Genomic DNA, 288,358 nt, shown 5'->3' with positions numbered 1-288,358 from the left:
GAATTATGTCTTGTATCTGGGCAGATCTAACTTATCTTGTATTTGAACAGTGTCGGGCTCAATCATTGTGTAAATCAGACTAAAAGGGAGCAGCTCTAAAAGCAAATGCCACTCCTTTAAGAATAACTCTCTGACAAATATTTCTCTATTCATATCTTGCTATACATCCATGACATTTTCCCAATGAAGCAAACTAAATTTTACAGGAAAGGGGATTCGAAATATAGCCTGTAGATGGCAAAGGAGGGAATAAATCATAATCAAGCAATGTTTCTATTGACCACTACAAGAATCACTACATACAATTGGCTTCTGACAAAAATCACACAAACTAAATTAGGCTTATCAATTGTAGCTCTTCTTCCTATTATAAAGAGATGTGGTACTGATAAATGCATATAAAAAAGTAATGTGCTGACATAGATGGTCTGTAATTCCTGGATATACAGTATGTAAATGCATTTTTTTTTTGCTCCAAGTAGGCAAGCCTTTTATTTACTCTCATTTTCTAATCATGTCTATAAAGAGTGATATCTGTAATTTACAAATATCATTTGAGATACTTTTAATATAAACTGGACTAATGATATAACAAATAATTGCTTTAGTGCACCCTATCCCTATTACATAAATATGAACCAAACATATTTGTATTACATTTTGACCTGTACCTTCAATGTCTAAACACAGTCAACCAAGGCTAACATTATTTTGTTGACCAATCAGACTTTATCAAATATTTGCAATTAGGATTTAGACTAGAGGATGACTAAGTTTTTAATCTCTCCAACAAACAAAACAATGTTAGCTCTCAATGATATTCATAGCTATCAAAGCACCACTTTAAACTGTAACGATTCTCATATTATTAGGCAGATCGAATCACCCAATCACATCAGATCATTTTTATTATTCCTTGAAATAGTCTGTGATATTCACTCTTTATTTTGACAATGAAATATCAAAATTAACAATTAAAACAACTATATCAAAAATGATGATGATTGTGATGTGGTGATGATGATGACAACAATGACGACTACTATTACGACTATGATGATGATGATGATGATAGTAATACTGGTGGTGGTGCTGTTAATGATTGCTGCCATATATTTAGGCCAACCACTGATATTACTCTATAAATGAGAGACTAAGCGAATATGTTAAGGAGTTTCCAAATAAAAAAAAAACAATGATCTCTTTAAATTATTTGTTTGCTCATCAATCCCACAATGAGCATTCAATTTAAATCTGTGCAAAGATTTGTATCATATTATGTATTATCATGGAGGTAGAAAATATCATCTTTCTATTAGCAACCCCAAAATGAATACTGTTCACTTCAAATGGGACATCAGGGCATGCGAAATGTAATAATCCAAGTGAAGTCCCAATATTGAGGGTGACCAGATTTACCTTGTGCACACATGTCCCCTCCTTCCATTTTATTTTTTCAGTGAATCATCCTTCAATCATAACCATCCTCTATGAATTACCTCTTCCAAGTCTTTTTGGTTGCACTCTTCCCCTCTTGACCATCCATCTGAAACTTAAATGCCTTTCTTGAAATGTCATCAACAAACTACTACATAGGAATATATGTCCAAAATTAACATTTTCCATCTCTCTCACTCTCTTACTTCCTTAGCATTCCTCTTATATCTTGTTTTCACTCAATTATCATGTTATCAATCCCAGATAATACAGCAGATCCCTTGAAAGTCCTCTAAACCATTCCTTTAATATCCAAAGTGCAAAGAATCAAATACAAGTACAAAAGCACAAATTATCGCAAAACAAGCTAAATAGAACTTACTACTCTCTTTTCCCTGAAATCAATTCCGACAGTTGAAATAAATTTTGAGTTGAAGGTTCCATCTGTGTACTGGTGTAAGAAGCTGCTCTTTCCAACCCCTGAATCACCAAGGGCTAGGAACTTGATGAGGAAATCATACTCTCCGCTAGCAGGCGTGGTTGTTGTTCCTGTATCCCCCATCTTTATGATGGAGTCTGAGTAGAGGTGGTGGTGGGTGTGGTAGGGGAAAGAATAAAGGGCAGCTTCTTTTGGTGCTTCCTCAGATCTCTTTCAAATCTGAAACATAATAAATGTAAATGATTTTTTTACAAATTAATCCAAATCAGTAGCTTCAATTGGTAAATTACCAGCTAGGGCATTTCTTCATCTTAATTACAGGACACCTACAGCCAACTACAATCCTAGTACCTACTGGCAAATTGTTGATAATAGACCAGAAATACTTAATATAATATTTTAAAGAGTGCGTGTATATATTACATTTCTGCCCACATTTCTCAAGCCATACTGATTGCCCAATATTTGTGACAGTACGACAACTAATCATAACAAATATCATACCAAATAAGTTATTTCTGGATTCAAAATTTCCTATTGTTAATTGTAGGCCTATACCTTTAGATGTTTTGCTACACCAAATTACAAGCGAGAAAGTCTTTTGAAAACAAGAAGGGCATTGATTGTATTCACAAACATCATTTTGAATCATTTTGACCTCAACAGACAACACAAATCCCCAGTGGCCAGTAAGTCTTTCCAAATTCCTCACATTGTCATTTTGAACCTTTTGTTACTCAGAAGAACTCGTTTACGTTTACAGTCTCGTAAAACCCTTTCCAATGACACCTGCATAAACGTGAAATGCCGAGTGCAGGGGTAATGGATGCAGACAAGCCACCCTCACACATATCAGTCACACTTCTAAGCAGGCCGCAGGAACATTTCTTGCATACAATGCCCCTTGCATGCTCCTCAAAGTGGATGCCTTACCTTTAAATGCAGGACATTTACACTACTGAGGAATGACTGGATTTAGACTGAAGTACCATTCTTATATGATGAAAAAGACAGCGGTACTGGGTAAAAGTACACCCAACTCAGAATAATTCTGAAACTAATACTAGGAAGCTACTTGTTAATAATACTCAATGCTGAAACTAACCTCCCTAATCACTTTCTGTCCCCTCCAATCTCTTTACAATTTGTTCATATTCTACCTCAGTTCTCCTGATCATAACAAAATCTGAAGTAGCTTGAATTTTCAAGATCTGACAGAGATATCGATTTGACGAAATACCCACAAATTTCATTTTTTCTCTTTTTGTTACAACTCACATTTCAATTTGGTCTGTTTTATGGATTATGATAAGAGAAACATTTGAGTACTATGATTAGTGTGATGGAACTGGTTAAATCAAAATCACTTCCTGAATGGACCATGGACATTAATGGATGGATCAAACTGAACTTTTTTTGCATGAATAAAATAAAGAACAGCTTTTTTTATCAAGGCAATGAAGACAGACCTTTAGGGGATGATGTAGGTAGGCAGGATCCACAAATTACATGTATATGTTGACAGAGATTGGCATGCTGCTGAATAGATGCTTTCAAACACATGCTTTCTTCCAATTATAATATATTACAAAATACAATATGGAGGTCTACTTCAGTGAAAGTACTGAAGACTCGAGCTAGCCTAGTTTTAAAACCATAAAACCACACACGAAGTTCAGCTATTTCCCCAGGATTTTCAGCTCCAAAACATACCAAAATTTACAAGCAGTGATTTGCATCATACGCACATAACCTTAACATCTTAAAAGTGAATATCAATGTCAATCATGATCACATGTGTCCTGATTTTCAAGCTGGTATTTAATTGGTACAGACAGCTCCCAAATGGTGCCCACTTCTGTAAAATAGGTGGTTCTCTTATACGTACATCACTAATCTGTATGTCCCCCATAGAAATTTTCAAGCTTGCGGCAAGCATGCGACAAGCTTGCGCAATGCGGCAAGCATGCGACAAGCTTACGCAAGCTTGCCGCATGCTAGTAACTAGCACGCGGCTAGCTTAATAAGCGTGTAATATGCGTGCAGAATAATAGTTAAACGATCTTTTAGCGAGCAGGGACTGTTCACTACCATGCACTCGCTTATTAAGCAATGGCCCTGCTAGTCGCATGCTAGTTACTAGCATGCGGCACGCTTAAATTTCTGTAGGGGGTGCGTACACTAGATAAAACCCCAATGGAATCATAGAACACATTCTTACTCTCTTTTGAATCTGCAAATAAAAACTTTACATATTCTTAATTTTTAACCTTAACAAAACTGAGTAAAATAATCCTCACCAGAACAATCAGGGGGTTTACTTTGAGCACATGGTTTTAAATGAAGAAACACGAAAAGAGATATAGATGGACAGACAGGAACAAATTCAAGATTAGCCACATTATTGTAAGGATATTTTGATTTCTACTTTTTTTTCATCAAATTTCTAAACAACGTTCCTCCCTAAGAATGTTTCTAACTGCACTTTAAGGTTCAAGATGTCAAGTTCATGTAACATTCCAACAAAAAGTGCTTTGAGCTTTTCACGTTTCATTTTCTTAAAACACTCAGGGTTGTAGTTTTCAGTTTTTTATTAGTGTTCCATACAGAAAGATACATTGCCACTCGCATGCAGTATTTATAGCTCAATAAGTTCTCTTACGGGGGAAAAGGTGCTTTCATGAACCACCCAATGCACAATCATAGACACTTGCTACCAGAATCTCATTCCAAAATTAACCTCGCTTTGTTTGAGGCCATTTCCAATATCAACAGACGATCACTTAAGTATGCAAACACGCTATATTCCTAATTTTCTAATCATTATTACGCTTTGTACATGAATGAAGTAGCCATATCCTGTGAATGGTAAGCGGATTTATTGGGGATAATGTGTTTCCTGTGTAATGAAACTCTGCTGAAAGCTACATGCCACTTGATTGTATCACTGCTATGTTTTTCAAATTCAATAAGCCATGAAGCCGAGATTGGTGTACCAGGCCTGACTCCATCAATCCAAATGATACTTGCAGATGAAATATTTCACCCAGTTTGGTATTCTGATATGAAACCAACTTTAGTTTAGTATCACCTGTAAAATAGATGTTTGTAGATCCACTGGCATATATTTTCACCCCTCCTCCCAAAAATTAAATTTGTTACAGCAAATCCTCTGCAATATATTTATCATTTGACAGTTTCGATTTTAAAAATCCTGTAAAATCTGACTTATTCGTCCTTTTTAGTTCATACCAAATTGATGACAGCAGTAATTACGAACTTAGAAAGCTAAAAAATATTCTTTTTGCTCACTTGTAGATTTTCTGACAGAGTGCAACATTATAAAAAACTCAACCTTTTCACGATATTGTCCACTATCTCTGAGTAGAGACCTATCTGAGATTCAATATTTGTTTGTTTTTTCAGCTTTCTTACAATAATGAAATAAAAATTCAACCGGAAATTTCAATCAAAGGAAGAAAAAATTGGAATAAGGATTTTTGTAAAGCATCTCTCAATTTGTTTTTATCAAATTCATTGTGTCTATACATGAAGACAGAAAAACTAAACTTTTTCTCATCTTCCAGTTTGAGGTGCTTCATCATTGCGGCAAAAATTCAATTAACGATATGAAATCGCAGCCTATACACCATGCGATCTTTCAACAGGCAGCTAGAAAACAACCAAGAAGAGGGATAAGTATTTCCCACAGCAGAAAGTAAAGATGCAGAGACATTAAATGCACCATTATCAGGTGATGATGGATCATAATGGTGTTCATTGCCAGGGGCTGATGGAGAAGAAAAAAGTACTTTCCTTAAAGTTAAAGGTGATATAAAAATAGTAACTTAAGGCATTCATACACTTGATAAGTTTAAGATATTTAGCCATATTACTTAAAAAAAACAACTTGACTTGACTCATGCTATTAGATTCTATATATACCCTTCTTACAGGGACATAGACCAACAAGGAGATCATAAAGACCACTACAAGATCAGTAATGAATTATGAAAAACCCTGATATCATTGAAAGTTCATTGAAGATCAGAATAGTTTCATACTTTTAAGTGTTCCAGCCATTTCACTCTCTCTTGAATGGGAATTTAAGGCTATGTTGTAATAGATTTTCCTAAATGCATGTAGGTTTCCCTTAACCCTTTGAACCCTAAATTATTAGAGGCGGCGTTGACCAATACCCTGAATTATTTGCATGTATCAACCACATTCACAAACTCCCATGATTCGGCCCCAACGGCATCTTCCCCCCACTAGTACCGGGCTGGCTGAAGTTGATTAGCTTCTTGTAGACCTAGTTTACAAACAGAAAATCAACTTTAGTGTCTGTTTTGAGCTCAAAATCAGTTTTGACCATTGAAGTCAGATTTATCAATAGCTTCCCCATATACTCAGCATGTGCCTTGCCACGCATTACACCATGTATTTACTGCACATGCCGCACGAGCCACCGCTGTAGAGTGGCTATTTTGGCCAATTTTTAGGCAAAAACCTTCCAAAATCAATACCAATCTTGACTGAAATTATCAACTAAATATCCCTACATGTACTAGAAAGATAACGTCATATTTAGAAGATCACCTCACATTTAGAACCCATGTTTTTTAAAGGGATGGTCCGGGCAGAAAATATTTATATCTTAATACATAGAGTAGAATTCAATAAGCAAAACGCTAAAAATTTCATCAAAATCGGATAACAAATAATAAAGTTATTGAAGTTTAAAGTTTAGCAATATTTTGTGAAAACAGTCATGAATATTCACTAGGTGGGCTGATGATGTCACATCTCCACTTTCCCTTTTCTTATGTTATTACATAAAATCATATTTTTTCAATTATTTCATACTTGTGTGAACAATATGTCTCCCTTATAATGAAATAAGTTGCAGCAATACATGTACATATCTAATTCACTAGATCAGTTATCAATCCAATGTTTCTACTTTTCGGAGGAAAAAAAATGAATAAACCTAATTTCAATTTTCATATAACAAAATAAAACAAAAGAACATCAGCCCGGACCATCCCTTTAAGACACATGTCTTCAGGCCGGTATTCCTGCCTATTGGGTATGTGTGCGCTCACTGGTAGGCCGGAATACAGGCCTATTGGGTTCAAAGGGTTAAGTTAGCTTTTGCTAGCAATCTATGATCTCCATCTACTGAACTAATTTCAAGAACATACACTTTAAGTGATGTATTATAAGGAAAAGCTTCCAGTTGGATCACACGTTTCACAAAAAAATTAGACCATAGCATAGACACAATCAGCAGTTATTCTGCAAATGTACCTACGAATATTATACCGTTTTTACTTGCGGGCAGAGAAGTTAGCCAACTGTCATATACCGTTTTTAGACACGCTAAAATTTCCTTAACCCCATACTATAGGTGGGGCTAAATTGCCATTTAGCCTCACCTATAGTACGGGGTTAAGCTTAGCCCAATTTCTTTTTACACAGCATTTTTGCAAAGTGGGCTAACCCCACCTACATGTATAGTACGGGATTATTTGGCCCTGCAAAAAGCAGGGTTATCCCAGCAATTGCGGTGCTAAGAGCGATAGTACGGGGTTAAGATCGCTAGTGTAAAACGAAAGTGGGCTAAGCACTCCCATTCATGCCCCGTAACAGAGCCGGTCCTGTTGTCCAATCAGAGGTAAGCATAATGAATATTCATGACAGCGGACATAATGCTTCAGCGAGTTGGAATTCGTGTTTTAATACTTTCCTCTTCGACGCTCGTGAATATTCATGAGCTACCACTAGTCCGGGGTTAGCGAGTTTCGTGTGTGAAAAGCAAGCATTCCTTATCCGGGGTTAGCAGTAACAATTTGGCATGTGTGAAAAGGAAAAAAAATAGTACGGGGTTAAGGATAGTACGGGGTTAACAATAGTCCGGGGTTAAGAAAATCCTGTGTAAAAAGGGTAATAGTAACTGCAAGCATGGGCAATTCCTGGTTTGGCATATACTCAAAAAGTTTTGACCACGGGGTCTGGTCTGAACCTGGATGGTTCACAAAATACTAGTAGCGCAGACTATTACAGCCCATCCCTTAAAATAATTCTAAATTTCCTTCATTTCCTTCCAAATTGAAAAGTAGCAAATGTCTGTCTGCACCATAGACACCAAAAGTCCATCTGTGCCTGCCCTGAGTTTCATGGTCCCTTTTAACTAAATATGATCTACATGTATATCCCTTTCCAATAAAACTAGCTGGACGATTTGAGACTATGTGTGTCAAAACTTACAAAGAAACATTTAGATCAAATACATTAGATCTAGATGGAGATGTAGGAATGATTAAATAAAAAAGCCCTGGTAAACAAACGACTGTGTGAACTACTTTAAGATGCTTTATACCCATCTGATCAATAAAAACCTGTAGCTTGTCCATGATAAACAAAAAACCTGATAACTTATTTCATGCATACACAGCCACCTAAACCAGACAAAGATCCATATGACAGCAGTTCAACTTGTCTTGGCTTGCACATAGTCTTTCAATCCTTTTCCATACAAACATCCTTGGAACTGGCTACAAAAGTTCTTTTTTGTAGTATTGATCAATCTTACTATCTTGCAGGCATTTTCTTTCAGGATATAATAAGTAATTTACTTTTAAACTAGGAAATGTCAGGTTTCTTTTATTGAGTGGGTATGAAAACACCAAACCATAATGTTGTTGTTTTTAGGATCTCAATTGGTATAAATGCAGCTTATGTGCAAATACTCAAAAAGCCATGAAACCACATCCAGGTAATTAATGCAAAGCTTGATCAATAGAGGATTTTTCTAGAAACCAGTATAATTCATCCTTGAGGAAGCTAAATTTAAACAATGTGGTCTGACAGCTCTATCTTTAATAGAAAAAAAGACAGCTTTGAGTTTGATATCCTTTTAAGGAGGCGCAATAGCTCAGTCGGTAGAGCGGGGAATTCATATTCCAGTGACCCGGGTTCGATTCCCACTTGGTGTGCTAGTTTCTCTTATTTTTCTACAAAACAGTGATATGCACAACTAGGTGTGTCAGTTGATAATGTCCATCACTCACTATTTCTTTTGTTTTTTATAGTTTGAATCATACAATATTTCATTTTTTATAGATTTGACAATATAGACCAACTGGACTGAACCATACGGTATTAAACAAGGCTAATTCCACATGTTGAGGGAGGAATTAATCTCTGTTTCACTTGATGAGAAGAAAATTAGAATATTTCATATTTCATATAATGAAATGCAAAAGAAATAGTGAGTGGATGACGTCATTAGTCTCCCCATTTGCATACCAACCAGAATGTGCATATAACTGTTTTGTAAAATTAAGCGAAACTTTAAAATGTCATAACTTTCTTATTTTACATCCCATTTTGATGAAATTTTCAGTGATTATGCTTGTTGGATTTTTGTCTTTATATTCAAATCAATTTTTTGTTGGGGTGGACTTGTCCTTTAAGGGCGAAAGTTCACTCTGACAATAAACTTGTTTAAATGAAAGCAGACAAACTAAAAAAAAACAATGTAGAAGTCTTGATGTAAATTGATTAAAGAACGGCATAGTTGATAATTTTTTAAGTTTGATTCAGTGACAGACGAGCAGCTCTTCCATGATGTACGATAAATTTTATCACAAATTTCAATGTGATTTTGTTTGTGCAGTTCAGGCATGTCATTCATACCCCCCTTCCATAAGAAAAATATTGTTTGTATTATGTTCAGTTAAAATTCATGGCACTTATAAACATGTATGGGTGAGCTGCTCGCATATGACATCACAAATTTAATTTCAATCTAATTAAAAACTTTTAAAAAACACATCTCTCTTATATTATTGTAAAGATTTAATAATGAAAAACCATCAAAGAATCATTCTTTGGATTTTTATAAACCTTCACCAATATTTTTTCTCTAATTTATTAAACCAATTCATTGCCAGGGTTAAAGAGGTAATCTGGGCTATTTAGCTAAATAAATAGAGTAAAAATTACAAAGCAAAACGCTTAAGATTTCAACAAAATCTCATACAAGTAGCTAAGTTATTGAATTTTGAAATACCCTGGAGTACCAGGAGTACCCCTTTACCTTCCAATTGGCTAATTTGTAGATAGACCCCGAGACAAATCCATAATAGTGCAGTAACATTGCAAACTCATGCCCTGTTCACATACACATAAACATACCTTACAGCTTTTATGCAAATAAATAATATACTTGAACCAAAAATTCTTGTGATCATTCCATAATTGTTACTTAATAATTTGCTTCGTGAGGTTGATATTAAAATGTTCTGCTGTTTGGAGAAGACAAGCAAAGGCTGTGTAAATTACACCATTCTGATTGACCCATATGCTTTTAGTCAAATTACCTAAATATTGGGGCTACACTATGGGTTTATCAGACAATCGCGTTTGGAGAGTGATTGTACATCAGTAATAATTTCAGGTATGAACAGGCTTAATGATGCAAACGAAGCCTATACAGCAAGTCATGATGAAAAATATCAGTAACTTTTATAGAAAGGGCCGTTTTGCCTGTACATGTATGCTATCAACTAGGGATGCAAACAGGACAGGAAAATTATGAGGAAAAGAAGTCAAATGTGTTGATGCAATCCATTTTTAAGAAGTGTAACCAAGATGTACCGAAATGAAATGTATATTTTATAACATCTAATAAAGTATGCTTACTGTTCAACTACCTCCCATCATTACTCAATTTGTGCATTTAAAAATGGGCAATTTTGTCATTACAGTAATAATGGCCAGTGTTCCTTGCTGTTTGAACTCTACTCATTTGCATTTAGCAAAGTAGCAAAGCCATTATGAAAATTGAATGTGTTTTCAGTTCACTCAGTGGAAAATCTTTTCCCTTGCAACTCTACACTGAATGTATGATTCAGTACCTATTCAGTCAAGCATACATTACAAAGCATCAAGTGCAGTTCATGCTGTTAGATTTTGCAAAGAGCATCTATAGGCCTACATGCATTGGTTTATACCTTGGTCACATAATGCTCTAATGCAGCCTTACGGCGAGTCGAAAACAGCCGTTTTTAACATTTTTTTGTCCAACTATATATAGGTGGTTTGAATTACAATAATAAAACGGCTGTTTTCGACTCGCCATACGGCCGCCGTAGAGCAAATGTGACCAAGGTTTTCATCATCACAGACATATGATGGGAATCACTTTCGAGTCATCTCACTCTTTGAATTCTAAGCTTTACTTTGGTACAGCTAACATTTAAAAAAATATTTTGAATGCTTAATCGAAATGAGGACTATGTATTTCAATAGGGCAGCAACATTTAATAAATAGCATTATCACTCATATTGAAGCAAGCTTTGATTAAATTCAATGTATTTGCATTCAATGCAAAAAATAACTTACTTTCTCAAACATTTAGGTCACCACGACTAACTACATTTTGTATTAAACATTTTTAATGTTAATGAAATTCTAGTATGCTTCATTTGTTCACATCGTCAGCGTTCTTCTGAACCAACATATCAGTAAATATTGGTCAAAAACTCAATTTTGAGATTTTTATGGAAAATGGAAGTATAAGTCCTACTCTACACATGTATTTAATGTCTAAGTAGCAATACATTTCAGTTTCTGAGATAGGTGGGGATTTTCAATTTGATATAAGATAATTTTTTGATAAAATGTGAAAATCCCAAATGTTGGAAATGCATACAGGTAGTGTAGCAAAGAAAACATCAGCTCCATGCAATTAATATGCAAATATGCGGTCAGCAAACTGTCGTACATGTATATCTGCAATGCATTGACTTTGTATGTGAAAAAGTGATGTTCTGCTGATCGTGTGCACTGAAAATGTGGTCAGGGTTGAACATTGTATTCCATATGGCATTTTTGTACAGGAGAAAATCTAAACCGCTCAAACCGAAATTAGAAGCTTGTATAGCTTTTTGAAATATTTTTCCTTATTCTTGATTTTATGTAAAAATGAAAAAAAAAACAATGTCAAGCCATTGTCTTCGTCAATCATTTTCCATGTATTTTTAGCAATGAAAATCTTGTAAGGCTTGGAGACAAAAGAGTGGAAATTACAGTAAACTCTGAAGTTGATTTTCTCTGAAATAGGTTTGCATACTCGTATAAGACTGCCGATGATACTTGCTTTGTATAAAGAACTGGCAAGCAGGATGGTGGCCTTGTTAATTAATACATAAAGTGCATGATGGTCAAAATAGAAAGGAATCTCAGAAAAGATGTCTTCTTTTCATTCATCACTTCCTCATCTGGCTTTTGTTCTTGGGTCTTGAAAGCATTTTACTTTTAGCATAGATCTCCCTTGAGCTGTATATATCCATGTCTTACAATTACCATTTTCATAATAATGTTTGTTGATTGCATGAAACTTTTTATTTCAGCTTTTATTTCTTTTTTTTTCGCTTTTCATGAACTGTGTATTTTTCTTGTTGATTTAGTGGTCAAGACTTCTTGCACGTAGTTTATAGATGTTTTCATAAACTTGTGTACTTTGTCATCAATTACTGAAATAAGAACTCCATCGGCAATCAGCCATATCAGCTTTCATGGGCTATCCTGTCATGGTATTTTGTTAATTTTTACCAGTTGTATCATACCTGAAAAATAAAATGAATCAATCAGTCAAAGCTAGATGTCTCACAAGGGAATTCAGTGTACTGACAGTGACAGCTAGTCAAAAATTACATGTAGATAATCCCCCCCCATCCTGGAAATGAAAATCACTTTACATGCATGTCAGATGTGTAGATTAAACAAACTATCTGAAGTATGGATTCTTGACACTACGCTATTAATACCGTGTTTACACATTGACTCGGCTCGCGTGTTGAATCCGCGAGCCGGGTTGAAGACTGCGAAGAAGGGATCAGAGATCGCGTTCATACGTACATATGAAAAGGCGAGTTCAACACGGCTAGCGGATCTCGAACGGAAGAAGAATTATGACGTCGCAAATTAAAGGCGGGAAATTCACCGCCGGAATCGAATCTTGTCCGTGCGAACAACAACAATGCCAAAAGTGAAAGCGCGCGCAGTGACCTAAGTCAACAGAGTTCGACACGGCTTTCTGTTTACACACGAAAAAATTGCTGAGTCTGACTCGGGTCGCGGGTTGAAACCTTCGATTTTGTAGGATCGATAAAGCCGTGTTCGACACGGCTCGCGGATCACTCTGATCGCGTTTACACAGCATAAAATTGCCGTGTTGAGCACGGCTCTCGTGTTCAACCCCCGAGCCGAGTCAATGTGTAAACACGGTATATAATAGAGCTAACAATACTTGACAGGATTACTCAGGTTTGGTTTACTTGTGGTGTGGATGCAATATTTGATAAGGTGATTCTTCTTACAATTTCATTACATGCATTGGAACAGAAAACTGTAAGCAAAGATTAAACCTTGAAATATTTTAAGAATCCTTGCTTGAAAAATGGTTTCATAATGAAGAAAATATGCAGTTATTCAGTTGGGATTCCATCTCAAAAAGATTTTCATGTAAACTTGCAAAATACAACATGCATATACTTCATATCATCCACACCATAATAGTTTCAGGATATACACTACACATCATAAAAAAAATCCCATAACAGAAATGTGATCAACACTTTTGGGAGATTTACCAAAGCATAAAAGAGGCTCAATTTAGGGCGAAATGTAAGGAATCTATTAAACCCCTTAAGAGAGGAAATCAAACTTTTCATAGAATAATTCAGCAATGTTATGATTCTAACAAGTCCATCCCTACTAAGGAAGTTTAATATGCCGGGCTTCAGAGTACAGAGACCCACTTGGTCTCTTTGTCTAATTCCGCTCATAACATGTCAGACATGGTGCCAACCATACACTGCAAGAGAATTAATATGTTCCTGGCTTAATTCATTGGAGGACACAAAAAGTCTTGTTTTATAAGGCTTCCCATTAAGAATGATTATGTCAATTACATTTTAATCAGAATTGGGCACAAACTGCGCATATGACTCATAGCTGTAAGTTGTTAGGTGTGTATTATCAAATTTAAAATTATTTTGTGGTTGAATGATACTGATGTGAAAAATGAAAATGAAGGGGTAAAATCAACTCATGTGTAATTCATAATCAGCTCTATCTAATTTAAGGAAAATGCCTCAATTTCACCATTCAAAGCGTTGTATTGTAAAAGTAGAGAAGCCATTCATCATAAAAATTATTCCAAAGGTAATAATGTCTCAAACTTTCATTGGTAGTGCATGGACATCAATAATCAATGTCTGTCTTCATACATGTAAAATCAAGTTGTCAATATTTTCTTTCTTCGGCTTTTTTTCCATACATGTATCTCTTAGAGCCAGATTTGGCAATATGAGCCTACATTAGTCGTACATGTACATTATTATACCTAAGGCTGTCAGCAATTCAAGTGAGATATAATTCATAGATCAATAGGTATATCCCCATATCTCTGGAAAGGATTCTCTTATATACAAGGATTCTATTTTCAACACTGTTAGATTTGATCTGGAATTCATTTGAATTTTCTAACAAATGAATGCTCCATGAAACTACACAACCATGTCCAAGGGCAAGAACGATGCTTTTGTCCAAGTTTACTAGCCTAGATGACCTACAAAGTACAATGTATACCCAGGGTGATCACTTATGACTGTATCACAGTTCAGCAACTATCAATATAACAAGTGCTGTCTTTAATACGTCTTACATACCTAGAAGAGATTTGGCATTTATGTAAAATATAGGCTTATAGCCCTACAATACATGCACATGCACTCAATATGTGTAACAAAGTGTAGAAATGAAAACCTGAAAAAATCCACTTCAAAATTCACTTCAGTTAGGCCCTGCATGTGTATAAGTTTTGTGAAAGTGAATAGAATTGATCTATGGATTTTCCCTCAAAGTATGGTGTTCCATTCTACATACATGTAGTACATTTTTATGAGTGACGATATATTCATTCATAAAAGCCTTGAAAAATCTGTAATATAATTTCAAATACCTATCCATATGGGAAGCATTTCATCAACATTTTTAGTCAACAAAGTGTCAGATCTGACATCTTTCCTTGATTTTGATTGGCCAAGAGGCACTGTTACTATGGTAACTGTCAGATAAAACAAGACGTGTAGGATAAATCGTCCATCCGACAAGTCCTTTCATGAAATTCTCCAATAGACACAACAGTTTAACAAACCATTCAATCAAGCTTTCATAGACTTATATTTTCTGCATTGTATTTCACAATATCACTTGCTCATATATTCAGAGATTACTTTTCATCTTTAGTTCTAAAAGAACTTACTATATCTTTCCAATACATATCCATAAGTTTTCTTATCACAAAAAAAGTAATCAGGTCATTTTCAATTTCCCTCTTTATGGACCATACAGTTATCTATGGCCCTATATTTTCTTGCAAATTGTTTTCAATTGGTTAAAAACTTATTGAGACTTTAAGTTTAAACAATTCAAATATCAACAGATACACAAATTGAGTTATTTGGCTTGAATGAACATACATGTACAATATAACATTTTATCAAAATAATTTTTTTTATAATAAATAATTCAAATAATAGAACGCTGAAGAGTATGAGACAGACATAATGTAGCCTTAGATGGTCTTTGATATTTTTGGTGCCCTTTTTATTTTGTTTTCATTTTATCCCATTTAGATAAATTCACTTTAAAGTCTTTCTGAATCTTTTGGTCAAGTATCAGTAATGTGAATTATACTCAACTATCATCTAGCATTCTTCATTATTCAGTATTGGTCATTGGGTAGTTTTTCAGCCCTTGGATTTCACATATTTTTCTTTTTTTCAGCCATTAGAATTTCAGTTTAGTATAAACATGCTCTTAGGGTACAGTAATGTTTTATTTTCAAACAAAAATAGTCTGTTGAGCACTTATTACAAATTTACTAGAAAGCTAGATTATCCTCAAATGTTAAAGCACATTCCATGCTTGAGAAAAACTGGGTGTCCAATTTAAGTAAACTTAGATGTAAAAATCATCCAATTATATTCGATCCTCACATCTCTTGGTGAATCTAGTAGGCCTTAATATGAATTAGAATTGTGGGCCTTCCATTAGGGGGGTGTACCAAAACCATTTAAACAAAAGATTATTTACTGGAACCGTCTTCCGATTCCCCTAAAATTCATCAAGTAAATCACAAGTGTTTATTATGTGATTGAGATACACACTGGTTGGTGTATGTATACCCAACTGTGAAAACACAATCTAACCAAGGATATAAATCAATACTACACAAGCCTATTATGACATCATCCACTGAGTCTGATCAATAATCCTCATTGATGATACAATAAACCCACTTAATAGCACTGCAAAGCATACAATCACATGTGGTCATAGATAGTGCAAGGACTTTGATTTATTTTGAGACTTGATTTGCTGAGAAAATATACCTCTCCATTTAAATAATGTCCCAATATCTCTTAAGCTAACATAAAGGGAAAGTTTACCCTGACATTACATTTGTTCTGAAAAAGTAGGAAAGTGAACAAATATATTCAGGTTTAAACCGTTTGGCAAACAATCAATCAAAAATATACATTTTGTAATATCACAAATACACGCAGCTCCCATACAGTGTAGGCATTCGTGTATATGAAAAAATTCCATGTATTCTCAGAAAATTGAAAAACATTTACATCTGCATTCAATATATGATCAGATATGCTCAATTAGAAAATAAATTTATAAGATTATTAATATTACATGGCCTGTATATGAGGGTACTGCTTGCATCCATGAAGCTGCAAAATCATGAAACTTTTTTCAATCAATCAATATGTTGTTTAGAGGATTTTATTAAAGTTTCATTATTATTTTTTCCAGAAAAAAAAAACTTGACATGGTATTCCCATTGAAAGACCTATCTGTGTAGCTTATCACAATGTGTGCATGTATTTGTTTTTAGGGGGGTGTGATATGTGAAATTATGTACATTGTATCTTGATACGCACTGAGGAATTTACAAAATGAAATGGTCAATATCCCCCTTTTCAATCTCTATTGAATGACTACTTGGTGATACAAGTGATAAAGCCCGATTCACAGATACTTAAACATTTGACTTTTTGAGAGGTATAGAAAATTCTGCACATATATGTATAACCAGATTATAAAAAAGAAATAGTTGAAGGAGCAAAAGAAGAACTACATGTAAATATATCCCATAGAAGACAGTACTATAACTTGGTTAATTACTAAGCAGCTCTTATGATGTTGAAAATATAATCCCATACATTTAAAACGACAAATTAAACCAGCACACTGATTTTGAATAAAATTGTGCAAGTACAAAGCTAATCTAAGCAGAAATGTAGTCTGGTTGAATCTCATGATCGATATGTATAATAACAATTACAGGATGCCCCTCCCCCCTTTTTACCTAGACATGTTCATGTGTATCCTGGGATTCCTGATTGCTTTGACTTTATTTTAAATAAATATATAATTTCATTATGAAATTCTACAAGTTGTGGCAAGCAGAGTTACAGGCGTACCGAATTTAATTTATGCTAGAGGCTGTTTAAAATGACACATTGTTTCAAAGCAAATGATCATACACCTTCTTCACTAAAATCCGCCGCAAGAGAACTACGTCTACGAGTACTGGCGTCTTACAACCCCACACCCTCCCGCAGAGAAATACATAGACACCGCCAATGGATGCCTACACTACACACTGCACTGAACTTGCTACAGCCAGCCGTCAATTGAACTCAGCAGTGGTGCAATCCTAGTAACCGGGTGTAGTAACATCATAGTATATTGTCTTTTCTTACCTCTTAATGTCGTATTCCTATATCACCTCACAGAATATTGTCGAATCTATGTTCCACCCGTCACCGTCCGCCTGTCAGGATCACAAACACTGAAACAGCAGATTTCTTCCACAGAATATGTTAACAAAATTACCATTCCTATCAACTTATCCATAGACGAGTACGGTACGTACAAATTCACGATTCTGCTCCCGATACGGCGGCTGCAATAAATGCATGCCATCTGCATTGCCATTGCAGCATTTCAACGGCGTTCACGGTCTGCTAGTATTTACGCCAATTTACCACCACCTGTTTGGGAACGTTGGGCTACTGGCGCCATCTAACGCTATGCGCATTACATGTAGATGGAGAGGTATTGGAAGTTGACATTTGGAGGAAAATTTGATTATGAGAAATGACGAACAGAGATGATATGCCCATCAAGATTTGAGTGATGGCAATGACGATGATTATGATGGGGAGGAGGAAAATTTTGATGTTGAAAATGATGACGATGATCACAAGGATGATAAGGATATTGAATGCCAAAGGTAATGATGTTAGGAATGATGATGGTGATGATGGAAGTGGTGACAATGATGATGGGGATGAGTTTGTAATGTTAAAATGAAAACGACTTTGATCATGGTAATGATGTTGATGGTAATGGTGATGATAAAGTTGATATTGTACCATTGTAATTATATCATTCAGAAGTAATATGTTGTTGATTCCATATTCATACATCTTTTCTTTCTTTTTTTTTACAAATTTTATTTGCTCTATAATCAGGTGGTAACTCTTTATACACTATTTTTTTTTCTTGCTTGTACCCTCTATCTTTGAATAATTGGTGCTCTGTGTGTATGATATTTGATTGAAATTAATAACTATCCTCCTTCCCTCTCTCCCTCTATCTCAATCTGTCTTACTTTATCTGTATAGGTCTTTCTCTACTTTGCTCTCTTCATTCTCTTGTCATACTTTCTATCTCCATAACATATTCTGTCTCGGTACAGTATACATATCAATGCTTCTTTTTTTAAACTTCTCAATTATAAATATAATAACGTATTCAACATTTTCACGGCAGAAAGCTAACAAATACAAAATAGTGTGTGTGTGTGTATATATATTTTTTCATAGCATAAAATACATGTTAAATCAAGCATCATCACATTCATATACAACATTAGCAATATTTTAATAAACATTGTACATGAACTATAGGAGCACAATTTCATCTCTATACAACTTATAATATTGCATTTGATCCACATTATAACGCTGGAGTACTGAACGGGAATATCATTCATACATAAAAAAGAGATATAATTCTCCTCAGGAAAAATATGATTTCCATCAAAATAGTAATCTATTTTATATCCTCTCTAGTCAATCTCCCAAATACATTCAAGAATATTCAAATATATTGAATCTATAATTATTTTATCTTTATCCAATTTTTTTCTTCATATTTTAATGACCATACAATTCAGAAATGTAAACATTCTTTAAAGTTGCTTTATAAGGGTTTATATTCTGAACAGCAGACCATCCATTCACAATACACAATACTCATCATTTAATTACAAATGTGCAGTCAACATTGCTCAGAAACATTTGTTTTCTGAGAATGAAAATCAAATCTCTTTAAACTTTGATTGTATAATTTTTGGTCAAATATTCATAAGTGAATATATTTGGCATATTCCTTGAAAAAATATAACACAATTTAAAGACAATGTTCTACAAAACCAATTCAATTTACTAAACTGACATTTGCTCTAACATAGTGATCAATTCTTTAAATATTTAAACTTCTTGAGATATAAGATTAATAGATTAATTTCATTTTCAGACTTTCATCACTATGCAGCTAAACCTTTTAAGTGATTCAATTAAGTTGAAAAATAATTCCTTAAAATAATGTCTTTAACTTTGTACCTTTTCTTTGAATATTCTTATTGTTTAATAACATAATTCATATATCTTCTATCAAAAAAAAAATGTGTAAGTATACTAAATGGTAATTAATGTTAAAACCGTATAATTTTTTTGTAGTATGACAGAATCACTAAGCACTATTAGTCACTAAATCAGTGTGAGTTTTAAATGTTAAAAATAAATAATATCACTCTATTAAAGTTATTGTTTAACTTTGTGAGCAGCCGATTTAAAAAATTCTCAAACCAAGATGAAACATGTGTACTAGTGCATGTATTAGAACTAATAAACCCTGAAAACAACCATTATTGAGAATGAAAAGCTAAAACTACAAGGAAAACCCAGATTTTGTAAATAGGCGTCTTATAGACGCCTAAATAGTACACAGTGTATGGGATGAAATTCAGATGGTGTTTCCGGTCACTTTATATTTCAATTTTTGAAGCACTAAATAATTATTTTCGAACGCAATTTTTTCTGGGCTTCATTTTTGTAACATATCACAGACACAGATGACAAGTGTGACCTTCTAGCTCAGATTTTTTAAAAGTCAAACCAATGTTAACCAATCACTTTAAATGAAAAGAAAATTATGATTTACAAAGATTGCCAAATCTACAATAATGGTGTTCATGATATCTAGGAATAGAGAAGATAGAGGTTATGAAGAGGGAGATAGAGTGGGGAGCAAGGGAGGGAGGTATAGGGGAAGGGGGGAACAGAGAAAGAAAAAGAAATACAAGTAGAAGTATGCAACAGAAAAAAATGTATGACAATACAAAAATGGAATAAATAAAGCAACATTTTCAATGATATATCATCATGATTATCCACTGTCATTAAAAAATATCAAAGCATATTTTTGAGACTTGCAAACACACATATTAGAGTGCAGTATTAAACTCCTATATATGAAAGAACGGTGTGCACTTTTGGTCACATCTAAAAGAGTATCATGAAAAAAAAATTGTGCTGAAGTCAGCTATATCATTACAATAACAATACAATTTAAGGTGAAATGCAATTTAAACAAAGTCATGATTAAAAAAAAAGAATAAATGAAAGGTGACAGCGCACTACAAAGATGTTTTTTCCTACTTAATTAAATTAATTCATTTACAAATCTAAAGTTCATTAATACATTTTTTTAAATGGCTTAATGAATGATTTTTAAATACTTTAGCTGAGATATTGTTGATCAACATTTATCAATAATACTGAAATACATGAAAAAAATTGTTTTAATTTCAGCTTTAAAAATGAATAATCTTTGAGAGATAATGAATAGAAACCATTTATAATTTAATATCAATATTTTACTTTAAATGTACATAAAACTAAAAATCCTGTGAGGTGTCAGTGAGATGATATGACAAAGTTCAGCAAACTGTTATATAATGTTCATACATCCAACTGCACACCCTTAAAAAAAATAAAGCTGTGCTGAAAAACTTATGACATCACAATGATTTCATTCAGATATTATGAGCCATGTTATAATGATGTGAGGAGCTTTTCTGCACATTTTTTAAAATTTACTTTGTACTACTTTTTTATAGTATCTGAAAGGGAAATCTTTTATTACCTTTTTGATTGAATTGAACTGAATTGAAACTTGAGACAAAAAATATAATGTATGTAGGCGGAAGGCTTGTTGGGAGGATGCCCCATATTCCACTGACTTTGTAGTGTTGAGAGCTTTATTGTTGAGCTTTGTCATACCATGTATAACTGAGTCTTTGATCTTTATTACCTTCATCATTTTAAGATGCTGTATTTTACATTACATGCCATAGAGATAATATATTCAGCAATTAATTAAGTACATTATCATAATTCATCATATCATTGTGGGACATGTATACAATATTCAAAACCTCATTAGTAATCATGACTGAATCATAATCATAAAAACTATGTATATTTCAATGGATTTCTGATATTAAAAACACTTTCTAAAACTTAATCCTGCCATCGTGGAATGTTAAACTATTGCTGAATAGACAAATTTACTGCCTCATAAATTGGTCCGAATTCTAATTAAAGCTTGAGAATGAAGAAAAGCCACAAAACATTTAACAAGAATTCTTTAAAGAATAGCATAGAAAATACAGGTTATCAAAATAATTATTAATTTCCTTACTTGGAAAATTTCCTCATTATGAATATTCTTCTTGAAAAATTCTATTAAAAATACATCTAAATTGCTTCTGCATTTGCTTTGTTTGATAGAAATAAAAAAGAACAATTTAACTGTAATAAAATGTAATTACAATGGACAGAGAGTAGCTTTGAAAAACTATATAATCGCCTTCAAAGCAGAAAGACCAGAATAAAAGTGTCCCTCATTGCAGAAATTGTCATGAGAGCAGTGGCAAAAAAATAAACTAAACACTTATTTTCACACTAAATAATGTATTGTAGAAAAGTATTTCACAATACACAAATACACAATTGTAAATCCTTGAAATATAAACCCCTCAAAAAAAGTTTGGAAATCTGAGTTTGGCCATTGATTTCTCCCAACTCCAAATCATTCAAAAGATCATTTAATTCTCTTTAAAATGATACCATGCTTGCTATGATCATGCCATCATGAAAAGAGCAGGATTCAAAATTATGAACATGATTCTTTTGTCTGTGTCAATAGAAATGAAAATCCATTCAAATCAAGCCCCTGCTTCTTAATTTTTTAATGTTTTGTTTTGTTTTATAATGGTTCTGTGAGATAACACCGTTTGGGTCATGGTTTGAAATACCCATGTGTGTTTGTTTGTTTCTTATGTGTTTGCTTGTGCAGAGGTGTGTTTGATTCCATGTTTATGTTGATGTTAAGGTGCATGACCTTGCCCCACATTTCAAGGCACTGCACCTCTATGTGAACCATAATCATATCATATAGGGTATCATTTTAAAGGAAATTAAATTTTTTATTCATTGATATTAATTACACATTAATATTTACTAAAACCGAGGAGGGATTATCGATCAAATTCAGATTTCCAAACTTTTTTTGAGTTTATATTACTGAAATATACAGCTCACTATTCCCAAAGGTGTATTGACATTAACTGCTGTACATTTGCATGAAATAATCACATCCCTTTATACACATGCATAATTTATATAATTTAATTCATCTAACACCCCCCCCCCCTTTACATTTAAATTTGTTGGGTTTCCCTTTTTTCTGCTCGTCAAACTTTAATCATCAATAAATGGATGAATAGTTCGATATAGGGTGTCAATAATAGAAAGTGTTTTTACATATGAAATTATACTTCTCAAAAAGTTTTCAACCACTAACATATCAAAATTAAAAATAATGCAATAACTGTCACCAAGTTCAGTAATACAACAGGTTAATAAGACTTAAATTTCATCGAAAGAAAACAACCCATCTGGTAGAAATACAATACACTGCAGCATACTCAAAATCAGTGAAGGTAAAAAGGCAAGTCCTCGGTATCTATTATTTCTGTGTCCAATATTAGATCAGATATCATAGAATGAACATAAATAAACATTTATCTAGTAAATGTCTTTATTGTTTGTCTTTTAGAGCCATGGTAAGGCTATCTACCAAATAGATTACCACTTGTCCTACTACAACTTCCAGTCAAATAGATGGATTAGCATACCTTTCACCTGCAGTAATGTCCCATTCTAAATGTGTAATCAAGTGTACATTATTGTGTCATGACCATGCCACAACTGTATCAGAACCACATTACAAGACTAGGGATCAGTTGCAGATTTGAAACAATAATTCTCACTGGTTACTGGTCAGGCTTTTGAACAAGATCAATGATCTTGATGGGACAACCTGAGTCTTGATCACTTTGATACTATTCCAGCTTTTGATCACATCCTAAAGCAAAAGCATTACACTAAGGAACACAATGGATTGGTACTACTCATACATCTAGAAGGCATGACTCAGGGTTGGAGACAGAAAGGAACAGAAAAACCTCAGACTTGCTAAACTAGAATAATTCCAACACTAATTACACTCTTTACTTTTATAGGGACACCCGACTAAAAAAGGAAGCTTTTAAAAGTTTACAATTGCAAATAAACAAATTCAGTTTGTGCAAAATTTCTCAGACAGATATCACAAACAGAAATACTTTCCTACAAAACTGGTCACATTGAACTAAAGTAGCAAAACAAAACAAACAAAAAACAGTTGTTGATAAGCAACATGGAATGCTTTTAACTAAACATTACAACATAATACACCTTCTATCTGTAAAAGTTGACTAATTAATAGCAAGTGACAACAGTTTAACAAAAACCAAAACGTATTCAAATTTGAAGAAAATAAAATCTTAGGAAGAAGAGAGGGAAGATTTCAATGTCCTGACAAAACTGGATACTACATAGACATTCATAGCCAATAAAAATTAACTCCAACTTTTAGTTTTTGTTTGTTTTAGTTTCATACATACATCAATATGATGATCAACACCCACACAACCTATAAATGATTAGATAAAACAGTCAGATAACCAGAGCCTTCAGGTAACACAAAGGGGAGAGATAGGGTCCAATATGGAGGTGTAGAAGTATAGAGGTAGAAGTGTTATGGATATGTTCCGGGCTGTGAACCAAACGGTCTAGGGTTCAGATCCCATGCAAAACTAATGTCTTTAGGTAAGACATCAATTTAACTTGCCCACTTCCAACCCAGTTGTAAATGGGAAGGACCTATTGTGATTGGTTGGCCCCTGTATAAAGCCTATGACAAACCTATTTATCGGTTTGAATAGTGTGACACCAACATTTCTACACCCATGTATGAAAAAAAAAATTCAAATAATTTTTGTCATTTTCCAAGAGAGGAACAATCAAAATTAAATAGAACATTCCAAATTTTCAAGGCAGTACATACCATATGTTTAATTCTTTTTAAAAATGTAATTAAAAGTTTTTCTATGTATGAGCATATCGTACACACAATGAAGAGTTTCTTTGCACTAAGTATACATTCTTGCAATTTATACGAATCAAGAAATTCAGTATTCTGTACATCATAGACAAACACAAACACACACAATTTTGACAATCAGGTACTGTCTGTACATAACGACTCAACTTTTACATACAAAGAGCACATAGCCACATATACGCTCTTCATTCTCAGTTTGATAATACTTTTCTCTTTACTTTAGGAAGCCTTTTTTTTACAATGAATACTGCACCCTACCAATAATCATAACACATGGTATAAAACCAGGAATCCAATGCCGTAAAGCAATGATAGTTTTCCACGCTTACACAGAAACTATTTATTAAGTAAAATAAGAATTAATTGGGGGATTCAAGATTTCAATTCTGATTTATACTTGTATGTCACTGATCTAATTATTTCAGGAATTCTGTGCGATGACTTGAAGTCTGGAAATAGTGTGACATAAATATATCATCAATTTGATATTTATTTCAAGACAAAAACAATCACGATGTTTAACCTGCAAGTTGAACCATTCCTCTAACTGACTGAATTCAAGTCCACTTATGGCTTGTTCACACATGTCAGTAATCTCAGCAACAAAGCTCAGCTACATGGACACCTCAAAAATGCAGACAAGGGAAACATTTTTGTAGCCTAGCTCGGACAAGTGTGGACCAATCATATTGTTTAAAATATAGCACAAAATTATTTTTGTCCACATTTGTGCAGAAAAACCTTTGACCTTGCATACTTTCACAAAAGGCATCACTATATAAAGATTATTATGTAAACAATTTGTTGATGCAACCTTTTGCAATAATCAATCTTTATTTTGTCTCACCATATCTGAACACTAACAAAACTTTGCTGAGCTTAGTAATATATCTGAACAAAGCTTTTATGTGATGGTAAATATTGGCACCTTTTCCTTTTGACTTTCCATCAAAGATTGCCAAGAATGACACAGTAAAACTTGGATTGAAATGGTAGTAGCTGTTGAAATTGGTGCCATGTATAACAAAACCTTTTAACACTTAATGGTCATCAGCTACTGTTTAAAGTTACTCCAAAACTGTCATTCCTTTTGTTGAAAGCAGCATAGCCAGAAATATCTTGTTCCAAAAACCTGAGATTTAGTCAGAATTTGCATGCAGAATTTCTAATAGTTCTACCTCTACCTGCATGAGTGGTCTGTTCTGGATGAATGCAACACCTTCAATTGTGTGGGGCAATTGTGGTAACTTTGTGGCCCAGTGGATTAGTCTTCTGACGTGGAAACAGAGGGTTGTGGGTTTGAATAAGGCATAATTTCCTTTGGCAAGAAATTCATCCACATTGTGCTGCACTCGACCCAGGTGAGGTGAATGGGTACCCTGCAGGAATTTATTCCTTGAAATGCTTCCGCACTGTAAAAGGCTATATGGCTAAAGCCAAGGTAATAATATCCAAGTCCTTTGGAAGTGCATAGGGACGCTATGTCATAAAGTGATATGCGCTATACAAGGACTGTGTTACTACTATTATTTTGTTTATTATCATTATTAAAGAAACTGATCTTTTGATAGTCCCTTTCAAAACCAAAGAGAGTCCTGCATAGACTCTAGCTTTTCCATCTTGATTGAGTACCAGGTATACATCCACCCATGTTAAAGCACCTTTTAAGAGAGAATATCAACATTGTATAAATCGATCAACTCTGCACACACTCATCCTTCAACTTTTCACCTTAGTTACCTCCACATTTCTGGTTCTAGGTACACCAGGCTTTGGATAGGGCAGGACAAGTCCACAAAGTTGGCAAAGGTCACAGCACCTTTCTCAGAACTTTCTAGGAATATAGGGATAAGAATCTTTCAACTCTGCCTGCACACACTTCAACATCATTTTTGTTTGTCATTCTCTCACCATCTCAGCCTATATCATACCACAGACACACTCATCAGATGAGCCTTTGTTAACTCCAGTCTATATGATACCCTGACCAGTGTCGCCCAGGAGCAATGTAAATCCTCTGACCGTTGAAGACGCAGGTCACTATCCCCAGATACCCTGTTCTTGGTACACCAGACTGTAGATAAAGTAGGAATACAAACAAGGATATGTACATTATTTTACCTCCACAATAACAGCAAAACGTATATACAGGGTTTTATACTCCAAAGTGATAACAATTCAAATCAGGATTAATTCCTTGTGTCATTATGTGCCTTAACAAAGAAGGAGCTAAAGCTGAGGTAATATACAGAGGGTAAATGAATAGGCAACTATATAGTCTGGGCCTTACAAGTGCCATAAATCACTACTATTATTATTTAATTAAAAACAAACAGCATCATATCCAGGCCTGCCGACCTCTGGGAATGAAAAACTGTATTCTGTGATAACAAAAACTGTATTTCCTCCCCAAAAAATGTATTTTTTTTAATGCGCGGAACGCGCAAGGGGGAGTTGTCCTCCCCTCCCACAGTATGGGAAAAGGGCCATTTCCTGATGTTTTGTCATTATTTTCACACATGTCAATCAAAAACTAATAATAATATCTCAATCTTAATAATACCTTAATGAAAGGCTTAACCAGATGGCCTGAATCTCATGCAAAATTATAATTGATTACTCTAACTTTTTTTACTTTCAAAGTTATGATATTTCAAGAACTTAAAAAAAGATTTGTGAAAATTGTTCAGATATTCTGAAGACTCAATCAAGTACTGCCTTCATATAAATTGTGTTCCAATAGTACTCTAGACTCCATTATGCACAACACGGCTGTGGAGCCAGTGCAGTGCAGTGCAGCAGCGCGATCATCGGGGCATGCCGCGGCCGGCCTGGCACTAGCAGGCACATCCCGAAGTTCCTCATCCGCTAGGCCGAAAGTTTGCATTTTGACAAACTTACTTTTTACCGCTACTCATTCTCCATCTTTTTGGATGGTCCAGAGTAAGAATCGCCTCTGTTACTCCCCTTGTTCTTTGGTATGAATCCATTATCCGAGATGAAAATACCAAGAGTTCAAGCAAACAACGCGGCAATGAAATGCACCACACACAAATGAACCGCGATCACCGTAAACCTGAAGCGCCAGGCCAGTGCTGCCCCGCTCGCTATCGCTAGCACTAGGCCACCGGGCACCAGCACTCACGCTTCGCCCGTTCAACCACCAAAGTCTCTTATCTAATTGAATGGATATTGTGCGTGCCTCGATAACCATTATCCGCCATCTTGCTACCCCACAATGCATTGCCGTATACATCATGTTGGAACAACAATTACAGCAGCCACATGTTTTTATGACACAAAATGGCGGCAGACCATTTATTCACGGCGTCAGGGACTGAGGGGCGTTTAGCGTGTCATTTTGATTTTGCGGAAGTGCCGATCTATGTCAGTACGCTTTGGAATTGCTTTTTAGTATGGAACGCCAAAATGGTAAATGTTTTTTTAAAACGTAAAAAACATATATTTTTTAACTTGAAAAATTGTATTAAAATACAGAAAAATCGTATGACCGTATTTTAATTCAAAAATCGTACTTAATACGGGAAAATCGTTCTGGTTGGCAGGTCTGCATATCACTCGTTATTTTGATGTTCACAACATGGTATTACAGTCTCTTTCCTCTTCTCCCTCATTTATTCTTATTCATGACTAAGAATCTATTAAGCCATACCTTTAAATCTTGCATGATGCCTAATGCCTTTGTAATACTCTTAAAGCTGTTTTTATCAGTGTATGTGATGCGAACCTCGCTCGGTCCTTGACCCTGATTGGTCTTAATTTCCTGGAGTGTCCACTCATCTACACCATAAACTCGCTCTTTAAATGCAGGATCATAGTTTTTCTGCAAATAGGAAGAAAACATGAAAACCTAATGAATGCATATCTCAATCAATCATACCTTTCAACAGATGCCAAGTATTTATTTGAGAGGACGTGTGGTATATATACTCTACTATCAACACAGGAGGACTCAAAACTACATTATTCATCTGTTCAAATAAAAAATTTTCAACTAGTGTAATCAGATAATTGTCATTCCGACATAAATACACGAGTCAAGTTTCAAGTCAGTTTATTAAACAGTTTCATTTTATCACAACAATGGGGCATTTCAGGTTCATGACCTCTGTGACCTTTGACCTTGATAACCCGAAACCAATCACATCAATGTCACTTTGATAGGTATGCATGATTTAAATATATTGACATATAAAACAGTTCACTAGTTACTGCAAGAATGAAGACAGAGCGGACAAACAGATAATGCAGAAAAGGAATGGCTCTTTTTAACTACCGTACTGACAGTGGGCAGATGCATGAAAATGTGAAAACAAAATATATATTGTGATCAGCGTGAGTTAAGATCAATCTCAAAGTTAATTTCATCTGAATAAATTCAAAATTTATATGAGGATCCCTGAACAAACTCTTTTTAAAATGCAACATATACTAAAGGTTGAAGAAATGATAAAGCATTATAAAGAATGTTTTATAATCATATAAAATTTCACTTGCAGCAATTATTACTTCAAGATAGATGGCCTTGCATATCTATAAAGGTACCCACACAAGTGCATTTACAATCCTAGTCAATTCTCAAAATACAAAGATGGGTAAACTCATTTAAACCTAAACCATTAATTCTTTTTTTACTTCTTGCTGTATTGAACAAGCTGAGAAACTTGAACTGCAATACACTCAAACATAATCTTTACAAAACTATCGTTCATTCATCATTATCTTCTGGCAAAGCCAGCGAAGCTTTACGTCTTGCCCACTTCCACGAGAAATCAACAATATTTCTATTTTTTAAAGAATGAAATATATAACAGTAATACCTTTAATAAATATGATAGATCTTTGGTGGTAAATGAATAAAATTCTTTGTTGAGAGTGATGAACTTTAGATGCTGCTCAAAGAACTGCCCCCTGCAAAAAGAAGACAAAAACAAAACTTCAACTATTCCACTAATTATTCAAAACAAGTAACATAGAGTCACATGTTCCCTCTTATGTCAGGAATGAAGTAAAATAAATGATTATCAATATCATTAATATTTCATAAAAGAAAACAAATGTCATTGTTTAATTCAAGGCAGGTTGAGGCTTAGGGGCTGAGGGTGGTAATCTTTGTCAAAAGATGGGGATTGGCTGGATTGGACACATTAGACCTACCAAAGAATAATTATGTATGTCACTTCAAATATTTAGAAAATTATTGTAAATACATCACTTTTAGCACAAGATCTTTTGACGTTGAAATGGGTGGGATCCCAATAATTTTCTATTTTACCTTAAAGAGACATACATATACATTTAAATATTGAGAAATGGGTAAAAAAATCATGAAGATTACAGTATAACTTTTTACAACACAACTGCCATTGACATAAATAACAGGGTCTTTCATCACGCTCATCAAAAAGGCAAAATATATTTGGGCTCTGCTTTGCAGGAAAGACAACAAAAATATACAGCACGCGATCAAGACTTACTTGCTAACCCCAAATTTTCCAAAAGTATCTGTTCTAGATATTTCTGGTCGTATACAGGATCTATCTCTTCTTTGGTCTGGGAGCCTCATCCAATCATCCCAAAACCTGAGAAATGAAAAAAAAATGAAATCATACTTTTTTAAATTACCATAACCCTTCATCCTTTTCTGATTCAGGTTTGATTGATCATCTATAGCTCTCTTGATATGGCTTGATCATTGCTAAATTTGGGATTTCAAGTTTTTCATTTACCGGTATTCTTATTCATTATCTCTATATGCACTTATCAATCAATTTATTGATTGATATATATTTGTATTTCCTTGTCATATGTTTCATTTATCATTGGTTTTTTTTTTCATTTATGATTATTTTTGTCTATAAATTCAATTATTTGTTTATTTACATATGTGTTCATTTATTTAACATTTGTTCACTCACTTATAATTTTTTTTTCCATCCATAAATCAATCATTATTTCATTAAGTTATTCATCTACTTCCTTATTCTAATGTGTGCTTTCTCTCGATCTCTATAACAAGCACATTTATATGGAAAACCATTCTCATTTCAGCATCATTCCTTCTCACCTATCAAACTCATTTACTTAAATATTCTGGGTTTTTTTTTTCTTTTTTTTTAAATTCTGTTTTGTTCTCTTCTCTTCTATTCTGTTCTATTCTATACAATTATGATTTATTGATGAATAACAAACATTCAGTCTTACCCAGCTGGCCACTTTGGAGCTAACTCCAGCCATACATCTCTTAATAACATCCAACCAAGACCTGGGAAAAAGTCACTCCTATAAAGTAACCCTGTAAAGAAGAATACAATACCAAGTGGTTAAAAAAAACATAGATCTTTCTTTTGTACATATACTCTAATTCACTACAACTTTACGTACAAGTATATCACTCCTTGGCAAGTTCACCTTGGTAGAAATGAATAAAATAAGATAAACATCTTACTAAGGGGCAGTGGCAAAAAGCTGGCCAACAGGGTTTAACCAATGAGCTATCATGCCTCCTTGTGCAGGAATACAGAAACTTTGTATTTACTTCCTTTTAACTTTTGCTGAAAGCATACTGATCTATTCATTACTTTAAAAAAAAGTATTTTCAGAATAAAACACTAGAAAATATAAATTAAAACAATACAAAAATATTTGAATTGTGAACTATTACCTGGATTTTTCTCTATTCTTGTGTCCCTCCCATTGTCATTCCATGCAGACACACACCAAAGAGTGGAATCTTCCTTGAGGAGAGGGTAGGTAGCTAAGAAATACTCAAAGAAATCAACAGACACATCTAAATCATCTAGAAAAGGAATAGGAAAGAAATAGACTAAGTAAATAGTTATAAGAACAATTCCATTCAAAATTTACTATATGATCTATTTTTAATGAAAAGTTAGTTCATGAATACTGAAAAATGATATACATGTAACACCATTATAGTGGAATGTGTTGTACATGTACCTGTTTCTGAAAGCAAGTCATATCCTCAATATAGAAAACTATCATTATAAATTGCACGATTGTTAAAAAAATATATAACTTTTGTAACTCTGTCAATGAAATTTGTGATTCATAGCCATATCAAGAAGCATGTCATAATTTCTTATTTCTTTTCAATGATCTTATGCCAAAATTCTGATTTTAATGTATGAAATCCATGTATCAGAAGATGATAAAAAAAAATTCATTGCATTATTAAAATCATTATGAAAAATGTTTGTAATGCATGTTTTTGTAGTTCTTTTCAAAATAAAAAGATGCTATGCAAGGCTTTCTTTAATATCATTGAAATTATTACACACAATAAAACAAATGTAGGTTGGCACATCATGTCTTCATTATGCAACAGCAAGGAAATTTGGATTATAGACATAGAGTAAGGAAATCACACTTCAACATCCTCCAGTTGATATCTAACAAATATAATGGTTAGTATTATTTTACCTTCTACAATGATAACAGCATCAAATGAATTCCTAATGAACATCTGGTCAAGGGCCCACTTATAATGCCTGGATATCTTGTAATATCCTTCAAACTTTTTCTGGTTTGCTGGAAGATTTGCAATAGGGCTAAGATCTGGTTGCTGTAACAAATAAATAGTATAAAAGCAAAAAAAAAAATCTGATTTAAATAGACATCAACAATATCTGCACTACCATATTCTTAGAACTAAAAGCTGATGGAAAATGGTAGTAGTGCATGTATACAGTGCGTCCCAGAATAAACGAAACCGAGATTTAGCGATCATTTATCATAACTTAATCATAAATAGAATAGACAAATGACCTACCATTTTAAAGCTGAGAATCTCCTCTTTCATCTGATATTACTTAGATTATTTCTCATTCACGCATGAGTGAGCAAAAACAATTTAAAGAAACGATACCAAAAACTCATTTGGCGGGGGGTATCTGGGTTTCAAAAGGAAAACCACATTTCTGAAAAGTTCAATATCTGCTCTTTAATTTGGTGCCTAAATTACAGAAAATGGTCAAGAAATAAAAAAGTTCTGGTCATTTGAAATAAGGCTTGTATTTCCATAATTTCATGAGATAAACGTGTTTTCACCGGTTTCCCACAGTAGTTTTCGCATGGTGAACAAAAGATTTAATGCATGGCTGATCGTCAACAAAACAGAGTGTTGAGTGAGTTTGAAAGCCAGCCTGGAGAACCTCTTCATTTTATGAAATTATTGAAATTCAAGCCTTATTTCAAATGACCAGAACTTTGTTATTTCTTGACCATTTTCTGTAATTTAAGTATCAAATTAAAGAGGAGATATTGAACTTTTCAAAAATGTGGTTTTCCTTTTGAAACCCAGATACCCCCGCCAAATGAGTTTTTGGTATCCTTTTTTCAAATTGTTTTTGCTCACTCATGCGTGAATGAGAAATAATCCAAGTAATATCAGATGAAAGAGGAGATTCTAAGCTTTAAATTGGTAGGTCATTTGTCTATTTTATTTATGATTAAGTAATGATAAATGATCGCTAAATCTCGGTTTCGTTTTTTCTGGGACGCACTGTATAGTACCCAATGCAAGTGTCATAATGTGAGACTCCTGTTCCAAGGTTCTTCTCACCATCCCCAAATATCTTTCTCACATTATCAAAGGAAATTCTCAAGTATATTACACATAAAATCTGGCAATCTCACAACAAGTCATGGTTCTCTGTCTAAAGCATTTGCTTATCTTTGAAGGCTTCTCTGTTTACAAGTGTGAAACACTACAAAATCATCAAACGCATAGACTAACAATTTGCATCTCAGATTGTCTGACATGATTAGTCAAAAAGAAGTGCAATTCCCATTTGCAGGGTTCTGATCCACCAGAAATAAATAAAAAGAGGTGAAAAATAAAAATGGCAAAAGGTACTATATTTTTTCCAGAGGAAAATAAAATTAAAGCTGAAAAAGGGTGAAAATCAAAGACATCTGCATTCCTAACCATCTATTACATGTATTAAGAACTAGTAGTAGGGTATTACTAGTTATAAGTTTGGTTTTTGTGTGTTTTAAATTAACCTGTAGATTTGTTTTATACTCCTTATATGTTTTAAAAAGTTAACTTTTGCTGGGCAAAATGAGCCTCTTTGGACAATTTTTTTTTCACTTATCAACCCTACACTATTATCATTGTTATTATCATCAACTTCAGTTGAACCATGTCGTATCCTATCAATCATTGGCCTTTCAAGATTATGTGAAATTATTTTTCTATGAATCTTTAACTTTTACATGGTTTATTTTGATATATACCTGGTGTGTTCTAGAAGATAATAACAATACACTTGCACATAGCTTTATGAAAAAAAAAGTAGATTTGGCACTAAAGAGAAGAGTATTGAGAAGAATGTCATGAATTATGTGACCAATTCATCCTCAGATTTGTTTCTTCCAATCTTGAGTTACATTGACATAGATAGCTATTAAAAGAAAGATAATAGATAATTCAATTCACCCTCATATGAACAACTTTGTCTCCAAATGTCCTAATCTCATTAGCAGTCTTCTGATCACCGCAATCCTGACTGACATATATCGGGAACTGCTCTGCCGATGGCCTGGTACTGAAAGGAGTCATAGAAATTTAATAAGTTAAAATTATACAACTCATGAGGAAAAACAATACTTCTCTAAATATTGAATGATTTCAGATTAAAGTTCAAGTTGTCTATCATCATGATAGGGTCCATTTAATTTCCAGATAAAACTTCTTCAAATATTGACAAGTTGTCTTGATGTGATAATGATACAAACACAAGTATGTATTTCCACTGGAATTTCTCAGCAAATAACACCATCTAGGGGAACAGTAACTTTATAGAATGAAGATTTAAAGATTTGTGATGGACCATTAGATGACCAACCAACTGCCCACCAATTTGAACAATATTGGATACTGAGAGAGATACATGAAAATGATTGTGTATATTTTAGAAAAATATAGTTGAATAAAAGAAGGAACAGTTCAGTATTTCTTTAAATTCAGCAAATTTACATTCCACATGCATGTACATGTACATGTAGCTCACAATAAATGGTTTAATTTACTTTACCAATTGTTGTGTTAGTCATATACTAGTATGTGCAAAAAAACAGCAATTAGTGCCACATTTTCACCTATTCCTTTCACGCAAAAATGCCTATTTGTAAGCATTCAAGCTCATTTTAATAAGGCTGTTTTATACTTCATACTAATGGTACTGGTGTAACTTCCATTCGAACCCAGGTTTTGATAGGCGTTTGTGAAATCTTTCCAATGAAATTTATGCTTTATAAACTTATAATCAATGGAAAGTTTGATGAAACAGGGCACATGAAAATTAATATAGGTCTATCAAAATTGGAAATTCTACAACAGATGTTCCATGTGTAAGAATATATTTAACAAGCCCTTGAAACAGCTTTGTCATTTCACAGTTCACTCAATGGCAATGGATGTGAGAGTACACACCTCAGATATAAAATTACAAGCATAAGAGGTAGGGTATACATGTATCTTTTATGCAAAGGTGTAATATGAAGTAAATTCACTTTAGCTGCATGCATCAGAGAAACTCAATGAGCTCAATTTACTTTTCTTCACACACATATATACAGTATGGTAACAATAAGAGGTGTATATTTCAAGTTAATGAGCAATGTATTGTAGATAAAATACCCCGATCAATATTAAAGGGCAACTTAATTTTTAGAAAAAAAAGAGTAGTCATGATATCCAGAAATTTATGCAAACCACTTCAAGAACTCCCACAATGTTTTTTTGAGCTTCATGTATTTTGTGATGGACAGAAAAATGAATTGAATATTCATTAGGGTAAAAACTGAACATACATTAAATTCCCAGCTGGGCAATATCACATTCCTAACTTTTTAGAGTATGTGATCCTCATTTTGTACCTTGCCTTCCTAATCATCAATACCATTCTGAAAAAAATGTTGGTTCTATCACTTAAATTCTTTTATTCAAAATATTCCAACATATACATTTATGATATATAAGCAATACAACTTGCAGGTACATGTGGTAATGAAATTATTAAAAAAATCATATTTTCATCCCAAGTGTTCACCCCCCAAAAAACAAAAAATGTAATTCAATTGAAACACCAATGTTAATCATGCCAGTGAATTCCTGTTTGCACAATACGTTTCCTTTAATTTTCAATTCAAGGATTTGGCCATTCACCACTATTAAGTGACTGTTTGTCAATCTGAATGAGTTTTTTAAAATTAAATTGTACCATTGCTCTACTCTGATTATATATACAATAAAATACAATTTCAAGATAAGAAATAATACAGGAAAGCTAGGAAAACAGTCTTGATTTAAATCCACTGCATATGGACACAGACATACTTTTTGATATTTCAAAGAAATCAAGTAATCAGTTTAGTAAAGAGATTAATTTCAGTTATTGTTATGCCTGTCACAAAATGATCTAAACCAGTGATTGGTCTAAATTCCTTCATGTGACCACAGATAATTCCAGTCGACATCACAAAGTCCATGAATCCTGACATATGGATTTTAATACCCTCATTGAATTTTACTCTATTTATTTTGATATCATTATTTTAATTCGCGTCACTTCAGGATCTATGGTTCCAACCACTTCCTTTGACAGCCATACACCCTGTATGTTTGTTCACTAGTCTCATGACTAAGTACTATCAAATCAACTTATTGTTGTGGTGTTTGATAAATCTATAAAAATTATTTTCAAACTTGTCTTTGAATTCGCTGTCAGAAAGAGTAGGCATAAATACCTTGCATGCAGTGAGCGCCGGTGATGGTAGCTCGAGCTAAAGCCGGGGTAATAATAGCAGCGCTTTTTTTATCCTCTGGCAAAAAGCGCTTTATAAATCCAGCTAGTATTATTATCATTATTATTATAAAATACATGTACATTTTTTTGTGGAAGATGCAATCTACAAATTAGCAATTACTCAAGTACCTTGGTTCACTGATAATGTAAGGATTGCAAAAATACAGAAAAGGAAAGCTGAAAAGCGTTGGTTAAAATCTAGGACGATGAGCGATTGGAATAGGTATAAGTCACTACGCAATCACATGTTGCATGTGTTAAATGAAGCTCGCAGAATCCATCACAATGATTTGATTATGGAAAACAAAGGTGATCAAAAGCAGTTATTTCGTGTGGTGAAGTCTCTGTTGAATATTGCGAATAAACAACCTGTAATACCATGCATTATTGACAAACAGGGCTTTGTGGATGATTTAGGCAAGTTTTTTCAGAACAAAGTAATACAGATCCATGAAGATAAATCCAAAGACAAATTATCTTCAGGTCTCCTCCCATGACGTACCTGACTTTATTAACTTTTACTCTTCTGTCAGAACATGATGTTAAGAAACTTATAACTAAGTTCAGCAAAAAGTCTTGTGCATCTGACCCAATGCCCACAAAGATTCTTTTACAGTGTATGGACACACTGATTCCCACCATCACATCTCTAATTAATCTCTCATTGTCATCTGGTAATTTTCCTTCGCTGTGGAAAACCGCTATAGTTAAACCATTATTGAAAAAACCTGGCTTGGAAACAAAATTCTGTAATCTTCAGCCTGTAAGTAATCTGAAGTATGTATCAAAGCTAGTGGAAGGTGCTGCTTATACGCAAATAATGAATCACCTCGACTGCAACTCTCTTCTTCCAATTAATCAGTCAGCCTATAGACAGTATCACAGTACTGAAACCACACTGTTAAGAATTAAGAGTGATATTCTCATGGCTACGGATGATAAGAAAGTCACCTTATTACTTTTATTAGATCTTAGTAGCGCATTCGATACCATTGATCATACTAACCTATTGCATACACTAAACAGACACTTTGGTATTAAGGGTGTAGTACTTGACTGGATAGAATCATATCTAACTGACAGATGTCAGCGGATCCAAATTGATGAAACTGTGTCTGAAATTTTCTCAGTACCTTTCGGAGTCCCGCAAGGGTCCCGTCTCGGCCCTCTATTGTTCACTTTATACACAAGTCAACTCATTACAAATATACATAGTCTATTTCCTAAAGTATCTTGTCACTGCTACGCAGATGACACACAGGTCTATCTGTCTTTTACGCCAGACTTGCTTGCTCAGCAGCAGAGCATCTCTCTTCTAGAAGATTGTGTTGGTTACATACGTGAATGGATGCTGCATAACAAACTTATGCTAAATGACAGTAAAACAGAATTACTAGTTATCGGCACATCTAAACAACTGAATAAGCTAGATTTTGACGGGATATCAGTTGGCAGTTCAGTCATAGAATTAAACTCTAATGTAAGAAATCTTGGTGTATTTTTTGATTCGCAATTGAATATGGATGCACATATTACCAATGTGTGCAAATCTTCATTTCATATGATATACAACCTCAGACGTATACGAAAATACTTTGACAATGAAAGCATGAAAACAATTGTCCATGCATGCATTATTAGTAAGGTAGATTATTGTAACAGTTTGTTGTATGGGCTCCCCTCATCTCAAATTGGACGTCTTCAGAGAGTACAGAACGCATGTGCACGGCTGATTTGTAGTCAATCTAGATTTTCAAGGATTACCCCTGTATTAAAAGATCTGCACTGGCTTCCGGTTCGCCAACGAATATCTTTCAAGATTTTGTTAATTGTATACAAGGCACTAAGTGGTCAAGCCCCCAGTTACATTTCTGAGCTTCTACAAAGAAAAGTTCACAGACACTCTCACAACCTGCGTAGTTCTAATGATAATCTGCTCCTTCACATCCCCGCTCGTAATACAAAGATAACTTTGGGAGATCGCGCTTTTGCCTGTGCAGCCCCAAGGTTATGGAATGGTTTGCCGTATGTTGTGAGATCATGTCCATCAATAGAAACGTTCAAACTTAAACTGAAAAGTTATCTGTTCAAATAACTACCATACATTTCTTTTGTAAACCCCTTTTTCTAATTTTATTTTTCAAGCATTTCACCAGCTCTAAATTGCAGCGCAGTAGAATATATGCACATAGTTTCTGCGCTATATAAATGAGTATATTATTTATTTATTTATTATTTACTATCAAATGTCAAAAATGTTGGTCCCTGAATTTTCAAAACTTTTTGTAAAGCATTTGTCTCTTTTCAGTAGAAACACAAGTCTCAAGAATAACTGTAATAATAATTGGCATGTATATAGCGCTTTATCAATCTACGACTGCTCAAAGCAGAATGGAATGGGACAATCATTTTAGGATGCAATCTATGCATACAGCTTTTTAATACATTATAATAAAATAAGATGCTTGAAGAGCCTGAACAATACAGTCCGACCTCTCTTATCCAGCATCCCCTTATCCAGATCTCTATTATTCGGACGCACACTTGCCAAGATTTTTCTCCCCACATTCAATCTAGTAGTAGTACATCTAGTACGTGGGGAGATGAGATTTCAATCTAAACTCAATCCTACGCAAACTCACTTTGATTACATATATTTTCCAATATAGTCTACCTTCAACCACATTATTTTTTATGAAATATCTCAACCAAATCACCGAAAGAACTAGAAAGGATAATTTTCCAGTAAATCAGGAAATAGCACAAACATTTCATCATGTTCTTCTCTTTTTATTTCCCATGGAAAAAACAACACATGTCTCGCTACCAAAAGATATTGCCATTTTCTGTAAAATATTTTCTCATAGATTTTGCTTTGAAAGTCAAATCGACAAGATAATAAATAAAATATTGATGAAATTTATGTCGAATAATATATTACAATTAATCAATTTTTATGCAAAGCCCCCCCCCCCCCCTCCTTCCACTCTTTAAAACCAGTTTAATGTAACAGCAGATGGTAGAGTCTATTCAGAGCCATTGAGTATTAACAATTACTGGTAATCCTTTGTTTCTTCTGACATCGTGTACAACATGCTAATGGATCCAATTGCTGAATGTAAAAGTAATCAAAATTGTACCCTACACACGAGCAAGATGTGTAATCAAACACAGAACTCCTCTCAAGCAAATATGACAAATTATCAGGTAGAGTGGATTACATGTAGATCTACTTCTATATTGCAGCTTATACATAAAAATATGATTAAAATGAATGATGCTGATGCTCCAGATATATAATCTACTGTGCTTGATACTTGGTATCATATCATTACCGCAGCTGTAGCTAAGCTATCATATAGGCGCTAAAAGCATTTAAGGAATAAATTCCTACCGGGTACCCATTCACCTCACCTGGGTCGAGTGCATCACAAAGTGGGTAAATTTCTTACAGAAAGAAAACATGCCATGACCGAGATGCAAACCCACGTCCCTCTGATTGAAATACGAGAGTCATAACCACTAGACCATGATGCCCCCACATCTCTTCATTTCATTTGGTTAAAGAATGTCACAATACAACCAAAGGTCTGCTTAAAATATACTCACTTTTTTTAAAGATATAACATGGTATTACACAAAATTAATAGCATTAGAAAGTGGACACAAGTCATGCACATGGACTTTCAAGAATGGACCTCCCTCCAAAAAATAAAATAAATAGATAAATAACAATAACAACAACAATAACAATAATAATAATACTAATAATAAGTATTTTTGAAATCATCCTTCCAACCCAGGGTACCCTAAACATATAATTTTCAATTTTTCCCACTGCAAATTATTGATTATTACTTTTTTGAATACGTACATGTAATTTCCAGGAATACAATGAAGCTCATAACAATAGTAAACACCAGTACATTAATAATAATCATCAATAAAATATTTAAAATTCAGAAGGCAAAGTAGACAAAAGTAGGGGAAAGAACACCAGCTACTGTCTATGGATTATCAAAAGAAATCAAGTTCCTCACAACGGGTAATTCTGAAGTTCAATACTTACTCAAGGAGGGAGTTCAAACTACGCTTTATGGCAGATGGTCTATTGCATGCAATGACAACGATTGGTATCTTATAGGTGTGAAATGGATAATCAGGTTTACTTTCCTCTGCTGGCTTCTCATTCTCCTGATCCTGGATAATGAGCTTAGGAGGTTGGTGTTCTTCATTTGCAGCAGGATTGTGTTTAACTATATAAAATTGAAAAAATAATCAACATTGTATATATTATATATTTACTTTAAAAAATGAAGAAAAAAAGACTTAGTCCATGGACTAACGTAACTCTCAATGTCAATTTAGCCTTTTCCTACTTTCATACCAGTAGGTCAAAAACTGGACGATGGTTGTTGCTTTAAAGTACTCATTTGCAAGTTATACTGCTTAATTCAATTAATTCAATGCCAGAAAGTCAACACGACATTCAGTGATTCAGTTTAAACCTGATGATTGTTCCTGCTCTAACTTAATCATTCACAAGTTGTACTGCACATTTCAATACAAATATCATCACCTTACAAGCATATTTGGCAAATGTTTTACAAAGCTTATTTTCAATACACACACTGTAATTCTACCGAATGACATGTTTGCCTTCATTGTATAATAATTTATGATTTTAGATGCTTATTACAGTATTTTGCACTCTTGTGTGTCATAGAATGTTTTATGAAACAGGGCTACAGCTTTAATACATGCGATGGAGAAGAAGAAAGACTTACTCTTGTTGATGATTTTCACTTTTTCCTGCTCAATCTCATGAAGGAGTTGTTCATTAAGAACCATCTGATCTTTGAGTCTTCCTTGAAGTCTGTTCAACCTCTCTGAAAACTCTTTGGAAGACTTAAACTACAATAAGAATTAAAGAAAAAAAATCAACAAAATATAGTGTACTTGTAACATGTCTGAAAGTATAATAATGAAATTGGTTCAAGGATGCATTCAAAGGCAAATGAGAATGAAAGTCACATGTTAATGGCATTATGCTTCAATTACATGTATATGCTAGCAATGCTATTGCATTTTGGGTGAAGCACTGTGCTCTGCTACCTGTATGCAGGCAAGACAAAAACTCTGCAATCTATGTATATTTGGAAGTGTTTCAAAGATTTCTCCGCTGAAGTTTCATACTACCCATGCATCTAATTAACTTTGAAAAAATATAAGAAACTATCATTCTTGCAACTTTCAAAACTCCTAATGCATTTCATTATTACTATCATCTTAGAAATCCTACTACATGGCAGCTCTAAATATTGCACTGGTTGAGTTTGTGGCAATGCAGAAAAATTTAATAGGCAGTCCCTCTCACATTCTCACACTTACATACATGTATGCAATGTGTACATAATTTTGATTGAACAAAAAAAATCAATGCAGGAATGTATCAACTTTCATTTTTAGAAAGTATGATTCTTCAGTAGGAATACAACACACAATATATAAAAAAGGCTGAATATTCAGGGGAATAAAAAATATTACTAATATTGCACTATTAACTGGAATTTCTTTAATGATCATTGATGCATTGATGCAGATTGGCATTAATAAAAAACAAGGACAAAACTATGCTACACTTTAATGGCTGTTAAAATGCTTATTCCTGGCCATTGCCTATAATAACATCCTAAAAAAAGCTTACCATATGATCGTCTGTATTGCCTGGTCTAGTGAAAAGAAAATAAGTTGCTATGTTCCAAACAATGAAAATCCCTATGAACCATAGGATCATCCTTCGCTTCATTGTGATAGACAACATCAGTCTAAAGGAAACACAACAAAAACAATCAAATATAACAAGTTGCTATTTTTACAATTACTACATCTATTCATTATAAAAATGTGGTTTAAAGAAATAAACTAACTTTTGGGCCAAGGTACTATAACAGCCAAATTTAAACCACCATGCATATTTTCATCATTTTGATTGTTTTTATTCAGTTGGCCATTGAGATATCTCTAAAATAGTGGGAATGTCATCACTCTACTTTAAAAACTATCTATAGCATATACAAGTAATCATTTTGGACTTTCTCTGTTGTGTGTTAGTCCACCAACTGGAAGAAAGTGTCAAAGGCCCGTATTCTGAAGTCAGGTTTAAGTTAGACCATGGTCTAACTCTGTGCTAAAATTATGGGAAGCCAAAAGTGTCAAAATATTTATTAAATTGTACATGTTGCTCTTTCCTTATTCATTGGTGGTGAAGACAATCATCTATTTATACTTCCTAGACAATTATGAATGATTTGAGAGCCAAATGAGCTGAAATATAATATATCTACCATTAGTGATTTATGTAACAATTGGCTTTCCATATTTAAACCACAACTTTAAACCTGAGTTTAAGTTAAACCCGACTTCAGAATGCCAAAAATATTAAATTTCTCCCTACTATAAAAATACATTTTCTGAAAGGGTATTTTCTGATGACTTAAAAATAGCATAAAAGAGTAGCATAAAGTAGTAGATTTTATTTGGTAATTTTACAAAACAAAATTTAAGGGACCCAAGTTTTTTTTTTTAATTTGGAGCCCCCACTTAATTCCCCTTTCCTCTGACTATGTAGGTCAAATGGATCTAGCCATGTCCAGAAAAAATCTGAAATTTTAATTATGATACCTGTAAGGGAAAGTGGGGTAATGACAAACACTTTTTAAACAGAGCGTTAGCAAGATTCCAAGTGAGCCTTTAGTCTGGGAGCAAGGACCTGTGAAAAATGAGTTCGTACAACCCATACTACAGAAAAGGTTTATACCATCTATGCAGTTAGTATGGACCCTTTAGGTCACTTTTTAGGTAGAAGTCTAAATTAGTGGTATTACTTTTTTTACTACTGTTGAATTTAAAGAGCAATGTAAAATAGCAAAATGTGAAAAAATAAATAAATTTTAAGAAGTAGGTGAAATGTAACTTGCCATTTCTCCACTTGCATACGTCATGAATACGTCATTCGTGTATCAAAATGTTGCTGGGTGACAGCTCGAACGTTACAGTAACATTCAAAAGTGAAATTGAGATATCGAACCTTCAAAATAGGAATACAAATGGCCAGTGACTTTTTACATCTCAAGTAGATATGAAAAAATTGAGATAATAATTTGATTTTTGTGTTTAATTAAATATTTGGCGCTCTATAAAAAAACATTTGGATTAAATATGCTTTATTCATAACAAAATGAAGATTTTTAAACATTTTCAGATAATTATATTCTAACTAGCCTGCGGTCTACAATTTACAATCTTATAGTGCCATTATTTTGGGATCCAACGCTGCTTAAATCAAATAGAATTACTTTTTACTGGCGATATAATCTGATCCAAACCAAATTCATTACCAATGGCGTAGGACCACGCCCTCCAAAATTAAAATGATGGGGCGAGAAATGGAGTTTGGGACAAAATGTCTAAAGAACTGTGCACGACTGAAGCAAATGAGCCAAAAATTATGTTTCTAATACACCAATATGTTTTTGACAGATTATGACATATTATCTAGAAAATATAATATTTCCTCCTTTTCCTTTCCTTTTCTTACTTCGAACTTCATTTTTTATTATCGTGAAATTGTTAAGGGGTCAACGGCCCCAAGCCCCCCATTTTACAGCAGTATTCATTACTGAACTTCATAAAATGTAAAATATTTCCAAGTCGTGTTCACCCTCATAGTCTTTGTTTATCAATCCCCTGTGGTGTGGGTTGTACGAACTCCTTAAATAGGGCCCCTATGAGATATTGCTCCCGGACTACTTATTCCAAGTCAAGAATTTGATAAAACACAGCATTTATTGACTGTAACAACCTCTTTATTCAACATCAATCATTCATTTAATTCATTAGAAGCTATGGTACAAACGCAGAAATTCTGGATTACCCTGCACTCCTGGTCCACGGGGTAATTGCGAACGCCATTCGTCGACACATAGAAAAGAGGAGATATGTCACTTGTATTATTTTTCGATTATTCTTTCATCAGAAGAGACAAGTCAAACAGATCCGTGCACAGGAAGTCAGACAACAATGTGCGTTATGGCCATTATGTCGTAAAAGCGTCACCTCACCTCTCGTTGTAGATATTGAGGTGTTTGGGATTATCCCGCGTTCGGGATTCACCCACTCTTCATTCTTAAATGAGGGAACCATAGAAAAGTGAGAATCTGTCATTTGCATTTTATTTCAAGTAGTATAGTATTTCATCGGGAGAGACATGTTAACAGATCCGTGCACAGGAATTCAGACAACATTCTGCGTTACAGCCAGTGTTGTGGGTCTCGAGGAGGCAAAATCTTCCTCAAGGACGGACGTTAATCCTCGGACGGACACACAAGTGGGTATATAATGGCAGGGTCAGGAGGTTGCATTGCCCCGGGACCCCGACACGTCTTCAGACAGTGTCGGGGTCCTGAGTGCCTCCATGCATTCTCACAGGAGTACAAAACTTCGCGATGTTTGGCATTAGAAAACCGGTGATAATAATGAATTAAAAATCTAACGATTAATATCAATCTTACCTAAACAAACTGTTCCTAAATCAGCTTAACTTTCAATTAAAACTGATGTATACAATTCCAAGAAATCCTTCGAAAGAACGTCAATTTTCGGACTTTTGTTCCAATCGCGAGATCGCCATGTTTGAAGAACGTGAAAATAGTTTCTGCGCATGCGTATATAAATATTCATAAGATGACGTCTCTGCCTTTACAAAACAGTTTAATGAATATGCATGTAAGTCAAAACTTTCGGCAAGTCGCCTCGATTCAGTTAAATCGTGATTTAGGCATGTAATTCAATACCATTTTTTCATTTTAATTTGAAAAAAAAATCTGTATTAATGAAAAAATAATTTATTTCATATATATTTCTATTTTGTTACATTCTGTGTTTTTATAATATATATTTTTTTTTATTTGTCATTTGTTATAAACTTATATTTCTTTCTCCTTTTCATTCTTTTTATGCTTTGTTTATGGGAAGGGGGGGGGGAGCATGACTGTTCTCTTGGTGTGTGTTTTATATACTGAACAAAATAAAATTTACGAATAGCATGATTGTGTTTTATAATTATATTAAGAGATATCTAGATCATGTAGAAACTTTTAGTCTGTATTATGATTATTCCCTTTGTGATTATGAGATATTAAAGAAATAGTTACAGATTCTAATTTTACATTTAGAATAACTTAACGATTTTCTTAAATATGAATCCTGATTTTATTGATGTTATTCATCTTTTTCACTTGTTATAGCAATTAGGAAGGAATGAATATGATTTTAAATGAAAGGACATACTTAAAATAACTTTGCCTCCTTTTAAAATAAATATCAAGATATTGTAAAGAATAAATAATTATGATTAAAAAAAAAATTCTGCCGCTTTGATAATCTCTAATCACCATGGCAGTAGCATAGGTTTTTTTAATCGCCCCCCTTCTAAAGAAAATTGATACGAAACGACCTCCAATTTTATGTTGAAGACCTTTTTTTGCTTGTCAAATTCACATTAAAAACATCGAACTCACTGCCGGATCGGGGGGGGGGCAAAGCCGGCTCGTCCTCCCCCCCCCCTTGAGAAGCATAATGAAAATTTGTGATGTTAAAAATGGTGTTAAAACCGAACTGTGCCCCCTCCCCTTTTTTTCTTGTCAAATTTTTTTCGGGCCAAATAATTTTTTTTTTTTGTTAAAAAGATTTCTTTCATTTTGTTTTTTTGGCTTAGCAATTTTTTTTCCTGAACGAAATTTCCTTAATATTGGTTGGAAAACCTTTCTTCTTTTTTTTTTTGCTCGTCAAATTTTTCATTGGAAAAAATTTTTCATTGGAAAAATTTGCCCCCCTTTTGAAAATCATGGTTCCGCCCCTAATTGAGCTCATTTATATGAAGTGCTTACACTGTCAAAAAATAAATTAAACAACACTATTTATTGTGTGAATTGCGCAGTAGTTGTTTAAACATTTTAAATAGGTGTTTAAAATCTTAAACAATCAAGCTGTAATTATTGATAATTTGATATTTGAATTTAATTATTGATAATCAAATTTTGAATTTAAACTGTGTTGTTTAAGATTTTAAATACTTGTTTAAACAATTGTGTGATTCGTGTCGTAAACAGCGTTTTTTCAATCATTTTTAACAGTGTATTTGAATGATTAGGAACAAAAAGTGACATGCAAAATATCAAATTAATGGCGCAAAATAGGCGACAGGAGATTGATGACATATGAACTTCCATCATCTAGTAATATTGTACTTTTTTCACAATTTTTATAACTGCCCCTTTACATGCTCATGATAAGGCCGTCTGCGGCCCCAAATAAATTCACTAGTAAAGAGCTGCACTCTAAATTACAGGGATTTAAATTCAGTCCACATGGACTGTAGTTAGGGACCAATCGAATTCCGGATTTAGTTTGAATCCATAAGATTCATTTTTCAATCTCGAAAGTTTTAAATTAAAATCACTTGAGATTTAAATTTAAGTCTTTAAGACTAAAACTAAATCCAGAAATTGACTGGTCCCTAACTACAGTCCAGCTGGACTTATTATCCCTGTAATTTAGAGTGTGAAAAGCGGAAGAAGTAGCCTTTGTGGGTAATTGACATCATTGTTATTATATAGTTTACCGCCCTTACCTAGGGATCGGAAAAGTTGGTATTGATCAATTTGAAGAAATATATTACTTTGACCTGTAATCTTAATACAAGTTCCGTTCCCAAATATTATTTTTAACAAGTGGAATGCCTCTGGCCGTCTCACCTGCATCACGCGGTTCAATATAGCAGTAGTGCTGACTTTGAATACTACTCTAACTCGCACAAGATGTTCAGTGATACATGGTTACTCTTATGTTCACTTTTTATGAACTAGACCAATAAACTTACAGAGATATGATGGTTATTCACCAAAAAAACCCAACATGGCCAAAGTTAATTGACCTTACATGACCTTTGACCTTGATCATGTGACCTGAAACTCAAACAGGATATTCAGTGATACTTGATTACTCTTATGTACAAGTTTCATGAATCAGATCCATAAACTTTCAAAGTTATGATGGTAATTCAACAGATACACCCAATTCGGCCAAAGTTCATTGACCTTTGACCTTGGTCATGTGACCTGAAATGTGCACAGGATGTTCAGTGATACTTGATTACTCTAATGTCCAAGTTTAAACTAGACCAATAAACTTTCAAAGTTATGATGGTAATTCAACAGATACCCCCGATTCGGCCAAAGTTCATTGACCCTAAATGACCATTGACCTTAATCATGAGACCTGAAACTTGCACAAAATTTTCAGTGATGCTTGATTACTATCATGTCCAAGTTTCATGAATCAGATCCATAAACTTTCAAAGTTATGATGGGAATTCAACAGATATCCCCAATTCGGCCAAAGTTCATTGACCCTAAATGATCTTTGACCTTGGTCATGTGACGTGAAACTCATGCAGGATGTTCAGTGATACTTGATTAACCTTATGTCCAAGTTTCATGAACTAGGTCCATATATTTTCTAAGTTATGATGACATTTCAAAAACTTAACCACAGGTTAAGATTTCGATGTTGATTCCTCCAACATGGTCTAAGTTCATTGACCCTAAATGACCTTTGACCTTGGTCATGTGACATGAAACTTTAATAGGATGTTCAGTAATACTTGATTAACCTTATGGCCAAGTTTCATGAACTAGGTCCATATACTTTCTAAGTTATGATGTCATTTCAAAAACTTAACCTCAGGTTAAGATTTGATGTTGACGCCGCCGCCGTCGGAAAAGCGGCGCCTATAGTCTCACTTTGCTTCGCAGGTGAGACAAAAACTTGATGCCGCAACGAAACAAAATAGCATTAAGCCGAGATGGGAAAACGGGGAAAGGTAAACAAAGGAGAAAACTATATTTTCATGATTTCCTCGCAAACTTGCGCGGAAGCAAATATTTATAGAGAAAGAAAATCCCGCAAAGCTATCTTTTTCGCCATTGCTTTCCCCTTCGCTCTCACCATTTCTCATGTTTTTTTTTTTTTGGGGGGGGGCGTTAGGATGGGGAAGGCCACCCCACCGCCTCCTTGCGACGCACTTGTTATAGAAAAATGGAAAAGGTTCATGACAAAGGCCTGACTTTTATTGGGATGTTATGACAAAATCTATCACAAAATTTTATTTCTGCATCAATACTTCAGTGGTACTGCAGTAGAGATATAGATAAGCTGATTTAGTGTCATCATTATTATTCATTAATTCTTATAAGCAAAACAATTAAGATAAAGAACGGGACGTATTCGAAAAAAGCGCCTCTTGGATGCCAGGAAAACAATCAGATAAGCAAGATTCCTGGCGAATTTATGCATCCTATATGTAATGAGCAATTCAATTCTTTGTAATTACAGGCCTATACTTATCCCGCAGAGATTTATATACTCAATGATTGAGGCTTAAAGAATGCCAACCAGATGAAAGATTACATAGTAATCTAGAAACAAACATATGAATTTTAATCATATTTCATGATCATCTTATAATCTCCGTTCAAACAAATTACAAATTGATATTGATATAAGCATCAATAGTATATGAAAATGGTTGTTGGATGATAATGAGATTTGCATATATTTTCATTTCATTTATTTATTTTAAATTCTCATTAAAACATACAACATACAATTCAAACTGACAGAATGATTCATGCATGCACAGTATACAAAATAAATAAAATGGAAAACATAACAAGAGAGAAAGAACAAAATTAAAATATGTGGGAGCCAGCATTGGACTCCGTGATAATGTCTTTAAAATCATTTCACATCACGGAGTCCTCTAGATTCTAGGCTAAGTCAGCGCAGACCTTTCAGTTGCTGGGTTCCAGAAAATGGGCATCAATATCTTAAAGAGATGATTTGCTGATCACTCAATAATTTTGATCAACGAATATTTTCACAAGCGTACCTAAGAGAGGGGGGGGGTAGACTGCCCCCCCCCTCTGACGAGTCATAACTCATGCAATGGACGTACATGTACCCCTGCCCCCATGACGAATCACAACTGATCCCGACGAGCCACAAGTGCCCCCTCTTTTGAACTTGTAGACCTTTTTTTTCTTATTTGCTTGTCAATTTTTTTTCTGATACGAAATCATTTATTTCCGGTTGAAGACAATTTCTTTTCTTTTTTTTTGCTTGTCAAATTTTTGGGCAGACGAATTTGCCCCCCCCCCCCACGGAAAATTCTGGGTACGCCCCTGAAAATATTCCTTTAATATATGAGTATTAATTTATTTCTTCGCTTGTTTATTTACCTATATCTGTAGATTTCTATAATAATAATAATGATAAAAAATTTGTAGTACGACACCATGAGTATTATCTCTCGAAAACAAAGAAGACAAGAAGAAAATTAGAGACAAAAAAAGAGAAGAAAAAAAATGAAGAATAAAAAAACAAAAAACAAAGGCAAAAACTAAAAAAAAGGGAAGAAAAAAAACTGACCCAAAAATGAAGAGAAGGTAGGGGAACAAAATAACGAGAATAAAAAAGGGCAAAGGAAAATAAAATAGAACAGAAGAAAAGAAAAAAAAATGAAGGAGAAAGAAAGAAAAAAAAATAATTCAAAAGAAAATATGTTATTTCTTTCAAAGAAAAAAACAAAGCCGTATGTTGACTGGTTATCAGGCAAAGGGAAAAGCAAGAATTTACGGAACTAGACTCATGAATATTCATGTAAATCTTTCTCCGACGCATCGAATGATAGCCTTTTGTCGGGGCCTTAAGTTATATTTTGCTAGGCCTATATGGACTTTAGTGCTATTGGCAAATCTGATGAACATGCGAACTTACTAAAATTCACACATATTACGCATATTCAATTATTATTTTATTTTTTAAGTATATTTTTCTTTTATTGTTTGTTTTTGTTTTTTCATCTGTTTGCTGACAAAAATCAAATTTATCTCGTTGCCTCGTCAAAAGGCTATATCGATCTTCCATTGCTTCCTGTACAAACGACTTTTAATGCACATCGGTAAAACATCCCTCAATATTTGCCTAGTTTTGGGACATTACTTCTTCGTTTTGAGGATTGTGAATATTGCGGCTTAAGTTGTAAGTATGATGGGGTGTCCAAACTTCGCGCACTTTTCAAAAATATTCATCAGGCTTAATTTTGTCCACAAATTATTCATAATTTATACAAAACCAATTCAAGAAATAGTTACCACATTGACGGCAAGATCGTAAACTATAAAATCATGGACGAAAATGTAAAGTAGGTCACGGGGTTTCGCCGGTATCGCGATCTCAAAATTCTATTCCGATCGGCGAATGCGGGCTGTGCTGGAAAACCGTTCAGAAAAAGTGTGACCTAACTTCGCGCACCAAAGCTTTTGTGGAGATTTAAACAAAGACTCAAGCTCAAAAAGTGAACTATTTATATCAGATTGATGGCAAAATGCTATGGAATCGGTTAGTACCACATTTAACTTACATTTTTTATGATTTCTGCTTGTAAAATGGTGATATCGTGATGCTTGTTGCTTTCTTCAAAACGGGCGCTAACGGTGACAAATTTGCCGATCTTTTGCCCATATTTTCATGAATACTGGACTAATCCTAATGAAACTTTCAGCGAAGGGTAATTTTAGGTCGCTTTTCACATTGATGATGTCAGATTTTAAGGGTATTGGCTAGTTTTGGAGATAATGACCGTCCGCAAAGTTTGGACACGCGCGAAGTTTGGACTCACTGCCATATGTATTGATTCCTTCATTCCAATTTTGTCCAATATTACTAATAATCATTAAATTCCCGAATCTCATCTGGCCGATCCGGTCCGGATCCGGTGAGCTGGGGTGAACTGAAACACTTCGCAGCCCGAACACAGGTCACAGTCACTCCTAGTACCAATGAGGTCCAAACATTAACATGTATGGACCTCATAGGCGACATTACCCAAAAATATGGGTTAGACAATGCTGTTCTGATTTCCAACCCAAGACTTTGGTAAATGTACGCCTTAATACAAATTGGAGTTAAGTGATATGACTTTCATTTGGTGGGGAGACATTAAAAGTATTAATTAAGTAGTTCAAATTAAAATAGATTATCATTAAACTTACATTTCAGGCCCTTTTTGTTGATTTTCGGTGAGCGTTCCACACAGCTGCGACGAGTGATCAACTCCGAAGTGATACGCGAACTGGTCAGCTGATCGGTAGATTATCTTTTTGTCAGACGTTCATAATTTATGTAAAGCGTATCAATCTTCAGTATCTTGATTCCAAAGTATCAGTATTGCAGATAAATGTCATTATTGATTGGAATCAGTGGCGGATCGGGGGGGTGGGGGTGGGGGTGAGCATTTCTGGCGGATCGGGGGGGGGTGGGGTGGGGGTGAGCATTTCTGCCCGATCCCCCTATTGAGATTTGTAGTAAATATTTTGGAATTAAATACGTTGTTCATACTAGTTATGCGACCCCTCCCTTATGATGATCACAGCATTATTTGTAATGGGGATATTTCGTTCATAATTATTCTTGTCTCTTCTTTCTCTTTTTTAGCCTTTTTTTGCTTGTTAAAACCTTTTTTCCTTTTTTTTTTTGGGGGGGGGCTCGCCAAATTTTACGTGGGTCAAAATTACCTTCATTTTTTAGTGACAATCTTTTTTTCATTTGTCCAGTTCTACGCGAGACAAAATTACCTTCGATCATTATTATAGTTAAAAACTTTTTTTTATTTTTTATTTATTTATTTATTTTTTTTTTGGGGGGGGGAGGTTGCCAAATATCACGCGAACGTTTTTCAGCTTTTACTGTTTTATTCGACTTATAATCAAATATTAAATGGGGCTTACCACAGTTTTTTTTAAAGTCAATTCATAAGAATATTCCTCCTCGGGATTTGAGCTTTCTTTCATGAAATATCAATTTTTTTCATGATTACCAAAAATACTTAAAATTTTTTATCGGTGTATGCCTATAAAGCTTTAGCTCATGCGTTGCGCCTGCCATATTTTAATGCTGATCAACTTTATGCTTTTAATGAATTCCTAAAAACAATAAATTCTCAGATCATCAATTTTGTCGCAATCGAATAATTCGATTGCGTCTCTCTATCAGTTTTGAATATTCATAAAAAATATCAGCTCGTGCTTTTTGCTCATAATATTTTGATTAGTAAATTCTTCTCTTATATAATCGAGTCGGATAGATAGATAGATAACTAGAGAGAGAGAGTTGGGGGGGGTCCCTCAGCTACTTGTCCTCGCTTATTTGTTATTATTTGTTATTATGCTCATGTTGTGAGAGCTTTGTGTTTTCACATTTTTTCTTTTTCAACCTTTTTATTGTCTCGGAGCTTCCCTCTATTTCTTTACACTATATAATGTAGTCCTTTTTACCTCATTGTTTCAATCATTGGCGGCGGAAGCCCCAAATTTTAGGAGGGGACAACCTAAAAAATTTTGACAAGCAAAAAAAAAAGGCTCTCAACCCAAACATTTTAGGGGGGACGTAGGAAAATAAATTGACAAGCAAAAAAAAAAAAAGTCAACAACAAATTTAGGGGGGAACGTCCCCGCTTCCGCCGCCTATGGTTTCAATTCTTTTTTTGTTCTCATTTCAATGAAAACATCATTATTAAACTGACGTAGAAGACTTTATTACGAAATTTTGACATTGTTTTGTTTCATTTGTTTGGCTTTCTTTTTTTCTTCTCCTCATCTTCTTTTTCTTCTTACTTTTTCCCTTTCCTTATTTTCTCTTCAGTATTTCATTCAGGTATCCGCCAATTTATACAACACCAAGCATATAGAGGCGGATAATCAGTGAGGGAGCATGACGGTGTGCCGCTCTAAAAAAAAAAGGAGGAATATTGGAAGAAAAAAAAGAAGGGATGGGGAAAAAAAAAAAAAAAAAAAGATGATGATGGCAATGACGATGATGAAAATTATCTTGGTGATGATGATGGTTGTGGTGACGGTTGTGGTGATGATGATGGTGATGCTAATGATAGTGGTGGTGATGATGATGACGAGATGTAATTTTGTTATTTTGTCTTTGAAAAAATTAAGTAGTGCAAAGTTGAATTCATTTAAAGTTTATTATGAAAATAGCAGAAAAAAAATTGGTATGCGTTCGAGGAAAATCCATCCCCCACCAATCTTTTTCAAAGGTAAGATTTTTTTTTTGCCCGGGGGGGGGGGCCACTTCCATTCACGAGTGGATACCATGCGCGACCATGGGGTCTCGAAAAGCACCCTAAACACGTAATTTCCATATTCTGAAAATGCACCCCTTAACAAGTATTGGCGTGTGAAACCCTACCCTTAACAAGTATTGGAAACAAAACGATACTCTTGGCAAATATTCCCTGAAATGAACCCCTAAACAAGTACAGGAATGTTTTATTGTTACGGGTCCTTCGGTCGTCGGCTTTACCTTATTTGGTTTAGTACGACCCCACCTTCTACACCTCGCGCAAATCGGACTCTAAACACGAAGTGTTGGAGCAAAAAGGACATCCTTTATAAAACATTTTGATTTTGTTTTATCATCCCCGCAAATTAGACCCTAAACACGACGGTTTTCCTAGCGAATTAATAGATACCCTTTTTTCGTTATTTTTGTGTTTTTGACACCCTTATCACGTTACGTAGGTAACGTGCCCTATCGTGAAAAGGACATCCTTTTTACGTTTTTTTTGGTCGCGCATGGTATCCACTCGTCAATGTAAGTGGCCCCCCCCCCCCCCCCCGGGTTTTTTTGTGACGGCGTAGGCCTTTGCAAGCAGCTATTATTATGGTAAAAAAGTAAATGAAATGTCAAGAAATACATGATGATTTTTATGGTACATTTTAGTAGGCCTATATCAATTCATACTTGTTATCAAAAAGAAAAAAGTGGGTCGTTACGGACCATTAAAAATGGGAAATTTGGGCATTTTATATTTAGGATAGAGCAACTGCTCGTTATAGACGTCACAATAAATCAAGCATTCTAAATTCTATCAACTCCATTTTTTGTCAAATAACACCTTCATCGATATTTTGAAATGATTTTTCTCATATTTTCATCATCTTTTTATCAGGGTGAAATTCCCCTTTAATTTACAAAACAGATTCGCAAACAATATCAAGAGTAGTGGGAGGCAAGGGTGGAAATCTAAGGTAGGGGACCAGGGGCTGGAAAACAGGCAAAAAAAAAAACAAAAACAAACTAACAAAAAAAAACAAAAAGGAAGGTTTATCACCCCCAAAAGAAGGTCGTCTCGTCCAAAATACATGTTTTACTTCGATTTAAATGATGTAGGCCTATTTCTTTCCATCATATATAAAAGAACAAAAATAGTAGGGGGACATTTGATAATGTGCCCCTACTATTTTGGGTTAGGGGGAAGTGTCCCCCTGGGATTTGCGCCCATGTGGGTGGGGGGTGTTGCACCTCCTTTCGGAATCATTATGGAACAGTGTGAATAGTCGCTGTGATTTCGATCTCATACCTATAAAAAAAATAGAACAGAAGAACGCCTTGACCACAGGCCAAAATGCCTAACAATTTTTCCGCGGCATTAGCGACTCTCGTAAGGGGCGCTCCATTTATAAATAAAGTTGCATGTGTAGCTGTCGACTATGGCAACAGAATCTATCGCAGAATTGAAGCCAGAAGCGTGGGAATTTTCAAGAAAATTCAAGAAAAGAACCGGTGAGTACCACTTATTAACAGTACTAATCTAATTAGTTACATGTATTGAATTATAAGAATATTCAATTTTTCGTGAAACAAAGCTTAGTTCTAAGCTAGGGCGGCCCAAATGCGTGTGAGTGGAGTCCCAGTTTCTTAACACGGGTAAGTATTGCGTTGTCGCCTAGAGTGGTCACAGTGCGTGTTCGGGCTGCCGCAGTATAGTAAGAGGTTGCAGTGAACAATTGAATGGGTGGGCAAGACATGCAATGCAATGAATGGGACTGTGGTGGCTGAGTATGCAATTGATGAACAATATGAAGAACAGAGCTCAGCTCAGAGAGCTTACCTTTTCGCCACCGAAGGACTGCAGAATCTTGTTCCTCTTGAGTGGTTGAATTTTTCCCAAATCCTATCTGCTACTTCATTTTGCTAAAGAGTCATACTAAGGAAGAATCGCCTTACATTTGATTATCACAGTCTCGAGACTTTGGACGTGGAACTTAATCCGTATCTACTATTACTAATGACAATGTGTAAAAATATAACGAAAGATGCAGCGCTAGCGTCATCAAGCGGCTAGCTAGCGCGCGCTAGCGGCGCGGCGCGCCGAGGCCGCGTTCCAGGCTAGTCTATCGCAAGCTACGCTGCGCTATATCAGGGTGGGATATCAGCGCGCTGCTGCTCAGCTTAAAGGGGAGAGTGAAGCGAGCCATTTCCATCGACTTGACGAGATACTTTATCTTGCCATGTCGACATGACGAGATACGTTATCTTGCCAAGTTGAATTATGAAAAGTTATATGTCAACATGGCGAGATATTTTATCGTGCCAAGTCGACTAATAAAAAGTTATACCCTATGTCAACTTGGCGAGATATTTCGACTCTCGCCAGGCCTTTGACACTTCATATTTATCTCGCCATGTCGACATATAATTTATGTTTTATAAGTCGACTTGGCAATAAGATAAAATATCTTGCCATGTTGACATATAATGACTTTTTACAGTCAACTTGGCAATTATCTCGTCATGTCGACATATAACTTTTTATTAGTCGACTTATGTTAAGTATCTTGCCATGTCAGGTTATTATGTTGTATGGCAAGAGAAAGTATCTTGCCAAGTCTCCAAATCGATGGCATGCATGCTCGATCCGTACATTTCAGAGTCTGCTTCTTCTTTGGAAATCTTGTTCCCACGGTCTCAATAACTCCCACCCACCCGAGAGAGCTTTCATTGGATAACTTCATGTCTGTAAACCAAGGATCAGTCCCGGGGGGGGGGGCACTAACATTGACGAGTGGATACCATGCGCAACCCAATAAACAAGTTAAAAAGGATGTCTTTTTCAAGATAGGGCACGTTATGTATGTAACGTAACAAGCACTAGCGTACCTAAGGGGGGCAGACTGCCCCCCTCCCCTCCTCGCCCCCTTCCCCTTTCTCTCCCACTCACATATATTTTCCTCTTTTATTCTCAATAAAAATACATAAGACATGTCAAAATCATAATTTTCATGAGTTTTCAACAAATATTCAATATATTTCTAATCTGTAATCACAAATCTCAAGATATAATCACCGACTGCTAAATAAAATGATACAAAGTTTCACAAAACTAAATGGAATGGCAAGCAGGGCATGGTTCTACATTCTTCTGCCATGTAAAACAAAACATCTTTACTCTTAACAGGGATATGCAATCCCTGCTCTTAATCAATCAGAATGATACTTTGTTTTCCCTGTCCTGATGAATGCGTGGAGTGCCCTACTTACCAAAACTTGACAATTCTTGTTTCATACTTTGACAAAATAATGTAATAATATATCAGGAAAATGAAATACTATGTACAAATAAAATATACATTTATTGAACGTACAAAACAATGTGAGGTTGTGAACCCAGGAATTCAATCTTTTATATGTCTGAAATCAAACATCTCATTTAAAATTATGATAGGACTCAAATATATATGAAAAGCACAAAAAGATCAAATGCTTCATTTGCCAAATTAAGTACTGGTTGACACATATCCAACTGCTAGTACCTTATATCAATAATGAAGTACACCCATTGTATTCCTTCTCCAAAGCATACAATGAAAATGCTGAATAAGTGAAAATAACGCAAAATATATCTGAAATTTGGAATGTAAGAAACAGATTGATGATACATTCCTGGGTCAGAACATTTCAACATGAAAAATAAGTCTACACGCTGACATTTTACTAAAGGTAAAATTCTTCTTTCAATACACTACTCAAATCTATAATTACGTATTGTCCTATAAACACAGGTAAGAACAAAAACTTACAAATTTGGAAGCAACTTATTCTTTGATAAATTTCAGAATAAACTCTCATCCTATCACGTGTACAAGATCTTGTGAAATTCAGTCAATCCATCACAAGTTATTTGTTGCATGTTGTGTCTGATAAACTAGCACAATTTGTAACTACTTAAAAATGATATAAGAATAGATAGACAGGATTATTTAATTGGAAAGTGCATTACTTAACCCGTCACAGATTTAGAGATGGTGGCAGAGGTAATTAGGACTGCATTTTGCACACCAATGCTTTTTCTTCAATCAAAACTGACATTTTTTTTATCATTAAATTACAAAAGGGAATGATTTTTCATGGAAATTTACAAATACATACACAAATTGAGTTGAGCCAAATGTGATTGCAAATTACAATAGGCCTACATGTGAACCAGCTTAAACCCCCACCAACAAAAGAAATAATTTTGGCATATATTTCAGACTATCAGAACTTGAAATATATTCAAAGTTCATCACATAATTTGAGGGTTTGATATTGATAATTGTTATCATACAAATGAATAAAAGCAAATTCTAATTCAAAATTTACAGAAGCTTTCCATAACCTCTAATGAAATGGCTACAGAGGTGCTTTGTAAATTATTAAATCACACTTACTTTTCCATTTTTTCAGTAATCAATCAAATAGCTGCTTTTAATTACCATTTGAGTCTTTTTCAATCATTTTTTTCAGTGTTAATGATTTGCTAGCTTTGATTTTTGTGGAAAATATGACAGATATGCACCACATCATATTCCACCATTAAAAGCTTGAGATAACATTAATTATTTCTCTGCTTGCCATCAGTCACTGCTCCATGAAAAGTACCTAACTAAGTTTATAACAGCAAATATCTGAGTACTATGGTAACCACATGTTTTCACTAAACATGAATAATTTACCTTCCATTCTATAAACATTCTAGGAGAGCGTCATTATCACATCTTTATATATCTGGTTTGTATACTGTTGCATATTGTTGAAATGCAGACAAAAAAGTATATCCAGGGAAATGCAGTGAAATGGGGTAACTATCAACTAGCTACAAGCTAAAATAACCTCTTTCAAGAGGTCACGTTCCTGAAATTTGTACACAATTTAACTTACTCGGTATTGTTCACACGAAAGCGGATGTTGATGTGCTGTTGCTTGTACATCACTCGCAGCCGCACAAACCATTGCAATTACCACACATCCTGGCCTCCGTAACACAAAGGTTTGCGATGAATCGATAAATGAACTGACCAATTATATGTGGTTACAATTAACCAAGATTACTGTTATCCCATGTATACAATTATTCTACTCTTCTCTTTTCTTAAATTTAAACATATAACATTTATTTTATTACTTTCACATGTCATTTTGTTATAGTCATTGTTATTGTATATTTTGTATTTTACCTTGTACAGAATTTCACAATTCAGCCTTCGGCTGCGATGAAGTTTTCTTAATAAACCATTTCAATTTCAATTTCCAGTTAATATCAATGTTACATGCGCATTTGGTTTAAAATACTGACTAGGGACCAATCAGTGCGGTCCTTTCATATTTGCAATCCATCGCAACCCCTTACCACAAAATGGCCTATCAAGACCATTGCAAATGCATTTCACTCAGTAGACTGACTAGGAACCAATCAGAATTGTTCTTTCATATCAGAGAATTATCGCTAAGCTTTGAGATGCAGAGTTCAGCTTGTACATTGTGTTTTGTATTCACGTTACGAGCTAAATATGCACTGTGTGACTGCTACCTTTAAATATACTGCACATTATTGGGTTCGTTGTACTTATATCACAGCAATATGGAGCAGTATATGCAAAGTTATGACCAAGGCATTAAAACAGGGTGTAGATGGGTGACATTGGGTACTACATGTTACACATCTACATGCCTGGAATAAAACTATGACCAAGTTGGTTTACCATGATCAATTTATGTATCCACGAAAGAATAGTTCCTTTCCTTTCCTCATTTTTTTTTAACATATACATATATAGCATAACTATATGTACGCTAATGATAAGATATTATTTGCTATGAGATATTGATCTACTACAGATACAAAGCTTTACAAAACAAACCTAACAAACTAACATGGTATTATTCTAGCATATTTTTTAATATGAAACTGTCTTTTTCTAATAACCAAATTGCACTTTGTTGTCCTTTATGAAAAAGGAAGTCATAATCTAAGACTTAACATCATACAAAATTTATATCATCATGAATAATGCTACATTTTAAATCAAACTTTATGGATTTGACATCAGAATTATTGAAAAGAAAATATCTGCAGCAACTTTAATTATCACATAACATTGGGGTTTATTCATTTAGGTGCCAAGAATGGTAATTATTCTGATAGTGAATGCATTTTGATTTCTCAAATTAAACACGAAAAATACAAATGAACTTTTAAGTATAAAATTTCATGTGCCTGCATCAACAACTTATTCCAAAATTCAAAAGACATGACTAATTTGGTTGCTTGTTTCATTATGAAAATGTAAAGAGAGAAAGAATGAATTGAAGGTAGATACAGGCATCTTCTCTTTAGAATTAATGCACTCAAGTAGCTCAATTTTATGGCTTTAATGCATCATGGTACTGAACAAGCAATCTGCCTATTGACAACACTATTATGTGTTCAATAAAATTCATAACTGATTGTCACTTTTAGAGAACAAAAAACATATCTCATAAATACTGCAATGGGAAGAGGAATGATATAAAATGCATCACACTGATATGTTATCATTACCCAATACATGATAAACAAATAATTGGTAATAGTGCCATTCAATGTCACATACATACCAAAAGATCATTTAAAAGCTATTCAAAATCTTGAGATTACATCAAAGTTACAATTGATTGCAAAAGATAGCATATGAATCAAAGTTTTATGCAAAAGAATCATGTGTTCATCATCCTGACGATATACATTTTTCAAGAATCCCACTTGCCTTTCCTACATGTATTTAGGCTGCAGTCGCTCTAGTCGGACCTGATGAGACTAGACATAAGAAAAGCCAACAATAAAAACAATCATTCACATAACTGAGATTGGGTATACATGAAACAACTTCATTAAGGAATATATGTCTTACCCATCCTCATGAATGGATGGATACATGCAGAATACACAGGGTATGTCTATAAAAAAAGGGAACTTAAAAGTTCAAAGGTCAGCTATATACATTGAAACAATACATGATTTATTCTTCCAATTTTTATTCTAAAATACTCACCAACTTTAATTTGACACCTTGCTTTTGTCAAAATTTTCACTTGTCACAGAGCTATGGTCCTTCAAAAATGAAGGGTAAAAAACTACTTTTCCAAGTTTTTTTTATTATACCTGTACAAAACCCACATTGATGTAAGTTCTTGGTTTCATCAGGTTTTTTTTCACAATAATACCTTGATCACATTTGCTCTATGACAGCCATACGGGGAGTCGAAAACAGCCGTTTTAACATTTTTTGTACCAACTACATATAGGTGGTTTCAATTAAATTTAATAAAACGGCTGTTTTCGACTTGCCGTACAGCCGCCGTAGAGCAAATGTGACCAAGGTATAAGTCTTAATGAATTATTATCCCTTCTGCTAACTTTATGAAAGTGGATGTAATGTTACATAACTGGTGACCAGCTGCAATCTTGGATGAGCACATCTGAATAACTTTAGGGTACATGTTAGGCACAAGGTCGATGTTATTCGTTTTGATCCCGAAATGGTTAGAATAGCAGTGCAAGACATGTTGCGTCAACAGGAGAGGTGTACAAGTTGAAGGTGCTGGCGCAAGAGGTAGGGGTGAATTATATACTCACTAGCTGCTTGACAGTGGATATGTACATGACAGACACAATAGTTAGCGGAGGGGATAGCCTTTCATTAAACTTAGTATTTGTGAAAAAGAAAATGAAACCAAAATCTTACAGAAAATATTCTTTTGTACTTTATAAACCCAAAATTTGGAAAAATTTGGTTTTGTACCCCTCCCTTTCCATGGACCAGCCCTCTTTGATCAGTGACACTAATGATGTAAGCAAGGTGTCAAATTAAAGCTGACGACTTAGTCCATACCATAGTATACAAATCACAAGAACTGTAATTTAGATATAGCTGACCTTTGGACTTCCGGTTACTTTTTTTTCTAGAAACATCCTGTACATAACTACATGTATGATCATTATTTTAATCATTTAAGACAATGTAAGAAAAAGTAGATACATGGCCTACTACATTCGCTATTGTACATATACATATATACTATACACCTATGAAATGCTCTTGGGGGAATGACTATCATATTATGACAGTCATTTTCAATATTGGGCTCTTTGGAAAATATAACTTAGATTATACAATATCATTATATTTATAGTAAAAGGAGTTGGAAAAAATTGTGATCATGGTCCAGGTCTTTTTATTCTCTCTGCCTTGAATATTTTTCTTTCATTGTTTAATGAAATTAGTCAAATGTGCCTTAGCTATCTGAATCTGATGAGATGTGTACATGAATAACAAATAGTAGAGATCTTTAATTTTATGACTTCATTTTCCTCTCTGGGAATAATATGAAGTGATCAGTTAAACATCAACAAAAACTTTTGCAATTCTAGTATCTAGTTTGCAAGGAATCTTCACTGACAAATTGCTTCATAAAAGCGCCATACTGTCATTCATTTGTGAAAATACATTTAATCCAAAATAACAATAGTGGGTAAACTTAACACATTCTGCATGTATTATGAAGATTCATATTTATAGGTATACTCGGATTAGCATGTACCAAAATAATGGTCAAATAATGAATGTGTGATTTCACAAATGATATCATTTACACTTGCTATGATTCAACCCATATTCATTGAAATCAAATTAAATAAACTTTGGGTTACTTTAAAAAAATTGAAGGATAACAACAATAATAAATTTGCTGTCTTTTCCTAAAAGCGACCACCTTTATAATCAAGTGCAATTTTCTGTAAATCTACAAAACCGATGTTAAACTTAACCCACCAATGGAAATTTGTCAATACTCTAGAGAAAGTAAGTGTAAAATGATTCAATTGGATACTGTACATTGGCCTCTTTAAATCAAAACAAAATCAGCAGATATATTTTTTATAAAATGGGTCATGAATACTGGGTCACTCCTGTGTCTACCTTCTTCCATTTAGGTAAATACTAGCCAAAAAGTAAGAATACTAACTTCAAAATATTTTATATACACATTTCTATTCAAATGTATATTGATCTTACTTCATTTGTTGGATTATTCCCCACAAATATGCATCAGGTAAAAGTCACAGGTATATATCAAAATCTTATCTTGGTACTATCAGAGTAATAAATTAAAATACCCAGACTATTGGGGGCAGCAGAGGGTGAGGATATCATATAAATATTGAGTGAATTTATTCTGCATAATACAAGCATGTACTTTCCAAATTGGATCAGCACATTCTGTTGATTACAATACTCCCCAGGGAAGGTTTCATAAAGTTTGAATTAAATGTATTGCTTTGCAATGGAATTTTCTTGATAATTAGATTCAATATAAATATATCGTTTTGTGATGGAATTTCTTGATAATCAGAATTGAAATATTTTCTGATAAAAAGTTTCAAAATGTGATTCTGTGGCTCATTCTAAAATGATAATAATAGTACAAAGCACACATGTACATGTAAATGTGTACCATGTACATATCTTTGAATATATAAAGAAACTAAAACTCTGAAATCATCTCTCTGCATTATACTATCAAATAAATGAATCAATAAGGAACAAGAATGAAAATCAAAGAAGCATACAAATAAAAGGTGGAGAAAAAAATGGATATAGTGTTCAACATATCCAAATTGCATTTTCACAATACTCATCACCCATTTTTCAGCTTACGTGTACACACAACGTAAATATAGGCTAGGGAGTTCATTCTCTTTTTTTTTATTGCATATAAAACACAATTCTGGTTAAAAAGACCTGGACCGTGATCACTATATAAATAGTATTATCTTGTTTTATATGAAGGTGACAGAGGCAGACATCACTTGAATGAAGGAAGATTGGGCAAGCTGATGTTGGGTGTTGGAATGTTAGGCAGGTTCATGTTTTTGACGGCAGCTGCTGCTCTGGCTGGTGCTGCTGAAAGACCAGCCTGAAGAAAAGATGAAAAGAAAAAAGAAATATATGGTCAATGTATGAAAGTGCAAGATGTGAAGGAAAGATACATGATCTTTTTCAAGTTGACTTACAAGTCAAGGCAAGATATTTTATGTTGACAAGTTGACTTGGATTTAGAAGAGAAGAAAAAAATCTTGGATCATGTTATTCTGACCTCATGCAGGAAAGCAGAGTCGCATGAACATTCGGACAATTTACATTCAATTTATAAATTGCATAGCCAGTGAAGAAGTTTGGTTTAAATATATGTTTATGAAAAGAATGTGAGAAACTGATACATAAGGCGATCATAAACTCAAGCAAACAAAGTGGATTCGGTTCAAGTTCTAGTTCTACCTGCATTTAATTATGTACGTGTATGCAAAGTCGGCTCTCTGATAACTGATTTATTCAAAAGCATGATGTCTTTCATATTTCATAAATACACTAAAAAAAATATTGGGTAAAAATGCTCCATGAGGGTAATTATTTGTCAAACCAACATTAGGCATTTTGGGGGGCAATTTTAATTTATTCAGTGTGATGAAAATTTTGCCCATTCTAAAATAATTGCTGCTTACATTTTAACCTTACTGGACAATATGCTTCCTGCATTGGGTAAAATACTGCCCCAAATTTGTTGGAAACATAATAACCTCGTGTTGGTTAAAATTTTACCCAATATTTTTTACAGTGTAAATGAGAAAAACCAATTTTTGTCCTATTTTGTTAACAACCAAAAATACAGATTTATTCTATCCAGAAAAACCCTCTTACAGCAGTGTGTTCCATTTATGATGTGGGACACCACGGACCAAATTCACAAAGGTGGTTTTTAAAAGCATTGGACTATTGAACTCATGGTTTATGCAGATTTCCTGTATAAATTGCGCTTATTTACCGCATACATTAAAAAATTCCAATGCTGATGCACGCTTTTGTCACTGTGCGCTAAATTGACGCCTGCTGCCATGGTTATTCATGAATCAACTGAACAGTGGACTCATTAATAAAATAGCATGGATATCCACGGCAGTAAGCGTCAATTTGGTGCACAGTGATAATAGTGCACATCAGCATTTGACATTTTTTAATATATGTGGCAAATAAGCGTAATTATATAGGAAATCTGCATAAAGCATGGGTTCAACCAATGGTTTTAAAAACCACCTTTATGAATTCGGCCCTATAGGTTTTAAACTTCACACCCCCCCCCCCTCCCCCATCAGAAAAATCCCATCACTATATTCTTTACATTCTAAAAACTTGACGGTATTGGAGTGTGGAGTTGCATTCTGCATATTTCCACATCATATTTATATATATATGTGTATCTTATGGCTGATAAATGAATGAAATGATCAAATTCCTTATTGTTGAAACACTCTGCCATTTACCATCATATGATATGTGAAAGATAAAATACAAACATTTTAAAAGTATTGAGCATTGTTTAGAATATATCTCATGGCAATTGATTTTCATATTGCAAGTTAAGAAATTCACTTCTGACTCTCACTCATAATTGGTTCAAAATGTTTTGCTTTTGGGGTATTTTTTTTCCATTATACAATTACCATACATTAATCATCACATACAGTAATGTTGATTCTAAACGGATTAGAGTATACATACCTCTTGTTTTTCTAATTTATTTTGTTCCTCTATCCTTGTGAGTATTTCTGTCATATTTGTTTCTAGAACCATTCCTCCCATAACCAGCTCTCCTAAAATATGATGAACCTGTCCATAGAAAAATAAATAATCACACTATTGAAAGAGAAATCTGGTCAGAATTTCATGAGTAAAACCACTAATATACAAATAAGGATATCTGAATAGCCGAGACCACCTATCAATAAGTTGATTTGACTAAATAAAATAAAGTCAAACAAAGCACTGAATATTTTATTAAAATTGAATGTACAATAAGAAATTCAAAAAGTTGCCATCAATTTTTGTTTTCAAGTTCTATACATAATACATAAAGTTAGCATGAAAATCTGCCAGAGAACCGAGGGTGTCCCCTACTCATTACTTATGTATTTTACTAGAAATTTGTAAATATGAAAATATCATTTTTCCCGACATTTTCCTTAAACTATGATCCAATACCTACTCTGTTTCAAACAAAAGCTTACTTATTGTCAAATCTACAAAAATGATAAAAAGGGTGTGACATCATAAACTCTTTCATATGTATATCACTACTCCTATTGCACATGTAAATAAATTGATCTTTTAAATAATATACATGTACATCTAAACTTCTTTATTTCATATTTAAATTAAAAGAAATTTCCTTTTTTATGCTTATACAATTTTTCTCTATTAGTTTAAATCAACGAACTGATAAGTTGGACATGACCTTTTGTAACAATTTAATGAATTCATTACAAAGTACATTTTGCCACTGATATTTTGTCAACTTACTGAAGTTTTTTTCTTGCAGATATTCCATTTTACAGTCTTTAAGTTATGCTTTTAAATTCACACCCATGGATTCAGTAGGAAAAATATGTTCATTTTTTTCCAAATCTATATAAAAATCACCCCAAAAATTTACATTAGAAATATACAACAATCATATTTCAAAACTTCAATGTTGATTGAAAGTAGACTGTCATTTAAAATTTTGTTTTGTAAATTATTGTGAAGATGACCTAAAAACAAAGTCATACCTTATCAACATGGAATATTAAATCCAGCTCACAAACATTTTCAAAGCACTTGTCTAATGTCTCTACAAATACCTGCAAAGAGAGAGAGAAAAAAGGATATTAAAGAAGTTTCAATTATAATTCACAACAAATACATGTAATTTAGTTTTCCCCAAGATACATGAATACTCTGGATTCTCAATCACAAACTAAGGAATAAACATATTTTGTTAATATTCTTTTCTTTAAAAATATGCTTTTAAATGTTTAAATGGTAACATACATGTAGATGGAAAATAAGGATTTGAAATCAAAGCTAATCCCAATATCAACAGTTTAAAAAAAATATAATTAACCACCATCTAATCACCTTTACAGAAACTCACAATGGTTTTTAAAACTTTTATTGACATGCACTAAAATAATGATGAATTTCATGATGATGCCTGTCACTAGTAGAATGTTCAAGACTTTTTAAAATTAAACATTCATATCATGTGAATTGTTCCTTACAGATGTATACAAGTCATTCTCTAGTACCGGTATCAATTATCTTCTTTAAAGATAAAAGCCAGTTGTGGTAACGATCTCAAAATGACTTTTAACAGAATCCAATATAATGACCACCCAAGTGTCTGTTTGTAACTTTGTATGAATAAAAAATATGTGCCAAAGGATTCTGGAAGAAATTGTGTAATTGCTGAGAAATTAAAATTAAAGTGCGGATTCGGGCACTTCCGTCTTTATTCCAGCAATATCAATACACTGTCCCACGTGTGACCCTCTGTGTTGGCAATCTTCAGTGTGATCGTTTTTCAGCTTAGGTTTTATCATTTCATAAAGTTTTGTTTATGTAACTGTAAACCAGATCTAGATTCACGATGATATAGTAATACCTAACCTTGGTTTTACAGACTTCCTCACGAAATCAGTGATTTACTGCAACTACTTTCATTTAGCTTTTAGTATAACCCAGGCCTCTCGATTAACTTGAATTTTTGGAAGTCAGCCGGGCACCCTGGACTGAACTTTAGGTGGTCATCACATGCATATTGAAAATATTTGTATCAACTCTGTATGTGTAAGTTTGCTGCAAAACACTACATTTTAATGTAGCCCCCGGACCGCCACCAATTTCGAGCCCTGTAACCATATTTCATTTACTCACTTGTATTAAATCTAAGATGCCAAGTTCACTTTCTGATGAGTCCACACAGAAAACAAAGTACAATGTAGCATAATGTCTGTATACGAGTTTGAAATCTTCATTGCCAACAATCCTTTATCAGAAGAAAAGAAATAATTGAAGACAATACAATCAGTAATATTGAATATATAACATTGAATCATTTTAAACTGTAGCAGTTCTTTCAATTTTATCCCCTAATAATAAACCCTCAACAAAAATATCCAATTCAATTTAAGTAAATAAACATATACCTTACCCCTTTTTACACATTTCCACCCAACAAAAAAAATGAATTTATGTCAGGGAAACAAATTTCCAGAAATCAATTTGTAAAAGGACAGATGTAAAACTTTAAAAAATAGTCATAGTCATAAGAATTGTTTTGTGTTGTTGAAAGTCTAACTCTAATTCCACATGCCTCAAAAGTAGTATTGAAAATATCAAAGACCACACTAAATGTAAAATTATGAGTGGCAACATGACCATACATTGTCTCCCCAAAATAAGTGTAAACACATTGTAACTATTGTTCACATGATATTTTAGGGTCTAAAATTGAAACAAAATGGAGATGAGGAATCAAATACGGTTAAGGATTCTATTTTTATGACCCTTTTGCCTTTCCCTTGAACTCTGGTGAGTTATGGGAAAAATAGGAATAATGATTTGTTTTACACATTCAAAGACAGATTGAAACACTTAAACACCTCAACTGTTCACAATATTGTGATGTTATGAAACCAATCCTGCTTATTCATTGAAGTTTGAATAAAAATGCCATGGTTTTTTATATCAATCATACAAAATCAAGTCTCTAATATCAGCTGTTTCTATTTTGAATGAAAATATGTAAATTATGGATTTATGTATTCAGCCGAAATGGTTTCTTTTTCCAGAATCAAATTTTAGCTCAATTCTTGTTCCATTCCAAACACTTATTAAAATTTTCACCTGAATTTCTGACACATGAATTCTGACCACTATCTTCAGGGGCCAGTTTCTCAACAGTCAACACCGTCATAAATCTAACTTCTTGACTAAATCGGAGATAGTGAGCTACTTGTCCGCTAACCGTTTAACAAAGCCCTCTTTACCAAGATCAGGTACAACAACCTCACTAAATATTTATGACACCTCCGAACCTGTCATAACTCATAACTTCTTTCTTAATGACATAGTGGCATCACGTGGGTGGACTTTGACATGCAAAAGTGCCTAGAAATTTGAAAATTATAATGTTACGTAATCAATCATAGAGGTTGAAATTACATTCCAAAACAAGTTGGATAATGCATTCAACGATCATTGTAATACAAAGAAACTATAAAAACTGTTGGTAAAACGCCACAAAACCATTCATTTTGACATAGTAAAATAATTTAATCGATAAAGATTCTACCACGTCAGGCCATCCGTAACTGGACTCGTATTTGTCGTTTTCAGACCCATAGTAACATTTATATAAATTATAATCTCTAATTTATGCATAGAATTTGTCAAATCGTAAGTTTTGGTATCAAAGATTTTTTTAAATATTGTTGAACTATATTTCGATGATGTTTGGAATCGTAAAATACCGTATAATTATCATCATTTTACAAAGAAAACTGTTATGGCTTACTTTCGTAAACTATCAAAATTTAATATCCCGGGGTACCCATCTCTACGTCCACATGTGATTTTTTAGTCATGAAATAAATTATTCATAATTCCATTTTCTCAGCAATTGAATGCTCCAGTCTTCATGTCTAAATATGTACATGTATGGTGCATTATTAACATGCGCTATTATTTTTAAAAGATGTAATTCCCAATTCATCACAGTATTTGCAATTTTGTCATAATTTGTCTTTTTGACAATTTAGCTATTTTGTGACTAAGTCTGCTCTTTTTACCGATAGTATCGATATCAAGGTATTCTAGTTAGGAAGCTTTTCGTGAAACAGGTTTAGTAAGATTGGAACTAACTCCATGGTTGGTGAATAAAGATTTGACTAACTTATCCAGGTGTTGAAAAATGGGCCCCTGGACATCTACAATCTACATCAAACATAAAGAGTGTGTCTGTTCAAGCAAAAAGCTCAACAACAAAAAAAATAAAAATAAAAAAATATGTCCATTTTATTGTCAGATGCGTCTGAAAGTAGAAAAATATTAAATTAATTGTGATTACAATTCAACAAATATCGGGCTGAAATTTGTCTGCTATTTATCAATATTAGGGCTGTATTAAAACATCTTTTGTTGGAAAGCAAAAAAAATATTTGAAATATCAAAAAAAGGTAAATGGAAGTCCAAACTTACATTCCACCTTCCAGAAAATTGCACACATTCTCATCTCGTTTGGAGACCAAATGGAAAGTTTCTCGTACAATCTGCTGTTGTTCATCCTCGTGCTGCAATCAAAGTAAAATAATATGGGACTATCTTGAATTTGCCACAAATGCTAATTTCTTAAATCATAGGCCTACCTTAGAAATCATGCTTTCGTAAAGAAGTAGGCATAAAGTTGTACAAAACTTATTTGGACCATAGTGTCTAGTGTTTCACTCTGGAATTAGCCACTCTAAAGTAGTAGTCCAGTGCAGTCACTTCAGTCCAAATATTGACCAAACTTGGAACAAATTGCAACAGAATTTTTTGCTATTTTGAAGAACAATTTATAGATAACAAGTGGAATGCCTCTGGCCGTCTCACCTGCATCACGCGATTCAACATAACAGCATTGCTGACTTTGAAAACTACTATAACTCGCACAAGATGTTCAGTGATACTTGGTTACTTTTCCACGATTTATGAACTAGACCAATACATGTACACTTACAGAGATAGGATGGTAATTCAACAAATACCCCCAATGTGGCCAAAATTCATTAACCTCACATGACCTTTGACCTTGATCATGTGACCTGAAGCTTGCACATGATATTCAGTGATACTTGATTACTCTTATGTCAAAGTTTCAAAAGTCAGATCAATAAACTTGCAAAGTTATGATGGTAAGTCAACAGATACCCCCATTATGGCCAAAGTTCATTGACCTTTGACCTTGGTCATGTGACCTAAAATGCGCAAAGGATGTTCAGTGATACTTGATTACTCTTATGTCCAAGTTTTATGAACTAGACCAACACACTTTCAAAGTTATGATGGTAATTCAACAAATACCCCCAATTCGGCCAAAGTTCATTGACCCTAAAAGACCTTTGACCTTGATCATGTGACCTGAAACTTGCACAGGATGTTCAGTGATACTTGATTACTATCATGTCCAAGTTTCATGAATCAGATTTAAAGTTTTTATTGTAATTCAAAAGAAACCTCTAAATCTGCCAAAGTTCATTGACCCTAAATGACCTTTGTCTTTGACCTTGGTCATGTGACATGAAACTCATGCAGGATGTTTGGTGATACATGATTGAGCTTATGTCCAAGTTTAATGAACTAGGTCCATATATTTTCTAAGTTATGATGACATTTCAAAAACTTAACCTCAGGTTAAGATTTTGATGTTGATTCCCCCAACATGGTCTAAGTTCATTGACCCTTAATGACCTTTGACCTTGGTCGTGTGACATGAAACTCTGATAGGATGTTCAGTAATACTTGATTAACCTTATGGCCAAGTTTCATGAACTAGGTCCATATACTTTCTAAGTTATGTCATTTCAAAAACTTAACCTCAGGTTAAGATTTGATGTTGACGCCGCCGCCGTTTCCGTCGGAAAAGCGGCGCCTATGGTCTCACTCTGCTATGCAGGTGAGACAAGAATTATTTAAATACTAAAATTTGAATATGTAATTATTAATAATTAACATAATTAAAATAATTATTTATAATCACATATTTAAATTTTAGTATTTGTTAAATAATAATTTTTATCTATAAATTGTTCTTTAAAACGGCATTTTGTAACATCGCTAATCGTAACTCATAACGAAGCAGTTCAAGGATCCAGCCTATTGTATTTGCGTTGTGTACATTTGGATCAAGGGATCTACACGAGATCGGTCTAGTAAGAAACCTTCAATTATCAACATTTTTAGTAACAAATTTTTTAAACCTTCCGACGCATTAGACGTAGGAAGGTGTAAATCATAAAATAACCACGATTTACGTGATTTTTAACTTCAAACATGGATTTCCTAGGGAATTCCACCTCTGTTTTGGTCAGTCTCGTATGCATGTATGGGAAGAGTGTCAAGACTCCATGATGAAGTTCTAAGCATATGTCAAAATATTTTTTAAAAACATCATCATGGAGGCCTCGAGACTATGTAAGACCCCTGACAAGCAGTATTTTTGCCTCAATTTAGATAATCCTTGGGTAAAACCCAGAGGGAGGGTGTTTGTATAAATGATACATGTATGTATGTTTTTTACATAGCGCTACCAATTACGTCTACAATCTAATGAGAACTGGAGACCCGCGTTTATTATGTAGTCCGTTCCGGAGCATTGCATTTTTAGTAATTGTAGATCCAAGAGTTGCTCCAGAGACCTCCATTTTAAGAACAATTTCTAGTTCCAGAGCCTCCATTTTTGAAAGGTATATATATATATTTTGACTTGTTAGCACCTCAAATCAATTTTAAAACGTTCCTCATAGTCCATTTAGTAATCTGATATATTTACGACTTCTATTCTGTTTTATTTCCTTTCCGGCATTGTCTGAATAATACATCATTTCCGTTTGGAGAACGGGATCTTATAACAGAAGGCATATAAAACCCTTTTGCTCGATAGCACCTTATATCAATTTTAAAACCTTCCTGATTTTCTGTTTAGTAATCTGAGATATTTACGACTTCTATTCCGTTTTATTTTCCTTTCTGCCATCGTCTGAATAATACTTCATTTATATTTCTAAAAAATTTTGGAGAACGGGATTTCATAATGAGAGGTATATTAAATATATTTTTACTTGTTTGCACCTCAAATCAATTCTAAAACGTACCTTATAGTCCGTTTAGTAATCTGAGATATTTACGACTTCTATTCTGTTATATTTTCCTTTCCGCCATCGTCTGAATAATACTTCATTGATATTTTTAACAATTTTGGAGAACGGGATTTCATAATGAGAGGTATATGAAATATATTTTTACTTGTTAGCACTTCAAAACAATTTCAAAACGGTCCTGATTGTCCATTTAGTAATCTGAGATACTTACGACTTCTTTGTGTTTTATTTTCCTTTCCGCTGTTGTCTGAATAATACATCATTTATATTTCTTTTTTAGAGAACAGGGTTTCATAATGGAAGGTATATAGATTATGTTTTCACTTGTTAGCACCTCAAAACAATTTTAAAATGTTCCCAATCGTCTGCTTAAGCAGCGTGCATTAGATAATCTAACGTGAATCGTGTTAATCTACCAAATTCAAACCATCTCCATATTTTCTTTTTTTTTTAAGTTTAACAGGGTAAATACATATGGAAGTCCACTCAAGGGTTCATTACCATCCTGCCTGTGGGGAAGCTACAGATAGAACTATGCTGCACACAGCACACAAAAAATCATTAAAATATCACTTTTGTGACCAAAAATACTTATTTCTGTACAGTTTCAATTTATTTTTCATTAGTAACTTGGGGGTTATTTTTGTATTCACCAGAGCGCTCGAAAACTTGAATTTTGGGCATATTTTTTTGTGTACGCCCTCTATTGGTGGAAAGTGATAATAGCAAGACAATTGTAGTTTTTCAATCATTATTTTTAATTAAGAAAAATAATTTAAAGAATTAAATTTACTTAAGAGCCAAGTTATATGATGAATAGCTGTAATGGAACGCTATGCGGGCGGGAGCCAAGGAGCTCACCGTGCATTTACTCATACTCACGGGACTAGGGTAGATTATGGTCACAATAACTTGGAAATAAAATAAAAACGAAAAGTTCTCTCCTTCTACCCCAGTCTCGATCGGCCATTTTGTTATGAATTTTGAAAGAATTAGGAGAGGTATCACTACAGAACTTTTCGGGGTTTTTTTAGGTTCCAGTCTGTGTGCCTCAATGTCAGGATACTGCCACACAACACTTGTTCACTGCTACCATCCTGCCTGTGGAGAATCTACAGGTATGACTATGGTATGCCAATGCTGTATTGAGCACACACTTTAAAAAATCATTAAAATATCACTTTTGTGACCAAAATTATCAATTTCCATACAGTTGCAATTCAATTTTTATTAGTAACATAGAATAATTTTTGTATTGACCAGAGCGTTCAAAAACTTTAATTTGGGGCATATTTTTCTGAACGCCTTCTATTGGTGGAAAGTAATATGGCAAGAAAATTTTTATTTTTCAAGCTCTATTTTTAATAAAGAAAAAATAATTTAAAGAACCAAATTTACTTAACATGCTTAAGAGTAACTGCTTAAGAGCCAAGTTATATAGTGAAAAGCTGTAATGGAAACTGACAGTGTAAAAAAATCAAGCATTTTTCCAAAAGAAAAAGATAAAATAATCCAAACATTGTCAACCTTATTTTGCCACACAAAGAGATGTAACTGAGAACAAGGTTATATCATAACCTTGTTCATTGAATGAGTGCCACACAATAGACCTTCATCCATATTAGCGTGGTAAGTGCATAATTTCTGTTTTCACAATTTTATTTCCAAGTTATTGTGACCACAATCTACCCTAGTCCCGTGAGTATGAGTAAATGCACTTTGAGCTCCTGCCAGTCCTTATAATGGAACCTGACAGTGTCAAAAAATCAAGCATTTGTCCCAAAGAAAAAGAGAATATAAGCCAAACATTGCCAACCTTATTTCACCACACAAGGAGTAACAGAGAACAAGGTTATATCATAACCAAGGCTCGACATTAGCGGTGGCACAGGGCCACCAAAAATTCATCTTGGGCAACCATTATTGAAAAAATGTTAAGTTTTGGTGGCCCGAATCAGGCAACCAATAATTTTCAAAGTAGCGCAATTTTTCTCCCGATTTTGCATGCATTTATCAACTTTCTACAGTTAAAATTGCAAGCCAATTCGTCATGCGCCTTTTTTGTTCATCTATACACACACACACAATAATTGCATAGTCATGACAGTATGTAGGCCTACTGCTAGCATACAGTAACTATTATTCAGCCGGCCGCGCCGGCTGTCTGACTGAGCTTTGCATGCATGAAACCACTGCAGCTAGCTGTGCGCTAGCAGACTATTCAGACTCAGTGAGCTGCGATACGAAATGTTACTGCTAAGAAATCTTCCCCAGAACTTGGAAAATCTACGTCAAAGTCACTTTTTACACCAATGAAATGCCCTTCTACAGTCCATATTACTGAAACCTGATTATTTGCAAGCATTAAAAGGAGGAATTATGACCTCTCTTTTGACTCAAAAAGACCGATTTCCAAATGCATTAATACGCATATAGGTGTGTACATCACAGTCCCACATGTGCATTTGTATGTATGTTAACTTGGTTTATTTCGAAGCTGTGTCTCTTCTAGCCAAAAATGAATAGACAGCTTTTTTCTTTCTTGTTTTTAAATGACTTCTTAAACCACTCTTAAGGAAGTAAATACTTTGGGAAGGCATTTCATTTATATGAAATGTGAATTTTTTCCATCATTTTGTCAAATATAGGGAAGGAATTTTCTCATTATTTTTTCCAGATAACTTATGCTGTTTTCTTATTTTTTTCTTTCATTTTTTTTTACAGTGATTAAACCATTTATACCCATTCCCATTGAATATGCCTGATTGAAGAAAATGTTTCTACTGAATAATAGTAATAATTATTTTCCCCATTTTTTATTATTTTGTCTTATTCATTTTTCTTACATTTTCTTTTGTATTTTTCTCAATTTTTTTTCCTGTTCTTTGTTTTTTCTTTCTTCATTTTTTCTTTTGTTTTATTTCACTTATTCATTTTTACAATTTTTTTTTCAATATACTATTCTAAAAATTATTTTTGTTTATTTCCCCCTTTTACACATTGTTCTAATTCTGCAGCATATTTTTCTGTGATTTTCTCTTGCTATAATATGCTGGAAAAGAGAAAATAAACTGGATTTGGGGCCTGCATAATCTAGGTTTTACGATCAAAAAGGAAGAAAGGCAAAATCATTGTTTTGTAAATCTATCTGAGTTTGCTATATGCACCATTTATTTACTTTACCATCATGAGTGTGTGTCTATACGGAGATTAAAATTCCACACAACCTGGGAACAATACAATTCTTTTATTCTCTTTCAATCGTTTCATATTTATATATTACTATAAATACCACAAAATAAGCAAAGTAAAATAACAGCAAGCACGATTTACATATAAGATGTACAAGATGGTATGTGGTAGTGACTGCAGAATATTTCAGTTTGTTTCATTCATTTTTAATTAATGTTTTTCTTTATATTTTTCGGGCCACCAAACTTTACTAATGTAGGTATGTGACAAAAATAATGAAAATCCTCAAATCTCAATGAATTTGGTATCATTTGAAAGCCCTTCAAAAGACCTTTCAAATGATACCAAGAACTCAAATTTTCATCAAGAAATTATAAAGTTATTCCAGTTTAAGTCGCGCATATTTATCCAAATTTGTGGTCATTGTCTTAATGTAAAGTCAATGGAGTGCATAACCGATTTTTGTGACCATTTTGAACCCAAGTCTTCAAAGGGCTCTAACTTCTTTGTTTTTGAGCCCTTTGAAGTAATTTAGGTATCAATGGAAAGGTGAAAGAAAACTCAATTGATGTGTAATCATTTCACTTGGTAATTTTTCTTCTTAATATGTGTAAAATAATTTCTTTTAATTAATTCTAATTAATTATGCAAATTACGCAAAATCACAATTACTCGCCTCTTTTTTTTCCCAAATGAAGGTGATAATGAGAGATAATTTATATATAATTTAGTTGGCATCAAAACAGCTTCATGTAGATAATTTCCTAAATGAATTTGTTTAAAGTATTGTTTTTGTAATTTCTAATGTATTTCTTTGTTTTTCTGATATAAATTACAATTAGCTCTTTTTCAACTTTAGTATTGTGTACATGTATGTATGGGGTCTTTTTTTTACAAATGAAAAATATCATTCCTTTTGTACATGTACTTTGTATGGTATAAAAATACAAGTGTGTTTTTCTGATGTATTTGATTGTTTCACCAATTCTTTATGTATTTTATTGTTTCAACAATTTGTTTATAGATGGATAATGTAGCTTTCATTTTGGAGACCGTGGGCATTCGATTACAATTTTTTTAGGAAGGATGAGCAGCAGAGTCTGAGGGTGTTAAGATGTAGCATTGCATGTAATTCAAGTATCAAGAAGGAAACATAAAAATTAAGCTTTAATATATGCATTTCTTAGATATGTATGATTACAACAAAGGCCATGTTCGAGCACTCTTTTTTTAATGAAAAATAAGTTCATATTCTAGCGTGAAATCATTGCACATAAATAAAGCTCTGAACAGCAACAAAAACAGGCATCAAAGCTCCAACACTCAAAACAAGAGAACAAAAGTGACACAAAAACTTAAACAAATCCCATCCCCATTTCAACTTATGAACACCACCCCCCCCCCCCCCCGCACCCTTCTTGAAAAAAAAAATAATTATTATAATAAAATAGAAAAAAAAATAACATAGAAAAAAAAATAGACAATAGAGCCATGTGGAAGTGAAATATTTCCTCTGAGTTTTCATGTACATTTTCTTACAAGAGTGAAAAATTAAACAACATATTTTTTGCATTTTAATCATGGGCGGAAATTGGCCCCGAAGGTAGGGGGACACTGGCATCGGCGGCGAAAGCCAACAATTTTAGGGGGGACCACCACCAAATTATTTTGATAATCAAAAAAATACACCAAAGGTTATCAACCAAAAATTATATGGGGGACGCAGAAAACTAAATTTGACAAGCAAAAAAAAAAAAGAAAAGAAAAAAAAAGGTTATCAACAAAAAAAATTGGGGTGGGGGGATCGTCCCCCACCTCAAATTAAGGGCGGGGGGATACACTTCCCCCAGCTTTCGCCGCCTATGGATGCTGGCATCTCTGACAAGTTAAAAAAAAAAGTTTTTCCCAAAACTGTTGTTAGGTCATTTTAACCCAAAAAAATTTGACCAAAAAAGAAAAAAAATGTATTATTGTTACATGTCCCCCTATTATTTTGGGTAGGGGGACATGTCCCCCTGGGATTTCCACCCATGATTTTAATTTTAGAAAAGTCAACATTGATATTCCACTGTCAAAAGCAAATGCAGTTGCCAAATGAAACGATAATCAACCACCTCGACTCTTGACTTGAGTCACATAACCTTGGGATGATAAAATCTTTCTGTGACAAATGTATGTATTAAAATCAATATCAGAATAATTATCTACGGTATAATGACAGATTTCCCAAAAAAGGCACAACATTATCATCAAGTAAGCAATTTAAGATCTAGTTCAATCCAGCATGAACGACTCACTATAGACCGCTCCCATCAACCTGCCAACCGCAGGCGCATCGGGCAGCTCGACTGCCGAGAGACCAGCTGTGACAAGGGTAGCATCACCCTACCAACCGCAGGCGCATCGGGCAGCCCGACTGCCGAGAGACCGGCTGTGACAAGGGTAGCTGGCATCTCTTATATCTGGACTGCGCAATGTCAGAATGGCATGATTTTGGATTTTCTAATAATTTAAATATATTTAGAGCTAATTTTTATACCTAATCGGAATGTTGTTTTACTTACCATAAAAAAATTTCGAACATTTACGACAAAAATTTGATGAACTTTCAAGCTCCGATATCCACACTTTACAGGCGAGTATCCACATTGAAACTTATATGTACAGAAAGAGCACATCTTCAGCTGTCTGTTAAAAGGCACGAGATTGCATCTACTATGTGCGCATGCGCATTAAACCCCATTTGCGACGAGCCGCCCAGACAGAGGTGATGCCACTCGCAGCAAAACCCGCGCGAAAACCGTGCCACCAAAACCAGCGCTCGCGATGCCCCGTATTCGCACATACCTAACTAATGGGCCACCAAAAAAAATATTTGAAGGTTTTGGTGGCCTGAATGTGCTACCACCAAAAAAAGTTAATGTGGAGCCTTGTCATAACCTTGTTCATAGAATGAGTGATGGAAGTCTTGCTATAATTATTAAATATGATGATCGATACTTATTGTTTTGTGAAACATAATCAAGAAACAATGTCAATGAACATCACATTCATGCATGTGTATTAAAAGGGGAAGTTCACCCTGAAGAAAACTTTGTTGTGAAAATAGCAGAAAAAATAGTAAAAAATATTGAAGGTTTGAGGAAAATCCGTTAAAGAGTAAGAAAGTTATTAGAGTTCAAAATTTCGGATTTGTGACGTCATAAACGAGCAGCTGCCCCATGTGTTATGTAATATAAAATGTATGAATTTCAAATTTTGTATGGTTCCTGATGACTTAATTTTGTTTTCTTTTCATGATCGGGTATGAAATGATTTGTCTATTGATATACAAAAGTTACAGTGAAAACCTTTTTCAATTTTCTAAGAAAATGACATTTCATTGATATTTTACCATACGCTATGTAGGAATGCTGCTCGCATATGTCGTCACAAATCAAATAATTGAAATTCTAATAACTTTTTGATTATTTGATGAATTTTTCTCAAACCTTCGGCAACATTTTTTATTATTTTTTCTGCTATTTTTACAATAAACTTTTTGTCAGGGTGAACTTCCCCTTTAGGGATGAGTCTCAACTTGAGCTATTTGTTGTTCTAATTGTTTTGGGGCCTGTTTCACGCCCTAGTAGACATCAGAAAGTGAACCTCAGTAGACAACTTGTGTGAACTCTCAAACTTAAAAAAAAATGCTAGCTCGTCGCAGAAACGAGCGGCCCAGCACGGTATTCAACCAGTGGGACTGTACGTTCTCTCACTCATTAAATAGTAATTAAAACCAGAATTACATCACTATAATATGTCATCTGATTTAAGAAATTGACTTGCAATACTTACATAGTGGGTGTAGAATTTGGCGAGCCGGGGCTTTCCGTGGTTATTGAAGACTAAAATTGCTTTTATCATCTTGAAAATTGTCAGATTACATTGAACGTCAACGACAGATGGGTGGACAACACTGATCTCTATTTTTTATAGAGATCAGTGGTGGACAATCGATTAACACAGCCCTCGCGCGCCAACGCTGCGGGCGCGCTCGATCGAGGTGGCAGCTTTGGGTGGCAGGCATGAGCCAGTGGCATGAGCTAGGAGCTATAGCGATCGCGCGAGCCATGCACGGAAACACCGATCTTGATGAAATTTTCAGCGTTATATGTTTATTGGATTTTTTTCTCCTTTTAATCAAATCAACTCAGGGGCCACGGAAGCGGGGGGGGGGGGGGCGGGGGCCCACTTTTTCCAAAACCGTGTACAAAAAAGTAAAAATGAACATATGATTATGATTTTTTACATGGTCAGCCCCCCGACCGGGGCCCCCACTTTGAAAATCGTTCGTTCCGCAGCCCCTGCAACTTTCTGGTGAGGTAGACTTGTCCTTTAAATGTTTATATAGATTGTAGACTCTAAATTTCAAGGAATTTAAATAAATTCAGATCAGCTGTGAATAGTGCACAGCCGAATATTGAATTTATTTTAAAATCTTGAGGAATATAAATATAAAAAGATTTAAATTCAAATATTGATGATTTACATGTATATTTAAAAGTCAAGTCCACCTCAGAAAAATGTTGATTTGAATCAACAGAGAAAAATCAGACAAGTATAATGCTAAAAATCTCATCAAAATCGGATGCAAAATAAGAAAGTGATGACATTTCAAAGTTTCGCTTATTTTTCACAAAATATAGTTTTATATGCACAATTAAATAATAATAATAAATAATAATCCGCTTTTATATAGCGCTTAATCCATCGGAACGACATGTCTAAGCGCTTTACAGATATATTATTACCCCGGTCATCGGATTCAATCAGTCATTCCCGCACACAATGTGTGCACATCCTCCACTCCCTGGGGAGTATTCCAGTCAGTCGCCTGTGAGGCGCACACAGTACTGGACAAGCTACAATGACTTTTACATCCAACCGGGTACCCATTTAGCACCTGGGTCGAGAGTGGCAAAGTGTGGATTAACGCCTTGCCAAAGGACGCCCGGACTGCGGTGGGATTCGAACACGACCCTCTGTTTACAAGGCGAGAGTCATAACCACTATACACCACGGCTCCTCCACAATGCACGAAATAGTTTTATATGTACAGAGATAATCGATGATGTCCCTTATATACTAGCAGTGGAGGTGCCGTGGCCGAGTGGTCTAAGGCGCCTGGCTATGCCTGGAAAGTCCTGGGTTCGATCCCCGGCCGCGGCACCTATGCCTATGCATATGTGAGCAAGGCATTTAATCTGCACTGCTCTTTTATCTCGCTTTCAAATAAATGGAAATGCTATATGCATTCTTGGTAACTACGTGTGCACTTGTTTAAAAAAAATCACTATAATTATCTTTTGTTTTTCATTGTTCGAATTATACAATCTATTTTGCAGATATGTCATTAAGGACCAACTTGACTGAACCATAAAAAGTTAAGCAATGGTAATTCAACATGTTCAGGGAGAAATAAAACTTTGTTTCACAGGACAATGAGGAGCAAATTAGAATATTTCATATTCTATAATAACACAAAAGTAGTAGTGAGTGAGTGATGTCATCAGTTTCCCCATTAGCATACCGACCGGGATGTGCATAACTGTTTTGTGAAATTAAGCGAAACTTTAAAATGTCATATTTCTAGTTTATTTTACATCCGAAGTTGATGAAATTTTTTAGCGCCTGTTTGTTGGATTTTTCTCTTTTTATTCAAATCAACTTTTGTTGGGGTAGACTTGTTTAAATCTAAATCTAATATCGGCTGGTCACCATTCGCAGTCGATCTGATTTATTTCAAATCCTTGGAATATAGAATTTAAAACGTGTGATAAAATTATGCTGTCCTAACTATACCTTTGATTTTTTATTGGTTTATGATCAAAGTTCTGAACATATTGGTATCATACAATAACTGGACTTATTATATGATAGTTTTAGCAATAAGCGAAACGAAGGGATTTTCTTGTAATGGATTGAGCGCTGGTGCGGAGCAACGTAAGAGGAATATAAACTCCTAAAAAAATTTGGAAATCTGACTTTGATCGAAAATCCCTCCTCTTTTTTAGTAAATATTGTGATTGATACCAATGAATAGATCATTTAATTTTCTTTAAGATGATATCCTACATGATTATGATTATGGTTCACATGGAGGTGCAGTATACATGCCTTGACATTTAGGACAAGGTCAACATTCAAAATTTGCAAACTGACGCAATATTGAAAGTCTGCACTGTTCTTTTTTACGTGGTGATGAGCGGTTTGTTCATAAGTTTGTTTTCATGTACCTGAATATCAACATTAACACGGAATAAGCAAACACATAACAAACATGCATGGGTATTTCAAATCGCGACTCCATTCACGTTATCTCACAGAACCATCACTACATTATACCACAACAAAAACATAAAAATGAAGAAGCAGGGGCTTTGTTTGAGTGCATTTTCATTTCTATTGACACAGACAAAAGAATCATGTTCTTTATTGATCCATCATCAGGGGCGGAAATCTCTCCCAAAAGGTACGGGGGACAATTGGGGTTGGAAAATTAGACAAGCAAAAAAAAAGTTATAAAGTAAGGTAATCTCGTCCAAAAATACATATTTCGATTTTGAATGATGTATTTCTTGCCATCATAAAAGACCAAAAATAGTAGAGGGAACATTTGATATTGTTCCCCCTACTATTTTGAGTAGGGGGGACACATCCCCCTGTCCCCCCTGGGATTTCCGCCCATGCCCTTTATGACTATTTCTGCTCGTTTTGCAGCTTTTCAATTCAGACTTCATCCAACACTTGTAAATCCTACTCTTTTCGTGATGGCCCTGATCATAACAAGCATGGTACCATTTTAACCCGCATTGTAAAGATAATTAAATGATCTTTTGAATGATATCAAAAGATGTATTGTGTAAAATGGGGAGTTGGGAGAAATTAATGGCCAAACTCAGATTTCTAAACATTTTTAAGGGGTTTATATATAGCAGAGGCGTCGATTATGGGGGGGCAGGGGGGGCGATCGCCCCACCAATGAAAATATTGGGGGGACAAACCTATCATTTTGCCCCCCCCAATAATTCCGCATTTGCTAAAAATAAAATAAGATTGTAATGTTACACAGAAATCAGCAAGTGAGATTGAGATACACAACTCGTTCTTCGTCTAAAATCGTGCTCAAAATGTCCACTTTTCAGATTGGAATATCAAAAAAAATTTCAGCTCGCGCTTCGCGCTCGCATCATTTTTGTAACAAAAACCCATACTTTCCATGATTAAATAGGTGAATATGGTCCCGTTTTCAGTTCTAAACCTCAAAAGAACTCCCACTTCGATTTGCAATAATTTTTTGTTGGATATATATATCTTGTTCTTTATTAAAAAACGTCCATAAATTTAAAAAAAAAATTCAGATCGAAATATCAAAATTTTCAGCTCGCGCTTCGCGCTCGCATTAATCTGCTGGTGATATATATATATATATATATATATATATATATATATATATATATATGTGTGTGTGTGTGTGTGTGTATATGTATATACATATATATATGTACACATATATATAGGCATATGTGTGTGTTTGTGTGATCGAGCGCCTTTCTTTGGAAAATTGATTCAGGATTTTGCCCCCCCAATCTGAAAAATGGATCGACGCCCCTGATATATAGGCCTACATCATACATATGCCTCAGCCGGGAATCAAACCCGGGCCCCCAGCTTTGAACGCCGGTGCTAGACCAAAGAGACGGGTTAGTGGAATTGTCATTGTTAGTGCATGGCGGCTTGTCATTGTTCAGAACTCATTTACATTCTATTTTTTTAACGGGGTGCTGAAGTAGGATTAAATTCATGGGCGGATCCAGCTTTCGCCAATAAGGGGGAGGCGAAAAAAAAATTCACCCATATTTTCCCCGATCAGCCAATCAAAGATGAGTTTTGTTTGTTTCGTCGTAAAAGTCACTTCTTTGCTTTATTCTTATAAAACATAGTAATCTCATAAGCCATATTTAAATAGTGTGAGTGCGAAGCGCGAGCTAATTTTATTTGGAAATTTCATGTATCTTGTCCTGAAAATCGAACATTCTGGGCAATGTTTGTTATCCAAAACTAAATCCATATATAACTGATCGAAAAGGGACCTATGAGGAATGTTTGTATTAGCCATAAAGCGATACATATTCAATAATCAAATAAATAAATAACATTTTTGACATTCCAACCTAAAAAAATGAAATTCTAAGCATATTTTGTAATCATGGGCATAGACATATAACCAAACTATGCGAGTGCGATGCTTGAGCGTGAAAAAAAATGAGATTTAGACCTCATAAAAACGAGTCACTCTATTCATGTTTTGTAAATCACGAAAAGAATGGGTATTTGGGTACCCTCAATCAATATTGTGAGCCAGAAGCGCGAGCAGAAATTTTTAGTCTTAAATAAAGAACAAGCTGGATATCCCAATGCGTACGTGTGTTTAAGATTTATACATAGTATCTGGGCATTCTAGATATATTTTTATCATGAAAATCAATAATATGATCGCGAAGCGCTAGCTGAAAATATTTGATATTCCTATGTGAAAAGGTTCAATTTAAGCACTAATTCAAGCACTGTGTGGGAAAATCGTGAAGTGGGTATTATGGATTGCTCTTAATAAATGACGTGAGCGTGAAGCGCAAGCTTATATTTTAATTTGACCTAGGACTCGGACATTAAGACATTATCACATCATATGAAAATGATGACTTTTTCTATTCATCTTCCTAAGCGCGAGATATTCCACTCTGAAGAAAGGACAATTTGATTATTAGGAATTCATGAAAATGCTATTTTTGTCTTTATTAGTTTAATAAGCCTAATGACAGCTTGAAATTTGTTGATATTAGTTCCTGACAGGCGAGGAACCAGGGGGGGGGGCAAAGGGGGCCCCTGTGAGATTGAGAATAAAAATTGAAATTTGTAATGAAAAAATGCCATTGACCCCAAGGTGTGCCCCTCTTTTAAAATTGAAGACCTTATTTTTTTTTGCTTGTCATATTTTTTCTGGTGCGAAATATCCTTAATTTGTGGTTGCAACCCCCCTATTTTTTTGCTTGTCAAATTATTTCGGGTACGAAATATCCTTAATTTGAGGTTAAAAAAAAAGCTCGATGTCAGAGCTGAAATATGTTTTGTATATTGACTTCAAAACTTTATATTTTAAGCTCCATGCAAAGCAAACGCGAAGAGCTAGCGAATAGTTTATATAGTGACATAAAAGGTTTATATCGGCCTATTGAGAAAGAATCTCACACATGCAAAGCAAACGCGAAGAGCTAGCGAATAGTTTCTGTAGTGACATAAAAGTTTTTTTATTTCATTTTCCAAGTTGTCCCCCGTTGTCCCCTCACCTGATTATATTCAGTCTTCTTCATCCTCTTTTTTCCCTCCTCTCTTCTCCGTTCTTTTTCGTTTTTTTAAGCGCCCCCTCATTTTTTCTCCGCCATGCAGTAGGGAGTCCGGGCCCCTGCATGGATCCGCCGATATAAATTTGACAAGCAAAACAAGGTTTCATTATTAAGGAAGGTCGTTTTGGTGTCAAGAAATTTGATAAGCCAAAAAGGGGATTTCAACACACGATGATTGTCACGTTTGGAAAATGCAAGAAAAGTAATTAATTAGTAGCTAATTTGTATTTTAAAAAAATGAGGTGTGCAGTTTGAAGCATTAATGTTATAAGAGAGGGAAATAAATGGAGATAGAAAGAATGATAGAGAGGGAGAGGGGAGGGGAGAATGTGGCATCGATGGTTCGGAGAGATCAATCCAGATGCATGGTGTTCAATAGAGTACTATAGTTGTATTGTGTGTAATACTTGATGCCTATATAGCAATGAAAAGGAAAGTGCTATGGAATTAACATAGGCGGATCCAGGTGGGGGCCCGATCGAGGGGCCCGCCCGCCCCCCCCCTTATTGGCAGAGCAAAAAAAGAAGAAAAAAGGGAAAGAAAGAAAAAAAGGAAGGAAAAGAAAAGAGAAAAAAGAAGAGGAGGAAGACGAGTGAATGAAATAAGATGAGAGGAAGACTTGAAAAAAATGCATGTCACTATATAAAATTTTCACATATCTTGTTCAAAAATGGAGCTTAAATAGCAAGTTTGGAAGTCAATAAACAAAACATATTTCTCCTCGGAAATCGAACTTTCATAATTTTTTATGATTTACAAATTGATTTTTAAAAAGTGCTCTGTATAAAAATGCCAGTTTTATGGTCTGAATATTAACATTTTCCGCTCGCGCTGTGCGCTCGCGAATTTTAATTTATCAGGTACCTATTATATTCATGTATTCCATAAAGTTTTCAAAATATCCCTTTTCAGATCTGATTGTCAAAACGTATCAGCTAGCGCTGCCATGCTTGCATTTTGATTGGCGGGTTATATATGTCTCAATATTGATTATATAACAAACTACTTAAAATCCCCTTTTCATGACAGTTTATCAAAAATTTCGGCTCGCGATTTACGCTCGCATTAATGGTTAAAATATAATATCAACTTATTACTGATGCATCCTATTCATAATAAAAAAAAGTGCTTGAAATGTACAGTGTTCAGGCCATAATATCATCAGATTCCGCGCCCTCATTATGCATTGATAAATAAGAAATCAATTTATTAATCAAATTGTCCCTTTTGTTTAATCTCGCGCTTAACAAGATGAATAGAAAGATATATAGTCACCATATTCATATAATAACATGTCCTTAGGATAGGTCAGGGTCCTATGTCTCAAACTCAAAGTAATAATTAAATAATACTCAGCTCTTTATCAAGTGAGATTTATATCCACTTTACAATTTTCCTACAAAGTGTTTGAAATAAAAAGCTGAAATTTACCCCCTTTTTCAGATCGGAATATTAAATATTTTAGCTCGCGCTTCGCGCTCGCTTTTATTTTCATGATAAAAGATGTATTTAGAATGGCTATAGATTCTAGGTCTAAATCTGAAACACGTATATACGCGGCTACTCGCGTGCATGATCATTCAGTTATCCAGTTTCAGATCACAATATCAAAATTTTCTGCTCGCCCTTTAATTGTACTCGAATTATTAATGTAGGAAAATCCCCTTTATTCTCATATCCCTTTCATGATTTACAAAACATGGACAGAGTGTCCCTCTGGGTCTAAATCTTGAATTTTTTCCGCTCGCGCTTTGGCGCTCACATTATCACATTAGTAACGTCTTCATGGCTAAGTGCAGTTCAAAGCGTATACAAACATTTTCTGCTCGCGCTTTGCGCTCACATTATTAATGTAGGAAACTCCCCTCGATCTTATTCATCCTTTTCATGATTTACAAAACATGAATAGATCGAGTGTCCCGTTCTTGGTCTAAAACTAGAATTTTTCGCTCGCGCTTCGCGCTCGCATCAATTGTTTAGTTATATAGCTATCCTGTTCATGATTACAAAAGTTGACTAAAATTTTCCATTCTTCATGTAGAAATGTCAAAACATTTTAGCTCTCGCTTAGCGCTCGCATTATTTTGATTGTTGAAATATGTAACGTCTCCATGGCTAACTGCAAGCAGTCTTTCAAAAGGTAGGTCTGCTTTTCGATCCGAGTTCAAAACGTGTATCAAAAATTTCTGCTCGCGCTTCGCGTTCGTAGTAATTATTCGGGCACATCTTTTTTTCAGAATGTTCAATTTTTAGGAAAAATACATACAATTAAAAAAAAATTGTTCGCGCTTCAGTCGCGCTCGCTTTATAAATTCAGGATTATGATATTACATATCTATTGAAGTGACTTATAGGACTACCCCCTTCAAAGAAATAAACAAATAAATCATCTTCGAGCGGCCGAGTCAGGGAAAATATGGCTGAAAATTTTCTTCCGGCCCCCCCCCGGCCCTATTGGCGAAGGCTAGATCCGCCCCTGCAGGTCCATGGGATAACTTATTTGTTATGACGAACAGGCACCTATGAGAAGGCAAAGGGGCACCCTTTAACACATACACCCAGTTCTGGACGCAGGTTCTTCGAATCCCCCCCCCCTGCATGCAGATCCTGGTGATAAACAGTCCCGTATACAGTGCATGACGTCTACAGAATTGGCGCGGTCCGGGCCATCAAATTTAAATTCTGCATTACGCCACCAAAAATCAATCCTATTTTTAAATTGTAATATATCCTTAGACTCTACTCCGACTCAAGCATGACAAGCCGCGCTCAGGAAGACTATTCTATAAGTTGCAGATTCTCAATGTAAAAAGTTCTACGTGTATATAATATTCTTATCCACCTGACAACCCTTGACTGTCATAGTTTCATTTAAAAATGACCCATTATTTGTTAGTGTTGATTTCGTGTTTGATTTGTAAATTAGGTGAAAGAAAATTAAGCTTGAGTATTATCCTTTTTGTTATAAAAAAAAGTCCAATTTAGAATCACGCGCTGCGCCAATAACTTCACCCCGGGATTTCACCTCAGCTCGCTATATTATGCGCTTGCTCGCGCTCGTACGTAGTACGTGTGTGCGATCGCAAAGAACATCCGGGGCATTTCAGTTCAAGTTGTAATATATTTTAGTCGCGGGAACGCTGTGTAGTCTGGAATGTAGTCTGGTGAGTGATAATTATCAAGTAAATTATGGATTTGTGACTGATAGTTGTTAATTTGACAAACATTGAAGTGTGTGCGTGGGATATAAGTAATATGTGACATAATTAGCTTTAAATGTCTTTGGGTGAAAAACAGAACATTTGCTTTATTTATACATGAAAGTTCAGTTTCGGCGGGTCGTTAAGTGCAGCGGAGAGTGTACGCGCTAGGTAACACATGCTGCGCTGTGTGCGGTGCGTGTGTTATGGGGTGTGTGTGTTGTGTGTAGGTAGTGAGTGCATAAAGTCTGCAGCTGTTTATGACCGTATGACAAGTTTTTTTAGTGGCTGATTGCACTATGCGCGGGTTCCGATGAAATAGTAGTAGGCCTAGTATTGCTGGAGCTGCAGACAGTGATGACCTGTATTTGCATGCAGGTCTTAGGTCTTAGGTCGTTAGACTGATAAATAGGTCTCATGTCAGGGATTAGCTACAGCCTACAATGTACGCTGGTCTGGGACTGGGTTCTGCACTTCAGGGGCCGTATTCTGAAAATTGTCTTACACTAAGTGATTGGTTAACATTGGTTTGACTTTTAAAAAATCTGAGCTAGAAAAAGTAGAAGGTCACACTTGTCACCTGTGTCTGTGATAGTCTTGAGGACGCAATGATGATGATTTTTTTTTAGATGTCATATATACTTCATCATTGACGTCTTGACACTCTCCCCATAGACTCTTCAGCGAACGACCAAAACAAAGATGGATTCCCCCAAAAATCCATCTTTTTAAACCGAAATCAAGAAAATTCATTTACTTTTATTAATTCTTACACCTTCCTACGCCTAATGCGTAGGAAGGTTTTAAATATTACTTTCAAAAATGTAAAAAAATGAAGATTTCTTACCTAACTGATGCCGCGTAGACCCCTCGTTCCACATGTAAACAACGGAAATACAATAGCGTCGACCCTTGAACCGCTTATGTATGACGTACTTCCGGAAAGCAATGCCGGCTTAACGAACAATTTAGAGATAAAAATCTTATTTAACAAATATTAAAATTTATTTTGTGATCATAAATAATTTATATATATTAATATGAATTATTTATGATCACAAAATAAATTTTGATATTTGTTAAATAAGATTTTTTATCTCTAAATTGTTCGTTAAGCCGGCATTGCTTTCCGGAAGTACGTCATACATAAGCGGTTCAAGGGTCGACGCTATTGTATTTCCGTTGTTTACATGTGGAACGAGGGGTCTACGCGGCATCAGTTAGGTAAGAAATCTTCATTTTTTTACATTTTTAATAGTAATATTTAAAACCTTCCTACGCATTAGGCGTAGGAAGGTGTAAGAATTAATAAAAGTAAATGAATTTTCTTGATTTCGGTTTAAAAAGATGGATTTTTTGGGGGAATCCATCTTTGTTTTGGTCGTTCGCTGAAGAGTCTATGGAGAGAGTGTCAAGACGTCAATGATGAAGTATATATGACATCTAAAAAAAAATCATCATCATTGCGTCCTCAAGACTATGTCTGTGATATGTTCCAAAAATGAAGCCCAGAACAAATTGCGTTCGAAAATGATTATTTAGTGCTTGAAAAATTGACTTCTAAAGTGACCGGAAACACCATCTTAATTTCATCCCATACACTTATGTGTACTATTTAGGTGTCTATAAGACGCCTATTTACAAAATCGGGGTTTGTCCCTTAGTTTTAGCTTTTCATTCTCAATAATGGTTGTTTTCAGGGTTTATTAGTTCTGATACATGCACTTGTACACATGTTTCATCTTGGTTTGAGAATTTTTTAAATCGGCTGCTCACAATGTTAAATAATACCTGTTTAAGAGAAATATTCTTGTTTCCTTAGAGTTTTAATAAAATCCGTATTCCGAAAATTGTCTTAACTTTTCTTGTAACTTTCACTGAGCGTGTATGATGTCAGAGATATGATAATGCGTAAATGTATAATTGGCGCATATTAATATGTCTGTGCGCAAGATAAAATATCGAGTTACAAGGTATTCCGAAAATTCTCTTATCTTTACGTTCTCTTAACTTCCTTGGAAAATACAATAAAATTTACAAGAGGTGGGGGGCTATTGTAACTTATTGTTGCATGCGATATTTGCCCGTCTGCAATAATTATTTCTTGCTGCATCCCGCAAGAACATATTGTTTTACAAAAGGAGACATTCAAAAGACATTATAATGACGGATTGGTAGACTTTTCAGCAATTACAAATTGGTGTTCGAGACGAATCTTTTCAGAGAAAATATATCTTTGAGAAGAGCCACGTGTATTTTTAGCAAAGAAGCGCACAAGCATAAGCGTCGGGGGCACAAGGAAATTACGCCTCATATCAACAATGCGCTTCATTATTTTTAAGAAGAGATGCTCCTATTGGTTGGCCTAAGCATATAACAAGCTTAATAATTGGTTGATGACAGAATATTGGGCGTGTAAGAGATAAAAAAGAGGACGTCCTTACAGAGATAAGACAATTTTCAGAATACCAATTTAAGAGAATTTTAGCGCGCTGTTATCTTGCTGACTTACAAGAAAAGTTAAGAGAAAAGTTAAGACAATTCAAAAGACATTATAATGACGGATTGGTAGACTTTTCAGCAATTACAAATTGGTGTTCGAGACGATGACAACCCCTGGCGATGACAAGCCCTGGCTCTGCGCCATCCCCTCCATGAGTCCAGCAATCAGAAAATGTTGAAAAGTAAACTCCGATTTATCAGTGTAACAGTGGCAATCCTGTATTTTAGGGGTCTTAATTATTTTAGGTTGCTAACTTCAGGCAACAGCTCCAAGACCGTTGTTAACGGTAGTTCAGTAGTGCGTACGTACGTGCCAGTATTATAGGACTAGTATACAGCTACACGCCTATGTAGTAGATGTAATCATGCGATATATAGGGGCCAGGGGGGGTGGTATAGAATAACGGTATACCTAAAGCCGTCGGGGTGTCACGTGACCCGGGACTAGTCATGGCCGGGCCGGGGGGGGTATGCAATGAAGATAATGCCATGCAGCAGGCCTTGGTTTTTAGGGGGTTTTATTATTTGGGGCATAATAGGGGGTATACCTGAGCACTTATGGGTGAAGGATGAAGAGTATAATGGTATATCGAACCAACGGTAATCAGCGTTACTTGTCATGGCGGGGGGGGGTTATAGAATGAAGATATAATAAACAGCCTGTCATACCGGGCACGTACGTACGCACTACTGAACTACCGTTAACAGCGGTTGTGGAGCTGTTGCCTGAACTGAAGTTAGCAACCTAAAATAATTTAGACCCCTAAAATACAGGATTGCCGTAAAAGTAACACTGTCATTCGGTACTAATAGTAATAGTAACAGTTAAATTAGACAGGAATAATCGTTGTTTCTTGGGATTTTACAATTTCTGACATTTTACTATCATCCCCATTCACCGACGGTAGTGTTAGTGCGAGCCTGCAGGCTGCAATGTGTAATCTGGGCCCTGGGGGCATTTCATGAAAGGACTTGTCGGACGTTTTTCCGACAGTTACCATAGGAACAGTGCCCCTCAGCCAATCAAAATCATGGAAAAATATCAGATCTGACAACTTGTCGGATGAAAATATTGATGAAATGCTCCCCATGCAGGTCCACCAATTCGGACGACCGGTTTTGTCTTATTATTCTTTTTTTAATTTTAAATAAATGACTTATCTTGATAAATAAGGCCAACTATTTTTGTTAGACTCTAATCTTTCTTTTTATACTATTGCAAGAAAATGTAGAAAATATACGTTACTGATGATTTATTATTTTTTGAATTTTTCCGCCAGAGAGGAAAAAAATGGCAGCCGTGTGTTGCTGCCCTCTACGTTCAACGAGTTGTGCTTTTAATTTTATCAAGGCTTTCTGATTAGAATTTTCGATTCCAATAAATGGCCAATAAATGAGAGCGACAAGTTCCGAATGCACTCACATCTACAAGCGCAAAGCAGCGTCACAAATCGGGATATATCGCGACTGGTAAATACGTCTGTCAGGATGACGTCATCCAAGATGGCAACTTATGTTGACCAATGAAAGGATCAAAGATGACTATGTTTGATCATCATTTGAAAGGAATTAGCGGTAACTGCGGTCTAAAGTACGATATTTCTGAATTTTGTATATTTTTTTGAAAATTTGGATGTAATTTCTTTTTTCATGTGATATTTTATGTAAAAAAAATATCTGAAAATCTGTTTTCCGTCGCATGTTAGATCTAACGTTTCTGCTAATACGTTGTTTGTATGTATGGGCCAACAACTCTTCATTATATGTATTGGTGAGTGGAGCCAACGCAGTAGTTCAGCGGAACAACTAAAATACAGATACTGAAGCTTGTGGTCAACAGTTAAGTAAGACTATCTAATCCAGGTCTAACGTAAGGCCTGGGGAGGGGGGGGGGCACTTCCATTAAAGAGTGGATACCATGCATGAACATAACATGAAAAAAGGATCTCTTTCAAAATATGGCACGTTACATAATATTAAGGATGTAAAAAATGCTGAAAAAATGGTATCTTGTTTCTGCGATAGTTTTCCTAGCACTCTTAATGTACGCTGCTGCGTGTACCGCTTTCAAAAGTGAATGAACAACATCGCAATCTGTACGAGCAGCGCACAATCCATCAGTGGCAGCTTCTTTCACGATCGGCTTGATGGGCGTCAGCTGCCAGCGCTCTGTTAAAGGATTAGTGGCGACGGTCTCGGGCCCAAAGGAGGGGATTCGTTGAATGTCCAGTTTTAGTAGGTCCATGATGTAACTTGGACATTAGAGCAACCATGTATCCCTATCATGTGTGAATTTCAGGTCATATGACCAAGGTCAAAGGTCACGGTCAATAAACTTAAGCCTATTTTGGGGTATTGGAGGAATTGTCATCATAACTTTGAAATTTTATGGATCTAGTTTATGAAACATGGACATATAAGAGCAAGTATCCTTGAACATCCTGTGCGAGTTTCAGGTCACATGACTAAGGTCAAAGGTCATTTAGAGTCAACAAACTTTGATAATGTTGGTGGTATTTGTAGAATTGTCATACATGTAACTTTAAAAGTTTATGGATCTAGTTCATGAAACTTGGACATAAGAGCAGCAATGTATCCCTGAATACCCTGTGCACATTTCAGGAACAGGAACATGTTGGGAGTATGTATTGAATTGGCATCATAACAAAAGTTTGTGGATATAGCTTATGAAACATTGACATAAGGGTAATCAAGTATGAATAATTGTTTTGCACATGTCTTAGGTGATCGTGGTCAAAGGTCATTTTGGGTCAATGGACAATATTTTATTGTCATTAGTGTTTTCTTCTGTGAATAATTATTCATGAGGTGTTTTCAAAGGCAGCTCTGCTGCAACGCAGGCAAGACTGCCATAGGCGTTCCAAATGTTCTTTCCATTCAAGTTCCCTTTAGAAAAATGTTGCAAAATTTTGAGTGTATGAAATTATTTCTGACATGTATGATGCATGCGTTCGGTAATACAAGGCCGGTCGGCAATCAATCACTCACTATACCTCACTTGATGGTTCGTGTATGTTACATTACACGAACCATTAGGGTGAGTCCATAGAAATTGGACTGTTGATTCACTAATTTTTTAAAAATTAAGTTTAGACCTACATGTACATTTACATGCAATTGATGAAAAACTTACCAGGCATCTTTATGTACATGTATGAGGTGGGGGGGGGGGCATGTTTGCTCACCTATCAATTTATCTTAAAATGTCTGCATTTATCAACTTAAAATGATTTTTTTTTTCTCCAAAAATTTCAGATGATAATGTTAATAATATTCTTTTGAGTAAGTGTACCAAAATTTTCATAAAATATGAGAGAAACATGATTTTCTTGACCCTCGGCCAGACATTTTTCAATTGAACGAAAAAGTGGTGCCCCATGGCTGCGCACCCATTTAGTTTACACAGGGCTCGGCATTAGCAGTGGTCCAGGGCAACCAAAAATGAGAGTCAGGCCACCAAAATTCTGTAAAAGCGTACACTTGGTGGCTCGGGCTACAAAAGTTTTGATAAATTGTGATAATTTCTAATGTTTTAGGGCCACCAAATTTGCATTGCAGGCCACCAATTGATGATTTTTGTGGGCCGATATCGGGCCACCAAGAAAAAAAGGTTAGTGTGGAGCCTTGCTTTACACAAGATTCCTGGATTTGAAGATGGCTACTTTTTTATGCTGTCAAAGGAAATGCCTGAAATTCAATATTTTTGTACTATTATGAGTCAGATTTTTAAATTTTGGATGAAAATAGTTATTATCATGTGAATGGTGTTTTTTTTAAATGTAATTACTCATCTTTTAGTCGTTTTCCAAGTCAGCACTGCTGCTATGAATTATTAAATTGCATAATACAGGTGAGACTGCCAGAGGTGTTTCATTTGTTTAGCATATGATTTGGATGACATTGTCAGTGATGTGCTTGTAGTTGTAGATTTTTTTCTCTTTTTTCTCTTTTTACTCTTATCCACTTACTGTTGGGGTGGACCTGACCTTTGAAAAATAAAGGTTTTGAAAGTGTATCCACAGGTCTCAAAATTCAAAAGATCTTCAATTTGTAACAATCTTATGCTGAGGTTTGTGTATGAAAATGAATGCTCATGAATACATGCACTGCTAAAATAATGTTGCAGCCATCATACATGTAGGCTGCATGTAGAAAAAAAATATTCTGATTTTATATTATTTTGTAAACTTTCTCTTCAGAAAGTGAGAATGGATAGTGTACATGTAAATTGAAGCTTTTTTAAGTTCACTCTGAAGAAAACTTTGTTGTAAAAATAGCAGAAAAAATAGTAAAAAATATTGGTGAAGGTTTGAGAAAAAATCATCAAATAATTAAAAAGTTATTAGAACTTCAATTATTTGATTTGTGACGTCATATGCGAGCAACATTCCTACATAGCGAATGGTAAAAAATCAATGAAATGTCATTTTCTCAGAAAATTGAAAATGGTTTTCACTGTACCTTTTGTATATCAATAGACAAATCATTTTACACCCGACCATGAATAGAAAACAAAATTAAGCCATCAGAAACCATACAAAATTTGAAATTCATGCATTTCATATTACATAACACATGGGGCAGCTGCTCGTTTATGGCGTCACAAATCCAAAACTTTGAACTCTAATAACTTTCCTACTCTTTAACGGATTTTCCTCAAACCTTCACCAATATTTTTTTACTATTTTTTCTGCTATTTTTACAACAAAGTTTTCTTCAGGGTGAACTTCCCCTTTAAACCTTAAAGAACTACTAACTACTGTATGTGTTCATTCCATAATCAGAAAGTTTTGCAATTAATTGGCCTTTTTAGAAAAACAATTTAAGCAGCCAAGCCCAATCTAAAATGTCGTAATGAATGAACGGATAAGATGATGCAAATGCACCATGATAATCAAACCCTGCATGCTATCTGTCTTTGGTGTGTACACAATGTTGCTTTTTAATTGAACACCCATTTGGTACAGTACATTCATCAATCATGGAACAAAGCCCTATTTAAAACTTTCATTTATGTGATAGGCCCTATATCTGAATTTCTGCCCCATGTGTACACTATCCTTCAAACAGTACATGTACATGTACACCCCTCATGGAAGATGAATTTGGATGCAGCTTCCTATATAGAAGCAAGATATTTCATGGTACAGTAATAGAAAGTGATATCCTGTCACCTCTTCTCTACCTATTTGATTGTTTGAGGTAAAGAAATCTTTGAGTGAAGAGCTTCCCTGAAATATGTGTGTTAAAAGGGGTGTACTCTTTTCTATTTGATACTGATCAGGAAAAATCAGATGAGAAAATGTTAATATTTGGGTAAAATCAATCAAGAAATTACATTTGCATACAGTAAATGTACATTGGCAACATGTGTATCTAAGCCATCATTTCTCAACTATTTTTGCAGGGAATATGAATTCATAATCTGAAAGAGACCTTGACATTGCAAAAGGCAATTCTGGTTTTGCCTCTTCTTAACCCGACCTCCAGTCTGGTCAGACTTGTCATTAAGTGACCATTCATTTACGAGACCAATGTCCATTTTCACCTTACACTTGTTCGTACCTCAGTCATGTACACTTCACAGCATTGGACCATCCTGCTGTCATGTTTGGCAGTTGGCCAGCTGACTGTGTGCAACATAAATTATGCATGGACAAATTTCTTGCCCTATCACATTTCACTCAATGCTCTTATGTGTTTTGCCCATATGCTCATTTACAGTGACGGTGGGTTGCGCTCAGTTGTATTATGGTGTGTGCTTAGAATTAGATGCAAGGAGATAGAGACAAACAGGGGGGGGGGGGTGAACGTGTTCTTGTATGTTGCACATTGACGCTGGCTTGGTTGGTGGTGTATTATCATTGGGAAGAGGATGTACATGTACATGTAAATACAGATTTGGAGTCTATCCTCACACTAACCTTACACTCTGCCCATTCCTATGCTGACCACTTCTTGTTTTGTGGGTGCAATGAGATTCATACTGCCATAAAGAGAGCACAGTATGTATTTGTAATATTGTAATATTGTATTGCTATAAATCTTGAATTCCAGTGTACATTTTGAAGATTGCGTGCTCAGAATGAAAATCATGCTCAAATTATACTCTTTTATGACATTACTGTCTAATAATTGATGATTCATCCATCCTTCCTGTGAAGACATCCAAATACATGTAATGATGTTGCTTCCAATTGAACGATAAAGCTACACTGTATGATAAACACCAATTGCTGAAGAAAACAGTACATATACATTTTAATACCTTTTAGAAGATGTGTACTACAATACATGTAGACATGCATGTATTGTACATTATACTGTAGATCCTACTTTCAGGATTTTTACAATTGTGTACAAGTAGCTCTAATGAACAGAAACAAGTTACACTGAACTTATCAACATTGCCAACTTAATTCAATCATTAAAAATTATACTGTTGGTGCTACATTGACATGTCTGCTCGGCATTTTTTTAAATATCATCTTTTCACTTTGATTTCCTGACCCTTCTCTATTCTGACGGTCTTCAAATAAAAACAAGGTATTCACGTCCAAATCAATTTTGTTGTAGTGTGGAGTGAATGATCTTTGAACATGTGTTAATGGTAATGAAAGAACAGCTTGTGTCATGTATCTGGAAGCTGCCCAAGAAATTCAAATACTTTTACAACACAGCTCTTGTCTCTTGGCAGTTGGCAATGTTGATATGGACATGTAACTTGTTTCTGTTCATTTTTATGTACACTCATGTACTGGTATATTTTTTAGAAAGGGTCCTCGCTTTATTAGCTTTTATCTCCTGTGAATTAATACCTAAAGCAAATCCTACTGTTTGGCTGAACTTTTTTTTGTGCAGACCAAATTGGAAGAATTATAGAAAGGAGTAGGCCCTACATGTATTACACATATGCAAATAAGCAATTGTAGAACTAACATACATCTGTAGGTTATACATGTATAAGAGGGACCTGACATAGGGACAGTGATTTTCCGTTTAAAAAAATTGCCTTTTCCGTTCCAGAAAATATCAAATTCCGTTTCGGCATGTCAGAAAACGGAAATTCTGTTTCCCCATAGACTTTGTGTACACTGTACGGTACATAAAAAATGTAATGATTCTGTTTACCCATTCAGTAGCAATATAACACAAGTTAACTCTCGCGCTGGTCAAAATTTGTATCTGTCACTGTACCAACAACGCAGTAGAATCCGCTCTAATCGGATCTATGCGGGTACAAAACATATTGACACACATCCTTTCACCTTTCACATTTTTGACACACATTGACACACATCCTTTCATTTTTCACATTTTTAGCATTATTTCACTGCTGAATTAACTTTTATAGATGATTTTGGTGGGTTTTGGACATCGTTTCGAGCAGTCAACGATTTCAATCTATCCGCCATTTTGGATTTCAAGATCGTGCTGTACATTTTCAAACGTAGAGGGCAGCAAAACACGATCTGCTTGTGAATGATTTCGATACGGCCGGTCGACCGTACCCCGCCAGAGCGGCCGGGAAGGACCGGGGCGAGGAGTACGATCGAGTCAGTGTGAAGGCAGTCACGATGTGTGGATTTTGTCGTGATTGTGGTGAAGTGAGATCATGTTTTGTGAGGTTTTAATATTCGTATTTTGTTGAGATTTTGGAGTAATTTATGTGTTGCTGTTCTGTGTATTTTGAGGAAAAATATGTTTTCCGTGATTTTCCATTTGAAATGCCACTTTCCGTTTCTAAAGGCCATTTTCGTGATCGCGGAAAATCACTGTGCCTACTGATAACAAAGGTCGATGCCTTATATTGAATATTGTATTAAAATATTTGAACTGGGATCACCAGATACCGGACATACATGTAGGCCCTACTTGTATTACACATTACAGGCATAGGCCTACAATGTAATTTGCTGCCCCGTCAGAATATGATTGCGTACCGGCTCCATGTACATGCTTGTATCTGTGTTGTAAAACATCAAGGTCATGGTACAAATTTATATGCAAGTAAATAAGAGTCATTCAGCATTGTTCTTGACATGGACTTTAGCCTCATAGACTGAGAGAAATTGTCAAAAGGTACACACCTGCATGGAGTTGTTTGCTTTGACATTGTGCCGGAAACTTTTCATGATCTACATGCACAGTTAAAGAGAGAAAGATAAATGTAGGCCTAGGATAAACATGTATGTAATTAGTACAAACTGTCAAATCGACATGTACATTGTACAGAGTGAGTTACACATGTTTGTTTTTTATGTGGGTTTCTGTTCTGAGATCAGCCCCCCCCCCCGTCTTACAAAGAGTTACGACTGATCCGATCAACCTCAACTATACATGTATGTGGAAATCCATTAATTTTTTGACAGGAAATTTGCACAATGTCCTTTGTAAACATGAGAAGCACACTGAATTTTCAAGAAAAAGATGGATGTATGAAATTTCAATATACATCATATTGAGAAAATGTTTTAAACAAACATGTATTACATGTATAAATGTTGACATTGCTGGCTTTCCATAGTTGTGGTTGATTTGATCAATCACAACTCTTTGTAAGACAGGACCCTGGAGACAAAAAAAGATGTGGAATTCCTGAGATTTTCATTCACAGGCAGTTATTCTACGAACCTTGTGTAGGCCTACAGTACAAATGACAGCTTGTAAAGAGACAATATCATTGGTCATTAGTTATTACTGGTACTGTAGTATAATTTGTGCATTCTCCAGAATTTGAAATACAATAGTTTTCAAACAGCCTGCTTGTATACATGTACATGTAGAGGAGAGTGGGTTAAATAAGGCCACCTTCTTATAATTCCAATTATATCATTTTGTAAATGTAAAGCAGTAGAAAGTTTAAATTTTCATTGAACAATATCAACAATTGAACATTCATGAAAAGACTTGATTACAAATAATCACAAATGCTGAATATCTCTGATTCCAACTGATCTGATTTTTATTTATTTTGGGTTTAATTTCAGGAAAAAATTGGGCAAATATAATGTAAAAAAGACACCTTCATATGTAGAAATAATAATTTTCCAGGGGTAGTTGTCAGGGGGGGGGGGTGATTATGTCCTTATACGAAATATACGTCACGGGGTGGTTTATGAACCGGTTTAGAAGATCGCTTAGACCTACATAAAACTAGTTTCCAGTAAACTAATATTAAGAAGGTAATGACAACAGTGTTTATTTGACCCTACCAATTTTGAGCAGTGAGCTAAAAACACTGTCCCCTAGTATTACATGTAGGATAGTCATAATTTCTTCATTATGTCATGCATGCTAATTGCACCTTTGGTGTAACATGATCATCCGAGCCAAGCAGTAGTGTGAATAAAAAGTACATTTGAACATAATTGTTGTGGAATCTCAATTTCTTCACTGTGCTTGGGGATTCACTGGTCAGATTTAAATATTTCTTGATTTTGTCATTCTATCTTATTTTGCATGCTGTTTTGTATGAGTCGGGAAAAAGTTATAGATACATAATGTACATCTAGACCCACGAACCTTTAATGGTATCAGGGATGGCACATACAGTATGCATGAAAAATACATTCAGTGTACTTCTAGAATACTAGTAAAAAAGGGATATTTACCTTAATTTCATATTGTGGGAGAGAATATGAAGTGTGATGTACATGTATAGACAACAATGGGCATGAAGAGTGGTAATGTATTGTTTAGATCTACATGTATAGTGAAACCTTTTGTCATTATGGACTATTCTATCCTTTCATCAATCTTCACAATATTATAAATTATACTCATAATTATTTGAATGAATTGAAACTAATGATTTTTAATGGTACGAATCATACAAGGAAGAGGAGACTGAAATGAAGCTTCATGATAATTGATAATTTACTCTAAGGTATTATTGTCAAGGAGATATCTCAATTTCTTTGTTGTGACTTGCATTACATGACACTAGGTGGTTTCAAACTGCCTCGATCATAAGAATCCCTGTTAAATTACGAGAAATTTTTTAGGCTAAAAAATACCCATTAATTATTCCTGCATTCACACCGCCCCGAAACATACCATTCGGGATAAGTTCCTGAGGTTACGAGCATGCGCAGTATGGTCTGATAAGCAGGCAAGGCGCGAGATTAAAAAATCATTAGCCCAGCAGTTACACACGGCGCCCGCACCCAACGACACGCTGGGCTATAAGTTCCCGTAAATTGCTTTCACATTGCCAAAATACCTGCGACCTTGGAAAAATCCCCACGAAAGTTCTCGTAATTTCGCCAAGTATATTCATGAGCTGAGGGCTAGTCCGGGGTTAAGGCATTAACCACGGTTGAGCAGATAGTATGGGGTTAAGGAAGACTGAGTGAATCGAAAAAAAGATAGTATGGGGTTAAGGATAGTAAAGGGTTATTAAGGAAATGCAGTGTGAAAAGCATATATGCTTACTTTTTATCAACTTCAGATAGTTGCCTTTTTAAATAAACTAAGCTTACAGATGTATTTTTGTTACGTAACACATTTTGAGGGTGTTTTTAATTTAAAATATTGTCAAGCTTGGTTTGAAAAGTGCAAAAAAAAACAAAGGCGTTTTAAGATTGGACGGAATAAAAAAAATTATGTTTTTACAGACAACAGAACACATTTTTATTAGTGTCATTAAAACAGTTGCAAAAAGACATTCTTTTTTATGCAAATTTGACATCTCTGTAGGATTGTGTATAAACTCGGTCATTTGTGGGTGAAAGGCAGTGAAAAATCAGATTTACACCTTTTGACATATACCTAGACAAAAATATTCTTCATTGATTGGTTTAACTTGATATTTGAAGCCTAGGGTACATGTATCTAGTTACATGGAATGGCTGGTATACATGTATGTATGTTAATGTAGGACTTTACATTGAGTCTTCTCTGAAAACCTCTGAAAATGAGTAAAACAGATTTTCCTTATTGTCTAAATGAGGGTGCATCATGTACCTGTCTGCATCAAGTTGTGACTTTTGATGTTCAAGTCTGAGCATAAAGCAGGAAACATCATCTTCCTGTTAGGGCTTAGCCTGGCTTCCAGATGTTCAGAAAGTTCTAATTTCTGATACATGTATGCCCTTGTATTTGTTTGGACTTCCCTCAAATCAAAACAGCACAGTCTTAATCTTTATGTTTCTTGACAAGTTGACATGAAGGGAATCAAGGTACTATCAATAGACATGAAATAAATTCTGTATAAAGTTTTATGATGTCCAGGCTTGTCAAATATTTCCTCTGTAAGACATGTCATAATGGTTGATCTACTCTGGTCTCTTTGCTCCAGATTATTCATCATTATTTCTTTATTTTAATGCAAATGGATTTTAAAAATTAAGCTACTAGAATGCAGAAATTTATACTGAATATTTTCATCTGAATATACAATAATGAAGAGTATGGTACATGTAACTCCAGAGTAACACTCCGCTCACTCATATTCCGCAAAGAGAAACTTTTTATTTATTATGTGCTATAAAGTGATGTATTATTATTATTATTAGAACTGAATTAAATGTTTAATGCTGTACCAATGACCATTAAAAGCGATACAAATATTTTCATACTTTTGACGGTATGGACAGAAAAAAAAAGAATTAAAGTAAAACCTTCCCCACAAGTTGCTGAAATTCACATTTCACAATTTAACATCTTTACATGTACTCCCATAAAATAGCCATCTGACATGGGCAATTCCATGGAAAATGTTCACTTTAGAGAAAAAATGAAGTTTCAGATTTCACTCAAACAGTAAAATTTTCTTAAAAAGTAATCTATAAAGTCTCAATTTCCAATAGAAAAATCGCAATATTGATATAATTTGGTAGTTTTTTCAATCATCAAAAAAATAGAATAGTAATTAGTATATGGCAAAATGTAAAAAATGTGGCTATTTTTGAACAATTCATCTTTTCTGTCTCTACTAAAAGCAAACAAGGTCCCAGAGGTCTCTTTTAACTTTTGAATAGTTGATTAATGTTTAAATCAACAGAAAATAATTGTTAAATTTTATGCCATTCATCAATTTTACAGAAATCTGTCTTCAGATTTGTGCGATTTCTTTACCATTATCAGTGTCATGTCCGTTACGTTTTTCACTTAAAGTTTTCATAGCTTACAGGAAATTTGTCTGAAGGTACTGCAGATTCAGATTCTATGTTAGAATTAAACCCCCTACCATGTGTAGCAATCATTTTCCCTTACCATTTCTTATTTTCATAAAAATGGCGTAACGGACATGACAATTCGCGTAACGGACATGACGCCTTATATATGGCAAATGGCAGCATTTACAAAAACAAAATATTAGGCTCAGTGTCACAGACTGAGGTTAGTCTCAATTGTTTGAGGATAGCTGAATGTAATATTTCCTAGAATCTGCATGTCATTCAAGCTATTTTTAGAAGTTGGTGAATGATGAAAGTTCAGCTCTTGTTCTGGTAGATTTTTCTGAGAATTAACGGTATGTTACATAATATTAGGATAAGATGCAGCTAGATCTGGCAACATACTCAGATCACAATCTGCATCATTCGTGTTTGAACAAACATTTGATTATCTTAGGTTCTTGCACTGACAGTTTGGAGCATGATAAAACTCCAACTTGTGAATTAATGATCATTGATGATATTACTTCAAAGTATCTGACTTACACCAACCTCAACATGTACTTCTTCAGTGATGGCATGGGATCACATTTAAAAGCAAGTTTGTATTCGGATATCTGTGTTTCATGATGTACATGTAGCTCTATGAATCCATGAATCTACAGTGGCACTTCTTTGCAGTATCACAAAGCAAAGGGGCCGTGGAAAGAATGTGGCGCGATCAATAAATTATGTCATAGTATTTTGGTCAGCCATAATAACGATTTGAATGATGTATCTTCAACTGTACACAAGCAGCGCGGACAATACAACAAAATTACATATAGATACAGCCACGTTTGTCAGCAAGCATGATTGTAAGATTTAGAACATCCAAGATTTGATGAAAGGATGATTATACTCAGGATGATAGTTATTTTGAATGAAAAAAAATCTCAGAAGCTATTTACAAGCATTCCGATTACCTTTCAACTCGTACATAATCGATAATGAAAGACCGCTTTCCAGGTACTGCTATTAAATTTTAATACCATTTTTTGTAATCTTAAAACTGACATTAATACTAGTACATATTCTTTATCATACAATACATTCCATAATATGTTCTTCTTGGATTTATACAGGTCTGGTAAATTTTGTTTTCTTCTCACAAAAAAAGAGATTTGGTCTTCTCAGTGTGTCGTAGTGGTACGATAAATGTTGTATTCAATATAAAATTATCACTTAGGCTATAGCTATTAATTTAATGATACCTGCTAATAATATCTACATATTTTTCATTAGATTGTCAGTAAAGGTACTTTGCTGTTACATAATTACATTCATTATTGATATTTCTTCCATTTTCAAACTAAGAAGTGCTGATTAAGTTCACTTCGTAAGGGTGTCATGTCCGTTACGCTAGTATATTATCAAATATTAGGGCATGAATAAAAAATAATCTTTTCTATCAACTTTTTTTCCTTTAATTAGGTGTGGCGGATGGTAGTAACTGGAAAATACTCATTAACTGTTGTTAACCGGTGTAAAATAAATTTTTCTAAATATTTTTTTGTTTTATAAATATTGTACAAAAAGACCCCCTCTCAAATTGCAAAATGATAGGAGATATTACAGATTACCAGTTATGATATGTGTCTCTAACCTCTAGCCTTAACATGTAAACAATTAGACTTGTACCATATCTTGTAATAAAATAATTATATTCGCTTACAAAAAGTGGACAAAACTGTCATGTCCGTTACGCTTCGTGTGTCATGTCCGTTACGCTACATTTTGAGCTCGGAATACAGAATGCTCTGCAAAACTGTTGCTAAACACTATTTTATGGATAGAGCATGGTCTTAAGGTTAAATTAACACCAATGTCAGGTGCATGCAATCTAAGAATTCACAGGAATTTTGATAAGCAATAGGAGGTAAAAATGCTTCGTCCATTTCGTGTCATGTCCGTTACGCTCACAAAGAGTGCAATTTCTCTGCAACTGTTCAATGAAACGATTTGAAATTTTATGTGTATGTAACTGATACTTAATTGTGTCTGATAAGCTTAGTAACAATTATCAAAAGACTGCTAGTTCTACTGTATAAACATTTGAATTACAAAAATTTGTCTGAACGTCATGTCCGTTACGCTGGAATTGACCATCTGACATGTACTTCCATGAAATGGCCATCTGTTCTCCATATTGCCTTGACATCGTTTGAACTTTTACTTGGAAACTATCAAACAAGTGAAGAATGTTCCCTTTTTTCTTGACTCTGAAAGATCGTTTTCAGTTGATGACACACTTGGTCAACCGTCATGAATATCTACATGTGGGACTAATATGTAGAAGGTGGATGGCAATTCAATGGATCCAAAGATGTGAAATATGAAATTTTAGCAACTTTTGGTGATGGTTTTTTTTTCCTTTAATTTTTTTTTTTATTTTTTACCTCTGGCAAGTTAACCCTAACCATCCATTTATGAATATTGTTGAAACTAGGCTTAAATCATTACGTTTTATTGTGAAAAATCATTTTGGCCTAACTGCTGTCTGTACTCTATCAGTTAGGTTAAGCTAACAGGGGTACCCCGTTCCCCCCCCCCCAAAAAAAAAAAGACAACGAAAACCCCTCCCCAAAGGTGCTGAAGCATCACATTTCATATCTTAATATCCAAAATGGTCATCAATTTTCCAAATTTCCTTGAAATTAGTTTTGTTTCCAAAGTTGGAAACTATCAAGAAAATGATGAATATTCCCTTTCTTAATTATGTCCAATAATTTACGTGCTATATTAATGTGTGATGCATGCTGTACTGTATGTACATTTTGTATGTTCTTTAGGGACCTTGAACATGTGCATAGATACATGTAGTTAGTCTTTAGCACAGTACATGTACAAGTACCAGTACTAACTGGGGTCTTGGAAAGATCCCAACCACAATTTACTGAGTCATCAGTGGTTAAAAATGGAAACAACTCACAGCTCACTGACTCCCAATAGGTCCACAAAAAAGCCAAACAATGCTTGGCATATTTATATGTCCAATGTGTACTAATAGTACCCTGGATGAGCTACATGTAAGTTGTATGTACGTGTACACAGTATGTCATGTGTCAGTGTTATTGAAAATGTTACATACATGTAACAATGTTGTTTGATCGAGGCCTTATTATTAGCAGCATTGGTTAAGTCAGTGTGTTCGGTAAAATTTCCTTTTGACTTGGAACATATGTATTACTCAAGTTATTTAACGCTCAGATTGATTAGTTCTCATATTTCTGTTGAATAATGTGCACATGTAGGTCTACTGTAGACCTGCATGTACATCTAACCATGTTTCTGCTGCTTCTTATACATTTACTAGGGGGGTAACTCCCTGATTGCGTTAAGTCATTAACGACAGGGAGAAGAAGATGGTGCCGAGAATTCACAAAAGAAAATGAACTTGCAGGTTTTACAAATGCAAAAAAACATTTCCCTACAACATAAGAACGTTGACCAATCATACTTCATGTTTAATTATGATTGAATTTCTTTGTTTGAAATGTAAGATAGTGGGATTTACATGAACGTGCATGTTAGCCAGTAATTATGATGCATACATATATTAAATAAAAAGTGAATTATGGTTTTGAAAATCCCAGACCTCTGCAATGTTATTGAGAATAAGTCCAGTCAAGAAAAATGACTTCCATGTGCATGTTAAATGTGCCAATGGAAAGTTATAAATCACTTTACTGATTTCTTGTTATTGTACCTGTCATGACAGTTAGGTGTATGGATGCAAAGATTTTAAAGTGAGGAGAAAATTTTTTATATTTCATGTAATAAAATACAAACCAAAATACATGTAGTGAGTGAGTGAGTGAGTGAAGTCACCAGTCTCCTCATTTGTATAAAGATGAGGATGTGCATATAACTGTTTGGTGAAATTAAGTGAAACTGAAAATGTCACAACTTTCTTATTTTGCATTAGATTTTGACGAAATTTTCAGTATTTTGATTGTTTGACTTTTGTTTTCTTTTTATTGAAATCAACCTTTTTTTTGGTGGACTTGTATATGTATATATATATATATGCCAGAGTATTTCAGAGGGGACCATGGAATATAATGTGTAGAACACTGAAGAACATGGGATTGGCATTTTAGAAAACTGTCAACTCGAACAGTCTTCATAACTGTACATACTCTAGAGGGGAAGTTTACCCTGACAAAAAGTTTATTGTAAAAATAGCAGAAAAATGATTAAGAAATACTGCCAAAGGTTCGAGAAAAAGTTATTAGAATTTTAATTATTTGATTTGTGACGTCATAAATGTGAGCAGCATTCCTACATGTACATAGTGAATGCTAAAAAATCAATGAATATCATTATCTCAGAAAATTGAAAAATTGGTTTTACTGTAGCTTTTGTATATCAATAGACATATCATTTCACTCCTGATAATGAAAAAAACAAAAATAAGTCATCAAGAACTATAAAAACAATGAATTTCATGCATTTTACAATGTATATTACATAACATATGGGGCAGCTGCTCGTTTATGATGTCACAAATCCAAAACTAATTATTTCTTGATATTAAATGGATTTTCCTCAAACCTTCACCAATATTTTTTACTATTTTTTTCTGCTATTTATACAGCAAATTTTTCTTTAGGGTGAACTTAACCTTTAATACACATTTTCAATGTCAAGACATTGCCTGCGGTATTAATTACATCTACATGTATGTGTGAGTATCACTTTCCATTGAAATATCCATGCATGTTTTGGATTAGATCGAAAATCTGCAAAATTTTTGTTTGATACTTTATTTTAGAAACTAGAGTAAAGTATATTCAAAAGCTTGATAAAACAGATTGCAATTGCTTGACTACAGAATACATTATTCCCTGGAGATGTACAAGATAGCACCAATGGTGCCGCACCATTCCAATACTAGTACAAGTTCAAAGCTTGTACCCGCCTTGCTAGATGTGTGCATGTATCTGTTGAATAACCTTGCATTATTTATGAAATACAAAGTCGTGTACTCTGAGCGATGAGCCGAAAATAGCCGCTACTTGCTGCTCAAGCAATTTTCTCTCGCCAAAGCAATTGAGCATCCCACACAGATTTTTGTGCATTAATGTCTCTGCCAGCCTGATGCAACATCGTACGTATATGTACGTACATGAGACAATTGACAGGTATGGAATAGTCCATGCATGCATGCATACAGTTGTTGAAGCAACTGCCGTTATTTGCATTTATTATGAATAAACCCATGTACAGTAGTATGCCATAGGCCTGTCCCATTACTTCCTCTTATCTCGTCTTTAGCTGTGCTTTTATTCAAGTGAATATTGACTGTACAAATGCTTTGAATTGATTTTATTTTGATGAGTTATCCTTTTGATAATGATGAAGTACTACTTTTCTAGATGTTGGGTGCTCATCTACTCTTTCATATACATGTAGCATCAAAGTGTCTATTCTGATGTAGTAGTACACCGTTAATGTAGTGGCTACTTCTAGCATACAGATGCACCTTTCAGTGCATATAAAATAGAATAGAGATTTGAATTCTCTTGAATGCAACACACCATACAAATGTTTTCATAAATAACATATTTCAAAGAGAACAGTGTGAATGTAAACATACAGGCCTAAAATGTAGGATACGGTAAACCATATAGGCCTACATGTTCAATTATATGTATACATACGTAGGCTTTACAACATTTGTTTTTTTTGAAATGATTTCAGCTGGATGACAAAATAGTAAGTATGTACATGTACAGTAGTTACTTTGAAGGATTTTTGTTTAAATACACATACATGTACAGTGCAAAAGGTCTTTCTTGTAAAGAGCAAACGTGGATGTACATATATTTTTCCTGTTTACAATTGACATAAATCCAAAGAAGGGACAAAACTTGATATTCAGTTTCCAGGCACACTTGTACAAATATCTGGTTGTCAAGTAGCTCAGCAGGGCAAGCTCTCTGTACTGGAGGTCAAGGGTGAAGGCTGTTGTCACTCACTGCTGTACAATATACATCCTTTCATGGAATATGTACACTGTATGTTTTATTTGTTTGCTTTCTGAAAGAATTTTTCTTTCTCAGGGACTATTCATAGCATGTATATATTTAACGGTAGTATGCAAAGTATCTTTTCTTGTGCTTTTGAATTATGTCACCGATAGAATAGATTGTAAAGAATTTTGAAGATTGGCTATTGGGGTAAAATGCATATACCAGATGTCTTGGCCTACATTTAGGCCTTCATGTACATGAAGGTGACATTCAGTTTTGTTTTGTTTTTCTTGTGAAGTTGAGTTAAATTCATTACTGGTAATTCCAAATAAAGATTCTTGATTTTCAAGTTACATGAAGTTTGGTGTAGGTTAAAGTAGGTTGAAATAGGCCTTTTTTAAGTCAATCTTTAAGCTTTTTTTGTCTTTGATAAGAAGGAAGACAACCATTTTGATAATCTTGAAGTTATTTCTTCTGAAACTCAGTATGTAGGCCGATTTTAGGCATGTAGTTCTGAATTATAGATTTCCCATTTATGTTTTGTCTCCTGGTACTTGTAATACCATTTTACACTAATTGAAATGTGATTGGGCCAATTCTAGAATATCTCTGGAATTTTGCTGTCTGAGAAATTTCATTTGTATTCTAAATTCAAGCGTTTCCTTGACCTGTTAGGTCGTTGTATAGAGATCTCTGTTCAAGAGAGCCAAGTTTTCTTCCAAGTGTCATGTAAATAATAGGGGCAGAGAGAGGGAGAGAGAGAGAGTCAATGACCCTCTGATAGAGAATAAGAAATTAACAGTGATAGACCAGTTCGTAGTTACTTCATGGGCAATTTTGGTCAAATGACCTTTCATTTCTTTCATCATGATAGGCAGATTTCAAAGCAAGATATTACGTAAGCTTGCCTTACATAGCAGGATGAAGAAATTGAATAGACCAGGTGACTAGAATAGCACACCAATGAACACTTAATGAAGGTATTTGTTGCATTCCTACTTTGAATGCATATCTTAGCATGTTGCACAATGTACTTGACAAACTGAAATACCAGTCGTTCGTGGAAGCATTGTTGTTTTTTTGTGGATGTAAATGAAAACGACAATTCAAAAGAATATATGAATAATCAAGACATCAAAGTTGGTGCTTATCTCATTAGAATTTAAAGCACCATGTCACTTTAGTACAAATGACCTTCTTCTGATCATGCGTAGAATCTTTTGATCATGCGCAGAAAGGAACTACGAACTGGCTTATACACTGTATGGGACAAACTTTGAAGAGAGAAAGAACTTTAGAGAGGCAGAAAGAGAGAGAAGATGGATTGATGATGAGACAAAGGAATAAGAGAGCATTAGACAGAAATAGATAGATACATGCATCTATGCATCTACACAGGGCTAAGTTTAGTTTTCCAAGTGAACCAAGAAAGTATTAAATTTCACGTATCTTCTCTAAATTATCTGCAGGAAGGATTGACTGATGTTGGCACGTCCTGACAAGTATGTCCCGACATCGACGTAGAAGTCGGAACAGGAATGCCAGCAACAGTAGCATTATTACGACCACTAAGATAATCAACAACAACGACAACAACAGGACGTTAAATACACAAGAAAAGATGCCAGAAGGCGTAACAACAAATGGGGCAACGATATCAGTGACACGTACAAGTGGAGACCTCTGTGCAGGAGCAACTCCAGTGGTGAGTAGCAACAGCACATATTTTCAATGTTTCTTCTCAACCAAATTACTAATTTGCACTTTTGTGCTTTTTTTTCTTCCAAACTGATTTTTGAGGTGAGCTTTCTGGTAAGTCTTAAAGATGAAGTTCACCCTGACAAAAAATTGTATTGTTAAATAGCAGGAAAAAAATAGTGCTGAAGGTTTGAGAAAAATCTGTCAAAGAATAAAAAAGTTATTAGAATTTTAATTATTTGATATGTGACGTCATATGCAAGCAGCTTTTCTATGTATCATATAGTAAAAAATCAATGAAATGTCATTTTCGCAGAAAATTGAAAATTGTTTTTACTGTACATTCAGTATATCTAGACAAATTATTTCACACCCCTTTTATTTAAAGAAAAAAGTGAAATATACACATTTTATATTACACAACATATGGGGCACCTGCTCACTTTATGACGTCACAAATCCCAAACTTTAAATTCTTATAATTTTCTTAATCTTAAATGGATTCCCTCAAACCTTCACTATTTTTTGTTATTTTTTCTGCTATTTTTAAGTTCATCTAAAATTTGTTGTAAGATAAGAGAGTTATATGTTTGAAAAGTCATGCAACACTTTCTATAGGGATCCTCAAATTGGCAAACATGCTATTAAATGGCTGATTTTGTGAACAACTCTCCATGTGTTTCGTATACAAATTTCCAGATTTTCCACTTTATTTTACATATTTCTGATATCCTGACCTTGACATATGTGTGATGTGAATTATATTTTTCCATGACATATGTTGTGCTCAGGAGTCAAGATGTGATTTGAAAGATAATAAAAATATGTGCCAAATGATTCTTAAAGAAATTGTCTACATGGATTTGTTGAAAAATCAGCAAAATAAGCTTGGCAATCCATCCAATTTGTCAGGTCTTTTTCAGATCAATAATAATACACTGTCCCACATGTGCTTATCAGTGTTGGCAATTTTTTCAGCTAGATTTTATGATTTTACAAAGTTCACTTTAATGTAATTGTACCAGAGTCCAGAGCTAGATTAAACTTGGTTGTACAGACTTTCTTATGAAATCAGTGTATAGTTCAAAATGTGTTTTTATCTTTTAATACTGTACAGTACATATATTTATGGTGAACTTTAAAATGTTGAATTATTCAAGGCTAATTGATTAATCTTCTTCAATCACCAAATTATTCTGCCCTAATATCCTTATGCACATTTACTTGTACACACATTCATATCATAATTATGATACCAACATGGTCTTTTGGGAAAAAGCCAGTTAACAAATATTCAATTTCATAACCTCGTAACCTCTAAGACTATATCTGCATATATCTTATATAGCCCTTACAAAGTGATTGTATGAATTTGAAATATTGGAGCAGTCTGTGAATTGATGTGAATAATTATAATCACAAAATAATATATGCATACTCTACAATGTATATGCTGCAGATCATTACCATGCACTACAACATTACAAAAAGTATATTAGATGTAGATTTGAGCTTATTTTAGCCTAAAAAAAGTACCGTAGCTTAATCTGACTATTAAAGTACATGTACTCCTATCCCACTAGAAAGCATTCGTGCATGTTGCTTGTTGTCAAAAGAAAGGTACTGAAGTATATCCTTGCAGACAAACATGTCTTTAAATCTTTTACAAATGATTATGTTAAGAAGTTAGTACATGTGTCAATTAGGAATTTGTCGAGATGTATTGAACCAAAAAAATCCATGTATTCATGTGACCTAGAGGCCGTTCTCATGCTTTCTAAAACTAGTTTTACTGGAAACCGATTCAGGAAACCAGTTTGGAAGGTTGCTTTGCTAGCATTCTCACTTGATCACACAAAAGTGGTTTTTAAAATCACTTCACGTAAAGTGATCTTGTTGCTTTGGAAATGCTCTCAGTGGGGTGATACGTTTCGTGCGAAATTCGGAACCGCAGCGGATTCTACACCTGACCTGTCGTGTGGAGTAGCGAGCTTGAAATGTGCAAAGAACGGTTGTTCCAAACCGGTTTGGAAGATCGCTTCGACCGTTCTTACTACACTTTAAACTAGTTTTAGGAAGGTACATGTATTGGTGAGAACTGACAACGGTATTTTAGTGTTGGTGACCAGTTTCAAGCCCTGATACAGTTCCAGGACTGTTCTTTGATTGATCAATTTAGACCTTATCCCAACAAGAAGAAAATTTGTAAATTATCTGACCTTATATATTCATCATAATTTATGTAGAATTGCTCTTATTGCAAAAAATATAAGGTAGGAATAGGAAATACGAGTGCACTGTACATAGTGCTTTGCTTTTTAATCTTTCTTGTACATTTATATACCTAGAGTATACCATAACTCATTTAAATGTGAAAATCGAGCCCATCACAGCTCAGCTTGATCTCTTCCTGAGCACTGACTGCAGACACACAAAAAAACTTACGGAATCCTCATAGAACTATCAACTACATTTGCTGGCACAATCAGTAATACAAATATATGAGATGTCAATATCAAATGTGTATAAAACTCAGTCGGACATGAATTCTCTCTCTAAAAAAAGAAGAAATTGATGAATAAATTCTAGCTGTACACTTTTTGTTTTTTACATTCATACCCATTGTTATAATTACCTGACTTTGCTGGTATCAAAATATTGATATCCATAAACCACACTTCATGTAATATCCACTCTACATACTGTACATAATTAATATCCACTATACAATTTGCATCATTTTATGTGGATTTTGCATGTTTATAAGAACATTCAAATCAAGGGACTTGCTTCTGTCTTTAACATGTTATATTGGTGGTCACACTTCATTAGTTGGGTACTGATATGCAAGAAGGATGGAGGATGAACAATTATTTACACTGTGCCATGGATAAGTTGTTGCTTCATCACAGCACCAAGATCAAATTTGTTGAGTAATATTTTTAACTGAAGCTAGAACTATAGGCTACATGTACATGTAAATATATTATTGTAAATTAGATCAATATGATATCAGGAACAAAAGCTATAGCACATAAAGTTTGAACTTTCTTAACTCTGATGTAAAAGGGGTGGAAGAGCCAGTTGGTGTGGAGCCGGTGGATGTGGTGAATGATAAAATTGATGATTAAAGTTAATTGACAACCTTGAATAATTGGTTTGGTTTCGCTTATTTTTCACAAAATGTTTATGCACAATTTAGTCACATGCAAATGAGAGAATCGATGATGTCCCTCACTCACTACATTGTATTCCTATGTTTTTGTTTGAATTATACAATCAGGGCTCCACACTAACCCATTTTTTCTACTGGTCCAACCTATTCATGTCGGACCAGTAGATACCCAGTTTTTCAAATTTTTACTGGTCCGAACCTAAAATCTACTGGTCCCAAAAAATAAAGAAAACATTAAAAAAAAGGCGCAAGTTTATTTTTCTAGCCTTTCGTGACCCCCCCCCCCCCCCCCCCGTAAAACGAAGGAATGAAGGACAAAAAGAAAGCAAGACAGAAACGAAAGAAAGTAAGAAAGAAAGAAAGAAAGAAGGAAGGAAGGAAAGAAGGAAGGAAAGAAGGAAGGAAAGAAGGAAGGAAAGAAGGAAGGAAAGAAGGGAGGAAAGAAGGGAGGAAAGAAGGAAGGAAAGAAGGAAGGAAAGAAGGAAGGAAAGAAGGAAGGAAAGAAGGAAGGAAAGAAGGAAGGAAAGGAAAGAAGGAAGGAAAGAAAAGAAGGAAGGAAAGAAAAGAAGGAAGGAAAGAAGTAAGGAAGGAAGGAAGGAAAGAAGGAAGGAAAGAAGGAAGGAAAGAAGGAAGGAAAGAAGGAAGGAAAGAAGGAAGGAAAGAAGGAAGGAAAGAAGGAAGGAAAGAAGGAAGGAAAGAAGGGAGGAAGGAAGGAAGGAAGGAAAGAAGGAAGGAAAGAAGGAAGGAAGGAAAGAAAGAAAGAAAGAAAGGATGGAAGGAAGGAGGAAGGGAGGAAAGAAGGGAGGAAAGAAGGAAGGAAAGAAAGAAGGAAGGAAAGAAGGAAGGAAGGAAAGAAGGAAAGAAAGAAGGAAGGAAAGAAGGAAGGGAGGAAAGAAGGAAGGAAAGAAGGAAGGAAAGAAGGAAGGAAAGAAGGGAGGAAAGAAGGAAGGAAAGGGAGGAAAGAAGGGAGGAAAGAAGGAAGGAAAGAAGGAAGGAAGGAAGGAAAGAAATAGATAAAAAAAATTTAAAGAAAGATTGAAAAGAAAGAAGGAAAGAAAACAGGAAGAAAGCTAAAACTATTATCATAAATAATTTGTTTTTTTTTTTGGCTCCATTAAAATAGCTTAATAGCTACGAAAGAAAGTCAGAAACCAAGTGTATCAACACACACATAAATGCATATGTGGGGCTAATATGTATTCAGACGATATCACCCGAAACCCGATCTGTTTGAACCAAAACAGAAGTGAAAATTTCTCCTTTTACTGCTTACAAATGACAGAGTTGCTCCAATTTTTAGGAAATATGGACATTATAAGAGCCTTTCATGAGTATGAACCTTGAATTTTGACAGTTCTGTGAGAGATTTCTGCCAGAGTTTAGCCAGGCTTCGTTCGTGCGGCCAGTGGAGAATTTACCATGTGAGCTGTGTGGCTGACTACATGTACACAGTACAGCTGTATGCATGCTGTATAGTACTCTAACACTTACGAATACGTGCGATTCATTCTGTGTGTATTCTGTGTGTGAATGGCTGAATTTAACGGGGGAATGGTTTGCTGTGAATTTGACCATTTCTGGAAAAGTTATTGGCCCAACAATGGTTTTTATTACTGGTCATGTCGGACCCTTAAATCTTGCTATTTTTGGAAAAATTACTGGCCCGACAATGATATTTTTTACTGGTCATGTCGGACCAGTAAATCTTCCAATTTCCGAAAATCTACTGGCCCGACAGCGATTTTTACCGGTCTGAGACCGTCGGACCGCCGCTAGTGTCGAGCCCTGATACAATATTTCAATTTTTACAGATTTAACAAAAAGGACCAACTTAACTGAACAATGAAGTGTTAAACAATGGTAATTTCACATGTTTAGGGAGAAGTAAAACTTTGTTTCACCAGATAATGAGGAGAAATTTTAGAATATTTCATTAATAAAATACAAAAGAAATAGTGAGTGAGTGATGTCATCAGTTCCCTCATTTGCATACTGACCGGAATGTGCATATACATATACACCTGTAACTGTTACATGAAATTAAGCAAAACTTCAAAATGTCATAACTTTCTTATTTTACATCTGATTTTGATGAAATTTTTGATGTTATTCTTGTTGGATTTGTCTCTTTTTATTCAAATCAACTTTTTGTTGGGGTGGAATTGTTCTTTAAACATACATGTACATGTATAAACACAAAAAGATATGGATGGATCACTCTATTCACAGTCATTGATATAATGGCTTGCCTTTGTTCTTCCTAGAGGTCCAATCAATCATAATACATGACTGTCAGTCTGATATTTCTAGTCGGTTTACAAGCAATGAACAACTAAATGTTATTAAAATTTGACAATTTTGAAAATATACAGAAATTAGGTATACATGTATGTACTGTATGTGCATGTTAGCTCTGATCTGCAACCTCATCAATTATATTGAAGAAATTTGGTTAATTAAGGTTTAATGAAAATTTGTAAACTAAATTCTCAGTACAAAGGTTTTGTAGATATCGTACATGTAACAAGTTTTTCTCTTCATGATGTAGTTCATTTTCCAATCATATTAACAGTGACAGTCATTTTGGGGGAAAATTGTAAAAGTAAACATTGTTGATTAATTTGTGTAATTAATATGCATACAATAACAGATAATCATTTCTTTTTTAAAATTTTATTTGATGGTCCAGGTTGGAGACATTTATATCTCAATAAATACATGTAGAGTAAAATTTACAGAACAAAATGCTGAAAATTTGATCAAAATCAGATAACAAATAACAAAGTTAATGGGTTTTAAAGATTTGCATTATTCAAGTTAAACAGTTCTAGGCATGTCTTCATTAATATTCATTAGGTGGGCTGGTGATGTCATATCCTCACATGTTCTTTTGTATTTTTTTTTAATATGAAATAAGGTTTATTCAAAATTTATCTCCCAAGAACTAAAACAATAGGATTGACAACTGATTTTAGTACATATTACTGCAACTTATTTCATCATCATTTACACATCAACACATGTATTGAAAAATGAATCAATTATAATTTCATGTAATATGCAAAAGGAAAGTGGGAATATGACATCATCAGCCCACCTGATGTGCATAATTGTTTTCACAAATATTGATAAACTTTAAATTTCAATAACTTTGTTATTTGTTCATGAAATTTTCAGCATTTTGCTCTGTGAATTTTACTCAATTTATTTAGATATAAATATTTTTAGCCCGGACCATCCCTTTGAATATACATGTAGATATTACAAGATTGAAACTACAAAATACAAGGGTGATCCAATGTGCATGTACATGTAGCAATAACTTTTGACACCATTTTTGTGCAGTATGTTTTGTCCAATTACAGAATAACACATTTGGAAATTCAAATTTACATTAATGTGTAAATGTAATTAACAATTAGCTATTAATTAGTAATTTCAAGGAAAAATAAAGGTTGTAAGGACTTTAATCTTTCTCATTATTTACAGAATGGTAATACCTATTTTTTAACATGTTTAAAAACAAATTTTGACAAAATTTTCCGTTTGCGAAATTGGATCACCTTCTGACATGCGTCCAGAAATAAACTTAATTACTGTTTATTTGTTTTAATCAAACTTCGTTTGAAATACTCTAGAAGCACTGTGTAGGCCTACATGTAAATGGCTTGGAATACAGTTTACATTTGAACAACTACCTACATGTATAGGGCAGAACGGCTTGAGTTAAGGATATTTTATGAAGCTTTATCTTAATATACAACATCTCATGATCTTAAATATACATGTATGTGCCCACCCTCTCCTTCATGTAAAATGAACTCCAGAAAAATGAAGGAAATACATATCCATTCACTCACTGTGCTGTAACAGCTCTTGAATGAACTGTGTATGATCATGAAGTGTAAAATGTACATGTATGAATGAATCCCACCCACCTGCATTATTTTGGATGTCAAATAAGTGTTGATTTTATGATGATAGGGGGCAAGAAATAGTGGGTGTTTGTTTGTGAACCCTGTAATGCTTCCTATCTTTCTCTTTGCGCTTTTTCTCTTCTATATCCTGTCTGTAGGCCTCCTCTTCATCTGGTCCCTATCTGCCTTCCACCTCTACAAGTATTCTCTCCTCCCTCAAGAAGTTGGTCTGGCAAACCCCTGTGGTGGTGAGTTTGGTATGGTCCAGTGTGTTTGCACACCACTCGCCAGCAACTTCTTGGTTTCATTTTAAAATTGGCTCGCACCATTTTTATTCTTAGTGGAGGGTTTCATCTCATTATTATGATTTTCATTCAGAAATCTTTAGAAGAACTGCATTTCTGTTTCTATGTTCGCTTAATCACCTTGTATGTGGAACATTCCTACATGTATGCTGACCCTATTTCTTTAGAGTCAATTGCTTGTGCTTTGGTTTGTGTATTAAAAATTCATAATTTTATTACTTGACTGTATTGAAATTAAATGTAGCTGTTTGGTTTGTGTCTGTACATTTCATTTTATGTCCTTGTCATTGGTATTGTTACATGTATATGGAAAATATATTTGATTGTATTTGTTAAGTTATATTGATAGAATGTAATTCATACATGTAATTTCCTGAAAAATGTATCTAACCTTCACATGTGTTTCTACTTTCATGACTATAATTTCACTTTAAAGGATTTGTGTCACTTTAGCTGGATGTACATGTAAAATGTACCTGGAAATACAATTCTTCTACATGTTCATTTAACAGCTAACTGCCAAGCACCCTACCCCCCCCCCCTGGAAAAATTCTACTTTCCCTCTTTCCACTTTTTATCAAAATTATTGATTTTTGCAATATGAAACTAACAGGAACTATTTGGGGCATACTTGTCCTGTCATATTTGAGAGGGAATACATGATACATGAATTTGGCGATTAGAATTTGCTGGAAAAAGTATCACACTCTGTATACATTAAAAGATATGAATTTGTGTGACATTCCTTCCATAAATTTGGGTGAATTTGGTGTTTTAATCCAAGATATAGGCAATATAACGAACAGTCAAATTGAGGTGATAAGCTTCTGTGAAGCAGGCAATAGAATTCCTATTGTGTTTACTAGGTTTTGTGTGCTGCTACTTCAAGTCTTGAATTCTATTGGACTATGCTGTTCAAAGGATAAACAATTCTGAAATATATTTTAGGACTTTCAAGCCATTTCTAGATAAATTTGCTTAAATAAATGGGGAATATCATTGGCATTCATCCAAATTGTCGTATCCGATAATTTTGGTTTAAAAAAAAGGGATTTTGAGATTTTAGCAGAAAATGAAAGTACAAGTTTTATTCATAACTTAATTTCTAGACAGTAATTTGATTACTTTTTTTTATAGATACACTGTACAGTATGTGGGGATTTTCAATGCGAGGCCTTGCAAATCGTTGATGAAATGCCTGAATCCAATAGGAAATGTGTACTGTAAAGTAAACAACAGCTGCACGTACTTAATATGCAAATGCGCTGTCAGTCAAATAGTCGTATTGGTACTGCATTGACTTAGCATTGTAGCAGTGAAAAAGCGATACGACATTTTGATTGACTGCATGTTTTGAAATCGCGTTCAGGGTTGTTGTATTGTCTATGGCGATTTTGAACAGGATAAATCTAAACTACTCAAACAAAAATTACAAGCTTGTATATTTACCTCTTGCGATATTTTCTCTGATCCTTTAATAGTTTTGTGTAAAAATAATGATACCAATGTCAAGCAATATTCTTGGTCTTTCCAATCATGTATTTTTCTAGCAATGAATATGTTGTAAGGCTGGGGAACTACCGGTAAGTGTGAAAATTACAGTAAACTTTTAAGCCGTTTTTTCTCTGAAATGGGTTTGCACTGTGTGATACGATGGTTTGGATGACCAACAATGAAATTTTCTAATTTATCTATTCAAGATAGCATCTTGAAATGAATATCATTTTAGCTGACAGAGGAGTAGAATAAAGAAGCACTTTGTGTTTCCGCATCCCAGTACTACATGTAATTTTCCACAAGTGTCTCTGACTTTAATATTTTTCATTTCAATTTAATTGGCAAACATGGTGAGAGTATGAATATTCTAACTACCCAGTACATTTGAAAAAATAGTAGTGTTTCTTCCTAACCATCTTTGTAAAACCTTTGTAAAACTCCATTCAGGACCTTCGGGACCTCACTGATGAAAATTTAACATATTCTAAATAGGCTTAGAATGTTATTTATATGTTATTGAAATTTTGCAAGATGTTACACCGTAAATTTCAAATCTTCCTCAAATGAACACAAAGAATGAAGAGATAATTTGCGTGCAAAACTAAACTTGAATTTATCTGCCTTTAACATTACGATATTGTCCTGTTTGAAGCAGACTGCTACATGTATATTTTCTAGTTCGCTCCTATTTTGACATGGTGCTAAAGCACTGTCTTTGGACAAGGGGGAAGTTTTAAACAAATATGGCAGCATTAATAACGGGATGAAAATAGTATAATGTTGAAGAGCTCTGAATTAAAGCAAGAAAATTGAGAAATCATGCGCTCGAATAGTTTTCTTAAACAGGTCCATTTTGTTCATTCAAGTTAAACATTCAAATTAAACATGTGGAAGTTTTTAAATGTGGTGGTAAAATTCATCAATAACGTTAGTTTAAAATGTTCTATTTTTTTTCGTTCGTACACCAGATCTGACAAAATCATATTCAGATGAAAGTGGTTGGGAAGTGATGTAATGTAGTTTATTGTACTACTGACTACGCACTATTGAAAACACCTTCTCTACACTAATGTGAATGGTTGATTGTACTACTGACTACGCACTATTGAAAAGACCTTCTCTACACTAGTGTGAATGGTTGATTTCCTTCAGATTCCTTCTATGTACATAATTGTTACATGTATGTGTGCTTTAGTTTTATAATCTCATAAAATGTTAGAGTATCTCTCTCTTGATTCTTTTTACTATCATGGTATGAAAACTGAATCATATTGAGTACATGTACTTTTTTGCCCTCCAAAATATCTGCGAAACAAAGCTGGACTTTGAAACATGTTTATCTCAAAATGTATCTCTTTGTGTCTTGAAAAAGGTTATGAAATGTACATGTACTCTATTTGTTTCACTATCATATACATGTATATGCATGAAGACATGAATTCCCTAAAAAAAGTAATTTACACTGTACAATCGACAGGTTTGTTAAATTAAAATATAAACAATTTTTTTTTCCACCAATCAAACAATTCTTGAAAGAAGCTAATATACAACTACTGTACAGTGTATGAATTTGTATGTTTTGGGCATGTATTCTTACATAATTTTTTTTTTTTCTTTATTATTTTCAGGATGATGATGTCTCACGTAAGAGAAGAAGGGCAGAAGAAGAAGATGCTAATACATTGATTGCATCCACACCAGTTCCTGGCAAAGGAAAGCCAAAGAGGAGGAGATTAGAAAAACCTGAAGAAATTACAGAAGTTGAAGGTGAGAAATGAGAGAGAGAGAGAGATGTAGACAGTCAAATGAAGGGGGAATTCCCTGCACCTTATTCCATGTGATTGTAGTTGAAACTGTTGCAGAGAACTTGCTCTCCTTTTTTATAGAGATTAGAAGATAAAATCGGGAGAGAGTGATCTTGGTTGTGGAATTCATGAGGTACATGTACAGCTGTTGACATTGTATTATGGTGCAACATGACCTACATGCACATAATTTATTTATTCTTTCCGCTGCTAGGAGCACCAGAGAGTATGAATGGTCGACACAAACAAACTGAAAAGATGATGGGAGACTGTTCTTCCCTCAAATATTTAGTGTAAATTCAGCAAAATAAGAATAGATAGAGAAAGGGAGAGAGAAATCAATTGTTTTCCATTGTTTTCAGTGAATTTTGGAAAGCTACAATTTTCGTCTGTGCTCACTCCATAAATTGAGAGAACCTTTTCGGTTTTACACATCAAATGTAGAAATATTTCTTTCATGTCATTTACGTAAAAACTTCTTTGGAAAGCGATGACATTTTATTGTCTTGCCTGCATAGCAGAGCGAGACTATACTGTACGCACCACTTTTCTGATGAAATCTTTACCAAGGTTACTTTTTTGAAATGTCATAACTTTGAATGTATATGGACCTAGTTCATGAAACTTGGACATACATGTAAGGGTAATAGTATTACTGTCAATGAATTTTGATGATGTTAGGGTGTATGTGGAATTTTCATTATAACCTTGAAAGTTTATGGATCTAGTTCATGAAACTTGGACATAAGAGGTAACCATGTATCCCTGAATATTCTGTGCACGTTTCAGGTCACATGACCAATGTCAAATGCCAATTTAAGGTCAATGAACTTTGGCCATGTTTGGGGTATTTATTGAATTGGCATAACTATCTACTCGTGTAGTTCATGAAACATAGACATAGGGTAATCAATTATGTTTTGCACACAACTTTAATAGGTCACATGATCATTGTCAAAGGTTATGCTGGGTCAATGGACATTTTATTTATTGTCATATGAATGTTTTCTTTTGTGAATAATCAATAGCTGTTTTCAAAGTCAGCACTGCTGCTATATCGAATTGCATAATGCAGGTGAGACTGCCAGAGGCGTTCCACTTGTTTTTGGAGGGAAATTGCTTTTTATCATTTTTTCCCCATACATGTAGGTCAATCTAATTTAGTGCACTTCTGGATTTTGCATTGAATTTTTCTCTTGGAATACATTTCTCAACCACAAAGTAATAGCTGTTTACATGTTAATTTAATATCAATATCTTAATCATGTGAAAGTCTCATGCCATATGAATAAATCTCTTAACTTCATATTTGAATTGTGTAATATGGATAGTGTTAACGAAGTAGTATACATGTACTAGCAGAACATGTTCTAGTTGTTTAAAACATTGTAGTACATGAAAAATCATGTACTACATGTATGAAAGTCATGCTTGTGAAAATTCTTGGGACGAATATAAGTTTGTAGTGTAAGACTAACTCACATGTCTCTTTTTTATTGTTACTCTGTCGCGGTTTTGCACATCACTCACTGATATTTCCGCCATACATCCTGTGTATTTCTTCACAATGAAAAGTGGGACAGACAATGTCATTGATTATTATGCTGCTTTGATAGAAATGACATTTCAGGCAAAAATGGGACACAGACACAATGAAATATCTTTCAGCCTTCAGATCAAGAAGTCTTGGCTTTAGACTGGAATAAAATGTGGGAATAAAGCATTCAAAGACTTTCACTTCTGGTCAGTGCTGATCTCTGTAATGTATCAAGCAATATATGAAAATCAGATGCCTATCATTTTTATTATTATTGTGCATGTAGTTTTACAGTGTAATATAATTGCATTAATATTTTTTTCACAATTGGGTTTTTAACAAAAATTCAAAAAATTCCATGGGCAGAATGTTCAGTCTATTCATGCATATTTGGAAATTGTTGGTCTATTTTTTTTCTTGAAAAGTTTAATAAAATATACATGTACATGTCCTTAATTTTTTTTAAGTGTTAGGCCTATTCATTCTAAATGCTTTTTGGCAAATATCGCTGTAGAATACATTATAAGAATTAAGATAATCCCAACTCATTTGTTGTTTTTTCTGTTACTTATTTTGCTAAAACAGCATTTCAATGAAAAAAAATATGCATCATTTTATCTCCAAAATTTCTATGCCAAAAAATAATAATTTAAGGAAAAACAAAACAAGTTCAATACAAGTCCACTGTAAAAATCCCTGATGGCTGCTACATGTACAGGTTTTACCAATGAAACACTCAAAATTAGATTGCTGTCATGTTAATGTTTTGGCATCAACTACAGGTAATAGAAATGCTACATTGCGTCTAATTTTTTTCTTTTCTTTCAGTTCCAATTAGTGCTGTAGCTGCCAAGTCCATATCAAGTAACGGCACAGAAACCCCTGCAAGATCTACGCTTCTTGGAACTATCTTCTCACCAGTCTATCAGTTCTTTGGAGGTAAGAAAATTGTGCTTTCATCTGCATTGTTCGCTTGCCAAATCGCTTCAGTTCCAGAGAGATTGTGCAATACAAAGAAGTTTTATTTCTGGCATGACATTGTTATATATGGAAGCATGTTTTCTGTAGCAAAATGTAAGGACACAGAAAGAGAGAGACAGACAGACAGAGAAAGTAAATTGATCAGATAAATGGTATGAAAGAGAGTCAAAGCAGTTAATGCTTTTGAAAGCAAAACTCAATTGCATGATGCAAAATTTAGTTAATGCATTGTTATGAAATTCCTTGATCGTTAAATTTTGGTTGGAAATTATATTTTACAGTTATTGTTCCTTAATAATACTATTTTTGATCAGACATTGATAATTTTTAACAATTAATTTTGTCAGAATAATGCAGCTCTCTCTCTCTCTGCTTTGTTCGTAGCTGATTGCAGTTTTTCAAGCCCAGCCTTTGTCAGTTGCCTCTGCTGGTCCTCCCCCCCTCATATAGTTGAATTTAGCAGTTTGATCACTTATTTAAACTTTTGATCTGAAACAAAGTTATTTCATGCCCTCTGACATGACTTATATTGTGCAGTATGCCTATTTGAACATAAAATGTTTCGGGAAGCTATGTATGAAGATTTTATTTGTATTTTTAATCAGAAAGTACATCTTAAATATACTCTTCAGATTGGTTTAAACGTTTGAACAGGCTAGATAACCATTCATCATTAATTGTTCTTTCCATGGGCTAGGTTCACAGGCAGAGAACAAAGAGAACCTGACAGCCGTCCCTGAGAACCTGGACCTGGATGGGGTCAACCTTGACAAGGAAAACATTTGTGCCGAGCTCAACACGGCCAACCCGACCACATCGGCAGCAGGGGGTGATGCGACCAGGACGACGATGACGACCATTGTCCCTTCTGACATTCACAACTCGGTACCGGTAGCCTGTCCTAGTGAGGAAGAAGAACTGGAGAGGGAGAAGCAGGAACTCTACAAAGGTAAGCTGTTCAAAGATCAAGGCTACTTTTATAAAGTGTCATTATTATAGAATTTATTTAATGTGACATTAATCTTCACTTATTTTTGTAATAGGTCAAACATAAATTCGCTACTTCTGCCGATAATTTAGCGTGATTAAAAAGAGGTCATCTCAAAAGTTGTATATACTGTAAAAGTGGAAATTTTCGCGGCAAGATCAGCGAGCGCGAATTTATGAGCATCTATTTTAATGCAAGTTTTGAACCGCGATTCAATTGCGTGTATCGTTTTGGCAAAGAGATTTCATAATTTGATCTAAGAGGGCGGCATTTACGCAAAGCAAGCTTGAGCTCCAATTTCATGTGCATCGCATTTGTTCTAAAGCAATGCGATCAATTTATCGGTATTTAAATTATGATTTTGGTTGAAATATAAATTGCTTTTGTTGTTTGATTGGTGAGTGTTTAGATCTGTTTAGTTTTTGAGAAGACGTTGGGTCGATCGCCCATGTTTGTTGATTGATCCCATGCACTTTGAGTAGCCATAATCCCCCGGTCCTTGCCCACTGCTCGGCTGTCCATACAAGGCCAGCAGCAGCTAGCATCCCAAGCAGCGCCTCCGTTTTGCCTTCCCCAATGTCTGCCCCACGAAGAAAAGTTGTGCTAAATGTCACAAAAGCTCATGATTAGATCAAAACGATGCTGAATTATGCCGCCCTAGAGCTAGAATTATGATCAGAAAATACAATTTCGTTGCTGAAATTCTAATTAAAACCATTCATAGATGGGCAAGAAGGAAGTGACTTTGTGATTATGGAGTGAGCAGCCCGAATTTAAAAACCCCCGAATATGTTTTGAAGCCGCCAAGCGCAAAAAATTAATCCCGTGAAAATAACAGCGTTTACAGTAGATGCATATACTTTTCATTAATTTGAATCTGTCTTTGTCTGTAGATGCCAATCACAATGATTGGCCTCCGTGCCAGATAACGTATCCGACATATGAGCCCATCGAACCAGAATTCAGCATAGAAGATGAGTGGGAAACATTTGATCCGTAAGTATCGCCCCATCTAACCAATCATTCTCAGGGTTATTCATTGTGATAGTAGGTATATAAGCTGGGCTGAAAGTCAAATTCTACATTTAAAATGATTACAGTGGTAGGTGATCTAACATGCTTTTGTGACCTTGTACTGCTTCAAGTTTTCAAGACCATGTGTTAAGACTTTGATTTGATCCCAGAACATAAGCATCTTTTGTAGGGTGTAGACCCTGAGTGAAAAAGTATTGATATATTTAAAGAATTGCCATTTTATGACAGATTAAAAAAAAATCCCACAAGACTAAAAATTATTGGATAGATAATACAAAAACATTGAGGTTTGAAAATAAAATGACAGCTATGAAGGAGAAGGGATTTTTTTAAACATATTAGCATAGTCTGTAAGTCATACATGATGCACAGCAATCCAATATATGATTTTTTATGAGCCACAGTATTAAACCTTGAAAGACTGACTTGTGAACGTGATGAAACTTTGTAGCAATATAAAAAGACTTACCAACAAAATATATGTATTTTGATACATGTATCAAAATATATGTATTTGATACATGCATGTATCAAATTTGAAATAATTTGATTCAGCTTAAAATTTTTCCTTCAAAATTATTGCATCATATATAGATACTATTTCATCAAGCAGCTACCTCCTCCTACAGAGGAACAGAAGAATCGTACACCCGTCCTTCCTCTCAAGACAAGACGGTCCCCAAAGTACTCCCTTGTTCTTGATTTGGTGAGTTTTTATGATGTAATGAAGTGCACTGATTACATATCGTAGTTTGAGGATTATGTATGTACATTGTCTTTCTAATGTATAGAAACTAATCCAAGGGTGGTTTTTACAATGACTATGTGATATGATAAAGTTAAATAAGACTTTGGTATCTTGGTTCATTATTGATGATGATGATGATGACAATGAAGATGATGATGATTTTGTGGGTCATGATGATGATGATGATGGTGGTGATGGTGGTGATGGTGATGGTGGTGATGGTGATGATGGTGATGGTGATGATGATGATGGTGATGATGATGATAGTGATGATGACGATGATGATGATATTGAAGATGATGATGAAGACAACATTGACAGTGGATGTCATGATGTATGCATTGATTAATATGATGATGAATACCATCATGAATGCATTGTATTTTTTTTTAACAGGATGAGACTTTGGTTCACTGCAGCTTAGCTGAGATGGAGAACTGTACCATGTCATTCCCTGTTTACTTTCAAGACAATGAGTACCAGGTGAGACACCCTACCTGTCTTAACCTGTTGGAGTCTGAACTCGAATATATGCAGGCTAGAGTGTATGGGAAACATGTGTTATAGCAAAATCATTCACGAGTTAACTCTATAAAGATAAGTTAGCTCAAGTGTGGTGTCCCCCTTATGTTATTGTAATACTTTTAGCACAAGACTTGTTATTATTTTATTATTATTATAATTTATTATTATTATTATCATTTATTATCATTATTCATTTGGCCATAAAAACATACAAAATTGTACACTGTAAAGACAAAAATACAATTTTAAATTAAATGATTAAATAAAAATAAGTAAAATGAAAGAAAGGTTTTTCCATTGGCCAGGGCTTGCAAAAGTAAAATTTAGTACTATATGCCAGAGGCATGCGAGCCCTCACAGAAAAACCATTGAGAAAGTATTGCACATTCCGGGGCCCTCAAAGTGGTGACACGGGAGACAAAATTACGAATGACTTATAAATTGTGGATACATCTCAGATGTAAACTTCCATTAATAAACCAAGCTGAAGTAAGCCTGAATAAGATCACCTCTCCTCTCATTCATAATGTTTTTCACTTTATTACTATAGAATTATAAAGAGAGTCGGTTGTAATAGAGTATGTTTGGAGAAACAGTGTATTCCGTATTCTATTTAAGAATCCTACCTAATGTATATTGTGCAAGGAGTCAAAAGGAGGATTAATCCCAAGAATTTTCAATGGAGGGATTATTGCATGTTGACCTAATAACTTGCTACACAAATTAAGACTTCCTTTCTATTGGTTTTAGAAAGTTTCAACACAATGCCTTACTACCTTTGTTTAATTTACTACTTTTGTTTAATTCCAGGATGCACTAAGTAGGAAAAGTAGCATCATCAGAATATTTAAGTTTATTCAGTGCTGGCAGCATGAGAAACAACACGTATGCTCTTTCAATTACCACCTTGACATTTTTCATTTTGCCCTCAGTGAAAAATGATTTTAATCACTCGGTATTATGGAATCTTATAGCAAACACTAATTTTTCAGGTGCATTACAACTGCAACCACCAAAATCCAATCTCACAGTCACAACCAAAACTTTATTGCTTAAATGTAACCTTACACCTCTCCCAAAATTCATGCATGTCTTTTCTCATCCATCTAGGTGTATGTGAGAACTCGACCATTCTTTCGGGACTTTTTGGAGCGTATGTCAAAGATCTTTGAGATCATCTTATTCACCGCATCAAAGAGAGTGTATGCAGATAAACTGTTGAATCTGCTTGATCCAGAAAAGAAGCTAGTCAGGTGAGAGTGATTGGAACTGTATTTGTAAAATCATGAGTAAAACTGCTTAACAAGGTTTGGTTGTTTTAAAAAAAACAATCAAGTGTAGTAGTATGAGAAAAGGCTTACCATAAGTCATAGATGTTTTCTTATATTTTTTGTAATATACGGTAGGTCGTGGTATCACAGAAAACATGCGGTAAAGATGAATATAACAATCATATGAACAAGAATTTGTTCCCCTGCACACCTTAAAATGAAATGTCTAGATAGACGAAATAAGGAAATACTAGGAAAGAGAAAAAAAAGGACAATAAATGAAGCAAGGAAAATTAATTAGAAAGAAATAATAGTAAAACATAATCATAACCTTAAAAAAATTAATATCTGTGTATATTATCATATGAAATGTGTTCCCTGTAAGGTATTCTATCAACCTTACAAGTAATATCAATTTTAAATCTTTGACAAAGCATATAAACCCCTCAAAAAAAGTTCTGCATCTCAAGTTTGAGTGCTAATAAATTTCTTAGTGTGCCATCATCATATGTAAAAGTGGTATCATTGGAAAGTATGATTATTCCTCTTTACTATCATGTGTCATCTGTAATGCTAGTGTTATCATGAAATACACAAACATGATAAATATGCAGCAATGTAAAAAATGAAATGTTGCAAAATTCGTTGCCATGTCATGTTTTTTGAGTTCTGCAACTCAAACTGCAAGTTTGAGTGCTAATAAATTTCTTAATGTGCCATCATCATGTGTAAAAGTGATATTTTTAGAAAGCATGATTATTCTTCTTTACAATAATGTGTCATTTGTAATGCTAGTGTTATGAAATACACAGACATGATAATACGCAGCAATGTTAAAAATGAAATGTTGCATAATGCGTCGATTCCAATAGCGAATTTCCGATTGTTTCGAGGATGGACCGAGTGCATCCACTGTCACCTGCATGGTGGAAATTCTATAGAAATGGAGACTCTTAGAAATCAATGCATTTTGCAACATTTCACTTCTGACTTTTCTCAATGTTCAGGGTGACTGCATATTCCATGATTACATAATCAGAGCAAATTGCATGTCATTGTAAAGAGGAATAATTTAGCTTTCCAATGATACCCCAGTTTCATCTTTTATACTTCATTAAATAAAAAGATATCATCCACAAAACTGAGTTGCAAAACTTTTTTTTTAGGGGTTTATATCAAGGAGTAGCATTTTTTTGTTTGCTGAATTGTAACTAACCCTTACTCGAAGGTGATATTTAAGCTGCCAACATACTTTATTTACTTACATTCTCATAGATGCTCAATTCAATGGTAGTGATTTGTTGTTGTTATATCACAGGCATCGTCTGTTCCGAGAGCACTGCATCTGTGTCCAAGGTAACTACATCAAGGATCTCAATATTCTGGGCAGGGACCTAACAAAGACAGTCATCATTGACAACTCTCCTCAAGCATTTGGATATCAGGTATTTTCTAAGATGCATTACATATGGTGTTTATGATGATGACAATGACAACAACAGTTTTGATTATGATGGTGGTGGTGGTAGTAATAATGATAGTGATGATAATGAATTCTATAGAGTGTTCAAAGCACTAATTCTCATTATTTGATATGGGAACCCCCCAAAATAATGATAAAAACAGGGCTTTAAATTCTGTGCAACATTTTACAGAACTTTTATAAGTAGTGGCCAAATGTCCTATTAGAAAGTATGAATATAAGGTGAAGTTAAATTTCAGTGGGAAATAAGAGTTTCTGCACTTATACAATTGCCATTCCCCTATTTGTAATTTTATTAAAATTCATAATATGCTTAATGTTAAGGAGGATTCAAAACAATGAATAAACACCCATTCTGCAAGCCATTACATTTATTTTTAAAAATTCAAAGAAAATTACAGTAGTTATTTATTGTCACCATTGACTTATTTGAAATGGGAAAAGGATTTGGTAAATTCACTGTGCTTATTATGCTCTATGTTTCTCTGATAAAGTTGGAGAATGGCATCCCTATTGAGAGTTGGTTTGCAGACGACAATGACTCAGAACTGCTCAAACTGGTCCCGTTCTTAGAAAGCCTTGTGTCAATGGTAAGTACAAGCAAGCAGTATTCCATTTGAATACTGAAAGTAATTCCCTCAAAACTTATTCATAGATTTTTTTTTAATCAACTGTACATGTTCAAATGAAGAAAACAGATGGCTGAATGTTTAGCTCAAATATTTATTAGTGAAAATAATTGGTAGGGAAAGTTGAATACTTGCAGGTTACTGAGGATTTGTAAATCATATGAATTGTGTTATAGGGTCAGGATTATTCCGCGGAGGGGGGGGGGGAGTTTGACTACATAGCATTAAGTAATGATTATACACGACAGTGGCCAATTATAACTCTTCTTTGATACTTGTAATTGATTGTGTTACATTCCTGTATAGAACAGTATATATGCCAACTATAATATTCATTGCAATACTTTATTCTTAACTTGTACAGAACGAAGACGTAAGACCGCATGTTCGGGCGAAGTTCCGTCTCCATGAGCTGTTACCTCCTGACTAAAAACAGCAGAGCTTTCATTGTAAGAAAGAGCACCATAGAAGAATCTTGTATAAAAGTGTATTTTTGTGAGCTAGTATGCAAAAAATCAAAAACAAAAAATGAGAGAGAATCAAGAAATATTTCTATGAATGATGACAGATTTTTAACTATCATGTACAAAGTAAAAGAAAAAACACAACAAACATAACCTCTTCATAACATTTGCTTGTTGTATTTTAAGGCTGTGTAAATAACAATTGTTTGATTTCATTGTGTAAATACTCTGTATGTAGACTTATGGCCCTGTTTGTTTGTTGCAAACCAAGGCTGCCAAAATCGAGGTTTTCAGTATCGATAGATATTAAGAACATATATATATTTTTTTTGTTTTATCAAAAAATATGTTTCAAGTGAACAGTAGAAGTTTTGTAATAAGTTATATGAGTGCTAGTCAGATTTTTTCCTCATCAGATTAGCTTTAAAAGGTATTTATAATTTTCAGTCACATAATTTCCTACTCAATCAGGTAATACATTATTTTTTCATCACTTCTCTGTCTATGAAACAATATTTCTCTTTGTATGCGAGGTATGAGTACTGTTGAAATTCATTTCCATTTAGAAAAAAATATGTACATTGTACAATTCTGCTTGTTTCACCTCAATATCAGAAAGAATATGTTGTATTTCAAATTTTTGGGGCTTCCCATAGACATATTTATTTTGTTTTTATCTTTTGGCTATGGGAAAATAATATTAAGTGCCAAAATTTAATAAGTACTGATAAATTTGAAGAAAAAATTATGTACAGGTGGACCAAAAAAAAAGAAGAACGAAGTGAAGTTTATTAATGATGTGTTGCAACTATTTATTTTTTTGGAACATTTTCTTGTAGAGACATAAAAAAAATCAATTTACTAGAACAAAAAAAGAAGAAAAAATAGGGAGATGAATTTATGGAATTCCATCCAGTATAAAGAGTAATTTTTTTTTAAAGAATAAATCTGTTTTAAAATGAAGACTAGCAATTTGGAGATTTTTATGCCAGCAACTTGTAGCTTACCTTATGTAAATAGTTATACATATGTTTGTAAATATTATGAAGAAACTCATATCTTTGTATAGAACTATTATCTTGATTTTTTTTTTGCTTTTATTTGTGTTGCTTTAAAACTGCCTTTTTTCTTTATAAGTAGTACTTGATTTTTAATTCTATTTCTCATTGATGTTATCTTGTTATATCTTAATCTACCCTAATTTTTTTCCTGAAATAATGCAGTAAATTTGATCTATTTTTATTTTTAGTACTACACCTTCAATTTCTCAGTATGACAATCAGTGATTTAAGTTTCACTCATTTTAGTCTAAATTACTGGTAATCGATTTTTAATACTTTCAAATAAAATGTAAATGTATTTTTTTTTATTAAATCATTTATAAAAAATACTTCTTTGAAATGCCCTGACTTTATGATATGGTAATCGTGCATTATAACCATACATTGTGTGATCCAAATTGACTTTTATAAAGGCACTTTTTCTCCAGAACATTTTCCTTAAGCTATGATTGAGAGTCTTTTGGTGGACCTTTCATTAGCATTTACATACATTGAATATTAGAATAAACATACATTTTTTGTTATTTTTTCAAGAGAAAAAAAGAGAAAGTTACAATTCCTCATGATATTTTTGTTCTGGAATGTTTCACAATCCACTAATGCTTGTTAACTAGTCAGTACATGTGAATTGGGGGAGTAAATTAAGGCGACTCTTTTTATTAAAGTGGATGAAATAGCACTTTTCAGTAAAAATAACTTATTGCCATTCCCATTTGTGGAAGTATATCAAACATGCTAGCTTGATTCCTTTGTGGGTCTTTTTAGTTTTTATAATCTTGTTTTTATTGTAAAAATGTAAATAGATATGCTGCTTATTTCCCTTTCCATTTTTTCTATCATATGTGAATGAACTGGAAAAAAAATGTGTAAAATGGTGATCCACTTCATGTAAAGATTTACATAAACTTGGGAGTGTTTTACTTGTTAACTTTTTAGTTTGTCCACATCAACCTGTAACATCTTGTTCCTCTTATTATATCATTGTAATTTGTAGTGTTTTTAGATGTCCGCATTACATATTTGTATACGAGTTTGTTATAAAACTTAAAAAGAGACAAGTCCCTAAAGCCTGCAGTCTTTGTATGTTCTGTATTTCAAAGAAATTCTCTAAGACAGATATTTGACACAGATTATTCTACTGTAGTGATTTACAGCATAAATTTCTATGACAGAGGGGGTCTCCATGTGCCACATATTTACAGAGGTTATTATTAAGTGCTTTTACTTTTTATTCAACTTACGTACAGCAATGTCAAGACAGTTTGCGGTCCTTTTAAGCTCTGAAGTTGGGGTTACTCATTTTCTATGTATTATTTTTTCTATTATATCATACTTTTTTTGTTAAAGTCCACTGTGGCAACAATAGAAAATTAAGATATTCATTATTCAAGAATATGGCAATTGAAGACAGAAAACCTTAGCCAGAAATACCTGAGCATTCAAAGCAATCAAATTTTCATATTTTCCTTTATTTTTTCTTCTCAAAATGTAAGAAATATATCTTAATTTTTATCCAAGTTTTTTTTTTAATATCTAGTTTTTAAAATCCTTTTTATGAAAAAAAAAGAGGTTTGTTACACTGAAAATTATGTTACTTTAATTGTTCCATACATGTTATCTTGAAGTATTTTATTGTGAATAAATAATTTGTTTTGAATATCAATACCAACAACCATGACTGCAACCATGTAAAGAATGAGGATACATGTATGTATCCATTTTTATACCTTTCCGTGGGGATAGAAATAAGTGTGAACTTGCCCCTCATGTGTCGTTTTATTTATTGTATCATCCATGCCTGCACCTTATGTATCCTTGTCATTAATTACTTTGTCACAAGTTTTGTGAGAACTTATCTTATCCAATAGATCTGCTAGGAAGAGTAATTTCAACAAATAATATTTCAGAACTCGATAATCGCCTAAATGCTGCTTTTTGTCTCGGTATTCGTAATAACATTGCAACTAAGCTTGCTGTGCTTTGGGAAGCATTGCATTAGTAAGATTTAAGTTTGTACAATATTACTTTGAAATTCTTGTGGTGCTTCCCATGAAAATAAAAATAATGCATCAATTTGAGACACATTATTCTTTTGGTTGATGAAATTGTCCATGATTTGTTATGAATTCCTAAATATGTACAAATGAATAAAATATTAGTATTGGGGATGCTCTTTCATTGTAGCATTTTTTTTAAATCAATGTTCATCATGTTACAAAACAGATATGCTGCATGTCAACAAAGTATATCATATACTGGTTGACGAATGAGCATTTGTATGAGGCAATGGGTTCTTAGTTCTTCAATGTGTGCCACTCCTTTGCTCTCTGTCTTTTCTTCTCACCTATGATATCCAATGAGACTGAAATGTATTTCAAGTTTGGTGTCTGTATTGAGGTGTATTAGGCTGCTTAATTTAGCTTCAACACAGATTGTTGGTTTACAACATTGATATCATCACTGAATATTACTGATTGCTTAAAAACTATTGATGTCTAACCAAGCATCTTGGACACTTTGACATTGTTGCTGTGGCTGGTGTAAGATTATTCAAACACCAATGCCAACTGATGACATCAATCCATCCATGAGACTAATGTCCTGACTTGGTTATCATTTGACTTATCTGTAGTTTTGGGGGCCTGGATGTCTATTATTGACATAAATTTACTGGAGGAATGTTGTTGGTCATCAGTCTGCTGAACTGTTGTATTAAGTGATCTAAAGTTATTTTTGCTTAAGTCTGTGATAATGCTGAATGTGGTACGAATGATGTAGAAAAAGGGGGATCGAGTCATAAATGATATCTCAGCAAGAATTGTTGCTGGATAGGTACTGGATAATCTCCTCCACCCCACTGAAGCATACCATGATGTCTATTTTGAAGATGAAGCAAAAAGAGGAAATTGGAGTTTTGGAATAGTAAATCTTTCAGAATGATTTTTAACTGCAATATTTTTGCCAGAGTATGGATAAAAAAATGTTGGCTGTCTTGAAGGATCCTTTCCCTGAGTCTCGATCCACATTTTCCTTTCTTGCATCAATATCAATCTTCTCTTTGCACAGTTTGGAGTTGCAAGACCCTTTGCTTCTAAGCTCAGGATTTTACACCACTCTTTGCAAATGCTGCTTTCTGTTCGTAGAGACAGCTTTTGGTAAATCATCGCAGCAGTGTGGAGCTAGCATGTGCTTTACAGATATATGCATGATTATATTAACATTTTCCATTTGAGTATTCAGCATTCTCATTGTAACCTTGTAATAAAATAGGGTATTAAAGAAAAATGTTTCATTCATTTCCATGCCTTTGTATGAAAGTTCACCCATGGGTTCTAATACATAAGTCTTATTTTTGTTCCCTGACAGTATAGTTATCATTTACTAAGTTTCCTGCTTTGCTGTAGCATTGTAATAAGATGTAAAGCAGTGAAATGTACTTGTACTTTATATGGACATCATTTGTGATTCATTTGTACAAAAATTTACAGCAGATGATCAAATTGAACATTTGAGAGTTTTTAAAGTATATGTCACATATTCTGTTGCTAACACATTTTTCATGGTATTAATCACCTCCATAGATTTTTGATTATCTGGTTATACTATTATTTTAATCCATTCCCAAACAACATGGTCTTTTAATGGTGTTTACATTATTTTTTTATAGCTTTTGGAGCTCTCTTTTTTTAAATTAGTTATCACCAGTCCAGGAAACAAAGCATTGTATCTCATAACAGTGATATGTTTAAAATAATGTCTAAACTAGCTCTATAACAACTTAGATATGAGATTATCCACCCTTTCATTGAATTTTGAACAGGTCATTTCTGGAAATTTCTTTAAGATGAACATACAAAAAAAACATTTTTTTTATAAATAGAATTGTATTTCACTCTACTGGTGATAGCAACATTTAACATTATACTGAAATATGATTATTTTCCTGGGGGGGGGGGGGGCAAGTTGGCTTTTATTATGACTAGGTCATTGACTTGGTTTTATTCCACAGATCATACAAAGGTGATTGTCCTATAGTATACTGTATCTCAATTATGAAACCATTTTTGTCCATTTTCTAGCTCAACCTTCTGATGTACATGTACAAATTGTATATACTATCTTCATCATGTGATTATATGTAATTTGATTTGTTTTCTTAAACATTTTCTTTGATGAAAACCAACCCAACATCTCATGGTGGATGTGAATTTATCCAGATAATGAGTATATGAATAATTCAGTTTCAAAATAAAAAGGCTTTCATGTTCACTTGACCAATTTCACTGTAGGGTTTAGTGATCAATATAAAAATACTATTTTTTTTTCCTGATCATTGAAAGAGCTTTTGAAAAATCTGTATTTTCAGTTCTGACATTATTGGTGTTAAGGAAAGTAGCAAGATGATTTCAATACAGTAACAAAGGTTTGCAATCATTTTTGATTGGCCATTGTCATTTTGTGATTGGTTGCAGACCCTGGTGTTAATGGGGCCAAAGAGACAGAATAAAGTTGTCACTGCAATCTGTTGTGTTAGTTTGACAAAATGTGAAAGGGTAGGAGAAACATCTGTTTCATTTTTTTTTCAATGAAAATTTTTGTTTGTTTATGCTTGGATTTATATCAAGTTGTTTGAATGTTGCTGAAAATTCTGTCTCAGACCATTCCCTTTCATAATAACTTTAAATACCATGATTTGCAATGCAGCCTACTTTTCAAAAATTTTAGTTTGATGATATCATATGACATCAAAACTATGACATTCAGGGGTTTTTCTAATTATCACAGTTCACCAATGTTATATTTGTGTTTGAGAAATTGTAAGATATGACCCTCTGTTATAGATCAATGTACATGTAGATGACTGTAGTTATTACCTTATTGTATATACCTCTTCATTTAATCTGTGTGATTGCTTGTGCCTTTCTGGCTTGTCTACCATTAAAAAAACAGTTCAACACCCCAAATATTGTGACTCCTTGTTTCTTTTGTCTCATTGATATAAATGTCTTTATTCGAATAAGACAATCATAAAATTTCTGATAACTTCTTTTAGGACTTTTTGAAACATAATGAAAATATATTGATGAGATCAAATCAAATTAACTTAAGATATTTTCTTGTAAGAGACACTCAAACCCATGCATTATGATAGATATTTCAGCCATCCCCACAACTACTGGAAAGTAACATGATGGTGACAGTGTTGGTGGTAATTATGATTAAAGATTTTGATGATAATTATGATGGATGATTATGGTAATTTTTGTGGTAGTGGTGGTGTAAATGATGATGATGATGATGGTGATGTTGGTTTCAGTAGTGATGGTGATGATGGATGATTATGATGATGATTTTAGAAAAACAAGCTTGGCTCTTGATCTCATTGGTCAGATGTTTTTTTTATGCATTAACAATACACTTGCTTATGTGTGCCCATCTTTTTCGTTGAGATTTTCTGCATTTGTTTCAGTCTGGATTCTATTATTTCAAACTCAATTTTAAAGATGAATTCCAGTATTGGCAATGATCTCAAAATGACTTTTTACAGAATCTAATATAATGACCACCCAAGTGTCTGTATGAATAAAAAATATGTGCCAAAGGATTCTGGAAGAAATTGTGTAATTGCTGAGAAATCCGCAAAATAAGCGCGGATTCGGTCACTTCCGTCGGGTCTTTATTCCAGCAATAATAATACACTGTCCCACGTGTGCCTATCTGTGTTGGTGATCTTCAGTGTAAACATCTTTCAGCGTAGATTTCAAGATTTCACAAAGTTCAGTTTATGTAGCTGTACCAGATCTAGATCCTCGATGATATACTGATAATTAAGCCTGGTTTTACAGACTTTCTCATGAAATCAGTGTTTACTGCAACTACTGGCATTTCTCTTTTAAACTCTTTCTGAACTTACTATTTTTAACCTTTGTTTCTCTCACATTTATTGCCAACTGTTTATTTTCCACTTCCACCGCTTGTTTTTTTAATTCATATTCATAATTTTTTACCCCTTCCACCTGCTGTCTTTGTTTAAACAACCAAGAAATTGTCTCTCAACCAAATTCTGCATTGATCTATAGGTTGAAAAAAAGGATATCCACCTGTACCCCAAGCTTGGTTTGTGGTTGGGGTTGTGCCACTGATGGGTTGTGGTGTCACGCGCGTAAAACATTCCCCATAGACTTGTGTGTTAAAATGGCACTTTTGAAAAATTCATAAAAAATAAATGTGAAATTAGAGGGTGGAATGTTTACTACCATTGGATAGGATATATATCTGGCATTCCGTATCTGACCAGGGAAGGGTAGCGTAGCCAGCTCATTTTAAAAATAAATTGCCATTTATGAAGATAACTATGAATGGATCAAATTCATCGACTCAAACAGTAAAATAGCCCTAATTAGTCCGCCAGTCAAAAAAATAGTTCCAAGTCACTTTTTATCTTCCCAATTTGGGCGAAGGAAGTTCAGTAGTTACCATTTCTAGAATCAGTGTTAGATTTTGAATCATATTCATAGAGTTTTGTCAATCAGCAACATCAAATTGAAAAAAATTCGAATTGGTTGGGTCGAACGAATATCTTGAGCCCTCCTGGGGCCCGTTGCAGAAAGAGTTGCAATCAATCGCAACTCTAAAAATCACGCGCAACTTGATTTTTAACTAATCAACAGCGCGCATTTGGGACTTGCGATTTATTTTTTGACTTGCGTTTAAACGCAACTCTTTCTGCAACGGGCCCCAGATGTAATTAGGCTCATGGCACCTTGTGCGCTGCTTGCATGCACTGGTAAAAAGCGTTAGAGGGCGACGTACCGCAAATGTGCCGTCCAAAATATGGCGGGTTTCTTGAAAGGATGTGCAACATCTGCCGCGGACTTTTCTGACATTGTTTTGATTAGGTGAGAGAATGTTGCGATGAATCGCCGTTCGTTGACGTTGTAGAAGCGATTATTCATTTGAAGTATTGGCAGTGAAGTTTAATGCACATTAGATGCATTCGTGCTAAGTAATGATTATAAACTGAATCTCTAGTGCATCTTCAGATAGGCCTTAGGCTAAGACTAAGTTACGGATTTCTAAGCTAAGACAGGCTCAGGTATCGTAATTAGTGGACCCATCTATAGAGTTTCATGTCGGTAGGATGGGGGGGGGGGGGGTCTGCTGTCCGGACTCTTTATATTTTTGAAGCATTTTTCTTGTCTTTGGATTACACTAAAAATACGACTTCAATAGTTGTAATCATCTTCTATTTTGTTCTCTATAATATTTCCTAACATTTTGTACCAAACATTTATGAAACTTCGCTTGTAAATTTTTCCAAATGACTTAAAACTGATCGTCCGGACACACAACTACTGAACTAGGCCTAGGCTAGGCCTACTAAAGTACTATAGTATGAGATAAACAGTCGGCGCTAAATTTCGCACAGGCCGGTTTCCACTGTATGCACCACCAGTAACTGTTCATAAATGTCATAGCAAGTGTCTCAGTCGCATTTCGAGGTCAATATACCCACTGCTTTTCAAAATATCGCGATCGGTAAAAGCTGTAATTCGACTGCGATCTGACTTGATGACCGATCATTCGAAGCCTAGGCCTAGACTCAGAGTCAGACATTGTTTTGCTCGGCTCAGGCGATGGTTGGTGTAACGTTAGGCTCCACTTCACTTCCGCTTCATCTACCCGAACCCTCGGGTGGCATATATAGTCACGTATTGTATTACCGGACACTATCATATTTCCGGACGCGCATAGTACTGCGTACGAAATCAATTTCGTACCGTAAGACTTCCGCAGTTCAATTTCACAGATCAATTAAAAGAACAAGTTTGCAAAAACAAGGCGAAAAAATCCAACTTTTACCTTATTTTTCTCTAAAATGACAGAAAATGCTTAAAATATCATATAACATAGTTTTGCATTAACAATTGATCCCAATTGATCTATTTTCTGATGGCAATACGGACCTAATTAATTTCGGGCCTGATTCGCCGAATTTTAATCTCGTCCGCTCCATCGATCAGATCGTCGACGGCGGCTAGTTCTCAAGGTATATATCCCGGCCGTCCGTGCGCGAGGTAGAGAGCCGTCAACGATCGTCTGCGCATCGATAGAACTTGACTGAGGGGTCACGATATGAACGAGCATAAATACTGGAAAGTGCCATATCGAACACGCAATCAAAAAAATTTAAAAAAAAATGAAATTAGTTAGCAAACACCAATTTATTACAAAGATCTGCTCAAAATCGATATAAGAAAGCAAACCAAAACTTAGAATTTACTCATGAGATGATATATCATGAAAAAATCACACCAACTTTTTCTTACACCATTATAATTAAGAATATTTTTACCCGTCCGTGGCGCGTCCGGAATTATGATGTAATTTGTCACGCACGAAAATAATTGTTTTTCGCGGAGGGGTATGCGGCAAGTGCGGTGCAAAGAAAACGGTTGGAAAATATAAAATAATTTCATCATATTCATAATTTTCAGAATATTTGGAATAGCAAGGTATAATTTTTCTTCATTGTATTTCCTCTAGTTGTCATTTTTAAAGCACTGAAATAAAGGTGTCCGGCAATAGGATACACTGCCATACTCGCTCTCAAAAAGTTGAAAACCTGTTACAAACTGTCACTTTTTGGTAAGAAAGGCAACACATTAAGACATTTGATAAGCAGTAGGCCTAGAGCCGGCAGAGGTGCACGGCTAATATGAGAGACAATCTCCCATATTGGAGACTTTGCAAAAGAAACAAAAGCTGGATTTTCCCACCCAAAATTTGCCTCATTGATGTCAGAAGCCCATTTGTTTTGTGTGTGGATGACAACAAAAATACTTATCAAACAAAAGTAGACGGTGAATTTTCAAAGTAGACGATGTAAAGGGGTAATTTTTCATGAGGAATCTGCTTACCACATTTTTATTAGCCGCCAAGGTAATCCTTTTGCAGCAAATGTAAACAAAGGAAATTGGTCCCCCAAACTGGAGACTGTCTCTGAAATTGGATACCCGAATTCTTTACAAAAGTCTTTGATATTAGAGATAATCTCTCATAGAGATAGTCTCCCATATTGTACTGTATTTCCTGGGATCTTCTCATATTTTGTCCTGACAAACCCTTCCCGGGACACTTAATTGTCCCGTATTTCAGAATATTGTACAAAATATGATTCATACATAGAAAAAGAAAGAATTTTCATCAAATAGCCAACAGGTGACGAACCAGAGACAACAATATATTTGATTAAGTGATAGTACTGTAAATGAATAGTTTTTCTTGATATACACGCAAGGTCATGTACAAGCTGCTGCATGCGCATGGCCGGCACTGGCCTCCTGCCTGTGTGTAGCAGGCCGGGGGGGGGGGGGGGGAACTCGACCAAAAAAATGGTGGGGGTGTGCCGGGGGCGAGACAAAAAACGGGGGCCTTGGAGCGGGCTTATTGTCAACAGGAGGGTCCTCGGAACGGGCTTCGGAACTACAAATGTTTGTGAAAACGGGGGTCCTTAATTGGAACGGATCGCCAGCGTGTGAGTGTATGCATCCCTTTACGCCTATGGAATGGTCATGCGTGCATGATGCAGCGAGCGCGGCCTCCACCGCGCAACCCGGGTGAGCTCTGCAGCCACTTTTCACCAAAATTGCAGCTCAGTGTAGCAGATCAATGTGATCAGAAAGGTGTAACGAAAATTATGCGAAGCTTTGGAGCGGATTTCTTCTCTTTTCTCGATAAGAAGAAAAAGCTATGCCTTGGAGCGGCTTTCTTTGTTCTTTTTCTCAATATAACAAAAAAATGCTATGCCTTGGAATGGAAATTTGAGTGTAAAAATGGCGGCCCCCTCTGTGACACATACCCACTATGCATTATATACTGAATGCCCCCCCCCCCCCGGGTGGTAGGTTACTAGCTAGGCCTCTAGGAGTAGGATTGGAGCAGATTCTCAATGGTGCAAAGTGCAAACAAGATGCCTGTGTGTGATGCTGCAATGTTTCATCTAATTTTTAAGTTTGACAATGTTTCACTTTGAAATCAGTTAAGTTTTCTAACAATTTAGAAAAATATTTTAAAAAAACCCAAATATTAAGATTTATGTTAGATTATTTTATATTTTTGTTTGCTTAAAGATTGAACTTTTTCCTATTTCTTTCATTTTTTCTTTTGTTTCTATCCTTTCTACATCCATCCTTCCTGCTTTTCCTTTTTATTCCATCTATCTTTATTTCCAATCTTTCCTATCTTTCTTTCCTGATCCTTTCTCTCTTTGTTCATTTTTCTCAGTCTTTCCTTTTTTCTCTTTCCTTTTTTTAACTTCCTTTTATATTTCCTTCATAAATTCTTAGTTTCTTTGCTTAAAATTTTCTTTGCTTCATTCTCATTTCCTCTCCTTTTTCTTTTTGTTCTTTCTTTCCATTATTTTCTCTTCTCTTTTTTCATTCTCTCCTTTCCTCTCTCTCTGTCGTCCTTCCTTTCATTCTGAATTTCCTTGTCTCCTTCTAATTCATTTCCCTTAATCTTTCTTTCCCTTCCTTCTTCCTCCCTTAAGGAATTTTTTTCTTTCCTTCATTTTTTCTATCTTCTTCCTTTTTTTCATTTTTTTTCCTTTCTCTCCTTTATTTTTTCTTTCACTCATTCATCTTCCCTTCCTTTCCTTTATTCATTTCAAAGAAAGAAGTTTTTGAGCATTACAAAACATAGTTAGAGCTGTCTATGTTTTGTAATTTTCAAAAACTTCTAACAGATTGATTTCATTTGTCTAAGTATAACTTTGAACTGCGCAGGCAGGAAATCCTGGCTTTCCGTTTAATTTTAATGTTAAGACTTACATTACAGAAATTTGTACACAGGTGTTCCCTGACTTTAGCTTACTTATCTCATCATATCACACTATTATTATTACATTGGCCATCAACAATATTCAGGAGAAGTCATCTCGTACACAATGTGAGGGACCTATGTACATACAATACGCCCAATGTATTATTCCCCTCATCCCCTGAAAACTGGGGTTATAATTATAGATATTCTTATTTTGTTAATAGTTTGCACCGAGGTGATATCAATTAGATTCTAATTATTTTCAGCACTTAAATCGTTCATAGAACTTCAGGTATCTTTTGATGGTAAATGTTTATTTTTCCTTCATAGAAAGATTTTATTCAAAATCAAACATGAAAACAATTTATTCAATTACAGACAAATCAAGAAGCACACATATTAACAACTTTACATGCATACCATGACTGAGAACCCTGTAAATTTCACAGTAGTGTTTCATTACATTTTTAAAAGAACTACTAGTAAAAGACAATGGATCACACTTACATTGTGTTCAATAAAAAAAAGTAGCATGAAGAATATTACAATTTACAGTAGAGTATTGAGCGCGAAGCAACCAAACAAAAATAAATTCTTATTCAAATACACGTCATTGTTCAAAATAGAGGTTTGACAGTTCTGAATAAATTGTTGAGTTACAGATCAGTCCCAAAACAGATGCAAAATACTTTCAACTTAGGAAGAACAGAATGTACATTAATTAGATTTAGACAAGCCCATATCCTAAAGATGATACGTCACGTCGTCACCCCAGTTATCAGATTGAAAATCTTATCTATATTGAAAATAACGGATTTTTGTTGAAAGACAGCATTTAAATATACAATCTATTCCAAATTTAACCAGGATGCCCATTTTGTTTGCAAAGTCAGAGACTTTTTAAAGATTTTTAAACAAAAATTCTATGGATAAACTTTTAATCATTCTGCCTTCAAGGTGGGAACTAAATTGTATATGATGATGCTTCAAACAATAGTATACCAGTAATGGGAAACATTGTGATCCCTTTCCTTCAGTCTCATAAGGATGACTGATTTGTGTGACTACATTCCACTTTGCAGATACAACCATGACATAATTTGGATAATGCACCAAGAATGATTATCTGAGGTTGATGATATGATAAAATGAAGGAATGGCTCATCCAGGGGAGAGTATCAACTTTGATGGACCAGACTTACAGGAGGAGCATGAAGAAGAGCTAGCATTTGAAGAGCTTCACAGGGAACAAGAGGTGTGTATGAATATAGTTGTTTTTAGGCCCAAGTCAAAGCATTTAAACATTGTTCAAATGACTGAAAACAAAAGTTTACAATTTGCAAAATGTGTACTTTCAACCAGTTGGAAAAAGTGACAAAACACCATAAAATTTACCCAATATTCCCAAAATTTATATCAAACCACGTGAAATGGATTTTGATTTTTTTAATGTTTATGTATTAGATCAGAATTTAAGTCAAAATAATAGAGGTAATGTATACAATTGGCTCATTCTTGCACTAATATCTGGAACTGATCTAATAATTTATTGTATTCAGCCACTGTGACCCCAAATCAGCTAAATCGAAGTAGACTGATATGTATGTGCATGTGCAAACATGCACAATGGAAACCTGAATATGAAATGCATCTAGTTGCTTGTAATTAAGACTGTATTTGTACAAAAAGCTGTGGCATAGAGGCATTCATACTTTTTTGACAGATGCGACAACATTTCGAATTGAGATACAGTGTGCATGGATTTATCCAAAATTACCAAATGGTAATAGAAGTAGAAACTTTTTCTTCTAGGAACACAAAATGTTGCTCAGATAAGAGTTTTTTCTCACATTTTTCTCCATTTTAACAAGGAATAAATATGCTTAATTGTGAACAGATGACACCCATCAATTGAATTTTGCAGTGAAAAAATATATAAAAGAAGATTTTTTAATTTTGTTTTATTAGTTGCTTCATGCCCAGTCAGTAACCAAAAATACCTGGTATTTTCTGATTTGAAATCTACCTGATCTAACCATTACTCTGATCAGAAATTACCACGTATATTTGATGCAGTATTTGGTACTCTGGGGTACCAAATAATAATCCACCCTTTTGTTGAATTATTTATTTTATTTTTTGCGCTGTACCCTGGGTTACCAAAATGTGACTACAAGTATATGTTAATGTTTTGTACAGATTTTTTTTTCTTTTTGGTGATCTTATGTAACAATTAATGCATGCAGATGATAACTTTATTCTATTTGTTTACTATTATTGGCATAAGATTGTATCAAAGAAAGGAAATAGGCGTTGTGATCATTGTCCCCATCATTGTCATGATTGTCGCACCGATCGTACGACCGTGATCACCATGACAACAATGTAACTGTACACTATTACAACACGAGATGGCGCTGCACAACACCGTACACTGGGGTACTACGGTACCCCGGTGTACGGCGTGGTGCATCATTTGCCAGGGTTTTCCCCAAGATATGCTTAGAATTTCCTCAAAGAAAGAAAATACCTGCCAATTAGTTGATACTTTACAAATTATGAGAACTTTCACAGGGATTTTTTTTAGAAAGTTATAGGGATTTTTGCTGTATGAAAACAAATTTTGAGAACTTTATCCCTTTGAAGGACACTGTGTTTGGCATTTAATTTGCTTAGCTATCTGAGCTAGCAATTTATTAATTGTCTTCCTCTTGAACTATTCAAACCTAACTGACTTTGTTAAATTACCGTGGCTGTAAGGCTCTGATTTGATGTGGTACAGTAAACGTATGAATGGGGATAGTGATTGTCGGGTATTTTGACAATTGAAGAACGTTTCGTAAATTGACAGGTATTTGAGTGATTGAATGGGTATGGAACACAAGTTTTTTCTTACTACTACCTTTATTAAAGTATCTGTTATAAAATGAATTGAATGTAATTCATGACTACATGTATTACTAAATTTGTTAACCTGTCATTGCAAGCAAAACGTGCTTGCCAGGTTGACATCAAGTATGGTCAATTTACAGTGTAAACAACTAAAGTTTGAATAGGTTCACAGTTTTTTTCCTCACTGAACAGGGGTGGCTGTATTCACCTCATTCTTGCAGCAATTGCCCTTACCCGAGGTACCCTCTCCATCCACTTTGCATGTTTCAGTGCATACTCTATCCTCAACCTGATGCTCCAATTCCCCCCCCCCCTCCACTTATATTTTTTAGCTCATCCGGCCCGAAGGGCAAGATGAGCTTATGCCGTGGCGTGGCGTCCGTCGTCTGTCGTCCGTCCACAATTTCAAAATGCTACTACTTCGCCATTTCAAGTCCGATTTCAATTCTGTTTGCTTTATATGATAGCACTAGGTGGGGCATTCAAAACTATTACACAGAATTTTGAAATTCAATAAATATGCTAATTTATGCGCATTTTTCAAAATTCACAAAAAATGCTACTTCCTCTTTATTTGTTGACCGATTTTGATTTGTTGCTTCCATCTGGTAGAACTTCATGAGGTACACCAAAGTTCTACACAGAATTTTGAAATTTCGACCAGAACAACTTTTATGCTAATTTATGCGAAATTAATTTATGCATATTTTTAGAAATTCATATAAAATGCATCTTCTTTATTTTTTGACCGATTTTGATTTTTTTTGCTTCCATCTGGTAGAGCTTCATGAGGTTCACCAATCTTCTACACAGAAGTTTGAAATTTTGACCAGAATAATTTTTATGCTAATATATGCGAAATTAATTTATTGCATATTTTTAAAAATTCACATAAAATGCTTCTTCTTTATTTGATGACCAATTTTGATTTTTTTTTTCTTCCATCTGGTATAGCTGCATGAGGTTCACCAAACTTGTACACAAAATTTTGAAATTTTGTCTGGAAAATTATTTATTCTAATTTATGTAAATTTTTTTCATAAATCACAAAAAATGTTTTTTCCTCTTCATTTGTTGATCAATTTCAGTTTTGTTTGCTGTATATTATAGCTCGAGGTGGTGATACAAAATTTAAACATAGAATTTTGAAACTCATTGAATCTGCTATTTATTCATATACATGTATTTTCAAAACTCACAAAAATTGCTTACTTATTTGTTGATTGAGTTTGGTTATTTTTGTTCCATCTGAGAGCTACATTAGGTTCACCAAGGTTCTACACAGAGTTAAGAAATTTAATTCACTACAGTGTCAACTGGGCTGAAATTAAAATTGTGTTAAATTGTGTTGCGAGATGCCGGATGAGCTCCACATCATTGATGTGCTAGTTTACTTTTTCCCTCCACAGGGATTTTATTGGCAATCAAAAAGCAACAGATGCAGGAAAAGATAATACAATCACTGATTTAAAATGAACTGACAAGTATAACAAAATAATTTTACCTTTGACAATCAAATATTAAAGAGATACTTCATCAAAACCATAATTTTTTGTCAAATCTGCATTGTTTGAAATTTAGTTGGCAATGTACATGTATTTCTCATTTTGGTATTTGGTAATAATTGATTGAGGATTTAATGATACTGAAAAGAGGGATTGTATTGTTTATTTTACAAACATATACAGTTTTTCATACTATAATCAAAATACAGTTAAGTGCACAATATTGTTATTTTATTTCAGCTGAAATATTTAGTATCTCACTGGTTTTGGTCCTAATCCAGCTGTATAACTTATATTACGCCATTACACAGGCCTGCGTTACGCTTTGACCTTAGTCATTACAGGGCTCGACATTAACAGTGGCCTTGGGCAACGTAAATTGAGAGTTGGGCCACAAAAATTCTGTAAAAGCCCACACTTGGTGGCCTGGTTGGGCTACCAAAGTGTTGATAAATTTTAATGTTTTCTATTGTTTCAGGGCCACCAAAAATATGATATTGATGATTTGACCAATTGGGCCATCAAGAAAAAAATTTGCATGGAGCCTTGGTTATGCCTTTGAGCATATTTGATACACACATAGTTAAAAACATTATACATTCTTTGTTTTTATCGCTGCACATGTTATGACATTTGCTGTGTTTTCTTGAAGTATATTTCTGATTTTAAAATTAACTTGCCAGACTGGGCAAACACTTCAAAAAGTACTATTTAGTCACAAGTACCCTGTGGAAATGTTCCAGACAATTATCCTGTAGGGTTATCATCTCTGTACATTCGGAGCTATTACAGTACCTCTTCAAAGAAATTTGCATTGCTGCATAGGGCATATGAAATTACCACTTTTATCTCAAAATCAAGGCATTTGAGGAAGTGCTTGTTTTCTGTTTTTTGTGTGTTTCAATAGAATGGAATAAATTTGCGAGCATCCCTTTTTACATTTACTAATAAATGATAGCACATCTGGAATTAATGGTTGGTGGATTTTATTGGATGTTGATCTTTTGAATGTTGATAGCACCACATAATGTATGATATAAAAAAAATTGATTGGACATCATATCCTTAAAATCCTTCAGATTAAAAATGCCCTCCATCCAAAACATTGTTAATGAAGCGAACCCCTTTTGACACCATATTTTCATACATATTGGTAAATTGCCTACATGTATTTTTGATATTGTCATTCTGTAAAGGAAGTGAAGAGACATTAATATGATTATTATAATAGATAGTTTAAAAATTAAGCAAAAAACATTTTTTTTTATGATACATGTAGTTCTCGAAAGTAGTGAATACCCATTCATGTCACATACAAAAAAGCATCTTGTTGTCTTGGTAAGGATGAGATAAGAAAACAAAGAATGTAATAATCAATTGATCCTTTACATACCTCCTAATCCAAGACATCTTTAGCGATTGGCATTGTGAATATATATATGTCTATCATTTTAACCTTGTCATTTGAATATTTTAGGGACATTTCTATTCATACAAACTTTGTCCAGCTTTCCTCCCATATGAATTTATAAAATAATAAGTTTAATTCCATTAAAACGTTGCCAGACTTGCCACTAGAATTCTTCCATTTTTGTTTCTTCCGTTTTGATAATTTTACTTGAACCATCCATCTGGCCTGTCATCCCACCTTAGAACTATAGCCTGCATGTAGGCTACAGTACTTTGCTGACCAGTCTTCTGCTTCTTCCAAACCCAACTTTGACTGACAGAACCCAATATTATTGTATACCGGTATACTATTATTATTATTATTGAAGGGTTGATAACATTCAGTCAATGAGTTCTGAGAAATAAGAAGCAATGCCCGCAATTCCACAATAACAGTGAAAGAACTTCCTCAATACTGGGTACTAAATACTTTCTTGTTGTCAAGAGGAGATGCACAAAACCCCCAAACCGGTTTTTAACACAATCAATGAATTCTTAGATATAGCCCGGTGTGGGGGATGCTATAGATTTCTACTACCACTTTTTTTTCTGAATGAAAAATACTTTCAATACCATTGCTAGATATCATTAAGTTCTTTCACTTCCGTGGCTTTTGAGTTATTCGATACTACTCGACTTCACGCCCTCTATTATGCTCTCTGTCATCTGTATTATAGTCATGCCATAGATGAATACAATGTAAAGACTAGATCATTGAATAAGATTTCAAAGAAGCCCACCACAAAATAATCGGGTAGCTGAGCTGTTCAATAAGCAAGTAAAATTGATCAATATCAAAACAATTCTTGTTCGATGGTGCAGGAGATAGTTGGTCTTTTTGATATTGAGACTTAACTGGGTAATCGGCACTTCAAAACACTCTAAAATCATTACCCTGGATGCTGACACAGTTGACTTGGCAAGAGTGTCTGGAGGGTGTAAAATCATATCACAGCTCAGGTATTTTAAGGTGGACATGCTGTTTTTTACTTATCACTGCCATTTACATAATTATTTTGTATTAATTTTCAATGGATTATTATTTTATGTGAAGTGAGTACCATGGAAGAAAACGAAATAGATTATATAAAAACCTGAACAACTCAGCTAGAGTAAGAGACTAAGTGATAACTACCTGATGGAGTCAAAATGTTCTCTACTGATTAGTCAAAATTTGATCCACTGTTCTTTGAATTGGTTTTTGGTTGAAGAATTTGGTTTGAAGAATCTGACCATAGGGGATCTGGAGTTCTCAAAATCAGATGCAAGTACAGCAGAGAGTGCAGTTGTTCTGGGATACCATATTTTGGTTGATTGAAAGGAATTTCTTAAGTGAAAATAGGTGAAAATAGATCCAGTCAGATAGAGGATATTTTAGGGCTGTGTAACAATTCTTGAGGCCTGTGCACAGATAGGATCTTGTTGGAAATAAGATCTTTAATGAAATGATGGAACTGTTCCATTGGTTTCATTTTTTGCTTTCTTGTTTTGTTTCTTAAGTTGATTTGTTCAAATTGGTTTTTATTTTTAAAGGTCATGTCCACCTCAGAAAAATGTTGATTTGAATCAATAGAGAAAAATCAGACTAGCACAATGCTGAAAATTTCATCAAAATCAGATGTAAAATAAAAAAGTTATGACCTTTTAAAGTTTCGCTTATTTTTAACATAATAGTTATATGAACGAGCCAGTTACATCCAAATGAGAGAGTCGATGATGTCACTCACTCACTATTTCTTGTTTTTTATTGTTTGAATTATACAATATTTCAATTTTTATGAATTTGACGATAAGGACCTCCTTGCCTGAAGCACAAAATGTTAAAAAATGGAATTCCACATTTTCAGGGAGGAATGATACTTAAGTTCACATGACCATGGAGAGAAAATAAAAATATATCATATTTCATATAATAAAATACAAAAGAAATAGTGAGTGATGTCATCAGTTCCTCATTTGCATACCGACCGAGATGTGCATATAACTGTTTTGTGAAATGAAGCGAAACTTTAAAATGTCATAACTTTCTTATTTTACATCGATTTTGATGAAATTTTCAGTGTTATGTTTGTTGAATTTTTCTATTTTTATTCAAATCAAGTTTTTGTTGGGGTGGACTTGTCCGCTCATTCCAAACAATTAGACTTGCATAGTAAAATTGATGTTTAAGTGGGGGGGGGGTGTCTTTTTTAGGATTAAGTTAGTTTTATTTTTTATTTTTGTATTTATTTATTCTTTATCCTTTTTTATCTATTTTTTTTTCTAGTTTTCCTGTAGTTTCCTTTTTACATAAATCATAGATTTCTTTCTTTTTATTTATTTGTTTGTTAACAATATCATTTGTACAGCAGCCCAGAATGCTATTTGGAACTGTTTAGTTCAGAAAATGACCAAAACTGCCAATCAAATTGAAAAGGAAAATAGTTCCGAGGACCTGTTCCAACTGTCAATAAGCAATATTGAACTTCAGTGCAATTAACTGTTAGGACTTTTAAGAGTATTTGTTCTGCCTTAGTACATAACAAAGAGACTGCCAAGGGTAGTCAAGTGGTCTTAGTGTACATGTAAATGACTAGACGGATAATGATAGATCTATGGAGAAGGGGAATTGATCTTCCTAATTGGAAAGGTCTCAGAAGTTTCATATCATGTGACTGAACTTGTCCAATAGCCATGCTTTACTACTCTTGCTTGCCTGCATGTCAACATATTAGGGATGGAAGAGCCCAGGTTGAAAAGCAGTGTGTGGTTGAACAATCATCAAAGAATCTTTCATGCATGACTTGGTTCTTTGGGAAAATATTCTTCTTACACTTCATTCTTTATTTCAAAATGAAGGGTTGATGTTGCAACTGACTGCTTGGTCCTTTTTAACCTGGAGGCAATTGAAAGCTGAGCTAATGCACTTGACTTCCTCTAATAAATACTAGATGTTTGTGTCTCCTGTCCTGTTGAAGATCCAGTCCTTGTTGATCTACACTTACACACTGTTTGGAAATCATGAAAAGACAAAATGATTTATTACTGTAACATTTGTGGAAATAACATTTCATTTGACATCTGCATTTTGTTGAAGTTGCTATTTGTTTCAATGGAATTCTGTTTCTTAAAAGAATCAGGGCTCTTCCGGTTACAGTGGATTTTTGAGTGGATTATTTCATTAAACTATATTTTCTTCTTATCGCAATAGATTACGAATGGGTGAATTACAAAGATGTTGGTACAGATGTTGCCATTGTGGTATGGTAGCAAACTTCATTATTCTTCATGGCAACAAAATCATGGATATAAGACAGATAACAACTTGCAATCTTTCAATGCAGTGGTTATGTGATGCAGATTAAGCATAGTTTGAACCTTTCTGAAATAAATAATGAGCACCTTGTCAGAGATATGGTAGGTGAAGCACCAGGATTAAAAGTAACAAGTCTGCTTAGCAGTCTCAAATCTTTGGATACAGATATAGTTTTGCAAGATGTGGGAGACATCAAAGTTTTGCTCTTGAAGGTGAGTTTAATTCATTCAGACTATGTGGAAATGCCATGATTGGAGTGGTTCGAACATTTGCCTTTCAGTTTCAATGACAGGTTCAAATCCCATTCCACAATGTTCATTTCCTTCAGCAAGATATTCATCAGCATTGTGCAGCACTGGACCACAGATTATGCTGCATTATTGTCGAGAGTTTAAAGACTGCTGATAAAGTCAGAACTACATACAAACTTCTCTTTAGTGCATCATGTGATCCAAGCATACATTGCAAGACCATTTGTAATACAGCAATGCATGCTCTGTTTCCAAAGTAAATGTCCTGTCAGTTTGTCACCAAAAAATAAAAGGAATATAGAAATGTTATCCTGCTTCATTATGATTTATACTTTATAATCGGAAGGTGCTTTTCTTTCCCTAATTTTATCTAAATAAGAGTTTTTATTTTTATTTTTTTTCTGTAAAGTTGCGGGACTTGTTATCAAAGGCTCTTCCAGATGACTTGTTAGAAGATGATGTTCAGTCCATCCCAAGCTCTGAACAATCATCCTCACTATCAAGCTGTTCACCAGAGTTATCTCCAAGGCAACACAGGTATGGTTTTGGGGTTTTTTTAACATAAAAATTTCATGTTTTACTACAGTTTTGAGTTCCAAGGTTGATTTATTAACAAATTCTTACTCATTTTCTTTATTTCATTATCCCCAAGCGAGGCATGATTGTGGCCTTTAACATAAAATTTCTCTATCTTTACAGTAATTCTTAGTTTTTAGATTAGATTCATCAGAGTGTTATTCATACAATTTACAGTTTTGTATTTGAAGTTCTCTTTTATCTCTCTCTCTCTCTCACACATACACACAAATATACACACCTTCTTTGTCTCTCTCTCACTTGTCTTGCTCTTTTTCTCTTTCTCTTTTTTTTACACTAAAGGCCACTGCACACCTTACGACCTGGCTGGTCTGCGACTATGTGAATGGAAATGTGATGTCACAGCTCGTCAGCTTGAGAGTCGCAGACCGGTCACAGACAAATCACAAGGAAAATTGTAAGCTCAATCTTAAGCGATCCAACTTCCAACCAATCAGACAGCAGAGTCGCACTTGAATACCGACGCGTACATGATATACTGATATGCAATGCACATATGCAGTAGTAAACATCAAATACTGTGTTTACACACTCCACCTGCTTGCGGTGCAGACACTGCAATATTGTTCCGCCAAAATAGTAGGATCAGACCCGCCAGCCGGTGCAAACACAGCAATTTTTCTCCATGTAAACACGAAGCTAAGTCTGCAACGGCAATTATTGCAGGTTTCATTATGTAAATTTTATCCACTAATCTTTGTTTTTGCCCTGCGAACCGAGTCTGCACCACGAACTGGGGCAGTGTGTAAACGCGATGCAAGATAACCCACGAGCCGAGCGTGTAAACTTGTTATATTTCATGCATGAGTCGCAGACAGCAGGGTAGTCAGATCGCAAGGTGTGTGGTGTCGAGGCTTATGACTACCTTGGAATTCATCTCGCCTCTCTCAGTCGCAAACCAGTCGTAGACCAGTTGGGTTGTAAGGTGTGCAGTTGCCTTTGAGTCATCCAGACCTATATAAATGTGCTTTATTCCCTCTTTCTTATTTTCCTTCAATTTCTCTCTTTTGTTCCTTTGCTCTGAACATGTTTTATTTTTTATTCCCTTTTACTCCAAATAAAAGAGATAAAAAGTCTTAATAGAGAATGGCTGTATATTACTCGAGCAGTCCCGCTGGGCTCTTCCATGATAATTACAAATATGTAATTTCATCATGACAAGCCTAACCTCTTTTTTTATCTAATAAAAGTAGCCTATATCATGCATACAAGTCAAGCTTTTGCTTAGATATTAAAATAGATCAAAATCACTCATCTCTTGTAACATTCTTTTTTTTCACTCAAGTAAATTTGATTTTGTCTAGTAATTATGTTATGTTTACAGTCCTTCTGCAGATGACCAGCATCAGTGGCTGTATAAACCTGATGCTTACCATCAAGTCTCTACTCCCCATATCTGGGGAGGTGCTCCCCCACTCAAGACACCAGCAGGGGTAAGCAGTCATTCTCATTCAATAATGCGATAGACAAACTGTATACAATGTTGCAAATTTGTGTAAGTTTGATCAAAAGGTAGCCCTGGAGAGTCTAATATTGTTTTTTTAGCCTGAATTTCATATTCTGCGGTGCTTATTAAAAAAAATTAATAGGAATGATGATGTAGAAGTAAAATGCATGCAGAATTATGGATAGTGAAACTAACTCTCTAAAGGTTGGCATTACTGAAGTGGATGGAATGTTGGGATGGTTCCTATTGTCAATAAAGTCATTCATTGTCCATTGATTTGACATTGTTTGATGATGAACCTGAACCTGCGTATGCTTATAGTTATTGTTCACACTGTTGGCTTTACCTGAAAGAACAAACTTGGTTGAAAAGGATGATAATCCAAGCAAGTAACAATGACTGTGAACAAGATCTCTAACAATTACCTCATTAGTAGATAGACTGACAAGTTGTTTGGCATTCAGTTGGAGAATGTGAAAGAGCATGAAACATTAACATCAAACCACCTGTAAATGTCAATCTTCCTCGAGTATTTAGTCAGCATATTACAGAGACTACATACATGTCAATCAGTTTTTCTTTACCCTGTATGAGTAAACATCTGAAACATTTGAAGAAAAAAATGAGTATTAATATTGATTCAGAATAATGTCATTGATCAGTTTCATCATAGTATAGACATCTATAAGAATGCCACTGATTTGTCACAATCTCTCATTAATTCCATTGATGAATTATATAGGTCTTTATAAGAACAAACTTTATGATCATTTATTCAGTTTAAAGGTAAATGCTAGTTTTGGTCACGATAGCAAAATGAGTTCGTACAGAATCCAATGAAATGACCACCAAAGTGTCTGTTTGTAAAAATAAAACGCATGTGCCAAAGTATTCTGGAATAAATTGTGTAATTGCTGAGAAATCAGCAAATAAGCACAGGATTCGGGTAGGGCGTCGGGCCCGACGCTCTAAGCAATAATTATACATTGTCCCACGTGCGCTTATCTGTGTTGGGGATCTTCGGTGTGAACATTTTTCAGCGTAGATTTCAAGATTTCACAAAGTTCAGTTAATGTAACTGTACCAGATCTAGATCCTCGATGATATACTGACAATTAAGCCTTGTTTTACAGACTTTCTCATGAAATCAGTGTTTACTGCAACTACTGGAATTTCTCTTTATTATATAAGAATGTGTTATAATTCATAAATAACATATGTTTAATTCGGACTACACCTCCATTTTAGTGTTTGTGAATACATTAAAAAAAAAGTCTATTATAACAAACAAGAATCCTCTAACAACAGAATATTTCATGTTGGTCAATGATATATACTCAATATGAAGTTGGGAACAGAGTTACACATTTTGATTTCATGATTATTGTAATGCCAAAGCTTCATATCTAGTTGACTGTTGACTCCTTTTTTTCAAGGTTCGTATACCTTTGTTAAAGGTCAAGTCTACCCCAGAAAAATGTTGATTTGAATAAATAGAGAAAAAAGCATAACACTGAAAGTTTCATCAAATTTGGATGTAGAATAAGAAAGTTATGACATTTTAAGTTTTTGCTTATTTTTCACAAAAGTGATGCACATTTCATTGGCATGCAAATAATACAGTCAATGATGCCCCCACTCACTATTTCTTTTGTTTTTTATTATTTGAATTAGACAATATATCATTTTTTACAGATTTGACAATAAGGACCAACTTGACTGAACCATATAGTATTAAACAATGCTAATTCCACATGCTTAGGGAGGAATTATTTGTTGTTTCACTTGACAATGAGGAGAAAATTAGAATATTTCATGTTTCATTTAATAAAATACAAAAGAAATAGTGAGTGGATGACATCATCAGTCTCCTCATTTGCATACCGATCAGGATGTGCATATAACTGTTTTGTGAAATTAGGCGAAAGTTTAAAATGTCATAACTTTCTTATTTTTGTTCCGATTTTGATGAAATTTTCAGCGTTATCATTGTTGGATTTTTCTCTTTTTATTCCTTTTTTTGGGGGGGGTGGACTTGTCCTTTAAATAAACATAGAGAGTATTTTTACATTAATATTAAATAGGTTCATTATTGCGGATTGAAATAATCGCTAGAGGGTATTCATTTGTCTCGCAATCTACTATGGTCAACAAGGAAATTCGTGATCACTCTCGCAAAAAGTGTTCACTGGCTTTCTAGGAAATTCGTGATCACTCTCGCAAAAAGTGTTCACTAGCTTACAAGTTCACGAGCTTTCGAGTGCCGCTGCAACTCTTTATCAAGTGACAAGGATTGTCCGATATCGTACTGTATTTATACTAATCTCCAAGACCGTACGCACAAGCGCGAGAACAATAGGTGGGCACTGATCCGTTGTGTGATTGGTCAGGAGTTATGCAAAATATATGCAAATACGCCGTGGGTCGGCAATATGCAAATGAGACCAAAATTGGCGGGCTCGCTAGTTTCCCGTGGGCGGGGGTTGACTGGCTGAGCGGTCCCTCGATCGGGGCCGGGAACGATCGGGTCGGCGTGCACTGCCAGGTAAGGGGGTATTGTGCTGTCGGATGGTTCGCATCCAGAAATCGGGGATGTCGATCCCGCTGTCTCTGTTGAAGTTGTTAGGACAAAGACGTATACTAATAGCCTCCTTAATCCTGCGTGTATACCAATGTCTTTCTTTGGCAATGCAATGTACACCCTCCCAATCTGGGTGGTGTTGCTTCTCCCAAGCATGTTCTGCCACCGCGGATGTGTCGGTTCGCTGTAACCGAACATCGCGCTTGTGTTCAGAAATGTCACTTGATAAAGAGTTGCAGCGGCACTCGAAAGCTCGTGAACTTGTAAGCTAGTGAACACTTTTTGCGAGAGTGATCACGAATTTCCTAGAAAGCCAGTGAACACTTTTTGCGAGAGTGATCACGAATTTCCTTGTTGACCATAGTAGATTGCGAGACAAATGAATACCCTCTAGCGATTATTTTTACATTTAAAACTATTTTTTTTTTCTTTTTTCCTATCCTTTATTTTTTTCTTCAAGTGGTGGCACAACAATATCAATAAGTTACTTTTATGTAAATATTGTACAGAACATGATATATGTCTCTAAACTATGACAATTTAATTTCCTTGATATGTTCATTGTGCAAACTTGAACATACACTGACTGCAATTGATAAATGACCTCTAGGTTGCAGGTCCACATGGAGTCCACCAGGTTGGTCCATTGAGCAACGGGCATGGGGATCCTTCCGAAGGCAGTGAAGACCACACTCCAGATAACAGTCAAGATTGGCACTTTGAACACCATCACAACCGATTACAGATCCCTGAACCGCACAACAAGTTCCATCAAGGACTAAGTCCAACCACTGCTGCTTGGGACGCTGCCAGGAGACAGACAGCATACGGTGACAAACACCATAGTGACCTTGACTTGAGTGAACATGAGGAGAGCCAGCATTATGGAGAGGAGGATGAACAGGAGAAGCATGTCAACGGGGTCTATCCGCTGGAGAATGCAGGCAACATGCAGCATGGGCTGCACATGCCAGCCGATCATGACTTTATCCTAAATGGCCATGGAGAAGACATAGAAGATTCAGACTATTATCTCCAGGATCATCATGACCCTACTGGTGAAGAGGAAGAGCCTTTCATGGGGGAACGGAGACACAGTCAGCAGTACGAACCACCCAAATTGGCTAAGACCAAGTCAACAACAATCAGCAAGGCAGCAGGATGGAAGGACCTTGATCACCTCCCACCACGTCAAGAGGATGGGCAGGTCTTGCGGCATGCATGCAGTGAGCCGAACGTTGGAATGGTGCACTATCAAAGAAAGAGAGAAAATGATAGTGATGAGGCAAGGAATGATACAAGGAGGATAATATCAGAACAGATGGTGAATGGTGATGTTGACTTTCAGCATCATGTGGATCCTTATCAGACAGAGTACAATCATGCAGGTTAGTATCAGAATCAAAAGAGAAATCAAAATGTCAGCTTTCTATATGGTATGTACCATGATACTTGATAGCAAAATTTTGTCAGTTGAGAAAGCATGAATTATAGATGGGTGATGGGTTATAATAATAATCCATCTATAATTGTTTGTGGATCCATGTTTTTAAAGAAATTATTAAATTGATTAATGGTATTAAATTATTGCAAAAATAATGTGCATGTTTGATAGATTGTAATAGATTGTGCTGAGTTTATTTTTGTAATACTTTTAGATTATTGTGGCATTGGTTGATTTGCAGTACCACCATCTATCATTGGCCAAAAGTTCACACAGAAATCATTCTTCACTCATTCTTATCATTGGTCCCTATTCTCCCACAGGAAGCAGAGGTCAAAATATAGCTCAACTAGAGATACTCTACCAGGCTCGGGGGCGTGAGATAAACAACCTGACAACTCAGCTAGAGGCCTTGCGTGAGGAAAGCACTAGGGAAAAGCGCATCCTTAATCATCAGCTTGCAATGGCACAAGGTAATTAACCACTATCATGATTAAACTATCCATTGCAATTTTAAAAACTAAAGACATTCATTCATAGCAAAGAAAAAAAAAGGAAATAGAACGATAACCCTACAATTGATAAAGTCAATTAACCCTAAATGACTGGGCTATTTATAATGTATTGAAGACTGGGAGGTGGCATGATGCCACCTCCCCCTTCTGATCTCGACCACCGTTCGTGCGATTGCGCTGAAATTTGGCATGTGCATTCTTTACCACATAAACTACAAGCCAGTATAAAAAAATTCTGAAAATCATTTTTTTTTTTAGGAATAAAATATGCAAATTTATTCGTGAAAAACATTTGCATATTTAACACCCAATTTCACTTCATATTTTCTTCTTTCTTTTCCAGAGTCATCTTTGTAATCTATTATAATGGTTTCTTCAAAGAAAAATTGTGAAAGCCAATCTTTTCTTAATGTATTTCTTTGTTTTTAGAAATAAGTATTTCTCTGTTTTTCATCTTTTGTTTTTTTTCAATGGAAATTATTACAGACCATTTAACAACTAAATTAAACCATAAATTGATCAAAATTTAATCATCCTTATATGAATTTTATCTCCCATAGACTTTGTACACAAAGTATAAAAATGAGCCATTTGGAATGACATTGTGTAGTAAAATGTCATGTGGCATCCTGATTCTATACCCATATGTCGCAAATTTGGTCTCAAAAGTTGCGCGAGACTTCAAAGAAAAAAGTCATAAAAGTTTGTGGCATTATCTTTTTGCGTTTTGGAAATATCATGCCAAGTGTTGAGGGGTAGTCCTTTTAGGTTAAGTTGCAATAATAAAGAGCACTGTCCAAAAATAATTAAACATATTTTCGAATATATGCCAGCTTACAGCATGGAGTACAGATTTGTCCTCATGATTGAAATTGTCCAAAACTATGTCACAGAAGAGACAATTTTGATCCAGCTAATTTGTATATCTTAATCCTATGTGTAGTGATTCTAAGTTTAAAAAGACTTTATTTGTAACTTTGTGTTTGTTTACCTTCAAAGTTTAAATTGTCCAACCCGATATTTATGATTTTTTATTTATGGAATTATTTTCTGTCAAGGCTTTATTTCGCCCTGATACAATTTTTTTTCATTATCACTGTTTAGATGAGAGAGATGGTTTAGGTACAACCTATGGTGAAAGTCAGAAGCTGATGAATCAAATGAATAATGAGAACCATACTCTGAGAGGCCAGCTACAGTCAGCCCAGCAACAGGTCCAGGCTCTCACAGAAGCTAATCAACAGGTAAAAAATCTTTCAGAAAAAAGAGGAAATTAATTAAAAATGAAATAAATCGGTTATCATCTATGTTGATTTTTGTTTCCAATTATTTTTTTGATAACCTGTTATTTACACACATTATTTCTAAATATATTTTCACCTTCCCATCATCATAGATTCATTCAGAATTGGACACTGCCAAAGCTACCATAGAAAGCCTGAATCGCCAATTGGTTGAAGTCCATCGTTCACAGCCACTGCATAGAGCAAGAGAACAGCAGGATTCTCTTTTAGTGGGACTTAAACAGAAGTTTTCACAAGAAACGTCCGAACTACGGGAGAAAGTTGATGCAGCTAACAAGATGGCATCTGAAAAGGTCATTTTTTTTTAATTGAGAAGATAAGATGAAGATTATTTTTTTAAATCAATGCATTCTTGTACTTTTGAAGTTTCTTTCACAAGACATGGTTAAAATTTTGCTTGTTTTGCCTTGGAAATTGACAGACTTCTTAGAATACTTTGCCAGTTTGACATAAAAATAGACATACAAGTATTTTTTCTGCTATAACCAAAGTCATGGCTTTAATCCTGTGAACAGACAATAATATCTAACCAAAACTCGATTCTAACCCTTTATGTTGCTGGGGATAAAATTGCAACAAATTTAGCATTTATGCTTTGTAAAAAAAAAATTTAGCTCACCTCTTATCATCACTCATCTAGATATTACCTGATTGATAGTTTATTGTAGTTTTTAATCATTTTGTTCTTCTAAATTTGTTGTGATATGTAGAATACACTTGTTGAACAGTTAGAAGCAAAACTGCAAGCATCTCTCAAAGGGGTTGATCAAGCAAGAATGGAACATGCAGAAACAGTTAATAGACTAACAGCTTCTCTGCAAGACAGCCAGAAGAGATGCCAAGAGCTTATATTACAAGGTTGGTTTAAATGATTATCAAACACTATCTTTCTAAATATATATTCTACTTTCTGTAAGAGTATTTCAAATTAATGAGCACTTATCTTTGACCTTCATCATGTGTTCCATGAATGTTTTGAATATAAGTCATGCAGATATGATATTTGTGTAATGAAACTCTATGTTTTTTATTAGTTACATCAAATAAGGTGTTTTGATGCCAAATCTTTTGCAAACAGTTGATGGAAAGCGTTTCCGATATAACTGTCTATAAAAGTAAACAAAATTATTTTGATTAATTAATTATTATTGTTTTGTTTAATTTTTGTTAGCTTTTTTTATTCTCATGTATTTTGTGGTTTTTTTGTATGACTGATTGTATTCCAGGATTTTATTTCTTGCATTTCAAATTGGTTTTGATTCAAAATTTACTCAGTTTTGCACAAAAATAATTATTTTCTATTAACTTGTGCACTAATTCCTGGTACCAAAAGATGTGTAAAACCTGAAGGAAAAAAGGCAATGAAATGATTACCTCACATCTACTGTGGTTACGGAATTGACTGAAAAAAAAATGACGGGAGGGTGGGGGATGTGGTCAAAGGCTGGGTTAATGAGTGTTAATGTATAATGAATTTACTAACAATTCATTCATTGCTCTCCTTTGTGTTATTGCAGGTTCTTTGCCAGCAGTTCAAGAGCTTCAGGTCAAACTAAATGATGCCTGCAAATCCAAAGCAATGGCTGAAAATATGTGCCAAATATTGCAGGTAATCATAGGAATTAAGGAATCCCATTGAGTATCAAGTAAATTCATAGATATCATGTATTCACAGTTCTTGTAGTTTTTCATGTTAGGATGGCTTCATGTAGACAATAATTACCAAACCTCCTCCCCCTACAGATATCCCACTCTCAACTATCAACCCCTCAGTGATATCATATTTTATTCCATCTGTGGAAAAGTAGGAGAAAGTAGTTTTATATTTGCAAAATCCTGGTATTTTCATTGAGAGCCATTTGAAAGATTTTTGTTTTACTTTTGAAAAGTGAATGATACATGCATAAGTCTATTTTTTCCTTAAAATTCTTCCTTAAAAACCAGCTTTATGACATGTGATACTGTTGTTCATGTAAATTTGTTTGTTATATTTATGTACACATTTTTATTAAACTTCTTATTTGATTTGGTAAAGTGAATTTAAACAATGTGATTGATATATTTTTTTTCAAAGGAGGAGCTAGCTGACCTGAAAGACCAGATAATGCTTTATGAAGGTGCTGTTGAACTTGGGGTCGTATCAGGGTCAGGGGTTAAGCAACATTCTCCACCCACCATGACCGATGCAGACATAGTGAGAAACCTTGCCAAGGAAGACTGGAAAACTCCACTCCCCTCAGGGTATGATATTTGAAAACAAAAAACAATGAAAAAAATGCAGAAAAAAAATTAGCTGAAATGAATTTAGTGCTAAATGTGCGTATGAGTTGTATCATATTTGGGCTTGCATAGTTGAACCACAACTTTAGACCAGAGTTTGAATTCAAAGTGAAAAGTTAAAAATGAAAAATGTGTCATGATGAAATTCACAGTCCAATATATTGAATCTCTTTCTGTCCAACCCCACACAGACCTCAGAAAAAATCTAAGGAGTCTATGTCTCCTGAAGAGACCCTTGGGAAGCTGAAGGCAGAGCTTGGTCGGTCTCTACAGAGCATCAGATCAAAGAGAGAGCAGGTCACCAAGCTCCAGGTGGAGCTCAGGGAGGCAAAGATAGAGGGACAGAAGTGGAAGGAGAGAGTGGAGGGAGCTGAAGCAAAAGTTGGACAGCTTGAGGTGAGTTATGGGATAAGATATTGAAGTGGATCAGTAGGGATGGATTAACAGTAAAACAAGGAGCATGAACTTAAGCTCCAGGTGGTGTTCATGGAGGCAAGGATGGAGTGGCATAAAAAGGAGGGAGCTGAAGCTATATTAATTTGGAAGTTAGTTAAGGGTTAGATATTCAGTTGATCATTACGAATAGTTCAAGGTTGAAGGAGGATCTTGATGGTGTTAAGGGAAGCAAAGATATTGAAGTAATCTGAATTTGTATAGTGCTTTTTGCCTGAGAAAACAAAGCGCCACTTTTATTGCCCTGACTTCAGCTTGAGCTACCACATTTATCAACAGTGCTCAGTGCATTCAAGGAATTAATCCTACCAGGTATCGATTTATCTCACCTGGGTCAAGTGCAGCACAGTGTGGATCAATTTCTTGCTTAATGAAACTACGGTCTGCCTGGTAATTGAACCCACGACCCTCTGTTTCAAAGTCCGGAGAGTAATCAAGTGAGCCATAATGCTCTTCACATAGGAACAGTAATGGAAGGAACTGAGGGAACTGAGGTTACAGGTGATTATTTGGAGGTAAATTAGGGCTTAGATATTGAAGTCATTTTTAATCGAAGCAGTAAAATAAGATCGGAGGAAAAACTGTCTATGAAACCCTTAAATCCTTTTGTCATCATGATTAAGATGCATGTCTCACTATTTGAGTTTGCCTTACCATCCCCCCTCCCACCAATTTTCTTTTTCAGGCTCAGCGTGAACTACTCACGAACACCTCATCACAGAACTCAGCTAAAGAAATAGATGCTCATAAAGAACAATTAGAAGGGTTGAAATTAGAAGTGGAATCTAAGACAGTAGCATACCAGGAACAGGTAGATGAAGTGGCAGCACTAAAGGCTGAGATGGCTCAGATGGTGGCTGATAGTGATCAAGATAAGAAAGAAGCAGTGGATAGGTAAGGAGTAATTGATGGTTCAATTGTTGCTTACTTTTACGAGTTGTTTGGCACATACTTTCACATCTTTATTCATTTGCTTTATGTCTTTGTTTTATTGTGTTATGTTTAACATTGTTTGTGTTTTGGTTTTTATACCCCCGCCAAACGAAGTTTGAAGGAGGTAAATAGGAATCATTGTACGGTTGAGTGGGCGGGTGGTCGGTCCATTTCAAATCTTGTGCATCAAAAATACTTCCTCAGATTTTAACCAATTCTAATGAAACTTGGCACACATATTGATGTTAAGGTAAAGATATGCTGACACATTTTTCATGTGTGTTGGAAATTGTGTTGCCATGACTTACACATTGGTCTTGGGATAATACTAAGCAAGACTTTTTTTTCCATGTGTTGAAAACTGTTACCATGGTAATGGAATATGGCAGGGTATTAATCACCTTCGGTGATAGTTCTAGTTGTCTGTTTGTTCTTCGACCGTATCCGCCATTACCTAGCCATCCCACCTCAAATAGACCTGGGTTTCATATCGAAGCTTAGAAAGCTACTGTGTAATTATTTGGTTGATCTGTGAACGTGAATGCATATAGTGATCAGTGTATAATAATTAACTCTATCATCATTGGCTAATTGTTTTTGTAACAGGATCATTGACCTTGTCTTTTAAGGAAGATGAATGATTCAACGATAGACAGTCAATAATGCATCATGTAGAATCTTTATGATTTACATGGTTGAGATCAATTTCAGTCATTTACACTTTACAGCTAGTTCAAATTGTAAACAGACTTACAACTTATTAGGACTTGTACTGATCCCAATAAGACCATTTCATTGTTGACATATTTTTTTCTACAAGTGATATTGTAAGTTGTGCATTGATATGGAAAGAGTAAAACTCATATGAGAATATGTTGATTTTTAGAATATAAATTGATGACCATCTCTGATCTTTATTCAGGTGCCAAGCGACATGTTTGCAGCTCCATGAGGATGCATCACGTAATATGAGAGAACAGCTGGTTACTAAGCTACAGACTGAGAAAGAGACTCTTATTGAAGCTCATCAGTATCAGCTTCAAGAACTCAAGTAAGTAACAGTGTTAAAGAATCTATTCCCCATAAGGAGTGCCTTAATAATCTGAACCTCTGCTTGCATTTATATACCTGTAATTACTATAAAATGAAGATGTTTTTAACTATTGGACTGAAATCAATCTCAGAATTCAATAATTCAATTGAATTAATTTAAGAATAAGTTAGTTTTGAATTTCATACAGCCATGAGAATTCTATTCATTCATGCCTTTTCCAGTGCGTGAGTGATATATATTTCTAGATTTGAAGTGACAATGCAGCTCCATGAATTTTTTTTACATATGACAGGAATGAGATGACTGAACTAGAGAATGAACTTCACAAGACTAAGGCCCTCTATGTAGAGCTGTGTGATGAGAAGAAATCACTTGAAGACAATATGGAGAAACAGATCAGTTCTTTACAAGAAAACTCTCTGCAACAGGTGAATATCAAATTGTTTGCCAATGGGTACCAAATTTAATCCTTTGATTCAAATTGTATATCGCAATTTCTTTTCATGCTTTCTATTTCTTAGGGAACAATTCAGAAAATGTTGTTCTTGGTATTTTCATTTGAGGTGTTTTCATTTTACAGTTTGTGTTGTTTTAGTCATTGCAATTTAGTGTACCTACTCCAGTTGTTAAATTGGAATAAAGTCTTTAAATAAATCAACAACTCATCAATCAATTATTGAAATCATTAGTTCTGTATAGTGATACAAATTTGAAGAGCATTTTTGGTCATAAGAGAAAAGCTCTCAACTAAGTAATGTACAGTCCTATGTAAAAATATGCGACACCAGGAAAATTATTCCCTTATTAGCTACCATTTTTGTTGTACTATTGTTGGTCATAACATATGTAAAGTTGAACAGGGCTTCTGCTGTTCAGAATGTATTAGTTTCCTAGCCTTGTGTACTTTGAAGTGTAAGCTGTGATGTAACACTTATCTCTTTCATGTGCCTGATACAAAGATGAAAGAAGAGATGGAGAAAGAAAAGCAGAGTGCCTTGGATGAACTAAAGTCTTCTATGGAGGCAAGCCATAGAGCTGAGATTGTCCTGTTCTCAGAGAAAATGAAAAAAGAACATGAAGAATCATTGGAGAAGATCAGATTAGATCAGGTAGGTTTGTTCTTTATTATTTCTTTAAAAATTATCAAACAGGAAGAGTTTCATTGCTACTGTTGTTATTTTATTTTTAATTGCTGATTATATTCCAGTGTGCACCTTCAGTTGATTATGTTAAACCCTTTGGGCCAAGACTTGGTATGCTCAGGAATGTACTATTTAACAATCTAATAAGGACCGATCAGAGTGGGAAATATGTAATTAAAATGTTGAAAAGAAAAAATACTTCATATAGAAGTTTTAACAAGGAAAAAATGCTCAGCCCAATAAAAAGAATCATTACTATTATTTCTTTTATCATAATTCTATTCTTGGATCATATGTACTAGCACAACAAAATGCACCTTTAATTTTTACTAGTATATTAATAATTTTTTGACTTACATATTCAGAAACAGCTTCAAGAAAAGTATGAAAAAGAAATGAACTCTGTGAAGAATGCGCATGAGGAGCAGAAGAAGAAACTAGAGAAACAAATTTCTGAGGCTGAGAAAGAAGCTAAGCTTAATAAAGAGAAAGAAAATGCTAAAAAAGTAAGTAGGTTTATAATTTCTTATTTGTTAGAACATAAAATAATGAAAATAACAATCAATGAGAATGATATCGACAAAAAGTTCAAAAACAATGAAAAAGACGATTTTTATGATGACAATGGTAATGATGATGCATTGGTGGTGTGATGATAGTGGTGATGGTGATGGCATTATAGGTAGTAGTGGTGATGATGATAATGATGACGATGACAGTGATAATGATGAGGGTGATGATACAAACAATGACAATTATGTCAATTTTTTCCCCATTGTTTTTTAAAGCAGCTCAGCCAAATTATTATCAGTAAATTTATTTATCTCTTTTATTATTTTGTTTCTTTTATTTCTTGTATGTTTCCTACCAAATGAAAATACTGATGATAATATTTAATAGGTATTCTATGAGAACCAGTATCAATAAGATTGCTTTGATATCATTTAGGATGAAGCTGATCACATCAGTAGACTAGGTTGCGAGTTGAAAGACATACAGCAGAGGTATGAGGAACTGTTAGAATCATTTACCAGTCAAGTTAACACCCAAGTAGAGAAGGCCAAGGAACAGTGGATGAGACAAGAAAATCAACGTAGGATGTCGCTGGATCGGGTTAGTAGAATAGATTTTGATTTTATTTGATTTGATTTATTTTTTTCTTCTGCATTCATAGATATATATAACATTCGTATACAAAACAATTTTCATTACGTAGCAAACATAATACATCGGTAATTGATTAGGTATGAATTCATAAAACAAAAATACAAAATAGAAAAGTAATTTTAAACAAATATGATCTACAACCAACAAAGAAAATTTTAACATTTACAGTTTGCAGGAGAAGGATTGACATTATAAGCAGATTGCTTGAAAAATAATGACAACCCCGGAATAAATCTCATTAAATTATTCAATACATTTATAAAGCAGAATGGAAATGTTATTTTGTTCATAATTTTATAATGAAGATGGAGATGAATGAGGATTATGTTGATAATGGTGAAAAGAGGGGGTTACTCTTCTGGTTAATCTTGGCATCTGTGCACTGTCCAGGTAAATGCTACCTGAACATCAGAAATGCAGCTGTATCAACAAATCATACTGCAAACTCAGTAAAAACTTAATATGATTTAAAAAAAAAGTTAACTTTTATTTTCAAATTGTCATTTCAACCTATTACAACAAACTTTCCTGCTATTAAATGATGGTTTATAAATTTACTTATTGAAACATTTTGTTTAGCTTTCCTCTGTAGCTGCAGCAAAAATCAAAAGTGGGAAAGTATATCTGCCCATTGTTAATAATCGTACCTATGGAATCTGTTTGAATGTGGTTAGTTTGAGCTTAATGTTTTTGCCAGGTAGATAGTTCTTTCTGCCAAATAATGTTATATTTCAGTTGGTAAGATTTGAGGTTTGTGAGTTTTATTGCATATATTTTTTTCAACTTTATTGTATTTTTTAGACCACTGTACTTTAAATGTCTGTTGTGTAGCAAAAAAATTGTATTAGACTGCACTGAAATCAGTTACAATCATTTCTCAAACAAATCTGCTAATCAAGTGCGAAAATTAAAATTGTTCCCTGATTTACCATGTACGATATTTATATGATTTGTGATATTCAATCTTCATTGTCCAGCTCCACATTGAGAAGATAGATTGTGAGATAATAGATATATTTTCATTTTCCGTATTAGGTTGCTGCATCTACCATAGAACAGATGAAGGCTGATCATGCTCTTCAGTTAGCTGAATGGCAAGGGAGATTCACTGATGAAGAACTACAGGTCAAAGAAAGGATTGCAGCAGCTGTGAAAGAAGCAAAGGAAAGCTGGACAAAGGAAGAAGAGAAAAGAAGGAGGGAATCTCTAGAAAAGGTAGAATATATAATCTTTCTTAAGATCAGGGCCTCGTCTTACAAAAAGTTACAATTGATCCAATCAATCGTAACTCTGGAAATCCATCAGTGTCATATTTTTTTTCTACAGAAAATTTGCAAAATGTATTTTGTAAACAAAGAGAAGCACAGTGAATTTTCAAGAAAACATTGAATGCATGAATAAAATCATGCATGTACTTAGAAAATATTTTGAACATGCATGATAGATGTTGACATTGCAGGCCGCCCATAGTTGTGATTGATCGGATCAATCGCAACTCTTTGTAAGACGGGGCCTAGATTGTCATATTTCCTGTCGCCTACAATCAAAGAGATTTGAATCACTTACCATAAATGAACTAGTTACACAAATTCTAAACTGTTAGCTTTTTTACGTTATCTCTGCTTCATCATTTGTGTGTATTGCATGCAAACTCAGGTTTGTATGTAGTGGAAAAGATCACTTGGGTTTCACAAATTCTATATTGAATGAATTCTCAACCAAATGTTTCATAATATAAGAGGTTAATTATTTAATATATTTACATTTAAAAAAACAGCAATTAAATTAAACTGGCAATATAATTATTTCTCTTGAGATGTAGGAATAGAATTTCAGCCTTTTCCATGAAATAGGTTTTCAAATGATGTTTGCTGAAATGAAAGGCCATGGTATCAGTAGTTTTTATAAGCAGCTTGTAACTCCTTAGAAAAAAAAGGAATGAGGCTTAATGACATGTTGATATGTATTTTTGCACCCAACTACATCTTATTAAAAAATAGCTTCCATCCTAAGGTTTTTGGAATGTTGACTTGGATTGGTTGTTGAGTATTGTTGTTATTGTTATCTATTGAAAGGTAACATTACCATGATATTGATTTCTGTGTAGTGTGGTATGGGATTGTATTGATTACTTTTTGTTTTCTTTCACAGAAGAGCCACGAAGACAAGGAGCAGGAAGCAAGATCCATGAAGGAGCACCAGGAGCTGAAGCAGCAGCTCCATAGGATCCAGGAGGCTCTAGGTGTCTCCCAGAGAGAGAGTAAGCAGGTTAGAGCCAAGTATGCCCAGCTTAAAGGGAGACACCAGCAGGAGGTGATGGATCTAAAGCAGGAGCTAAAGTCCTGTCAAGCCAAATTAGAGCAGGCCGAGAAGACTTTACAACATGAGCTAGAGGTATGGAGTATGTATGATGACACCACCCCCCCCCCTCCCCATATTTCAACCTCAACACGTTTATTTTCATTAATAATTTAAAAAAATGCTATTATTGTACAAATACTGTGCTTGTCTTTATGGGATTGTGTGTCTTAACAATGCGCTCTCAGGGGTTCCTTTTTACATAAAATGTGTGCATTCAAGGAAGTGGAATCAACAAACCTATTCTTTCCCTGATAGTATATTTAATTTGATTAAATGCAAGCATGTTGGGAAATTCCACAAATTATGTATGTTTGATCCATATTTGTGTGGTCTTCCTGAGATGTGGAGTAAGAATCAATAAAAGTGGGGGTCAGATGCACAAAATGGCTGATTTTATATGGACTGGCCTTGGTACAGAATATTAACTTTCAATCAAAATCAAATTCTTTATAACTGAAAGGGAGGGACTCAACATCATGCTTTTCCAAACTGATAATTTTTATTTATATTATTGACAACTGTCATTTTTCTTGAGCCTGTAAGAAAACTGTATTTGGGATTAACACAATGTTTCTTTTATCTGGACAGCAACTACAAACTGAGATGAGGGAAGCCAACTCCGTTACCATGGAATCAATGCAGGAGCGTGTGTCAGCCATCCAACAGAAACATTCATTACTGGTAGAAAAGCTGAAAACAGAGTGGGAGGAAGAAAGACGGAAATTGAAGAGAGAAAATAAGCAGAATCAGAAAGATGTCGATAGCATTGCTACTCAGGTATGTAATATATCTGTTCAGATGCACACTCCTTATTTTTCCCATTGATGAGTAGAAAAGCTTGTGTATCCCTGAATTTGAAGTAAATTCCTCAATTGTACTATAATTTGTATGCAAGTCATCATTTTGACTGTTTATGCAAATTAAGAATAATATCTTGCCAAAGGATATGGATGATCTGGGGTCTGTTTTATAAAGAATTCACAACTGTGATTAACCCTGCCCTTCTGGCGCCTAACAGGGCTTTAGTAGCCAATTAAAATCATAGTTCTATGGTAGGTACAATAATGGCAAAGTCACAAGTTTTAATGAATTTGTCCCCTGGGGGGATTCAAAACACATCTTTCAATAACTGCTGTTCATTTTAACCTTCAATGTTTGATGCCTTGATAAGATTTGCCCAATTTTGATTTTTTTTTCTCTCTTTTTCAGACAATATCAAATGATGAGTCATCTATCATTGAAGAGCTTAAGATGCATTACATGAAGTCGGTGGAGAATGTCAGAGGTATATTAAGAGGGCATTATTTTTTCAGGTTTTCAGTCTGTTCAGTGTATTATTCTTGTGATAACTGTTTGACTTAGCAACTGTAAACTTGCTCCAAGTATGCTTATGGGAGTGACAATAATCTGAATATTTGGGGGCATCAAGTCAAAGGTTGATACTGTATATGAGGTAATTTTTGCACTAGTTTATTTCCCGACTTAGCAAGTTTTCTACTTTAATAGTATGCCTATGTATGGTAGTTTTAAAATATCTTAAGATTAGACCTTCAAAAGCTTTCTCACTTGGTAAAAAATTGTGGAAATTTCAGTGTTGCAAACAATGTATGGCCTATATAGTAATGCCCATTTGCAATTCTGTGTTATATCTGCATCTTTAACTAGCTTCTGCAATGAGCTATGTCACTGATATGCAGAAGCGATGTCAAGAAACCCTGAGGACTGCTGTATTTGAAGAGAGACAAAGAGTGGCAGCAAAGATGCGCAAGTTCTACACTAGACAGGTTCAGTCCATGAGGGATGCTCCCAAAGAAAATAAAAGGTGAGAATTACCACTCTGGAAATTTACTAATGCTCAGTGCAACTGTAGCTATCAGCTCTTATGCTTAGATCACACGGCCACTTATGGTAGCTGCTTATACCTAGTTCCCACTCTCCTGATTTACGCAATTATTTGCCTTTCATAACTGACAGCGAAAATGTTTCTAAATATTAAAAAAAATCTACAATTAATACAATTGCCACGACTGATCTGATAAGATCACTATGATTACTCCATAATCAAGACAGCCATTTTCATTGTGGCACAAATCCTGACATTGAGAACTAGGTATTAGCATCTGCAGCTACCGTAAGTGGCCGTGTGACCTTAGCACTCATGAGAAGTGAAATTCTAGGAAAAGTTTAACATACTTGATTCAGCTAATGTGCACTGAATTTGTGTCTTCAGGTTTACAAGTAAAAGTTGTCTGTCTAAATTTGAGAGTATAACTAACATAAATGCACTTAGTGTGATTTTTTAGGGTTTTTTATGTAGACTAGATCTTAAGATGTTTCAGATAATTATAATTTTTTTTTAGCATTGAGTCGCTTTTTTTTATATAGATTTGAATAAGGATGCACCATACATACTTGCCATAAATAAGTATCATCATGAATCTTTATATAAAATTTCCTTATCCCTTGATGAAAGAAATCGATCTCTTGTCATGTTTGACAATATAGTCTACTTAAAAAGTTAAACCTGTATCTCAATTTTTTAAAATGTCCCATCTGCTTCTATTCATACATTTCATTTTTTCCTGTCATCAGAATGGAAACATCTAGTTCTTCATCTGATCAGCCACCAGTAGATCAAACTAGGTCGTTACCACTGCCTAAGAACAGGGTGTCATCCTTGTCCACCCAACAGACTTCAGCTATTGAACTTGGACCACATTCTAAAGCCAATAACATCCCATCTAATCGAGTGAGTAGAAGCGTTCATCCGGATGAGACCCCGAGATCCTCAGTACATCACTCGAGTAGAATCATCACTGAGAATAGAAAGGTACAACTACAGAACTCTCAAGTGCCTCTGGATGACAATCAAGGTACAAGGTTGCAGGAACTGAGAGGTTCAGCATGGGGAGATCAGGCTGGCAAAGAGACTCTGGAAAGCAGCAATGTCTATCCTTGTCAAGTTGCAATGGAAAGGGATGCCCATGGTTTTCATCAGTTCACAGAAGATGATATTGGACCAAATTCCATAGCCCTTTTGAAAAATGGAGATACGATCGTTAGAACAGAATCAACTCATGTTTCAGGAAGACACTCGAAAAGCCCACCAATGCAAAGACAGTTGCAGCAGCATCACAGTAACATTACTGCTAGGAGACGTAGTGATGGTAACAAGGATCGCAGTCTGAGACAGGAAAAGCAACTGAAGGTACCTGCAAGAAAACCTGAGATCCCATCCACAGTATCACCTCCAGTTCTTCCATCTAGCAGAAACACTTCTCAAGATACAACAGAGTTACATTATGCTTCTTTTCAACAGGACACACACTGTTCTACAAATTCCTGGGTCAATACCCACAGTGAAGTACCTCCACAAGGATTAATGGTACCAACTGATGCAAATTTTTCCTTTGAATCAGATTATGCAGATCTACCTCAGTCGCTCCATGGCAGCAGAGTGCCATCTGCTTTGCCACACCATCCATTCCTTGACGAAAACTTTTCCAGAAATGTGCCTTTACCGAGAAGATTAGTTGAGCTCCAACATGGGTTGACACAGACCCATCCTGTCAGAGACTCAAGCAGACAGAATGTGTATCATATCCAAGAGTCTGCAAGGGGACAACTCAGCCAGGAAGCCACAATAAAGATGTCTAAAGTTGTTGTAAAAGACATAAAAACAGTGAATGAAGACAGTGGTATCAATAGCCCTGCCTATGTGCAGCCTTAGGCCAAGTCACTTGGTAGCACAGATACCACTACAAAATTTTCATGTGTGCCAAAAGTAGTAGCGTGTGCCTGTTCTTACATTGAAATTCAGATGCAGTGGAAATTTAGCGAAATGAGTTCCTTAGGATTTTCACAGTTAGTTACATTGTCAAAAACATTGTTTTAACAGGTTTTGGAAACTAGTAGAATATTTAGTACTCCAACCACCCGGGGGGGGGGGGGGGGCAGTCAAATATTTTGCTGTACACACGCGTGACCAAAAAATGCGTTTAAAGGGACGTTTTTTCAGTTTTGGACGCGGTCCGCGCGTGCACTCGTCAAGGGTTTCAAAAACACTGATTTTCACGAACAAGGCAAGAGCGATTTTGTGTCTCGCCCATTTGTGAAAATGACCAGAAATATCGTAATTTGCGAGGGAACGCAACAGAATTGTATCGAAACTTCATTGTGAAATGACTGGGATGATAACACTTGTCATAAGAGCATTTCACATAGACTTTAATGTTGACCTGAAAATGACCTTTGACCTTACCATGTGACCTCCGACTGAAGCATAACATGCAGGTCCCCCAAGTCCATCTACCATCCAAGTTTGGTTGAGAAGTGACTTACGGTTGTAAAGTTAGGTGTCATAAGGGAGTCTTGCATGTAAATTTTAACATTAACCTGAAAATGACCTTTGACCTTATCATGTGACCTCCAAATGCAGCATAACATGCAGGTCCCCCAAGTCCATCTACCATCCAAGTTTGGTTGCAAAGTCATGGTTGCGAAGTTAGGTGTCATAAGAGAGTCTTGCATGTAAACTTTAACATTGACCTGAATATGACCTTTGACCTAACCATGTGACCTCTGACTACAGCATAACATGCAGGTCCCCCAAGTCCATCTACCATCCAAGTTTGGTTGAAAGAGACTCACAGTTGCGGAGTTAGGTGTCGTAAGAGAGTCTTGCATGTAAATTTTAACATTGATCTGAAAATGACCTTACCATGTGACCTCTGAGTGCAGCATAATATGCAGGTCCCCCAGTCCATCTACCATCCAAGTTTGGTTGAAAAGCGACTTACGGTTGTGGAGTTATTTGTCATTAGGTTTGTGACGGACGGACGACATTTGGATCCCAAAGTCTTGCATTCACCTCTGGTGGGCGAGACAAAAAGGGTGGTTTTAAAAGACTGGTCAGTGGTCAATCGCGGGGTCCAACGTATTTAGAGAATGTTTTTCCCTCAAAGCTTTTTTTAAAGACTAGCCAAACATGTTCAGGGTATGAATTTCCCCCCCCCCCAAGCTTTTTCCAAGAGGTCATATTTTGGCTACAACTTGTTTAGGGGTTAAAACGTGTAAACAAAGCCCGCGAAAAAAACTTGTTTAGGGGTTATTTTGCACACAGAGAAAAACTCGTTTAGGGGGTGTTTGGAAATTCCTTGGCCACGCGTGTGTACAACAATATATTTGACTGGCCCCCCTGGGCCAACCATATAAATGTCAGGAATCAGAAATGCAAGTACATGACCCCAAAATTAAATTACTGGTAAGGTCAAAAATTTACTTTGCAATGAAGATGTGTTTTAACACATCAATATCTACATATCTAGACTTAAGCTAATGCAATGACACATTATTGGAAGAAGCATTTGTCACATTCTTGCTTGTATGTGAATTTAAAAGCTTTTATCACAGGAATATTGTTAAATCATTTCCCTGACACATAGAAAACTAAATTCTATGAAAATCATTCGCAACTCTTACAATCACCAATAGAATTGACCATGAGACATCTGCAGGGCACACATCTTCTTGTGAGAAGTTTATATTGTATATTAATAAGAAATAGCGTTCACTCCTAATTTAATTTTCATTGCTTTGAAGCTAAAGTGCTTCTTTACACAGAATGTGGTGATATAAACGGAGGCTGTGTTTGAAATGCTCCTTGATTGACAGAGACCATATAATAATATGATGTGGCTTCTCCCCTTGACTGGTTGAAATAATAACTAGGTTCTTTTAAGATTTATAACTGGAATGCTTATAGATGTGGTAACTGAACTATAGGTGATTTTATATTGCAGAGTGCCAAAGGATATTATAAAAGCTAAGATATACCCACAGATGCTTTGCTATGAACAATTTTAAGCTGCTTAAATTACAAAATTTGTGCCATCTTTTTCTACAATTGTAAACTTAGGGCCATTTCAGCAATTCTCTTTTGCTGTATTAAATCTTGTAATTTAATATTAGGCTTTAATAGTTAAAGCTATGCAGACATTATCGTGATGGTATCTTGTGGTTTTTTGGCTGACTGCTCATTTGCATATTTAGTGCGCGCGACTATTTGCACATTTTATCAACAATTTGTATGGCATCGCCGTGGAAATCCCCTCCTATCTTAAACTAAAATAAATTGCTGCCGAGAAATTTAGTTATAAACAGAATAGGACTTGTACTTTCATTTTCTGCAAAAATTTAAAAATCAATTTTTTTTAAAACCAAAATTGACTGATTAGACGGTTTGGAAGAACGCAGACGAATTGATTATATATTTAATTTTTCTAGGTACAGATTAGTAAAATATAAACTTTGTATGAATAAGTGTGAGTTTTCTTCACCTATTGCCCAGAGTACAAGGAAATTTCCCTTCCACTATGTTTATTGCATTTGAAATGAAGAAGTATTTATTCTGTGTAATTAAGTGCCTTGAATTGTGCTGTGAAAGAAAGCAGGGGCCCGTTGCAGAAAGAGTTGCAATCAATCGCAACTCTAAAAATCACGCGCAACTTGATTTTCAACCAATCAACAACGCGCATTTGGGACTTGCGATTGATTTTTTGGCTTGCGTGTAAACGCAACTCTTTCTGCAACGGGCCCCAGATCTCTATTGTAGGAAGAAGTGGTTTAGTATTTATATTTCAAATAAAGAATATGCTTCAGATGTATTGCTTGTAAGATTTAGTGCCTTTACCATGTCAAATTTATTTAGTATACTCCTTAAAAATTCCTTTTGAGATTTTACTGTTAAATCAATGTTTGGTGCAAGATGCATGAAGACATTTTTGTATTTGTATATATTGTATATTTGTAAAGTTTATTTATAAATGGAAAATAAAATAAATTTGTTTACACTGGATTCTAGAGTGAAGATTGTGCAATGCCTATGTGTCTATGGGAGCTTAAACATGAAACATTCATACAATTAAAAACTGCAAGGCCATGTATGGTACACAAATATTGATGTGCATGAAAGTTTTGGGGTTGGTTTTGCTAAACTGCATGTATGATAGGTTGACACAATTTCAGTGTTACTATTGCAATATATTTTAGCCGGAAAATTAAACATGGATTGCAAGTCATGCACATCAAAGTTACACTCTATAGCAACTTGTAAAAAAGTTTGGAATTTTTACACCATTTCAAAGACATTCATTTTCAAAGAAAGACTAGTTTCCTGATTATCATGAATATATCAACTTTTTGAGTTGTACACACAGGTAACGAATATGGTCAATTGTGCAATTTTCCAGATATTTTACATTTGCAAAAGAGACATTCTATTCGCTGTTCGCCATAAATAGATTACCATGTTTTCATCTCGTGCATTATTTCTACCATTACAATCATATCTATTCACTATTGTATTTCATATACATAGTATACATATATATATATCCTCCCAACATCTATTAGTTAATGTATGCATCTCTGTACCTATTTTCCCCTCTCTCCCCTTGTCATTTATCTTTTCCTTTTCTCATCTCTTTCCTTCTCTTGCTCTCTGTCCCCTCTTTCTCCAATTTCTGTTTATTCTTTATTCACGAGTGGTCACATAGATGTCAACTATTTTTTATTGCAGTATTTCATTGATTTTCATTCTTTCCTTAAATATCCTCCAAGTTTCATGGGAAATATCAATTCAAACTAATATTGCTGCACATGTATATTATAGAAAGAAAGTTTTTCTTCTATCCTTTCAGTACTATGTATTCAGAGTACTGCATTGTATTGGAGTATTGGCATCCCTGTAATCAGTTCCAACTATAAAGCCTTTTACATAGTGAAAACATTTTGATGATTATATATTTGTTGATCAAAAAGCATCTTTATTACACAAAATGGTACAAAAATTGAAGAATATCAACTCAGATACAAAGTTCTTTGCATATGGTGACAAAATCCACTTGAAAAACTACATGTATACATGTACAGTATTTATACACTAGGCAATGATAGAACTTTTACAGAAATAACTGAGGAGATAATCGAGTATCATTACTCCTACCCACCCCCCCCCCCCCCACAAAAAAAGAACAATAACACAACCAAATTTGCAAATGAACAAAAACTAAGCCATTGGGAGAATCTGAGCAGCCATATGACATTTATGGATTATTTAGTCTACCCAAACAAGTTGGTTTGAATAAATTGAAAAAAGGAGCATCAATGCTGAAAATTTCATCCATATTAGATATAATGTATGTTGGTTCACACTTGCTATTTTTTTTTATGTCATTAAAAATGAAATATTTCCATTTTTTTCCTTATATCAGGTAAGACATGGTTTGAGTCTACCTTGAACATGTGTGATCACTAGTCTTGTATTTGGACTCAAAAGCTTCTTATTAAATCTACAAAAACATACAATACTGCATATAATAAAATACACAAATATAGTGTGTGACATCGGCTCTTAGAACTGTTTCTTGAAATCCAGAGTCTTTGGTTTTTCACATCCAATTTGAAGATTTCAGTGTATAAAATTGTTTTATTTTCCAAGAAAAGAAAAACTATGTTTCATACATTGTCAGGAGGCTAAAATAGTGTGTAGAAATTTGATAAGGCTAAAAAAATTGAGGAATGATTGAAGTTAGGAAATCAATTAATCGTGATCAATATTACTCATCACATTGCATAGCACAGAAGATTGGTACTGATAAAATCCAAAAAATATTTGAGTGAGAATAAACATGCCATATATTTTGTATAAATATTCCTTTTTGCAATTTGCATCAGAAAGATGACTTTCAAATTTTCAAGTTTGTGATTACATTTTGCCTACAATCATTTTGTATGCTATACATATATGGACATCAGGAAGTGAAATTTTTTGGTTGTCAAGTCCAAAATTTGCAGAAATAACATTCAGCGTATGAAGTATATCATCATTCTAGCTACACACATTGAAAATTCAGTAAAGAGCAAGATATATTCACAAATGTGTATAATGGTTTACCAGTCTAATTTACCTAAAATTCACTCATATTCAACTGTTCAAATATATTATACAAAATATATTATCATGGAGACCCATTTTACATGAGATAAAATCAAACTACAAGAATAAATTAGTGAATTAATGAGTTTATGAAAACAAAACCCTAATTCGTAAATACACGTCATGGCAACTATAAAAATAAGGCACATTGATTAGGAGCTTATCAAGGTTGAAGTAATTCATGTGATATTGAAGAATAATAACAAGGAAGACCCAAATGGATATCTGCAATATACAAACCACAAGCCATGTCAAATCCCCTGCACATGTTCTGGTATGTCACATTAGCCACTCATGACCACCTTGAATCACATTTCTGGGGAGTATTCATGAAACAATGGCTGATTTTAACTGACAAATTTGCTATGAGCAAATCAGATGCAAGAATCTGATTGCTGAAATCACAATTTGTTTCATGAAATGCTCTCATGGGAAACTCATGACACTCAATATTATTAATATTACTAGGTGCAATAGTGCTCTGTTGATTAACAATGAATGAAATTATCTACTTCAGCAGGGCAATTCCTCTGGGAAGACAATTCCAACAAGGTGGAAACCATCTTTTTAGTCTTTGTCATCCTCAGAAGTCAACTTACTCGTCAGGGGAACTACTTCGATACCAAATTCTACATCAATATGGGAAATATCCTCTGGAAGAGTTGTTCTAGAACCTTTGTTTTCAGCTTGTTGGGGATCACTTTTCTGGATGTTTTGTCACATTTTAAGAACTTGTTCCAAAATAATAATACAATTGACATTAGAGCCTGTGTTACTTGGTAGCAGAAATTGTCAGTCATTTAGATTCATTATAATAATCCTTTTAATGTCAAAGCGCCATATTCCAATACAATTGTTTAAGATACTAAAATCAACACATTTGATTGAATAATAGATTAATAAATAAATGGTAGCATTTGTTGACAAGTTTAATGAAGCAAGGCACTAACTCATCATAAGGCACCGTTCTGATAAAAAATATTGGCACTTTAGTGTGTTTAATGTATTTAATATCTTTAAACACATTTAATCATTTAAAGGCACATGTTTTCAATGAGGTAACGAAACTTGGTTGTTGTTTTTCATGCTTTATAACTTGAGATAATATTTTCTTGTCATACCTTATATTTCTCAAAATGCAAACTGCAGAGATGAAGTCACTATTGCTCTGAGAATGAAGGATACCATAACAGAGTGTACTAACATATCAACGTCTTAATCCTTCAGAAAACAGGTCATTAGATTTGAGATACACTGCTTTGTCACTCAACCTATATAATTTTTCAGGCATGACATTTTTGTATGATGATCTTTCATTATAGCAATCATAGAGCAAGCAGACTGCTCAAAAGTTAATACAAGCAAGTAGAATATTGTCAAGTACACCACAAAATAACCAGAAACAAAACACAAACCCTTTCTCACAATTTATACATAATATACACAAAGATGTGTAATAAATAAGGTAATATCTCTCTTCAACACATACATGTTATATATAGGAAGGTTTTGCATGGTACAAACTGATCATGTAGGAAGATGAGGAGGAGGCACTAGTTTAACATCCTTGAAATATGGATGTGAGAGAGCTGTCTTGGCTGATATCCTCTTGTCTGGTTCGTAGCAAAGCATAGACTAAGGAGGGAAAATAAATACACATTCTTATTATTTGTACAAACCTGGATATCAATAATCAGGTAAATCCATACTTGATTGCAGTTTACATTACTAAATTACTGTGAGTGGTAGAAGGGCTCATGAAAAGTACAACATTTTCCAGAGTTCATCTTTCTAGAACCTCTTAATACAAAGTAATGCAATTGAGTGCAAATATGAAAGAACCGGTCTGAATGGTCTCTTGCCAGTATTTCAAGAAAAGATTCATGTTCCAGGATGTAGATTGGCCATTCCATTTAGTGAATGAATGCAAACCTTTGTGTTATAGAGCCCATAAGAAGCCATTCAAATTAAAAGCAAAGTGCATCCATATTAATGACTGAATAAAATATGATCTTAAAGCTTATGTAAAAAAATTTAAGAATCTCATTTGAATTGCAGCAGATATGGTAAATTGCCAATTTATCTACTGCTAACTCATCCACTCACCACATGATCTACTTTCATTTAATGCCCTTCCGTTCATCAACAATTCATTTAACACCATTTGGTCTATTAACCAATTGGTCCAGTCATCACTTTGTCTTATCACCATTTTGTCTCGTAACCAAATTGTCTAATATCCATTTCATTTTCATTAATTTTGCACAATTTAACACTTAGTCCAATTAGACCAAATGGTATATGGACTAAACGGCTATCGGACCAACTGGTTATTAGAAGGAATTGCATTAAACTAAATGAAGCAGACCATGTGTGAGTGGACGAACTGATGGTAGACCAAATAATAGTAAACGAGTTAGCAATTGGATGAATTGGCATTAGACAAAATGGAAATAAACCGATAATATGCCTTGTAAATCAATAGTAAAAATATACTGATCCTGGTGTATTTCAATTTAAGCTGTGCATAATTTTTCTGAACAGGTTTAATAAACAACTCCCTTATCTGCATGCAAAGCATATCATTTTAATGAGTTTTTATAATTTGAAAGACACTGAATCTTCTCTACAGTAGGTGGTGTAAACGGTCTGATCAGTTTATCAATGGCATACTTATACATTTGACCATTTGGCAGTCTGAAGACCTGTTAAGACTGCATGTAAATCAATCTATTGGGGTATTTTCATTTTTTGTTGTCAATGGCATCTATTAAAGAGCTAGCTGTCACAAGTAAAGTACACAAGAAAAAAACTACAAAAATATTATGCTCCAAACCTAACATCTAATTTACATTGTTTGAGATTAGTAATTATAGGCTCTTAAACCAAACCAAAAATTTGAATTTCTGTCAATTTTATATTCACAATATAATTATTTGTCTTTTGCAGTAGAATGTTTCAAAAATTGCATATCATTATAGCCTGTTATTTATATGGCTGCTTATGCTGATATATCAGTACCATACCTTGAGTAAATCCTTGCCATCTTTATTGAGCATGGGGACAATCTTGCTGAAATCCTGAGGTGACCATCTTGGGAAACTGGTTTTGTAGTCTGGTAGAGAAGTGACCCCAGGCCAGAGTTTTTCATCTGGAGTGCCCATTGTCCGGAATATCCTGAAGAGCTGGTCAATTTCAGAATCACCCGGGAATAGAGCTCTCCTTGTTATCTTTAAAGAGAAAAATTGAGATAAGGACATTTACCTCTCTGTGACAATGCGTGTCACTTGTGTTAGAAATGAGGGGTTAACTTTCACATGTGATTTGGGTAGTAGCACATGTGGTTTTCAACTGGACAGGTCTCAGGTAAATCCTACCTGTCATAATTAGAAGTCCATGCTGATATTTCATGCTATGTTCTGACCAGTTTCTGACCATGGCTCGTCCATGTTGCACATGTTCCCCTCTCATCCATTTAATCATGTTGTTTACCGGTCAGCTACTTTTAGAGGAAGAAAGTCCTGTCAGCATCCTTGGGTTGGGATGCTTGAAACTTTCTGAGATGTAAATATTCGATTGGTCAGTTCTAGTTTCCAAGGGGAGGGCTTTCACCTTACAATGTTATGTTTTATATCATATTGTTGCCAGGAGTGGCAAGAGATTCATTTGAATAAATCTAGGTATAAATATGGGAAATTGGGGGAGAATAGTCAGTTAGTCTTCAACCATCGACAGAACGGCGTCCTAACTCATTGAGTGTACATACGGTCACTCTCTTATCAAACATTGTAACTTGGAACTTTGTGAAGTTTTGAAGAACCTGAATAAATACTCATTTGTACATAGTAAATGTACATGATCGTCTCTTGAGTTATTCTTTCAACGAGGTTGCTTCATCACATTTGGTGGCAGCGGTGGGATGGTTTATCCCAAGTCACAACGATATTCAAGAAGCTGAGACATTATTTCTGCGCTGTGTGAATCCAGAGATATTGCCTGATCCGGTCGTCGCCGAGTGGCTCACCGTGCAAGATATATCGTTGTTAAGTCTTAGAAAGGACTGATGAGAATTAAAGTTAGAAGTCGGCAAAGTAGCTGAATCAAAAAGGTTGTAACATTACTGCAGAGACAAGTCGGTTGAAATTGACTGAAAACACCAGTAAAGTTATGAAAGGCTGGTGAATGCTACGAACTGATTACGAATTGCTGTGACTGAACAGAACTGATCAGAAGTTCATTGCGGGGATTGATTGAAGTGTATCAGACTGGTCAGAAGTTGCGGGGGCCCGGACAGATGTTGCTGGGACGGGACAGATGTTGATGAGACTCAACGGAAGCTGTTGTGACTGGACAGAAGTGCGGCAGTGACCGAACAGACGTCACAGTGAGCGGTATTAAACCAGTAGTGGAGAGGAGCTTTATAGCCTACCAGCTGACCAGTAAATTTGATAGAGGGGTAAGTGAGCTCTTGTAGTTATTGGTATGTTGGTTAGGCAAGGCAGATAGGATTAATCTTAGTATAATCAGTTGATAGATGTTTGATAACCATTTACACTTTTGTTTGATTGATTTATAGTAGGACTTATTTCAGTATGAGTGATAGGAATAAGTTAGCCCAGTTGAGGGTACCTGAATTGAAGGAAAAGTGTGAAGAGTTGGGACTGCCTTGTGAGGGTATGAATAAGAGTGAATTGGTTAGGGTATTAGAAGTCGCTCTGCAAACTGGGCAGGGTGATATTCCTAGTAATGAAGATGTCATACCAGATGATATTACAAACCAAGAACTACAAACTAGTAGAGAGGATATGCGCATGCAATTTGAGCTGGAGAAATTGCGTATGCAGCTGCGCCTTGCAGAGTTGGATAAGGAGAAGCGCGAAAGCTCAAGTTCGGGGCCAGTCCCTCATAATATGACATCAACAGGGGATTTAAGAAAACAGCTCCCAGTATATAGGGAGGGGGATGATATAGATGTTTTTTCTCCGAACATTTGAGAAAGTGGCACAATTATATTCTTGGCCAAAAGATATGTGGGCATTGCAATTAGCACCTTTACTTAATGGAAAAGCTAGGGAGGCATACGCCAGGCTCTCTCTTGGGGAGAGTAATGACTATGAGTCTGTTAAGGGGGCAATACTAAGACGATATGACTTAACCCCAGAAGCCTACAGGGTCAAGTTTAGAGAACTTAAGGTAGACCGAGACGAGACTTATACTGAGTTTTCAGTAAAACTTAACGACTTACTGGGACGTTGGCTAGAAGGAGCTAATGCAGCGCAGGATGTGCATAGATTGAAAGAAGAAATTTTGAAGGAGCAAATGCTCAAGCAGGTCCCCATTGATTTAAGGGTGTGGTTACAAGACCATGAGCCACAGTCCATAGATCAAATGGCGAGACTGGCTGACCAGTATGTAGTGAGTAGGAAGGGAGTAGGGCCTGACCAGTTTAGGCGAGACTATAGGCCCCAAAAACAATTACCGCCACGGGAGACACAGGGAGCAAGAGGGGGGAGGGGCGATACACCCAATAATTCTGCACCTAGTCAGAAAGAGGGAAACCAACCTCGTCAACCCAGACGATGTTATGGTTGCGGAAAATTAGGACATCTGGTGATAAATTGTCCCTCTGCTCCAAAGCAGAACCCCAAAATGAACCCAAAACAAGAACCAGCATATTTTTGTCGATCTCAGGCAGAGCTGGGCGGTCAAACAAACCGATTTCTGGAGGCATATACTAGTGATGGATTCCTGGGGGGAAGCAAAATTAAGATACTGAGAGATTCGGGTTGCACTCATTCTATGGTGAAAAGTAGTCGGGTTGACCCAAGCCTAATAATTCCAGGTGAGAGAATTAAAATGAAAGGTCTATTTGCGAAAAGAGAATTGCCTGTGGCGCGAGTGTATCTAGAGAGTGAACCCTACAATATAAAGAAGTGGGTTAGAGTGGGTATAGTGGATGAGAATAATGAGATGGAGGTGGACCTTATTTTGGGGAATGAACTTGTTGGGGAGGATGACCCAGAGTTACAAGCCCCCATACTTTGTGAAGGGTCATCTATGATTGTGACAAGGAGCAGGGCGAGAGAGAATGAGAACCAAGAGGAGGCAGAAAGAAAAGAAAGACAGGAGTCAGGGGTAAAGGTTAATGACCTGTTTGATGGAGAGATTGAGAATGAGGAGGGAATGAGTGATAGTGATGGAGAAGGGGGAAATAATGATATACAGGCCCCCACAATTACCCCAGAAGTAAATTGTCTAGACATAGGAAGGGATAAGCTCATCTCTGTCCAGCAAGAGGATGCTTCTCTCAAATCAATTTGGGAGAAAGTTGAAGAAGACGAGGGTAATGAGGGACAGTGTTATTTCTATGTTGAAAATGGCATCCTTATGAGGAAATGGTCTACCAAAACCCAACACAAGGGGGAGGGATTTAGGCAAATTGTGGTACCCAAGCAGTACAGATTAAAGCTACTTCAGGTTGCCCATGACAACCTAACAGCTGGACATTTAGGAGTTGGGAAGACACAACAACGCCTAATGCAAAACTTCTACTGGCCAGGTATTTTTAGGGATGTAGCTGAGTTTTGTAGGACCTGTGGGCCTTGTCAGAAATGTGCTGGGCAGGTAGGGGGTAAAGCAAAACTGGTATCAGTACCTGTAATCCACACCCCATTCAGGAAAATATCCATGGATATTGTTGGGCCACTACCCCGCACCAAAAATGGAAACAAATACATCCTCGTGGTATGTGATTATGCCACTAGATACCCAGAAGCTGTACCCCTCCCTTCTATTGAAGCTTCAAGGGTTGCTAATGAGCTAATTAAGATCTTTAGTAGGGTGGGTATCCCAGACGAAATATTGACTGACCAGGGGACAAATTTCATGTCCATCCTCATCAAACAGCTGTGCGAGAGTTTAGGGATTAGGCAGATAAGGACCAGCCCCTATCACCCCCAGGCCAATGGTCTAGTAGAAAGATTTAATGGCACTCTCAAGGGAATGATAAAGCCATACTGTGTGGAAGGGAAGGTGACCTGGGATGAGGTCATCCCATATGTACTCTTTGCGTACAGGGAAGTTCCCCAAGACTCCACAGGGTTTTCCCCTTTTGAATTGCTATATGGGCATAAAGTTAGGGGACCACTGGATGTCATTAGAGAGACATGGGCGGGGGAGATCCCATCAGAAGAGGGAATAGTATCATATGTACTAGACAGCAGGGATAGGTTAGCTACAATCACTAAAGAGGCACAGGCAAACCTAGCTGATGCACAGAAAAGACAGAAGGTGTGGTATGACAGAAAATCTCGGGCTCAAAATCTAGAGATAGGGCAGAAAGTCCTCGTTCTTCTTCCCTCGTCTAGCAACAAACTGCTGGCAAAATGGCAGGGCCCTTACCCGATAGTTCAGAAATTGAGTGAGGTAAACTACGCGATTGAGATGGGGGATAAGAGAAAGAAACATCGAGTATTCCATGTAAATATGATTCGGCGGTGGAGAGAGAGAGAAGAGTCAGTGTTGTTTGGAGAGGTGGTAGAGGAAGAGAGTGAAGAGGATATTGAAGCTTTTATCGAGCCAATTCGTAACAACTCGATGCCAAGTCTGATTGAAATACCAGACTACCTAACGTCCGACCAGACCAATCAACTTAGGGAGTTGCTTGAAGAAAATGGTGACATCTTGAGTGACAAACCAGGACGGACGGACATAGTACACCATGACTTAAAAACTAATGAGGGCCGACCTATAAGACAGAGACCGTATCGACTCCCCCATATCGTTAAAGACACGGTCAAGAGAGAGCTTGACGACATGCTGGAGGCGGGTATCATATCTCACTCTGACTCTGCTTATGCTAGTCCATTAGTGATCGTAAAGAAAAAGGATGGGAACCTGAGATTATGCGTCGATTACAGAAAATTGAACCAAATTACAGAGTTCGATGCATACCCCATGCCAAATATCGAAGAAATCATTGATGAATTGGGTAAGGCCAAGTACATGACAACAATTGATCTGACAAAGGGATATTGGCAAGTACCCCTCACAGAAGCTAAAAGAAAATCGGCATTCATAACTCCTTTCGGGTTGTTTGAATTCAATGTCATGCCATTTGGGATGCAAGGGGCGCCTGCAACTTTTCAAAGGCTTATTGTGGGGCTGATTTTGCGACCGCTTATATAGATGATATCATCATTTACAGTGAAACCTGGGAAGATCATTCATTCATTCATTTCATTCATTTATTGATTCCACTTTTAAAACAAATATCATAATATACGTAACAAATGTGGTCATAAACATAGTGTATCAATGATAAAATTAAGTATCTAACATAAGTTTTTTTTTTTTAAGCATAAGGTACACTACAAATGTAAAAAAGTGACGAAAACCTAAATAAAAAGCAGAGCTTGTAAAAAAATTAGGCTCCCAATGGGGAAAAATATAAGTTGTTACTTTGAGCGAACAAATGTGGAAACGGAATACATATTTATTACGTAGTTTGTTTTACACAAATGGTATCGAATGGCATCAGGTTACCAGAAAAAGATGAAATAGAAAAAAAACCGAATAGAAATAAAAATAGCAAAATAAAAAGAAATTGGAAAACGACCAAAAAGACGGGGGGGGGGGGTCAAGGGATATAAAGAGAAAGAATAGACAAAATTAATTAATTAATTGCAGTCATCAGTACGATCCAGCATTGTACCTCTCCAAGAGGTATAACTTAAGCTTGCGTTTGAAACAATTGAGAGATGGGCTTTCAACCAGTTTGTTATTAAGGCTGTTCCAGAATTTGGGTCCTGTTGTAGTAAAGGTGCTATTAGCAAAAACGGTTCGGGCTTGTGGGAGATGGTAATGATTAGCTTGTCTAGTTGAATGGGAATGTACAATGAAATTGCGTTGAAATAATGGCGCAAAGGCATCTGGTAAATTGTCATTCTTGAGTTCGAACATAAATATGCCAAGGTTGTACAAATATAAATCAGATATTTTTAAGATTTTGCAATTATAAAAAAGGTTGTTTGTATGGGCCCGAAATCCAGCGTTATTGATTATTCTTATAACACGCTTTTGGACAATGTTGATTTTATCCAAGAGGGTTTTGGAGCTATTACCCCATGTTAAAATACAGTAATTGAAGTAGGGCAAGATTAGAGCAGAATAAAGTATACGTAACACATGAAAGGGTACAAAGTGTTTCAGTTTGTTTATCACACCAGTGTTACGAGATAATATTTTACATAAGGAATCAATCTGTACCTGCCACGTTAGCTTACTGTCGATGTATATACCTAAAAATTTGGTAGAGTTAACCTGGGAGATGTTTTTGTTATTTATAAGTATACTACCGGGTAAAGTGGAAAGTGAGTTGCTGAATAGCATAAAATTAGTTTTATCAACGTTAAGGGACAATTTATTGGCCTGTATCCAATCGAAAACAGCTGTTAGTTCAGCATTAATGATATCTAAAAGAGTATTGGGGTTATGATGGGAGCAAAAAATATTGGAGTCGTCAGCAAAAAGAATAAAAGATAACATCGAAGAGGAATTTTGTAAATCATTGATATATAAAATAAAAAGGAGCGGGCCTAATAACGAACCTTGTGGGACTCCACATCTAATGGTTTGAGAAGTTGATTCAACACCATTAATATAAACATATTGTTGTCTATCGTAAAGATAGTCCCTGAACCACTCCAAGGCCTTTCCTCGAATTCCATAGTGAGACAACTTGTGTAGCAATATATCATGGTTAATGGTATCGAAGGCCTTGGAGAGGTCCAGAAAAATACCCGCAGTATGTAACTTGCTGTCAAAAGCTCTAGCAATTTTATTGATAAATAACAAGAGTGCATGTGTTGTTGAATGTTGTTTGCGGAAACCAAACTGAGAACCTGAAAGCACATTATTGCTGTTTAAAAAATCAATGAGGCGAGAGTAAACAATTTTTTCTAATATCTTGGAAAAGCTGGTTAAAAGAGATATAGGGCGATAATTTCCTATGTCATGTTTATTGCCTTTCTTAAAGATAGGTATGACCTTGGAAATCTTCATTTTCTTTGGAACCGAGCCAGTTGTTAAAGATAAATTAAATATATGTGTTAACGGACAGACTATTTGGCAAATGACCTTTTTTAATAAGGCATTTGTTACACCGTCATATCCAGGGCTTTTCTTAAGCTTCAAGTTGCTTACAATGTCGATAACCTCAGTTTCTTGAACAGGAAGGAAAAATAAACTATGAACAATTTTATTACGTAGGAAAGAATGAAAAGGGGTTTTGGGAGTAGGTATGTTCTCTGCAAGATTGGGTCCTATGTTAATAAAAAATGAATTGAATGCATTGGCAATGCTAGTCTGATCGTCAATGCATGTGCCTTTAAACTGGATGTCGTTAATATCATGATTATCATTATTTGTTTTATTTAAAACCTTATTAATTATTTTCCACGTACCACCAATGTTAGATCTAAATAAGGAAAATTGATTCGAAAAGTATTGTTCTTTTGCCATACGTAGAGTAGAAGTTAACATATTCCTGTAAAGTTTGTATCTCATTTTGTTAGTTTCGCTAGGATTTGCTTTGTATTTATAGAATAATCTGTTTTTCTTATTTATAGACCTGAGTAAACCTTTGGAAATCCAGGGTGATCTGGGTATCTTCTTATAATTTCGACGATCAGAGCATTGAAGGGGTATGGTGGTATCAAGTGATTCAAAGAATATATCAATAAACTTATCAAAAGCTAGGTTGGAATCTTCGAGATTAAGTATCGGCTGCCAGCTAATAACCGAAAGACTTTCTTTAAATCTATTAATGTTGTTCTCAGATAAAATCCGAAATTCGTTGTTTTTAGATTTTGTTGGTGGGGGGGAATGTTTCATGTTTGATATGAAGGAAAATATTGGAAAATGATCAGATAAATCAGAGACAATAATTCCAGAAAGGGAAGGAGTATGTATATTTGTAAAGATATTATCTATTAGGGTTGACGAGTTATCAGTAACTCTAGTGGGCCTCGTGATGGCTGGAGTGAATGAATGTGTGAGTAAAATCTCGACAAAGTCTCTGTAATTTGAATTTTGGTGATATTGAAATAGGTTGATATTAAAGTCTCCCATAATAAAGCATGGTTTGTTACTGATGATAGGTGAGGACAATATAGACTGGAGTATAGATATAAATTGTGAAGAATCAGCGTTTGGAGGTCTATAAATTTCACCTATGATAATGTTTTTATCACAATTCAATTCAACAAAAATACATTCGATATCTTGAGTCATGTATGTTAATTCAGGTCTAGTATCAAAAACTAGCTCATCCGATATATAAAGTGCGACTCCGCCTCCTGATTTGCCTACCCTATTGTTGCAAATAAGCTTGAACCCTTCTATTGAATGAATTGATGTGGGCGAGTCAGTGAACCAGGTTTCACAAAGTCCAATAATTGAAAGATTTACATCTAAATCATTGATGAATAATTGGAATGGGTCGAAGTTTTTGTTGAGGCTACGTACATTGTGGTGTAGAAGAGAGAGTGAACTTGGGCACCTGGCAAAAGTGTTCTCAAATAATTGGCTTGAAAGATAATAGTTAGAAGACAAGTTGTTCACAAAAACATCATTTTCATCTGTGTCAAGTTGGAACTCAGGCATTTCGTTGTTAAGTTGATTAATACTATTTACTGCACTATGATATGGGGGAGAAAGAATTTCAGGATCGTGGTTTGCCAAAGAAGCAACATTAGTATCAATGGGGCAATTGGTCATGAAAAGAACTGGTTGAGAGTTGGGATTGAAATAGGTGAAATTAACATAAATAGCTTGTACAAAATGGGTTGGACCATTGAGCTATTACAGATCATTGAAAAATGTGTGTACAAAAGAGAGCATATGTAAATTTCTGAAAGAAAGTAACAATCTAAATACCAGGCTGGATCGCAACAAGGAATGCAGGGGGAATTGACAGTGAAAATAAAAAACAAATGCAAATCAGAAAGAAAATGTAATCTGGTTTTCCTTAATGACTTTATGTAAAACATTGAATATTCAGATGCGTTACAGTGTATTACAGAACTAATACCAAATAAGATAACAGTATGGGACATAGGTCTTAAATGACAACTCACGGTTACCACCTAAGTGAATTAAGGAGGAAATTATAACTCCAAAAAATCAATGTATGTGCAGTTTATAAAAAACTAGCCGTATAAAGAAAATCAAAGTTGTAGAACTACTGTTAGACCAATTATAGTGGAAAAGATCTAGAATCAACAGGCCAACATGAAATCAATAGGATTTGGTGTCATATGAAATTTGTGGGATTAGATGTCAGCTTACATAAGATGACATTCCATGTGGTTTTGTCAGTATACAAGAACCCACACTTGTCACAGCAGTTTGCAGCCTTTTAGACAAAATCATATGGAAAAAACAATTATATCAAATATAGTGATTTTCAAAAGTTATCAGCAGATTTGGTATTCCATACCAGCCAAAATATCCAGTTCTACATCAGTATGGAAAGTAAGGCACTGTCCCTATCGGGAAATGATAAAGTTCCATGGTCAAGATCATTTTTTCCCCTGATATGAAATTGATAAAATTTTACTTCGCTTAGCAGCAAAATGCTATTAATCCATGCAGTTTTGTCTGTACAAAAGAACCCATGTCCTCACAATTTAGAACACAAGTCAGTAGGCATGTGGATTATGACTTTTCAGGTAATATTTAGTAATAATTTGAATGCAGCCTATGATAAGTTGAGACCACAATGAGAGAAAAAAAATGGTCAACCATGGTGCTAAAGAGATCAGGTATTCCATACTAATAAGATACTGAATACATTTCATTTAAAGCATGCGTGAAGTAATGTTGAAATATTGAAAAGATCAATTTTATGCATACTGTATATAGAATTACACAGTAAAAATGCTTTTTAAGATTTTATACAACGCCGTTCACCACACGAACCCCACACCACCTGCCCAACCGTTCAAACAATCATGCTTGAAAATTAGATATTGGAAATTAAACTATGTTGCTTAAGATTTAAGCACCTGCTCAAATCGCCTAAACAACCACTGCAAGGCCCATATAGTAAACAGCGCTGTATAATATATTTTTTTACTGTGTAGTTATATTTTTATTAACAATGATAGAGTTAGTGTTGATTGGTAGTTACTAAATTACTAAAAATGGTAAATGCACAAACCAATACTTCCCACAGAAAGTTTGTTTGTGTATGTATAGTATTAAAAACAAACATTCTGTGAAAAAAAATGCTAGAGCAAAGTTAGCAACAACAACAGTGCTTTTCAAAAATTGAACAGAGCTGATATTTCATGTTAAAAAATATCCAGTCATACATTAGTATGGAAAGTTTACCACGATCTATGTCAATGAACAAGGTGTTTAGATCATATCTGTATCATACAAAATTTGTGGGATTAGATGTCAGCTTGCATAAGATGACATTCCATGTGGTTTTATCAGTATACATGAACCCACACTTGTCACAGCAGTTTGCAGCCTTTTAGACAAAATCATATGGAAAAAACAGTAAATATCAACTATAGTGACTTTCAAAAGTTATCAGCAGATTGGGTATTCCATACCAGCCAAAATATCCAGTTCTACATCAGTATGGAAAGTAAGGCACTGTCCATATCGGGAAAAGATAAAGTACCATGGTCAAGATCATTTTTTTCCCTGATATGAAATTGATAAAATTTTACTTCGCTTAACAGCAAAATGTTATTAATCCATGCAGTTTTGTCTGTATAAAAGAACCCATGTCCTCACAATTTAGAACACAAGTCAGTAGGCATGTGGATTATGATTTTTCAGGTAATATTTAGTAATAATTTGAATGCAGCCTATGATAAGTTGAGACCACAATGAGAGGAAAAAAAAAATGGTCAACCATGGTGCTAAAGAGATCAGGGGCCCGTTTCATAAAACTTTTGACTTGCAACTGTAACATCTCCCATATCTATGGCAAATCTTGTTATTGCAATGGCAACTTGTCATAGTTGCAAATATCCGTTTCATAAAAGCAATGACAAATTGTTATCGTAAATAAAAATAATTTAATGAAAAATAGTTCGTGAACGAGCCTGATATGCAGCTAACAGCCGGTTTTTTTCTTCACACACGTCGTCTGCGATAAAATTTGGATGGTGACAGAATTTACGGAAAATTTGAATCGGAGATGTAAGTACTTTCTAATTATCGTATTTATTCAATTATTACATCATTTGATAAAGTAATAAATAAATCACTTCCGAAAGAATGACATTGATAATACATATCATATTTCCACCGTTTTCTACGAGGTAAACATGCATTTTGCCCGGGGATATCGTGGAGGCATCATCGAGATGCCGAGTGGTCGCTATCCCGGAGCTTCCGCGTAGTAGTGTTGGTGTGTGTGGGGTGGAGCTCGAATGAGCGGCGTTGCGACTGTACTGTCTTGACTCTGAGAGTTGCATCTGTCTTTCTTTCTGACTTCAGTCTTTAATTACCTAATTCAGTGCGATATGTGAACAGCTGTGTGAGAGTGAGCCTTTATTTTTTGTGGCTTGGGTTGTTGTGGGCGACAAAAATACAGTCAAGTCTCGAGAATCATGAATGGGTTTCGATTGGTGTTCACGCTCAAGTTTGGCCTCGGCTTGGGCATGTTTTTTTTTTTTTTTTTTTTTTGGGGGGGGTAACTAACACAAACATTTACTCTGTTTTTCTTATAGTTTTCAGGAGGGGGGGGGGGCTTGCGAGTATAAAAAAGTTTGGTGCATGGCCAGACAGTAATCAAAAAAGGCAAACTTATTTTTTTTTGAAAGCTGTGAGTTAGCAAAAATTTGACCGGCAGGAAGTTGGTTGGATATTCGATATTCAAACTGTGAAGTTGGTTTGACATTCAGGTTCGATATTCAAACGCGTGTGAAGTTGGACGGATATTCAATATTCTAAAATTAGGGGTTTTGAAAGCTAGCTAGGGGGTTTAAAAGGTGCAGCACGTCTCGGGCAACCATAAAATCACTGGCTTGCCCTAATACGAGGACTTTCAGGGGACAAAAGTCAGTGAATAAAAGGGTATGAATTTTTTTTTGTTGAGAGGCCTGAAGGGTATTCCGACGGCCTAGCCGGGGTAATCACGTGTCCTAACTTGTAGAACTTGACTCTAACTTGACCCGGCGCATGCACATTTAGGGGGCTCAAATTAACAAAATTAAAGGGAATAAAGGGCTATATAGAGCATTTTTTTTAATTTAAAAAAAGTATTTTTTTCAAGGGGCCCCAAGGGATATCCCAACGGCCTAGCCAGGGTAACCACCTATCTTAACTTGTAGAACTCGACTGGGGCAACAAGATAAGCACTAGCTTGACCCGGCGCATGCACATTTAGGGGGCTCAAATAACAAAAATTAAAGGGAATAAAGGGCTATTTAGAGCACTTTTTAATTAAAAAAAAGTATTTTTTTCAAGGGGCCCCAAGGGATATCCCAACGGCCTAGCCAGGGTAACCACCTTTCTTAACTTGTAGAACTCGACTGGGGCAACAAGATAAGCACTAGCTTGACCCGGCGCATGCACATTTAGGGGGCTCAAATAACAAAATTTAAAGGGAATAAAGGGCTATTTAGAGCACTTTTTAATTAAAAAAAAGTATTTTTTACAAGGGGCCCCAAGGGATATCCCAACGGCCTAGCCAGGGTAACCACCTATCCGAACTTGTAGAATTCGACTCGGGCAACAAGATAAGCACTAGCTCGACCCGGCGGATGCACATTTAGGGGGCTCAAATAACAAAAATTAAAGGGAATAAAGGGCTATTTAGAGCACTGTTTAATTAAAAAAAAGTATTTTTTTCAAGGGGCCCCAAGGGATACCCCAACGGCCTAGCCAGGGTAACCACCTATCTTAACTTGTAGAACTCGACTGGGGCAACAAGATAAGCACTAGCTTGACCCGGCGCATGCACATTTAGGGGGCTCAAATAACAAAATTTAAAGGGAATAAAGGGCTATTTAGAGCACTTTTTAATTAAAAAAAAGTATTTTTTTCAAGGGGCCCCAAGGGATATCCCAACGGCCTAGCCAGGGTAACCACCTATCCGAACTTGTAGAATTCGACTCGGGCAACAAGATAAGCACTAGCTCGACCCGGCGGATGCACATTTAGCGGGCTCAAATTAACAAAAATGAAGGGAATAAAGGGCTATTTAGAGCATTATTTGCATGTTTTTTGTTGAATTCAATTGACCATTGACCCCCCCTCAAGAAAAAAATAAATGAATAAATGAAATAAAAATATTGAAAATAGAATAAATAAAAAAAAACAGGCAAAATATATTACCGTATATATAATCTATAGAGGGGGGGAATCTAGATCTAATAATGTGTGCATTAGAAATTGCACATTACGTTGATGATGGACACAATTTATGTGCTGGAAATGACCGCATTTGTCAAGCCTCATAGCTGAAATATCAAGACAGAGCGACCGAGGCCGAGACATCAGGCTTCGAGGATGCAAATTCTGGTCCCGAGGCCAGCCTCGGTATACAACACTGATAACTATAGCATCAGCATGCACTCTATACCCTACAAGATTGATAACAAAGACATGTGTTTCAACAAGAAATAATTGGTCAACATATATCTAAATGGGGTATTATACAGTATGATTGATCAACCAATGATACCAGTTCTTGTATTCTGACATTTAAATCCATGTTCCTCTGACCAATGTTGTCAAATAAGAACCTTGCTTTGAGCATAACATCCTCAAGGTGGTCTGAAATTCTATTAGAGGAAGGTGCAAGTACTCTTCTGTGGAAGTTCATTTTATGCTTTGACTGCTATATCTACAAGTTTTATTATCAATATGCTAGTGTTCTGAAGTTGATGTGTTAATAATCAAATGTTTATTCTACTTAAAACATAATAGATGGAGACCAGCAGCGTGGCAGCAGGAGCTAATGTTGGTTGTGATAAGGCATATACCACCATCAACAATGCTGCAATTGCAGTCACCACCACCACTGCTGCCACCACCATCAGTGCTGCTAATGCCACCACCACCAAGTCTGCTTCTGCCACTGCCATCACCATTGCCACCGCCACTACCAAGACCACTCCTGACACAAAGCCCCCAAGTCCTCAACTGACCAGATATTGCAGCTGGAGAAGGATAGACCAGGAACTTCAAAGCCAGGGCTTGCCGGTCTCCTACAATAAGAAAATTGCCAAGGGCCCATCTAAAGAACTTCTAGCAGAATATTTGTCCACAGTTGTAGAAATGCAGAGACTAACAAACTACCACAGGTAATAGGCTTTGAAATATGGGTTGCAGAATGAATATCAGTAAAACCCATCATGATTTGCAATCTGATTTAACCCTATAAAGGTGGTGGGGGCCCAAAAATTTTCACGATAAATCCACAACGTGAAAGATGGTGCCGCGTGATTATATGCCTTTTTTTAAAGATTCAGGAGTTTTCAGACAAAATTTTTGACACATGGGTACCCGGTCCTGAAATTACGCAACGTTGTGTAAGCACATGTCAGAATTGCTTTAAAATGTGATTTCATGAACAAATCCAATGGAAATTCGGTTTCTAGCCAAAATTCATAATTGCATCATACCGGTTAATAATTATTTTTACTGATTAAAATCAATTAATTTCATGGTGATTATGATCAGAAAATTTTGTCAACAATATAAAAAAAGTAAAAAAAAAAAGAAATACTTCAGAAAGGAAAAAAAAAAAAATCGATTTTTATGTTTCTAAACAAAAAAAACTTCAAGGGGTTTGTTTATAAATTTCCAGCCAAATTCGAATTTCATGGATGATTTAGTAAAATATATTAATTGAAAATAATTTTAAATAATTTTAGAATGATCAAATATACAATTTTTTCATCTGTGGCTGGCATTTTGCATTCCTTCACAATTGCGCAATTAACTGTCAATCTTGAGGGTCCCCACCCCCCTTCCACCCATCTTTCCTGCCTCCAAAATACCCTGGCAGTCTTATTAGGGTTAGATAAGCAAACAAAATTCTTACAATGGAGTGGCGTTATGAGCCAAATATTTTGAGAGGGCTAAATATGGCGGATGGAACAAAAGTTCTCCAAAGATGCGAGAGGGCGAAGGGAGTGAGCAAAATTTTTGAACTTTTTGATACAGAAATAAAATATTTGGAAAGATTTTGACGTAATAATGTTCAGTAAATACTTCTCTATTTCACCCTTTCCTGTTCTCTTTCTTTCTTTTTTTTTTTTTCTTGGCCCCCCCATCTATATGCCAGTGATGGATTTAATACTTTTTGCATGTACAATGACAATGCTCGCTCTCTCTCTCCATCACCCATCCTCACTATGTGTATATGTGTGTGCAAGATAAATTATGAGGAATAATTGCATGAAGTGACGTTTCTCAACCAGAGATTCCTTATATATTATTTACTGTTGCATTTTTGTTCATCATATTAAACCATCTTGACCCCTTTACCCCCCCCCCCTGACAAAAACCTAGTAGTCACATGAAGTTTCCTTTTATTTTCTTTGATATACATGCAATGTATCCATGTGAGAAAATAAATTATAGTGCCAAACATTTTTTGAAAATTTCAGTTTAATTTATTCCTTCAGGTGAGGCTTTGTCCACAGTTCCAGAAAGACACAAGATGGTATCAGAAAGCCATGCCAAAATCAATGACTGAAGGGTTTGGAGAGCCAGATAAAGAGCCTAGAAATGTGATTTAACAGTAAGTTAAACTTATTTATAATTCTGATTCATTTTGGCATAGGAAGTAAGTCACATGATAACAATTTGAATGATTTTTGTCTTCTTGATTTGCTCTTTGTCAAGAATCCAAATTTTAGAATTAAACTCTAAGTTTGAGGTGTTGATTAATTTTTTTTCAGCTGCAAAAGTAACAAACCAATATCAATCATTGGTAGATAATGTGACTTGCTTTCTCTTGCCAAATTGGTACATGTACACAACCTGCATGTACATGAATATTCTGCATTTCTATAATGATTGACCCACACCACTACCACCTAAGATGTAACATGTCAAATTACTGTCAAACTCACTTCATCATGTTTTTAATTACCGGTATTATTTTTTCAGTAAATGAGTAAATTTTGGACTCAGAAAGATTACCCGAAGAAGCTCACAAATTTTTTTACTGGTAGAACCTTTACATTCATTTGAAGAATTGAGTTCATGCAAAATCAACTGAATGTAATGAGTACAAAATCCTGTTAATACACCTTACTAGGTGAGGCTATTCTGGTAGGTCATCCCGGGGGTGCCTGAGGATCTTGTCCATTTGGATAAATCTTGCAAAGTATCAAAAGGTATCTATTAAGGGTTAACAATGAAAGTGAAATTAGAAATAACTTTAGTATCTTGCTTATATGCATTATAAATTAATTACTATTTCAGGTACTTCAATCACATGATCAGTAGCAGGAGCAAAAACAGCAGCAAACACACGGGAGATGTAACGACTACATTGACCAACAACTACAGCAGCTTCCCACAATTTCTGCAGGAGATGCAAAAACCACACTGGCAACCTCAACAACATCAAGATGTCCAACAACCCCTCCGGGAGCGTTAACAGCAACCACAACTTCAGCTGGAGTTTCAACAAACACATCAGCAAAAACAGCACTTATGAAATGAATCTAATTGAAACTCAAAAGCCAATCTTTTACAAAATGAGACATCATTTATTCATTCTTTTACAGGATAAAGAAAAGGTTTTTTTGAAAGTGTAAATTTGCAGGAACACAATGGATGTTCCTATGTATCTATTTATTGAAATAAATGTGACTTTATTAGGAATGAATGAATCTACTTTTTATTTGTCAATTAGTAAAAAATACCTGTATTTTCTATTTAGAATGACAAAAGCAATTTATCAAATCAAAATCATCAAAAAATTTAGCAATATGGCTGTTAGGCCCTCAAAATTGTTGATATTTTGATAAAAAAGCTGTTTCTGCTGCAATATTTAACGCAACTCAAATAGCTGCGTCAAATATTTCTGCAGAAATTGTCATTTGCCGCTGAAAGTATCTGCGGCAAATATTTGACGCAGCTCAAGTAGCTGCGTCAAATATTGCCGCAGAAATTGTCATTTGCCGCTGAAAGTATCTGCGGCAAAGTTTTATGAAACGGAAACTTGCCGCTGTTTTGAGATTTGCCGCAGATACACAGATTTGCCGCTGAAAATGGGAGTTGCCGCTGCGGCAAATGTTTTATGAAACGGGCCCCAGGTATTCCATACTAACAAGATACTGAATACATGTCATTTAAAGCATGCATGAAGTAATGTTGAAATATTGAAAAGATCAATTTTGTGCATACTGTATATACACAGTAAAAATGCTGTTTAAGATTTTATACAACGCTGTTCACCACACGAACCCCACACCACCTGCCCAACCGTTCAAACAATCATGCTTGGAAATTAGATATTGGAAATTAAACTATGTTGCTTAAGATTTAAGCACCTGCTCAAATCGCCTAAACAACCACTGCAAGGCCCATATAGTAAACAGCGTTGTATAATATTTTTTTTTTACTGTGTAGTTATATTTTTATTAACAATGATAAAGTTAGTGTTGATTGGTAGTTACTAAATTAATACAAATGGTAAATGCACAAACCAATACTTCCCACAGAAAGTTTGTTTATGTATGTATAGTATTAAAAACAAACATTCTGTGGAAAAAATACTAAAGCAAAGTTAGCAACAACAACAGTGCTTTTCAAAAATTGAAGAGAGCTGATATTCCATGTTAAAAAATATCCAGTCATACATTAGTATGGAAAGTATGCCACGATCCATATCAATAAACAAGGTGTTAAGATCATATCTGTATCATACAAAATTTGTGGGATTAGATGTCAGCTTGCATAAGATGACATTCCATGTGGTTTTGTCAGTATACATGAACCCACACTTGTCACAGCAGTTTGAAGCCTTTTAGACCAAATCATATGGAAAAAACAGTAAATATCAACTATAGTGACTTTCAAAAGTTATCAGCAGATTGGGTATTCCATACCAGCCAAAATATCCAGTTCTACATCAGTATGGAAAGTAAGGCACTGTCCATATCGGGAAAAGATAAAGTACCATGGTCAAGATCATTTTTTTCCCTGATATGAAATTGATAAAATTTTACTTCGCTTAGCAGCAAAATGTTATTAATCCATGCAGTTTTGTCTGTACAAAAGAACCCATGTCCTCACAATTTAGAACACAAGTCAGTAGGCATGTGGATTATGATTTTTCAGGTAAAATTTAGTAATAATTTGAATGCAGCCTATGATAAGTTGAGACCACAATGAGAGAAAAAAAATGGTCAACCATGGTGCTAAAGAGATCAGGTATTCCATACTAATAAGATACTGAATACATTTCATTTAAAGCATGCATGAAGTAATGTTGAAATATTGAAAAGATCAATTTTGTGCATACTGTATATAGAATTACACAGTAAAAATTGTTTAAGATTTTATACAACGCTGTTCACAATACGAACCCCATACCACCTGCCCAAACAATCATGTTTAATTTATTGGAAATTAAACTATGTTGCGTAAGATTTAAGATTTTAGTAAACAGCGCTGTATAATATATTTTTTTACTGTGTAGTTATATTTTTATTAACAATGATAAAGTTAGTGTTGATTGGTAGTTACTAAATTACTAAAAATGGTAAATGCACAAACCAGTACTTCCCCACAGAAGGTTTGTTTTTGTATGTATAGTATTAAAAACAAACGTCCTGTGAAAAAATGCTAAAGCAAAGTAAGCAACATACAGTGCTTTTCAAAAATTGAAGAGAGCTGGTATTCCATGTTAAAAAAATATCCAGTCATACATTAGTATGGAAAGTATGCCACGATCCATGTCAATAAACAAGGTGTCAAGATCATATCTGTATCATACAAAATTTGTGGGATTAGATGTCAGCTTGCACAAGATGACTTTCCATGTGGTTTTATCAGTATACATGAACCCACACTTGTCACAGCAATTTGCAGCCTTTTAGACAAAATCATATGGAAAAAACAAAGTTTTGTCATCTATAGTGACTTTCAAAAGTAAGTAAGGGACTATCCATATCAGGAAAAGAAAAAGTGCTTTCGTCAATGAATAAAGAGATTTGGTCTTCCATACGTACTAGTAAGGAAAAATATCCAATCATATCTATATTTAGGATTACAGAGATTTTTTTTTTATTTTGTCGTTGCATAAGATTTGCAATAAGATGCCAAGAGTTTCTTTTTTTGTCAGAACACTACAATTTTCAGGTGAAGTACAATTTGTTGTGAATCATTTGTGAGCAATTGGCCATCAGCAAACCCATGGACCCTAGTGTCCATGGCAAATCACTGTATGTATGAAAAACAAAGAAAAGTAATCAAACTATGGTAGGAATGGGCAATGTACTGGTCACCTTGTCATGGCTGTTCAGTCCTGGTAGGTATGCCATGCTGTTGTGTTTTTCTCTTTCCATAGTAGCTGGACTTTGGCGCCGTTGACAATGATTTTTGTAGACAGATTTTTTCTCTTCCTTAGCTCATAAGCTTTCGTTGCAAGGATTCCCCGTTGAATTTTAAAGGCTGGAGGAAGATCCGTGCGAACCGTTACGGTAGTGTGACGATCTACGGGAACTGCGCCGCTTCCAGATGCTACTCCTTGTCTACCATCGCGGTGGTTCTGGCGGTGTAGATCATTAAAAGCCTGTAGAATTTTGTTGCGATCCGACATGTAGACGAACTTTGCAATAATCGCGTTGGGCCTTTGGCGTTCACCGGTACGGCGCGTTGGGAGGCGATGGGCGTGTACGATGGGAATGGCGTCGACATCCGATGTGCTGATTCCAAGATGAGCGATGTTTTCCCTTAATACATCTTGTACATTTTCGTTGGGCTTTTCCTCGATGCCATAGAATAGGAGATTCATTCTTCTATTGTAGATTTCCATCATGATTAATTTATCTTGAAGGTGTTTTATTTCATCTTCAAACCGCTGCTGGAGATCTGGAATTTTCTTCGACTCAATTTCAGCTACTTTAGTCGAATTCATGGTAACGGCGTCTTCAAGGTCGATCACTTTCATCCTGATGGACGTCATTTCAGTTGTCAGCTTGTCAAGTTTGGCAGAAACATCATCAGAGAAACGATTAATAGATCGCATGATGTCAGCCCGGCTCGGTTCTTCGGTCCCAGACAGCGAAGGTTCGTGGTTTGGCCGTTGGCCGGAATTTTCCGTGGGCGTGGCCGTAGGCTTAGCTGGTTGGAATGCGGGTGGCGTTCGGGAGCCAGCCGATTCAGCTACCGCGTGTGGTCGAGGTCTAAGCTCACGAGACATGATGGTAAGTGACGCGAAGCAAGTTGAGATATGACGAGTTCAGTTTAAAGCTAGAAGTAGATCTAATTTCAGGTCCAGAATATTCCAGTAAACAGGGTGAGGTGGATATAGATCTAGGTTATTCAATAAACCATACGTACTCACAATTAGTGATTCAATTATTGCTTTGGAATATGAAAAATAGGTGGTTGGGCGCGAGAAGCAATCGTTAGACGTCCGTCTCCATTGCTCGGCAAGTTAAAATGAATGCCATCATCTTGCTCATGTCAGAGAAGTTATGGTTAGGCTAAGACGTGCTGGTTTGACGGCTAAGCCAAGCAAATGTAAATTTGCAAGAAAAGAGGTCCTTTACTTGGGATTTGTTCTGGGAGGGGGTGCTGTCAAGCCAGAACCTGCCAAGGTCGAGGCAGTCATCAACTACTCACAACCGGTTACGAAAACCGATGTTAGAGCATTTCTGGGATTAACTGGGTACTACCGTAAGTTCATCCCTAACTACAGTAAAGTAGCAGCCCCATTAACAGACCTTACCAAGAAAGATGAACCGAGGTTAGTTAAGTGGAATGACAATTGTACTAAGGCATTTCAGGCACTTCAAACAGCCCTATCCAGCGCCCCTGTGCTCAAGAACCCAGATTTTTCGAAAGAGTTTATTGTTCAGGTTGACGCCTCAGATAGGGGCATTGGAGCAGTGTTAAGTCAAAAAGATGATGATGGGGATGATCACCCAATAGCTTACATAAGCAGAAAGCTGCTTCCAAGAGAGCAGAAATATGCAACCATTGAGAAGGAATGTATGGCAATTGTATGGAGCATCCAGAAGTTCCAGCCATATCTCTTTGGGAGACAATTTCTCGTCCAAACAGATCATAACCCCCTTAAATGGCTCCATGAAATGAAGAATCATAACGCAAGACTCATGAGGTGGTGCCTTGCTTTGCAAGCATACCCCATGAGACTTGAGCACAGGAGTGGTGCCAAAAATGGTAATGCAGATGGGCTGTCTCGTATGTGAATAGGATAGGTTAGCCATAGAAGAGTTCATGTAGTAATATGTCATTAGAAGTAGATAGGGACTATAGTTAATTGTCTGTCACTTTAATGATTTGAAGTGTGAATATGTATCATAGCGTTATATATTTGTTAAAAGTATATTAAGTGATAGTAATACTCTTTGAACTGACAACCTGCCTTGTCTAATCATCTACTTAAAGAGAGCTCACAAGTTTATCAACCCCAGTCTAATCATAACACTATGAACACTATGGACACTAAATCCTTTAAATGCAAGAGAGAAAGATCCATTCAACATTGAGAACAACAACACCACTGGCCGGAAAAGTTATTTCTCGACGTCCAATTTGAGAAGCGAGAAGATCATCGACTTGAATAATTTTATTGGACTATAATTGTACTAAATTATGAACATGATGATTTTGTGTTGTATTTTTAATAAGTGCAGAGCCTGATACCTACAGATATTTTTATTTTGTTTGTATGTACAGCAATCAGTAGCAGGCAAAAAGGTATTTAAGCTTTATTTGATATATTATAAGATGAAGTGTATAATTGACAGTGATGTAGTGATTACCGGCATTTCTTTAATGATGATCGATGAGATGAGATTTATTGAAAAGAAGATGTTCCTTGTCAAACCAATCCCATCTCATGATCTTAAGTGGGGGGTAGTATGTGACAATGCATGTCACTTGTGTTAGAAATGAGGGGTTAACTTTCACATGTGATTTGGGTAGTAGCACCTGTTGTTTTCAACTGGACAGGTCTCAGGTCAATCCTACCTGTCATAATTATAAGTCCATGCTGATATTTCATGCTATGTTCTGACCAGTTTCTGACCATGGCTCGTCCATGTTGCACATGTTCCCCTCTCATCCATTTAATCATGTTGTTTACCGGTCAGCTACTTTTAGAGGAAGAAAGTCCTGTCAGCATCCTTGGGTTGGGATGCTTGAAACTTTCTGAGATGTAAATATTCGATTGGTCAGTTCTAGTTTCCAAGGGGAGGGCTTTCACCTTACAATGTTATGTTTTATATCATATTGTTGCCAGGAGTGGCAAGAGATTCATTTGAATAAATCTAGGTATAAATATGGGAAATTGGGGGAGAATAGTTAGTTAGTCTTCAACCATCGACAGAACGGCGTCCTAACTCATTGAGTGTACATACGGTCACTCTCTTATCAAACATTGTAACTTGGAACTTTGTGAAGTTTTTAAGAACCTGAATAAATACTCATTTGTACATAGTAAATGTACATGATCATTTCTTGAGTTATTCTTTCAACGAGGTTGCTTCATCACACTCTCTAAATCATTCAAGGTAAAAGAAGGTTACTGAATGGTACAAACGATTACCCAACTTTGTAAAAATACTAATCAAAAACCTGAATTATTCAACTAGTGACCAAATAATAATATGGTAATGTGTACATAATATGTAAAAGGGATGATTTCAACAAGCTCTGGTTTCAATTTGGCCCTTGGCAGTTTCCTTCCAGGGTCTTTTTATTCACATTGGTTTAACTAATAAAATTTGAACTTTAAACTTAAAAAGAGTTTCAAAATGTTATTGAAATCCTCAAATGAAATGTTTAATAGCCATTACATTTAGCATATAAATTTTGGAATTAATTTGAGGTGATCTCTAAATTTCAACTTCAGTTCTGCTCCATATTTATAAATAAACATTGCTATTTCACCTCATGTAAAATACTTTACCATTACAATTGTGTCTATACACCCATTGTATACCACTCTTTTTATGTTTAAACTTGATCCATCCAAACATTTCCAATATAAAATAGACATACAACAAAAAGAGATAATACAAATCACATGAAGTTCTTACCATCTCTACAAAGATACATCCTATACTCCAGATATCCACAGCTGTAGAGTAATACCTGCAGCCTAGTAATATCTCTGGTGCTCTGTACCATAATGTGACAACCTGGTTGAATAGGGAACATCAAGTTATCAACGTAATGGACTAAGATGTGAAAATCACGAAAATTTATTGATCTACTACTATATATTTTTTTCCAAGTTACAAAATCATCTAAATATTTCTATTTACGTTTCCACAAAATATAATTCAAAGTTTAATCAAGGAATGTACTTGCAGCAAAGAATGATTTCATGAGAACGTCTTTACAATCAATTGTCACCATATAATTGTAAATCTAGTGAAAATCATGAAATCTGAACTGAAAAAATAGTCAAACTAAAGAGAAGAAAGAACGTGTGAGATGGTGTATTGTTATTGCTTGGGACACAAGGGGGCCGTTTCATAAAGTCGTTCGTACGTTAAGAGCGACATAAAGAACAACTGATCATCCTTTCTTGTGTTAAATGATATTTACTATTAACTGCTCATTGGTGATTATGAAGCACGGAAGAAAGTTTCACTAGACGTTCTTAAAGTCGCTATTAACTTACGAACAGCTTTATGAAACATCCACCTGATATCTCGTTGGAATGCCATACTTATTAACCTTATATTTCTGAGCAGAATCAAATTTTCTATCAGAATTATTTGACACATCCAGTATTTTTCTTATTTAAATAAACTCCTGGATGGTCATGTTATTGGCTTCGGTTTGAACTTACCACACCAGGGCCCCGTCTATTGATCCAATCAACCACCAACATCAATATCTAAAATGGCTGTGTGTTCAAAATATTATCTAGATCTAATTTATATTCATACATTAATCATTTTCTTGGACATCCAACATGCTTGTCTTTGTTTACATCAGACATATATGTAAATTTCCTGGCAAAAAAATTATGGCACTGATGGATTTCATATAATTTGAGGTTGGTCGGATCAATCATAAACTCTTTGTAAGACGGGGCCCTGGCATATCTTCTAATTTCACATAACTTTATAGCTTATATCTGTAGCTTTGCAAAAAAATATAATAAAATAAGAATATGGCAATGTTAAAGAGAGAGCAATGACCATGTTAAAAGGCAAAATAACAAGTTTATGTACACAAGACCAATGACCAACTTTAGCATGGAGTATATTTGGATGAAAACCACTCAAACTACTCGAATTGACAAGAAAGGGATCCAGCTGTGAAGTCAAGGACATTTACTTTCATGCCATTATGGCTACAGACAAACCAAGGCCTACCTCATGAGTATATGTCCTGACAGGAACCCCAAATGCTCTTGCTAGTCCAAAATCAGCGAGTTTGATGTGGCCTTCTGCATCAATGAGCAGATTCTGAGGTTTAAGATCTCTGTGAAGGACACGGTGTGCATGGCAAAATGCTATACCCTGTAGAAGTTGCTGAAGATAACTCTGCATAATAAAAAAACATTGGATAAGCTTTGACACTGTAATGTATGGGGATTTCCAGGACTCCCTTTTCTAGTTTCCAGTGCCCTTTTTAGCATTTCAGGGGCTAAATCACCCCCAGCCCCCATGTAATTATTCCATGCAATAATTATATACCGTTACCTCTACAATATGACAAGCTCCAAAAATGTATTGATCATTGGGGTGGCAATTGAAATTCCCTAATTTTCAACCTTTCTTCTGAAAGGTTTTACTACAGAGCACAGCCATAAAGGAGATATGTATTTTGTACTGAAGTGAGAGACACCGTACCTTGACTAAAGCTGTTGGTAGACCAGATGGAGGGGCAACATCCATGTATTTTTTTAGATCCTGGTTCATGAACTCAAAGACAAGATACAGCTTCTTATCACTGTGCACAACATCATGTAACCTATGCAGTCATAGAAGAATAAAAAACAAAGAAAAGTGAAAGACATTTTTGAAAAAGCTTTATGAAAAACAGAAGATAAATTGATTGGAAGCTAGATTGATCCTAAACTTGAATCCTTCTAAATGTATAACTCTGCCACTGCCAGGTCAGAATTACATACTTATCTTCTAGAAATTTCAAATTATGACATACTAATCTTTAACCCCTAAAACAGATCTTCACCATCACTCCCAGATATATTCACATTATATGAAGCCAAATTTGAAGTCAATCCCACAAACAATTATTTGTTTATCAATAGGAAAAGACATTTGCTCTCATGACTCTCACTCAGAGGCAAACATGAGCCAAGTTTAATTAGTTTTTAAAGTGGTAGTCTGGTTACCAAAAGAATAAGATACACTTCAATGTATATCATGACCTCAAATAACTTGACATTATGATGTTGCGGCCATCTACATAAGCCAAGTTTAAAGTTGGCACCCTAACCGATCCTTGGATATTGCAAGTACAATATGTTTTTAGGTTTATGACCTGCAAGGGTTCCATTCACAATTTCTTTGATGTTTACATGACTGAAGATGGAATTTATAAAATGATTAACAAATAAAAATGGTGAAAACTGCCTACTTAACCAGTTATATTTACTTTCTGAATATCTTAAACAAAACTTTGAGGCCTTTCTGAATATCAAATAAATTTGTGGTGTAAATTACAATAATAAATTTCATATACCGCAAATTGCCTCTAATCAAAAAGAAATAGAAATACTTTGCACTACAAAATGTATCAAAAAATAATGAACAGTGCTTATTAGCTGAAGTTTCTTGTTTAACACAAACTGCTCTCAGCATATCAAAGTAAAATCAGAAATAACATATTACTACATAGTACACTATATGAACACCAATAACATTAAATTAAAACAGCAACTATATACTAACTTTATACTTCATATTTCCTTTCTCTTAACCGCTTAGAGGCAATTTGCGAATTGCAATATATAGAATTGTTATTTTAAAAAAGCTGAAAATCACATTCATTTCAAATAAATGTGAGCAAAGTGGCAAGAATTTCTTATCACCATTCTCATCTCATGTCATTGTTGAAAATTACAAACATTAATTATCAATGACAGATTTAATATAAAGAATTTTTTTTTGAAACACATACACTACAAAAATACCATCGTTCTCTAGATAATCATTCTAATTGTCAGAATATATTCCCCCTCTTTAGAATGAGTATAATTACTTGACAATGTTCTTGTAGTCCAGTTCTTTCAAGAGTGCGATTTCTCTGATGGCAGTACTGGGGACACCTTCTGATTCACTTTAACAAAAGAAAAAACACAGATAATCGATGATGGTTGTGGGGTGGGTTTCCACATTGCTGTAATTACACATGACAGTATCCATCTCCACAAGTACACTGTACAACAATAAAAAGTGGAGCGCCTCTGGCAGTCTCACCTGCATCATGCAATTCAATATAGCAGCAGCACTGACTTTGAAAACTACTATAAAATAATTATTCACAAAAACAATGATACAATACCATGTTCATTGACAATAAATGGCATTTGACCTTGATCATTGACCCAAGACTTGTCAGTGATACTTTATTACCTCTATATCCACATTTTATAAACTATGTCTATAAACTTTGAAAATTATGACAGCAATCTAATAATTATCTCTAAAATTGCAAAAGTTCATTGACCCTAAACGACCTTCGACTTTGGTCATGTGACCTGAAACTCGAGCAGAATGTTTAGTATTACTTGATATACTTTATGTCCAAGTTTCATGAACAAGGTCCATATACTTCGCTGTCATTTCAAAAACTTAACCTTCGGTTAAAATTTGGTGTTGATGCCTAGAGTCTCACTCTGCTATGCAGGTGAGACAAAAATGGACCTGTGTTCAACTAGTTATTTTTTTAGTTGTATTTCAAAATGTAATAAAAAGTAGCTAAAATGATAGATAGATAGACTTATTAGGTTGATCCCCTCATTCCATGTACAAGATATACAAGATGAACTAACTCTAATAGCTTCATGCACTTCATGGAGGTGATGGAGTAATTATGAACCTCAAATTACAATTAAGACCCAAGTCTTCTAAGCTCTACGCAATTTCTCAGGCCAATAGAACTGTTATTTGAACATTATTTGATGGAAACAAATGGTGTTTCAGTCCCAAAATAGAAAACTTACCAGTATGTTTCATCTTTAAAAGGCTTCAACAATGCACACAAGTTGTTAAGCAATTTTTTTCTGCACTGGGTGGAATGCCAAAATCCTTACAAAGTTAGGAAATCACCCATTATATTTGCAGATTTGTAAACATCCATATTTGCGTGGCTCAAGAGCATACAGACTGTTTGGTAAGCAATTTTTTTTAAATGAATCATTGATGGCTCATTCTGGGCCTGTGAATAATAATTTTTTACAGATGACAGTTTCTTAATAGGCCTACTTTTGTTTTAACTGCCAAAGCAAAAGCCCATAGGACTCGAAAATTGATGAGTAGGGTCTATAAAGATAATTTCCCCATCATCCCCGAGCATTTGCCATCACGTCACATGAAGTCCTAATAATCTCTGCTGATTTCACCATTGGATGATGAGCAATAAATGGCAGAGGTATGTGCTCTACAAAACCTTCGATCTATTAAAATTCTAATGTTACCCCTCTGAGTGCCCCCCCCCCTGAGTCTGCCCCCTCCTGACGACTCACAACCCATACAAAATGCATATCCCTGACCCCCCCCTGACGAGCTAGCTTGAAGACCTTTTTTTTGCTTGTCAAATTTTTAGACCGGTTTTGCCCCCCCCCCCTGTGGAAAATCCCAGGTACACAACTGTTGAAATATGTACCATTTTCATGGGTAACTGTAAACAGTCTTTAACAGGTCCCTTTTTGATAATGCTTAGCGTTCGCATTACCCATCTAGTTACTACAAATCTTGTTCAGGATCACACAGAATATTAAATTTTCAGGACAAAATACATGAAAGTAAATTTCACTTTTAAACCATCTTTATCTACTCATGAAAATGAAAATGGAAACCAGCATGTACAATTCTGGAAAATTTTCCATAACTGGTTCCCATTTTGAAGAGGAGATAATGACAGATTATTGATGAGATTTATTTTGTCAATAATGATTCTGACAAAATAAATCTCATTAGTAAACTGTCTTTTTTAATGTTTACTTGTGAAAATGATAACCAGCATGTACAATTTTCCCATAGCCAGTTCCCATTTTGAAGAGTAGATAAAGACAGATTACTCAGGCACAGATCCAAGGGGCAACCTGCAGAAAATAAGTGTCTGTTTTAACTTGTGAGAAACCCTTAAAAATATAAAGAAAAATAACATTGGAGGTATTATACCCTATGGTTTATCGCCTCAAAACAGCCGGCTTGACCCCCCATAGGCTATTCCCAGTGACACCGCATTCTGTTGGTTCACATATTGTACACCACGCTACTGCGCATGTGCATTCCTCAAAGACTGCACATGGGTTTCCTGCACGCCATTAACGGCCAAGTAGCTCTGCAGGATTATTATATGCACTCAGGTAGGCCGTACATGTAAGAAAAAGACATACTAGTAGCCCGATTTCGACGTGACGGGAAAAAGGAAGCAACAGCTCACATTTTTTGACAGTTTTTCCCCGGAATTTCACACACAAAGTTTTTCGCCAATTTTTAACAAAAATTCCTGCTCGCGCAAAATTGCATTATTAATGTATGAAGATACCCAATTATTCATCTCTTTCATGGTTTAAAAATCATGAATAGTGTCTCGTTTTGAGGTCTAAATTCTCTATTTTTTTTCCACTCACACTTCGCACTCGCGTCAACTATTTGTATAATTGTTCAGTTCATGGTTTCAGAAAGTGCTTTAGAATGTCCATTTTTCAGGTCACCTTTATTATCTATCTTTTAAATCATGTCAATGATATAAAAGCAATTTAGCCAATCTGTTTAGTGTTTACCCTGTATTAATATTTTTTGATAAATAAATTTGAAAAAAAATTAAATTGAAATATTCATCTTCTTCATGGCTAACTGCAAACAGTACTTAACAGGTCTATTTTTGATCAGGACAGAATATTAAAAATTTCAGCTCGCTCTTTGCAGTGCAGTAATTATCTATTTAATTAACCATTGTGTTCAGGATCACAAACATTCCCCGGAACGTACAATTTTCAGAACAAAATTCTTCAAATTTCCAAATATTTTAGCTCATGCTTCAACAAACGCTCGCAATATTTAAATAGCCTAGGGCTTAGGAGGTTAAAAGTTATAACTTATGATGGTTTTAAAACATAAAGCTAAGAAGTGACTGTTAGGACTACCCCTTCAAATAAACAAACAAAATTCAACTTTGAGCGGCCCGTCAGGGAATAAATGGGTGAAAAAAATTTCGCCCCCCTCCCACTGGATCCACCCATTACTTAGGCCCTATGTGATTAAGATCTATTTCATCAGTAACGACAATGATGAAATAACTCTCACTAGTAAACTGTCTTTATCATCTCATGAAATAGGAACCAGCATGGACAATTCTGGAGAATTTTCCACAGCTGGTTCCCATTTTCATTAGTAAAAACATGAAAACATACCAAGGTTTTTTACCTGACTGCTAAGAAAGCACAAATGCCTGTGAGCAAGCAACCAGGGGACCAACGGCTTAAGGTCCTCTCCTAGGGACCGGCTTAAGGTCCTCTCCGAGGGACCTGGTAATGAGGATAAATGCCTTACCAAAGGGCACTAGCGCACCACTTGGGAATCGAACCCGGGTCACAAAGAATCCGAAACCCCCGCTCTACCGACTGAGCTAGTAATGTAACATATAAAAGTTTATTGAAATGATTCATCTCCAAGCTCCAGAATGTAGAATCTTAGATTCTATATCTTGATTATGATTTATTTCATAGGTCTAGTGAATCCATTGTTGTAATGATTTTTTTTGTGTTTGAAAGTGGCAGGGCAGGGTGGTCTTGAAGAGCAGGGATATGCTGGATAGATATAACTTCTGCATTAATTACAAAATGATAATTCTACATTTGACTAATTAAACCCTTGCACGGAATCGTTGATGTACTTGTCCATATCCACCCAAGGAAATCTGAGCCCGATGAATTAATTATCACATGAGGAAAGAGGGAACCAGTGAAGTGAGGTTTCTTACAATGTCATATCCCCGGGGAGGGGGGGGCACTCAGTATATAATGCATAGTGGGTATGTGCCGCGGAGGGGACCCCCATTTTCACACTCAAATTTCCGTTTCAAGGCATAGCATTTTTGCCTTGTTGAGAGAAAGAACAAAGAAAGCCGCTCCAAGGCATAGCATTTTCTTCTTATCGAGAAAAAAGAAGAGAGAAATCCGCTCCAAAGCTTTGCATATTTTTCGTTACGCCGCTCCGATCACTTTGAATGAGCTGCAATTTTGATGAAAAGCGGCCGCAGAGCTCCCCCGGCGGAGGCCGCGCTATCTGCATCATGCACGCATGATCATTCCATAGGGATGCATACGCACTCACACGCTGGCGATCCGTTCCAAGGACCCCCGTTTTCACAAACATTGTCGTTCCGAAGCCCGTTCCGAGGACCCTCCTTTTTACAATAAGCCCGCTCCAAGGCCCCCGTTTTTTGTCTCACCCGTGGCACACCCCCACCACTTTTTTGGTCGAGTGCCCCCCCCCCCCCCGGGTCATATCGCGTTAAGGAGGAAACTTAGAGTAGATCTAGACCTAAGTTAGATTACAGATCTAGATTAAAAAAAAAAAGTTAGAATATTAAATATCTAATGTTAAAAGTTAATACAACTAGGCCTACCGTACCGTTACTAGAACTTAAGTAGAATAAGAATGGCAAATTTGATTCAGTGAAAAAAAGCATGGAATGGCCAGTTAATTTTGATTTTTCATGCTGACTTAATTCAATACCTAACGATAGAGTGTAACGTTACAAAGTTACAAATACAATAAGTAGGCCTAAATTAGGTTAAATTAAAAATAAAAGTCGTCTTTGGAAGAGTTCCTCCAAGCAATGCCGCCATCGACAGTCGGGCATTCGAATACATGCGTAGGCCGATAGGTGGGACTACACAACATGCTGGACACGTCAATTGTCATCGGACCAGCAAGACAGAACAAGGTATTTAAAATACCCAATAACTCACGTATCCAGTCGTATTTTCTTCAATGCGACGGTTTTTCCAGATTTCAAGTCTTTTGCCTTGTAAACCACTCCATAAGTGCCTTCACCAATCTTCTCAATCTTTTCAAAGTTATTCATATTTATTGTCTTTTTAACTCCATCTCGCAGTGACTGTACCAAGATAAGCCGAGCAGCTAGCTCGATATGCTTTGTCAGTTTTGCATTAATTTGCGCGGCAGAGCTCGGGCGCATTCGGAGCTTAGCTCTCCGCTCAAATCGCGAAAGACATATGCACAACGAACGATGGCAAAAGCTCCTCGTTTGTTGCAGACGACAAATTTCTAGTTCGCGCACTTCAAATCACGTGACAATTTAAACTGCCATTGATTGGACGAGGAACATTTTCGCCGGCTCTTTGTGCGCTTGTGATTGGCCTAATATTTTCTATACCGCCAAGCTTTTATACATATTACTAAGTATTATGATTGTCGGCAAAATAGGTATCGTTATGCATTTTAGTTTGGAAGGATAATTGAAAAATTAAACAGGTTCGCCTAATCTTTTTGTGTCCCTAATTCTACTCATTTTCATTTTATTGTCCACATGGAACTTCGTTTTGCTCACCTTTGAAACATTACATACGGTATAACATAATCACATGCATTAATTATACACAATCATACAAAATTGCATTAGAAAGCGACATATACAAGATAAATTCTTCAGGACAAACAATGGGCTTTAATTGGTGATGGACAGGCAGGGGCGTAACAGGGGTCGGTGGTCGGGGGGGGGGGCAGGAGCAATTAAATTTCCTGGTCATATCATGGTATGAACAGGCAGTGATGAGGCAAAATTTTGAGTGGCCCACGACATATCAGGCAACATTATTTTATAGAAAAAAAATGTGAGTGAGCGAAGCTAGAGAGCAAAAATTTTGACATCTTTATTACAGAAAGAGGGATTTCGACATGATATTCAGAAAATAACATCATTATCTTACACCTTTCCTTTACTTTTTCATATAGTTCCCTCCCATTCTTTTTTGTTCTTGGTTTGGGGTCATGGCCCAAACCCTTCCATCTGAACGCTATAGTGCTATACAGCTGTGGTCCTGATCGTGCATGGGTGAATAATAGCCTTTACACAATAATAATAATAATAATAACTGGCATTTATATAGCGCTTTATCAATATCAATCTACGACTGTTCAAAGCGCTTCACAATTATTATTACCCGGTCACTGGATTCATAGCATTCCAAGCAGCCTGTTAGGCGCAAACCTGCTAAGCCAACCACAATGACGGTTGTTTCCTACACAACAGATTAATTTAACGCAGTAACGTAACTACTAATTTTGAGGGTGCACAACATATCCTTTTGAAATGAAATTCTAATTATGTAGTAGATTTTTTATACGCCCGTCCTACGGGACGTATCACGATCGTATCACGATCGGTGTCCGACGTCCGTCTGTCTGTCCGTCCGTCCGGCATCCGTGAACGTTTCCTTGTAAATCACTTCAGTTTAACTTAACCGGAGCTCATGAATTTGATGTGTATAATACTACCATGGATTCCAGGAAGCTTATTGATTTTGAGGTAAAAAGGTCAAAGGCCAAGGCAGTGACATGTTTTCATCTTACCCTTCTGAAGTCCCTGTAAACGCGATGACTTCAGTTTAACTGGTGTATATAATACTATAGCATGGATACTATTACCAGGAAGCCATTGATTTTGAAATCAAAAGGTCAAAGGTCAAGGTCATAGACATGTTTTCGTCTTGACCCTACTGAAGTCCTTGTTAACGCGATAACTTTAGGTTAACTTAACCTAGGCTCATATTGGTGTGTATATGATACTAGCATAGATCCCAGGAATTCTGTTGATATTTAGGTCAGAAGGTCAAAGGTGAAGTCGCCGTCTTCCACTTTTCTTGTTTGACCAATATTATAACTCCATTTTCCGTGTTACAGGCGGGCGTCTTATGACTGTGTTCGCCGAGCGACACTCTTTTTACATTATATTCATGAAATAACATATCATATTTCATTGTTTTCCATTCATTTCATTTTGTTTTACTGCCTTCTTTATTTTCTTTATTTCCCACTTGCTGTTGAACAAAGAACCCCCTCCCCCTGTACGCCATGCAGGAAATGTCCTTACAGGGGGCCCGTTATAATAGTCCTTTGGAGGTTTCAGATGAAGAGCCCCTACTGCACGGGGTCAGGGTACGATCCCCCGGTAGCTGAGGAGATTTAGCCAAAGTATATAGATTAAGAGGCTTTAAAGGGAATATGTCTAACCCTTGGACTTTTTTGTCCTGATTGCGACCTTTATTGCATAAAATTTAGCAATAGACAACCTTCTTTTCCCGCCTTTGCTTGCCATTTTGTCATCTTTTAAGTTATTTCCCTTTCTTGTTTCTCATACGTTCTTCTTTCCTTTTCCCTATTTCCTTTTTTCCCCGCTTTCCTTTTAAGTTTTCCCTTTTTATGTTCTTTCTCAGTTCCTTTTCACATTTTCCCTTTACTTTTAGTTCCCCCTTTCCTCTTTTTCTCCCTTTCCTTTTCTTTCTCCCTTTCCTCTCCCACCCCCCCCCCGTTTTTTTCGGGTGAAATCCGCGGGGGGGGGGTAGCCTGCCCCCCCGCCTATTACGCCTCTGTGGACAAGGGGACATCACCACGAGTTTATAGGTGAGGATATCATATCAATATTAAATGCCCCCATAATCTTTCATGACAGAAGGGAAAAAATTCTGCTCGCGTTTCGAGCTTTCATAATATACTCATCCTGTTCATTATGGATATGCATGTATAAACTAACAATTTGGTTTGCACTTCGCCGTCCGCATTATGTGATTAGTAAAATACAAAAAGCTATTCAAAGTTCCCCCTTTCAATAATTATTCAATTCAATTCATTTATTTTATTTCTGATGTACAATATAAAGTGTAAAAAAAAATTAAAAAGAGGGTAGCACCTCAAAAAGTCTATATACGCTTGTCGAGCAGGGTGCTCCTAGCTGTCATCAGAGAACAGCAAGATCAACATAACATAAATAAGATAATTACATTGAACATGTACTCATACATGAGACTTTTCATGATGGAAATAATGTACAGTCAATTAAATGAAATGCATGCATTTTTTCAATTCAATTCTTTTTTATTTCATTTCCATTCAAAACATAATACAAAGTAATATAAAACAATACAAATCAAATACAATTTTACAGAAGGGCATTCTTACTTCGTAAAAAAAACAGTATAATATAGAGCATAAATGGATATGGAAATGAGGGGGATCCACTAAAAAGCAAAGCTTGTAAAATTGTGGATCCCCCTTGGAAAAGAAGAAATTATAGTCGACTTACTATATGCGTACATGCATGTATTACAGGAAAGAAAAAGAGAAAAAGAAATCATATTGACGGAAACATAAAAAACTGAACAAATGCAAACCTTTTCACACAAAGAGGTCTTCGTTGCAAAGGATATGTTGCGCAAGACAGGAAAAAAAACAGAGAGAGGTGATGACAAGACGTAGAAGACAAGACAAAACAAGAGACAGGACAGTACAAGACAACTAGTTTTTAAAAAGGAGTAAAACTAAGAATGGGAAAGGGCTGACCATGAACCAGCTTGATCTGGTGAAATAACAAAGGATATGACTGGACAATATAGATGAAAAAAGATAAAATAAAAGTGAAAAATGTAAGGATTATAATCAAGATAATGAAGTGTTAGTTCCGTTGAGAAGAATTATAGGAATTAAGCAGCATACGTTTGAGTTTACGTTTGAATGAATTCAAGGAGACATTGTCTTTAACATTATTAGCGAGTGAGTTCAAGAATTTAGGACCGTTGAATAGGAATGTATTTTTGGCCAGTAAAGTTCTGTAAAGTGGGATGTGAAGTTCGTCAGAGTGTCTCGTGGGGTAGTTATGATAAAATTGATTTTTAGGGAACATGGCATCAAAAATATGGGGAAGTGCATTATTATTATAACTATACATGAAGTGCCCTAACTGTAGTAAATACAGGTCTTTGACTTTCAACAGTTTACTTTCTAGAAAAAGTGGGTCCGTATGAGAACGGAAACATGTACTATGAATAATACGAAGTGCTTTCTTTTGCAAAAGCAACAATTTATCTAATAAATATTGATGGGTATCACCCCAAATAAGAATCCCATAGTTCAAATAAGGCAAGATTAAGGATGAGTAGAGCATGATTAATGATGTGGAGGGAATGCAAAATTTTAGCCTATTAATAATACCAATATTTCGTGAAATTATTTTGGATATATTTTCAATATGATTTTTCCAAGAAAGTTTACTGTCAACTGTTATTCCAAGAAATTTGGTGTAAGGTACCATTTCTAATGGGGTATTATCAAATATAATGTTCATCGGTAACTTGTCTATGGAATTACTAAATAACATGTAATTTGTTTTGTTAAGGTTCAAAGATAATCGATTGGCTCTTATCCACTCAGTAACATTAATAAGTTCAGAATTAATAACATCAACTAAAGTTTGTGGATTCTGATGAGAAAAAAATAAGGTCGAATCATCTGCAAACAAGATAAGGGATAATATTTTGGATGATCTACAGAAATCATTTATATAAATTGTGAAAAGAAGTGGGCCCAATAAGCTACCCTGGGGGACTCCACAGTTAACATATTTCAAATTGGAGTTATGATCTTTAACAAACACGTATTGTTGTCTGTTAAGTAGGTAGCTCCTGAACCACTCCAAGGCCTTCCCTCGCACACCATAGTGAGATATTTTTTTAAGTAGGATTTCATGATTAATGGTATCGAAGGCCTTGGAGTAGTCCAGGAAAATACCCACAAGGTGACTAGATTTGTCTAGAGCATTGACTACTTTGTTGACAAAATTCATCAGGGCATGAGTGGTGTTGTGCTTGTCGCGAAACCCAAATTGAACATCAGATAAAATATTATGCATTGACAAAAATTTTTCTGTTCTGACGTATACTATTCTTTCAAGGATCTTAGAAAATGTGGACAAAAGAGAAATAGGTCGGTAATTACCGACATCCAACTTATCACCTTTTTTAAATGCATTGATATTGTGTCATATAAATTATTACGGTAAACAAACTCCACATGTTCATATCGAAAAATTTATCTATAACAATATTTTTCAATATAATTAGCGACGGCTAGTGGTGCAAAAGGAGAGATTCCTTGAGGCTTCTGTTAAATCCGGAAAATTTCAACAGTTTACTTGAGTTTTTGATTGATTTCAAAACGTATAGCAGCGTTTTTACTGTGTATCACTTTTGTTTTTTATCATTATGTTTTTTTTTTTTGGGGGGGGGCATTGCATGGGTGTATCGCTCTTTAGTCTGCAATCCCAAATTTTTGAGGAATTTATTTTTTTATATTCCGACCTTAAATTTTTTTTTTTTTAAGGACTGATTGTAGCAATCTATAGCATACATATTTCACTAATAAAATTAATGCGAGCGCGAGCCATTTTTTTAAACCTTCAGACAAGAAGAGGGACATCTTGAGGACTGCTTTGAGGAAAATATATATATACTGTGACAGAAATGTATGAAGAGAACAAAGTAGGCGTAGCTTAAATCAAGGTTATATATTTCACCAATCCATAATGCGAACGCAAAGCCCGGACTGAACATATATTTTTTATATTCAGATTTTGAAAGGTATATAGCAAGCATTTTAATAATCATGTAAGAGATGCATATATAGTCACTAGATAAGATATTAAAGCTCGAAGCGCAATGTAAAATATTTGGAGTATATTGGCTTGAAAAAATGATAGCACAATTTTAATCCTCTTGAACGAGACAATGTGAGCGTCGGGGAAATGAACACAGCCATGCGGCCTATAAGCAAATTATGTTCCATCAAAATTATCATTTTTTAAGATTATAATTTCCTTTTTCTTTTCAAACTATGTTTCTCATTCCTTCTCCCTCTTTCTCTTTTCCTCGTTTTTTTTTTATTGTTCTCTCCTGCATAGCAGAGCGAGATTATAGGCTCCGCTTTCTGACGGCGGCGGCGGCGTCAATATTGAAATCTTAACCTATTTATAGTGTTTGAAATGACATCATAAGTACACGAACCTAGTTCAGGAAACATGAACAAAAGTGTAATCAAATACTACTAAACATCCTGCTTTATCTTGAGGTCACATAACTAAAGTCAAAGGCAGGTCATTTACTTAGGGTCAATGAACTTATATCATGTTGGGGGAATCAACATTGAAATTTTAACATGGTTAAGTTTTTGATATGTCATCATAATAGAAAGTAAATGGACCAGTTCATAAAACTTGGACATATAAGGGTAATCAAGTATTACTGAATATCCTGCCTTGGTCATGCACATGACCAAGTTCAAGGTCATTTAGGTCAATGAGCTTTGGCCATGTTGGGGGTTAATTTTTGAATTACCATCGCAACTTTGAAAGTTTATGGGTCTATAAAACTTGAACATTTTTTTATGGTTATATTGAAATTATTTGTTGTGATATAAAGTAATGAATGGCAGTTAATAACAATATGAGCGAGCAAAGTGTGTAGGATATGCCTAACTTGCCTCTGTGTTTTATTCCGGGGGGGGGGGGGGTGGTGATAACTGAGAAAGGTCTGCAAGCATAGACTCTACTTTGTTATTACACGTGACCACTTGCATGGAGAAAGTTATGGCTGCTGTCAAGATGACGCAGTAGTGGTCATCGTTGTTGCATCTCAACTAATAAATTTCTGTTGTAAATACGTTTAAAGAACTGCCTACTGGACTTTTGATTTATATAACCTAAGTTCCAACCAGGGGGGGGGGCACTTACATTGACGAGTGGATACCATGCGCGACGCAAAAAACACGTAAAAAGGATGTCCGTTGCAAGATAGGGAACATTACGTACGTAACGTGATAAGGGTGTAAAAAACACAAAAATATTGAAAAAAGGGTATCTATTTCGTTTTGCGCGTAGATTTCATAGGTTCTCATAAATTATGAGTATAGTCTTTCGTAGTGAATTCTATGTTTAATTCTCAAGAAATTTATTTTTTGACTAGCGCTCTTAGAAACGCAACTTTTATATTCCATTTATAGTCCTTATCATGGGGGGTCCCACACCCTCTCCCGCTCGATCGCTTCGGTATCTCACGCTGTCAAAAATATTGTGCCCCCTTCAGGATTTTGCCCCCCCCCCCTAAAAAAAACAAGTGGAATGCCTCTGGCCGTCTCACCTGCATCACGCGCTTCAATATAGCAGCAGTGCTGACTTTGAAAACTACTCTAACTCGCACAAGATGTTCAGTGATACATGGTTACTCTTATGTCTAATTTTTATGAACTAGACCAATAAACTTACAGAGATATGATGGTTATTCAACAAAAAACCCGAACATGGCCAAAGTTCATTAACCTTACATGACCTTTGGCCTTGATCATGTGACCTGAAACTCGAACAGGATGTTCAGTGATACTTGATTACTCTTATGTCCAAGTTTCATGAATCAGATCCATAAACTTTCAAAGTTATGATGGTAATTCAACAGATACCCCCGATTCGGCCAAAGTTCATTGACCCTAAATGACCTTTGACCTTAATCATGAGACCCGAAACTTGCACAAAATGTTCAGTGATGCTTGATTACTATTATGTCCAAGTTTCATGAATCAGATCCATAAACTTTCAAAGTTATGATGGGAATTCAACAGATACCCCCAATTTGGCCAAAGTTCATTGACCCTAAATGACCTTTGACCTTGGTCATGTGACATAAAACTCATGCAGGATGTTAAGTGATACTTGTTTAACCTTCTGTCCAAGTTTCATGACTAGGTCCATATATTTTCTAAGTTATGATGACATTTCAAAAACTTAACCTCAGGTTAAGATTTGGATGTTGATTCCTCCAACAGGGTCTAAGTTCATTGACCCTAAATGACCTTTTACCTTGGTCATGTGACATGAAACTCTAATAGGATGTTCAGTAATACTTGATTAACCTTATGGCCAAGTTTCATGAGCTTTCTTGTCATTTCAAAAACTTAACCTCGGGTTAAGATTTGATGTTGACGCCGCCGCCGTCAGAAAAGCGGCGCCTATAGTCTCACTCTGCTATGCAGGTGAGACAAAAACTGAAAGTGATCCGGCGCGCCTGAGAGGGTATGCCTATATATTTTGTACAAATCTCCTGCTTTCACAAAGATGATATGATAATGTCCCCCCCCCCCCCACACACACACACACATACATTTGCGCTAGTGTATTTAAAGGGTGTAATGGTGATCAGAGTTATAACCATATAAAAATATTGGTTTCATACAGTTCATATAAAATAAACGTAGTAAAACCAAACCCTCATGATGCAGGGGATATAACATTGCAATATTAAAGCTAAACGTAGGGATTTGCCATGGCTAAAATCTAGTTAATGCCCTAAGATTAGTGTGGGAGCAGAGCAATCGTGCAAGAATTTTTGCAAAATTTAACAAATGTAGGCACTTTTAGCCGCATTTTAAAGATGAATCCACGCATTAACAGTACTAAGCATTTGATGGTAGAAAATACAGGGGAAAATAGTTTCAGCCTCGAAAAGTGTGTGTGTGGGGGGTATTACACATGCCACCCCCCTCCGAAAACTGGGGAGGGGTGCATGGGGCAAAGACCTTATATGGGGGAGGGTGTATCCCACTGATCTCACTAAGAGATCAGTGGTGTATCCCCGGCCCGGGCCGGGTCTTCTAGGTCACATGATCAAGGCCTATCATTTAGGGGGGGATTTAGGGTCACTGAACGTACGTGGCCAGTTTTGCACTACATTATTTTGACTTGTATGTTTGTAAATATTCGTTTTCAAAGTCAGCACTGCTGCAATAATAGCAGCCTGAAATATTGATTTTACAAAAAAAAGGGAAGAAATACGTTGAACGATAGAGGTCGACAGCATTTTCTGACGGACGAGCATTGCCAGTTTTTAGAATTTATATCTAGGTCAAATAATAATTAACTTTAAATGGCTGATGTAGGATCACTTCAAGAGCAAGCTTTGAAGCGAAAGGAACGATTGAAAAATCTTCGTAAAAAACAGACTCAGGTAAGAGGAAATTATTGATACCATTAAACGTAGACGGCTCGCTAACGTTCAATGTCGCGTTGGTAGCACAGTACCAGTCCCACTAACTGTTTATTTTGTAGGGATCGCGGCGCTGGGGGCGGCGCTGCTGTAGTGTTATTCCAACAATTATTGTGGGAAACAGTGGCAACAAGATGGCTACAAATATTAAAGATGCACATGAGCACTCATTCAATGAACATGGTTATGATACAGATCTATGTCTTGTAGGTTGGACAAAGAGAACAAGATGGCGACATAAACATCGGCAAGTTTTTTCCCCTGTCATGCCCGTCTTCTCAAATATTTTTCTTAATCTTGTTTTTTTAATAAATTTTCATTTTAAAAGGAAATCAATTTTATTTAATCTATATAGGCCTAGGGCCAAGATCTATTTGTCGAAAATAAAGTTGTAAACTTGTATCTCATTTAGATCTACATGATTTAGGGCTAGGCCTAGATCTTTTAGAAGGAAAGTAGGAATCTCGGGGGCGAATATTTCCACTTTTTTCGTGGTAGGCCTACACGGCAACACGCACATGAATGGGACGCAATTAGCCAAGACACTCATAGAAAGTACAATTTAAATCATTCACTAATGACAGTAATGTGTGCTCACTCTCCAAGGAGCCAGGGATTGCGTCCTGTTCATCTGTGACTTCTTTGTACTTCCCGTTAGTGAATTCATTTGCAGATCAGGGGCGGTATTCTGAAAACGTTCTTATCTTAATTTTGTTCTTATCTACGTCACTTTCTTAAATCGGTATTCTGAAAACGTTCTTATCTTTTTCTTACCTTTTGTTCTTATCTTTGTTCTTATCTTGCTCTCCACCCAATGCTGAGCGCGTAAATTTACAACTCGCGCATATAATACCAAAGCGCGCTAAAAGATAAGAACAGAATGTAGATAAGTGGTATTCTAAAAACGTTCTTATCTTTTTTCTTTCTTATCTTTCACGATATTTAAGATAATATTTAAGATAGCTAGAGGGTTATCACATCTCATGATGTCCGCGTTTTTTCTTGCTCAAAATCGATGGCCTCTAGTAGTAACAAGTACCCACAAGTATTCCTCCCACCATTTATTTCATTCACCCTTTATTTTGCCCGTCTCTATTTTCTATCCCTTCTTTCTTTTCCATTTTTTTTATTCCTTTCTGTCTGTCTTTCTTCCTTTCTATCTGTCTGTCTTTTGTCCTTTCTATCTGTCTTTCTTCCTTTCTATCTGTCTGTCTTTCTTCCTTTCTATTTGTCTGTCTTTCTTCCTTTCTATCTGTCTGTCTTTCTCCCTTTCTATCTGTCTGTCTTTCTGTCTTTCTTCCTTTCTATCTGTTTGTCTTTCTTCCTTTCTATCTGTCTGTCTTTCTTCCTTTCTATCTGTCTGTCTTTCTTCTTTTCTTTCATTCTTCATTTATATCTTTACTTTTGTTCTGTTTGAATCTTTTAATTTCTTTTTTTTCTTTTGCTTTGTTTCATTTATACTTCATCTTTCTTCCTTTTTTATTTTCCCTTTTCGTTTTATCCCTTTTTTTCTTTACTGAGTCTTTTTTCTGCTTTCCCCCCGTTTCTCTTCCTTTTCTTTCTTTTTCTTTTTTCTTTCTTTCTTCCTTCACTTGTTTGTAATCTTTATTTTTCTACCTTATTTTTCTTCCATTCTTTCGTTTTTATACATGCTTTTCCTTTTTTAATCATTCATTTCATTTTCCCCCTTTTTCTTCCTTCCCTTTAATAATTCTTAATTTTTCTTATTTTTTTATTTCTGCTTTCTGACACTTTTGTGTCTTTTTTTACTTTCTTTATTTTGCTCATCTTTTTTCGTTCGTTCTTTATTTACTCTTTTTCTTTACTTTCTTTCTTCTCTCTGTCATTCTTCTATTAACTTTTTCTTTATTCTTTCCATTGATTTTTTTTCGTTTTTTTTTCCCAACTTTTTATTTTCCCTTTCGTTTTCTTTTTCTTTCTTTCTTTCTTTTTTTTTTCTTTCTTTCTTTCCTTATTTCTTTTTTCTATGAATTTACCTTTCTTTCTTTATCTTTTTGTAGTCTTCATATTTGCGTCAAATTTCCTTTCATTTTTTTTCTCTCATCTTTATTTCTTTGTTTAATTTTCTTTTTTTTCTCTCTTCCTTCACTTTTTACTTTTTTATTCCCTTTTTCTCTTTCTTTTTATTTCTTTCTAACTTTCTTTCATTCATTTTTTTTTAGACTTTTTTTCTTTTTCGGTTCCTTGTTAATTTATTTTATCTTATATTAGTTTGACCTTTTTCTATTTTTGTGTGTATTCCTTTTAGTTAGTTTCTTTTTTTTTTCATTTTTGTTCCTTCACTTTATCATGCATAATTGTTCTAGTTATTTTCTTCCTTTTCCTTGTTTTATTCATTCTATTTTCTTTCTTTTTTATTTTTGAATTCTTTTTGCTTGCTTTCTTTTGTTTACTCTTTATTTTTTCATTATTTTCTGCTTTGTCCCTTTCATCTTTTTTTTCTGCTTCATTCTGACCCTTTTCTGTCTTCTTTCTTTCATACCTACTTACTTTCTTTCTTCATATTTTGTTCTTTATTCGTACCTGCTTTATTTACTTTTCTTACTTTTTTTGCACGTGGACGTCTCGAAATAATAAAATCAGTCATTGCGTATAAAATGCCTATTTCGCGCAATGCGCCAGAAACGGTGAACGCGCAGCGCCCTTGATATTCTTTTCACATAAGGAACGCTTCTATTGGTTAAACTGCCAATATAAAGCGCATTTTGATTGGTAAAATCTTAAAAATGGGCGTGTTGGAGATAGAAGGGGCAGTCCTTACAGAGATAAGAACGCGTTAAGAAGATTTTCAGAATACCGATTTGCAATGATTTTAGCGTCTTCTTATCTCAGTGAGATAAGATAAAAGATAAGAACAAAGATAAGAACGTTTTCAGAATACCACCCCAGGATACCGGATTCCGACCGGCACAACACTGGCGGATTCTGGAACATACAAATTCCGACATGACTTTGGGCCTATTATAAAACATGATATCTTGACAATCGATTCATATATCATCTGTAAAATATATAACTAAAATAAAGTAATCAAACCTAAGTACTGCAAAGTTTATGTCTTTATTGATCATCATTAGCTTATTTTCAGTCTGACTTTCCTCTACCTCGCTGTCCGTGTCCCTAGGCTGAGAGTTAGTGTGAATGTCCGCAGTCCATGCGTACAAGCGCACTTTGCAAAGCCACAGTCGCAAAGCTAAAAAATGCACAGACAGTGCACCAAAATGAAACAAAATTGCCCTTGTCTTCATGATATCTTCAAGCATCACTGCAAGTTAAGATACAGTAATACATTTATTTTCCATCCAGGACCCTGTCACCGATAATAAAGAAGCAAAGTATTTGATGATCTATGTTTACGAGATGAAAGCAAAAAGCCGAATTGCATGATGATCGCATTTCAACACCAAATGTACATGTATATTGTACATGATATCGTCGGTTGGTAATGTTCACATGGTCTCATCCAGACAATAGTGGGCACACCCCATTTCAATCCCCTGATCCTTTGTAGGAAACTGTTTGTGATAAGGTCTATGGAGTTGGATATAGGACACTTTAGTGACTCTCAGGGACATTGGGACATCAATTAGGTTGAAAAAAGCTGCCAAAGTAGTCAGACTTTCAAGCACCATTGTACAAATCCACAGATATTCATTCAAATTTTTTTTTACCTTAGATATGAATTATGAATGTGATATCTAGATCTACCCCTCGACAATCCTTTTCCCAATCATTGGGTGCATTTTTAGCTCATCCTGCCCGAAGGGCCAAGTGAGCTTATGCTGTGGCGTGGCGTCCGTCTTCTGTCGTCCATCCACAATTTAACAATGCTACTTCGCCATTTCAAGTCCGATTTCAATTCTGTTTGCTTTATATGATAACACTAGGTGGGGGATTCAAAACTTCTTCACAGAATTTTGAAATTCATTAAATATGCTAATTTATGCGCATTTTTCAAAATTCACAAAAAATGCTTCTGTATTTGTTGACCGATTTTGATTTTTTATCTTCCATCTGGTAGAGCGTCATGAGGTCCACCAAACTTCGACAGAGAATTTTGAAATTTTGATTAGAACAATTTTAAGCTAATTTATGCAAAATTAATTTATTCACATTTTTAAAAATTAACATAAAATGCTTTTTCTTCTTTAATTGTTGACCGATTTTGATTTTTTTCTTCCATCTGGTAGAACTTCATGAGGTTCACCAAACTTCTACACAGAATTTGAAATTTTCAGTAGAAAATTATTTATGCTATTTTATGCGAAATTTATTCATAAATCACATAAAATGCCTCTTTATTTGTTGACAGATTTTGATTTTTTTGTTCCATCTGAGAGCTACATGAGGTTCACCAAGGTTCTACACAGAGTTAAGAAACTTTGACTAGAAAGTTATTTATGCTTAATTTATATGAAATTTATTCATAGATCACAAAAAATGCTTCTATGTCATTTCTTCATCAATTTCAATTCTATATCATCAATTAATGTCACCAATGTAATTCACTACAGCGTCAACTAGGCTGAAATTAAAATTGTGCTCCACATCATTGATGTGCTAGTTTAGTTACCGCTGGTGTCGTCTTCCTACAAATGTACTAACTGATGTATGCAGTGCACTATACTCGCCTATGAGGTCAATATTGTCATGTATTGATGTCATTGGTACTAGGAGTGGAAGTAGGGAACTGCGTGTGACTGAATAAAGTGTTGCTATATGAATTGAACGGTGGTTCCCAATTTACGATAATGCCAATACTACTTTATTACCGGTATCCTTTTCTTTTCTCTTACTTTTTGTTTACTTGCTTAGTTCTAAATTGGACAGGAATAATCATTTTTTTGTGTAACCTTTTGCACACGAGTCATGAACATATCTTTTCGCAAGTTTGCGTATTCAGTATCTAACAATAACTAATATCTTGAAAAACTGATACCATCAACAGAAAAAGCAATAAAAATCACCCAGTTTAGTAACATTCTTAAAGATAAAAAATCTGCATAAATTGGCAAATGTGAAAATTGCAATATGAAAATATTGGCTAAAAATTAGTAGATTTTGTCAACATTTTATTTGCATCTGTTTTGAGAAAATCTGAACTTCTCTACAAGCTTCAAGGAATCACTATTTTGCAAGCAGATGTTTTCAAACTTTTAAGTAAAATGTGAAACCAATTGATTGTGGCATTTTAACCTGCATCTGATATAAATATCTTTTATCTGCGTGAATTCTTTTCTAGATTCTAGAACTTTGCAAAACTATTGTTCAGGAAATACATGAAAGCTCACACTTTTAAAGACCGTTTCAGCTGAGCGCACATTTGCCAATTGGCATAGAATTTTGAGATTATGACATCTTTGAAATTCCTTAAGTCACAACATGATTCTGTCTAGCGATATTGTGTCTAGGATATTGTCGTTCATTTGGAATTCATCTTTGATTAAGTATCACCTTGATTATTTTTAAAAAGTGCGCAAACCAAGGTCACCCCCTCGACATTTTTCGCGATAAATCTGCTTTTTTTTACCGCTTCACTCACTGACTTTTTAATTTCAAGTCTCGCGCAGCCTTTGAGACCAAAATTGTGTGACCCCGGGTACGCGGTTCCGAAATAACGCAACATTTTGTAAGTATATGCAGACCCCCCCCAAAAAAAATGTGAATTTGTGTACAAATCCAATGCAAATAGTGTTTTTAGCCAAAATTCATAAAATGTATCATATTTTTCCTTTTATTGCTTAAAATCAATTAATTTTATTTTGTTTATGGTGAAAATAAAGTCTCTGACAATTTCCATTGAAAAAACAATGAAAAACAAAGACATAAGAAATTTAGAAAACAATAAAATTCCTTAAAATATAAATGTGATTTTGACATTTAAAAAAAAAAATTTAATCAGATGCCTATAAAGAGTATGTGAAACAAAAATTAGCATTTTAGGGGCATTATTTTCTTAATTAGAGCAAACTTATGATTTTACGCATAAATTAACATAATTAATGAGCAATGAGATTTTTCACAGAATTTGATATTATAGTTTTGTAGATAATGCCATGGGTAAAGTGTGTGTCAATTTTCGTCGCGATCGACGGCCAAGGTCATAAGGGGGGCTGAATCAGCCCCCCCCCCAGTCTTCTTAGGTGTCGAAATAGCCCAGTCTAGTTAAGGTTAATCTACATGTATTTGTTTAGTTCTAATTTGCTTCAAGAGTAGGATTCTAACTCATGTCATAACGTAGTATTCTATCCTGCGACTTAGACCACCCAAACCACAAGCAATTGACAGCTGAATCAAGTTTTCTAGAGATTTTGTATCTTTGCTTTACAGAAACTAATATACCTCTGCATTGCTCTCTATTTGTTATTTTATCAAGGTAGAATTCTTATTAATTTGACAATTGATGGGTATATTTCATTTTCATTTTATTGATTTTGGCAACTTTTTCCATGTTTATGAATTTTTACAAATTTATAAAAAATACTATCTAGTACATAGCAAAATATCTGACAAAAAAACGAACAAAGTTGTATTTTGTATTTAACATAACAATTTAAGCAGGTTGCCAGAGAATGCCACTATAAGCTTAGCTTGACTGTGTGGCAACAATAGCTACTGTAGCTGTGAATTTGTCCTTCTTGTTTTTCATTAGCATTATCCCCCCCCTTTATTTTAAATTTGTCCTCGACACCATTCAAACAACTTGATAATTGATATCATGGTGGTCCAACAAATTTTCTCTACATTTTTTTAGTTTGGCTGAATATTAATTTTTTTTTCTTCTTTTGAAGGTTGAAGATAATGAAGACAGTCTCAAGAGGAAAGCAGATGACTCTGGTGAAGATGAAATAAAGTGAGTCCATTATCTACAACCCTTCTAGCAGACCAACAGAGTTATTACAGGTGTTGAACTAATGCGCAATGTGCAATCTTGACCAAATACTAGTAAAAAAAAGCAGAGAAGATGTAATTTAACAAATAAACAAAAAGCTGAATAGAAGACATTTGACCCCTGACTCCTGATGCAGTATTTCCAAGTCGGCTGGTCAAGGTTGGTAAATGTTCACCGTTTGATCAAATAATTGATAAATCAACTGTTTTGGAACATGATTAGTTTATTTTTAAACGAGAATGAGCTTTAATATAAAGCGAAAGTGATCTTTATGAAAGTTCTTAAAATGTGAAAAAAAAACAGTTATAATCAGAATATATCATTCTGTTGAGCTGATGATTTGGTTGTAGGTAAGGTGTGTAATATGAATGGCTTGTGCTAGTGAGGCCGTCAAGTTTTTATTATTTTCTTTGTATTTCTGTCACAGGAAACCTGCCTTTAAAAACTATAAGCCTGAAGATGAGAGCTTGCAGGAGCATTTAGTTCCCCAAACAGAAGTGCCAAAAGGTAAAATACAGTAACATTGAAACATACCTTCATATTTATCACCGTAATCAATAATGACATGCCGATTTAAGACAAACCCAATTATATTCTCCATAATGTATCTCTCCAATACTATGGTCTTGAGCCAAGTATATAAGTTTTCTGTGATATAAATTATTCAATCATCTAAAAGTTTATACAAAGCTTTCCCTTGCTCCACCCATGTAGTCACCTTTCTATTTTTTATCTGATGCATTGTCTAGTACACATGTTTGTGACAAAGAACTTTTGAGAATAAGTAGATTTTAACAAAACACCTCTCATTACATTACAACAAAAAGTTACCCCGGTAGTTATTTATTGAAAACTCACTTGAAATAGGATGCTTGTTTTGGCAGTACCTATTTGTTTGAAGCGTTAACCATTTTGATTTAGTGTGAACTTATGCTTTGTGTATTTAGATGACATTTGATGCTTACATGAAACTTATATTTTTTTGTAATTTGTTACTAGTTGAGGAGCAGGTACAGGACCAACTAAAAGCTGCAGTGGCTGAACCAGTTGTAGAAGAAGTGGACATTACAAATCTTGCACCAAGGAAACCTGACTGGTAAGATCTCGAGGATCACTTACTGTAAAACTCACTCAACAAATTGTCAAACTGTGTAGTCTTCTAAAGTCAACATTATAAAGTTGAATCATCTCCTATTAAGACAAAACTGATTGAAAAATTGTCAAACCAACATCTGTTGTCCCTAGAGATTCTACTATGTAAGACTGATTCTCCTGTCGAGGATGTTTGACATTGAATCCTTTTGAGAGTATACAAATAATGAATGTTCATGAATATAATGGACAGAATACTTCATGAGGTGAAAGATGAAATGATACATTCATCAAGGTGTAGCTGAGTTGAATGGATCATTCATTTCATCTTTCACCAAATGAAGTATTCTGTTCATTGCATGAATGAAAAGAACATTCATTATTTGTTTTATATGACACCTAGGATTAAATCATTGTCATTTTGCATTTATAGTTTTGAATAGATAATTAGCATATGGAGTACATGTATTTTGATTTTCAATCATATTTCCTATTTTCACTTGTACCTTTCTGTTCATAAAGAAAGGTTATTGTAGATATGATGTCCTTTTGACAAATGAAGTATGTGGGGGATACATTAATAACTCCTGCCACTTTGAACAAAAAGTAAGATATTGTGAGTTCCAGACTATAAAGACACACCCATATGGCATACATTCTACATTGTAGTAACAAGTCATTGTAGTAACAAGTAAACCTGTTTTTTTTTTATTCTCTTGTGCAGGGATCTGAAGAGAGATGTGGCAAAGAAACTTGAAAAGTTAGAAAGGAGAACGCAAAGAGCTATTGCAGAACTGATAAGTAAGTTTCGCTCATTTTGATAAACATTTGTGTTCTGTAACATTATTTGAATTTTTTTTTTTTGGGGGGGCCTGGGAAGGTCATGAACGGGTATTTCGACCTACATGTAGAAATAGTGGACAAGTTTGATTTATGTTTTCAACCATGATGCACATGTATTGGTGTGGGTTCAGATTTTTATGCCCCCTGCAGATGAAGTCCGGAGGGGGCATTAAGCGTTGCCCCTGTCCGTCTGTCAGTTCCCCCACTTGGTTTCCGTGCAATAACTCGAAAAATATATTGTGGATTTAAAAAAATTTTGGTTTGTAGGGAGATGGCACCAAAATACAGGCTAAGTTCGAATTCGGAGTCCTAAGGTCAAAGGTCACAGCTCATTATATATGTGAGTTGGTTAAAAGGTCTAAATTTGTTCTTAATATGTACGCATATTGGTATCTGCACGACATTATGTTCAATCGTATTGAATGAATTTCTGATCGCGTCAAGCAGGGGCATCTGTGTCATTTGGACACGTCAAATTTCTAGTTTAAATGATACTCAAAGGTAGCAAGTAACAAATTTTTGAAATGATAATCTTTTATTTTGTATGCTGTCAAAATTCAGTGTTATATTTAGGAAAAATATGCATCAGGGGCAGGGACAAGCAATAAAATTGTGCTTGGGACGGGGCAACATCTGACAATAGGGCTGACACTAAAATCATCTACTTAAAACTTATGACGATATTTGATTCTTTAGTTCAGCAAGCTGAACTTCTATTCTTTTTTCTTTCATCTATTTTCTTCTCATTTTTTTTCCTTCTCATTATTCAAATGATTATTTTTATCATTTTGCTTCTTCAAAAGTAACATTCAGGACTCCCTTGTCCCTCCTTATATACACTATTGCTGAAATGCTCCTGAAATGATTAGTGAATGACAGATAAACTCTACTATTCTCTTAACTTTGGTGTAAACAGGAAAGCTGATGATAAAATATTGGATTTATGATATTAAAGGATAGGAAATTAGAAATTTAATGTAGCTTTAATTGAAGGATGTAAGCTTCCTGATGACTTTCTTCCTGAATGCTTTATCTCACTCCAGATCTTCCATAATCCATGTTATCTCTTCACTCATTGGGCAGTTGAATTGTTGAGAAAGGAAATATGTAGAAGGTCATTTAATGGGCGATATTGTCATAACATTGAATGTGCACTTACAAAGAAAAGAAACTCATAGGCGTTAATAGTTTAAAAAGTATTTTCTACAATTACAAGAGAATGATGTAGTAAACAGGTAATCCTCAAATTCATATGTAAAGTAACATAATGCAGGTGAGTTTGCCAAAGTTCAATCTATTTCACTTGGTGGATGAAATATGAGTAAGAAAAGATGCTTTTCATGCTTTGGACAAGCTGAACTGAAAATTTGCTTCCACTTAATAAGCAATTATTCAATTTACAGAAGTGTGATTTATGCAGACTTGACTATTCTTTGATACTTAAAAAAAAATCAAAACATTATTTATTGTTTGGTGGATAAAGTGTAGCCCTTGTTCACTAACCAGTATGAAATGTATAGGTGGTGAAGATTCATAGCTAAAATAAAATCATTATATGTTGTCATGTTCAATTGGTCACACCTTGTAATGAAGTGTCTTTTCTCATATCAATCTTGCATACAGGAGAGAGGTTACAGAACTCTGAAGAGAATGACATTGTATCAGCCCTAACAGCACATTCAGAAGTCAGTGAAAAGGAGAGAGCAACCTATGACTCTGATTCAGATTAGTACATTTTGAATCAAATTTTGCATAACTTAACTCTGATGATAAAAACTTTATATCAGCTATTACGGCACATTCAGAGACCAGTTGAAAGGAGATGGCTATCCCATACTCTGAATGAAATTCCACCTGCAAGGAAGATTTTATCAATGTTCCAAACTGATTAATCTGATCTGTAAGCATCGGAGAAGTTAGCAATGGAACTTCCTACACATACACCTCTCTCATGAAATCTTGATATAGAAGGTCCACTGAAGCTACAGCCACCCCTTTTCTATATCAATTTCAGTCCTCTGCATCTTTCAGTGATTTTGCAAACTTCGTTCCTGTCCACTCATTTATGTTATGTTCCCATCTCTTGGGTTGTCTACACTATTTGCGACTCCCACTTATGGTTCCTTTAAAAAAGGCCACCTGATATGGAAATATGACCATACCACCTTAGTTTATGGAACTTGGAGCTTCAAGAATGACCAAATCAGATGGCAATACTTATGTTTGTGAATGAATCCTTCCTTGATACATTTCTTTGAGGAATATAGATTTTTGAAAATGGCAATCAGTATGTTCTGTGTGATTGGAGCATGTGGAAACGGAGTTACCCTATTTCAAATACCACAATATCTGGAATGAAATTGAAAGGCATAACAGTAATGGTCATAAGTGAGTTTTGTACTCAAGTGTAGCAGATTAGCAACCATCCAAATGTTTTGTTTTAACAGATAAGATAGAAATGCATGTTCCATTACGGGATGGGTGCCCCATAACTTGATGGAAAACAGTATGGGAACATTTAATTTAGTACTCTCCACAATCTAGATATCTGACTTTTTACATGTGGTTTGGTGTTATCATTAATGTTTGACACTTGAATGATGCTCCATGACGTACTTGTTGTCAGGATGCAAAGTCCAGCTGTGACTTGAAGGGCCCTTGATTGTGAATACCATTCACAACACCAAGGAAACGGCATATGTTCTCTTCAAGCAATCATGTGATATGTTAACATATTAGAACATGTTGTACAGTGTATGTGACTATCAAACACAGTCTTTAAGTATTTATGATTTCTGCATAAAACCTAATTTATAGCAATCATATTATCTTAAAATGTGACTATGATATTACCCAGGGGATGGGGGTCTTATTAATTGCTCTACATCAGTTACTCAATTACTTTTTTAATTACAATTACATAATTGTAGAAATGTTCAATTACAATTACTTTTCAATTAAATTAAATTTTTTCGATTGCAATTACCAATTACTTTTGTCAGTTACAATTTCAATCACTTTCTATACAAGTCATAAATGAAATCACTTTGTATTGTGTATGTATTAGCACCACCTATTTCAACATTATTCTAATTTACAAAGAAACTGACACGATGAAGGTTTTTGTTAAAGAGCACAGATTCTGCTTATTACATTAAATTAGATCATAAATTAAGTAGTAAGTTTATTGTAAAGTAATCAACAGTAATTGAATTACATTTTTTTCAACTACAGTCACTTTCCCTTTCAAAATTTCAAATACAATTGCAATTACTCAAAAAATGTGATTAATTATGTTATTGATTAATTACCTTGTAATTGAGCCCGACCCTGCTCTATGTCTTTCCGAAACATATAAAAGTATTTTCCAAAGTCAACTAAAGTGTTTGTCAAACTCATCAGCAATAAGAAAGTATTCATTGCAGGGTATCGAAAATGCAAGTGCTTTCCAGAAAGTCAGTTTTTAATGTACTTTGCAGTGTGTTCAATTATTGCAGTTCGCTTTTATAAGGTTTTCACTGGTTTCACAACTCACTTTTGAACTTTAGAATATTAGGTCAAACAGATAATGTTCCAAGATATCTGACTAGGGCAGATTTACCTGTAGGCCATGTCAGTTGTAATGATTATAAAAAATCATAAATGAATGTTAAAAAAAAGCAATTAATTTGAGTGGGAGTACTTTGTACGAACTGCCAATTTCATTGTACCTTCTTTAGTTTTGGGTAAATCTATTAATGACACTTTGGACAAAAATTATCAATGATCACCCAAGCATCTTTTGTGGTCATCTGATAAATGAGGCTTAAAATAATCTCTTTTGTATTTTGAAATATAAGACTAAATGAAAGTGTTCCAATATTTTAACTGTATTCAAATTCTTGATTGATTTCTATATTGATATTCCTGGTGATCCTCTTCTTCATTTAAAGCTATCACTTCATGTCTCCCACACTCTTCTCTGATCAACCTCATTAAGTGGTTAATAGGCTGTTGTGTAATTAAGTAGTGACCCAGATCAGTCTAAGGAGCAGATACGTTCGCATCCAATTAAAATTCCCTAGTGATGGAAACCTCATATCAGACCTGGTCATTAATGATTAAAAAATTCCTGCACGGTTCATTTATCAAGTGCCTTGGAGGTGTGCAAGTCCAAGATCATGTGATATCCCACACATAAATATATTGTGGTAGAGTTTTTAACACACAGGCCATTTTACATAATGGGTAATTCCATGAAATTATTAACCGTTTTGTACTTCCGACCCAGATTTTTCTCAAATCTTACTTCACTTCACTTCATAAACTGATCAAGTCATGGTCCTTTGAGAACACTACAGACAATCAAAAGAACAAGAAATAAAAGACAGAATTCATGAAAGTCCCACATATAAGGGGTCAGACGTACATATTTTATGGAATTGCCCAAATATGAACAGATAAAATTGATTTATGTTAAATACCTAGATTTAAGATATTTCATTCAACCAAACTAGTCATTGATAATTGTATCTCATCATTTAGAATAAAAATTGAGTGTGGAGAGGACTTCACGCCATTGGTCTTTTGGTTGCTTGCTTACGACCATTTATGCTTTCTTAGCGCTTAGGTTAAAAAGCACTGCCATTTCCATGATATTGCAATGTACGATAAATGAATCATACATAATATACCATTCTAAATCTAATGGGTACAGTTATTTTTGCATGTAAATGAGTAGTTTGTATAAAAGTGATACTTAACAAATGAATATTTGGCTAAACAATGAAAGTGTATTGCCATTTGTAGACTCATGTCAACTGTTGATTTTATTAAATAGCCAGGTATGATTGTTCTAATATATTCTCACATCACATAAAAGTTGCATTTTTACAGAAACCTAATCATCTAGTGGTAATTCTCATAGAGTCCTTGATTGTCTGTTTAGTTATGAATTATTGCCTTTGGATGACAAAGGTACCATAATAATAATATTGTAGTGTTAAAGGAATGAAGTTGCTTGGGATTTCTCAAAACTCAGCTGGTTTATGTATGTGTGTTTCGCTGATGAATAAATGTACATATTTTTATGCTGATTTGTTTTTAGACTTTCTATCATTGGTATGAGTACCTTTTTGCTTTACATAACAGTGATGTAATGCTTCAAACAAAACATGTATTCAAACTTATGAATAACAATACTGAATATTGTTATTGTCTGACTCAACATTGCAATGATAGTTAAAATTAAGTTAGTGTAGTCACTAAAATAAACTGTTTTCAAAAGTATTAGCATGATATTTGAATACTAGTTTCAACCATTATTCACTACGTCAAGGTTTATTTAAAAAAAAAACTGATAGAACTCACGCTAATATACACTACTGCAGTGAGCTCTATTTCCCCCCATCCCTTCTTCCCCTCTCTTTCCTACCCCCACTTGCAAATTTTATATATTATCTGGCACTCAGCTAAACTCATCTTTCTCTTAGAAAATGATCACACAAAGATAAACTATTTTTCTACCAGTTTTAATAATCAATTACTGACATGTATTTATACTTTTCAAAGCAAATTTTACATCTCATTTCCCAAGCTTTATAAGAAATCATAATGCAATGAAACGTGCATCAGTTGATAGGTACTTGTCAATACCTGATTATTGTTACAACAATATTCACTCAGTTGGAATATTCATTTATACAGAATAATAGAGCAAGATGATGAGCTGAAATCCGACAAGAAATGAAGATTGACAGTCGTGCAAGATTCAGACAATGTAATGGAAGGATAATTTGGAGAGATGGGGAGAAAATAAGAGAGGGAGGGAGAATGGAGAGAGGGGGGGGGGTGTTTGAGGGCCAGGAAGATGAACAAGAACAACCTCTGATACCCCAACATTTTATTTGATCAGTAAACACTTCCCTAATTCACTGTATAAGGATTGAAAAAAATAATCGAGAGAGGGACAAAAAAAAACAGCTTGGAAGCTGATTGCATCACCTCTCATTTCAAGTTTCACACACAATATGAATTTGGGACAAACAGGAAATATCCAAAAAATAAATATAAACAACAATAATCTGTAACTATGACAATGATTATTTGTTACTCGAGTCTCGACGATTCATCCTGTTTTGGTAAATATTTTCCATACCGAGTTTAAAGTTAAATGATGAAAGGTAGATCTATCTGTGATCATGCCATGAAATCTTAATTTAGGTTTCATTTATTTCCTTATGCCCTTCATTTGAAAGGGGCTTCAAGGTGGCCCTAGCTTTCCCGGTATATGCGGCGACCCCGTTTCATTAATTTTAATTCACTGTAAAGTTACTCTATTCATTAAAGTTGTAACGATCGAATATTCCCAACAGACAAAAAGACAGATGCATATCTGAGTTCTACTACTCTAACACACCCTACCTCTCTTGTCAGTGTTTCTAGAATTCTAACACGTTTTACCAGTGGCTGCATATTTGACATTTATATATATTCAGCTGCTCTTTTGTAAAATACAATGCCATACGTGTGATGAACAGGGAGGCAGAATTATAAGAACAAATATAGCACCGCTGAAAAATGGTTTACACGAATGGTATACGGTAGACTTATTTATTGCACGCTCTGTATTATTCTTTCCTTTGGCATGCCTATGGCCCTTGCTTATTGAAAATTGTTCTGTATACTATTCTAATGCTAATATTTTCATATTTATATATATTTAGATTTTTCTTCATATAAATATAAATTAATTCCAATCCATATATATATTTTTTTCGTTGGTCTATACCCTGTTTATTCACTGCATTTTTTAATTCTTTTTTTTTTTTTGGGGGGGGGTCATACAGACCCCTGTTTACAGTTTTACACACCCTCTTTGATTCAATCTTAACCATACCCCCTCCCCTTCTTTCTTTCTCTCTCTCTCTCTCTCTCTCATCTTCCACACCCAATCTCTCTCTCCGCCCCCTCTCATCTGTCTACCCCCTCCCAACTTCATCTCATTCCCCTATTTCATATTCAATCTCCTCCTTGTTATTTCAATCTCAATTTTATTTCCCTTCCCCCTCCCCTTACCCAAACTCTTGCAAATCATTCCCTTACCTTTGTTGTCTAACAGCTGGCGATATTCTCATGTCAATCGCACGATACAAGGTCATAAATTTTCGATCACATATTAGGTAGAGAAATTTGAAACCATCTACCCTCATCTATTACACTACACCATTGCATAATTAATCACTTCCACGCACACTTATTAATGTGCAAGGAGAAAGTGGAACAAATTTAGGGCACTCAAATTCATCAAACATCACCGTGAACAACGATATTGTCGTATACATTTTCATGACATGACTCACATCGTGTTGCTGATAACTGGTGAAATGTAACGTTTTATGAGATAGTTATGATCAGTTCTGATTTGATAGCCCCAACTTTCAGGAACACGGTTTCTGTCTGCCGATTGACAGACATGAATAATTCAAAACAAAGACGGGCACAACGTTCTGTTTTTTACCATGCAGTCACGATATACATCTTGGCATTTTTCATAATGTAACGTCATCAGTGGCGACGCCTCTCAAAAACACTTTTCATATTAATAGCTATCAATGCGACGTTTCCTTGTTTGCATGAGAGATGTACCTACTTATTGCAGGCCTGTGTCTCTTTCATTCTTATCAAAGTTTAGTCTCTTCTTCATCATAATCAAAATCTTTGGAAATATCAGCAATCATGTCTTGGGTAATTATTTTAATTGCCCATCCATTTTCTCTTCAATCTGGAAATATGCCACTCTTCGATTTCCAGTCCTGGTGGTTGCGAGAGAAGTTCGGGTACAAAGTCATCTTGTTCCGTTGATTTTTTTTCAAGAGCTATTGATAATCCAATTCTTAGTTATTAATATATTTGTTTTTATGATACTGCTATTTCAGCATCTCAGCCAATGATGTTCTTACGGTCAATGGCAAGAACCGTCGTCCAACTATCTTGAGCAGAACAGAGTCTGCATGCACGGCCAGTCGAGCTATCTTAACGAATCTTTTCTCATTGCTCGCTTGTTTTCCAGCACACTTGCGTATCTCACAAATTGACTGCTCATTGCTTCATTTTAAAGCTCATTATAATGATCTACCGTGTACAGAATAAACAACATGGGTCATACAGGATCCCCTTTTAAATTCGGATCCTTTAAAGTCACGACAGTGTTTGTTGCGACGCCATTCGTCGAGGATGAGTTGGTCGATCCGTCAATACCCCTGTCTTGTGATTCTGTTAGAGTAGGGTTGTTATTGCCTCCTCCTGGTCTCTTGAGCTCTCCTGGGATCGGTGTTCCTTGGGTTGAACCTTCTTCATGAGTCACTGGAATCACATCGATGTCTCTGAAGTAAATTAAATAATAATTTCAACATTGTAATAAATATTAATATTTTTGTTCACATAAATTATTTTAACAAAAATTCATCACATCGTTATATATTTATATCAATCTAAGCAGTAACGCAGTGAGATTTGTACTGGGCAAAAGGTTTATGGAAATTGGTGCCAATAACAATGTATTGGCCACCAAGCCAATGAGGAAAAGAATTACATCATGACTTGTATTTAGTCATTTCAAGTCATATGATGTGTGGAGCCTCATATCACACTTTATAGACTTTTAACAACCAAGCTTTTTGTCAACAAAACTCTCAGATATTGTTTAACCCGCGCCTATAAATTAGTTTTTAAAAACCTGACAGCGCAGAACAGGAAAATAATCACGTAAACACATGACGGGGCATTGCCACTTAGGGGGCAAGGTATTGTAGAAAGGTGACTTCATTCTTTTTCTCACTTGCAATACTATCAATTATTCCTTTTCTTTTTTTTCTACTCTTCCACCGACACGTATATATTTTTCTACCTGAAAATCATAAGGTACAGCTTAAAATTATAGCCTTTGTCCACCTGTTAATGCAGATTTATGTTTTTGATACTAATTTACCCTTGAATGCTTTGGCAAAACTCCATTTTTGTCATTTATTTTTAATAATATTTTCGGTCCCATTATCCTTACATTTTAACCTTTTTCATACTATTTCAGTAATGAACAGATCACTGCTTAAAACAGATACTTGGTTACGCATTAACTTTTGCAATTTTTGGCAAATGTCCATTATTGTAATTTCATCTATTAATAACAAATTCATGGTACCATTATTCGTTTGATATTTTACGGTAAGTCATGGACTTATAACGTCCATGGGTAAATACAGCAAGAAACTATAATGGCTCAACTTGTATTGTTACAAGTTGAAGAAAATAAAGTAATCAATAACTTCATGGCAACAGTGTGCATCGATACCAATGGCTTTCTATCATGCTCTGTCTAATTTGAGACTGATGATTTGGTGTGAACACCTTGATACATTCATGTTCTCAGTCTTAAATTGTTACGTAAGTTTTTCGATCTGTTTGTCAATAAACAATCGTATATGCACTTCTAGGACAGATTTAATATTAGTGACATGACATACCAATGGCGAAAGTGTTCATTAAAATGTGTCAAATTTAGCAGTTTGACTAACATCAGATTCACTAATTATATCGGTGACTCACCCCGCAGTCTTGATTTCCAAAGAAAACACAATTTAAAGAAGACACTCGTATATATTCAAAAGGGGCCATAGTGAGGGGCATCTTGTATGAGTCATTACTTTTATTTATTTGTATCCTTACGTATATGAAATATAGAGGCCAATGTTCTCGATAAAGCAATTTATAACCTGTCTACTTCTTGATCCGCTCGAATCAGTATGTCTACTCTCCATTTTATTACCCCCAAAGTCCAAAACAAGATAGCTCGTATTTACAGCTGCTGTTTAGCACAATTTAGTCATTTTGATCATCGTCCATAACTGTGAATGAATTATTCAAATATGTGTTCAAATTTCACAAATGTGTTCCACGAGAGTCCGTCAGAGTAGAATTTGCTTCCCCAAGGGCATATGGATGTCAGAATTCTGGCTACTTTACAGATTTACTCCAACTGTTGTGTATTGGCGAATATAAAGTCTGACGGGATGTTTTGTCATATGGCTGTTGATGAATGGGTTTTAAAGGGACTGTTAGGTGCTACTATAATAATGATACTGTTGAAATTGGAAGGCATTTTGCGTGCTTTCATACTCCTTGTGCGATTTTGTTAATAGTCATTGGTTTAAAATTAGAGGTACGTTCGTCACACGTGAATATTAAAAAAAAATGAATAAGAAAACGAGACTGAACATGTTGGTTACAACCAAGAGGGTCTACTATGTAGTCCCTGGTAGTTATTTCTGCGTATAATCTCCTTTTTTGTGTCATATGTTATTCCAGCGAAACCACATTTCTGTCAAATTTGATAGTCGCAGTACCCTAGAGTTTACAGCTTCCATTATCATCAAATTTACAATGAAGGCGGAAGGCAAAGTAAAACATTCTTCGTTTTTTTTTGTTTTTTTTTGGGGGGGGGGTTCAATTAAGCATGCGTATTAATTTCTTCTTTAGACGGGAAGGACATCATGAGAAAGTTTGAGAAGATGATGATTAAAACAAGAGACAATGTGATACAGAAGACAGACACTTAATAAAGGAAGAGAAATGATGACCGGGAAAAGGGTTGAATATGGAATTGGGTTTCCAGCTGCCCCATATGGAAAATATGGAGGTCGTCTTTGTTGATCATAATTCTCTTCTTGCAAAACAAGTTCAGAATTCCGACGCAAAATGAATGGAAAATGAATTATACTTCCCAACTTGAAGAAAACATGGACGTTCAATAATTAAATCATTACCGACTAAAATCCACAAGAATGTTGAAATTAGAATTGAGAATAAGAGTGATTGGACCACAGGGAAAAAAATACCAATCATTGTAATGAAGTAGATAAGGGTCTTATAAATTTTATTTTGAAACCAATGATTCTGATCTAATCCTCTGAAATACACGATTAATAAAAGTGATTCATATAAATTTCTGATATAAATATCTTTTATTTTTGTTTACAAGAGATAGAATGGTGGAATCTATACAATTGAGGGGGGAAATGTGGTTTAAACCAAACATGATAAGAAGAGTTGAATATTTCAAGGTGGTCTTTAAGTATGTCAAGAGGATGAAATGAACATCTCCTAAGTGTATATCGGTGAAAGTGTCGTGTCGTATGTTCTTATACGATGACGTTCTTCAAGTCGCTTTAGCAGGCGCTTTCTTTTCTTCCTTAGATTGAAGACTGTTCATGCTAATTCTCAGAATGCAATTGCTTCGACAGCTTCCCTCCTTTACAGTCCTTAAGGTCTTCTATGAAGAAACATCTCACCCTCTCTCCTGACTATCCCCAACCCTTTTGTCCCCCCCCCTTCTCTCTTCCTCTTTATCTGTTTCTTTTGAGGATTTTGACTGTGCATATTCTCTCTCGCTTGACTTCGCATTTTATCATGCTCCGTTTTTTCGTCACGGCATACAATCTCCACCATCCTAAACTCGACATCTATAATATGGCTGGTATCATGCACTATTGATCCCTTCCTCCTCCATCTCCTTTCATCTTCCGTTGTCTTGTACCCCAAATTCCATCCATCTTCATCCCGTGAGCCTTGTGTACAGACAGCATTAGATCTCTTCCGAGAATGCTATCTTACTCAATCTTGGATAATTTGTTGTTTGTCTGCCTGTGCACATCTGGATTTTTGTTTAAGCTGTGAATTTTCGACATACTTATATTAAAAATCTTCAAAATGATCTACATTTCATTTCATTTTTGGACAGCACGAAGGCCCCTTTATCTCCATTACCAAGTCCCTATTCATTTTTATTGTCCATAACCCTTCTACTACGTAGAATTCGAAAATATATTTTATTTATTTCCTCAAATTTCACAATCTTACATTATTAAAACAATCTCATTATTTTCCCGCATATACTCCTATCATCCTATCCATCTTATCTCTCCCTTCTTTCATTCTTTCTCACTTTGAGAAACGCACTCAATTTCACCATTCTTCCACGCCTCTCTCTCTTTACTTCTCACCCTTCCTTTCCCGTTTGCAATTGCTATATCTCCAAGGACTTACATACAGGCGAGGTCACACGGGGGGAGGGGAGCGACGACCGCCCCCTATGATTTTACTAGTAGTGAAAATAGAAAATATGAAGGAAAAAGAAGAGTACAAACTTGATTTAACGTCATTTAACTTTATAAAACTCATCTTATTCAATTTAGAAAAAAACGCCATCTTTAAAAATCTTACCCCACCCCCCCCCCCCCCAATCGAATGACAATGGCGCACCCCAGATCATCAAGAGAAACGTGCATCTCGCCCATAAACATACATGGACATCTACCTACCCCCACTCTTTTCTCTTTTTCCACATCACTTCCCCGGTTATATACCTCCACATTTAATATTACCCATCTCCCATACTCCGTTCCAATCTCTAGCATACCCACCCCCTCATCTTCTGTATAATTTTATTCCCCAATGTTCTCTTTCAGTGAACGCTTAGTTGCCTTTGCACTCGAGTGACTCATCCTAAGACCCTATTCAACACGGAGAATCCGAAACTAACCATTAACAAAACTGTCGGAGAACGAAAAATAAGAGGTCGATGCCTGAGACTGATATATGAAAAGCGTGTGAGGTCATGACAGAGCAGAGGTGCAGCTATAAAGGGTGAAGTGAACCTCTTAACCCCTAACCAAATCAAACCAAGTATAAAGAACGAGAATTTAACCAGATTATTTCACCAAACTGCTAACTAAAGTCATATAAAACATGATGTGATATTTTTTGTTCGATCATAACACTGAGAGAGAGGGGGAGATGGGGGGGGGGGGGGAAATGACCGACTCCCTACCGAATTCATGACAACAGATGCACCTTAAATGGCGGAAACAACATGACGCCATTTTGACAAGAACATCTCACTACTACGTTGGAGTAAGCCATTAGCCTTGGCTACTAAGTGACCAAGGATGGGGAGACGAGAAACACGTCTCACTGTCTCGTCTTTGATGCTCCTCATCACGTGTGATGAGGAGCAAAGCCTTGGTCGAGATAATCTGCAGAGAGCCAAAAGGGAGTTTACTTTTGAAGTATATTAATTTACCTGACTCTATACTGATGCTCATAGTTTTTAACGATTCTAAGATGTTCACATCTGGTAAAGATAACAATCTCAAGACTAATCAGGAGCTGCAGGGGACAAGATGAACCCCTACATGATTGATCTAAATATGCTCAAATAGTGGAGGAAGGGTCAACATGACAGAGAAATAACAAAAATAAGGGGAAAAGCAAACAAAACAAAGATGAGTGTAAACAAGAGAGATTTCTGTTGTGTATTAATTTTGGATAACTACTGATATTCAATTGAGGAATAACTACGTTGCTTTAAGGTACCCGTGCCCCGCTCGATTACAATTAAAAGAAATTTTCGTTAGAGTAAAAATCAGTTTAACGAATGGAGTCTAAAACTAATCAGAGTCCGGTATTATGTATAGAGAAGCTAACTTTTGTCAACCGATGTTTAAAAAAAATTCTAGTTTCTCAAATAAACTACAAATTCATTCAAACGGCCATCGATAAAACAAGTCAAAACCAATATTTTGTTTTACTTTCAAACTAATTGTAACCCACTACCACAAGTCTGATGCGTGTTTAAATAAAGGGGTGCATTGGCCCTAAAAAGTGAAGCTTAAGATTAAAAGAAACGACGCTTACCTGTTTGCTGGTTTCTTTTTTCTGTTCTTAAAGATGATGAATATAAAGAGAGCTAAAATAGGTAGAAGAATGCAAGCTCCGAGAGACGATGAACCTATTACCACAAGTAGACGATTATCTGCAATTAAAAAAAAAAGAATAAGAACTAGTAAAATACGTATATTTCTAACCTATATATTGAGAATCGAAGGCTAACCCTAATCATTTAGACGGCGTATTTACAAACAATATACTTCCAACTTAATTAGAAATAATAGACCGGGGGAATAAACGACTTATCGGACGTTTTATCCGACAATTACCATAGTAACAGGGCTTCTCAGCCTATCAAATTCAAGGAAAGTTGTCAGATCCGACATGTCGCGGACAATAATGTTGATAAAACGCTTACCTGGCTGCTATAAGTTCAAAATATACTCTTATATCGCTACATAATTTTGCAGAAAGGTCAATATAATAAATGCATGTATCAAAAATGTGCAGGTTGGCTATTCATTAAGTATAAACCACATGTTCATCGTTTAACACCATTTTTTAACAGCGGGCTGGGTGATGTTTAGTATGTTAAAAGTATTAACAAGTATCACAATATTCTTAGTCATGCATTGAGCATGATGTGGCAATACTGTGTGTAATCTTTGTGACCGCACGAAAATTTGTCGATGCATGCAGAATGCACTTCTGTTGGTAATACTCGTGAAAACACCTGAACTTAAACAAGTGGTGTACCAAAGAGGTACGAAGGGAGACGAGGGAGGGGAGATGGGATTCCGATTCATGTATATAATTTATACAAATAAAATAAACGTTTATGTTTTCATAGAACTAGATTTGGGAATATCATTTCGTATATGAATTTTACATTTATAACATATTCCAGATTATAACAAAGCCAAGAGCGGTAGGCCCATGTCCACGGCAGGAATGGTAATTGCCATCTCTTCAAGATGACTGCAGCTTAAATCAACACGTTATGAATTATGGGATCGAAAGATAATTCGACCTCGCAATTTATGACCATAACGTATTTCGGTCTGCATGTACGTACATTGTTATATCGTAAGAACAGCTCTTAAGACGATACGTCGCTTAATAAAACAACTCTACCTGGAAAGAATCTGATCTTACATTCTAAAATGCTATAGTTAATTATTGATAAACCAATCATGAACAAGATGCATTAATTACAGACAAGGATCCCTATTTTTTTCCACACGCATCGAGGAATTTCATGATTCTACCAAGAATGAAGATCTCAAAAGTTATCGTAAAGATGTATACGTGCAATCCAACTCGATTCCACAAAACTAGATTTCTTCTCTATATAACAACCGGTAATTGAAACAAAAGTTTATAAAGTTTCCATTCCATGTCTAGTCAATGGATTAAGTGGTCAAAAGATGTGAAACTATAAATTCAGTCGTCCTTCAAGAATTTTGATGAACTGGTTAGACGCCAATCACACTAACAAGAAGTTGACAAGGCTAACTATACATGTAAACAAGTGTCTAGTTAAACTTCAGTGTATAGTTTACCATCACGAATCATGGCTGTATATATGAACTAGAAGTTTGATCACAAAATGATGTAGCAAGAAGTGTGACAAGATCTTCTTTGTGAATGAATTCCCCATTTTTCCATTGCAATGACATTGTGAGCTACAGTGACAAGAGTCTCACTTGCATTATATCCTTCTAACATTCTCGTTTTTCAATTATTAGGCGAGGTGTGATCCCGGATTCAAATTGATTTTTAGGAGGATCGTTCCATCAAGATGCCATGGATTTATTACTACAGGGAGGATCCGACAGGGTGATGAATTGAGTATGAATGTCGAAACATGTTGAATCTCAAGGGACGTATAAACTTTATGCTTGAGCAAGATACTTGTAGACATCCTCTCCGAGGGGCGGTCAAAATCTGTGCTTGCCTAATATATAAATTATTTTAGACCCTTCTCCAGAGTTGAAATGTTGCTTGTCTGATTGCCCTATAACCTTCTTGTCACCCAAAAGGCTGAATAAGTTTTTTTTGCCAAGTTGATAGAAGGGTATGAGGCCCCTGCCCCCATCATATAAAAATGAAATTTACTCCCCGTCAACATTTGGCCTACCACCCCCTCCCATCCGTCACCACAACCTATGGATATGAGGGAGAGTTTCTCACCGGTTGAACCTTTTGAACGATTTGAACTTCTAAATTTAGACACCCTTGACGAAAGGTTTGGAGTCATCCAACGTGTGTGTTGGTAAACAGATCATGGACCTACTAGGTCCATGATCAGAGGTAAAATGTTAGCGTGAAGAAGATTCTTGACTGAGAGGCCAGAATATTACGTGAACAGCAAGCATACCAACATAACAATACGGACACACATGGCCGACATATAATAGAAAATATAAACTGATTTACTGTAAAAGTGAAGAAATCCGTATATCATCATTACTCAAAAGTCAGAATAGATCCGTCACATGCAAAGGTGGTTAAACTTCATAACAAGCATTTCACATGGATATATTTTTGTATGTAAAGTATAGAAAATTTACTCCTGAGAGAATCGGCTTTATAAAATGATCTGATTATTTTTCATGCAAATACAGTCACCTCATCTCTAACGTCATGACTGACAACATGCATGTCATATAATCGATGAAATTTAACGTCCGACATCCTTGTTTGTCTTATCATCCAGTGATGTTTTTGACAGTATAATGCGTGGTCGTGTTGTGATGCGGGGGAGTGGCAAATTACCAAGGGGTAATGTTCTTGACGCGTTTCCATCTCCAGTGGCATGTACCGGATTATGAGAAAGATGAGAGTAGGAGAGATAGGAAGCAAGTTCTAAAAAGATGTATATCAAGGATGGAGTGTACTGTTTACTGATCATAATAATACCTTTGTGACCTTAAGCATTTCGACGACAAAAGTCCAGGATCCAAGATCAAGTTCAAATGTGGCACATGGGGTCATGTTTCCCTTCCAATTATAAAGTGTGTTGTGCTTTTCCTTTCATGGGAATCCCCCCCCCCCTCTTAAAGAGAGACCACTTTTCCCTTTATTGCTTGTATAGAAACAAAATTCGGTAAGCTTGCTGTTCCCTTGCCCGAGAATCCGCCCCTGCCAAAACTTCATAACCCTTACAATGTATCTATATATACCACAATTAGAATAGACTTCCTTGGCCATGAGCCTAACGTATTTTTGAATTGAATATAAAGGATAGCTTTTCAAGTTACATCCAAATATAACCATGGTAACCCAAGCAAAATAACCATATAAAGTAAGGTAAGATCAGGTACAGGGTGTTATTCTAGGCAATTTGTACTTATAATGGGTTGAGGTATGAAGGAAATAATTATAAAGAAAATCTTTTTCAATTTTTTTCATTCGTTGATGTGTATGAAAAACAGCCACAAAATTAATGATGGTGGCGGCAAATATAGGGAATTAACATAACAAAGGGAGTAGTAAACCAACACCAAATATAAGGAAATTGAATGGGAGGGAGAACCATATTTTGTCTGATGTATTGCCACGTTCAATTAATGTAAAAATAAAATGAAAGTTTGCTTTCAGGAGCAAAATTTTAGAAAGTTTACAACATGTTCGTTTCCATTTGATAATTATGTACATTTTGATAAACACTAGAACATTACGTATGTACTGGCGAGATGGACAATTAATTATTCCTTTCATTTTTACTATATAACCCTAAAATGATGTGTTGTGAGTATGCAAAATGAGTGGGCATTTTATTTTATTTTCTTTCTGTTCCATATTTGAGTTTTGGGAGTAACACGCACATTTCTGTAAGTATAAAATGAAGATAAAAAATATTCCATTTATCCCTTTTGAGACGATGTTTATGAAAAGGATGATATGGACATCAGCATGATCAGCAAACGCCTATATCTTTGCTCATGTAGCTAGTAAGTGTACTGCAGGACATGTGACATTAATGTAGAGAAGAGAGGAAATTCGTCTTGACGTAATATTTTATTTTTATCAAATCGATCACATTACACACCCTCAACATGTCGCCAATGAAGTTCGCGCTAACGTCTAATATATAGTTAAGCAAATATTTGCTCCTTAAGCTCTTCCCAATGCACATTTTCAATACTCATGCGTATGTTGTGGTTATTTGTAGGTGGTTAAAAAGATCGTAATTATTTTTTTCGAGAACTTAATAAAAGAAGACTCCAAACATTTTTTTTTTACAAGATTTAGTTGAAACATTTAGCGATTTTAGATTTTGTAAGATAGCTACGCAAGTAGGCAATCGTTTGAAAAAAAAAATTGTCTGACAAGTTCCCCGTTTTCTGATTTTCGAAAATCAGCGGCGAATCATGTACCCTTTCGTCTCTACCTCACCCTTGCCCCAAAATACAAAATGATCAATATAAAAAGCACTTAAATATTTTCAACATAAAAGTGGTAGCTATAACTCATGTGGCTCTTTAGTTTGAAACATGTCATTTTGTGTGACTTGAATGTCAGCATGCACTGTCACATCACAATATGTCACCTTGAAGTTCGTAAAAGATGGTTGAATAATGGCTTCCCTCGTCTTCCTTTTAGCCATCAAATCGAATTATGTCAAATCGAATTAGAAGACATATACCCTTGACATTACATTACTGTACCATTATTGTACTGTTTTAAAGGGGAAGTTACCCTGACAAAAAAGTTATTGTAAATAGGAGAAAAAACGACAGCGATTAATAATGAATGCTTGAGGAAAATCCATCAAAATTTAGAAGTTTATTCTAAGTTATTAGTTTTTCTTTGTGACGTCGTATGCGAGTAGTTTAATCGTGAATAAAAAATAAATAAAGAGTAGTTTTCTAACAAAAAAAGGAAATAGGTTTTATTGTACCTTCAAAATATCAGTATACACATTATTTTTCCACTGCTCTTGAAATAAATTTGTAGTCATCATAAACCATCAAAAATCTGAAATTTATGCATTCATATTACATAACATATGGGGCAGCTGCTCGTATATGACCTCACAAATCAAAAACTTAATATTTTAATAACTTTCTTAATCGTTAACGGATTTTACTCAATCCTTCACACCAATATTTGTTATTTTTCTGTAATTTATTAATAATAAACCTTTTGCAAGGGTGAACTTCCCTTTTAATGGAGAGCAGAGAGGAATCCCCCCCCCCAAAAAAAAGATGCGCGAATATCAGTGACGTAATAATTCAAACAATTTGAAGGGCTGTGTCATGGTGTATGGGGATTTCTAAATAGTCGTCATAGTCGAAATTGAGCGGAACAAATGAGTAAAAGTGAGCTTTTACAATGAAAAAAAAAATCAGTGACAAAAATAAGTTCTTTTAACTCGAACATGGAGATTTTATGAAGACTATCACGAGTCACTTGCCTCGTGCATGTATACCGTGGCCAAAATTGTACCGTGCCAAAGATCATGCCCGTTATATTAGGTTTGCTCTGAAGCTCCCAGATGCTGCAGACAGTTGTAATAAAAATGTTGTTATCAACTCATTATCCCACTTGCATATTGTTCCCCTATTCCTTGTTTCTTTTGCTTTAATGAAATATTCAATCGATTGTAATTATGCGACGGTAGGTGGAACAAAATACTAATTTCTAACCATGAATCAATTTGCTTTTCTTTAAATATTACATCTTGATACTTTCCTTGCGCCAGTGGGTTGTGTTCGGTCAAAGAAGCACTACGCTGAGAACGATAATGATTTAATTAAAAAAAAAAGCTTAAATGAAAGAAAAAAAACATATAGTGGTAATGAACATGCTAAAGAAATTAATAATCAAACATATAGTGAATGGAGTGGGAAACTGTGGCAAGTTTTGACAGTTGAAAAACATTTGCAATATGCGTAAAACAAGACATTTATGATGACATCGAAAACCAAGAGATACATTCATAAAAAGGGTGATACAAAGGGGCTTGGGACGGAAGGGGGGGGGGCTGATAACTTCTCCTGGATTCATGACCAGCTTCCGCTATTATAGAGGTTTGTTGATCATTAATCATGACACATGACAAGACCATTCCCTGTGTATATTCCCATCTAATGAAGCAATTTGGAATGAAGCCCAAAACAGAACAGCACATCGCGGTAATTAAAAAAAAGTATTGTTATAAAAATATGAAAGGATATACATAAAAAGTGAAACGCTGAAGTTGCCTTTGATTTATCAAACAAAATTAATGATTCATTTCTAATTGAATCAATCGTAGATCGCGGAATATATGCATACAATGCCTTTCATAAAATTATGGTTCCATGACATTTGCTCCGGCGACAATTGCTCCACTCTAATTTACACACGCTAATCCAATGACCAACTTCAACCCTGGGATTCTAAAACTACACTGTAAAACAAATATTGGGTAACATTTTAACCAGCACGAGGGTAGACTAGTTATGTGTCCAACCAATTTGGGCCGCATTTTACCAATTGTGGGAAGCATATTGTCCAGTAAGGTAAAAAAAAAAATAAACAGCAATTACTTTAGAAAGGGCAAAATTTTCGCTGGATAAATAAAAATGCCCCAAAGAAATGCCCAATGTTGGTTGGACACATAACTACCCTCACGGAGCATTTTTACCCAATAATCTCATAAAGTGTATACCCTACTCTAAGCCTAACCATAAACCTAACAGAATAGCTTGTCAGCAATCTTGTGAATAGCATGAAGAATTAGGAAAATCGAGCAAATATAAGCCCGATGTCGAATCGCCTCATTCAACATTTCTTTGCGGAGCAGTGAACTGCTTCAATTTATTTTCATCACAATTCTTACGAAAAAGATAAGATAAAATTTACAAATTTCTATTACCATATATTTCATGAATATCGCCGAGACAAACACGACGGATCATAGAAGTATACTGAAAATATTCTGACTTTTAACATGAACGTTTCTTTCAATTATTAGAATTCATCGAGTAAAAATGAAATTTTGAACAATGAATGAGCATTATAATCAACGTCGACAGCTACAGACATTAAGCTACAGATTTTTATGAAGAATCTGATATATTTCGAAACATTACTAACAGAGGAATATACAGCCAGAACCGATCAAGAAAATGATTTCATTAAAATACACTTCCTCATTGAATTTCACACATGTTACCGATATTATAAAACTGCTCTTCCGATTTTCCCAACCTAATTACACAATCTTTCGTCCCAAGTAGGCAAAACAATCAAGGGATGAGCTTCACTTTGCAACTCACGTAAGCAATAATGAAGTGAGACTGCATGTTGCCCATAGCAACCAAATTGATTCGTCTCCCCTCTCTCCCCCTCTCTTCCCCTCTCTCTCCCGCAACCAGTGGCAACAGATCCCTAGAGCGCCAAAGATGGATACCATAAATGTCAATATTTTGACAACTTTTGCTTTCAAACAATATTAATTTTCAACCCAAAATGGGTCGTGGTACTCTTGGTGATCACGATTAATCTTGGAAGTCGGAAAGATGAAAATATTTTGCCGATCGAGATACATTCATGGATGGATCTCCATGACTGCGTTCAAGTTTATATTCTAAACACACTGTGTTTTTTTATTTACAATTTCTCATAAACAAGGTAATGTTTGCAATGTGGAAGTTAAAGAATTATCTCATAAATACGAAAAAAATTGGGAACACATTAAAGTTTATACAAAATAAAAACGAAAAAAAATTCCCCAATCTGCACCGATGCTATACTGCTATATTGTTAATAAACGGTGTATCAGAGAATTCGGATAAATGCCCCTCAGAATGTGATAACATATACCCCTGTCCCCACACTATATGTGTTTGTACAGAATAATGTGGGGATTATTTTTTTATCCTCTTATGATGCTACGGATGTCATGATATTTCTTGCTAAGTGTATTGACACAGATTAATTTCGATCAATTTGTTTCAAGCTAATGGAGTCATCACCAAAGACATCCCTCGGGCGCGCGTTTAAATCTATTTACATTATACATGTAACGTGGATAATGTTCATATTAGTATTTATTTATTTATTGGGAAACACTTCAACGACGGAGAACCAAATATCAGAGAGAACATACTTGGATAGAGAAAAATGTACAGTTGTATCGACCAAATGGAGATAACATTACTTGTCTTGTTTTATTTTTTTCAATTTCATTTTTATAAACCCCTGAAACAGTTATCTTGAAAATGAAACAATAATATTGCTCTCCTTCTTGAAATAAGAACTCTAGAGATACGATAATCATCTCTGATCCCAAACTCTGAATATAAAATAATGTCCATAGATTATACTAATCACCATAATTATGTATATTTTACTCTCTGTAATAACATGGCCAACAATTATTTCCCAAGGTTCAAATCTGTACGAGAAATACTAATCTCGTCTCACTAAGACGTTGTAAGCTGCATCATCAGCGTGTGGAGAGTCGGAGGCGGGAAAATGGGGACAGAAAACGTGTATTCAAGGCTTAAAATAATTGAAAGTGAAAATGCAATCTGACTTTGCAATAAAACGTCAATTTGCTTGAGGTTGTGTTTTTTTACGAATAAAGATGTGGGGTAGGCGTAGAAGGTATTTGGAGAAACTGATAAAGTCACTAGAAATCAGGTACATTTAAGATAGATACCTCCCTAACTGGATTATAATCATAATTAAATCTTTTGGCGCCATTGAAAATGAAATTGGCACAATGTTGATATTTTCTTAATTATAGTATCTAGCTTAAATCTCATGTATATTGTATGAGATATTAAAGAATAAATAATAATATTAAATAAAGGTAATTTCAAAGAAGCCAATATTCAGGATCGATCAAAGCAGAGTTAAATGAGCAACCAAACTTTGAAGGACTTGTTTACAAATTGGTGAATTTGAATACGCATAGAGAGAGCAGAATACTTGGAGCAATAATTGTAAACCATGAATGATTTTAAACAAGACTATAAGAAAACTGAATATGACATATTAAATGACATTATACTAAATGTCAGATAATTTAAATTGTTTACCAGATATTTGCTTTTAAACAGGCGTTCCCGTGTTTACCTTTGGAAATATTATACCAAAATAAGTGATTGAGCATATACCAAGTATTGCAATTTAATTCACCAGTAAAATATAAGTTTTGCATACACAAAACGAAATATTAACAAACAGTTAGATTATTCATTTTCTTGGGAGAATTTCTATTTAATCTTTGTACACTGAGAAACATCGCAAGGACATAACCTGCTTTTTTAAATCTAGAAACGAGTATTATGGAGCGCATGAGGAATGAACGTTCAATGCAACGAGCAATGTTACGTGCTTGCAAGCAAAAAGTGACATTGTGAATGTAAAAAGAAACGAAATCTGATGCAAGCGTTCGACTAAAAGGATTGGCAAAATGCTTTCTGAACGCACTCAGAGATGGGGAAAGTGTTTCACAGGGTAAAGCAGGAAGAGGAAGTAGTGGTGGAAAATAAAATACAGGGTAAGCTAAAAACACAATTTAATCAGTTGTCTCTAAAAAGAAAAATATCGGAGCAGTAGATTTTAAAGTTAAACATTGCTTTAGATTTTCTTATCTTAGCACCAATGGTTAAAGCATTACATATCGACAAGAATTATGCAAAGGTGTGGGTAGTGCTTTTAGGACTAACAACTGCCCGTGAAAAATACATGGTGTACCGTGAAACCTATACACTCTGTCATTATTTTATTTGGCACATTGTTTCAATTTTCCAAGTTTTGTAAACTAATATGTACAAAACTGCCTTTCACACTCCCGTAACACGGTTAGGGTAAGGTAGATAATAACATTTTTATGCATTTTCATGACATCTATTTTAGGCTGCCAAACAACGTATACACCTAATATGAAGGGCCATTCCGAAACAATTATTTTCTTATCTGTCGCTCAAATGTTGAAAATTACTGAAGTTTCATTAATTGACATAGAATCGAAATACTTCTCCTTCGTTATAAATGCTTTAACCAACAAAACAAACAAAATTGAACATATTGAAGGCAAAACAAATAGCAAGGTCCACCATTTCACCTTTTCAGAGATATATGTCTTTCAAAAAATAAAAAAAGAACAGCAAAGGAAATATCAAATGAAGTATACATCGTTAGAAATTTGAGGAATTTTGAGAATATTGAAGAATAGTGGATGGAGATAACAGGAATTAAGACGCATAATCATGGAGGAACGTGAGATGGTGATAGAGGAGATTAGGAGAAGTGAATTAAAGGGCTTATGACTTGAGAAAGACTGAATATGGAAGAGGGAAAATTGAGGATGATGAAGAACAAATAAGAGGATGGAGAAGGAACGAATTAAGAAAATTGAATAGAAAACAGATGGATAGTCAGGGAGATATCATGAACAAAAAGATGGATGGGCTTGACTTTCATGCAGCAAGCACTGTGCAACAAATGCAATGAAAGGACTATACTAGACATTTACCACCAAAGCCACCACGAGATGAATTGAGACCAGGTGATACGGATGAATTAGGATGAGGTGCAGGAGTGATTCTTGAGGATACATGGATACCACCACTTGAGGGTGCCGACGAGGAGGAGGAGACAGATGAATAAAACACTGAGGAAGACAAAGATGTAACCATAGCCGAAGTACTTCTCCTGGATTTCACACTTGTGGATGATGTTCTAGAATTCGTATTTGAAGATGATTTTGTTGCCATGGTAACACGATTTATCCTTGAGGGCTTTTTAGGAGTAACTGCATCATTTGTTGTAGGATTCGTAAAATCCGCGTTGGTTACACTTTCTGATGTATTAGACGGATTGGATATCGGAATCGTATTTGTAGGTGATATGTTGGATTGGGGGCTTGGATAGGGAGAAATATAGGGTGATGATTTTGATGTCTTATCAAGGGGTAAATTTTCTGTAGTCCCTTCTGACACGTCCTTATTGAATTTTCTGGACCCATCTTTGGAATCATTACCCTTGCCCTCTTCAATAGACTTTGATGTTTGATTTACACTATTTGAATTAAACCCCGTACCCCTATCCTCAAATGAACCTTCCGTTTCAGTCCTTGCTGTACTTGCAGAATAAGGACTCACGGAATGGTAATTCTCCAAGGAGGGAATCGATAAACCTGTATTATCTGTGGGAAGTGTGGGTTTTGGCGTCCTCAAAAACACATAGGTTGTGCTTTTAAGTACTAAGGGTGTATGGGGTGTAGCACCTGTTAATGTAGACGCTGAGTTTTCTCCTGCTTCTTGCTCATGTCGTGTAACTGGTGTCATAGTTCTCGAAGACAACCCTATACTCGTGTATCCCAAAGTAGTTGCATTTCTGGTCGGCAGTGTGGTCGGCATTGCCGATGATGTGGTAGACGGTATTTCTGAGGTGGTACTTCCAGTTGTTATGCTCCCAGTTGTCGGGAGTTCTGTGGGTGAGAAGTCCATGAATGAAGGAAGGTGTACATTGAAGTCTGGTGAACGTCCACATGTACATCTTAGGACTGCTTCGCCTGGGGGTGCCAAAGGCTGATTAACATGATTGTTCGACCAACAAGTTCTCGACATCTTGGGTGAAGTTCCACACCTGCACAAGGAAAATAAAAGCATACGATTGTTGCTAGTGTGTGCGTTATTATTTTTGTAAGGTATTGTTTGGCCGGTACCATTTTATCACATTCATGACCCTATGTATAAAGCATTCTGATTTCAGTAGGTTACACATTTCTTGTGGTATCACATGTAAATATACTGTTATATACGCACACAAAAATACATACATTATACATTACAAAGTAATATGTATCCACAATTCTATTTTTTATTCATCAACGTTTATAATTTCTACCCAAGTTGAAATTGATTATTTGTTTACAGGTACATAGCGCCCAGCTTAACTTGATAATGAACCACCAACTAATGACATAACTTAACATCAGACGATCATGTCTAAAAACAAGCAGGTGACGTAAAATAAAATGTAAGAAATTACAAAATGATGTCATATTATTGTCTGTTTTGAGCCATGAAGTCACTCTAGCAATGCACACCCTAAGTTCTAGCGAAGTTAAAGCCTAAGCAATATGCCAGCATTCAGTATACCTTTGGTGCCTCAAAAACATTTCTCCTGTATACCATGCTGCCATAAATGATTTAGTATATCGCGCCTTAGCGTGGAAAATGTACTGCTGTTAACTCTTGAACTTCATGCACGAGTTCAGAAGAACGGGTTCTTAGATCGTAATCCTTTATTAATCATCGAGCTCTTGCTAATTTTTCACGAAATTCTGTGACGAAAGAGGACTTGAATTCCTTGACGTTCTGTTGGAGCAGCATTCGCATAACAACATTCCATGGTAACGGAAATAGAATTAGATGTTTCTGATCCGCCGAACCCTCTCAAAATGCATGTGAGTCACCATCTCTGTCAAAGTATCGAATCTTTCCCCGAGCTGTGGCTTGGATAATGTAGGGTATTTTGTAATACTTTAGGTAATGTTCCATTAGGAAGGGTTGTTATTTCAGAAGGTGGGAATAAAATGGAGATTGACAGGCCAATTTATCTAGTAGATGGCAAAGTATAGTCATTCTTTAACACCGGTTCGTCGCATTGGCATTGTGAAGCACATAATAATGAATGACAGAGAAAATGAAGGCCATTTTCGAATTACTTCTATTATTCCCTTTTCTAGAACTCCTAGCTGCTTTATATCATTTATTAAGAATATAGGAGACGTTATAATGCAGGAGGGTGAGAGAGGGGAGGGGGAGAGAGACTCTAAAAAACGATGGGAGGTGGAGATTGGGAAAGAGAAAGAATGAAAGAGATGGAGAAAGAGAAGGGAAGATGATAATTGATAAAGAATAAAATGCTTTCGAAAAAAAATTAGACAGCGATAAACCTTGGGCAAGACTAAATCATTTGGAAAAGGCTTGTACGAGTGATTGAAAATAAGGACACGATCACTCTCGAAAAATACACGTGGACATATTGTCATTTCGCTTTGTATAAATCTCCCATATTGTCATAAGAGATGAAGCTAATTGTAAATAAGAATGCGTTTTGCACTGCTGATAGCGATGTGCTTTTAAAGGTAATCAGATTGAGTGCATGGATGTTTCAATGGAGATGTCTTGAACCTCTACAGGACCTCTCAGGCTTTCTGAAAGGATACCCCAAGAGAGATGACGAGGGATTGAATGCTTATTTCATGGCTTATAATCATCTGCCTCTCTTTAGAAAACGGAGCTGCGTAATTCACCTCGCAAGAGTTTTTTTTACAATAATTTTTGAAGGACTAAGCAAAATCCTGATTCAATACCATGTTTGTCGTTTACGTTATCAGCTTGATACTCGTATTTGCCATTACCATACACGAGGGCTCAAACATTGCATTTATTCCGTTTTATTCATTTAGTATATAATTATGACAAAGTTGGGTACTGTTGTAAATCTCTTGATGTGTTCTCATTGGTCCTCACTCGCATGCAACTATATGCCATCGCGTCAATAAATGTGTTGTCTATACTTCCTTGCTAAAGAATCTATACTGTTGCTCCCAGGTTGTATCGGGTAATGATAAGTACTTGATTTCCTTTACAGAGAGAATTTACGGAGAAACAAATGCCAGTATTGTTTCAGATACCATTTCACAAAACAAAAGTCACACTTGGTGATCGTGCATTTGCACTTGCTGCCCCCTTGGCTCTCTTCAAATCAAAATTAAAAACATATTTCTTTAGTTAAGAAAATATGCTATGTAGACCATTATAAGTAAAAAGAGCTCTGAACAAGCGCAGCTGAATATATCCATATAAAAGCTGCGCTATTTAAATTAATGCTTATTATTATTATTACAAACTCCCAATCAACAGATCATTTCGTCGTGAGTGTATATTTGTTATTAATGCAATCATGAATTATATAGGCCTTGTAACTCATGTTTCAGTCTGCACATGCTTCAATGTGTTGTAATTGATGTAAATTCGAGCGCATAAATATAAAATCACTTCTGGAAAACACGCACACAATTTACATCACGTGTTTTCGTCACTCTCATGGTAGGTTCACGGTGTTCCATGATGGTGTGTTCATGTTAAAAAACAAACTTTTCCTCCCCGTGAGCCTTTGAATCCCGCTCCCCCAGGATGCCCGACGGGACGATGACTTCCGGGTCCCGTCGGTCTCCAGATGAGTCGACTTTTCATCCGGATATCAAAAGATCCGGTTGGACACGTTCCCAAAATGGATTTCTGAAGTTCGCTCTGTATTCGTTGTCACGTAGATTGATTTTCTCACACGTGAATTGATTTTATAAGGAATGATACGGGAGCAAGTGTAAATTAAAAAGAAATGATCTTCAAACCTAAAACTATACATTAATTTTGCTTATGCAGCTGGTCCACCAACAACTTCCATAAATAAAGATAATTTCTCACAAGCATTGCGATCTTCTATTTTTCCATCCACACATTTCCAACAATGGCCTAAATGTAGTCTCAACGGTCGAAGTTGGTCAACGGTATAGTGATAGCCTTGACTGTTCTGGGCCGAAATACCGACCCGACTGTGGTTTGTTACGATGTTCTTCGGTTGTTCTGCGAGGTGTAACGATCCAAAAGCGATCAAGAACAGGACATTATCGTCTTTGACCCATGTGGATTTCTCCTCTTACCTTTACCATGTTTACTCTATTAATATGAGAGAGTTCATTATTCAACAGAAGGCTTGATGTCTATTATAGCGAGGAAAGTTCTTTTGATCCTCCGACACAGATTTATTGTGATATGCTGGATACTTAAATGGCATTCCCATTCACACCAAGAGGCGTTGAAAGCAGTTTGAATGAAGTGTCATCCAATTACAGCTATACATGCATGCAAGCAGGTGACGCTGACATATCACAATCTGAAATACAGCCTCAAAGATAAACTTCAGGTCATGGATCGAGTTAATGGAGAAATGCTGAGTTAATGTACCAAACACCTATGTTGTAAAGTTTTTTTGATCATCAAAATACTGACCCAAATCTGGTGAAATCACACGCACTACACGCAAAATGCGCGCACAGGTGCACTTATTGATCCGATCATCCCTATATATATATATATATATATATTTGACCTGACGGATCTGAATTATGATAGAATTATCAACTGAATAAGTACTTACGGCCTTAAATTGATCAAGGTGAAATTCGTGTTTGAGTTAATCCGATATGTATGAATGATTTATAGTTTTAGAGTATACTTCTGCGAAAAAGGGAGAAAGAGTAACGGTGTGTACAAAACATAAAATCACATTTTTTTTATCAATGTAGGCAATTTAGGCATATGTGACAAAATTACAGTATTATACATGTATATTTCACTTTTTTGTTTCTATTTGAAATCTTACTTTGCAGATACACATAATGGACAAGGCTCATTACATGCGAGGGTAAACAAGAATGTGGTTAGGTCGGTTTTATGGTAGAGATGAGTTCTCCTAATATTCATATCTTGACCCTAGTCAATTTTTTTGCATGTGTGAAATTTGATAGGGGATAAATCTTTCACCCCTCATCGGTTTATTAAAGTTGGATTGAGATGATTTATGCATGGAGTATACCACATGCCATGAATACCCAATGGAAGACTGGTTTGTTCGAAATTGAGTATGAATCCTATATACGTTGACAGGGTGGTGATCAGTAGGGTGCAAGGGAGGGGGGTGTATTTCCAATTCGTCTAATGCCATTTCATCCAAATGCCAACTCGTCTACTATCAATTGATGTACCATCAGTTTGCTCTAATTGGACTAAGTGTTAAATTGTGCAAAATGAATGTAAATGAACCGGATATTAAAGATAAATTCCAGTATTGGTAACGATCTCAAAATGGCTTTTTACAGAATCTTATATAATGACCACCCAAGTGTCTGTTTGTATGAATAAAAAATATGTGCCAAAGGATTTTGGAAGAAATTGTGTAATTGATGAGAAATAAGCAAAATAAGCGCGGATTCGGTCACTTCCGTCGGGTCTTTATTCCAGCAATAATAATACACTGTCCCACGTGTGCCTTTCTGTGTTGATTATCTTCAGTGTGAACATTTTTCAGCGTAGATTTCAAGATTTCACAAAGTTTAGTTTATGTAACTGTACCAGATCTAGATCCTCGATGATATTCTGACAATTAAGCCTGGTTTTACAGACTTTCTCATGAAATCAGTGTTTACTGCAACTACTGGCATTTCTCTTTAAACCAACTGGTTTCGAGACGAAATGGGGATTAGACGAAGTGATGATTGGACCAAATGGTTGATAGACGAAATGCTGATGGACAGAATGGCATTAGACTAAATGAAAGTGAACCATTGTGGTGAGTGGACGAGTTGGCAGTAGACGAACTGGCAATTTACCCAAAGGAGTGCACTCCCTCCCGAGTAATGGTTGCATGATGGGTTGTCAGCAAGTATATTGTTAGTTCAATAAAATCATAACAAAGATAACGACCAGTAAAATATCACACTCATGGAATGACCAATTTCAACCATACCCTATACCCTATCTTAACTACCTAATCCTAAACCTAACATAAAACCCGATTGCAACCATAACCCTGCATATATCTTAGACGAAATAAAGCCTGGAGCAAATGTCCTGTCACCTAAGAGGGACAGAGTGTGTGGGATGTTGGTGTGTGTGTGGGGTGGGATGGGGTGTGGGTTTGTGAATGTGTGTGGAGAGCGTGAGGGGACCAGAGTGAATCCAGGGGGCCGAGGGGCCTTGCCCCCCCTAGACCCTCCTTTGTTTGGCAGAACATTTGTGTACACCACTACACCCCTGATCAATCCTTTAATTCATATACAAGGGGGGGGGGGTAGGGTGTGTCCGACACTCTTAGGATGGTATTTGATATGAGGGGCAGAATAAAATATAACAATTAATGATTACGTATTACAAGTATCAAGTCAGCATCGCGTTATACACGTAGGTTACTCTGTGTATTGGCTATTTTTGTCATGTACTTGGTTAGCCCCCACTTGGGTTATACAGTTGATAAAAAAAGGGGAGGGATAGCTTTAGGTCCAGTATATTTTCTTTTTATAAAATCCTATCGAGAAAAATATACAAAAATGTTACAGTGGGTCATCTAATACACAACTTAATCGATATTGAACAGTACCCGGGGTTCGATCCCCGGCCGCGCGGCACCTATGTCCGTGAGCAAGGTGTTTAATCGACAATGCTATTTTATCCTGCATTCAAATAATTGAAAATGCTATACGCATTCTTGGTAACTAGGTTTAAATGTCTCTTATTCATTAATTTTTTTTCTTTACACAGTCGTCGATTCTCTCAACATTTGAATAACCAATACTCAGCGAGATACTATGTGTAGCGATGGAACATGATATTATGGCAATCGATAGACCTTTTGATTCATGCCAAATTATTCCTCTTTCGATTTTGATCGATACATTTGCTTCCTAAATTTCTTTCAGCTTCCTTCATCTCGAAACGATACTCAAGGCCGCTCCATAACCTGATCAAAATGAAGCGAAGATGACTCGATTACCCATCAATTATCCTACAACAGCAGCTGCACCAATAAGACTTGGTTTGCTTCAATTATGAATGATCTCCATACAGTCGCCATTCATTCCTAAAATTTAAATGTTTCATTATTACTCGAAGCACTGGTTGGATCGATCTATTTCCCCCTTGTACCCCTTCCCCTCTCTCAGTACCTTTACTCTTTACCCCCCCCCTCCCATTTTCTTCCTGATCTTTCACTTCAGCTCCAAATCGACGTATTTTTTCCTTTAAAAAATCTATATTCTGTAGTCAACACATTATATAGGGTTTCAGAAACGGAATTCAATAGTCTATATGTTACAAACAAATGAGTGGGTTACCTATGATGCCTGTTGCCCCTCAAACAAAGTTCCACAACCGAGACAAACGTGAGGGGAAATAAAAGTTAAAATGGTAATTATTTTCTGTATATTACGGTGAAATCTGTCACAAATTCATTGTTAAATGTATTGTTGTTGTTTTTCGCTCGTGACTTTTAAGTAAGTTTTCCCCATCGGCCAAGTCTTGCCTCCTCAAAATATTTGACTTATTACGCCACATGTTTGAAACACTTAAGTTATATATCTCGTTACATAATGTAAGCAAGATATCGGTCATTAAATTTACCCTTAAATTATTTACATGTATATTATAAGTTGATAGCCCATCTTCTTATTTTTGTTTGTTAAACAAGACTGATCAATAGATTAAATTTTATGTAATGCGAAACAGAGAAATCTTGTTGGCACCCTTATAAAAGCATATTAATGCAATTGAAGGAGCATGATTGGTATATTGCACTCATTCAGGTCGAGTAATCTTATACTCGTCCCCAAAAGAAATTACCAACGTTCTTGCACGTAAGTTTTAGCCTATAGCCGATATTGTTTATGTCAGATCATTTTTTATCACTGCACAAAATACGCTTTATAATAATGCATATCAGATTTATATGGTGGGTTAGGTGGGACCTGCGATTCTGAATCGTAAAATGCTCAAATTTCATAATTCTATTATTCTATTATGTGATTACAACCATCGATCTGACAGTAGATAGTGCTAATCTAATCTCCGTTTTCCTATTTTTATTCGTAACCGTCACCAAGTTAACTGCGTGATGAGTTGACTGTGAGGTGTATCAGCAGATACAGTTTATACAGATTGCCTCGTGATTGAGAAAACTACAAAAATGGAATTCTGTCTATATTGTAAGCTATTATACGTATCACTTTCTAAGAAAAAAAAATAAAACCAATATTTTTGCCAATGTTGGTGAAATGAATTCTTCACTATCTTAAATCTGGAATACTTCATACTAGAAATTCCACTCATTAGTCATTTTTAACTTCATGATTCTAAATCACGCTTTATCAACCATTATGATGTTTACTACGGAACGCAAAACTAATCTCGTTTTCCAAGAAAAACTTCTGTCTATTTCATTATCTATCTACTCCCAGTTTAGTTTTTCATCCGTTTATCTACTTTCAATACTTTGTATAGGCCTACTTTCTAACGGTTCACATTCATTTGCATTCTATGTACTTGTGACATCTTAACAGAAGCTGTTTATTTATTGCAATGTGGACAAGGCCAATTGGTCATATTTAATGATGAAAAAAAGGACTCATCTAGAAAGGATATTGTTATTCTCTGCATTAGAAGACAATAATTGTCCAAGACTTTGCAATTTCTTTTACATGATTTTGGATTGAAATTTTATTTGACCGAAATTTTGAAGTTCAGTTTTGCATTATCATTTGCTTGTTATCTACACGGTCATTTATTTATTTATTATTTATTTATTTATTTATTCATCTATTTATTTATTTGTTTATTTATTTATTTACTTATTCATTCATTCATTCATTCATTTATTCATGTATTAATTGATTTATCTCTTTATTTGTTTGAATATTTATTTGCTTATTTACATGTTTATCTAGTCACTCCTTTAATTTTATTTATTTGATCATTTAGTCATTTGAATATTCAGCTATCAATTAATCTGTTCGTTCAAAATCTATATTTTCCCTTTTAAATGTTGTACTGATATGTGTGATATGCTATTGACCTGATCTCTGATTTACATATGGTGTAGTAAAAGCTTGGAAGAAGACCGACCAATGCATACCTGGAGGAAGGTTGTCTGACATTAATTTGTCCATGACCAGGAGCAATAGGAATGCATTCATGAGAAAGTGTATAGCTAGAGACAGATCAATAAAACAAACAAGAGACTTCATCAATGAGGGTAGAGTAAGAGAAACGAAGGAAATAGAAGAGCAAAGAGAAGAGTGTGAATTGGATGGTGACCATCATGTAGAAGGAGCTGTGAAGAGGTCAGGATGGAATTCCCTGTAAAAAAAAAAATTCCAGATCGTCGGTAGTTATATTCATTGGCGGCGGAAGCCAAAAATTATAGGAGGGGACAACCAACAATTTTTTGACAAGCAAAAAAAAAAAAGGTTCTCAACCAAAAATTTTTAGGGGGGACGTAGGAAAATAAATTGACAAGCCCAAAAAAAAAAAAAAAAAAAAAGGTCATCAACAACAAATTTAGGGGGGACACGTCCCCCCGTCCCCCCCCCCCTCTTCCGCCGCCTATGGTTATATTGACCAGCCGAACTATGATTTTGAGTTAGGCCTAAGACAATTTTTTTTGGATTCAGAAATAAATATCTAGAAATTAGGTTCAATCCTAAATTCGATTGGTCTCTATGCAAAGCCGATAATTTCGAATGTTTGTAATGCTAAGTGTATAAAAAGAAAATGGGAGAGGTCACGGAGATGGTGGGAGAGGGGAAAGTGTATGGGGGGGGGTAACGGGGTGGTAATGATTAGGTGCATAACAATAGAACACGATTCGCTGTATCATAAAAGAGAACGATAATGGAAAAGAGGGAAAGGGGAAGATGTAGAGAAGGAAGCTTGCTGGAGGGAAGGATAGGGATGGAGACAATTATCATTCTAGGAAACTTTATCCCCCAACATATCGGTGTCATAGATTAATGAATGATATAAATATCAGATATCGAAAATATTGATATTTTGTGCAGGTGCTTTATTCCCACTTTTGATGACCATGAAACGATATAGGCTAAACCAATATTTTACCATAGAAAGAAAACAAGAACCGTTTATTTAAAAATTGATTGTCATATTTATACATAATCTTAAATAAATCAATGGGTGTTTGTGATGTGGGGTCATCACTTAACTGAACCTTAAGTCATATTGATAAGTTTTATTGTAATCCGAACTAGGAGGGCAGTACCCTTTAGAGCACAACGATACAAAGCTGAGTGTTTCTAAAATTACTTCTAAAATAGACTATTTAACGTGTATTCAATAAAAAAAATAAAGTAACAAATTTATGCAATTTGTTTTGCTGTTTGTGTATGATTTTAAACACAATACCTGTGTCCGAACAGTCGCTGTTTACACACGGTTTCTATTTTCAACTGATTTTCTCAGATGGATAACTCCATGATTATAATAATGAACATTGCAAGGGAATTGTATGGACGTAATAAATGAGAAGGATATATCTACTAAAAGTGACCCTTTTCAATGATAAATTCATTATATGACACGAGTGTTATTATGACAAAACCCAAAAGCCTTGTATTAAAGGAGCATTTCCTTGGATCCCGCTTTGGAAAACACAAAGAAATTGATATACCCAGACGCTACAGAACTGCAGAATATCAGAAATATATTGGAATGGATAGTTTAAAAAAAATGATAATTTGCATTATCGAAATATGTAATGTATCCCTTTGACAATGTGGGTGAAAACAGTGATATTCGACCAACTATCAAGTTGGTTGAAAATGTGCAAACTCAAACGGCGATATGAAGGATTTAGATATATCTTTACACAATTTCAAATGAAAATCGGATGTGATTCTTTGTAAACATTGTGATGATATTGGCCGTTTGCTTTCAGAATTAAAACCAGAACTAATGAGTGTGAACCACAAATACACTCTTAATTCAAAATCGTTAAAAGAACCACACAAAAGTGTGAGCTGGGTATGACTATTGTTAGAGTAATTCTAATGCCGTGTAAATATTTCCAGTTGCATTTGGCTAGAACAAAGACATTTTTTGTTGTTTTAACATTGCATTATTTTAGATAAATTCGACTTCCATTTGACAACATTTTAAAACGGAACATTACGCAGCAATCCTCAAACTTGCACAGATTTAGAAATATTGTAAATCTATTAGAATCCAATCACATAATTAAGTGCCATAAATACATGATTTATCAGTACATTGCTCTTATATTACCAAGTTAAATACACTAAAGGATGATTTTTATTAAGCTCAAATGAAACGCTCCTCAGACGTCTCAAGTTCGTGTAGAACTCATCCATTCCATGCAGACTTTATTTGCCGATTTGAAGAAAGAAATCGCAATATATAAGGTTTAACGACCTTTGTAAAAGCCATCAGGTATTAATAAAACGAAACGTCCCTATTCCCCGTTGTATTTGCCCTAAACATGCTAAATGCTAATTTCGACGTGAGCAATATGTGGATTAAAGTTGCTTCGATGAGTGGGGGAAAACAAGAGTTGACGCCAACTGACCTATTGTTGACCATTCGGAACGATAATCATATTTCATTTAGTCTGTATTATATTTGTCATGTTCATTGTAATGTCTGTAAGTATGACTCCTACGTGACCTCCACCTCCAACACCTGAATACTAAGTAATATCTGGGGCTGTCTATAGGGTACATTTATTGATCGTTTTAGGGACATTATACCATCTCAAACAGGCATGGTATACAAGGGCGGATCCAGCCTTCGCCAATGGGGGGGGGGGGGCGATTTTTTTTTCAGCCACATTTTCCCCGATCGGCCGCTCGAAGATATACTTTTTTTTTCTTTGAAGGGGTAGTCCTAATAGTCACTTCTTAGCTTTATATATATATATTGTTTTTTTGTTTATTTTATGTACTTTGTCTTAATATTCAAACATTTGGGCAATGTTTATGATCCTAAACGAGATGTGTATCCAACTAAATAATTGATGCGAGCGCGAAGCGCGAGCAAAAAATATCGAGATCTAAACCTCAAAATGGGACACTCTATTCATATTTTTTAAATCATGAAAAGGCCGAATAATTGGAAAGCGCGAGCAGATATTTTTTTTAAATATACGTTTTGATCTGATAGAAAAAGGATATGTTAACAGGTGCTTATTAGCCATGAAGACGTTACATATTTTAACTATCAAATAAATGTGAGCGCGAAGCGCGAGCTGAAAATTTTGACATTTCTACCTGAAGAATGGAAATAAAAGCACTTTTTGTCATCGTGAAAAGGATAAGTATATAACTAAACAATTGATGAAAGCGCGAAGCTTGAGCGGGAAAATTCTGGACACTCTATTCATGTTTTGTAGATCATGAAAAAGATGAGTAATTGGAAATTTCCCTACATTAATAATGCGAGAGCAAAGCGCGTACAGACAATTTTTGATAGTGTGATCTGTAACTGGATAAAGATTTAAATAGAGAACAACCTGTGTATCTGAATAAACGCGTATTTCAGATTTCGACCTAGAATTTGGGTATTCTTAATACCTTTCTTATCATGAAAATCAAAAAAAGCCAGCGCAAAGCGCGAGCTAAAAATATATGACATTCCGATCTGAAAAAGGTTTAATTCAAGCTCTGTATTTCAAGCACTTTGTGAGAAAATTGTGAGGTGGATATGGATCAGTTAAAAAAGAGCTGATATGTTTCATTATTGTTACGTTGAGTTTTGACATAGGACCAGCACATTCTATAAGGACATTGTGTCATCATATGAAATTGATGACTATCTTCCTATTTCTCTTCCTAAGCATGGGAGAACGAATTCTGTTAATATTATGGCCTAAAAATGGACATTTAACGAACTTTTGTGATTATGAATAAGATGCATGAGTTAATATCTTTCTGCAATCAATGCGAGCAGAAATCGCGAGTCGAAATTTTTCATAAACTGTCATCAAATGTGGATTTTAAATAGTTTGTTTTAGATCTGCATAGGGAAATTTTGATAACTTTATGGAATACAGGAAAATAATAGGTACCTGAAAATCAAATTTTGAGAGCGCGCAGCGCAAGCAGAAAATGTTAATATTCAGATCATAAAACAGAAATTTTTACAGATCCCTTTTTAAAAATCAATTTGTAAATCAAACAAATTAATGAAAATTCAATTTCCGAGCTCAAATGTGTTTGTATATTGACTTTGAAATTTTATTATTTTAAACTCCATATCGAGTATGATACGTAAATCACCTAAAAGGCAATGCGAGCGCAAATCTTATATCCCTTATTTTATTCACTCGTTTTCCTCCTCTTGTGTTTCCCCTTCTTTTTTCCCCTCTCTTTATCCTTTTTTTTCTTTTTTTCTCTTTATTTCCCCTTTTTTCTTTTTTTTGTTCCGCCAATATGGGGGGGGGGGCATATGGCATATACATGGTATACACAAAATATGTGATTATATATGAGTATAATAATTATATATACGAATTGGAGTTAGAAAACAAACTTCCATGAAAACAATTTTATCCAGAGAGTGTTAGGTTTTATTATAACATGATTCATTTCACTCTTCATTATCATCTATTAAGCACTCCATTAAAGTCGATCACAATGATAAATCTTTGACATCTGAATACATTGGTTAAATTACTAATGATTGAAGATTCGAATCCAAGACCAGATAAAACGTCTTTTTGGGGAAAAAAAATTATTTTGCTACTCTCTTGCAGAGTGTAGCAGATGAATCCCTGGATAATCTGTATTAGAAGATCTCTGGTGTATGACACTCCGTAAATAGGCAACAACTGGCTTGTTCAAAATGATATTGAAAGATTATTTCTTTAATGACATTGTTGATTTAATGCGTTTAGAATGTTTCTCTATATTAAAATCGCATCATAAAAGCGAGGGATAACGGCATATATGGAAACTATAGAATGACCTATTACACTGAAGTTTTCATTAATTTTTTATACTTTTATCGACTGACGGTGCAAGATGAAAGAGATGGAAATAAAACACACGGAAACGAGATGTCAAATCAGGAAAAAAGAACAACAAGGACAGCAGATGTTCAACCTTCAACTAGGTCATCGCTAGGTTGTTTATGAATGTGAAATATAAGAGAAATAGGACATCCACTTATCAATAATTTTATAGTAAACTTAAACTCGATCTACCTTGAATCACGTGATCACAAATACTTAAAAAATACAAATTGGAGACCAATTCCATTCGCCCTCATAAACACTTTCAAGTTTATATGTTTTCAAAACTCAATGATCACCTCAGAGTTCATTGATCTAATAATTCCCACCTTAATCTCTATACTCGTAAGCGATAAATTTTCTTCTGAAATACAGGTTAGGCATTAAATAATACAAATACAAATACGGATTTCTTTCATTATTCAAAACAAATTCAAAGGTTCATTTTCAAAACTAATTCTGTAAAAGATTTTGCCAGTAAATATTCAAGTACTGTGCATGTTTATCATATTCCGCTAGACCAATCGCACAGGTCTCTACTTAAGACCCTTTCACAATTGACGTACGACCTGTTTACGACCGCCTGCAACAGTTTTTTCTTGTCGTTGCACGATCGATCTCTTTGTGTCTTGCGAGCACTCGCAGTCGTTGTTGACGATCGCACGAACCCGAGGTGGTCGGAGGTGGTCGTGACTGGTCGCATCTGAACTCTGAACATGTTCAAAATCCAAACGCGATCAAATACGACTGATTCACTCGCATCAGGTCGTACCATCGGTCGGGCTATCATCGTGTGAGTGTTGTTCAACGTTGTACGACTTGGTGCGAGAGGTGGCACAACTAAGTATAGTCGCATTTAGTCGACTGGAGGTCGTACAACACTTGCACATGTCCTAGAGACCTATAGAGACCAGTCTTGCGACTGGGTGCGATTATATAAGACTGTTGCAAGACCGATCGAAATTACGGCTTACAACATTCCACTACCGTTGAATTCGCATGTATGCGACCGTTCAGTCCCTTTCACAATTGACTTCCGACCAGTTTACGACCGCCTGCAACAGTTTTTTTTCCTGTTGTTGTACGATTGATCTCTTGTTGTCTTGCGAGTACTGGCAGTCGTTGTAGACGGTCGCACGAACTCGAGGTGGTCGTTACTGGTCACAATTGAACTTTGAACATGTTCAAAATCCGAACGCGATCAAATACGATCGATTCACTCGCATTAGGCCGTACCCGGGGTCGTACCATCGGTCGGGCGATCATCGTGCGAGTGTTGTTCAACGTTGTACGACTTGGTGCGAGAGGTGGCACGACTAAGAAGTCGGATTTACTCGACTGGTGGTCGCACAACACTTGCACATAATGCTAGGTTCCCACTGCCGATCAAACCAGCCCGACCAAGCCCGATCAAGCTATTTTGGCCTGGTCGGGCTCGGTCAGCAAGGGCGATCGGGGTCGGTCTACCTTGATCGGTATCGATCTGGCTTCCTACACGACATTTTTTGGCATGCCAAAAAATATCGTGTAGGAGTCGTGAAGGCAAGCCATCGTACAGCGATCGTGTACTGATCGAGTAGAGATCGAGTTGATCGAAAATCGATCGTGTAGAGGTCTAGTTTGGTCGGGGTGGATTTTTTCCGCCGATCACTACCCGAGCATCTCGATTCACACACAACTTCTACACGATTGGTTCCCGATTAACTCGATCAACAACTCAACTGCTTCACGACCGATACATGTCTGCCCTGAACACTTACTCGACCGAACTCGCTCACTTCTCGACTGCTTTACGATCACATCCCAATCACTTCTCGACCGCACTCGATCTTTCGGATCGCAACTCAACCAAGGGCAAAGACACAATTACGTGCTGATCTTATCACATTTTCTTCGTACCAGTAGGCCTATTATTGATATTAAAATTAATCAGTTCTGGAATTGGGAGTGATAACAGGTGACTACTTGCAGCTCTTCACATAGGGTAAGTGTAGGTAATTGGAGACCGTTAAGCTCATTTGCATAATTTACATGAACATGGAAAATGACACACTCTTAAAAGTTATTTTTTCCTCTTCAGCAACTTCAACTCAATATTTGGTAACAAAATCGAGAACACAAATTAATTGATTAATAAGATAATGAGGATTAATGACGTCATCATCAAAGGTCTCTCATTACCTAAATGTGTAGGTAATGAGGGACAGTTACAAATCATGTTATTTGCAAGAAAACTTTAGTAAAAATGGGATTGTCATGCTAAGTTCAAACACTTTTCTTACAGAAAAACATGTAGCCAATGATTTTAACATCATTTTAAAACAATATGAACCAGATGTGGTTGAAAGCATGTCTTTTTGTTTGCAATAATAAATGATGCTTTAAATCATAAATGTTCTGAAGTGCTTTAAAAATAACTTTTCTGAAAAAAAGAAAGGAAATTAGGCCCATATTTATTCTTATTTCTGCAGTCATTTTTTTAGATTCATTACATAAAAGAAGATGCTTTGTCAAGGACTTTCCTGTGACACCTGCCATTCATAACAAACAGTCGCCATGTTGGTGTCCCCCATTACCTACACACATTATTGGACTGACCAGTTCATTGTGGCCACAGTATCACCCATACACAACACACAGTGGTCGTTTTTAGTGTTTGTGTGGCTAGCCCACTTACAAAACTTCCTATTTGAAGTACTTTTACCGATCACCTCTTCACTATGAGAACACGCCCCAACATTCCTTGAAAAATGAATTTTCACACCAGAGCAAAATTTGAAGATGAAAATATCATACCTTGACCTATTTCGAAGTTTTTTGCTGCACTAAATGACGACCTGTATCGTAAACAAGCAGAGTGATCTTGCAGAAGTATTGTAGAAACTTTCCTGTGGTAACTCCCAGAGAATTACGAAATGAGTATCAATAGATTTATATTTGAAACGACTATTTCATCATGCTTTTAAAAAGGTGTAATTACCTGAAGTTAGTGTCCTGCTTCTTTATTCGAGGCGATATGCGGTCAAGAAGCTCCCCAAATATGTCGGCGTCCACTCTCAGGAAATTTTAAAACCCTTTAGGGTCCTCTCTATTGAGCTCATTCAGCAGTTGTTCATATTGTCCAAAGAGCGGTCTCCGAGTCAACCACTGCCTCACCCAGATTCCAGGGGCGTCGATCCATTTTTCAGATTGGGGGGGGGGGGCAAAATCATTAACGTTCCAAAGGCGCTCGATCGTACAAAACACCCGCCCACATACACACCCTCCCTCACACACACACACACACACACACATAAATATGTATATATGTATATATATATCTGTGTGTGTGTGTGTGTGTGTGTGTAAAGTTATACATGTACAATAGCTTTTGACAACTCCTTTTTATTTAAATATTGTAAAGAAATGGATGAAGAGAACAATGGTAGGCGTAGCTTAAATCAAGGTTCCCCAGAGCTATCTACATGTACCCTTTGGAAAAATTGATGATGCCGAAAAAATGTCTCTGCTGGGAATCGAACCCGGGCCCCCAGCTTTGAACGCCGGTGCCTTAACCACTATATATATATATATATATATATATATATATATATATATATATATATATATATATCTCACCAACAATTTAATGCGAGCGCGATTTTTTTTTAGAATACTGACAGGAAAAGCGTGCCTGTTTAGGACCGTTTGTAGTAACTCATGAGAAGGATACATATCTCACTACACAGATAGTATGAGTGCCGAGAGTGAGCTGAAATTTCTTTATATTCTGACCTGAAAACTTGATATTCTAAGCATTTATGGTAACAAGGATTAAGATTTGTATCTAAAAGAAGAATAGATGCGAGCGCAAAGCGCGAGCTGAAAATTTTGATATTTCGATCTGAAAAATGACACTTTTATTAATGGACGTTTTTGATAAAGAACAAAATATATATCCAAGAAAAGATGATTGCAAATCGAAGCAGGAGTTCTTTTGAGGATTAGAACTGAAAACAGGACATTAACATTCACCTAGTTAATCATGAAAAGTATGGGTTTTTGCTACAGAAATGATGCGAGCGCGAAGCGCAAGCTGAACATTTTTGTATTCCAATCCGAAAAGCGGACATTTTGAGCACGATTTTAAATAAAGAACGAGATGTGTATCTCATTCTCGCTTGCTGAACATTACAATCTTGTTGTTTTTATGCATATCAAGAATTATTGGGGGGGGCAAAATGATATGTTTGCCCCCCAATATTTTCATTGGTGGGGCGATCGCCCCCCCCCTGCCCCCCCAGGATCGACGCCTCTGCAGGTTTCCCTGTGCCGTTGCTGCCTACGCGTCCTCCTGCATCTACGTTCATCAACTTCTTCTTTTTCGAGCTGAACCACAGCCATTACCCTGTTTCTCTGGAGCTCTAACCACCTAGCCCACAACTGTAACTGTTCGATTTCCATCTCTTTCAAGTTTGAGATGAACTGAACCCTGGTAAAAAAATGAGTACTGTACCATCAGCTGACGATAATGTTTGTGCAACCACAGTCAATTCACCACTGATCTTGGATCTCTTTTCGAACAAGTTGATCTGCTTGGGTCTAGATTGTGTAGAGATCGGATGGACGTCCAGCTAGTCTAGTAGGGATCGCGTTGGGATCGTATGTAGATCTGAATGATCGAGAAGAGATCTAAGTAGTGGTCGACTGTACGTCGTGAAGGAGTCGTGAATGGTCGAATATGGGTCGTGAATGGTCAAATAGCGGTCGGGAAGAGCTCGTGTTTAGGCATGTGGTCGGGATTGGTCGGGGAAAAATGGGTGATCGGGCTTGATCGGGCTTGGTTGTGTTGGTTTGATCGGCAGTGGGAACCTAGCATAAGTTAGCGACCTAAAAGTACCGAGACCTCTCTTGCGACTGGGTGCGATAATATATGGGCCATAAGACTGTTGCAAGACCGATCGCAACGGCTTACAACATTGCACTACCGTTTCATTTGCATTTATGCCACCGTTCCACTCGCAATCCCTCGTGCAACACACGCATGTGATCGCACCAGCACAATAAGAGCACATGCGACTTACTCGTGCAATGGGGTTTACTAGTTGCTTTTGTTGTACGACAGCTGTTGCAACTGTGAAAGCCTCTGTGCGATCTTATGAGATGACTAGCGATTGATGCCTGTCGCACGATCAAAAGGTCGCAAATGGTCGTACGTCAATTGTGAAAGGGGCTTAAGACATAATGTTTGAAAATTTTGATGACGCAATTTTATGTGAAATATCTGTAGTTCATGGAATTACTAAATCAGTGACTATCAAGAAAATTTAAAACGGATTTTGCTTAAAAAAACGAAAAAAAGGTGTTCCAAATTGCTGCAAAAACACGATAGATACATGAAATGATCTATGGTTTAGGCCTTAAAATAAATGGCAAGAAGTGTTAAAATGATCATGGTACAAACGAATGATGTCTCCTGTGAATAAAGAAAAGTAACAAGTTTGCCTCGAATATGTGCCAATTAATGCGATCCTCCGCGAATCGATTCCATATTATACAAAAGTTACTTGTTACTCCATTTCATTCTAGGGGTAATTCATTTCTGTGATATTTTTTTGTATTTTCTCCCTTCTGTTGCTGAATTTAGTGGTAATATTTCGAATTGTAATTGAATGAAAAATAATTAATAGAATACTTCATATTATGTTGGGAGTTTCATTGCTGGATTCCAGTGAGAGAGGGGAACTACATGATATGTAGAGGGGCACATGAAGAGAGGGGGTTATCAGAAAGGGATTTATTCAGGAAAATCCCAGAGAGAGAGGGGAGAATGACTGTGTCCAAAAATGAAACTGTTTCTATTGATAAGTAATGGTTATTTAACTAAGCAATTGTATTTTGGTAAAACAATGACTATTGTCAAAGAAATATAGAAATTTCTGTCTCGTTTCTCTCACTTCCATTAATATGCAAAACTGAGTCAATAATTCCATTTCACAAAGTTTACTGGGTAACATGGCACATAAAACGATATTTAGTGAAAGAAACTGTGTGGACAATTATGTTTCAACATCTACGATTCTCACACTGGCACGATATACAGACAGTTGATATTAAGTTTAAAAGAAAGTAATCATCTATACAATGTTCGAGGGTAAGGACTGACAAAGGGGCTTTTAAATTCACCTTTAGAATAGGCCTAACCCGAGCTCCCTATGTATATTTAGAAGAGAATTTTAATGCTGACCGATGCGCCTTACTTACAGTACTATCAATGAACATTCGACATTATTCCATTTCCCTTCCTGATAAAGAAACATAATTGTCATATTAGCTAGAGAGAGAGAGAGAAAATCCAACATAAATCAATTCCCTGCTCAGAATTACATTACTATCACACATTGTTAGTGTGTTACTGGAGCGATTGTGTGTATCAAGAATAAAACATTTTAATTGCTCTTTTATTATTTTACTACTTTCTTTACAATAGATAACTTAATAAATAAAAAATATCGCCATTCGGTGATATAGTACTCAGGGTTTTACCACGAAGAACTTTATTCTTGCCCCATTCTTTTCTTGCTTCATCATTCCTTAAATCTACTATCTACTGTTCTCTCATCTTCTAATAATAATGTCTTTATGACAATTTAATAAATGTCAGTCTCAATGAATCTACCGTTATCAAATGAGACGTACATACGCTACATTTGCGTACCTAAAGGACATGTCGTTTGATCGCAACTCTTTTTTTATGAAGGGCTTGAGGATCTGATATTGGGTATATTGAAAATAAAACAACACAACGTGACTGTATTTTTTTTCGTCATTTCATTTTACATAGCGGAAGAGAAACGCATAACACACCAAAGAAACTTATGATAGCAAAATGTTGATGAATAAAGAAATTGTAGTGTTATTAGCTCATCACAAATATTACCGGTTATCGTTCTATCGTAATATCGAAGACGGAGCTTGAACTTGAGCATGGGATTCAAAACCAAAATTGATTTTGAAAATTTGAGAAAATTGCCTTTCTACATCCTCTTTTATCGTACTTGAGCCACATGCCATCATACCCTGCTGACAACATTCGTTGTTACCCTCCATCATGGTATCGAATGCATCGAAATGGTATACACGTAATGGAAATAATGGTCTTTATGTATGTAGGATCTCCCTCAACGACTGCAATAACCCTTTGTAAATGATGTTACGACCTGATTATGTTTCTGCCATAATTTCATAGCTGCTTGCCTGAAACGGTCGTAATTGCTCAAGGTCAATACGGGGTAAACACATTAAGAAAACCCTGTTAGGCCTATGTTAAAATATTGTATAATATCTAAATATTGAAAAATATCGGACTTTTTTACTGCAAGTAAGTCTACAGGGATCCGAGCTTTTTTTAATGTGGTACAATAATAGGAGAAATAACATCACTGTCTAAAGATCTGAACATTATCAGATCAATCAACGATGTCAATAGGGGGTAACATGACGAAAGGTAAAATGCAGTACATTATTTTATTTAAAAAAAGCTTGTTCAGATATACTACCGTAAAGCAATTTTATTTTGCTATACGTGTAACTTCAGTGCTGAACCCCCCCCCCCACAAAAAAAAAATCGTTTAGTGGGGTCTATATGTTTTGAGTATTGATATATTGTGGGCAGGGCGATTACCTTGCTAAGTTGAATTTGACCAGTTATATTGAATAAAGAAGAGATAATTGGTACGGAGGTTGGTTGTAGTTTTGTTTTAGCCGATAAATTATATACTGAAACGAACTAGAGTTAGAGTTTGTTTCGATTGTTCGATGTGATAAGATTTCGATTTTTGAAATTAATATGAATGAAATGAGAGGTCAGAGGTGCTTATATTTTAGTTGTTGAGAAACATGTTAGTGATTAAAATTCAAATTTATACATTTTAATAGGCATTTGGCTTGTTTATGATTTGTGATTCTCTCTTTGGAATATAGTCACTAAATGATTTTTTACATCGTTTTTTTTAATTCGCTTCACTCACATAGGTTTTGAGTTGCGCAAAAATGAAAGAAGAGACTCAAGCTTCACTGCATGTGTAACACCATTTTCAATAATATTTGTGAGTTAGTCATAAATCACCGATTATTCTCGCTCGGATGGAGGGGGGGGGGGGCCTCTGGGATGCACTGCATATAAGGTAATGAAAAGCAAATACATTTTTTTAAAGGAGGATCTCTTATTAATCTACAATTCTCGTCACCCCCTCCTTCTTGCCTATCCTTACATGGAATCGAAGCCCACGGGATTATAGATTCATGTTGCAATTGAATTTGGCATCTGGGTCTGCAAAACAGAGGTATGGGCGAACTGTGTTTTCGTTACATGAGCACAAGTGCTACTTCAAACATGCCAAATATCCCGAGAGCCGATTTAGAAAAGTTTAGAAAGAGGGAAAGAGCAGCTGCCTACTTAGGCTTCTCAGTTTTGACGTCAAGACGATGGCCATATAGGCCTGTGTACTACGTGGTTCAAATGTATGGATATTTCTTTTCTGAGAATCTCCTAGGTTTATTTCCAATTCGTCAAAATGTCAACTCGTCTACTATCATTCGGTCTACCATCGGTTCGTCCACTATCCACATGGTCAAAGCCGGGGGGTCTAAGTGTCAATTCGTCCACTCACCCTTTCGCTTATATTGTACTAAGTATATTAACTGTGCAAAATGAATGAAATGGATGTTAGACCAACTGGTTGTGATACGAAATGGCCATAGACGAAATGGTAATTAGACTAAGTGATAATTGGACCAAATGGTTGTTAGACGAAATGTTGATGGACGGATGACATTAGACTAAATGAAAATAAACCACGTGGTGAGTGGACGAGTTTGCAATAGACGAATTGGCAATTACCATATCTTATACCTGAGCCACATTTGCTCTACGGCGGCCGTATATAGGGCGCGTCGAAAACAGCCGTTTTAACATTATGTAACAGCTACATATAGGTGATTTGAATAAAAATTAATTGATAAAATGGCCATTTCTACTCGCCGTACGGCGACTGTAGAGTAAATGTGACTGAGGTATTAGAGAGGCATGCATTCAACATATTACTCAACTTCAAACATGATATAATTTACTTTCATGAATTGTATATAATGTTGTCGGACAGACCCCTGGCAAGCTTTCATGGTTTCAAGAACAATAAGGATGAAATTTGAAAATTTTTTTATTTCTATTTTATTAGTGATACCTGAATCCTCTTCCTTTATCACTAAAAACAGTTCTAATCGAGTCCCTTTTCACGTTACTATAATAAAAATTCGGCTCGCGCTTCGCGCTCGCATTGTTTAGTTGAATTCTTATCTTTGTTCATGATTATAAAACAGAATCTTCAGTTCTATATAAGGACATAAAATATCAAAGAATGTTAGCTCGCGCTTCGCGCTCGCATTATATATTAAGACCACATGAGATACCTTATCTTGTTTATAACAATAAAAACTAACATATTCTTAAAACTTCAACCTTAATTAGGACTACCCCCCCTGAAAACCCCCCAAAAAATCAGATTATAGCAGCCAATCGAGAAAAATTTTGATGAAAACATTTTTCGTCCCCCCCCCTCCTATTGGCGAAAGCTGTATCCGCCCCTGTATTAGCCATAATGGAAATATAGTCACATCTTTCAAAAAGGTAATAGCGACCTTTATGAAAATTCGCTTCAATAATTAAATAAAACAAGACTAAGAACGTTCAGTTAGAAAAAATGGATTAGATACAACGATACCGTTTTCTTAGTAAATCTGCAGACTATAAAAAAGTGAAAAGGTTCAAGCATGTGTGTAATGACATGAAAATACAACTGGTAACTTATAGATTTTTTGTTTGTACTCAAGGGCTTACAATATTTCAATAAAACACGAATAGCAAAATCATCGGCCTTCTTCTTCTCCTCCTCCTTCTCCTTCTTCTCCTCCTCCTCCTTTTCCTCCTTCCTCTCCTCCTCCTCCTTCTTTCTCTTCTTCTTCTTCGAGTCCAGGCCTACAAATGCTTTCAATACACGAGTGGGGTGCCTCATACTGATCTGTGAAAGTTGCCCTTATCTCCCCTCTTCTTTCGGCAAAGATAATGCTATTCATTGGATGCTATCATCCAATATAATTATGTTTTATATTTCAAAAAGGTCCAAGAAAGGTAAAGGAGTACAACCTAATGCCTTTCCCACCCACTTCCTTGCCTCTTTCATACCCCTTGATATTCATGCATTTTTCATCATTGGACGAGTTCCCAAGCGTTCAATATACCAATACATCCACTGCGCCACTTCATTATTATTTTGAAGCGCATCTCGACTACCTCAGCTCGGCATCTAGTTTTGTCGAAGAGATCTTGCTTTTATTATTGCTTCTTGTGAATAATGAAAATGAAGTCGGTGTATCGCTCGAGAGGAAAAACAGAAGCACAGACGCCAACAATTTCGACTCGATTCATTTTGTTTTCCTTCTTCCGAACAAGGTCATTTTACATTCATTCACAAACTCATGCGCCTCGATCCAGTGGAGGAACGCCGATGAGAGAAATCTTCTCTTGACTGACATTTTTTCTTTCCACTTTTGAATACTATTTTTATTCATTTTTGTGCCTTCAGAAGGTTTTGAAAAATAGAAGTCAATTGACATGTAACTTTTATTTGGTATGGTATTCATGCAAGGAATTTGCAGTTGCAAATTCGTACCATTCTTCGACCAAATGCAAATACTACTGACTCTGATACAAGAATACCATATTTTTATGCACTTGTTAGTTGATTTTAGGCCCACCCCACAAGTCTATGCATCCTTTTATGCCATGAACCTAATTTTGCTTGACCTTGAGGCACTAGCGCTGACGTACTGTTTTTTAAATATTAGCTGGGGAAATAGCATTAATTAATAATAGGACACAAATATGAAACAAAATTAATAATCAAAACGTACCGTGATCCGTTATCCAATATAGAGTTGTAAAAACATTCGTCCCCGTCGGCCTCCAGTGAAGAAACAAACTCCTTTTCTCATTTGATACTCGTCAAGGGGCACCTCATGGTAAAGAAGATTCACAGCTCTTTTCAGACATCAACATGAGCGGCCAGAAAAGATCGAGGGTAGTCCATCAAACATTATATCCAATTTGACCGTCAAATTGCACATGTAAACTTGAGCGAAGCTCGACCTGCCAATGACAGATCTAAACATTGCATTCGTGCGCTGCAAAATTTCCCCCCTCTCTCTCTCTCTGCGGCCGCATTTGTTCGCCACATGTGTCAACGAAAATCTCTACGTAAATTGATGACTGTTTAAAAGAGAAAATTGAAAATGGGCATGCCTCAAAACTCATTTGCGAATCAGCGGCGCGTGTGTGGATTTCGCGTCGTTGCTCATCCTTTTCTATTCAATTCCACCCGCGAAATCTCGTGGCGTATATGAGGGTGTGCGTGGTATTAAGGGTGAGTGAGCGTAATTGCGTGCGTGAAATACGACGAAGAGGGGATGGAACAGTTGGCTCAACAAAACTGAATTGTATTATGTAGAACATGACTTGTAAAATGTCACGATGAATGCAAAAGTATGCGCGTAGACGTGATAATCGCTTCTGGGTCCACTACCTGGCTCGTTAAATTCAGCAGTTCTCTAAACGGGGCCATTGCGTTATCCTCAAAGAGAAGAATGTCCTTTTGTTACAAAAGAATCAAGGTTCTTTTTTCATTAAAATGAGCTTATTGACCATGGGATGGTAAAGAAGTTTGGTGTTTAAAATCGGGCTAAACACTTTTTGTAGGTTGTGATTCTAGGTGAAGTTTTCCAAAATATGTTTTCAGCGATTCATGTTGGGATGTCTCACTGTGATAATTTTACCAGATTAAAAAGAAAGAATAGACTGTATAGTATTCGTCAATGTCCATTTACAGTTGGATCCATGGCAAAATATCTGGATTCGAAAAATAATCATTAATTCAATGACCAGAATGTACACTCCATACTTTTTCACAGCACCCAAATGCTTGCTAGAGGCTCTAATAATGTGTGCACCTGGATTAAAATCACGAAGAATAAGCCAGTTCGTAGTTCCTTTCTGCGCATGATCAGAGGAAGGTCATTTGTACTAAAATGACATGGTGGTTTAAAATCTAATGAGATAAGCACCAACTTAGATGTCTTGATTATTCATTTATTCTTTTGAATTGTGTTTTTCATTTACATCCAAAAACAACAACAATGCGTCCACGAACGTACAGTTTGCCAAGTACTTTGTGCAACATGCTATGATGTGCATGTAAAGTAGGAATGCAACAAATACTTTCATAAAAGTGTTCATTGGTGTGCGATTCTGGTCACCTGGTCTATTCAATTTATTCATTCTGCTATGTAAGGCATGCTTACGTAATATCTTGCTTTGAAATCTGCCTATCATAATGAAAGAAATGAAAGGTCATTTGACCAAAATTGTTCATGAAGTAACTACGAACTGGTCTATTGAAATGAAAACATTGTTACTATAGATTCCGAGGAAGCAAACATGTATAATTTTGAACCCTATGACTGTTCGTCAAAGGGAATACTATCCCTCGTATCAGCTGACCTATAAAGATCAATGAAAGTCTTGACATATCAAATAATAGATATTGATTGATTAATGAATAAAACATGGTGGGCAAATTATAAAATCAATTACTTGAAAGTCATACTGAAAATACATAAATAAAAACGGACAAATCAATGAAAGAAATTGAGGAATGAACAAATAAGTTTATTGAAAATTACTGGGTTTATACAGCTTCTTTTCAATTAAGGATTTAATTACGGAGAGCTTTATCTGAGCTACATTCGGAATTTAGTGTAATTCATTGACCCTACTTGAGATATATTCTAATCCTCTATGGTGAAGTTTGACTTAAGCACTGGACTTCTCCATTTAAAGAATATTAATATAGCGCCATCTTCGTTAAAGCAGTAATTGCAAATATTTAGACATGAAAATATCATACTAAGCAGTGTTCTAAATCATCATAATACATGTATTGATATATGTGACTATGCTATCATCCTTATTAACATAAAAGCGAATTCAATATCTAGTCGTAATAAAGTCACGGCAATTGTAAGGCTACGATTTAAAACCAATTTGGCCTTTTACGCCAAAATATAGTTTCGTACTCATCCAAAACTGTTATAATAGCCATGTTAATATTCTTAAAGCTAATTTGAACCTCAAATAAAAAGATATTTTTCATTCATATTTTCAGAAAGTGAGGTAAATGTGATTTGTTCTTAAATCGGATAGTCGACCAGTCGTAAGGTGAGCGATGACCCTAATAGGATTCTGTTGGCTCCGATAGGTAGGAATTTTTGCAATCACCACGCAGACACTTTCTATAATACTGATAATCTTTTATCAAACATGACAAAAGACCTGCAATAACATGACAGCCTTTGTCGACAAACGACATATTTGCGATTTTGGTCTGATCTGAATCTTTGGACGACCTGGTGCCGATTTCACTAAAGGGTCTTTGCAAGAACCGTCTTCCGTGTCGCCCATTTGTTATTATGATGCGAACGCATTTTAAGTAGATTACCTGCAAACATATTTTATTCATCCGTTAAAGTAAACATAATCTTTGTTGATAAAATTATGTGATATTTCAGGAAATCGTATAAAAATTGATTTATATGCTAGCTAACAAATTTTATTTGTTTATCATACATTTCAGAAAATAATCTCCCGCATACAACGCATCATAAAAGACGGGCGACACGATAGATGATCCTTGGAAAGACTCTTTCGTGCAATCGGCCCCTGCTGTCCCGGTCTACCAGTTTTCGACAAAATTTCTCAGTTAGCTGTCCATTGTGATTGACTTGCATTTTTAGAGGAATTGGTATGTTGTAAAAAACGTTTTGCGTCGTGATTGTAAAATACTCGGCGACGATTTAGCGATAAAGCTGAATTGTAACAAGGTCAACTTAACATATCTCACTTCAATTTTTGGTGTTTTGGGAAAATGAAGAAAATATACTGGATTAAAATCAGTGAGTTTGAATTAATTAAAATACATGTCGGCTTTAATGGAAGCTTGAGTGTTTTGTTTTCTAATTATCAAGAATTGTCTCAATAAATGTTATCAATACTCCTCATCTCATGCTATGTCTTAGAACTACCTATAAATCTAATTGTGTCGCGCTGCAAACAATTGATATCGAGAGGAATTGATATAATAAATCAAGAATTTTGGACGAAAGGAAGCAGCGCCATCTATATTTTCAACCGTCTGAACGTATTCGGGAAGAATTAATATACCGTAGGGGAAAAAACCTTTCTCTTTTTCTTCTTCTTTTTCTTATTCTCTCACTTTTCTTCTTCTCCTCCCTCCCTCCTCTTGTACGATTACAAGGACTTCAAATTACTTCTGCCCCATCGCCATTTACAATATTTTGGACGGTATATGGATATTACCAAACGTGATCTTGAAGTCATTATGGGCGATTTTTTTTTCTTGGTGAGAAAATACCATGATGATTTATGACTATTTATTCGGTTTATTCTTCGAGCGTTGCAAATGCACATACACGATTCTTACATCTGTGATGCTCGATGCTCTATAAGAGTCCAAAGTGCAAAGATAATGCAAATCATTACAAACCTGAATGTTTATATTGAAGGTGTTTCCGCTTTCATATAAAACATGAGGTAATGAGTTGGGGCTTAATCATATACCAGCACGTATACATGATATCAGGGGTGATGCCAAGACGACTGTTTGATTAAGGGAAAGACAAGACGAACTATTTTTTTTTTGTTTCTCAATACAATTAAAGGGGTAATATATTTTCACGCTACTTACATATTAATTTCATGCTCTTCTTTCTCCTCTCTTCCTCCTATTACCCTCTTTGTTTTGCTCCTTTCATTTTCCCTTAAAAAACAATAATTATATATGCCCCCTATGGCGCCGCCACTACATAGAACACAGTACACACACACACACCCATGCACACCAGGATCCCGTAACAAGGTTAGCAATTAATCGTACGCGTGGTTTTTACGATTGATTGTACATTGTAGTCAATGGAATCAATCGTAGAAAATGTTCTACGACATTGCTAAGCTTTGTGTTACGGGTCCCAGGGGGGCTGTTTTATAAAGATGTTCGTAAGGAGCGACTTGAAGAACGACTGGTGAACATTTCTTACGCGCTAAACCATCGCCAATGAATATACCATTACCATTTACCACAAGAAAGGATCACCAGTCGTTTTTAAAGTGACTCTTAACTTACGAACAGCTTTATGAAACACCCACCAGGGCCCATCTTACAAATAGTTGCGATTGATGCGATCAATCACAACTATGGAAAGCCAGCAAAGTACACATGTAAAATGCATGTTTGTTAAAAAAAATCTCGATATGAATGTATATCCATAAATTCATTGATTTCTTGACAATTTGGCGTAATATCATTTGTATACAAGGGACATTTTACAAATTTCCTGTGTAAAAAAATCATGACACTGATGGATTTTCATAGAAGTACGATTGATTGGATCAATCGTAAACTCTTTGCAAGACGGGCCGCTGTTGTCACTTCGATGGTCGGCGCAAACCAGCAAAATCTGCTGGGTTCCTGACCGTGCTAAAAAGTCAGTAAACCCCACCAGATATTGAACATATTTCAAGTTGTTAAGTTCTGCCAGGTTTTATATATTTAATTGTGAATTCAGGTGATAAAACATTACATTCAATGAACAATATTTCTCTTGGCTCGCCGAATATTGTAGCGTTGTTGTCTCCATTCATCACTCAGCATGAAGTAGTCCATTTTCTGGTGGGGTTCACTAACTTTTTAGAACCACTGTACATCACACAATGTAGACTAATCAAAGCAATTTTAAATAAAAATGTTAAAAGATTAAATATACACTAGATTTTTATCAAAATTTGCAAAGTGTGCGTCGAAGAAGAAACCAGAGGTGAGCCCTATTTATTTTTCATCAACATGCAACCAATTTCATACTGACGATATTCAACAATACAAAGGGACACTAAGTTTCTATTTTGAAAAAAACTAGTAGTTAATTTTAAAAATAGATTTCATTCAACAAAATGACAAGATAATTTCCTCTTTTTCAAGATGCTTTCATTTTGATTTTTTTAATACTCTATATATCTATTTGAATTTGATGAGATTGATTTTGAGATTGTTCAACATCCTCACCGATCTTAATCTTGATCATAGTTTTATTTCAATTAAAAAAAATCCTTATCTCTCATTCATTAAGTGATATAATTCCTACAGTTATATTTTATACAAACAAAATGGGTAAGTCTGTTGATTCGTGCACAGCAAAACTGTGGTGTTAACCGGTGTACATAGAGGACCACAACAGTTATTTTACACCGGTGTTAGTTTTACACCTATAGGTGTTATTACAACACATATGGTTGTTACAATTACACTCTTTGGTGTTATGTTCAATCGCTAGGGTGTTATTTTAACACCCCAGGGTGTGGTACTCTACTAACACCAATTGGTGTCAGTTTTAACACCACAGTTTTTACAGTGTGTTGGTAAGAATAAGTGAGCATTGCTAAAATGAGGATAAATTAAAGATAGAAGTACAGGCCACAACAAAGTATGACAAAAGTAAATAATCGATTCATTTCTCATACACGGTTTTAATTTTACAATGAATGCTAAAATATACATGTATAAAGAATATACAGAATATAGTATGTACATTGATTAAAATGTGATTGCAACATTATAGGTGGAAGAAAAAAAAAACAGTAAGTGTAAATGCGTTGACTTGATATATAGAATAAAACAAGCATAATAGTGACAATTTAAACAAAATTGGCTGCAAAGAATTCATAACCGTTCAAAGTCTGGCTTAATTTCACAAATCATTGGTATACAAATGAAATAACACATGTCACACACCCATATTTTTAAAATAATATTCCACATATTAGCATCAAATTAATGTTATTATGTGGAATATGATTGTTTTATGTTTCTTTCTTATTTCATAAAAGTAAAACGGCAGTTCCACATTTACAAGGTGGAGTATAATCTAGTGTTGTGTTTGCTTCATGTTCGTCTATTTATTGAAATCAACTTTTAATGGGATGGACTTTGCTCTTGATAAGAGATTTCAGGACCCCAAAGAAGATTACATTTACAAAAACCTAACCTTTGGTTAAGATTTTGATGTTGATTCTCCCCCAACTTGGTCTAAGTTCATTGACCCTAAATAACCTTTGACCTTGATCATGTGACCTGAAACTCGGGACGGACGTTCAGAATACTTGATCACCCTTATATCCAAGTTTTATGAACTAGATCTATATTCTTTTAAGTTATAATGACATTTCCAAAAATTAACCTTAGGTTAAGATTTCGATGTTAATTCCCCCAACATGGTCTAAGTTCATTGACCCTAAATAACCTTTGACCTTCATCAAGTGACCTAAAACTCGGGACGGATGTTTAGGAATACTTGATCACCCTTATATCCAACTTTCACGAACTAGATCTATATTCTTTCAAGTTATGATGACATTTCAAAAACTTAACCTTAGGTAAAGGTTTGATGTAGCTTTTTCAGACGGCGCGCCGCCGTCTGAAAAAGCGGCGCCTCTCGTTTCGCTCTTATATGCAGGCGAGACAAAAATGAAAAAATAAGTAACAATTTACGACCAGTTGAAGTATCTGGGATAAACAAAAAGAATATACAAATCTAGTAATCATTTTCCGTTGAAAATATATAAACACATGAGACCAGTGCAGCTCGTGATATGTATACGGAAACGGGTAAATAAATACTATTCCGGATTAACATAACATAAATTTGAGAGTTAGATATCCATTATTGTAATAAATTTCATGTAAAATTAAGACTGAAGGCTAGAACATAATCTAAATTTCGAAATAAAATAATTCGATATACACATGAAAAGCACAAGAATCAAAATCAAATACGCATTGGTAATTTAGGCACTACTGAATTCCATGCATTGCATTTTCCGTAATTTAGAATGAGTGTTCATAATATTCATTCAGTTATATTATCAATGAATTATTTTTCATCAAAAACAAATTACCCATACGCCATTTCTCCGATTAGATATTTCAAATCATAATTTGAACAATACAACTTATGAAAGGAATCGTCTGTCAAACAGATTTACCACAATGTAATTCGAACAATTTTCAGCCGTTTATCTTTAATCTCATGCACTCTTGAAATATATGTCAAAATACTGTCCACACAACAATCGGTTAAAAAATAATCTAACCAAAGCACACATTATTGGTTTAAGACTACCCAGAATTTGATAAAGTTTTAATCAATTATTGTTGTGTGGACAGTATGTCGCCCAACATTTTAAGGGTGTGACAATATAATCATCTCTTTATTTATTTTTTTTTAACATAATGCGTCCTCCTTAAAGTTTCCATTATCTTTATCTTTCGGAATAAAGCGGTGTTTTACTTCTCGAGAACAATTTTGAAGTGTGGTATTGTGCTTTGACTTGGTCCAGGAATAGGAGCTCTGAAGTCAATGGCCTTGAGCCCTTGGGTTTGGCCTCGGGATAAGAAAGTAAGAAAAGGTCAATATACACATATACACATATAATCATTTGTAGTGTTGTGATCCTCGAGTATAATGTGGCCTTGAATGCCTAATCCTTATACATTGGTCACATTTGATCTACAGCGGCCGTACGGCGAGTCGACAACAGCCGTTTTATTAATTTCAATTCAAACCACCTAAGGAGTTGGTACAAAAGATGTTGAAACGGCTGTGTCGACTCACCGTACGGCCGCCGTAGAGCAAATGTGACCATGGTATAAGGCTAGTCTCGACCTTGTCTTTTTGACCATGCTGGCCTTGTGCAAAATTCTGGAATAAAGGTATAGACTTAGACATTTCCCCGTGCAGGATGTAAGAGGGTATACAAGGTAAGAGGCAGTCTTGTTCAATCTTTAATTTTACTCGCATAGTTCACAAATTTT

The 288,358-nt window shown here is 35.2% G+C and overlaps 8 protein-coding genes across 15 annotated transcripts; 4 read left to right on the top strand and 4 right to left on the bottom strand.

Moving 5' to 3' along the window:
* Positions 1–25,945: 25,945 nt before the first annotated feature.
* LOC121410767 (alpha-1,3-mannosyl-glycoprotein 2-beta-N-acetylglucosaminyltransferase-like) lies at positions 25,946–55,732 on the bottom strand. The gene is made up of 12 exons (XM_041603058.1): positions 55,557–55,732; positions 42,177–42,297; positions 41,257–41,383; positions 40,539–40,725; positions 34,099–34,207; positions 32,079–32,220; positions 31,300–31,434; positions 30,840–30,930; positions 30,113–30,217; positions 29,456–29,546; positions 28,288–28,458; positions 25,946–26,688 (listed from the first exon to the last, which is right to left on the bottom strand). Exons 2-12 carry the CDS (start codon positions 42,291–42,293, stop codon positions 26,575–26,577), a joined length of 1,389 nt encoding a protein of 462 aa, XP_041458992.1. The 5' UTR covers positions 42,294–42,297; positions 55,557–55,732; the 3' UTR covers positions 25,946–26,574.
* A 6,442-nt stretch (positions 55,733–62,174) lies between these two features.
* On the bottom strand, positions 62,175–79,754 carry LOC121410766 (AP-3 complex subunit sigma-1-like). The gene is made up of 7 exons (XM_041603057.1): positions 79,716–79,754; positions 79,566–79,676; positions 69,877–69,968; positions 67,552–67,663; positions 66,405–66,476; positions 65,359–65,466; positions 62,175–63,718 (listed from the first exon to the last, which is right to left on the bottom strand). Exons 2-7 carry the CDS (start codon positions 79,632–79,634, stop codon positions 63,608–63,610), a joined length of 564 nt encoding a protein of 187 aa, XP_041458991.1. The 5' UTR covers positions 79,635–79,676; positions 79,716–79,754; the 3' UTR covers positions 62,175–63,607.
* Positions 79,755–88,237: 8,483 nt separating this feature from the next.
* Positions 88,238–137,119, top strand: LOC121410764 (CTD small phosphatase-like protein 2). Of its 3 annotated transcripts, none has more exons than XM_041603055.1 (13): positions 88,238–88,338; positions 110,506–110,741; positions 117,985–118,074; positions 121,257–121,395; positions 123,799–123,909; positions 124,649–124,900; positions 125,833–125,935; positions 126,569–126,680; positions 127,119–127,205; positions 128,358–128,500; positions 129,837–129,963; positions 130,496–130,591; positions 130,995–137,119. In XM_041603055.1, exons 2-13 carry the CDS (start codon positions 110,541–110,543, stop codon positions 131,058–131,060), a joined length of 1,527 nt encoding a protein of 508 aa, XP_041458989.1. In that variant the 5' UTR covers positions 88,238–88,338; positions 110,506–110,540; the 3' UTR covers positions 131,061–137,119. The 3 variants fall into 3 exon arrangements, with proteins under 3 accessions (XP_041458989.1, XP_041458988.1, XP_041458990.1); XM_041603054.1 differs by having other exon boundaries at positions 117,985–118,083; XM_041603056.1 differs by lacking the exon at positions 117,985–118,074.
* A 1,852-nt stretch (positions 137,120–138,971) lies between these two features.
* On the top strand, positions 138,972–173,873 carry LOC121410763 (centrosomal protein of 152 kDa-like). 5 transcript variants are annotated; one of them, XM_041603050.1, is made up of 24 exons: positions 138,972–139,054; positions 144,062–144,234; positions 152,781–152,908; positions 154,293–154,401; positions 157,607–158,384; positions 158,764–158,913; positions 160,060–160,199; positions 160,352–160,552; positions 160,970–161,117; positions 161,777–161,868; positions 162,334–162,500; positions 162,731–162,935; positions 163,678–163,886; positions 164,848–164,976; positions 165,272–165,407; positions 165,939–166,088; positions 166,487–166,627; positions 167,070–167,234; positions 168,324–168,503; positions 169,440–169,682; positions 170,238–170,426; positions 170,859–170,934; positions 171,315–171,471; positions 172,242–173,873. In XM_041603050.1, exons 2-24 carry the CDS (start codon positions 144,136–144,138, stop codon positions 173,377–173,379), a joined length of 5,130 nt encoding a protein of 1,709 aa, XP_041458984.1. In that variant the 5' UTR covers positions 138,972–139,054; positions 144,062–144,135; the 3' UTR covers positions 173,380–173,873. The 5 variants fall into 5 exon arrangements, with proteins under 5 accessions (XP_041458984.1, XP_041458986.1, XP_041458985.1 ...); XM_041603052.1 differs by lacking the exon at positions 138,972–139,054 and adding an exon at positions 153,251–153,365 and having other exon boundaries at positions 144,148–144,234; XM_041603051.1 differs by lacking the exons at positions 138,972–139,054; positions 144,062–144,234 and adding exons at positions 151,548–152,332; positions 153,251–153,365.
* A 5,866-nt stretch (positions 173,874–179,739) lies between these two features.
* Positions 179,740–213,349, bottom strand: LOC121410761 (cyclin-dependent kinase 2-like). Its single transcript, XM_041603047.1, has 7 exons — positions 213,032–213,349; positions 208,087–208,164; positions 206,712–206,832; positions 206,232–206,402; positions 204,939–205,040; positions 181,674–181,877; positions 179,740–180,282 (listed from the first exon to the last, which is right to left on the bottom strand). Exons 1-7 carry the CDS (start codon positions 213,259–213,261, stop codon positions 180,175–180,177), a joined length of 1,014 nt encoding a protein of 337 aa, XP_041458981.1. The 5' UTR covers positions 213,262–213,349; the 3' UTR covers positions 179,740–180,174.
* LOC121410762 lies at positions 192,601–198,222 on the top strand. Of its 2 annotated transcripts, XR_005969373.1 has the most exons (4): positions 192,601–192,870; positions 195,607–195,983; positions 197,313–197,428; positions 198,118–198,222. XR_005969373.1 is itself a non-coding variant. In XM_041603048.1 (3 exons), the coding sequence occupies exons 1-2, from the start codon at positions 195,607–195,609 to the stop codon at positions 197,314–197,316; spliced, it is 381 nt and encodes a 126-aa protein (XP_041458982.1). In that variant the 5' UTR covers positions 194,945–195,606; the 3' UTR covers positions 197,317–197,428; positions 198,118–198,222. The 2 variants fall into 2 exon arrangements, 1 of the variants encoding a protein (XP_041458982.1); XM_041603048.1 differs by lacking the exon at positions 192,601–192,870 and having other exon boundaries at positions 194,945–195,983.
* Positions 213,350–221,813: 8,464 nt separating the features above from the next.
* On the top strand, positions 221,814–236,086 carry LOC121410760 (coiled-coil domain-containing protein 12-like). Its single transcript, XM_041603045.1, has 6 exons — positions 221,814–222,124; positions 228,976–229,037; positions 229,504–229,583; positions 230,076–230,172; positions 230,893–230,969; positions 232,635–236,086. The coding sequence occupies exons 1-6, from the start codon at positions 222,044–222,046 to the stop codon at positions 232,739–232,741; spliced, it is 504 nt and encodes a 167-aa protein (XP_041458979.1). The 5' UTR covers positions 221,814–222,043; the 3' UTR covers positions 232,742–236,086.
* A 15,285-nt stretch (positions 236,087–251,371) lies between these two features.
* LOC121412003 (flocculation protein FLO11-like) lies at positions 251,372–256,291 on the bottom strand. Its single transcript, XM_041604917.1, has one exon. The coding sequence runs from the start codon at positions 256,289–256,291 to the stop codon at positions 255,179–255,181; it is 1,113 nt and encodes a 370-aa protein (XP_041460851.1). The 3' UTR covers positions 251,372–255,178.
* Positions 256,292–288,358: the final 32,067 nt, after the last annotated feature.

The sequence above is a fragment of the Lytechinus variegatus genome, chromosome 3 (genome assembly GCF_018143015.1).
Source record: "Lytechinus variegatus isolate NC3 chromosome 3, Lvar_3.0, whole genome shotgun sequence".
NCBI lineage: Eukaryota > Metazoa > Echinodermata > Echinoidea > Temnopleuroida > Toxopneustidae > Lytechinus > Lytechinus variegatus.
The sequence above is the reverse complement of the archived record's forward strand: the minus strand, read 5'-3'. Positions and strand labels throughout refer to the sequence as shown.

Coding starts and splice junctions, on each gene's coding strand:
- LOC121410760 (XM_041603045.1), top strand. CDS start 222,044: ATGGCTGATGTAGGATCACTTCAAGAGCAAGCTTTGAAGCGAAAGGAA. Junction 222,125..228,975: donor TTCGTAAAAAACAGACTCAG/GTAAGAGGAAAT, acceptor CTTCTTTTGAAG/GTTGAAGATAATGAAGACAG. Junction 230,173..230,892: donor GCACCAAGGAAACCTGACTG/GTAAGATCTCGA, acceptor TCTCTTGTGCAG/GGATCTGAAGAGAGATGTGG.
- LOC121410767 (XM_041603058.1), bottom strand. CDS start 42,293: ATGTTGTCTATCACAATGAAGCGAAGGATGATCCTATGGTTCATAGGG. Junction 34,208..40,538: donor AGTTTGAACTCCCTCCTTGA/GTAAGTATTGAA, acceptor GACTCCTTTCAG/TACCAGGCCATCGGCAGAGC. Junction 29,547..30,112: donor GGAAAATTTGGGGTTAGCAA/GTAAGTCTTGAT, acceptor TTCTTTTTGCAG/GGGGCAGTTCTTTGAGCAGC.
- LOC121410761 (XM_041603047.1), bottom strand. CDS start 213,261: ATGCGCCCGAGCTCTGCCGCGCAAATTAATGCAAAACTGACAAAGCAT. Junction 205,041..206,231: donor TCAGGACATATACTCATGAG/GTAGGCCTTGGT, acceptor CTATTCAACCAG/GTTGTCACATTATGGTACAG. Junction 180,283..181,673: donor ATGGCAAGGATTTACTCAAG/GTATGGTACTGA, acceptor TTCCCTCCTTAG/TCTATGCTTTGCTACGAACC.
- LOC121410762 (XM_041603048.1), top strand. CDS start 195,607: ATGGAGACCAGCAGCGTGGCAGCAGGAGCTAATGTTGGTTGTGATAAG.
- LOC121410766 (XM_041603057.1), bottom strand. CDS start 79,634: ATGATAAAAGCAATTTTAGTCTTCAATAACCACGGAAAGCCCCGGCTC. Junction 67,664..69,876: donor AATTTTCTGGAAGGTGGAAT/GTAAGTTTGGAC, acceptor CTTCTGATAAAG/GATTGTTGGCAATGAAGATT. Junction 63,719..65,358: donor ATAAATTAGAAAAACAAGAG/GTATGTATACTC, acceptor TCTTTTCTTCAG/GCTGGTCTTTCAGCAGCACC.
- LOC121410764 (XM_041603054.1), top strand. CDS start 110,541: ATGTCCCGACATCGACGTAGAAGTCGGAACAGGAATGCCAGCAACAGT. Junction 121,396..123,798: donor AGAAATTACAGAAGTTGAAG/GTGAGAAATGAG, acceptor CTTTTCTTTCAG/TTCCAATTAGTGCTGTAGCT. Junction 127,206..128,357: donor TTCAAGACAATGAGTACCAG/GTGAGACACCCT, acceptor TCATCCATCTAG/GTGTATGTGAGAACTCGACC.
- LOC121410763 (XM_041603049.1), top strand. CDS start 152,159: ATGCAGATTAAGCATAGTTTGAACCTTTCTGAAATAAATAATGAGCAC. Junction 161,118..161,776: donor CCAAGAGCTTATATTACAAG/GTTGGTTTAAAT, acceptor GTGTTATTGCAG/GTTCTTTGCCAGCAGTTCAA. Junction 166,089..166,486: donor AGAAGATCAGATTAGATCAG/GTAGGTTTGTTC, acceptor TTACATATTCAG/AAACAGCTTCAAGAAAAGTA.
- LOC121412003 (XM_041604917.1), bottom strand. CDS start 256,291: ATGTCGAGAACTTGTTGGTCGAACAATCATGTTAATCAGCCTTTGGCA.